The 270,283-nt window shown below is 44.6% G+C and overlaps 1 protein-coding gene across 2 annotated transcripts; it reads right to left on the bottom strand.

Annotated features, from left to right (window-relative positions):
* Positions 1-41,261: 41,261 nt before the first annotated feature.
* KCNN3 (potassium calcium-activated channel subfamily N member 3) lies at positions 41,262-197,793 on the bottom strand. 2 transcript variants are annotated; one of them, XM_069728888.1, is made up of 9 exons: positions 197,715-197,793; positions 196,754-197,589; positions 170,427-170,522; positions 72,559-72,977; positions 70,891-71,032; positions 53,673-53,783; positions 50,594-50,721; positions 50,252-50,321; positions 41,262-47,187 (listed from the first exon to the last, which is right to left on the bottom strand). In XM_069728888.1, exons 2-9 carry the CDS (start codon positions 197,516-197,518, stop codon positions 46,891-46,893), a joined length of 2,028 nt encoding a protein of 675 aa, XP_069584989.1. In that variant the 5' UTR covers positions 197,519-197,589; positions 197,715-197,793; the 3' UTR covers positions 41,262-46,890. The 2 variants fall into 2 exon arrangements, with proteins under 2 accessions (XP_069584989.1, XP_069584990.1); XM_069728889.1 differs by lacking the exons at positions 170,427-170,522; positions 196,754-197,589; positions 197,715-197,793 and adding an exon at positions 103,748-103,883.
* Positions 197,794-270,283: the final 72,490 nt, after the last annotated feature.

Below are 270,283 nucleotides of genomic sequence, written 5' to 3'. Positions count from 1 at the left end.
ATCAGATGTTTGGAGGTCTCACGCATCAGGAACAGACAGTGTTCCCAGTGAGCGAACACATTCGTCGTATGATAACACAGGAATGGAAAGATGCGGAACGTAGATTGGTGATGTCCCGAGAGTTTAAAAACCGTCTTCCATTTGATCCAGAAGAGATCAAGACATGGGAAGAAATTCCTAAGGTAGATGTTCCCATAGCCAAGGTGGCAAGAAAGACATCCATACCTTTTGAGGATTCATCTAGCCTCAAGGATGCAATGGACCGCAAGGCGGATATCCTTTTTCGTCAAGCCTGGGAGACCTCAGCAGCTTTAATAAAGACTAACATCGCAGCCACGTCAGTAGCAAGATCCATGTTCCTCTGGATGGGACAATTGGAAGAATGGAGCGCCCCCAGACACAGGGCTACAGGTTACTCGGTACTGGCCCTCTCTGTCTCAGTTCTGGGGTTGTCACGGTGGCTGGACCCGGTCCGTGACCCTGCTAAGGGGCGTCCAATAAAAGGTGATGCGAGTTTGTCAAGGTTTTGTGACACCACCTGTGGTATTCGGTCAGGGTGACCGACGCTGCTTGGGGCCCACTGGGGTGATGTGATGGCAGCTAGATGGTATACCTTCCCACAGGTGAAGTATGTCCCCAGGGCTTCCCAGTATGGTGATGGTGTGAGGTGCAGTCAATAACGAGGACACAGGGTTGCAGTCTCTTTACCTCTTTACTGGTGACTTCAGGATCCGCAATCCAGAGCACAGTTGACAGGGCTGTCTGAGACCGGCCGGTCCGAAGGCACATCCAGAGTTCCCTTTGCAGGTGGAAATCGTTGCCTACCACTAGCGCCTGTGTGTTGTAGTGCTTCCCTGCTGAGCATTCGGGATAGTCCTCACAACTTCTATTCTCGTTCTTTCTAATTCGTTCCAGTTCTTTCTAGTCCTCCGTCCCCCAGGTATGTTATGGCTAGGATGCACCTGTTTGACGGGTAGGCTCGGAGTTCTTCCGGGACCCTAGAGATGCCCCCTCTCCACGCGTTGCCCCCTAGGTCTGCTTAGGTGATGTAAGGTAGACAGCCAACCTATAAATAACTGTCCTGCGGAGTTTGAAGTAAGGCATAGAGTCAGTTACTTCCTCGGTGTTCCGGCCACCGGCTACGCGCCTCAGTAGGATGTTGCTGTTCTCCGGGCACGACTCCTACTGGCTCTCCTTTGTGCTTGATCTCGTTTCTCACTGTCCACAATATCCTTCGCTTCGTGTCTCTTTCTTAGGATACCGCCGCGGGTGGTGCAGGTGCGGTTCCGTAACGTTCTGTTCTAGTCGCTAGTTACCTACCAGGTTCCCACGCCTGACAGGGACCCCCCTGAATCTTCCCCGCAACACCCCCTGCCACGAGATGTTGCCTGGACAAAACCCAGTCAGCTTCTCCCTAACTTCCTATCCAACCCCTAGTTTTACCAGTGAGGAGTGGCCTAATAAATAAAACCTCTTGCTCCCCCTAGTGGCCAGAGTGTGAAGTGTAATGTGTGCTGGTGATACCTGGTCAGATGAACTCCTTTAGTGCCATCAGACGTACCATCACTCCCCTTAGTGGCAGAGCGATACTACTGCAACGTCCAGGTCTCTGGGGCGCTGCAAGAACATTTAATTAATAAAACCCCGCGGGCAGATATAATTGCTTCCCTGCCTATAATAAAGTCAGCCACAGCCTTCATGGCGGACACTTCGGCTGAGTCCGTCAGATTTGCAGCTAGAAATAGCTCATTGTCTAATGCAACCCGAAGGGCTATTTGGCTTAGATCTTGGTCGGGGGATAATGCATCTAAAAATAAGTTGTGTGCCATTCCATTCACAGGCTCCAGGATATTCGGTCAGGCTTTAGATGACATTCTAGAATCAGCATCAGATAGTAAAAAAGGGTTCCCCGAGGAAAAACCTAGGAAATTCCAGCCCTTTCGGAAAAGACCTCTTTCTCCCCCAACCCCCCCCCCCCCCACCGGCAGACAACCGGAGTATAGAGAATAATGGAGATCAAGCAGAGGGACTTTCAAGGGTTCCTACGCTCAAAACAAAAGGGGAAGAAATTCCCTTTTTGGTTCAAGCTATACACCAAGGATACAATGACGCCATTGGTATAGGCGGGAGACTAAGCTTCTTTCTAAAACACTGGAGTCAGATCTCAGACAACAGTTATGTCCTCAAAATAATTTCAGAGGGTTACAGAATAGAGCTAATTTCCCACATACCACAAAGGTGTATCGCACCAACAGTGGTAGCTACAAACTCCCCAATGTTCGCAGACCTACAGGATCTGTTCAGCTCCCGGGTCATAGTTCGGGTTCCCTCTCCAGAAATAGGCACAGGTCACTATTCCTCTCTTTTTTCAATTCCAAAACAGTCAGGAGAATCTCGTACAATAATAAATTTAATACCTCTGAATGTATACGTCAGGTACAAAAGATTCAGAATGGAGTCAATCAGGTCGACCATTCACCTTATACGCAAGGATTCGGTAATGTGCACTCTCGATCTGAAGAGTGCATATTATCAGGTTCCGATACATCCCTCATCTCAGGAGCTGCTGAGATTCTCGGTGAGTTTCCTGGACCAAACCTGCCACTTCCAATTTCAATGCCTTCCTTTTGGTCTAGCATCGGCCCCAAGAATTTTCACAAAATTGGTACATACATGCTAGCCACCTTAGGGAGAGACCCAAGTTGGGCTAAATGTAGCGGGATGAAAGAGACCGAAAAGCCCTCTACTTAAAGGAAATACATAGTGGATGCGTTCCTGAAACGGAAAGTACTTGCAAGCAGCATAATACAAAGAATAGCAGGTTTACCCAGAATCCTTTGCAGTTGGGATTCTGGGTAAACCTGCTATTCTTTGTATTATGCTGCTTGCAAGTACTTTCCGTTTCAGGAACGCATCCACCACAAAATTGGTAGCAGAAGTGGTGGCTTTCCTAAGAAACCAAGGAATAACAATAATTCCATACTTGGACGATTTTCTCGTAGTAGCACGAACAAAGGACATCCTGCTGCAACACAGAGATCGGGTCATAGCAGTATTGGAACAACTAGGATGGGTGGTAAACTGAAAAAAGTCACATCTAAGGCCCGAATTCCGAAAAATATTCCTGGGAGTACTCTTGGACTCTACAACCAGAAAATCCTTCTTGCCAAAGGACAAACGGATTTCAATAAAGAAGATGATTTTAGAGTTCCTAAAGGGTCCAGTTACGAAAAGATCTGCCATGAAAATTTTGGGGAAGATGACAGCTTGCATCCCTTGCGTCAGATGGGCTCAGGCTCACTCAAGGCCATTACAAGAACAAGTCCTCACAGTATGGGATCGTTGTCGTTCGTCATTAGACAGAAGGCTACAGCTATCAACGAAGGTAAGAAGGTCGCTACGATGGTGGATTCAAGACTGCAACCTAAAAATAGGTGTTCTTTGGATCTCAACCCCTTGTGTGGTAATCACCACAGATGCAAGTCAGTGGGGATGGGGAGCACACTTGGAAGGAAAATTCTTTCAGGGCATGTGGCCCGAAGAGATCAGTCAGATGTCATCAAATCACAGAGAACTATACGCAGTTTGGGAAGCTCTCAGAAGAAACCATTCCCGTCTAAAGGACAGACATGCAAAAATCCTATCAGACAACGTAACAGCAGTATCCTTTTTGAAACACCAAGGAGGATCCAGACACAAGGCTCTTCAAGATCTGGCGCAAAGAATATTTGCTTGGTCAGAAAACACGGTCCTGTCAATAACAGCAGTGCATCTAGAAGGATCACAAAATATTCTAGCCGACTATCTAAGCAGAAGAAAGGTTTGTCCAACCGAATGGGAATTAAATAAAAAAAAATTTCAAATACTATGCCACCGTTGGGGAACTCCCGGGATAGATTTGTTCGCCACAAGGAAAAACTCAAAGGTGCCCAGATTTTATTCCCTCAACCCTTCAGACGTGCCGGAAGCGGTCAAAGCCCTATGTCAAACATGGAACGAACCTCTGTCTTACGCCTTTCCCCCAATAGCACTTATTCCAGTAGTGCTCAGGAAGATTCAAGAGGACCAGGCAACAGTGCTGATAATTGTACCATTTTGGCCAAAGAGAAGCTGGTTCCCATTGTTGGGAGCCATGACAACGGAAAACCCTATCAAACTCCCGTTATGGAAGGATATCATTCATGAAGGGCCTGTATTACACCAAGACCCGGAGAGATTACATCTATCAGCATGGATCCTGAGAGGGACATCTTGAAATCCAGAGGTCTTTCGGATGAAGTAGTTACATCCATTCAGGCTAGTAGGAAGCCTGTGACCGCAGCCATCTATCACAAAATCTGGAGGAAGTTCTGTATGGAAAGTGGCAGGTCGGCCGGGGTATCGGGAGCCTTGGATGTTCCTAGAGTTTTAAATTTTTTACAAGCTGGCTTTAACTTGGGGCTCAGGCCGAGTACTCTCAAAGTGCAGATCTTGGCCCTTAGTACTTTCTTGGATTATCCATTGGCCTCCCACCCTTGGATATTTAGATTTTTGAAAGCCATCCAGAGATTGCGTCCTACTTTAAGACAATTAGCACCGAATTGGGACTTAAATCTGGTCCTCAGGGCTCTATGTAAAAGCCCTTATACTCTTGAGGAGGATATGCCTATTTCAATACGTACCTGGAAGATGGCCTTTTTAGTAGCGATTACAACAGCTAAACGCGTAGGGGAAATTCAGGCTCTATCAATGAAAAATCAATACCTTCAGGTCCGAGAGGACCATATAATACTAAAATTAGATCCGAAATCTATCCCTAAAATAGCCTCAGTCAAAAACCGAGACCAAGAGATAATTTTACCTTCCTTTTGTGTGAACCCTTCTAATAAAAAAGAACAGGCTTTACACTCCCTTGATTTCAGACGGGCAGTATTAAACTATCTAGATGCCACTAGCTCCTGGAGGAAGGATTCTAATCTTTTTATTGTATTTGGGGGTAAGAATAAAGGTAAAAAAGCTTCCAAGGCTTCAATAGCTAGATGGATCACGACCATAATCTCAAAAGCCTACTCATCAGAAGGGATAGATTGCCCAACAAGAATTAAAGCACACTCTACTAGGGCTGTTTCAGCATCATGGGCTGAGCGAGCAGGGGCGTCCCTAGATCAGATTTGCAAGGCCGCAACTTGGGCCAGGGTAAACACGTTCTGTAAGCATTATAAACTAGACATATTAGCAGCACAGCAAACGTAATTTGGGAGAAAGGTTCTCCAGGTAGTCCTCCCACCCTAAAGGAGGTTTCTTTGGTATTCTCCAACGTGCTGTCAGGGGGATGTCCTGGAAAATGGGTATTATACCTACCAATAATTCGGTTTCCAGGAGTCCATCCTGACAGCACCGTTACTTCCCCCTATGTATGCTATTTCATATGATGTAATATGTTTGGTTAATAAAGTTTCAAAGTATATCTCTTCATGGTGTGGTACTTGTCAAAACACTAAAGGAAAGGGGGCGGAGTGGGACCTTTTAACCTCTCGTGTTGTTTTCCTGTCCCTGCAAGGAGGAGGAGGACGTCCTCCAATGTGCTGTCAGGATGGACTCCTGGAAACCGAATTATCGGTAGGTATAATACCCATTTTTTCCACAAAAATGATCTTTTAGCCCCAATTTTTTTATTTTCACAAAGGTAACGGGAAAAAATAAACCACTAATGTTGTTGCACATTTTCTACTCAATATGCCAATACCCCATATGTGGGGGAAAACCACTGTTTGTGCGCACGACAGGGCTCAGAATGGAAGGAGTGACGTTTTGGATTGCAGACTTTGATGGAATGGTCAGCGGACATCATGTTGCGTTTGCAGAGCCCCTGATGTGCCTTTAACAGTGGAAATCCTCCACAATTGACCCCATTTTGGAAACTACACCTCCGAAGGAATTTATCTAGAGGCATAGTTTTATAGTAATAACTATAATGCTTTTGATTTTAGTGTATGAATTTATAATGTGCCGGTATGTGTAAGATGTGCTCGGTACATCAGATTATAGATGTGTTGTGTCAAAAGGGTATAAACTAATTTTATTACTTTGTGGACGTGTGGTACGCTTTGAAACAATCCTTAATGCAAAGACCAGGTTTCTCAGGGCAGGTTTCACAATGGTAAGTTGTGTCCTTTCGGATTCCCCTCTTGGAGCATACTCTGTACCGTTTTTGTGGTCGGCCTGTCCTCGCTGCTTGGGGAACCTGTCCTGGGAAATGTTGACCTGGGACAATACGGGCACTATCAGATTCAGAAGTACTGGGGCCCTCACCTCCCCGAGTGCCAAACATTAGGGCCTTGATGACTTCCTCCTGAAACTGAAGGAAGGTCCCCGTATTGCCTGCAGATCGGGACAGCACAAAAGCATTGTACAGTCATGGCCAAAAGTTTTGAGAATGAGACAAATATTAATTTTTCCAAAGTCTACTGCTTCATTTTTTCTAATGGCAATTTGCATATACTCCTGAATGTCAGAGTGATCAGCTTAACAGCAATTACTGTACTTGCAAAGTCAATATTTGCCCAGAAAATGAACTTTAACCCCCAAAACACAGTTCAACATCATTGCAGTCCTGCCTTAAAAGGAGCAGCTAACATCGTTTTAGTGATTGATCCATTAACACAGGTGTGGGTGTTGATGAGGACAGGGCTGGCGATCAATCAGTCATGATTAAGTAAGAATGACATCACTGGACACTTTAAAAGGAGGCTGGTGCTTGGTATCATTGTTTCTCTTCAGTTAACCATGGTTATCTCTAAAGAAACACGTGCAGCCATCATTGCACTACACAAAAATGGCCTAACAGGGAAGAGTATCGCAGCTACAAAGATTGCACCTCAGTCAACAATCTATCGCATCATCAAGAATTTCAAGGAGAGAGCTTCCATTGTTGTCAAAAAGGCTCCAGGGCGCCCAAGAAAGACCAGCAAGTGCCAGGACCGTATCTTAAAACTGTTTCAGCTGTGGGATCTGACTACCAGCAGTGCCGAGCTTGCTCAGGAATGGCAGCAGGCTGGTGTGAGTGCTTCTGCACGCACTGTGAGGGGAGACTCTTTGAGCAAGGCCTGGTTTCAAGGAGGGCAGCAAAGAAGCCACTTCTCTCCAGAAAAAACATCAGGGACCGACTGATATTCTGCAAAAGGTACAGGGAGTGGACTGCTGAGGACTGGGGCCAAGTCATTTTCTCTCTTGAATCCCCTTTTCGATTGTTTGGGACATCTGGAAAACAGCTTATTCGGGGAAGAAGAGGTGAGCGATACCACTAGTCTTGTCTCATGCCAACTGTAAAGCATCCTGAAACCATTCATGTGTGGGGTTGCTTTTCAGCCAAGGGAATCGGCTCACTGCGATTTTCGAGCAGACTTGCAAAATCGACATACGGACATACAATGGATCCATGTGCTCAAAAAATCGTAAAAACATATATACTGTCTATATATATATATTTATATATATATATAGACAGTATATATGTCAGTGAGACATATTAATATATCATACAGCGCTAGATAGCTTAAAAGCTGGTAATTCAATTGTCGGCTTTTCCTATCTCCTTCTCAAACCCGACATGATATGAGACATGGTTTACATACAGTGAACCATCTCATATCCCTTTTTTTTGCATATTCCACACTACTAATGTTAGTAGTGTGTATGTGCAAAATTTGGGTGCTCTAGCTATTAAATTAAAGGGTTAAATCGCGGTAAAAATTGGCGTGGGCTCCCGCACAATTTTCTCCGCCAGAATGGTAAAGCCAGTGACTGAGGGCAGATATTAATAGCCTGGAGAGGGTCCATGGTTATTGCACCCCCCCCCCCGGCTAAAAACATCTGCCCCCAGCCACTCTAGAAAAGGCACATCTGTAAGATGCGCCTATTCTGGCACTTGGCCAACTTGGTTACTGTCACCTTGCTATTGTAAGGTGACATTAAGCCAGATTAATAATGGAGAGGCGTCAATTATGACACCTATCCATTAGTAATCAGATAGTATGAAATGGTTAATAAAACACATTATTACAAAGTATTTTAATGAAATACACAGTTTGTTGTAATATTTTATTATACTGGTAATCCACCTGAAGACCCTCGTTTTGTAAAAAAGGTAAAATAAAAAAACAACAATATCCCATACCTTCCGTCTTTCTGTCACGTCCAATGATGTAAATCCATCTGAAGGGGTTAACTAATTTTACAAGCAGAAGCTCTGCTAATGCAGCTGTACTCCTGCCTGTAAAACCCCGGGGAATGAATGGAATGTAGGTCAATGACCTGTATTTACCTTCAGTCACGGTGATGCGCCCTCTGCTGGATGTCCTCATATGAACTCGAGCCTGGGAACTTTTCAGAATATTTTCCCATGCTCGAGTTCATATGAGGACGGGGGGGATGGGAAAGGGGACGTCAAACACTGACGCTGGCTACTGTACTTTGCTGAGCCTGAAACTACACTGTACTAACTACAATTATTATTTTTTCTAAAATAAAAAATTAAAATCGGACTTCGCTTAGACTGCAAAGTCCGCTACACTAACTAGCTAAAAAAAGAAAAAGTTCTTTGGCGCAGTCTCTGATCAGCAGCGATACTGGTCAGAGCGCTGCGGATACGGGAAGAGCATGAATGCTCTGTGCGGGATGCCGCGCACAGGAAAAAAGAGCAAAAAAGTGCACAAAAAAATCAATTGGAGGGAGGAAAGGGAGGTACTGGAACAGGGAGGGGGGATGGGAAAGGGGTGGGGGAGGTGCTGCTGCTTCTGTGCTCACAGGCCTCACACAGCAGGCAGATGGCAGCAGAAAGCACAGCACACAGAGCACAAGCTGGAGCACGACGCAGAAGCAGGAGGCAGGAGATCGCCGGGTTGATCACACTGGCCACCAATGGATTCCTTCACTCAGGTACACAGAGGGGCTTGGACAACCGCTCTGCATGCCAAATCTGAGAGAAAGATGGCGTGCAGGGCGGTGATCGGTATTTTAAAATACCCCTTTGGCGCTGATTGGCTAGAAGCTATTGTTCAGCCAATCAGCGCCATAGTGGTTAATCAGGTGAGGTGACGTGGCGATCACCCCACCTACTGTGACGGCTGTGATTGGTGCTACGTCACACATCACCAATCACAGCCTGTCACATGCTTTTTTTTTTCAAACTTTATTGTCAGCTTTGCTGTGATTGGCTGGTGAGAGTTCACGATGCAGCGCAGTGACCGGAAATAGCGCTGTACTAGTACTGCGGTTTGCGGGAACGCAGTTCCCGCAAAGCAGTACTAGTACGGTGCATATCAGGAAGGGGTTAATATTAGGGTATGTTTACACTGGGCATTTTTGCTGCATTTTTTTTCTGCTGCAAAACCTGATTTCTTGGTAGGAAAAAAGCTGCTGCAAAAACACGTTTTTGTTGCGGTTTTGGTGCTTTTTTTTCTTGCGGTTTTGGGGCTAACGTGTGTCGCTTTGTGCATGCTAATAAACTTGAGTGCCCCCAGAGAAAAAAAACTACTTCCTGTAGTACCGTACCTCTAGATCCTTTGAAAAGCCGGCAATTCATGTGCCTTTAGAGTAAAATCACACTGACAGGTTAGAATAGATATATACACATAGAATACATATATATATATATATATATATATTGAGAGAGAGAGAGATGTCCGTGACACACACACACACACACACGGTCAAAATTGTTGGCACCCCTCGTTTAATGACAGAAAACCCACAGTGGTCACAGAAATAACTTGAATCTGACAAAAAGTAATAATAAATAAAAAATATATGAAATTAACAAATGAAAGTCAGACATTGCTTTTCAACAATGCTTCCATAAGAATTTAAAAAAAAATAAAACTCATGAAATTGGCCTGGACAGAAATGATGGTACCCTTAACTTAACCCCTTCATGACCTTGGGATTTTTCGTTTTTCCGTGTTCGTTTTTCACTCCCCTCCTTCCCAGAGCCATAACTTTTTTATTTTTCCGTCAATTTGGCCATGTGAGGGCTTATTGTTTGCGGGACGAGTTGTACTTTTGAACGGAATCATTGGTTTTAGCATGTCGTGTACTAGAAAACGGGAAAAAAATTCCAAGTGCGGTGAAATTGCAAAAAAAGTGCAATCCCACACTTGTTTTTTGTTTGGCTTTTTTGCTAGGTTCACTAAATGCTAAAACTGACCTGACATTATGATTCTCCAAGTCAGTACGAGTTCATAGACACCTAACATGACTAGGTTATTTTTTACCTAAGTGGTGAAAAAAATTTCCAAACTTTGCTAAAAAAATTAAAAAAAATTGCGCCATTTTCCGATACTCGTAGCGTCTCCATTTTTCATGATCTGGGGTCGGTTGAGGGCTTATTTTTTGCATGCCGAGATGACGTTTTTAATGATAGCATTTTGGTGCAGATACGTTCTTTTGATCGCCCGTTATTGCATTTTATTGCAATGTCGCAGTCACCAAAAAAACGTAATTCTGGCGTTTCGCATTTTTTTGTCGCTACGCCATTTAGTGATCAGGTTAATGCTTTTTTTTAATTGATAGATCGGGCGATTCTGAGCGCGGCGATACCAAATATGTGTAGATTTGATTTTTTTTTTATTCATTTATTTTGATTGGGGCGAAAGGGGGGTGATTTAAACTTTTATATTTTTTTTATTTTTTTCACATTTTTATTACTTTTTTTTTTTACTTTTGCCATGCTTCAATAGCCTCCATGGGAGGCTAGAAGCAGGCATAGCACGATCGGCTCTGCTACATAGCAGCGATCATCAGAATTGCAGGTGTGCTGTGAGCGCCGACCACAGGGTGGCTCTCACAGCTGCCAAGGATCAGTAACCATAGAGGTCTCAAGGACCTCTATGGTTACTATTCTGAAGCATCGCTGACTTCCGATCATGTGACGGGGGTCGGCGATGCGATCATTTCCGGCCGCCCGGCCGGAAGTGGTAGTTAAATGCCGCTGTCTGCGTTTGACAGCGGCATTTAACTAGTTAATAGGTGCGGGCAGATCGCGATTCTGCCCGCGCCTATTACGGGCACATGTCAGCTGTTCAAAACAGCTGACATGTCCCGGCTTTGATGCGGGCTCACCGCGGAGCCCTGCATCAAAGCAGGGGATCTGACCTCGGACGTACTATCCCGTCCGAGGTCAGAAAGGGGTTAATATTTTGTTGCACAACCTTTTGAGGCAATCACTGCAATCAAACGATTTCAGTAACTGTCACTGAGACTTCTGCACCTCTCGACGGGTTTTTGGCCCACTCCTCAAGAGCAAACTGCTCCAGTTGTCTCGTGTTTGAAGGCTGCCTTTTCCAGACGGCATGCTTCAGCTCTTTCCAAAGATACCCAATAGGATTTAGGTCAGGGTTCATAGAAGGCCACTTCAGAATAGTCCAATGTTTTCCTCTTAGCCATTCTTGGGTGTTTTTAGCTGTGTGTTTTGGGTTATCCTGTTGCAAGAACCATGACCTGCGACTGAGAACGAGCTTTATGACACTGGGCAGCACATTTCTCTCTAGAATCCCTTGATAGTCTTGAGATTTCATTGTACACTGCACAGATTCTAGACACCCTGTGCCAGATGCAGCAAAGCAGCCCAAGAACATAACAGAGCCTCCTCCATGTTTCACAGTAGGGACAGTGTTATTTTCTTGATATGCTTCATTTTTCTGTCTGTGTATATAGAGCTGATGTGCCTTTCCAAAAAGCTCCATTTTTGTCTCATCTGTCCATAGGACATTCTCCCAGAAGCTTTGTGGCTTGTCAACATGCATTTTGGCAAATTCCAGTCTGGCTTTTTAATGATTTTTTTTTGTCAACAATGGTGTCCTCCTTGGTCATCTCCCATGAAGTCCACTTTAGCTCATACAACGACGGATGTTCCTTGAGCTTGAAGTTCACCTTTAATCTGTTTAGAAGTTTTTCCGGGCTCTTTTGTTACCATTCGTATTTTACGTCTCTTTGATTTGTCATTTCCTCCTGCGGCCATGTCCAAGTAGATTGGCTGCAGCTCCATGGATCTTAAATTTCTGAATAATATGTGCAACTGTAGTCACAGGAACATCAAGCTGCTTGGAAATGGTCTTATAACTTTTAACTTTAACCCCTTAAGCCCCAAGGGTGGTTTGCACGTTCATGACCGGGCCAATTTTTACAATTCTGACCACTGTCCCTTTAGGTTATAACTCTGGACCGCTATAACGGATGCTGATGATTCTGACAATGTTTTCTCGTGACATATTGTTCTTCATGATAGTGGTAAAATTTCTTTGATATTACCTGCGTTTATTTGTGAAAAAAATGGAAATTTGGCGAAAATTTTGAAAATTTCACAATTTTCCAACTTTGAATTTTTATGCCCTTAAATCACAGAGATATGTCATACAAAATACTTAATAAGTAACATTTCCCACATGTCTACTTTACATCAGCACAAATTTGGAACCAAAATTTTTTTTGTTAGGGAGTTATAAGAGTTAAAAGTTGACCAGCAATTTCTCATTTTTAGAACATCATTTTGTTTTTAGGGACCACATCACATTTGAAGTCACTGAGGGGTCTAATATGATAGAAAATACCCAAGTGTGACACCATTCTAAAAACTGCACATCTCAAGGTGCTCAAAACCACATTCAAGAAGTTTATTAACCCTTCAGGTGTTTCACAGGAATTTTTGGAATGATAAAAAAAATGAACATTTAACTTTTTTTTCACAAAAAATTTACTTCAGCTCCAAGGGTAACAGGAGAAATTGGACACCAAAAGTTGTACAATTTGTCCTGAGTACGCTGATACCCCATATGTGGGGGTAAACCACTGGGCACATGGCAGAGCTCAGAAGGGAAGGAGCGCCATTTGACTTTTCAATGCAAAACTGGCAGGAATAGAGGTAGGACGCCATGTCGCGTTTGAAGAGCCCCTGATGTGCCTAAACATTGAAACCCCCTACAGGTGACACCATTTTGGAAAGTAGACACCCTAAGGAACTTATCTAGATGTGTGGTGAGCACTTTGACCCACCGAGTGCTTCACAGAAGTTTATAATGCAGAGCTGTAAAAATAATCATATTTTTTCAGAAAAATATTTAGTCCCCAATTTTTTATTTTCCCAAGGGTAACAGGAGAAATTGGACTCCAAAAGTTGTCCAATTTGTCCTGAGTACGCTGATACTCTATATGTGGGGGTAAACCACCCTTTCGGCGCATGGCAGAGCTCAGAAGGGAAGGAGCGCCATTTGGAATGGAGACTTAGATGGATTGGTCTGAAGGCGTCACGTTGCATTTGCAGAGCCCCTGTGTCACGATATGGTATGAAATATCATATAAGTTTAGTTGCTCTTCAGCTCATGAGGTGGGATAAACCCCCCCTTCACTAGCTGACTCTCCTTGTTTCTCTCTGGGCTACGGACTGTATGCTAGAAGGGGGTTTTATTGCCCTGGGGTCATAAATTCCAGGCTCGGACAAAAGTCCCTCACCCCTCCCACCTGCACTAGTTGGAACTGGAAAAATGGCTCCAAAATTCATGAAAGATTCTTTGTTAGGTTTTTATACGATATTATGCACCATGTTTACGGTAAGAACACGAAAATATATATTCGTATTCCCACTCGGTGTGTGTACCCATCCCTTGAAACTCGGGCTTCTAACTCCGTCTGGTAAAGAAGTAGGGTTTTCTCTGTAAATATGTATCCCAGATAGGACATATTTGATCTCATTAGAATGCTCATGTTAACCCGAGATGATTGATGGGTTTGTTAGAACTATGACGTGTTTTGTAGTGAAGTTATAGAAATTAGAGAAAATAGTTTAAAGTTTACTCAGAATGTAGAGAGAGGAGGGTCTGGAAAAGCCAGCCTTTCTGTGATGTCACAGCCTTAAGGTATTAAGTTTGTGGCAGGCTTCCCCAGCTCAGATTGCTTCCTGACTTCTTGTCTGCTCCTGAAGCCAGCAGCACGTCCAAATGAGCTGGGACGTATGGTTGCCTGCCATTCTGTGAACATGTAAGTGTTATCTTTTCTCCTTTATTCCCTTTATGTTATAATTACCCTTGTACATATTTGCAATTGTCTCATTTGTAACTTCTTTATAAAATATTTTTGATAAAGCACTGCCTAATTATTTTTATGGGATATAATATTTAATATTAGTTCGTTCATCCTGCTCTAAACTTACCCTGTCTTCTGAAGGGGAATACGCTACTGTGTTGGGTTAGCTTCGGACCCGTTTAATCGAAGCTGGTGGCAGTGATACCGATAGTGTGCAGACTTTTGGGTTATGTTGTAGCGGCTGCGGCGTTAATAATTATTGTTCCTGCCTGAGTGGGAGTAGTTATCGCGTCGCTGCAGCGTGCCCAATAGCCAGTACATAGCAGGCAGTCTGTCTGGCGACTAATTACCCAGGGTGCAGTACCTAATCTGACCTGAGAGTAAGGGGGCGCCAGAGAGCTGCAAGTGTTAAGTGGTACTGTAAGTGGGGTATACATAAATCCCTGCAGTTCGTGGTATATAGAAAAGCAGTGGGATACCTAGAATAAGCCCCTGCTGTAAACTAAGAGGTCAATAGCCTTGTGTGTGGTTTTTCATCACATCGTGGAGTGGAGGGATAACTAAGATAAGCCCCCCCTGCACATGTGATAGCCGTCTGTTGGCCTAAAGTCACCTCAATCCGTGACGTAGGGGTGACGGTCACGGTGGGACTCCTGACCAATTGGTGACAGCGGTCAGGGGAATCGTGACAATTGGTGGCAAGGCGGTGGGATATCTTAGAGCATTAGTGATTTGGTTTGAGTAATCATTCCTCTCACTAAAAACTTGCAGAAAGTTCTTGCGAGGACTCTGCGCAAATAAGTTTGGAGAACGAACTCAGTGTTTTATTAGCCTTGAGACAATTGTGTACGGGTAATTATCCCCTCCCTTTCTCTTCGTTTTTCTATCCTATCTTTTATTTGGCAACCATGGTTGTGCGGGGAGAAACCTTCTATGAGCAGCAGACGAGAGACACCCTTGTTGCCTTATGCAAGTCACAGCACATTGACTTTGCGGGCAAAAACAAAGCCCAACTGGTCGCAGTTCTGGTGCAATGGGAAGCCAACAAAGCCAGGTCACAGAGCCCAGAGGCCGCAGAAGCCAGCACCAGCGAACATGGTGCTGCAGCAGAGGTCCAACCACTGAATGCTGGCCCTGTTAGCAATCCGGGCGAATTGGACCCCCACCTGCAGGCGGCCTTGGAAGAACTCCCCACTGATGACCATGAGGGACGCCTATGACTGATTCAGCAGTATCGGCAGGAGGCCCGAGCCGAACGAGAGGCCCAGCGAGAGGCTGAAAGAGCCGAGCGGGAGGCTGAGAGAGCCGCGCGCCAAGCCCAGCGAGAACATGAACTGGAGATGCTCCGGCAGGGGGGGATGCCCTCCACCGCCCAGAGACGTGAGCCCAGCAGCGCTCAGATACCTAAGCCCCGGCCCGATCACTTTCCTGTTATGGAGAAGGACGGGGACTTGGACACTTTTCTGCGGGCCTTTGAGAAAGCCTGCAGACAGTACCGGCTGCCTACAGATGAAAGGGCACGATACCTGACACCAGGGCTGAGAGGTAAAGCTCTGGAGGCGTTTGTTGCCCTCCCTCAAGAACAAGATGGTGACTATGAGGCCATCAAGCAGGCTCTGATAGCCAAGTACCAGCTTACTCCCGAGGTGTACCGTAGAAAGTTCCGGACCCTCCAACGTGGCCCACACGACAGTTACAGTGATGTGGTGCATGGACTGGGGACCCACTTTGACCAGTGGACCCAAGGACTGTCAGTGACCACCTTTGCACAGCTGCGAGACCTGATGATCAAAGACCAGTTCTTTCATCTTTGCCCAGCTGAGGTGCGACAGTTCGTGATGGACAGAGAACCCAAAGACGTGACGAAAGCAGCACAGATTGCCGATGCCTATGAGGCCAACCGTAGATCGGAAGTGTGGAAGCCAGTCACCACCAGCTGGAGAGGGGGTAAGCCTGCAACCAACGCCGGTACCCCTGCCAGCCAGCACACCAGAGGTCCTGTCCCCGTAGCCAACAGCACTAGACCTACCACCGAACCTCGCAAGTGTTACCACTGCAATCAGACTGGTCATATCAGTACCTACTGCCCAGCCAAGCAGAAGAACACCCCAGCCAAGGCCCCAGGGCCTAATGCAGCAGTTCTTTTGGTGGGTGGTGTGGTTGGGAGGGTGTGTGACAACGTACAGCCCGTCACTGTGGGAGGCCATGTTGCTACAGGCCTCAAAGACACCGGGGCTGAACGAACCCTCATCCGACCCGAACTGGCGGCCCCTGAAGAAATGATTCCGGGGAAAACCATAACTGTCACTGGGATTGGGGGCATCAGCTGTCCCTTACCGATGGCCCGGGTTTTTATTGATTGGGGTGCTGGGAGCGGGGTGAAGGAAGTGGGGCTGTCTGATAATTTGCCCACTGTTTTGTTGGGGACTGATTTGGGGAGGTTGGTTGCCCACTACGTCACTGATACCCCTCCCCAATCTACTAATAAGGGTAACGTTAACCCTGATGATGATGATGATGGGAGATCGCATGTGTTACCTGACCATGCTTTATCTTGTAATGATGCATCTATTAACCATTTTTTTCCTAGGATTGATGGTGAAAATGTTGTACCTGTGCCAGCTGAACCTGATAATGATTTTTCTGTGTAGGTTAATGTGTCCATAGGTACAGGCGTGCCCAGCCACGTCGCTCTGCGGAGTGAGACGGCTGAGGAACCCCTAACAGGGGCAAGTGTCGGTGCTACAGGAAATGGGGAGATGCAGGGGAACCATGAGGAAGGTGATGCCATGAAAGTGACCAGTGCCACCGAGGAAGGTAACTGGCCCATAAGTAGTACTGCCCCTGGAGTGTTGGGGGTGGATGGGGAGGTAGAGCCCATAGCAGCGCCGGCTGATGGGTCTGTAGAAACCCCCGGGGAGACAGCCTACGTAGGTGCTGTCACCCGCAGTCAGAGTGCCCGGAGCGCAGATAACTGTCAGCCTTCCGGACCCTCCTCAGTCATCACTGTGACTGAACCAGAGGTGGACTCAGAGCAAGTCCAAGAGGGTTCCCGTGGGGAAGGGACCCTGACGTCGCTTCTGGCTTCCCCTAGCCAGGAGTTTCAGGCCGCTCTGCACACAGATGCGAGCCTAGAGAGTTTGAGACAACTTGCCGGGACGCTCTTCTCCGAGACTGATAAGGAGAAGGTGTTCTGGGAACGAGGAAGGTTGTACCGGGAGACAGTACCCGGAGAATCACAAAAGGAGTGGTTGAGGGAAAGACAGCTGGTCGTCCCGCAGCAATTCCGGGGTGAGTTGTTGCGGATTGCCCATGAGATCCCGCTAGCTGGACACTTGGGGATCAGCAAAACTAAGGCCCGGCTGTCTCAACACTTCTATTGGCCTAAGATGGGGACAGATGTGTCAAACTACTGCAGCTCCTGTGTCACCTGTCAAAGAGTGGGGAAGGCGGGGCCTGCTCTTAAGGCTCCCCTGATCCCGTTGCCAGTGATAGTGGAGCCTTTCCAGAGGATCGCGGTGGACATTGTGGGCCCACTGGCCGTCCCCAGCAGCTCTGGAAAGCAATACATCCTTACTGTGGTAGACTATGCTACCCGGTACCCAGAGGCAGTAGCTCTGTCGTCAACTAGGGCAGATAAGGTGGCGGATGCCCTGTTGGCTATCTTTTCACGTGTAGGGTTTCCCAGGGAAATGCTTACTGATCAAGGGACCCAATTTATGTCTTGCCTAATGGAGGCTCTCTGTAAGAGAATGTAGGTGAAGCACCTGGTATCGAGTGCGTATCACCCACAGACCAATGGCTTGTGTGAACGCTTCAATGGTACCCTCAAACAGATGCTACGCATGCTGGTTGAGACTCAAGGGCGCGACTGGGAGCGGTACCTCCCACACCTGCTGTTTGCTTACCGAGAGGTTCCGCAGGCCTCGACGGGGTTCTCCCCCTTCGAGCTCCTGTACGGCAGGCGAGTCCGGGGACCCCTGGGGTTGGTAAGAGAATCCTGGAAAGAGGAGCCGAACCCTTCTGAAGTGTCCATAGTGGAGTATGTCATGCGCTTCCGTGACAAGATGCAGACCTTGACGCAGTTGGTGCATGACAACATGACGCAGGCTCAGGCTGATCAGAAGCACTGGTACGACCAGAACGCCCGGAAGCGGACCTACCACGTGGGTCAAAAGGTGTGGGTGCTGGTCCCCGTACCAACGGATATGCTTCAGGCAGCCTGGGAGGGCCCGTACGTCGTCCACCAACAGCTCAACCCGGTCACTTACGTGGTCACGCTTGACCACGCTCGGGGTAGGCGAAAGGCCTTTCACGTCAACATGATGAAGGCTCATCACGAACGTGAACCTTTCGTCCTACCGGTCTGCAGCTTGCCAGAAGACGGTGAGGAAGACACCCTACTGGACATGCTGGCCCAAGCCAAGGCCAATGGGTCCATCGAGGACGTGGAGGTAAGCGCCTCGTTAACTGAACCCCAGCGGGTGCAGTTGCAAACCACACTGGAACCCTTCCGGGTAGTGTTCTCCAACCGACCTGGGAGGACTGAGTTAGCCGTCCACGAGGTGGACACCGGGAATCACGCCCCACTACGGCGAACACCCTATCGAATCTCTGACCAGGTGCAGCAGATTATGCGCCAAGAGATCGATGAGATGTTACAGCTGGGGGTGATTCGAAGGTCAAAGAGCGCGTGGGCATCACCTGTAGTTCTCGTGCCAAAGAAGGACCGGACCACCTGGTTCTGCGTGGACTACAGGGGGCTCAACGCCATCACAGCCTCGGATGCGCACCCAATGCCACGCATCGAGGAGCTGCTTGAGAAGTTAGCTGGCGCAAATTACCTAACAATAATGGATCTGAGTCGAGGATACTGGCAGATTCCCCTGAGCCCCGAGGCGCAGGAGAAGTCCGCCTTTATCACACCCTTTGGACTGTACGAGTCCACGGTCATGCCCTTCGGCATGAAGAATGCCCCTGCCACTTTCCAGCGGATGGTCAACCTCCTGCATCAGGGACTGGAGAAGTACGCCGTGGCGTACTTGGATGACATTGCCATCTTCAGTCTCTCCTGGGAGGAACACCTGCAGCATCTCGAGGAGGTGCTCAGGCGAATTCACCAAGCAGGACTGACTATCAAGCCCGGAAAGTGCCAGATGGGCATGAGGGAGGTTCACTACCTGGGGCACCGGGTAGGTGGGAACACCCTGAAGCCAGAGCCTGACAAAGTGGGAGTGATCGTGAACTGGCCCACTCCCGTGACCAAGAAACAGGTGATGTCCTTCTTGGGCACTGCAGGGTACTATAGGCGCTTCGTACAGCACTATAGTAGCCTGGCAAAACCTTTGACGGACCTCACCAGGAAGAAGCTACCCCACATCGTCAACTGGACAGATGGCTGTGAGGGGGCTTTCAAGGCGTTGAAAACCGCACTGTGCAACGCCCCTGTGTTGAAAGCAGTCGACCGTACTTGGTGCAGACCGACGCCAGCGAGTTTGGCCTTGGTGCTGTGCTCAGCCAGGTTGACTCGGAGGACCAAGAGCACCCCGTGTTATACCTGAGCCGGAAGATTTTGCCGAGGGAAGTGGCCTACTCCACCATCGAGAAGGAGTGCCTGGCCATAGTCTGGGCCCTGCAGCGCTTGCAGCCCTACTTGTACGGTCGCACCTTCACTGTGGTGACCGACCACGACCCTCTGCGCTGGCTAAACACCATGTGTGGAACCAACGGCAGGTTGCTACGCTGGAGCCTTGCCCTTCAGCAGTTTGACTTCACCATTGAACACAAAACGGGCAAAGAGCATGGGAATGCAGATGGACTCTCCCGCCAGGGTGAACCTACTGAGGTGCCCATGGAGGCATACCGTGGGGTACTGCCTCCCTAGCGCACACCAAAAGGGGGAGGTGTCACGATATGGTATGAAATATCATATACGTTTAGTTGCTCTTCAGCTCATGAGGTGGGCTAAACCCCCCCTTCACTAGCTGACTCTCCTTGTTTCTCTCTGGGCTACGGACTGTATGCTAGAAGGGGGTTTTATTGCCCTGGGGTCATAAATTCCAGGCTCGGACGAAAGTCCCTCACCCCTCCCACCTGCACTAGTTGGAACTGGAAAAATGGCTCCAAAATTCATGAAAGATTCTTTGTTAGGTTTTTATATGATATTATGCACCATGTTTACGGTAAGAACACGAAAATATATATTCGTATTCCCACTCGGTGTGTGTACCCATCCCTTGAAACTCGGGCTTCTAACTCCGTCTGGTAAAGAAGTAGGGTTTTCTCTGTAAATATGTATCCCAGATAGGACATATTTGATCTCATTAGAATGCTCACGTTAACCCGAGATGATTGATGGGTTTGTTAGAACTATGACGTGTTTTGTAGTGAAGTTATAGAAATTAGAGAAAATAGTTTAAAGTTTACTCAGAATGTAGAGAGAGGAGGGTCTGGATAAGCCAGCCTTTCTGTGATGTCACAGCCTTAAGGTATTAAGTTTGTGGCAGGCTTCCCCAGCTCAGATTGCTTCCTGACTTCTTGTCTGCTCCTGAAGCCAGCAGCACGTCCAAATGAGCTGGGACGTATGGTTGCCTGCCATTCTGTGAACATGTAAGTGTTATCTTTTCTCCTTTATTCCCTTTATGTTATAATTACCCTTGTACATATTTGCAATTGTCTAATTTGTAACTTCTTTATACAATATTTTTGATAAAGTACTGCCTAATTATTTTTATGGGATATAATATTTAATATTAGTTCGTTCATCCTGCTCTAAACTTACCCTGTCTTCTGAAGGGGAATACGCTACTGTGTTGGGTTAGCTTCGGACCCGTTTAATCGAAGCTGGTGGCAGTGATACCGATAGTGTGCAGACTTTTGGGTTATGTTTTAGCAGCTGCGGCGTTAATAACTATTGTTCCTGCCTGAGTGGGAGTAGTTATCGCGTCGCTGCAGCGTGCCCAATAGCCAGTACATAGCAGGCAGTCTGTCTGGTGACTAACTACCCAGGGTGCAGTACCTAATCTGACCTGAGAGTAAGGGGGCGCCAGAGAGCTGCAAGTGTTAAGTGGTACTGTAAGTGGGATATACATAAATCCCTGCAGTTCGTGGTATATAGAAAAGCAGTGGGATACCTAGAATAAGCCCCTGCTGTAAACTAAGAGGTCAATAGCCTTGTGTGTGGTTTTTCATCACATCGTGGAGTGGAGGGATAACTAAGATAAGCCCCCCTGCACATGTGATAGCCGTCTGTTGGCCTAAAGTCACCTCAATCCGTGACGTATGGGTGACGGTCACGGTGGGACTCCTGACCAATTGGTGACAGCGGTCAGGGGAATCGAGACACCCTGATGTGCCAATGTAAGGAGGTGAAGCACAATGAGAGTCTGGGGGCGGTTACCTTCTCGGCTCTGTGCCTGGAACCATTGAGCTGTGCTGCAGGTTCCCCAGGGGACAGACTTAGAGACTGGTACAGGAAGAAAGCCAGGCAGAGGGCGGGAAAGGCACGCACGCAAGGGACAGAGCAGCGTGAGCAGAGATCAGAGCAGGGTGCAGCTGCGCTCCTGGAGAGAGAGAAATCTCCCGGTCAGAGGACAAAGACAGGGAGATTGCCCAGAAAGACTGCATCGTGTGAGTACATGAAAGCGGACTCTGCTGTGACTGGTGAGGGGCGCTTTGAGACCCATGTAGAGACATTTGGCCCGTATAGAGACTGCGACCCCCTGGTGCCCTCGGTATCAGTACAGAGACTGTGATTCCTGGTACAGAGATTTAACAGTGCAGAGCCCCTGATTCCTGGTACAGAAATTTAACAGTGCAGAACCCCTGATTCCTGGTACAGAGACTTAACAGTGCAGAGCCCCTGATTCCTGCTGTGCTGTAAAGGCTAAAGACTCAGAACTTGTGCATATCACATTAACTCCCGAAACCCCACGCAGCAGGTTCCTAGAGACTACGTTGGAGAAGACGACCCTTTAAGCAAGTCCTCATCAGACTGATAAGTGTTCTTTTCTCAAGAAAATCCTGCTTAATTCTGTTACACTGTTTGACTCCCATATTTTTGCACTATTTTATTGCCAGTTATTTTCCATTGCTTCCTCCCTGCAAGGAGAACCTTATTACTGTTATTAAACCCCTCAACTGTTGGTCTGTCTGTTCCATGGTGACATACTCAGTACCTGCATACTATTACACCTAAACAGTAGGAGCCCCCCACAAGTGACCCCATATTGGAAACGAGACCCCCCAAGGAACTTATCTAGATGTGTTGTGAGAACTTTTAACCCCCAAGTGTTTCACTACAGTTTATAACGCAGAGCCGTGAAAATAAAAAATCTTTTTATTTTTCCACGAAAATTATTTTTTAGCCCCCGATTTTGTATTTTCCCAAGGGTAACAGGAGACATTGGAGCCCAAAAGTTGTTGTCCAATTTGTCCTGAGTACGCTGATACCCCATATGTGGGGGTAAAGCACTGTTTGGGCGCACGGGAGAGCTTGGAAGGGAAGGAGCACTGTTTTACTTTTTAAACGGAGAATTGGCTGGAATTGAGATCGGACGCCATGTCGTGTTTGGAGAGCCCCTGATGTGCCTACACAGTGGAAACCCCCCAATTCAAACTGAAACCTTAACCCCAACACACCCCTAACCCTAATCCCAACCCTAACCATAACCCTAACCACACCCCTAACCCCAACACACCCCTAACCCTAATCCCAACCATAACCTTAACCACACCCCTAACCCTAATCCCAACCCTAATTCCAACTGTAAATGTAATCCAAACCCTAACTTTAGCCCCAACCCTAACCCTTTAGCCCCAACCCTAACCCTATCTGTATCCCCAACCCTAACCCTAACTTTAGCCCCAACCCTAACTTTAGCCCCAACCGTAGCTGTAGTCCCAACCCTAACTTTAGCCCCAAACCTAACCTTAACTTTAGCCCCAACCCTAGCTGTAGCCCCAACCCTAACTTTAGACCCAACCCTAACCCTAACTTTAGCCCCAACTCTAACCCTAACTGTAGCACCAACCCTAACTGTAGCCCTAACCCTAACTTTAGCCCCAACCCTAATCCTGACTTTAGCCCGAACCCTAACCGTAACTTCAACCCTAACTCTAGCCCCAACCCTAACTCTAGCCCCAACCCTATCTATAGCCAAAACCCTAACTGTAGCCCCAACCCTAACTGTAGCCCTAACCCTAATTTTAGCCCCAACTCTAACCCTAACTTTAGCCCCAACCTTAACTTTAGCCCCAACCCTAACCCTCACTTTAACCCTAACCCTAATGGGAAAATGGAAATAAATACATTTTTTTTAAATTTTATTATTTTTCCCTAACTAAGGGGGTGATGAAGGGGGGTTTGATTTAATTTTAAAGGGAGGGGGTTAGCGGATTTTTATAATTGGCAGCTGTCACACACTAAAAGACGCTTTTTATTGCAATAAATAGTTTTTGAGTCTCCACATTTTGAGAGCTATAATTTTTCCATATTTTGGTCCACAGAGTCATTTGAGATCTTGTTTTTTGCATGACGAGTTGACATATTTATTGGTACCATATTCGGGCACGTGACATTTTTTGATTGCTTATTATTCCGATTTTTGTGAGACAATTACCAAAAACCAGCTATTCATGAATTTCTTTTGGAGGGGGGCGTTTATACCATTCCATGTTTGGTAAAATTGATAAATCAGTTTTATTCTTCGGGTCAGTACGTTTACAGCGATACCTCATTTATATCATTTTTTTATGTTTTGCCGCTTTTATACGATAAAAACTATTTTATATGAAAAATAATTATTTTTGCATTGCTTTATTCTGAGGACTATAACTTTTTTATTTTTTCGCTGATGATGCTGTATGGCAGCTCGTTTTTTGTGGGACAAGATGACATTTTCAGCGGTACCATGGTTATTTATATCCATCTTTTTGATCGCATGTTATTCCACTTTTTGTTCGGCGGTATGATAATAAAGCGTTATTTTTTGCCACGGTTTTTTTTTTTAACGGTGTTCACTGAAGGGGTTAACTAGTGGAACAGTTTTATAGGTCGGGTCATTATGGACGCAGCGATACTAAATGTGTACATTTATTGCTTTTTTTATTTAGATAAAGAAATGTATTTATTGGAACAATATTTTTATTTTTTTTTCTTTAGGAATTTTTTTTACACATGTAAATATTTTTTTTTACTTTGTACCAGGGTGGGACAACATGCTATAGTGTCATATCGCTGATCTGACACATTGCAAAGCAGTGTATCAGATCAGCGATCTGACAGGCACTGCAGGGAGGCTTCAATGTTCTGAGCAGGCGCTTGAAAGCCACCTCCCTGCAGGACCCGGAAGGAGCCCCGCGGCCATTTTCGATCCGGGGCCTGCAGGGAGGAGGAGGTAGGAGACCCTCTGAACAGCGCAATCACATTAAAAGGTATCAACCACTGGGACTCTCAATTCTCTTTATTTTTCTGCCTTTCATTTGTTCATTTTCATAGATCTTTTATTTATTATTACTTGTGTCATATTCAAGTTATTTTGAATTTTTCGGACTGACTGACATTCATTTCTTAAAGTAATGATGGCCATTCAGTAATGAAAGTCAGTCAGTCTGAAAAATTGGGAAAACTTTGAAAGTGTCCCCAAGTGCAGTTGCAAAAACCATCAAGCGCTACAAAGAAACTGGCTCACGTGAGGACCGTCCCAGGAAAGGAAGACCAAGATTCACCTCTGCTTCTGAGGATAAGTTTATCCGAGTCACCAGCCTCAGAAATCGCAGGTTAACAGCAGCTCAGAATAGAGACCATGTCAATGCCACACTGAGATCTAGCAGCAGACACATCTCTACAACAACTGTTAAGAGGAGACTTTGTGTAGCAGGCGTTCATGGTAAAATAGCTGCTAGGAAACCACTGCTAAGGACAAGCAACAAGCAGAAGAGACTTGTTTGGGCTAAAGAGCACAAGGAATAGACATTAGACCAGTGGAAATCTGTGCTTTTGTCTGATGAGTCCAAATTTGAGATCTTTGGTTCCAACCACCGTGTCTTTGTGCGACGCAGAAAAGGTGAACTGATGGACTCTACATGCCTGGTTCCCACCGTCAAGCATAGAGGAGGAGGTGTGATGGTGTGGGGATGCTTTGCTGGTGACACTGTTGGGGTTTATTCAAAATTTAAGGCATATTGAACCAGCATGGCTACCACAGCATCTTGCAGCAGCATGCTATTCCCTCCGGTTTGCGTTTAGGTGGACGATCATTTATTTTTCAACAGGACAATGACCCCAAACACACCTCCAGGCTGTGTAAGGGCTATTTGACCAAGAAGGAAAGTGATGGGGTGCTACGCCAGATGACCTGGCCTCCACCGTCACCAGACCTGAACCCAATCGAGATGGTTTGGGGTGAGCTGGACCGCAGAGTGAAGGCAAAAGGGCCAACAAGTGCTAAGCATCTCTGGGAACTCCTTCAAGATTGTTGGAAGACCATTTCCAGTGACTACCTCTTGAAGCTCATCAAGAGAACGCCAAAAGTGTGCAAAGCAGTCATCAAAGCAAAAGGTGGCTTCTTTGAAGAACCTAGAATGTAAGACATATTTTCAATTGTTTCACACTTTTTTGTTAAGTATATAATTCCACATGTATTAATTCATAGTTTTGATGCCTTCAGTGTGAATTTACAGTTTTCATAGTCATGAAAATACAGAAAAATCTTTAAATGAGAAGGTGTGTCCAAATTTTGTACTGTATATATACACTGCTCAAAAAAATAAAGGGAATACTAAAATCCCACATCCTAGATATCACTGAATTAAATATTCCGGTTGCAAATCTTTATTCATTACATAGTGGAATGTGTTCAGAACAATAAAACCTAAAAATTATCAACGTAAATCACAACTAATATCCCACGGAGGTCTGGAGTTGGAATGATGCTCAAAATCAAAGTGGAAAATGAAGTTGCAGGCTTATCCAACTTCAGTGGAAATGCCTCAAGACAAACAAATGATGAACAGTAGTGTGTGTGGCCTCCATGTGCCTGTATGACCACCCTTCAATGCCTGGACATGCTCCTGATGAGGCGGCGGATGGTCTCCTGAGGGATCTCCTCCCAGACCTGGACTAAAGCATCCGCCAACTCCTGGATAGTTTGTCGTGCAACGTTGGTGGATGGTGCGAGACATGATGTCACAGATGTGTTCAATCGGATTCAGGTCTGGCCAACGGGCCGGCCAGTCCATAGCTTCAGTGCTTTCATCTTGCAGGAACTGCTGACACACTCCAGCCACATGAGGTCTGGCATAAGCCTGCATTAGGAGGAACCCAGGGCCGACAGCACAAGCATATGGTCTCACATGGGGTGTGAGGATCTCATCTCTGTACCTAATGGCAGTCATGCTACCTCTGGCAAGCACATAGAGGGCTGTGCAGCCCTCCAATGAAATGCTACCCCACACCATTACAGACCCATTGCCAAACCGGTCATGCTTAAGGATGTTGCAGGCAGGAGATTGCTCTAAACGACGTCTCCAGACTCTGTCACATCTATGACATGTGCTCAGTGTGAACCTGCTCTCGTCTGAGAAGAGCACAGAGTGCCAGTGGCAAATTTGCCAATCCTGGTGTTCTGTGGCAAATGCCAAGCGTCCTGCACAGTGTTGGGCTGTGAGCACAACCCCCATCTGTGGACATCGGGCACTCAGACCATCCTCATGGAGTCAGTTTCTAACCGTTTGTGCAGACACATGCACATTTGTCGCATGCTGGAGGTCATTTTGCAGGGCTCTGGCAGTGCTCCTCCTATTCCTCCTAGCACAAAGGCTGAGGTCGCGGTCCTGCTGCTGGGTTGTTGCCCTCCTACGGCTCCCTCCACGTCTCCTGGTAGCGCCTCCAGTCTCTGGACACTATGCTGACAGACACAGCAAATGTTCTTGCCACAGCTCGCATTGATGTGCCATCCTGGATGAGCTGCACTACCTGAGCCACTTGTGTGGGTTGTAGAATCCGTCTCATGCTGCCACGAGTGTGAAAGCACAACCAACATTCAAAAGTGACCAAAACATCAGCCAGAAAGCATTGGTACTGAGATGTGGTCTGTTGTCCCACCTGCAGAACCACTCCTTAAGGCTACGTTTACATTAGCGTTTTGCGTGTTTGCGTCGGGCGACGCAGCGGCGAAGCATGCGTCATGCGCCCCTATATTTAACATGGGGGACGCATGGACATGCGTTGTGCTGCGTTGTGCGACGCATGCGGTTTTTTTTGCCGCAAGCGTCGGGCGCAGAAAACGCAACAAGGTGCATTTTTCTTGCGTCCAAATTTCGGCAAAAAAGGACGCATGCGTCGCAAAACGCAGCGTTTTTGCGTGCATTTTGGTGCGTTTTTATTTGCGTTGTGCGTTGCGTCGCCGACGCAGCGGCGCACAACGCAAATGTGAACGTAGCCTTATTGAGTGTGTCTTGATAATTGCCAATAATTTCCATCTGTTGTCAATTCCAGTTGCATAACAGCATGTGAAATTGATTGTCAATCGGTGTTGCTTCCTAAGTGGACAGTTTGATTTCACAGAAGTTTGATTTACTTGCAGTTACTGTATATTCTGTTGTTTAAGTGTTCCCTTTATTTTTTGAGCAGTGTATATGTGTGTTTTGACAAATATATCCTTTGAAAAAGAGGTGAGTAAATGTCAGAGAATTGATGTATGTAAAAAAATCATATGTTAAAATCGCAATGCAATCGGATAGCACTCATACTGCATTTGGATGTAAAGGCCCCGTCACACTGGACGATATCGCTAGCGATCCGTGACGTTGCAGCGTCCTGGCTAGCGATATCATCCAGTGTGACACGCAGCAGCGATCAGGCCCCTGCTGTGATATCGCTGGTCGGGGCAGAAAGGCCAGGACTTTATTTCGTCACTGGCTCTCCCGCTGACATCGCTGAATCGGCGTGTGTGACGCCGATTCAGCGATGTCTTCGCTGGTAACCAAGGTAAACATCGGGTTACTAAGCGCAGGGCCGCGCTTAGTAACCCGATGTTTACCCTGGTTACCATTGTAAATGTAAAAAAAACAACCACTACATACTTACCTACCGCTGTCTGTCCTCGGCGCTGTGCTTCTCTGCTCTGGCTGTGAGCGCCGGGCAGCCGGAAAGCAGAGCGGTGACGTCACCGCTCTGCTTTCCGGCCGCTGTGCTCACAGTCAGTGCAGGAAAGCACAGCGCCGGGGACAGACAGCGGTAGGTAAGTATGTAGTGTTTGTTTTTTTTACGTTTACGCTGGTAACCAGAGTAAACATCGGGTTACTAAGCGCGGCCCTGCGCTTAGTAACCCGATGTTTACCCTGGTTACCGGCATCGTTGGTCGCTGGAGAGCTGTCTGTGTGACAGCTCTCCAGCGACCAAACAGCGACGCTGCAGCGATCCGGATAGTTGTCGGTATCGCTGCAGCGTCGCTTAGTGTGACGGTACCTTAAATCGGATGCTAGTTGTGTAAAATTGGTTTGTACTCGCATAGCACTCGTGTTACACTCGTGCGACTCTCGGCATGGAGACTTGGACAGATTTTTCATACGTTTAGTGTGACTCTGGCCTTACCCTTTTGAAAATGCAATATTTTGTGCTAAAAACATATTTATTGGGAATTTTTTATTTTTATTTTTACGGCTCAACGTTATAAACTTCTGTGAATCACCTGAAGGTTCAATGTACTCACCACACATCTAGATCAGTAGATCAGTTCCCCGAGGAATTTAGTTTCCAAAATGATGCTCGAGCTCATATGAGGACAACCAGCAGAGGGCGCCCTCTTATGATCTCGAGCCTGGGAGCTTTCTAGGTAAGTTCCCACGATCTAGGAACAGCCAGCAGAGGGCGCCTCACCGCAAATGAAGCTAAATATAGGTCATTGACCTATATTTAGCTTCATTTGCCGGGGTATTGCAGACATGAGCAGCCTGCATTAGCGGAGCTCGTGTCTGCAAAATATTTTAACCCCTTCAGATGGATCTACATCGTTGGACCTTACAGATCCTCGGAAGGTATGTATATTGTTGGTTTATTTTATTTTTTTAATTTACAGATCGAGGGTCTTCAGTGAGTGGATTGAGAGTAGAATAAATTAATACAACAGCCTTTGTGATTTTTTCAATAAATTATTTTTTAATAATGTGTGTTTTTTTTTAACCCTTTACTAGTATTGGATTAATAATGGATAGGTGTCATAATTGACGCCTCTCCATTATTAATTTGGCTTAATGTCACCTTACAATAGCAAGGTGACATTAACCCTTCATTACCCCATATCCCACCGCTACACGGGAATGGGAAGAGAGTGGCCAAGTGCCAGAATAGGCGCATCTTCCAGATGTGCCTTTTCTGGGGTGGCTGGGGGCAGATGTTTTTAGCCAGGGGGGGGGGGAGTGGCCAATAACCGTGGACCCTCTCCAGGCTATTAATATCTGCCCTCAGTCACTGGCTTTACTACTCTGGCGGAGAAAATTGTGCGGGAGCCCACGCCAATTTTTTCCGCCATTTAACCCCTTATTTTACTAGCTAGAACGACCAAATTTTGCATATACACACTACTAGCATTAGTAGTGTGGAATATGCAAAAAAAATGGGGATATGAGATGGTTTACTGTATGTAAACCAGGTCTCATATCATGTCGGGTTTAGGAAGGAGAAAGCAAAAGCCGGTAATTGAATTACCGGCTTTCTGCTATCTCGCGCTGTATTAAGTAATAATATATATACATATATGTGTCTGCCTGACATATATATATATATATATATATATATATATATGGTATATATGTTTTTGTTTTTTTTTAACACATGGATCCCTTGTATAGCTGTATGTCGGTTTTGCAAGCCTGCGATAAAAACACGCATTACGGCTGCAATACGGATTACATACGGAGGATGCCATGCGCAAAAAACGGTGACACACCCTGCTTATGGAGGAGCTACGGACCACTATTTTCGGGACTTTTCAGCGTATTACGGCCATAATATACGGACCGTATTTTCATACGCTGTGTGTGACGCCGGCCTGAATGTGGTTTTGAATACCTTAAGGGGTGCAGTTTTTAGAATGGTGTCACTTTTGGGTATTTTCTGTCTTACAGGGGCCTCAAAGTCACTTCAAAGCTCAGGTGGTCCCAAAAAAAATGGTTTTGTAAATTTTGTTTTAAAAATGAGAAATCACTGGACAACTTTAACCCTTACTACTTCCTAACAAAAAAAAATGCTTGGTTCCAAAATTGTGCTGATGTAAAGTAGACCTGTGGAAAATGTTACTTATTAAGTATTTAGAGTGACATATCCCTGGGATATACTGTAGGGGTATGAAAATTCAAAGTTGAAAAATTGCAAGTGTCAACATTTTTGCCAAATTTATGTTTTTTTTTCACAAATAAATACCAGAGAATACCAGGATCTGTTGAAGCATTCCAGAGTTATTACCTCATAGGCCGGCGTCACACTAGCGTATTGCATCCTGTGAAGAGCAGAACAAAAATGATTACCTCAATGAACAAAAATAAAAAAATAAAAGAATTTGTGATAAATATTGACCTGTCCATTCAAGGACATTTTAGCTATAGTATGAAATCCTGTTTTTCTTGTCTGTGGAATTGCCTTTGTACTGTTTGTTGTGAAACTGCCGCCCACGAAACAGTTTTCTTTTCTTTTCTTTCTTTCCTGTTTTGTCTCTTTGTTTAAACATGCAAAACTTGTATAACCACTAAACCTACTGAAACCACTATATAAAGAAGGGATAGCACCCTGAAGGCAGGCGTGCTTCAGAGACTTCCCAGTGATACACTATACAAGACGTGTCTTGTGTATTATTTCTGGTGATTTCCCACTTCCAAAGGCTGCTCCGACTGAGTGTGATCCCGACATTTCCTGGCGCCTGAACAGGGACCCGAGGTCTGTGTATTCCTTCAAGAACACCGGCAGAATACGAACGAAAAGAGAATCTGGGATAATGGACGGCAGATGAACAAAAACCTGGCCAGGTAAGAGACACTGTTAGATCTCTTATATCTGCCCTGCACTGTCCGTAAGATTTTCTGTGTCGTGTTCTTTAGCGGGTAGTTCTAGTAGAGGAGGATACCTATAGCTCGGGTTCTTGAACTATTTAGGAATTGATCACCTCACGGAGTACGGCATTGAATGAGAGTGAATGTGAATAGAAGGTGTGTGGAAGTTGGGAATAGCCCTATAAGCCGCCCAGGGGGTTGAAACAGAAGAAGTGACTGTCCCACTGGGCAACGTGGTTGCGTCCTTTCGGGGAGACCTCCGCGCCTATGTTCAATCTCTGATCCTGTCTTTGACAAAAACCTGGTGACGGATAAGTGTATGATAGTATGAGCCCAGGACAGATAAATTAGCCTGGGACAAGAATACGTTGTATGTGATAGTATAAGCCCAGGACAGATAAATTAGCCTGGGACAAGATACGTTGTATGTTCTTTTTCTTTTTCTGTCTGGTTGCATTTGTGTTGTTTGCTATAGGTGTAGGAATCAGGATTTTCTTACATCAACACAGTTTAAACATCCTAGCTCCTTAGGAAGAAGGTAACGAGGTATTCTCATACCCAAACGCCACCTAGGGCAAGAAAAAGACATCCTAGCTCCTTAGGAAGAAGGTAACGATGTATTCTCATACCCAAACGCCACCTAGGGCAAGAAAGCTCAGGATAAGAAAATGGGGAATAAGCAAACAAAGTCGGAACCAGAAGAATTAGATATCTATACTATCATAAAGTAGAGAAGTGGTGAAGATGCCACTAAGGGGCTGAAAAAGATTTTTAGTAAGTTTGGAGTTACTAGGGCAGAAGCTTTTAGTAGAAAACTATGGGAAGGAATTCAGGAAAGGAAAAAAAGGCATAATCAGAGACAAGAAATGGATAGATCAGATCCAAGCATTGATTGATGTCTCTAGGGTAGCAGAAAATGAGGGATGGACATATAATCAACAGAGTAAAAAGTGGTGTATTAGACCCACAGGCTGTGGAGAAAAACAAAATGTGGAATCTAAAAATACCCCACCCCCATACCTTAACCCACATGCCCCATCTTTTCTCCAAACACCACCTCAAAGTTTAGCCGGACCAGGAGGATGGGTATGTCCGCACTGTGGACAACAAAATCCAGACTGGAGAAATGATTGCCTAGCCTGTGGTACACCTAGACATGGCGCTGTACTTGCCCCTGTTAGGGTAGTACCAAGACCCTTTAGGGAACCTGGTGCTGACGGAGTAATGGGAACTAGATATCACCAAACTCGACAATATTTCCCTTGGTCCCCCGCTGAAGGCATGTCTCTCTTGCATAACCCACCAGATCCCACCCAGTGTCCAGTTAGATTTGCACAATATATACAGCAAATTATGCAGACTCACGCTGGAGTTTGGGCAGATGGAGAAGAATTATGTAGAATGAAAATGACTCCTGGACTCATCCAGGAGCTATTAGCAAATCTACAGGTACATAGGCCCCAAGCAGGAGATGGTGCCTTACAAACGATAGAATCAGGTACACAATTTGTAGATCACTTAATGGTTTTCATGAGGGAGAGACAGAGGCAGAGAGGAACAACGGGAGTGGTGGCTCAGAAATCTGGACAATCAGTAGACGAATATTATCTAAGTGTAGAAAATAATTTCAGAGATGAAGGCATGGATCTAACCGCTCCAGGAATGATGAGGTTAGTTACAAAAACCTTTATAGATGGATTGTCTCCAAAAGTGAAGGAAAAGCTTAAGGCCGCAACCCCTGATTGGAGAACCTTGGAAGACCCACACCTGGCTAGACAGAAAGCTGTAGGGATAGAAATGGACTTAAGAGAAAATTCTAAGCCAGTAAGAATTGCACAGGCTAATACTGGCTCTGCTAATCAAAAGTTTACTTGTCATTACTGTAAGAAGCCAGGACATTTCCAAAGGGAATGTAGGAAGAGAAAAGCAGATATAGATTCAGGAACCTTTGTACCCAAAAATAGGATAAATAACCCAGTGCCTGATCAAACAGACAGCTCAGAATGACTGAAAGTTATGCAGGTCTCTCTTCCTTCTAGAAGACCAATAATACAAGTTGAAGTTGAGGGTAAAAATGTACCTTTTCTGATAGATACGGGAGCAACATCCTCCATTTTAAATCAGGACTTTTTACCATATCCTGACAATATATCCTCAAAGGTTACATATGCAGAAGGGTATGATGGTAAAATTCAGGCGTTGCCCTTTACAAAACCTTTAAATGTGAGCTTTGGCCCTAAAACTTTTGTATCCAAATTTTTATTTGCTAAAGGTGCACCTACCTGCTTGTTGGGTACTGATGTCTTAAGTAAAATGCATGCAAACATCCATTTTAGAGAAGATGGCACAGTTATGCTGACCATCCCTGAAGATGCAGAAACTCTGGAACCATATGTTAGAATACAGGCAATGGAGGATTTTCCCGAAATTTACACTCAACAAGCAAAAATTGACTTGTCTCGGGTTCCTGACAGCCTATGGGCAAAAGGAGACACTGATGTAGGATTTTTATCAGTAGCTCCTATACTGTTAGAAACTGCCCCGGGAACCATATTACCTCAGCTTAGGCATCAGCGCCCAGCAAGAACAGGCGATTTCTCAACAAATTCAGGATTATGTGTTACAAGGTGTTTTGGTAGAAATCAGGTCACCCGCCAATACACCCTTATATCCTGTTAAAAAGAAAGTGTCCTCCAAAGAAACTATGGTGAAATATCGCATGGTGCACGACTTACGGGAAATCAATAAGGTTTTGGCACCGGTCACCCCTGTGGTACCGAATCCTCATACCTTACTGTCTCAAATTCCCAGCACTGCTGCATATTTTACGGTAATTGACTTATCAAACGCATTTTTTTCTGTGCCACTACATAAGAACTGTTGGCATTTGTTTGCCTTTACATTCAAGGGTAAACAATTAGCATGGACAAGATTGCCACAAGGTATGGTACACTCACCAAATTTGTACTCTGAAGCAATGCAGACCGTGCTAAAAAATTTCATCCCAGAACCAGGAGTAGTCATTCTACAGTATGTAGATGACTTACTTATTTGTTGCCCTGATGAGCAGACGGCAGTTACCTCAACTGTTAATTTCTTAATTTTCCTAGCGCAAGAAGGCTGTAAAGTAAATAGACAGAAACTCCAGGCTTGTCAACAAACAGTCGTGTTTTTAGGTCACTGCATATCACAGGGCATCAGACACCTCACACCTCAACGTACGGAAGCCATACGTAAAATGCTTGAACCCAGGAATCACAAACAGCTGCGTGCTTTCCTAGGTATTGTTTCACACTGTAGACAGTGGATCATACATGCAAGTCAACTCATGCAGCCTTTATATGACTGTATTGCCAACACACCATATTCACTCAGTGAAGAGGCTAAACAGTCATTTTCCTCTTTGAAAACAGCACTGGTATCAGCTCCGGCTTTGGGACTCCCAGACTACACTAAACCTTTTCAATTGATGGCAGCTGAGATATCCTCACATGCTACAGGGGTGCTCACACAAAAACATGGAAACAAACAAAGACCTGTGGCATACATATCAGCTCATTTGGACCCTGTAGCTAGAGCCGCACCTTCTTGTGTAAGAGTAGTAGCCGCAATTTCACTGTTATTAGATAAAGCTTCTGAGATTGTTCTTGATCACCCACTTCTAGTTCAGACCACCCATGATGTACATGGCATTCTTAACCAGGTCCAACCTAAACATATTTCAATGGCCAGACACCTCTGTCTCCAATGTTCCCTACTACTGCCGCCCAACATTTCCTTTGCCAGGATTCAGACTCTTAATCTCGCGTCTTTGCTCCCTTTAGAGTCTGAGGGGGGTACCATACCTGAGGAAACTGCACTCTCCAACTCCTTTGAAACTGCACTCTCCAACTCCTTTGACCCATCAAAGTCAATGCATGATTGTGTACAATTAATGGAACAAGAGACTCAGGGCTTATGTAATGTACGTGACAAGCCACTCTGTAATGCTACATTTGAACTTTTCATAGATGGCAGTAGATATGCAGATATGAATGGACAATTTCATACAGGTTATGCGGTAGTAACTCAGCATGAAGTGCTGAAAGCAGAACCTCTCCCTGCTAATCAGTCTGCACAAGAAGCAGAACTTACGGCATTAGTTGAAGCTCTAAAAATAGCCAAAGATCAGACAGCAAACATATACACTGATTCTAGATATGCACATGGCATTATTTTCGATTTTGGCGTAATATGGAGAGCCAGAGGTTATATGACTGCTTCAGGTCAACCTGTTAAACATGCCTCCCTCATTAGACAGATTCTGGAAGCAGCACAAGAAACTAAAGAAATAGCGGTGATAAAGGTAGCTGCACATGTGAGACTCGACACCGAGGAAGCCAGGGGTAACGATAAAGCCGATAAGGCAGCAAAACAGGCAGCACGTAAACCCTTACATCATGCCCACACACTAGATAGCTCTGAAGATGATGAGGAAAGATTGAAGGAAGCTCAGAAACAGGTAGACGACGAAGAACGAGGGCAGTGGCAGAAAAAAGGGGCAGAAGATCAGCAAGGATTATGGAAAAAAGGAACTTTGTTGTGTTTACCCAGAGCCTGGTACCCCGCAGTGGCAAGTGACCTCCACCTACCCACGCATGTGTCGGCAAATGGTATGACGCTCAAGGTAAAAGAAAGGTGGTTGGCTCCAGGCTTTGGTAATTTTGCTCGGAACATGTGTGCTGCATGCGCTATATGCCTGGCACACAATCCAGGTCAGGCCATTAAAACCCCAACCAAGCATCATGTAAGACCACTGTATCCCTTTCAAAGACTCCAGATCGACTACATCCAACTTCCTAGGTACAATGGATACGAATATGTGCTTGTGTGTGTGGACATGTTCTCAGGGTGGCCAGAGGCTTATCCAGTTCGTAAAGCCTCAGCAAAAACTACTGCCATTAAAATAGCACATGAACTGATACCCCGTTACGGCATGCCTGAGGTGATCGAGTCAGATAGGGGTACCCATTTTACTGGGGAAATATTCCAGAATGTTATGAAAATGTTGGGAGTAGAAAACCAGTTTCACACTCCATATCATCCACAGAGTTCAGGTAAAGTGGAAAGATTAAATGGGACAATAAAATTAAAAATCCAGAAGGCCATGGCAGAAACAGGAAAGCCTTGGACCGAGTGTCTACCACTTGCCCTGTATTCCATCCGAAACACCCCAAGGGGGAAGGCTAAGCTGTCACCACATGAGATTCTTTTTTGGTAGAGCAGCAAATTTGGGTTGTTATTTTCCACAACAACTGATGTTGAATACTGAGACTTTAACTGCTTATGTACAAGAATTACAAAAACGTTTAACTAAAGTGCATTCGCAAGTTTTTGCTTCCCTTCCAGATCCAGAAAATCTCGAAGGAGGCCACAAGTTGGAACCTGGTGATCAAGTCTACGTGAAAAGACACACCAGAAAGACTCTGGAACCGAGATTTGACGGACCTTTCCAAGTCCTGTTAACAACTCCAACAGCAGTCAAGCTTGAAGGAAAGGCATCATGGATACATGCAAGCCGTGCCCAAGCACACACTGTATAAAAGAGCTGCAGATAACTCACCACGTCTCTCGGGGAGGCCGCATATAGTACAAATGGGAATTCCCAACAAAATTGCTAGTACCATTTTTTATTTATCCTATGTTAACACAAATGTGGGATAAATTAGTTAGAGCCACGGATTATCTAGATGATCAGATTTGGGATATATTGGACATATTAAATACTAGTATAGCTGTACAGAATCAGCTTATAATAGTCACTAACCAACATACCCTGGTATTGGATTACCTAACTGCCTCACAAGGGGGTATGTGTCAAATCATCGGACCCACCTGCTGTCATTATATAGACCCGAATAGTACTATGAGTATGAGATTTAAATTAAAAGACGTACAACGACTCAGGGATCAGTATGACAAAGACAATGACCAAAATAAGGATAGCTGGTGGTCAGATACCTTTTCTTTTCTTAACCCGGCCAATTGGTTCAGAGGGATCGGTGGGTGGGTTACCGGGATTATGCAAAGCCTAATACATACAGTTATGGTTATTGTAATTATATATGTATTATTCAAGGTTGTACTCAAGGGTATCTCGGTATGCACAAATAAATTTTGTGTAATGGATGCGAGAATATAAAGTTTTTTTTGTAATATCACAAAAAGAATGACTAAAATGATCGACAAGGTTTTGAATGGAATATGTCAAAGGGGGGATTGTGAAGAGCAGAACAAAAATGATTACCTCAATGAACAAAAAAAAAAAAAAAAGAATTTGTGATAAATATTGACCTGTCCATTCAAGGACATTTTAGCTATAGTATGAAATCCTGTTTTTCTTGTCTGTGGAATTGCCTTTGTACTGTTTGTTGTGAAACTGCCGCCCACGAAACTGTTTTCTTTTCTTTTCTTTCTTTCCTGTTTTGTCTCTTTGTTTAAACATGCAAAACTTGTATAACCACTAAACCTACTGAAACCACTATATAAAGAGGGATAGCACCCTGAAGGCAGGCGTGCTTCAGAGACTTCCCAGTGATACACTATACAAGACGTGTCTTGTGTATTATTTCTGGTGATTTCCCACTTCCAAAGGCTGCTCCGACTGAGTGTGATCCCGACAATCCGATGCGAGAGCATCGGATGCGATATGCTAATGACCCTCAGCTCCTGCTCGCAGCAGAGCAGGAGCCGAGTGTCCTGCGTCTGTGCTCCGATTCTCTCGCACAGGGAGGATCGGAGCACAGCTGAGGAGGAGGCGGAGAAATTAAATTCTCCATCTCCTCCATTGCTGGGGTCCGCTTATAGCGCACATCACTCGGATGATATCTGAGTGGTGTGCGCTGTCTCACTCGCACCCATAGGCTTATATGGGTGCGAGTGAGCCGCGAGTTTTCCTCGGTCCGAGACAATCGCAGCATGCTGCGATTGTCTCGGACCGAGGAAAACGGCCGACAAAAAGTCGGCTGCTGGGAGCGGCCCCATAACTTAATATTGGTCCGAGTGCAATGCGATTTTTTATCGCATTGCACTCGGCCGTTTTAAACGCCAGTGTGACGCCGGCCATAAAGTCACAGTGGTCAGAATTGTAATAGTTGGCTTGGTCATTTACGTGCAAACCACCTCCGGGGGTAAAGGGGTTAAATGAGTCAGTGCTCATCTGCGAGTTTTTTCTCAACCCAAATCGGACTGAGGTAAAAATCACTGCTTGCTGCGATTGGATGCAAGAATCAGATTGCACTCGCTAATGCAAGTCAATGCGTGCTAGAAAAAAAAAATCGCACAGCACACGGACCATGCATGCCCTTCAAACTTTTACGCACACATCTCAAAGGAAACCCAACATTTCATGATCCAAAAACAGTAAATTCACAGCCCGAACCATCAGAATAGAATATATAGATAGAATAGATAGATGTCCTGAAGATATTTCAATGAGTGCTAGATTCGGATGGGGAGGTGGGGTTCAAATACAATTTTTGCATGTGTTTTTTTTTTTCTTTTAACAAACTGGGTTAGTAATGAGAGTGTCCAGTAGATGTCTTAGGCCGGTTTCACACGTCAGTGGCTCCGGTACGTGAGGTGACAGTTTCCTCACGTACCGTAGACACTGACTCACATAGACACATTGAAATCAATGTGTCTCTGCACATGTCAGCGTGTTTTCACGGACCGTGTGTCCGTGTGCAAAACACGGAGACATGTCAGTGTTTGTGGGAGCGCACGGATTACACGGACCCATTAAAGTCAATGGGTCCGTGTAAAACATGTACCGCACACAGACGCTGTCCGTGTGCAGTTCTTGTGCCATGCAGGAGACAGCGCTACAGTAAGCGCTGTCCCCCCAGCGTGGTGCTGAAGCCGCCATTCATATCTTCTCTCCAGCAGCGTTCGCTAGAGAGAAGATATGAAAAATCCTTTTTTTTTCTTTTCGTGTTTAAAATAAAGATCCCTGTCTCCTCCCCCCTCCCACCCCCTGTGCGCCCGCCCGCTGTTAATAAAATACTCACCCGGCTCCCTCGCAGCTTCCTCTCAGCGCCACACCTTCTCCTGTATGAGCGGTCACGTGGTGCCGCCGATTACAGTCATGAATATGCGGCTCCACCTCCCATAGGGAGGTCTCCTGCACGCTCCTGGTGGTACCCAGTCAGCACACGGGTGGCACACGGCTGCCGCACGTGTGCCACACTGATGTTCAAGGTAAGCACACGGACACACGGACACGGATAATTCCGGTACCGGAATTATCTGGACGTGTGAGACTGGCCTTAGAGTGTCTTAATAGCTGTCTACAAATAATTCAAGGGCTGTCACATTGTAGAAGGATCATCTTTATTCTCATTTGCACAAGGAAAGACTAGAAGCAATGGGATGAAACTGAATGGGAGGAGACACAGATTAGATATTAGAAGAAACCTTTTGACAGTGAGGGTGATCAATGAGTGGAACAGGCTGCCACGAGAAGTAGTGAGTTCTCCTTCAATGTAAGTTTTCAAACAGAGGCTGGCAGACATCTGTCTGGGATGGTTTAGTGAATCCTGCTTTGAGCAGGGGGTTGGACATGTTGACCCAGGAGGTCCCTTCCAACTCTACCATTCTATGCTTCTCCATTTGTTAACCCTTTGGCTTGATGCCAGCAGACCTCACAAAGCTGAAATCAATCCTATAAACCATTACCACAATTGCCACAACACCAGGGCAATTGGAAGAGCTAGAGCGAAGTGCCAGAATTGGCGCATCTCATGTCATGTGTCAATTCTGAGGTTGCTGTAGGCATGTATTTTTAGGCTGGGAATGGTTCATTAACTAGAGACTTGCCCAGTTTGATAATGTAAGTCTGCAGTTGTCTGCTTTACCTTGGCTGGTTATTAAAAATAAGGGTGACCCCACGTCATTTTTTTTCAAATGTATTTATTTAATAGGTTAAATAAGGCTAAACACCCTTTAGTGCCACATGAAAGGCAGTAAAGTGTTAAAGTTTATTATATGTAGGGGGCTTGTGAAATAATATATCTATCATTGGACTGATTTTTTTTGTACGCTAGTGTGACTCCAGCGTAAATGTGATTGGCTAAAGGTACCTTCACACTAAACGATATCGCTAGCGATCCGTGACGTTGCAGCGTCCTGGCTAGCGATATCGTTCAGTTTGACAGGCAGCAGCGATCAGGATCCTGCTGTGATGTCGTTGGTCGGGGCTAGAGGGCCAGCACTTTCTTTGGTCGCTAGCTCTCCCGCTGACATCGCTGAATCGGCGTGTGTGACACCGATTCAGCGATGTCTTCGCTGGTAACCAGGATAAACATCGGGTTACTAAGCGCAGGGCCGCGCTTAGAAACCCGATGTTTACTCTGGTTACCATCCTAAAAGTAAAAAAAACAAACGCTTCATACTTACCTTCCGCTGTCTGTCCCCGGCGCTGTGCTTTCCTGCACTCACTGTGAGCACAGCGGCCGGAAACTAGAGCGGTGACGTCACCGCTCTGCTTTCCGGCCGCTGTGCTCACAGCCAGTACAGAGAAGCACAGCGCCGGGGACAGACAGCGGAAGGTAAGTATGAAGCGTTTGTTTTTTTTACTTTTAGGATGGTAACCAGGGTAAACATCGGGTTACTAAGCGCGGCCCTGCGCTTAGTAACCCGATGTTTACCCTGGTTACCGGCATCGCTGGTCGCTGGAGAGCGGTCTGTGTGACAGCTCTCCAGCGACCAAACAGTGACGCTGCAGCAATCCGGATCGTTGTCTGGATCGCTGCAGCGTCGTTTAGTGTGAAGGTACCTTAATTCTGAACACAACCACCACCCCAATTATAGGAAAGTGTGCACACTTTTGCAACCTCATTATTTTAATTTTGTTCTCACACTTAAAATTATTTCACTGTGGTTATCTTTATGGTTCTGTCACTATTATGGAGACACTTCTTTGGTATTATTCAGTCTGCCTGATTTTACTTCTGGTACTGTTGTGTAGGTAAAATCTGATCCCATGGTGGGCCGGGTAGCCCAACAATTAGGTAGCTGGTAGGTGTGACAAAGAATTTATAACGAGGTGTAGCTAATGTATTTGAGGGAGCAAATATCTCTTTAAGTGACACACAAACTCAGTAAAAGACACAGACGGCACTTCATAGCAAACGTCTTATATTTTATTTACCATCGATAGAGTGACTGCGCCTGGATGAGACCGGGTGTCGCGTCACCAGCATTCTATCTATATAGAAAGAGTAAAAAATAGCTTGATCGGATAAGGATATCTTTGTTATAAAATATAAAAAAATACGTTGAAGGAAGATACATATCATAATAAAATAAAAGGAGATGAACAAATTACCATCGACACGTCGGCCGAGGAGAGCGATGGAGACGACATGACAACAGGCTACATTCTGCAAGACAAATATGGCGGATTTCTACATCGCAAAGTCTCCAAGACTGGGATCAGTATGAGCTGATGACTTTGCAACCGTGCGGCGGGAGAGGTACGCTTTCTTGGTCCTAAACGCTTTTAAACCCTGCTTCCTGGACTAGATCTAGAGACCACCACTCTTGCCATAGACTACTCGACAGTGGATGAGGGCTCAGGACTGGAACTGGTGGAGCCATCACACTGATTGGTCTAAGGGCTAGAAAAGTCATCTGCACCAGCTGTGGACTGCCACTGGGACATGGTAGAAAAGGTCAAGGGCGTAACTAGAAGAGAGAGTGCCCCTTAGTAGAAATCATGATGAAGCTCTTATTAAGAGGAAAATGCCCTTTTGACATCAGGCTGATGAACACACCGTGCTTCTCACAAAGCATTCAATCGTGACCATCTCTTTGGCTTTTCCACCCATTTCTCAATCATCTACCCAATATGGCCAATGAAATGGACAGCCTTTTGTAGGTGCCATATTGTCGCTCACTACATGCAAAAACACATGCAAAACTCCCTGATTCTGACTGGTCCCTAAAAACAGACTAATGGACAAGACAGTCTTCTGTAACTTTTAGGCATTTGTCCACTAGCGAAAGATGACCCATAGGGGGCACTATGGAGAAACATGAAATTAAAGCCCCATGTGTACATTAATGCTATAGGTCTGCTGTTAATATAGAGAATGGATGATCACAGCTTTTTTGGCAAGTCCTATGTGTGGCTACTGTCACGTAGTGGGAGAGGGAGGTTCGAATCAACATCTTTGGATCTACTAAGAATAGGACAGTGGTAATAAATGCCAGTGCTCCTGCTAGAATTATTACACAGGACCAATCACACCTGCTCACATTCTGAATTTATATAAAATACATTTGGTATCTGCTCAGTAACATTGTTGGCTAAATCAATATGTATATTTACTAGTGACCAATTGCATCACTGAGAAAGCTGCCAATCCATTCAATGGTGAGTTACGACATCACTGAGAATACAGCTTATCCAATGACATCACTGAGAAAGCTGCCAATCCATAAAATGGCGAGTGACAACATCACTGAGAATGCCATCCTAGAAAGTGATGACATCACTGAGAATGCAACCTATCCATTTATTACAGAGAGATTACATCACTGAGAATGCAGCCTATCTGTTCACTATAGAGTGATGACATCACTAAGAATGCAGCCTATCCGTTTACTATAGAGTGATGACATCACTGAGAATGCAGCCTATCCGTTCACTATAGAGTGATGACATCACTGAGAATGCAGCCTATCCGTTCACTATAGTGTGATGACTTCACTAAGAATGCAGCCTATCCGTTTACTATAGAGTGATGACATCACTGAGAATGCAGCCTATCCGTTCACTATAGAGTGATGACATCACTGAGAATGCAGCCTATCCGTTCACTATAGAGTGATGACATCACTGAGAATGCAGCCTATCCGTTCACTATAGAGTGATGACATCACTAAGAATGCAGCCTATCCGTTTACTATAGAGTGATGACATCACTGAGAATGCAGCCTATCCGTTCACTATAGACTGATGACATCATTCACAGCCTACCGGTTATTGTGGCCTCTTAGAAACACTGTTTTACAATCAGTTTCTTCTGCCTATAGGAAGTAGATGCTAATGACTGAGGGTTATTTATTCCATAACCTCAGTAAGGAAGTTTGCATTTAGTCCCAATTACCTGTTGCTAATCCAGTTGCCAGGAATAAATCGATGCCTTTCATTCTAAAACCTGAAATGTTCCATTATTAGTGTAGAATTACAAAGTATCTGCAACAGGGGAAGTAATACTGTCCAGTATAAGGATGGATGGTACAGAGCAATGATCTGCAGAGAGGTCAACCATGAAATAATCTGCAGGATATATGGACAGTAATGAAGTTTGCAGAATATAATATTCTTTATATGAAGCGAAATCTATCAAACTATACAAATTCACACACTGATACATTCAATCCCCCATGTGATAACCCCTGGACGTTACCACCCTTGACCACTAGAAGGGGCTGCTGTGCAACGACTCAAAGCAACAGTCACTAGGAGCTATGTAAGAGGATATTATGGGGTGTGGGCTGCTAAAATAGAAGAAGATTGGAGGCTATATTTTGACGGCTGCTTTTGCGCACACAGTTATGGTCTTTCTGACATACACGTGTTTCTTCCTTCTGCAATCCATAAAAATAATCAAGAGGAGACAGATTCAGCCACAATCGAGAAGTACAAAAAGAAAAATTGCTTTGTGAATTTATTGATAGATATTAAGAACTTTGGCACTCAATGAAACACTGTTGTCATGGCTGTCGGAGCACTGGCTTTCTGCCCCTGTGTCGGAAACCTGGTTTCCTACATAATATCCTAAAAAATAAAAGGATTTGGCCCATTTTGGAGAAGCCTCCAATGCCAGTCCCATCCTAAAGCCTCAATAAAGGCAACTTGAAACATTACTAATGATGTCACAATAGTGACAACATCAGTACTGATTGGTTCATTGTAATCCATCATCAAGCCAGACCCCCTTTACATGGGAGTGCGCATAATACTGTGGAGGAAAAAGTATTTAGTCAGTCACCAATTGTGCAAGTTCTCCCACTTAAAAAGATGAGAGAGTTCTGTAATTGACATCATAGGTAGACCACAACTATGAGAGTCAAAATGAGAAAACAAATCCAGAATATCACCTTGTCTGATTTGGCAAGATTTATTTTTCAAATTATGGTGGAAAATAAGTATTTGGTCATTAACAAAAGTTCATCTCCATATTTTGTTATATATCCTTTTTCTGTAAGTCTTCACAAGGTTGGCACACACTGTTAGGGGTGTGTTGGCCCATTCCTCCATGCAGATCTCCTCTAGAGCAGTGATGTTTTGGGCCTGTCGCTGGGCAACACGGACTTTCAACTCCCTCCAAAGGTTTTCTATGGGGTAGAGATCTGGAAACTGGCTAGGCCACTGGCGGGGTGCTTGGGATCATTATTATGCTGAAAGACCCATCCACTTTCCATCTTCAATGCTATTGCTGATGGAAAGAGGTTTGCACTCAAAATCTCAAGATACATGGCCCCATTCATTCTTTCATGTACACGGATGAGTCGTCCTGGTTCTTTTGCAGAGAAACAGCCCCAAAGCATGATGTTGCCACCCCCATGCTTTACAGTAGGTATGCTGTTCTTTGGATGCAACTCAGAATTCTGTCTCCTCCAAACACGATGAGCTTTGTTTCTACCAAACAGTTCTACTTTGGTTTCATCAGACCATATGACATTCTCCCAATACTCTTCTGGGTAATCCAAATGCTCTCTAGCAAACTTCAGACGGGCCGGGACATGTACTGGCTTAAGCAGGGGGACAGGTCTGGGACTGCAGGATCTGAGTCCCTGGCAGCATAGTGTGTTACTGATGGTAGCCTTTGTGACGGTGGTCTCAGCTCTATGCAGGTCATTCATTAGGTCCCCCATGTGGTTCTGAGATTTTTGCTCACCGTTCTTGTGACCATTTTGACACTACGGGGTGAGATCTTGCGTGGAGCCCAAGGGAGATTATCAGTGGTCTTGTATGTCTTCCATTTTCTTATCATTGCTCTCACAGTTGATTTCATCACACCAAGCTGCTTGCCTATTGCAGATTCAGTCTTCTCAGCCTCGTGCAGGGCTACAATTTTTTTTTTGGAGTCCTTCGACAGCTCTTTGGTCTTCACCATAGTGGAGTTTGGAGTGTGACTGTTTGAGGTTGTGGACAGGTGTCTTTTATACTGATAACAAGTTCAAACAGGTGACATTACTACAGATATTGAGTGGAGGACAGAGGAGCCTCTTAAAGAAGAAGTTACAGGTGTGTGAAAGCCAGAAATCTTGCATGTTTTTAAGTGACCAAATACTTATTTTCCACCATAATTTGCAAAATTAATCTTGCCAAATCAGACAAGGTGATTTTCTGGATTTCTTTTCTCATTTTGACTCTCATAGTTGTGCTCTACCTATGATGTCAATTACAGGCGCCTCTCATCTTTTTAAGTGGGAGAACTTGCACAATTGGTTGCTGACTAAATACTTTTTTTCCCCACTGTATAATAAGCTGAGGATGCTCCCACATGACCTCACTTGGCCCAAACTTTCATCTGACGAGTCCTCTTTTTTTTATTGGTGCAGTTACTTTTTCTTTAACACTTCATACCTTATTTTAAAGGGCTGTGCTCAGCTAACTCCCTTTAAATTATTACTGTCAGGTAGGCAGTGTAAAAGACACATTAAACCATTTTCTGCTTTATATTATAATTCTTCCCTCACCAGACTCTTTAAAGTCATATCGACAGTAATTTCTGCAGATATCTGCTAACTGGAAAGTTTAAGAAGGGAGCGGGTGCTCAGATTTTGATTGTTTTAAGCATAAATATATAAATATATATTTTTTCTATTTTTCAGTAGACAAGGCTGATTGTATAGTTCCATTCCATATTGAGCTAGTCTATAGCTGTAGAAAGGTACACAGTGATTTACATACCACACTCGGGCCATCTATCGTCATTTCAACACAACCTGTTTGAAACGAAAGTTGTATTTTATCGTGTATTTTGGTTGTGTCGTGGTGCAAAAATACATACAGAAGTGGTGAGCGCCCACGTATAGCGCAGGTAGATGTATGTTGCGCAGTGAGTAACAGATTATTTTCCGTTACCACCCCAAAGCTAATTGGGTACTGTTATGTACCACCTTTTGCGTCTCCTTTGACATATATATGCCAAGCACAGAAATTCAATGTGTGAGAGCACAAGGACTCCCATGTCCTTAATAGCAAGACCAACTGACGTCAACCATCTGGGCTGTTGACTCAATACCTCTAGAGCGGGCCCAGGCCTTACCCCTTGGGGGGGGCACTCATGGTTGTGACAGTATTGGCCTTCAGAGTACAGGCACTTTGTAAGAAGAGGATGAGGCCAAGACTTCGGAAAGGGTTGGTTTTGCTTGCACTGGCATTAGCCCCCATGGAAGTGCCGGGACATTGGAGGGGGGTGTTAGAGAAAAAAAGGACTCTAGTAGGAAAATCAGGGATGGCGTTGGCAGGTGGAAGTGGGATAGTAAACGGTCCTTCTCCACTAAGCATTGCAGGTTACTTGGCAGTGAATGAGAAGGTGCGTCATAGTATCTTAACCTTCAAGCAGTTCCTCACGTTGAGCGCCATTTGGCTTTCTACAAGACGGTTCTACTCAAGGTTAGCTGAGATTACATGATATTTAGGTTGCAGGGTTCCCAACATCTCCTAAACAATCCTACTGACGGCACGCTATGACTTTGGAGGTCTATTATCCACAACACAAGCTTGGTCAATCAGCAGCTACTGGAGCTGGTGTGCGGTGTCGGAAAAGATGCCGAACTTATCCCCATGGGACTGTCCGATAGGGGAGTCTGTGGAGTTCCAACCGTGACTCCAAGCGCCCGTGACTCCAATATGACAGAAAGAAGATGCTGCTGCTGCTGTCGCAGGGCGTCCACGATCAGGACAGGAAGAGTGTTGAAAGTGGAAGTTATCTGGTCCAGTTTGGTTTCTAGATTCCCAATCTGTTTTTCCAGATCTTCGCTGCGGTCATTGAGCTCAGTTATTAGATCGTACATCACACTCTGCATCTGCACATGGGTAAAAAATAACGAAAATATTAATTTTAATGGAAAATTGTCAGTGATTTGAGGTACGGAATTACATTGTGTGATATCTATCTACAATGCCAGGTGGTGGATCATGAGGTGGAAAATGAGTTTGGCTTGGACTACTCCATCCAATCTAGGCAAACACCAATAGGACAGAAAATATATAAATTAGGCAGCACCAACCTCAGTAGCAATTAGTGGATCCCGTACCATAAACCCCATAGGTACACATAGGGCCAATGACCACAGTATGAGTACTAACTATCCATGCTACAGATCCACAATGGACTAATATGTGTGCTACCAACCTGATCTGTCAAAGTGGTGAGTTGGAAAATGAATCTAATGTCTGTAAGCCATCTGTTTGTAATTACTCTAAGGCCGGCTTCACACTCAGCGTATGAAAATACGGTCCGTATATTACGGCCGTAATACGCTGAAATGTCCCGAAAATAGTGGTCCGTAGCTCCTCCGTAGGCAGGGTGTGTCAGCGTTTTTTGCGCATGGCATCCTCCGTATGTAATCCGTATGGCATCCGTACTGCGTGGTTTTCTCGCAGGCTTGCAAAACCAACATACCGCTATAGAAATGATCCATGTGTCCCAAAAAGAAAAAAAAATATATATATACTGTCTATATATATATATATATATATATATATATATATGTCATTAGACACATATATGTATATATATTAATATTTATTCCAGCGCTATACAGCTTGAAAGCCGGTAATTCAATTACCGGCTTTTTCTTTCTCCTTCCTAAAAGCCGACATGATTTGAGACATGGTTTACATACAGTAAACCATGTCTTCTCTCCATTTTTTTTGCAGATTCCACACTACTAATGTCAGTAGAGTGTATCTGCAAAATTTGGCCGTTCTAGCTCTTAAAATAAAGGGTTAAATGGCGGAATAAATTGGCGTGGGCTCCCGCGCAATTTTCTCCGCCAGAGTAGTAAAGCCAGTGACTGAGGGCAGATATTAATAGCCTGGAGAGGGTCCATGGTTATTGGCCCCCCCCCTGGCTAAAAATATCTGCCCCCAGCCACCCCAGAAAAGGCACATCTGGAAGATGCGCCTATTCTGGCACTTGGCCACTCTCTTCCCATTCCCGTGTAGCGGTGGGATATGGGGTAATGAAGGGTTAATGCCACCTTGCTATTGTAAGGTGACATTAAGCCTAATTAATAATGGAGAGGCGTCAATTATGACACCTATCCATTATTAATCCAATTGAATGAAAGGGTTAAATAAAACACAAACACATTATTTAAAATTATTTTAATGAAATAAAAACAATGGTTGTTGGAGTATTTTATTCTACGCCCAATCCAATCACTGAAGACCCTCGTTCTGTGAAAGAAAAAACATAATAAACCAACAATATACTTACCCTCCGCAGATCTGTAACGTCCAACGATGTAAATCCTTCTGAAGGGGTTAAAACATTTTGCAGCAAGGAGCTTTGCTAATGCAGGCTGCTCCTCGCTGCAAAACCCCGGGGAATGAGTCTAAATATAGATCAATGAGCTATATTTAGCTTCATTTGCGGTGAGGCGCCCTCTGCTGGCTGTTTATAGATCGTGGGAACTTGCCTAGAAAGCCTGGGAGCTTTCTAGGAAATTTCCCACGATCTATGAACATCCAGCAGAGGGCGCCTCACCGCAAATGAAGCTAAATATAGCTCATTGATCTATATTTAGACTCATTCCCCGGGGTTTTGCAGCGAGGAGCAGCCTGCATTAGCAAAGCTCCTTGCTGCAAAATGTTTTAACCCCTTCAGAAGGATTTACATCGTTGGACGTTACAGATCTGCGGAGGGTAAGTATATTGTTGGTTTATTATGTTTTTTCTTTCACAGAACGAGGGTCTTCAGTGATTGGATTGGGCGTAGAATAAAATACTCCAACAACCATTGTTTTTATTTCATTAAAATAATTTTAAATAATGTGTTTGTGTTTTATTTAACCCTTTCATTCAATTGGATTAATAATGGATAGGTGTCATAATTGACGCCTCTCCATTATTAATTAGGCTTAATGTCACCTTACAATAGCAAGGTGGCATTAACCCTTCATTACCCCATATCCCACCGCTACACGGGAATGGGAAGAGAGTGGCCAAGTGCCAGAATAGGCGCATCTTCCAGATGTGCCTTTTCTGGGGTGGCTGGGGGCAGATATTTTTAGCCAGGGGGGGGCCAATAACCATGGACCCTCTCCAGGCTATTAATATCTGCCCTCAGTCACTGGCTTTACTACTCTGGCGGAGAAAATTGCGCGGGAGCCCACGCCAATTTTTTCCGCCATTTAACCCTTTATTTTAAGAGCTAGAACGGCCAAATTTTGCAGATACACTCTACTGACATTAGTAGTGTGGAATCTGCAAAAAAAATGGAGAGAAGACATGGTTTACTGTATGTAAACCATGTCTCAAATCATGTCGGGTTTTAGGAAGGAGAAAGAAAAAGCCGGTAATTGAATTACCGGCTTTCAAGCTGTATAGCGCTGGAATAAATATTAATATATATACATATATGTGTCTCACTGACATATATATATATATATATACCTATTCTATGTGTACACATTTATTCTACCTATTGGACTGTAAGCTGTCAGTGTGATTTTACTGTACACCGCACTGAATTACCGGCTTTTCTCTCTAACAGCGCTGCGTATTTCTCGCAAGTCACACTGCTTGTCCGTGTGAAATCCGTATTTTTCACGCTTCCATAGACTTTCATTGGCGTATTTCTTGCGCAGTACGGTGACAAACGCAGCATGCTGCGATTTTGTACGGCCGTAGAAAGCCGTATAATACTGATCAGTAAAATACGACAGATAGGAGCAGGGGCATAGAGAATAATTGTGCCGTATTTTTTGCGAGTTTTACGGATGTAGTTTCTGCGCTCTTACGTCCGTAAAACTCGCAAGTGTGAAGCCGGCCTAAGTCAGATACAGGATGAAATTATGGAGAAGCTTAGACATTTCTATGGCTGGACAGTGCAAATCAACAGATTATGTGTTGTATACTTACCTTGGAGAGATCTACCAAGGTGTTGGCTTGGTCACTCAGCTTCCTTTGCTCCATCTTCACGCTCCGTAACCTGCAAAACAAACCAACCATCAGGAAGTAGTCATTGATAAATTGATGCCATCGCCTTGTAGAAATAGTTTGTGAACCACCACACGATTAGAGAGGACAATCATAGATGTAGAAGATCACAAAATTCTCAAAGGTAAGATAAAAAATTTCTTATGCCTTTTTGTTGTTTATCATAGTCTATTACTTGTGCGGCAGTTTTTCATGTTTGCAATGCCAAGGAAAAAATATGCTTATTCCCTTACCCTCATAATCTTGTAAGGACTGCCTACTTACTGATGAATGGCCTGCAAGAACTTCCTCTGGTGCTTGCGGACTTTAGCATGGTCAATCTTCTTCAGTAGTTTTGTGTGCTTGTAAATTAGCCATGTTTCACGTAAGACGTTGGCTGCTGCATTCTTTATCTGAAATATAATAGTGTGTAAGGAATGTGGACAGGCCAACGTTACCAGATCCAAAGTGACCATGTTGTCATACATCTTATCTACTATCTGTAGTCAATCAATCATGTCTATACCATTTTATTATCCATTTCATCTAGACCATGCCAACAACCGTTTTGTTTAGATCAGGTCATCATCCATTTCATCAACATCACGTCATCATCCATCTCATCTACACCAAGCCATGATTCGTCTCATCGACACAAATTTATCAACCGTCCCATCTACACTACATCATCATCTACATAATCCGTCTTTTCTACACCACGCTATCATCTGTCTTATTGGCACCAAGTCATCATCTGTCTCATCAACACCATGCCATCATTAGTCTCATCAACACCATGCCATCATCCGTCTCAACTACACCATTTTATCAACCGTCTCATCTATATCATTTCATCATCCATCTCATCTACATACATCGCATCATCATCTCTAGATAGATAATATCATCTGCCTCATCTGCACCATATCATCATCCATCTCATCTATATCATGTCATCATCCTTTCAAATGTCATATATACCATCATCTCATCTACTCTATGCCATTTTTAATTTCATAGACAGCATACCATTAGTGTCATCTACACCACTTCATCATCCATCTCATCTACAGCATGTCATCATCCATCAAATCTACACTACATCATCATCTGTCTCATCTACACCACATCATCACCCATCATCTACATCATATTATCATCAGTCTTATCTACACCGTGTAATCATCACCATGTTAATCTCATCTACTCCACACAAAAACGTATCTACCGGCATCATCATCCATCTTGTCTATATTGCAACATTGTATCACTCATCGACACCATAGCAACATCGATCTCCTGTCCGCCATGATATCCACTGCAACTGTAATCCATGTGTTAATCTACTTTATTAATCCTTTAGATAGTGCAAGTCCAGTTTAAAAAACACTGGTTAGTAGTATCAGTTCATTCTATGACCCTTACTGCCAGATCATGATATCAGACATTAGAGTTATAAGATGTGAAAGAAGTATTGCAAGGCAGTGTAAACAGGTACGTGGATACAACAGCGCAGAGAAAGGATTACTCATTGGTAACTTAACCAACAGATATTTATTTAACACAGATATATGTGGTGCCTAAGACACAATACCAAGATGTGAAGAAAACAGAGGAATTACAGTAACTTATTATACTGAGTATTAAGACAATTCTATTAACACACTATTGTTATGTTATTACAAGTAAACAACTATTGTTAGTGGTGTCTTGGACTTAACATCTACACCTAAGTGTGTCACAGCACTATCGAGCCCATCACCGTCTCTCTATCACCCTCAGAGCAATACGGACCATCTTACAGGCCGTAACGAGGGTCTACGATGCTCCACCATTAAGCCGCAAATCCTGTATCCATGAGTCACTTTCCACACCCGTTAGACTGGCCGTCTTCGTTCTCTGAACCACTACCTCAATTCCCTTTCTACTGTATGTCTACACTGGAAGCTAGGCTCATGCAAACGTCCCACTTCTGCAGCCTGGTTGTGTCTCTCTGCCCTACCCTGCTCACTCGGTTCAGATCTCCAAGCTCTGGTCTCCCGTCTCTGGCTCTGGTAACTCGGCCTGGGATCTGGTTGCTTGGTTTTTCTCTAGGGTTTGATCACTCAGTTCCTCACTCGGGTCTGGTTACCTGGTTCCTCACTCTGGTCTGGTTACTCCCTTCCTCACTCGGGTCTGGTTACCTGGTTCCTCACTCTGGTCTGGTTACTCCCTTCCTCACTTGGGTCTGGTTACTTGGTTCCTCACTCGGGTCTGGTTACTTGGCCCCTCACTCGGGTCTGATTACTCGGTTCATCACTCGGGTCTGGTTGCTCGATTCTTCACTTGTAATGGCGGCTGTTTGTCAACTCTGCTGCACCATACGTCTAACCTGCCACAAGTCCAGGCGCCGACTCCTCCCCTTCTGGACCTTTTATAATTGCTAACTACGTTACAGCTATCACCTGACATGGTGTCACCTCCAATATCTTCCCTGGGGAAATATGCACTTCACTCCTCAGTTCCTCCTAATATACCGTAATTCTCTCTGCTTTCTCTTTTCCTATCATCTTTGATCAGCAGATGGCGGTGTTCGCTTGCAGACAATCGGTTAGGCATTAACTGTGAGAATCTTCTCACTTGTCCATCTCCTTACAGCAGCAGTGCTGTATTCTTTAGCAGAGGCCCCAAGCAGCCGATGCTTCAGGTGCTGCCAGCAGAGAGCAGCAAAGTACTGACATCTGGATAAGAAGAAACGATTACATTTGCTTCTGTTTATTAAGTATGGCTTTTTTTTGTCTTTTTGTGATTATATTTTTTACAGCATATAGAACACTTCTGCATTGCTGTGTCACGTACTCCCAGAGCCTTCGCTCTCTTGTCTTCCAGCAATAGAAGATTGCATGATTTCAGACTTGATGTCTATGACATCTTACAGCTGTTGCTTGGTTGCGTGTGACCTGCAAAGAAATCCTGGAAATCAGGATTGGTTTCACAAATAAGAGCAGGAGCTCTATTCACTGCATCTGCTCAAATCCTTAGTAGATGAGAAAGTGAGATTGCTGTCATTAACTGGTTCTCTTCTGGTGTATTACCGCCATAGCTCATTGGAAGGCCAACCAACACTTATATATGCCATAAAAATGTGTTACAATTTACATTTTATATCTATACCAAATTTTTGACACGTTTCGGAGTCTTTAGCATCTTGAAATACAGAAGTTCGAAATGTAACAATGCTTGGTTATGGATTTTAAAAGTGTTTTTTGGGGAAAGCAGTACAGGTTTTGCCTTCCATTTATGTCTGCATTTCCCCTGACCAGAAAATCTTGCAGCCCCAGATAGTGACCCCTCCATCTTGCTTGGCATTTTCTAGCTAGCTTACCCGTTTTGTTAGCTGTGTATCCATCATGAAGTTATGGACGTGCTTTTCAGCTTTGGTGAGCTCCAGCTTTCGAGCGACCACTGCCACCACTAAGGCAGTACAACCAGCACCCTGTAAAGAGACAATCGGATAGGAGTCATCGTTAATGCATTCACCATTTTTCTCCATGGCTGAACAAAGTCCAACCCAACCAATTTTCTGCTTGCAAATTTCTGTCTCTTACTGACAAGGAGAACAGCGGGTTCTACGTCCCGAGGGAGCCCTGCACTATAACATTTCATTGTCTCGCCTTTGCAGCTGCTTGGACTAAAAGATTTTGCTGCCATTTACACTTACAGAGGCCTATTTAGTCCCTCCAACCCAGCATTTGTCCTACCGTATTACCATGCTAAGAAAAAAGATGTCATATTTTCCACCAGTCCTAGAAACACTAGCTCTCGGTCATATGCAGGGCGATATATGTCATCTAGAGTTAAACAAAAAAATTAGCAGGACCCTAGTGCAGAAGTGATGTTGGTAGTTCAGATCCTTACAAACCTTCGACTACCCGTCAGCATCCCTGCCGCTTCTTCTGAATAGGTGACCCGACAAAACATCATCATTGTTGTGACGCATGCATGACATAGCACTGGGCCTTCTAATCAGAAGAAGCACCAGCAATGCTGGCAGGTAGGAAAAGGTTTGCAGGGCTTTTGTCCAGCAGCCATGGACTATCGATGTAGCAAATGTATTTGCTCAACTCTAATGACATGATGTAATTTATCTTGGAAATCCACCAGATTTACACAACAATATTTATTAGAAATTGAACTCAATCACCAAGTTTCATACTATTTGTAAGAAATTCAGTAGGTCCAAATTGTGTAAAGTATAAATATATTTGGAGACAGTCACTTAGAGAGTCACTTCGGCCTTACACATGATCACTGAGCAATAGTCTGATAAACAATTAATGTTACGTCAAGAAACATTTTAGTCTGTCACAGTTTTTTAAATTGGCCATACAGGATCAATGACACCAAGCAAAGGATGAACTACAGGTGCTTCTCACAAAATTAGAATATCATCAAAAAGATAATTTATTTCAGTTCTTCAATACAACAAGTGAAACTCATATTATATAGAGTCATTACAGAGTGATCTATTTTAAGTGTTTATTTCTGTTAATGTTGATGATTATGGCTTATAGCCAATAAAACTCCAAAAGTCATTATCTCAGTAAATTAGAATACTTTATAACTAGTGATGAGCGAATATACTCGTTACTCGAGATTTCTCGAGCATGCTTGGGGGTCCTCCGAGTATTTTTTAGAGCTCGGAGATTTAGTTTTCTTCGCCTCAGCTGAATGATTTACAGCTATTAGCCAGGCTAAGTACCTTTTGCTTTTAAACCAGACATTGGTACATTTGGCAGTGTGAACTGATGCCAAGTCCTGCTGGAGAATGACGTTTCCATCTCCAAAAACTTGTTGGCAGAGGAAAGCATGAAGTACTCTAACATTTCATGGTAGATGGCTACCCTGACTTTGGTTTTGATAAAACACAGTGGACCTACACCAGCAGATGACATGGCTCCCCAAACCATCACTGATTGTGGAAACTTCACACTAGACTTCAAGCAGCTTGGATTGTGGCCTCTCCACTCTTCCTCCAGACTATGGGACATTGATTTCTAAATTAAATGCATAATGTACTTTCATCTGAAAACAACATCTTGGATCACTGAGAAACAGCCCACTTCTTGTTCTTCTTGGCCCAGGTAAGATGCTTCTAGCATTGTCTATTGGTTATGAGTGGCTTGACACAAGGAATGACTCCAGCAGCAGTCCACTCCTTGTGAATCTCCCCCAAATTTTTCAACGGCCTTTTTTTTAACAATTCTTTCAAGGCTGCGGTTATCCCGGTTGCTTGTGCACCTTTTTCTACCACATTTTTTCCTTCCACTCAACTCTCCATTAATATGCTTGAATACAGAACTCTGTTAACAGCCTGCTTCTTTAGCAATTACCTCTTGTGGAGTGTGTCACTGACTGCCTTCTGAGATAATGATGTTTGGGTTTTAATTACCGTATATACTCAAGTATAAGCCGACCCCCCTAATTTTGCCACAAAAAACTGGGAAAACTTATTGACTCGAGTGTAAGCCTAGGGTGGAAAATGCAGCAGCTACCGGTGAATTTAAAAAATAAATAGATGCTCCATACCGTTCATTATGGCCCCATAGCTGTGCCATATAGTGCTCTGCACCGTTCATTACTGCCCCATAGATGTACCATATAGTGCTCTGCACAGTTCATTATTGCCCCATAGCTGTGCCATATAGTGCTCTGCACCGTTCATTCTTGCCCCCTAGCTCTGCCATATAGTGCTCTGCACCGTTCATTCTTGCCCCATAGCTGTGCCATATAGTGCTCTGCACCATTCATTCTTGCCCCATAGCTCTGCCATATAGTGCTCTGCACCGTTCATTCTTGCCCCATAGCTGTGCCATATAGTGCTCTGCACCATTCATTCTTGCCCCATAGCTCTGCCATATAGTGCTCTGCACCTTTCATTCTTGCCCCATAGCTCTGCCATATAGTGCTCTGCACCGTTCATTCTTGCCCCATAGCTGTGCCATATAGTGCTCTGCACCATTCATTCTTGCCCCATAGCTCTGCCATATAGTGCTCTGCACCGTTCATTCTTGCCCCTAGCTGTGCCATATAGTGCTCTGCACCATTCATTCTTGCCCCATAGCTCTGCCATATAGTGCTCTGCACTATTCATTCTTGCCCCATAGCTCTGCCATATAGTGCTCTGCACCATTCATTCTTGCCCCATAGCTCTGCCATATAGTGCTCTGCACCGTTCATTCTTTCCCCATAGATCTGCCATATAGTGCTCTGCACCGTTCATTCTTTCCCCATAGCTCTGCCATATAGTGTTCTGCACCGTTCATTCTTTCCCCATAGCTCTACTATATATTGCTCTGCACCATTCATTCTTGCCCCATAGCTATGCCATATAGTGCTCTGCACCGTTCATTCTTGCCCCATAGCTCTGCCATATAATGCTCTGCACCGTTCATTATTGCCCCATAGATGCTCCTTATAAAGTTGTGCCATTGCTGCTGCTGCTGCAATAATAATAAAAAAAAAAAAAGCCATACTCACCTCTCTTGATTGCAGCTCCCGGCGTCTCATTCCGGCGTCTCGTCTCGGCGTCTCTCTGCACTGACTGTTCAGGCAGAGGGTGCCGCGCACACTATATGCGTCATCGCGCCCTCTGACCTGCACAGTCAGAGTGCAGAGGCGCCGGGAAGACAGAGCGGCGCCGGGAAGATGGAGCGACGCCCGGCGTGTGGAACGCGGACAGGTGAATATAAAATGCTTACCTAGTCCTGCCGCTCCTGACGCTGCCCTTGCCTGTCACACGGTCTTCGGTGCCGCAGCTCTTCCTGTCAGCGGTCACTGGCACCGCTCAGAGGAAGGAATATGTGGCTCCACCCCTATGGGAGTGGAGTCCATATTAATTTCTCTAATAAGCGGTCCCACGTGACCGCTGAACAGGGGAAGAGCTGCGGCACCCGGAGACCGTGGGACGGCAGAGGGAGCGTCAGGAGCGCCAGGACTAGGTAAGTATGCCTCAGCTCCCTCTCCCCCTCACCCGCCATCCCTGCCGCCCACCGTGACTCGAATATAAGCCGAGAGTGGCACTTTCAGCCCAAAAATTTGGGCTGAAAATCTCGGCTTATACTCGAGTATATACGGTAGCTGTAAGCCATAGTCATCAAAATTAACAGAAATAAACACTTGAAATAGATCACTCTGTTTGTAACGACTCTATATAATATATGAATTTCACTTTTTGTATTGAAGAACTGAAATAAATTAACTTTTTGGTGATATTTTAATTTTGTGAGAAGCACCAGTACATTTCTGGGAACATTCTTTCACCGAAAGGATTGTATGTCAAATAAGTTAAACTTTGCCGACTTTTGGTCTTTCATCTGTTGTTGAAAGCTATCTTTTGTTGTTAAAGTCCCTCTCAGTCATCTGCTTTGGATGAAATATTATGTCCTGATCAATCTCAGAAGTTGTGCACCTTCACGTTTGGATCGTCCATACACATGTGACAGGTAGAAGCTGCGCTGTTGATTTAGAATCATCCAGCAATTAGAGGGGTTCAAATGGCTATAGCAGAAAGGGAGTGGTTATCTCAGCCCCAGGGGATACTTTGAAAGTGGTTATTGTGTCCCAGACATGGATATCCAACAGTAAGGTGTGTGTGTTAGGGTACCGTCACACTATACGATTTACCAACGATCACGACCAGCGATACGACCTGGCCGTGATCGTTGGTAAGTCGTATTGTGGTCGCTGGAGAGCTGTCACACAGACAGCTCTCCAGTGACCAACGATGCCGAGGTCCCCGGGTAACCAGGGTAAACATCGGGTTACTAAGCGCAGGACCGCGCTTAGTAACCCGATGTTTACCCTGGTTACCAGCGTTAAAAAAAACAAACAGTACATACTTACATTCCGGTGTCTGCCCCTTGCCGTCTGCTTCCCGCACTCACTGACTGCCGGCCGTAAAGTGAAAGCACAGCACAGCGGTGACATCACCGCTGTGCTCTGCTTTCACTTTACGGCCGGCAGTCAGTGAGTGCGGGAAGCAGACGGCAAGGGACAGACACCGGAATGTAAGTATGTACTGTTTGTTTTTTTTTACATTTACGCTGGTAACCAGGGTAAACATCGGGTTACTAAGCGCGGCCCTGCGCTTAGTAACCCGATGTTTACCCTGGTTACAAGCGAACGCATCGCTAGATCGGTGTCACACACACCGATCCAGCGATGACAGCGGGAGATCCAGCGACGAAAGAAAGTTCCAAACGATCTGCTACGACGTATGATTCTCAGCAGGATCCCTGATCGCTGCTGCGTGTCAGACACAGCGATATCGTATGGATATCGCTGGAACGTCACGAATCGTACCGTCGTAGCGACAAAAGTGCCACTGTGAGACGGTACCCTTAGAGAGTCTCCTCTCAGACTGAAATCAGACAAGCTGTATAGACCAGTTCTAACAAGGAGGCAATTGCTGTAATCATAGAAGCAGTCAGGACAGCCAGAAGCATCTTTATTATCTCAAGATAGAAGTGAGAGAGCTACAGCACTGAACTCATCCCCCTCTCCCCACCTCACTGCATGAGAAAGGTACAGTTCTGCTTAGGTTAAAACACTGTGTGTGAAGAGGAGTTATCTGTGAAGAGACTTTCATATATGTTGATGAAGCATTGCATGAAGAGAAGTGATTCTGTGTAATGAAAAGAAGCTTGAATAAAACCCCTGTGATCAACTTCAGTTCAGAACTGTGTCACAGCTGTGTGCTTGCAAACCATTACCTCCTCTCTACTGTGAATTGAAGAATTATAATTAATGGTCGCCCTGAGTAAGGTATCCCCAGGAGCCCCAAAATAACTCATGTTTCATAGAATCATAGAATGTTAGAGTTGGAATGGACCTTCTTGGTCATCTGGTCCAACCGCCTGCTCAAAGCAGGATTCACTAAATCATCCCAGACAGGTGTCTGTCCAGCATCTGTTTGAAGACTTCCATTGAAGGATAACTCACCACATCTTGTGGCAGCCTGTTTCACTCATTGATCACCCTTACTGTCAAAAAGTTTTTTTCTAATATCTAACCTGTGTCTCCTCCCATTCAGTTTCATCCCATTGCTTCTAGTATTTCCTTGTGCAAATGAGAATAAAGATGATCCTTCTACAATGTGACAGCCCTTGATATATTTGTAGACAGATATTAAGTCTCCTCTCAGTCTTCTTTTTTGTTTGCTAAACATCCCCAAATCCTGTAAACGTTACTCATAGGACATGGTTTGCAGACCAGTCACCATTCTGGTCGCTCTTCTCTGAACTTGCCCCAGTTTGTTGACGTCTTTTTTTAAAATGTGGTGCCCAAAACTGGACACAGTATTCCAAATCAGGTCTGACAAAAGAGTAGAGGGCAATAATTATTTCATGTGATCTAGACTGTATGCTTCTGTTAATACATCCCAGAATTGTATTTGCCCTTTTTGCTGCTTCCTTTGTATCGCTCTCATATCTTGAGTGGCGTGCATGCAACACAGACCATAATAGTCGAAGATTGGGTCCACTGCCCATACTCGAAGAGGTCACAAATAGATGAAGGTAGGAAAGTGAGAACAGGTGCAATTACCCAGCCTGCAGGACAGAATACCTCTTAATTCCTGTCCTTTCATGTAAACATTTTGAGCAGCCATTTAGTACCCACACACTATGGTGTGTAAATCACAGTGGGAAGACCTGGCATGTCAGTGTGTGTAGAAAGAGTGTGTCATTCATAGTATCACCATACAAAAATGCCAAAATTGATTACTTGGTCAGGGTATTCGTTTCACCCCAGTATGTTGCACACATAAGTTTGCATGGGCTTGCTTTATGATGGAGACTGATGGCAAGGTTGAAGTGAATGGTTGAGGATAGAGGTCAGTAGGCTTTTTTATTATTTCATCAGCGTGTCCGCCAGGTTCTGGCTTTGGGCACTGGTATGGTAATTTTTCCCACGGGAAGTAGAAAAATTTTCAACAATCTCTCTTTGTCCAGACCGCAGCTGAGATGACCTCACCGAACTGTTGATTTTTGAAAGCTAACTCAAATTCATCATTATTTTTTTTTCGACATTCTGGGTGATTGGGAAATACTTGTGATGAGCAGATGAATGAGCCTGATAGAAAACAGCTCATCTGCTCAGACCCCCGATCCATGCATAATGCCATAGTCCTTTAAATAGACACATACAGACTGGCTGCATCTCTCTCTTCCGAACCTGCCAAGTATTTTCTATGTCCCCATTGAAAGGCTTCCGTCTGGTTTCCCTCCTTCTCATTAAGCTCCATTCTTGTGTGCTCCTAATTACGGGAACATCAAGCGCCAACTTGTCATGTTATATTGTCTCTGGATCATCCGCCCCTCCACCGGTTTATAATCTATTTGTATTCTCTACCTGTACTTATAGGAGTTCGACTGTACCCCATCACCCCCTCATACTTCATCGGAGTTCCCAGGCCCAAACCTATAGTCTTTGTATGTTACTCCTTCTTTCAATGTGCCATTTTTAAAGGTGCCAGGAATGTCCCTTGATAGCACCCACGTCTATTGGTACAAGGGTCACTCTGTTGGATTCATGGATGTCATATTGTACTTATTTCTAGAAGGTCCCCTTCACACGTCCATTTTTTGTGTCTCTATGCAGTCCGACACGTGCACCCATTGTATTCAATGTTTGTTGGCACATGTAAGGTTTTTCACATGGACCGTGTGTCTGTGTGAGAAACCTGCAGATATGTCAGTTTTTATTGGCAGCACAGACAAAATGTGTGCCGCACACGTGCACACTGATGACACACGGATGATGTAAATGTGTCACCAGCGTGACACATACTGGTGCCTGGGAAGAAGTGCTACAGTTTGCGCTGTTCCCAGGTGCCAGATGCTGAAGGCAGCTCTTATCATTGTCGCTTGGTTTCCCCGAGATCAGCGCGACTAGGCAACAGTGACGGGAGTTGGATTCTGCACCTGCTGTGTCCCTCTGGTGTATAATAAAGAAGTAAATAATAAAATTGATGTGGGCTCCAGCACAAATTTCAGAACCAGCAGAGGGAAAGACCCCAGCTGGGGACAGATGTCAATAATTTGGGAAAAGGCACAATATCCCAAAAGGTTCCCAGGCTATTAATAATAGCTCACAGCTGTCTGTTTAGCCTTTGCTGGTTTGAATTTATAGGAGGACCGTATGTCATTTTTTTTCTGTGGTCTCCTGTAAATTCACCAGTAAAGGCTAAGCAAACAGCTGTGAGCTATTATTAATAACTTGGGAACTTTTGGGGATGTTTTCCCTTTTCCCAGATTATTAACATCAGCCCCAAGCCCTCTGCTTGTTATGAAAATTACAGGGGGCTCACGCCATTTTTTTATTTTACATAGAATGTACACAGCAGGTGGTGAATACAACTCCCATCATTGTTGCCTAGTCACACTGATCTTCGGGAGACCAGGCAAAAATGATTGTGCTGTTCCGTGTAAGTTGTGTTCTTTAGTTTTATGTATCTTCATGCTATTTATGTTATACTTTTCTCTGCTGCCACCCAGTGGTCTTTTTCCCTATGGCAGCTTGTTATGCATTAATTCTTGTGGGCATGTCTTTCACATCCGGTTCGAGGGTCAAGTCTTCTCTTCCTCTGGCAGCCATTTCAGTTTCAGTTTCATGTTGTTGTAAGAGGACGCTCTTGAACCAGGCTTAGGAAGGCATCAGTCTTTCGACCACTTGCTGCTCACACTTGCAGTCATACTTGGTGCTACATCTTACTGTACCTGGTCTACACCTGCATTTCTGGAGAAAGTACTGTATTACCAGTTATACGCTGTATGTCCAGATTTACAAAATAAACAAGTCTGGATTGCACAATCCCTGGTGTGCATCATCTCTCCGGACGCTGAGCAGCATTGGTCCTGTCTGCCTCACATCGAAGAAATACTGAAGGTACGATTATCTCTCTCTCACAACTCTTAATAGTCAACCACACCTCTATTCGCCTCATGTGGGGACAGAACAATGATGAGAGCTGCCTGCAGCATCTGGCGCCTGGGATCAGCGTGAACTGTACTGCTTTTCCCAGGCATCGGTACGTGTCACACATCCACACGGACGGCACATGGACAGCAAACAGATACACAGAAGTAACATATGTACATATGGATAGCACACGGACACAGACCCTGGATCTCACCAGTACCGGTTTTTCCTGTACAGGAATCACCAGTATGTGTGAAGGAGGCCTTACAGTTACAACCCTCTTTTGTTGTGACCGACTTCATGACTTTGTGTTTTCTACTGCTTCATCTGGGTGTCAGTTTGAAATGTAGTTCCAAGAATGTATTTGTGAAGCAGATAGCTCAGGATGATTTGGGGTACTGATCCGTTCCAGGCTGGAAAGTACATGAACGTATGGCATGAACAGAACGGTAAGGCTGGGTTCAGATTGCGTTTTAGCAGTCCGGTTACACCGCGGTGTAACGCAGTCCGTTAACGCTGCCATTGAGCTTTATTTCGGGCGCATCGCTAGTGCACGCCCACAATGGGCGTGCGCTAGCAATGTGCCGTCATTGAGTGACGGACCCTGGGACACGGGCTGAAGTGTTTACGGGTCTGTCACCGCTACCGCAGATAGAGCATCTGCTAGCTCTATCTACACTAGTGCGATGGCAAGTCGGCACTTGCGTTAACACAGCCTGCTTAACGCATGTGTTGAACGGGCTGCTGTTAACGCAGTGTGAACCTAGCCTAAGAATACTGCTGCACCTGTAAATGTGATGTATGGGGCCTAATGTAAGAAACCTCTAATGTTAATTGTTCTTTACTGGCTCTATGTAAATAAAGGATATTACTATTATTATTTTATTATTGTAGAGATGGAAAGCCTCCATTATAGACCTTGTGCTGTCTCCATAATTGCTAAATAGAGTGAGGAATGTTTAAGCGCATGTCCGCAGCAAGCAACATAATGAGATTTTCTACTCAGGCTTGGTCGCTGAACGTCTCATGGCACGTCCGACGATCAGAAAATCTCTGCAGAATTCCCTCCACTCTCTTCCATGTTCTGCAGCAAAGCAATAAGTAGGTCAGGAAATCGGAGGGGTGACAATTCATACAAAATTTATACTACCTCCAATTAGAGGGATATGAAGACACATGGATGTTCCCTATGAAAGGATGTGAGGAGCGGGCACCACAGTTGAGTCCTATGAGTTCCATGTGGCTGACTGAGATCTCAAGACATATAGCAATGCAGTTATACAGCTATATATTAAGACCTCAAAAATCCCGGACTTCCAGAGTTTCCATAAATAGATAAAACTGTTTAAGATACTTTGGTTGAATTAAAAATTCCCCATACTTTAGAACTGAAATCTCAAAGCATCCCATGCTTGTTCAATGTCTTTAAAAAAACTTGCTTCAGTAATGTGTATTCCAGGAATTTGTACTGTACATTCATCTTACGCAGGTGAATAATGCCTGTGACTTGACTGGTGATTGTAGAACCACTGTGCTATAGACCGTGGAGAGCCAGGAGAGGCGTAGCAAAGCAACCACCTGGTTCTTCACTAGAGCCGCTGATGGTGTGGCTAGACTTGGCCGCAAGTGGATGCCAGCTGCTACTCCAGGACAGACCCGGAGTCATAGCAGCTGACCACAGATTGGCAGGGATGCCTGGATAGACTCAAAAAGTCAAGTTGGCCAAGAACTGGTAAATCGTAGGGATGGATACTGCACGACTGTTTTAGACGGTGAGGATACCGTAACAGGTACAGACAGGACAGGCACAGGAACACAGGACGGACTTAGGTATAGAAACACGGGTGCAGGTTCGGACTAGACTGGAGAGGGTAGAGGTGCAAATGCGGAAGATGTGGATCAGGATCAGGACTAGGTAAAAGCAGGATGGGTTCAGGATCGGGTTTAGACAGGACGGTCAGGATCAGGGAGCACAGATACAGGGCCCTTACAATTGTTACAGAAGCGAACGCACTAACACCAAGTTGCTCAGGCACCTCCCTATAGGGGATGGTGCCTTAAATATCTGATGTCTCCCTGGTATTGGCTGGTGACATTTCAGAATTATGCGCAGCCCCTTTAAGAAGCGGGAAGTGCACACATGCGTGCCTTAAGAACACTCCTAGGAAACCTGCACACCATGCGCAGGTCATGGGAGGAAGCAGGGACCGGAGCAGAGAGGGTGAGTAAGTACTTCGGTGTCTCTGCCGGGAGGAGGAAGAGAGATAGTGCAGAGACGCTGGCATAACACTCTGCATAATAAGAGCTCAACAGAATAGTGAGTGCAGCTCTAGAGCATAATACAGGATACAACTCAGGGCCAGTACAGGATCAGTAATGTAATATGTGTACACAGTTACTGCACCAGCAAAATAATGAGTGTAACTCTGGGGTATAATACAGGATAAAACTCAGGGCCAGTACAGGATCAGCAATGTAATCTATGTACACAGCGCGTATACCAGCACATTAGTGAGTGCAGCTCTGGGGTATATTACAGGATGTAACTTAGGATCAGTACAGGATCAGTAATGTAATGTATGTACACAGTGACTGCACCAGCAGAACAGTGAGTGCAGCTCTGAAGTATAAGACAGAATGTAACCCAAAATCAGTACAGAATAAGTAATGTAATGTATGTACACAGTGACTGCACCAGCAGAATAGTGAGTGCAGCTCTGGAGTATAATACAGAATGTAACCCAAAATCAGTACAGAATAAGTAATGTTATGTATGTATGCAGCGCCCCAGAGACCTGGTCGTTGCAGTAATGTCACCCTGCCGCAAAGGAGGGTGATGTTATGTCTGATTGCACTAAAGGAGTTCACCTGACCAGGTATCACAAGCACACATTACACTTCACACTCTGGCCACTAGGGGGAGCAAAAGGCACTATGTATTAGGCCACTCCTCACACTGGTAAAACTAGGGGTCGGGTAGGAAGTTATCACAGAACGCAGCCTGGGAGAGTCCAGGGAGGACCTGTCAAGGGTGGGTTCCTGACAGGGGCCTAGCAGAACGAGTAGAAAGCAACGGAACCGCGCCTGCACTACCTTGCGGCGGTATCCTAAGAAAGGACAAGAAGAGAAGGATATTGTGGACAGTGAGAAACGAGATCAAGCACAAAGGAGAGCCAGTAGGAGTTGTGCCCCGAGAACGGCAACATCCTACTGAGGTGCGTAGCCGGTGACCGGAACACCGAGGAAGTAACTGACTTTATGCCTTACTTCAAATACCGCAGGACAGTTAATTATAGGTTGGCTGTCTACCATACATCACCTAAGCAGACATAGGGGGCAAGCGTGGAGAGGGGCGTCTCTAAGGTCCCAGAATAGCTCCGAGCCTTCCCGTCAAACGGGTGTATCCTATCCAGATAAACTTGGGGGACGGAGAGAGAGAGAAAGAGAAAGAACGAGAACAGAAGTTGTGAGGACTATCCCGAATGCTCAGCAGGGAAGAACTACAACACACAGGCGCTAGTGGTAGGTGACGATTTCCACCTGCAAAGGGAACTCTGGATGTGCCTTCGGACCGGCCGGTCTCAGACGGCCCAGTTGACAGTGCTCTGGATTGAGGATCCCGAAGCCTTCAGTAAAAGGTAAAGAGACTGCAACCCTGTGTCCTCGTTATTGACTGCGCCTTACACCATCGCCACTAACACTACCGGGAAGCCTTGGGGACATACTTCACCTGTGGGAAGGTATACCATCTAGCTGCCATCACATCACCCCAGTGGACCCCTTGCAGCGTCGGTCGACCTGACCGAATACCACAGGTGGCGTCACGAAACTTTAGCCGACTTTCCTCACCCCTTTTATTGGGCGCCCCTTAGCAGGGTCACGGACCGGGTCCAGCCACCGTGACAACCCCAGAACTGAGACAGATAGGACCGGTACCGAGTAACCCGCGGCCCTGTGTCTGGGGGCGCTCCATGTACACAGTGACTCCACTAGCAGAATAGTGACTGCAGCTCTGGAGTAAAATAAAATGTAACTCAGAATTACTATAGAATCATCTGTCATCTACATATGAACTGTAAAGTGATGTGCACAAGTGGGTATACTCCTCAATGAGGCTTCGCTTGGCTGCGTTCTGACCTCATTGGACAGATAAAAATCAAAGGTGTAAAACAGTTGATTGCAAACAAAAATCTGCTTACATGAAGAACTATTAACAACAACAAAAATGAATCTCTAATGTCTGAGACATAACAGTAAACTCCAGTCTAGAAATGGGGGACATAAGGACTTTATATAGCCTAATTTACTTCATAACAACAGTCAAAATATAGAAAAAAATAGAAGTTATTTGGAAGTACCGTAATTGGACAGACAGCAATGGCTGCTTAATCTCAAATGGACTTCATTCAAACCTGGCAGGTTATACATATGAACACGTATAAGGCTGCAAGATGGCTGCAAGCACGAAAGGTAAGCGGCTCTGCCGTGTGGTAACGTAAATTGCTGTGCTAGTGAAAATTGAATAGAAAACAGTGGTTAAGCCCATTTACAACATGACAAAAAAATGTTCCACTTTGCATGGGGATAGATACTAGAGGCGACGCTGCGGCCTTCTCTGTTGCCATGGCAATACAGCTGTAAGGCCTACTGCTAAGGGCTCATTACCAACCAAACAATAATAATAAATCCATGAGAGGGAAGCCACCAGAGGAAAAAAGGTTGAAAGGAAGGGAAAACCCTCACAAGAAATGACTCAGCTACAAAATGACATTAATTATACAATAAAAAAGAAAGACACAGGGCATTTCCAGGGCCGGGAATCAAGAAAACAAGTGGTGAGAGAGAAAAATGCTAATAAAGAAAGTGAGAGAGTGACGGGGAAAATAGAAGTTCCAAAAGGAAAGCTGCAAAAAAATAATTACTGCTGGAATCCAGAGGGAAGATAATTGGAGGCCCGGAATTAGAACAAGATATTTTTAATCAACGGGAGGCTGATTATATACTGCAGGCTTTGCGAAGACCACTTATACCGAAAAAGAGGGACGCCTTTAAAGACACGGTGTAAGTATTCTCCAAGATCTGCTAACGTATGGAACAGTAGAGCAGTCACCATACCAGGCTGCCTTACTGGGGTTGTCCAGCCAAAAATTGGGGAATAAAAATTCCCCAATCTGCCAATCAGTGTGGATTCCAATAGTGAACACCCAGTGATCAGCAAAATCGGTAGATAGGTGATTTTACTAGACAAACCCTTTAATTCTACCACTTTCTATTATGTCTTCCACTGGAAAGCAAAGCAACAGATTAGGTTGGGGACCTAAAGCAATAAATTGTGCGCCCATCCAAGATGACAAGTAGTAATTCTTGAAAACTCCCTGCCATTTCAACAAAACTTGGCATAAATAAATTGTTTAAGTGAATATAGGAAGCTTTGCAATATATCTTATAAGAGAAATATTCTTCTTTCATAACTTATGAGTCACTTGTACTCCTCTCGCTTTTCTCTCTGACTTATCATCTACTATGAAAAATTATTAAGATCAATCTTGGTCAAGTCAAGACAGACTTCCAGCAAACGGAAAGATCAGGTCACAGTTGCCTTTTGGAGAAGGAGAGGAGTAGATTGAAAAAGAATAGGAAAAACACATACAGACATATGCAACTACTACTCATAAATCATAGAGTTGGAAGGGACCTCCAGGGTCATCGTGTCCAACTTCCTGCTCAATGCAGGATTCACTAAACCATCTCAGACTGATGTCTGTCCAGCCTCTGTTTGAAGACTTCCATTGAAGGTGAACTCACCACCTCTCATTGCAGCCTGTGCTGCTCATTGGTCACCCTCAATGTAAAAAAAAGTTTTTTCTAATATCTAATCTGCATATTCTCCCCTTACTTTCTTGTAAGTGTTTATTTCGGCCCAGTACTAGTTTTATTTCCATAAGACCTTTTTTTTATAGCATATGTGATGAGGGAGCAGCCGCCATCTTGGATACGGGGCATACTAACAGAGACTGGCGTGACTCCATTTTTGCCCCATATCAGAATTTGTTTACAAAAGAAAACCCCCGTAAAAAAATACTTTTATTTAATAACAAAACAAACAAAATATATATACCCTCGAGTGGAATAGCCTAAATAGTGGGTCTATCAAAAATTAACGGGAGACATCCTCCCCAGATAGGACTAGACTGATACTTATCCAGTCACTAACAACCTCTATTCACAGATAAAGAGGTATGCCCACCTTCATATAGTAGTGCCAGTGACACACCAGTGCTGCCATTCACATCATTCCATAGATGTGCAGATGTAAGTGATATTTCCCTAGACACTACACAAAACCTACATATACGTGCCTACCTGGATGCGGAGGTTGGCACCCTAAGAATTACGAGAATGGCGCCCCTGCTCATACAATGGCTGTCCCTAATCTCCTGTCTATGCCCTATAAGGTAATAGAAATAGAAGGCCAGATGGCTTGTCACATCAAGTAATGGCATATTATGTTATATAGCAAACATGGGGCCCACCAACAGTGTGATGTAAGTAAAGAGACAGGTACTACCATTCATATTCCATGCATATATATACACACACAAGGGAAAAAAAAGGTTCTAGGTACTCTGCAACATCTTCATGACCTTGATAAACACACCTCCATAAATAAAGTAATTATAGATTAACTGGCACTACTGCAAAAAAATGTATTGAAACCACAATCCATATGTCATACTCCGTCACTATACCCGCTAACTATAAACAACAGGCCAACAGGTACAGCGTTTGTCCCTGTGGCAAAGATATCCTCATTGTGCAATTTTATACTCATCTGTTGGATTATGGTGTATAAGCGGTTGCGGATCCTAATGAAATGACTCCTCGCATGAATCAAAGCAAAACTCTTGACACGTTTCCCCCAAACATGGGTTCATCAGGAGAGATTCGGTGATAACGTGGCAGTATAGAGTTGTCCATAGAAAAGGCTGCCACTTCACCGTGGAAACAGACCACAACCCCCTCAGCTGGTTACACTTGCGTCTCTGGGACGAATGGGAGGTTGCTACGCTGGAGCCTCGCTCTCCAGCAGTATTACTTCACCATTCGCCACAGAAGAGGCGGAGACCATGGTAACGCTGATGGGTTGTCCCGACAAGGAGAAGGTGCAGGAGGGCGCATGGGGAAACACAGGAATATGATGCCCCCTAGCGCCCTCTAAAGCAGGGAGGTGTGATGAGGGAGCAGCCGCCATCTTGGATACGGGGGCATACTAACAGAGATTGACGTGACTCCATTTTTGTCCCATATCAGAATTCCCCTGGTCACCCGTCTGCAGGGATGAACACTCCTGGCCCTCACCTTTTTCCCTACATGAATAAAGGCCCTTTAGTATGGTAATGGGCTGAGCGCAGTGTAGCAGGCAGATGGTATTTCAAAGCCTGAGTGAGTCTATTGTTGTCCCAGTCGGACCGTCTCCAACATGAAATTATAAATTATGGATGCATCGTCCGAGGTACAGGCTCATAAAAAATATCCTCATCGCCCTAAAGAAATTGCGCATCTGACAGTGCAACTCCCGGGTCAGTAAGGGTTCCGGAACCTGAGATGTAGAGATCAGCCTCCCACAGTGACAGAATGGGTCCAGGTTTGATCTCTGTACGACCGGCAGAACAAACCTCAGGCGCTGGTACCACCCATATACTGATCCGATCATCCTGAGCGCAGTTATTCCATATATTAGATATTGGGTACAGATTTTGCAGGGAAGTTGAGGGGTGGAGATTGCTAGCCCACCAAGTTACAGGGGGGAGGGACACAGAAGGTTTAAGAGCTGAGGACACTTGGAGGGTGACACACTCAACAGAAGAAGATGGTGATGAACTAAGGAAGAGGGCATATGCCAGTCAGAGGGGAGCAAGCATGTGCTTTTGGGGGGCTGCCAGGCAACTAAGTCTTGTACCTGTGTAACGCAGAGCTCCCCGGCTTCCACAAGCTTTATACCTCTAAGCCTTGTACTATTATTGTTATATTTTACTCTGACTGTAACTCTTGGTATATTTTTACTGCATATTTCTTGTAATTATCTAGTGCGCCCTTAAGGCATTTAAACCATAAATTGATTTTGGGCTGATCCTTTTATTCTGATTGCAAATCTTAGAATCTTAGAATACCCCCAGGCGGGTAACAGGGCAGTCTCCCCAGCAGCCATTTGCTCTAGGTGCAGTTCCCTTATTGACCTGAGAGACAAAGGGGGCGCCGGAGAGCTGTGCCTATGTAGTGATGTCACGGATTGGTGACGTGGAAGGAACCGGGTTTCCTTCACAGTATACAGTTTCATTATTATCTTATTTAACATTGTATTGGAAACTGAGATGTGAGACATTGTCACAATTTACTGTCGAACTTACTGGGTAGTTCCTCTTAAAGGGCTAGGAAAACAAAAGAATGACCTCTTAGAAAGACGGCATATAGATTATTTCTGGTCTGAGATCTGGTGCCCCTGGGGGTTTAACGGACCCCATGGCAATTCCTTACATTTTTTTTGTTTGCATATGGATGGGATGACTGCAATCATCGTATTGGAAAAAAAAACCTTATATAAAATATGATTTCTTTCTTACCATGATGCCTGTTAGCAGGCAAACACCCTTCCCGCAGTAAGTGTTTGGCACCATGTCACCATACCCAATGGAGAGGAACGTTATGGAAATCAACCACATGGCACCTAGAAAGTTGCTGGTGACGTCCTGCTGGTCATGGTACCTGCAGATTAGAGAGACCAGTTCTTGTCAGATAATCAATTTCCAGTCAACCAATATAGCCTGCACTTGAAAATGGCAGCATTTTGAGGGGATGTCCATATTGCATGAAGCAACATCTACAGATCCATTATATATTATATTATTTACTTACCATTTCTTATTGTAGCATGCTTATGTTATTTTTTTTATTGATAACCATGTACATAGGGCACTTTTTCCACATTTTTACCCTACTGCAGTCCCTGGTCATTGGTAAATCTTACATTAAAGGATAGGATTCATATATTGGAATAATTTTTTCACAAGTTTGGATCTTCCCAGCGGTGTTCATGGTCACAGCATCTGCTAATCAGATTTTAATACTAAGTGTATCAACACATCACATGAATGATGGTGCAGGCGAAATAGCAAATTTGAAGATGTACTACGAAAACCAAATGGGACTGTCATCGCTCTGGAGGGTTTCAGAGATCATTTTCCACCCTTTTGCCTCTCCAGTGACACTGTGCGTAATCTGTAATCTTATTTACAACTATTTTATGCTCTGGGAAATCATTTTGGATTTAAAGGACCCCCTCCTTAAAATAAACCAATTATTTCTTAGCGAGTTGGCCACAGCACAGTTACCGTCTAAACAAAGTCAAACATCTATGTGCTGACATCAACCAACACTCCATTCAGTGTCAAAGTTCCAGTGCTTCTCACCTGCTACTCCTTGACATTAAAGGAATTGTTATAGATCTGGCATTATATGCACTATTATGAGCAAGGCATTACTATGAATGAATGAATTACTAAGAAACTGCAATTAAAGACACCATTGTAAGACTAGCATTATGATTTTACCAGTCCCTGCTGTGGTTCAGTCCACCCTAAGGTCATCTGCTGATACCTGCGGGATTTCTGTAACCAACGGGAACACTCTAGGTCTGATGCCCACTATTACTGCAGACATGGCACCTTCTGCACCTGGCGCAGCACAAACAGATAAATCAGCAATTTTCATATCTCCGCTCATAATCAACATCAGTCCATTAAACATATTACTTCCCTCTACTAGATGGGATTATACACAGGGGGACGCGAGCTCTTAACCGCCATATAGTGCAATAACATTATGGTCTTGTAATAATTGCTCCCACTAAATGGCTCTTAGCAAAAAAGATCATTATATTAACACTTTTATTACCGATGACGTTGGATGCACCATGTGGAGGTGCCGCAATCCAATATTACAATATAATCCAGAGATCTGTGGTAATTAGGCATGCCTAGATCTACTAATGAAGCTCCGAATGGGACTAGAGGCTAAGAAAATGTAGCAATAGACTGTAGAATCTCTGTATGTGTCAAAATAGCAGAATTATGATTGCAGCTCTGGATATGACTTGAGTAGAGAATGTGAAATAACAACAGTTTTGAGAACTCAGCTCAGGATGTAACGAGAGCATTCTCCAATATGTAAATTGAGAAAAGTGCAAAGAAAACAAAGCTACCCATATCATGTATTATCCCAACTGGCCTCACCTTTCACAGACCCGCACGGTCCACGCGGCGATGATCCACAAAGAGATGCTGAAGACCAGTAACACCGTGCCCGGGCAGATGGTCATCAAAGTCTTCATGACGAAACGTGTGTTAAAGTTAATCTTGTTGAGCGCCCCAATACTACGGGATGAAGCGTCCGTGAACAGTTTACTGTGCAAGAGCATGACTCGGGCGATCAAGTAAAGCCGCAGAAACATGGGGATGGAGAGAATAATGTCCACATCGGCCTCAGCCTGGGATGGTGTGTAAGAGAAAGCCAGGCGGGCATTCCAGAAGAATTTGTACTCGCCAGGGATGGGATGAATGGCACAGATGAGCAGCTCCAGGCTGATGTAGAAAATCCGCTCATAGGTCATGGCGATCCTCCAGTCATCGGCACCATTGTCAATGACGAATAGCTAGAGTAAAATCAGAAAGAAAAAGTACCATTAAACATATAATACACAAAGGAAAACTATCACCATCCTCTACCCCGCATCACTAAACTACCTAAATAGTATAGTAGTAGTATTGGGTAGTATTGTAGTACTTATATTTTTATACATAGAGGGCAGTATAATAATACTTATATTCTTGTATATAGGTGGCAGTAATAATAGTTATATTTTGGGGCAGTATTATAGTAATTATATTCTTGTATATACGAGAAAGTATTATAGTAGTTATATTCTTGTCCAAAGGGGGCAGTATTATAGTAGTTATATTCTTCTATATAGGGACAGCATTATAGTAGTTATATTCTTGTACATTGGGTTAGTATTACATTCGTTGTAAATAGCAGCACTATTATAGTAGCTATATTCTTGTACATTGGGGCAGTATTATAGTAGTTATATTCTTGTACATAGGGAGCAGTATTATAGTAGTTATATTTTTGTACATAGAAGCAGTATTATAGTAGTTATATTCTTGTCCATAGGGGACAGTATCATAGTAGTTACAGTCATGGCCAAAAGTATTGACACCCATGCAATTCTGTCAGATAATACTCAGTTTCTTCCTGAAAATGATTGCAAACACAAATTATTTGGTATTATCTTCATTTAATTTGTCTTAAATGAAAAAAACACAAAAAGAATTGTCCTAAAGCCAAATTGGATATAATTCCACACCAAACATAAAAAAGGGGGTGGACAAAATTATTGGCACTGTTCGAAAAATCATGTGATGCTTCTCTAATTTGTGTTATTAACAGCACCTGTAACTTACCTGTGGCACCTAACAGGTGTTGGCAATAACTAAATCACACTTGCAGCCAGTTTACATGGATTAAAGTTGACTCAACCTCTGTCCTGTGTCCTTGTGTGTACCACATTGAGCATGGAGAAAAGAAAGAAGACCAAAGAACTGTCTGAGGACTTGAGAAACCAAATTGTGAGGAAGCATGAGCAATCTCAAGGCTACAAGTCCATCTCCAAAGACCTGAATGTTCCTGTGTCTACCGTGCGCAGTGTCATCAAGAAGTTTAAAGCCCATGGCACTGTGGCTAACCTCCCTAGATGTGGACGGAAAAGAAAAATTGACAAGAGATTTTAACGCAAGTTTGTGCTGATGTTGGATAAAGAACCTCGACTAACATCCAAACAAGTTCAAGCTGCCCTGCAGTCCGAGGCTACAATAGTGTCAACCCGTACTATCCATCGGCGTCTGAATGAAAAGGGACTGTATGGTAGGAGACCCAGGAAGACCTCACTTCTTACCCCGAGACATAAAAAAGCCAGGCTGGAGTTTGCCAAAACTTACCTAAAAAAGCCTAAAACGTTTTGAAAGAATGTTCTCTGGTCAGATGAGACAAAAGTAGAGCTTTTTGGGCAAAGGCATCAACATAGAGTTTACAGGAGAAAAAAAGAGGTATTCAAAGAAAAGAACACGGTCCCTACAGTCAAACATGGCGGAGGTTCCCTGATGTTTTGGGGTTGCTTTGCTGCCTCTGGCACTGGACTGCTTGACCGTGTGCATGGCATTATGAAGTCTGAAGACTACCAACAAATTTTGCAGCATCAAAGAAAAAAAATGGAGTTCCATACAAAAGTAATAGATATAAATATATTATTTTATTAAAGTTACATAGAAAAAATGTATAAACAGGATAACAAAAGGAAGCAAGGAGACCCTAGTAAAAAGACATCCTGATCCCAGGCACAGACATATGTATAATCACCATGGTATTAGTAGCAAGAGCACCTATATTAATATGTAAAATGAGATATGGGGTATTTCTATATATATCTCTGGCTAGCAATAGCATATAGTGTAGAACACCCTATCACAATAAGCAGCAATTGTTTCCATGTGGACAAGTGTCACCACAAACAAAAGGAACAAAAACCATTTAAGATACATATAGGAAGCACACTGTCTTACCCATGGTATAAGTGATCAGCTCCTGGGACCCTGGAACGACCCCCCTAATGCGCGTTTCGCGTAGCTTTCTCCCTCTTTGAGAAAGCTACGCGAAACGCGCGTTAGGGGGGTCGTTCCAGGGTCCCAGGCGCTGATCACTTATACCATGGGTAAGACAGTGATACATATATAGAAATACCCCATATCTCATTTTACATATTAATATAGGTGCTCTTGCTACGAATACCATGGTGATTATACCTATGTCTGTGCCTGGGATCAGGATGTCTTTTTACTAGGGTCTCCTTGCTTCCTTTTGTTATCCTGTTTATACATTTTTTCTATGTAACTTTAATAAAATAATATATTTATATCTATTACTTTTGTATGGAACTCCATTTTTTTCTTTGTTGCTTTAAGTATTGGGAGTACACGTTATTGTCCCCAAGTATTTACATGGATAAATTTTTGGATGTTTTATGTGGGATCCGTGTTATTTCTGTGAGTGTGTTCACAAATTTTGCAGCATAATGTAGGGCCCAGTGTGAGAAAACTGGGTCTCCCTCAAAGGTCATGGGTCTTCCAGCAGGACAATGACCCAAAACACACTTCAAAAAGCACTAGAAAATGGTTTGAGAGAAAGCACTGGAGACTTCTAAGGTGGCCAGCAATGAGTCCAGACCTGAATCCCATAGAACACCTGTGGAGAGATCTAAAAATGGCAGTTTGGAGAAGGCACCCTTCAAATATCAGGGACCTGGAGCAGTTTGCCAAAGAAGAATGGTCTAGAATTCCAGCAGAACTGTGTAAGAAACTCATTGATGGTTACCGGACGCGGGTGGTCGTAGTTATTTTGGCTAAAGGTTGTGCAACCAAGTATTAGGCTGAGGGTGCCAATACTTCTGTCCGGCCCATTTTTCGAGTTTTGTGTGAAATGATCAATGTTTTGCTTTTTGCTTCATTCTCTTTGGTGTTTTTTTCATTTCAGACAAATTAAATGAAGATAATAATACCAAATAATTTGTGTTTGCAATCATTTTCAGGAAGAAACTGAGTATTATCTGACAGAATTGCAGGGGTGTCAATACTTTTGACCATGACTGTATGTTCTTGTACATAGGAGCAGTATTATACTAGTTATATTCTATTACATAGGAGCAGTATTATAGTAGTTATATTCTTGTACATAGGGGCAGTATTATAGTAGTTATATTCTTGTACATAGGAGCAGTATTATACTAGTTATATTCTATTACATAGGAGCAGTATTATAGTAGTTATATTCTTGTACATAGGGGCAGTATTATAGTAGTTATATTCTTGTACATAGGAGCAGTATTATACTAGTTATATTCTATTACATAGGAGCAGTATTATAGTAGTTATATTCTTGTATATAGGAGCAGTATTATACTAGCTATATTCTTCTACATAGGAGCAGTATTATAGTAGTTATATTCTTGTACATAGGGTCAGTATTATAGTAGTTATATTTGTGTACATAGGGGCAGTATTATAGTAGTTATATTCTTGTACATAGGGGCAGTATTATAGTGGTTATATTCTTGTACATAGGGACAGTATTATAGTAGTTATATTCTTCTACATAGGAGCAGTATTATAGTAGTTATATTTGTGTACATGGGGGTAGTGGTAGTGCTGCACTGACATAAGCCCCTTAGACCATGCTCTGCACTTAGTCTAAGGAGCTTTCCATAACGTTGTGGCTCGGATGTCGTCATGACGAATTCGGGTCAACATAGCAACAATCAGGCCCTCGCGATGACATCGCGGGGGTACCGATCTGAGGGGAAAGGGGGCCCCCTGCCTTCTAAATGCTGTGATTGATATCAATCACAACATTTAGGGGGGTTAAACTTACGGAAGCAGTGCAGGTACCCTGTAAATCCAAGATCCGGAAGTTATTCCCTTCCATGACATACGTGGTATGTCCAAGTTCAGGAAGCAGTTAATTCCTGTGAAGCCCCTGAAGGGTTAATAAACTTATTGAATGTAGTTTTGAGCCTATTAAGGGATGCCGTTTTTTTTAAATGTCACTTTCTGTTAGATAGGCCTCTCAAGTCACTTCACATGTGATGTGGTCCCTATAAAAATTGGTCTTGTTGGGAAATTAAGAAATTGATGATCAACTTTTAACTCTTCCAACTTCCTAACAATAAAAAATTATGTTTCAAATATGATGCTGATGTAAAGTAGACATGTGGTAAATGTTAGTTATATCACACAAAATAGCATATAAATATCTGGTTAAAGGGCATAAAAATTAAAAGTTTGAAAATTGAGAAATGTAATTTTTTTTTGCCAGAATTCTGATATTTGCACAAAAAAACGCAAAGAATATTGGTCTAAATTTACTACTAACATGAAGTATAATATGTTACGAAAAAACTATCTAAGAATCACGGGGATCCATTTAAGCATTCCAGAGTCATCACTTAAAGTGACACTAGTCAAAATTGTCAAATTTGGCGTCCTCAGGAAGGTGAAAACAAGCTGGATTGTAAAAGGGGTTAAGGTCACTAGGTTGAACTCAATAAATTATGCCCTGCACTTTCCCAGGCTCCATTTTAATCCCTTGAGCCAATACGATAAACCCCAAGAACGATATTTCTTAAACAGAAAAGGTACATTTCTCCAGTTTGCCAAAGAATCTTCCCTAAACTTTTGTAAAACAAAACGGACTTGTGCACGTTTAGATCAGGGGAAAACAGAATGTCATCAAGGTACACCACAATAAGCCTTACAATACAATTGGAAAAGGTATCAGCCATAAAGTTTTGAAAAGCTGCTGGCGCATTGGTTAACCCAAAGGACATAACAAGATTTTCAAGTAGACCCTCATACATTAAAAACATTTTTTTTCAGTTAGCCCCAGTAAGCTGATTATATAGGTCGGGGGTAAGAGGAGGTGAGTACCGTAAGTATTTTTAACCCGTAATTTTGCTTAACTTTTGAAAATCTAGGCAAAGATGGAGGCCCTCATCTTTCTTTTTAACAAAGAAAAATCCTGTAGTTAAAGGCGAGGAGCAAGGACAGATATGACCCTTCTGTAAACTTTCGCTTACATAATCTTTCATGGCGGTATTAGAGCGCCCCCAGACACAGGGCCACAAGTCACTCGGTACCGGTCCCTTCTCTTTCGGTTCTGCGGTTGTCACGGTGGCTGGACCCGGTCGTGACCCTGCTAAGGGGCGTCAAATGAAGGTAGTGGTACAGTCTGTCAGGGATTCGTGACGCCACCTGTGGTGTTCGGTCAGGGTGACCGACGCTGCTGTGGGGTCCGCTGGGGTGATGGAATGGCAGCTGGATGGTATACCTTCCCACAGGTGAAGTATGTCCCCAGGGCTTCCCAGTAAGGTGGATGGTGATGGTGTGAGGTGCAGGCAATAACGAGGACACAAGGTTGCAGTCTCTTTACCTTTTTACTGAAGGCTTCAATATACTCAGTCCAGAGCACGTTCAACCGGGCTATCAGAGACAGGCCGGTCCGATGGGCACATCCAGAGTTTCCCTCGCAGATGGAAATCATTGCCTACCAATAGCGCCTGTGTGTTGTAGTCCTACCCTGCTGAGCATTCGGAATAGTCCTCACAACTGCTGCTCTCGTTTGTTCGTTCTCTACAGCTTTCTCTCTCTCTCTCTCTCGTTTTTTGGTTCCAGATGTTGCTAGTTTCTAACGTCCCCCAGGTATATTTTGGCTAGGACGCCACTAGTTTGACGGGAAGGCTTGGAGGTCTTCCGGGACCCTAGAGACGCCCCTCTCCCAATGTTGCCCCCTATGTCTTCGTAGGTGTAGAAGGTAGACAGCCAACCTATAATCAAATGTCCAGCGGAATTTGAAGTAAGGCCTGAAGTCAGTTACTCCTACGGTGATCCGGCCACCAACTACGCGCCTCAGTAAGATGTTGCCTTTCTCTCTCGGCACGACTCTTACTGGCTCTCCTTTGTGCTGATCTCGTTTACACTGTTCCACAATATTCTTCCCTTCTTGTCTCTTTCTTAGGATACCGCCGCAAGGTGTGCAGGCGCGGTTCCGTTACGTTCTGTTCTGTTCGCTAGGCACCTGCCAGGTTCCCACGCCTGACAGGGACCCCCTGTGCCTTCTCCCTGCAACACCCCCTGCCACGGGATGTTGCCTGGTTCCAACCCAGTCAGCTTCTGACTAACTTCCTCCCCAGCCCCTAGTTTTACCAGTGTGAGGAGTGGCCCAATAAATAAAGCCTTTTTCTCCCCCTAGTGGTCGGAGTGTGAAGTGTAGTGTGTTCTAGTGATACCTGGTCAGGAGAACTCCTTAGTGCCATCAGACGTACCGCTGCTCTCCTTAGTGGCAGAGCGCTATACTGCAACGACCAGGTCTCTGGGGCGCTGCAGTATGTTCAGGTCCCAGCAAATTATACAGGCGAGCTTTAGGTAATTTGGCATTAGGGATAAGATTAATAGCGCAGATATAATAAGGACGATGGGGAGGTAACATCTCTGCCTCTTTTTCCAGGAACACATCTTTAAAGTCTTTCAAGTACTCTGGTAGATCCTCCAGACTTGTGGAGCAAATTTGTACATAACTAAGACATTTCTTATGACAGTTGGAGCTCCTCTTATCTATATCCTTCTAACACCAATCAATAACAGGGTTGTGATACGCAGCCATGGAAACCCCAATACCAACCCCGCAGGCAAATTATCCAAAACATAGCAGGAGATGGATTCACAGTAAAGTGTTCCCACATTAAGTATGAATTCCACGATTACCAGGTGGACAAGGTTCTGAAGTAATGGTGTCCTGTCAATGGCAACAATTTAAAAGGGTTTTTCAAACCTAACTGTCCCTAACCCAAATCTCAAGACCACTCCTGAATCGATAAAATTGGACCCACAATCAATGAAAACTACCACTGATAATGACTGGTTTTGCAAAAGTAGTTCTATGTTCAACAGTACTTTATCTGAGGAGTAAAAAGGTACCTGGAAGTCTGCGTGACTTCCTCGAAAATAACTCAGACTTAAGCGGCTTGCTTGCTTGCTTGAGGGCTATAGAGCAATGCTTGAGAGAATGCCTAGCGCAAGCACAGTAGAGGCAGAGTCCACGATCGTGCTTACGTCTCTGCTCAATGGTTTCAGAGCTTGCAATTCCAACTAAGGTAGGTGGACAGATTCAAGGAAATGATTAAAACCTCCTGTCGCTCATCACACCTCTCCCGAATCCTGTGACCCAACTGAATGGCCTGTGTCATGGCCTTCCCCAAGGAACAGGGTGGAGTATGCAGTGCCAGAGCGTCCTTAAGTGTATCTAAAGGCCTCTGCAACACTGAAGCCTGAGAGCTGCGTCAATCCACAGAATTTCAGTGGACCATTGCAGGAACTCTGTAGTATAGTCCTCAGCAGTGCTTCCCCTGTGTCAGGTTCATGATCTTTACCTCCGCGACCTGGATTCTGTCAGGATCGTTGTAGATTAACTGTAAGGCGTCAAAAAAAAGCGTCAACTGTTCTTGGGCTTGGGGTGAAAAAGAAAATGCCCAAGTCTGAGGAACCCCTCGCAGTAAAGATATGACTATTTCCACCTGCTGGGATTCAATTCCTGATGAGGTCACAGGGTAAAAAATAGCCTATCGCTCTCCCTGAATACCCTAAACAGGTCTTTCTCTCCTGAAAATTTGTCAGGAAGGGCCAATACTGGTTCAGGAGAAAACAACTGCACATCACAAGATTCTGACGTCACAGCCATTGCCAGCAGTGGAGAGTGACAGAAAGTTTTTATCAAACTAATCATTTGACCCAGCAACAGAAATTGCAACGATTCACATCTCTGGTATTCCTTGGCCAAATCCTGAATCATCTGCGTCAGATATGCCACCTGGTCACAGTGCGTGTGAACACAGTCCATACTGGCAAAAAAGACAAATGTATGGGTCAATTGTAAGGTGATGCTAGTCACTACCCACAGACAAGCTGCGAGGTTGGGTAGCCAAGAGGTCTGAGGTCAAAAGCCAGGAGGGTACGTCATTGATACAGGGATGAGACAAAGGCATAGTCAGGTCAAAGTCCTGGGTCAGAATATACAAGACTAAGCACAGAGCACACACACCTCTTGTGCAAAGCTACAGTTGACAGAAATCTAAAGGCAGAGAGTCAGGTAATTACTCCTAACAGGAGACACGTGGATGCAGTCCTGGCCCTGATTGGATGGCTAAACTGTCACTCAAGACACTGACCGCTCAGTATGCCCCAGCATCCAATTCATGGCTGAGCTGTCCATCACCATACTGACACCTCAGCATGCCCCTGTCCTAGATTGGAGAACATATGAAGGCTAGCACTCAACTGAAGTTGGTTGGATGGTGCTAGAGAAAAGGAGCCGATGGTCCCAATTAACAGTCCTGTCGCTTCACCACTTATTTACTAACTAGATGGTGGCCCGATTCTAACGCATCAGGTATTCTAGAATATGCATGTCCACGTAGTATATTGCCCAGCGACGTAGTATATTGCCCAGCCACGTAGTATATTGCCCAGCGACATAGTATATTGCCCAGCGACGTAGTATATTGCCCAGTCACGTAGTATATTGCCCAGTCACGTAGTATATTGCCCAGTGATGTAGTATATTGCCCAGCCACATAGTATATAGCAGAGCCACGTAGTACGGTATATTGCCCAGTCACGTAGTATATTGGCCAGCCACGTAGTATATTGCCCAGCGACGTAGTATATTGCCCAGTCACGTAGTATATTGCCCAGCCACGTAGTATATTGCCCAGCGGCGTAGTATATTGCCCAGTCACGTAGTATATTGCCCAGCCACGTAGTATATTGCCCAGCGACGTAGTATATTGCCCAGCGACGTAGTATATTGCCCAGTTACATTGTATATTGCCCAGTGACATAGTATACAGCAGAGCCACATAGTATATTGCCCAGTTACGTAGTATATTGCCCAGTGACGTAGTATATTGCCCAGTGACGTAGTATACAGCACAGAGCCACATAGTATATTGGCCAGTGACGTAGTATATTGCCCAGTGATGTAGTATACAGCACAGAGCCACGTAGTATATTGCACAGCCCATGTAGTATATTGCCCAGCCACGTATGACACAGGTTAAAAAAATAAAAAAATCAACATATACTCACCTTCCCCATGCGCGTGGTAGCACTGTCGCCTGTGTGGGGTGCAGGCGGCATCTTCCGGTCCCAGGGTGTGCTGACATGACCTTGACGTCACGGCAGGTCCTTGTCATGCAGGACCTGTCATGACGTCGCGGTCACATGACCATATAGCGGTCACATGAACGTGACGTCACGACAGGTCCTTTCCGCGCAGGCCTTGTGATGACGTCGCGGTCACATGACCGTGACGTAATGGCAGGTCCTTCTGCCAGACCATCCGTGCGACCGGAACGTGCCGGTTGCATTGCGAGGAGCGGGAAAGGCGGCGTAGGTGAGTATATAATCATTTTTTTTTATTATTATTTTTAACATTCGATGTTTTTACTATTGGCTGCATAGGCTGCGTCAATAGTAAAAAACTTGGTCACACAGGGTTAATAGCAGCGGTAACGGACTGCATTACACACCGGCATAACGCGGTCCGTTACCGCTGCCATTAACCCTGTGTGAGGGCAGACTGGAGGGGTGTATGCGGGCGCTGGGCAGTGAGTGCGTCGCTGATTGGTCACGGCAGCCATGACAGGCAGCTGCCGAGACCAATCAGCGAACGAATAACCATTACAGACAGACAGAAGGACAGACGGAAGTACCCCTTAGACAATTATATAGTAAATAAGTATTACAGTAGTTATATTATTGTACATAGGGGCAGTATTATAGTAGTTATATTCTTGTACATAGGGGGCAGTATTATAGTAGTTATAGTCTTGTACGTATCATCAGTATTATAGTAGTTATATTCTTGTACACAGGAGCAGTATTATAGTAATTATATTCTTGTACATAGTAGTATATAGCACAGCCAACGAAGTATATAACACAGACCATGTAGTATATTACACAGTCCATGTAGTATATAACACAGCCTGTTATGAAAGGCAATTCAGTACTACAATGGACATAGCGGTCAGAGCACATACAGTGATCTGACAATAACCCAAAATCATAGAACGAGCTCTGAGACGTGGGAACTCTGCAGACCGCAATCCCTAATCCTCTCCAAACAACACTAGAGGCAGCCGTGGATAGCGCCTAACTCTGCCTATGCAACTCGGCACAGCCTGAGAAACTAACTAGCCTGAAGACAGAAAATAAGCCTACCTTGCCTCAGAGAAATACCCCAAAGGAAAAGGCAGCCCCCCACATATAATGACTGTGAGTTAAGATGAAAAGACAAACGTAGAGATGGAATAGATTCAGCAAAGTGAGGCCCGACTTTCTTAACAGATCGAGGATAGAAAAGGTAACTTTGCGGTCTACACAAAACCCTAAAGAAAACCACGCAAAGGGGGCAAAAAGACCCTCCGTACCGAACTAACGGCACGGAGGTACACCCTTTGCGTCCCAGAGCTTCCAGCAACAAATTAGACAAGCTGGACAGAAAAAATAGCAAACAAATAGCAAAGAAGAACTTAGCTATGCAGAGCAGCAGGCCACAGGAATGATCCAGGGAAAAGCAAGTCCAACACTGGAACATGACAGGAAGCCAGGATCAAAGCATTAGGTGGAGTTAAGTAGAGAAGCACCTAACGACCTCACCAGATCACCTGAGGGAGGAAACTCAGAAGCCGCAGTACCACTTCCCTCCACCAACAGAAGCTCACAGAGAGAATCAGCCGAAGTACCACTTGTGACCACAGGAGGGAGCTCTGCCACAGAATTCACAACAGTACCCCCCCTTGAGGAGGGGTCACCGAACCCTCACCAGAGCCCCCAGGCCGACCAGGATGAGCCACATGAAAGGCACGAACAAGATCGGGAGCATGGACATCAGAGGCAAAAACCCAGGAATTATCTTCCTGAGCATAACCCTTCCATTTAACCAGATACTGGAGTTTCCGTCTAGAAACACGAGAATCCAAAATCTTCTCCACAATATACTCCAATTCCCCCTCCACCAAAACCGGGGCAGGAGGATCAACAGATGGAACCATAGGTGCCACGTATCTCCGCAACAATGACCTATGGAATACGTTATGTATGGAAAAAGAATCTGGAAGGGTCAGACGAAAAGACACAGGATTAAGAACCTCAGAAATCCTATACGGACCAATGAAACAAGGTTTAAACTTAGGAGAGGAAACCTTCATAGGAATATGACGAGAAGATAACCAAACCAGATCCCCAACACGAAGTCGGGGACCCACACGGCGTCTGCGATTAGCGAAACGTTGAGCCTTCTCCTGGGACAAGGTCAAATTGTCCACTACATGAGTCCAAATCTGCTGCAACCTGTCCACCACAGCATCCACACCAGGACAGTCCGAAGACTCAACCTGTCCTGAAGAGAAACGAGGATGGAACCCAGAATTGCAGAAAAATGGCGAAACCAAGGTAGCCGAGCTGGCCCGATTATTAAGGGCGAACTCAGCCAAAGGCAAAAAGGACACCCAGTCATCCTGATCGGCAGAAACAAAGCATCTCAGATATGTTTCCAAGGTCTGATTGGTTCGTTCGGTCTGGCCATTAGTCTGAGGATGGAAAGCCGAGGAAAAAGACAAGTCAATGCCCATCCTACCACAAAAGGCTCGCCAAAACCTTGAAACAAACTGGGAACCTCTGTCAGAAACGATATTCTCTGGAATGCCATGTAAACGAACCACATGCTGGAAGAACAATGGCACCAAATCAGAGGAGGAAGGCAATTTAGACAAGGGTACCAGATGGACCATCTTAGAAAAGCGATCACAGACCACCCAAATGACTGACATCTTTTGAGAAACGGGAAGATCAGAAATAAAATCCATAGAGATATGTGTCCAAGGCCTCTTCGGGACCGGCAAGGGCAAAAGCAACCCACTGGCACGAGAACAGCAGGGCTTAGCCCGAGCACAAATCCCACAGGACTGCACAAAAACACGCACATCCCGCGACAGAGACGGCCACCAAAAGGATCTAGCCACCAACTCTCTGGTACCAAAGATTCCAGGATGACCAGCCAACACCGAACAATGAACCTCAGAGATAACTTTATTGGTCCACCTATCAGGGACAAACAGTCTCTCCGCTGGACAACGATCAGGTTTATTAGCCTGAAATTTTTGCAGCACCCGCCGCAAATCAGGGGAGATGGCAGACACAATTACTCCTTCCTTGAGGATACCCGCCGGCTCAGACAAACCCGGAGAGTCGGGCACAAAACTCCTAGACAGAGCATCCGCCTTCACATTTTTAGAGCCCGGAAGGTACGAAATCACAAAGTCAAAACGGGCAAAAAACAGCGACCAACAAGCCTCTCTAGGATTCAACCGCTTAGCAGACTCAAGATAAGTCAAGTTCTTATGATCAGTCAATACCACCACGCGATGCTTAGCTCCTTCAAGCCAATGACGCCACTCCTCGAATGCCCACTTCAAGGCCAGCAACTCTCGGTTGCCCACATCATAATTTCGCTCAGCAGGCGAAAACTTCCTGGAAAAAAAAACGCATGGTTTCATCACTGAGCAATCAGAACCTCTCTGCGACAAAACAGCCCCTGCTCCAATCTCAGAAGCATCAACCTCGAACTGGAACGGAAGAGAAACATCTGGTTGACACAACACAGGGGCAAAAGAAAAACGACGCTTCAAGTCTTGAAAAGCTTCCACAGCAGCAGAAGACCAATTGACCAAATCAGCACCCTTCTTGGTCAAATCGGTCAATGGTTTGGCAATACTAGAAAAATTGCAGATGAAGCGACGATAAAAATTAGCAAAGCCCAGGAACTTTTGCAGACTTTTCAGAGATGTAGGCTGAGTCCAATCATGGATGGCTTGGACCTTAACAGGATCCATCTCGATAGTAGAAGGGGAAAAGATGAACCCCAAAAATGAAACCTTCTGCACACCAAAGAGACACTTTGATCCCTTCACAAACAAAGAATTAGCACGCAGGACCTGAAAAACTGTTCTGACCTGCTTCACATGAGACTCCCAATCATCCGAGAAGATCAAAATGTCATCCAAGTACACAATCAGGAATTTATCCAGGTACTCTCGGAAGATGTCATGCATAAAGGACTGAAACACTGATGGAGCATTGGCAAGTCCGAATGGCATCACTAGATACTCAAAATGACTCTCAGGCGTATTAAATGCAGTTTTCCATTCATCTCCTCGCCTGATTCGCACCAGATTATACGCACCACGAAGATCTATCTTGGTGAACCAACTAGCCCCCTTAATCCGAGCAAACAAATCAGATAACAATGGCAAGGGGTACTGAAATTTAACCGTGATCTTATTTAGAAGGCGATAATCTATACAAGGTCTCAGCGAACCATCCTTCTTGGCTACAAAAAAGAACCCTGCTCCTAATGGTGACGATGACGGGCAAATATGCCCCTTCTCCAGGGATTCCTTCACATAACTGCGCATAGCGGCGTGCTCAGGCACGGATAAATTAAACAGTCGACCTTTTGGGAATTTACTACCAGGAATCAAATTGATAGCACAATCACAATCCCTATGCCGAGGTAGGGCATTGGACTTGGGCTCATCAAATACATCCCGGTAATCAGACAAGAACTCTGGAACCTCAGAAGGGGTGGATGATGAAATTGACAGAAATGGAACATCACCATGTACCCCCTGACAACCCCAGCTGGACACCGACATGGATTTCCAATCTAATACTGGATTATGGGCTTGTAGCCATGGCAACCCCAACACGACCACATCATGCAGATTATGCAACACCAGAAAGCGAATAACCTCCTGATGTGCAGGAGCCATGCACATGGTCAGCTGGGTCCAGTATTGAGGCTTATTCTTGGCCAAAGGCGTGGCATCAATTCCTCTCAATGGAATAGGACACTGCAAGGGCTCTAAGAGAAACCCACAACGCTTAGCATACTCCAAGTCCATCAAATTCAGGGCAGCGCCTGAATCCACAAATGCCATGACAGAATACGATGACAAAGAGCAGATCAAGGTAACGGACAGAAGAAATTTTGACTGTACCGTACCAATGGTGGCAGACCTAGCGAACCGCTTAGTGCGCTTAGGACAATCAGAGATAGCATGAGTGGAATCACCACAGTAGAAACACAGCCCATTCAGACGTCTGTGTTCTTGCCGTTTAACTCTGGTCAAAGTCCTATCGCACTGCATAGGCTCAGGTTTAAGCTCAGGTAATACCGCCAAATGGTGCACAGATTTACGCTCACGCAAGCGTCGACCGATCTGAATGGCCAAAGACATAGACTCATTCAAACCAGCAGGCATAGGAAATCCCACCATGACATCCTTAAGGACTTCAGAGAGACCCTTTCTGAACATAGCTGCCAGCGCAGATTCATTCCATTGAGTGAGCACGGACCACTTTCTAAATTTCTGACAATATACCTCTATCTCATCCTGACCCTGACAAAGAGCCAGCAAATTTTTCTCTGCCTGATCCACTGAATTAGGTTCATCGTACAGCAATCCGAGCGCCAGGAAAAACGCATCGATATTACTCAATGCAGGATCTCCTGGCGCAAGAGAAAATGCCCAGTCCTGAGGGTCGCCGCGCAAAAAAGAAATAACAATCAAAGCCTGTTGAACTGGATCACCAGAGGAGCGAGGTTTCAAGGCCAGAAATAATTTACAATTATTTTTGAAACTCAGAAACTTAGTTCTATCTCCAAAAAACAAATCAGGAATAGGAATTCTTGGTTCCAACATAGCTTTCTGATCAATAGTGTCTTGAATCTTTTGTACTCTTGCCGAGAGCTGATCCACAAATGAAGACAGACTTCTAATGTCCATCGCTACACCTGTGCTGAACCACCCAAATGTCTAGGGGAAAAAAAAGGCAAAACACAGTGCAAAGAAAAAAAAATGGTCTCAGAACTTCTTTTTTCCCTCTATTGAGAATCATTAGTACTGTGGGCTTCCTGTACTGTTATGAAAGGCAATTCAGTACTACAATAGACATAGCGGTCAGAGCACATACAGTGATCTGACAATAACCCAAAATCATAGAACGAGCTCTGAGACGTGGGAACTCTGCAGACCGCAATCCCTAATCCTCTCCAAACAACACTAGAGGCAGCCGTGGATAGCGCCTAACTCTGCCTATGCAACTCGGCACAGCCTGAGAAACTAACTAGCCTGAAGACAGAAAATAAGCCTACCTTGCCTCAGAGAAATACCCCAAAGGAAAAGGCAGCCCCCCACATATAATGACTGTGAGTTAAGATGAAAAGACAAACGTAGAGATGGAATAGATTCAGCAAAGTGAGGCCCGACTTTCTTAACAGATCGAGGATAGAAAAGGTAACTTTGCGGTCTACACAAAACCCTAAAGAAAACCACGCAAAGGGGGCAAAAAGACCCTCCGTACCGAACTAACGGCACGGAGGTACACCCTTTGCGTCCCAGAGCTTCCAGCAACAAATTAGACAAGCTGGACAGAAAAAAATAGCAAACAAATAGCAAAGAAGAACTTAGCTATGCAGAGCAGCAGGCCACAGGAATGATCCAGGGAAAAGCAAGTCCAACACTGGAACATTGACAGGAAGCCAGGATCAAAGCATTAGGTGGAGTTAAGTAGAGAAGCACCTAACGACCTCACCAGATCACCTGAGGGAGGAAACTCAGAAGCCGCAGTACCACTTCCCTCCACCAACAGAAGCTCACAGAGAGAATCAGCCGAAGTACCACTTGTGACCACAGGAGGGAGCTCTGCCACAGAATTCACAACAACAGCCCACGTAGTATATAACATAGCCCACGTAGTATATAACAATGTGGGCACCATATCCCTGTGAAAAAAATATTAAAATAAAAATTAGTTATAGACTCACCATCTGGCGGCCCCCGGATCCAGCCCAGGCCTTTAGCGATGCTCCTAGCAATGCTCCGTTCCCAGTAATGCCTTGCGGCAATAACCCGTGATGATGTAGCGGTCTCGCGACAGGCGCAGTCTGGCCACAATTTGGCACGGGATTTGAACCACGCTTCACTGATTGGTCGCGCACTGTGTTTAAATCCCTCACCAAGTCACTGATTGGTCGCGGCCGGCCAGGCGTGACCAATCAGCGAAGCATGGTTCAAATCGCTGATTGGTCGCGTCCAGCCGGCTGCGACCAATCAGCGACGCGGGAGACGCTCCGTTCCCAGTAATGCCTTGCGGCAATAACCTGTGATGATGTAGCGGTCTCACGAGACCGCTACGTGATCTGGGGTCATTGCCACAATGCATTCTTGGGACCGGAGCGTCGCGAGGAACGGGAAAGGCTGGCGCGAATGCCAAAAGGTGAGAATATAATTTTTTGTTTTATTATTTTTAACATTATATCTTTTTACTATTGATGCATAGGCAGCATCAATAGTAAAAAGTGAAGCAGTGTTTAAATCCTGCCCCTATATCGCTGATCGGTCGTTCCGGACGGCCGCGACCAATTAGAGACGCGGGATTTCCGTTGCAGACAGAAGTTACAGACAAACAGATGAAAGTGGACCTTAGGCAATTATATATATAGATTTATTCATGTACATAGGGTGCAGTATTACAGTAGTTATATTCTTGTACATAGGGGCAGCATTATAGTAGCTATATTCTTGTACATAGGGGGCAGTATTATAGTAGTTATATTCTTGTACATAGGAGCAGTATTATAGTAGTTATATTCTTGTACATTATAGTATTATAGTAGTTATATAGTATTATAGTAGTTATATTCTTGTACATAGGGGCAGTATTATAGTAGTTATATTCTTGTACATAGGAGCAGTATTATAGTAGTTATATTCTTGTACATAGGGGCAGTATTATCCCCTTTACCCCCAAGGGTGGTTTGCACGTTAATGACCAGGCCAATTTTTACAATTCTGACCACTGTCCCTTTATGAGGTTATAACTCCGAAACGCTTCAACGGATCCTGGTGATTCTGACATTGTTTTCTCGTGACATATTGTACTTCATGATAGTGGTAAAATTTCTTTGATAGTACCTGCGTTTATTTGTGAAAAAAAATGGAAATTTGGCGAAAATTTTGAAAATTTCGCAATTTTCAAACTTTGAATTTTTATGCAATTAAATCACAGAGATATGTCACACAAAATACTTAATAAGTAACATTTCCCACATGTCTCCTTTACATCAGCATAATTTTGGAACCAATTTTTTTTTTGTTAGGGAGTTATAAGGGTTAAAAGTTGTCCAGCAATTTCTCATTTTTACAACACCATTTTTTTTTAGGGACCACGTCTCATTTGAAGTCATTTTGAGGGGTCTATATGATAGAAAATGCCCAAGTGTGACACCATTCTAAAAACTGCACCCCTCAAGGTGCTCAAAACCACATTCAAGAAGTTTATTAACCCTTCAGGTGTTTAATAGGAATTTTTGGAATGTTTAAATAAAAATGAACATTTAACTTTTTTACACAAAAAATTTACTTCAGCTCCAATTTGTTTTATTTTACCAAGGGTAACAGGAGAAATTGGACCCAAAAAGTTGTTGTCCAATTTGTCCTGAGTACGCTGATACCCCATATGTGGCAGTAAACCACTGTTTGGGCGCATGGGAGAGCTCGGAAGGGAAGGAGCGCTATTTGACTTTTCAATGCAAAATTGACAGGAATTGAGATGGGACGCCATGTTGCGTTTGGAGAGCCACTGATGTGCCTAAACATTGAAACCCCCCACAAGTGACACCATTTTGGAAAGTAGACCCCCTAAGGAACTTATCTGGATGTGTGGTGAGCACTTTGACCCACCAAGTGCTTCACAGAAGTTTATAATGCAGAACCGTAAAAATAAAAAATCATATTTTTTCACAAAAATTATATTTTTGCCCCCAATTTTTTATTTTTCCAAGGGTAAGAGAAGAAATTGGACCTCAAAAGTTGTTGTCCAATTTGTCCTGAGTACGCTGATACCCCATATGTGGCAGTAAACCACTGTTTGGGCGCATGGGAGAGCTCGGAAGGGAAGGAGCGCAGTTTGACTTTTCAATGCAAAATTGACAGAAATTGAGATGGGACGCCATGTTGCGTTTGGAGAGCCACTGATGTGCCTAAACATTGAAACCCCCCACAAGTGACACCATTTTGGAAAGTAGACCCCCTAAGGAACTTATCTAGAGGTGTGGTGAGCACTTTGACCCACCAAGTGCTTCACAGAAGTTTATAATGCAGAACCGTAAAAATAAAAAATCATATTTTTTCACAAAAATTATATTTTTGCCCCTAATTTTTTATTTTTCCAAGGGTAAGAGAAGAAATTGGACCTCAAAAGTTGTTGTCCAATTTGTCCCGAGTACGCTGATACCCCATATGTGGCAGTAAACCACTGTTTGGGCGCATGGGAGAGCTCGGAAGGGAAGGAGCGCCGTTTGACTTTTCAATGCAAAATTGACAGGAATTGAGATGGAACGCCATGTTGCGTTTGGAAAGCCACTGATGTGCCTAAACATTGAAACCCCCCACAAGTGACACCATTTTGGAAAGTAGACCCCCTAAGGAACTTATCTGGATGTGTGGTGAGCACTTTGACCCACCAAGGGCTTCACAGAAGTTTATAATGCAGAGCCATAAAACTAAAACAAAATTTTTTCCCCACAAAAATTATTTTTTAGCCCCCAGTTTTGTATTTTCCCTAGGGTAACAGGAGAAATTGGACCCCAAAAGTTGTTGTCCAATTTGTCCTGAGTACGCTGATACCCCATATGTGGGGGGGAACCACCGTTTGGGCGCATGGGAGGGTTCGGAAGGGAAGGAGCGCCATTTGGAATGCAGACTTAGATGGAATGGTCTGCAGGCGTCACATTGCGTTTGCAGAGCCCCTAATGTACCTAAACAGTAGAAACCCCCCACAAGTGACACCATTTTGGAAAGTAGACCCCCTAAGGAACTCATCTTGATGTGTTGTGAGAGCTTTGAACCCCCAAGTATTTCACTACAGTTTATAACGCAGAGCCATGCAAATGAAAAATATTTTTTTTTCCACAAAAATTATATTTTAGCCCCCAGTTTTGTATTTTTCCAAGGTTAGCAGGAGAAATTGGACCCTAAATGTTGTTGTCCAATTTGTCCTGAGTACGCTGATACCCGATATGTGGGGGGGAACCACCGTTTGGGCGCATGGGAGGGCTCGGAAGGGAAGGAGCATCATTTGGAATGCAGACTTAGATGGATTGGTCTGCAGGCGTCACATTGCGTTTGCAGAGCCCCTAATGTACCTAAACAGTAGAAACCCCCCACAAGTGACCCCATATTGGAAACTAGACCCCTCAATGAACTTATCTAGATGTGTTGTGAGAGCTTTGAACCCCCAAGTGTTTCACTACAGTTTATAACGCAGAGCCGTGAAAATAAAAAATCTTTTTGTTTTCCCACAAAAATTATTTTTTAGCCCCCAGTTTTGTATTTTCCCAAGGGTAACAGGAGAAATTGGTCCACAAAAGTTGTTGTCCAATTTGTCCTGAGTACGCTGATACCCCATATGTTGGGGTAAACCCCTGTTTGGGCACACAGGAGAGCTCGGAAGGGAAGGAGCACTGTTTTACTTTTTCAACGCAGAATTGGCTGGAATTGAGATCGGACGCCATGTCGTGTTTGGAGAGGCCCTGATGTGCCGAAACAGTGGAAACCCCCCAATTATAACTGAAACCCTAATCTAAACACACCCCTAACCCTAATTCCAACGGTAACCCTAACCACACCTCTAACCCTGACACACCCCTAACCCTAATCCCAACCCTATTCCCAACTGTAAATGTAATCTAAACCCTAACCCTAACTTTAGCCCCAACCCTAACTGTAGCCCCAACCCTAACCCTAACCCTAGCCCTAACCCTAGCCCTAGCCCTAACCCTAGCCCTAACCCTAGCCCTAACCCTAGCCCTAACCCTAGCCCTAACCCTAGCCCTAACCCTAGCCCTAACCCTAGCCCTAACCCTAGCCCTAGCCCTAACCCTAGCCCTAACCCTAGCCCTAGCCCTAACCCTAGCCCTAACCCTAGCCCTAGCCCTAACCCTAGCCCTAACGGGAAAATGGAAATAAATACATTTTTTTTTATTTTTCCCTAACTAAGGGGGTGATGAAGGGGGGTTTGATTTACTTTTATAGCGAGTTTTTTAGCGGATTTTTATGATTGGCAGCCGTCACACACTGAAAGACCCTTTTTATTGCAAAAAATATTTTTTGCAATACCACATTTTGAGAGCTATAATTTTTCCATATTTTGGTCCACAGAGTCATGTGAGGTCTTGTTTTTTGCGGGACGAGTTGACGTTTTTATTGAAAACATTTTTGGGCACGTGACATTTTTTTATCGCTTTTTATTCCGATTTTTGTGAGGAAGAATGACCAAAAGCCAGCTATTCATGAATTTCTATTGGGGGAGGCGTTTATACCGTTCCGCGTTTGGTAAAATTGATAAATCAGTTGTATTCTTCGGGTCAGTACGATTACAGCGATACCTCATTTATATCATTTTTTTATGGTTTGGTGCTTTTATACGATAAAAACTATTTTACAGAAAAAATAATTATTTTTGCATCACTTTATTCTCAGGACTATAACTTTTTTATTTTTTTGCTGATGATGCTGTATGGCGGCTCTTTTTTTGCGGGACAATATGACGCTTTCAGCGGTACCATTGTTATTTATATCTGTCATTTTGATCGCGTGTTATTCCACTTTTTGTTCGGCGGTATGATAATAAAGCGTTGTTTTTTGCCTCGTTTTTTTTTTTTTTTTTTTCGTACGGTGTTTACTGAAGGGGTTAACTAGTGGGACAGTTTTATAGGTCGGGTCGTTACGGACGCGGCGATACTAAATATGTGTACTTTTATTGGTTTTTTTTTTTTATTTAGATGAAGAAATGTATTTATGGGAATAATATTTTTTTTTTTTTTTCATTATTTTGGAATATTTTTTTTTATTTTTTTTACACATTTGGAAAATTTTTTTTTTACTTTTTTACTTTGTCCCAGGGGGGGACATCACAGATCAGTGATCTGACAGTTTGCACAGCACTCTGTCAGATCACTGATCTGACATGCAGCGCTGCAGCCTTCACAGTGCCTGCTCTAAGCAGGCTCTGTGAAGCCACCTCCCTCCCTGCAGGACCCGGATCCGCGGCCATCTTGGATCCGGGGCTCGAGCAGGGAGGGAGGTGAGGAGACCCTCGCAGCAACGCGATCACATCGCGTTGCTGCGGGGGGCTCAGGGAAGCCCGCAGGGAGCCCCCTCCCTGCGCGGTGCTTCCCTGCACCGCCGGCACATCGCGATCATCTTTGATCGCGGTGTGCCAGGGGTTAATGTGCCGGGGGCGGTCCGTGACCGCTCCTGGCACATAGTGCCGGATGTCAGCTGCGATAAGCAGCTGACACCCGGCCGCGATCGGCCGCGCTCCCCCCGTGAGCGCGGCCGATCGGCTATGACGTACTATCCCGTCCAGGGTCAGATAAGCCCAGGGCACCTCGACGGGATAGTACGTCTAAGGTCACAGAGGGGTTATAGTAGTTATATTCTTGTACATAGGGGCAGTATTATAGTAGTTATATTCTTGTACATAGGGGCAGTATTATAGTAGTTATATTCTTGTACATAGGGGCAGTATTATAGTAGTTATATTCTTGTACATAGGGGGCAGTATTATAGTAGTTATATTCTTGTACATAGGGGCAGTATTATAGTAGTTATATTCTTGTACATAGGGGGCAGTATTATAGTAGTTATATTCTTGTACATATGAGCAGTATTATAGTAGTTATATTCTTGTACATAGGGGGCAGTATTATAGTAGTTATATTCTTGTACATAGGGGGCAGTATTATAGTAGTTATATTCTTGTACATAGGGGCAGTATTATAGTAGTTATATTCTTGTACATAGGGGGCAGTATTATAGTAGTTATATTCTTGTACATAGGGGGCAGTATTATAGTAGTTATATTCTTGTACATAGGGGCAGTATTACAGTAGCTATATTCTTGTACATAGGGGGCAGTATTATAGTAGATATATTCTTGTACATAGGGGGCAGTATTATAGTAGTTATATTCTTGTACATAGGGGGCAGTATTATCGATTATTTCAATGGCTTTTCCCAATATAATGATTTGGATTGGTGCAGAAATTCTATAGCAGCTGTAAACAGTAATTTATGCATAATCTTTACCGTTATTATCACTGAGCTGCAGATATAGGAATATTTTGCTGGCTGTATAAAATGATAAGATTTGTGTGTGCTTTGTACTTCAGTGTCAGGTTCCCTTTTATCCTCATTATTACAGGTGCCTCATCAGATGCAGATTGGTAAGCCACCTGTTCCTTATGTAGATTGTTTGCAGTTGGTATTTGATGGAAGTTACAAATTCATCAAAGTCAGATGTATTGAAATGAGCCTAATTATGAAGAATAATCTATGTGCTCTGTATGATGATGGAGAATGGAGTACGATGTTATTTCTGCAGTGTCCTAGTGTCTGAGGACAGGTCTATTCCGCTCATGTTCTATGAGAAATGGAAAACGGATGCTTTTCAATGAGATTAACACACGTAATTTTCTGTGACAGATACACTGACTCAGTAGATATTATCACACATTATAAGCCTGAATACAGACAGTATCACACATAAAAGTTACATGTATCGAACCAAATATCATCGCATAAGAAAGGATTAGATACACAGCTCAGCAGACAGTATCACATAGAATAGGACTAGATACATGGCTCAGCAGACAGTATCACACAGGATAGGATTAGATACACGGCTCAGCAGACAGTATCACACAGGATAGGATTAGATACACGGCTCAGCAGACAGTATCACACAGGATAGGATTAGATACACGGCTCAGCAGACAGTATCACACAGGATAGGATTAGATACACGGCTCAGCAGACAGTATCACACAGGATAGGATTAGACACACGGCTCAGCAGACAGTATCACACAGGATAGGATTAGATACACGGCTCAGCAGACAGTATCACACAGGATAGGATTAGACACACGGCTCAGCAGACAGTATCACACAGGATAGGATTAGATACACGGCTCAGCAGACTGTATCACACAGGATAGGATTAGACACACAGCTCAGCAGACAGTATCACACAAGATAGGATTAGATACACAGCGCAGCAGACAGTATCACACAGGATAGGATTAGACACACAGCTCAGCAGACAGTATCACACAGGATAGGATTAGATACACAGCTCAGCAGACAGTATCACACAGGATAGGATTAGACACACGGCTCAGCAGACAGTATCACACAGGATAGGATTAGATACACGGCTCAGCAGACAGTATCACACAGGATAGGACAAAATACACAGCTCAGCAGACAGTATCACACACAGGATAAGATTAGATACAGTGGCTCAGCAGACAGCAACACACAGGATAGGATTCGATACAGCTCAGCAGACAGTATCACACAGGATAGGATTAGATACACAGCTCAGCAGACAGTATCACACAGGATAGGATTAGATACACAGCTCAGCAGACAGTATCACACAGGATAGGATTAGATACACAGCTCAGCAGACAGTATCACACAGGATAGGATTAGATACACAGCTCAGCAGACAGTATCACACAGGATAGGATTAGATACAATGCTCAGCAGACAGTATCACACAGGATATGATTAGATACACAGCTCAGCAGACAGTATCACACAGGATAGGATTAAATACACGGCTCAGCAGACAGTATCACACAGGATAGGATTAGATACACGGCTCAGCAGACAGTATCACACAGGATAGGATTAGATACACGGCTCAGCAGACAGTATCACACAGGATAGGATTAGATACACGGCTCAGCAGACAGTATCACACAGGATAGGATTAGATACACGGCTCAGCAGACAGTATCACACGGATAGGATTAGATACACGGCTCAGCAGACAGTATCACACAGGATAGAATTAGATACATGGCTCCGCAGATAGTATCACACAGGAGAGGATTAGATACACGGCTCAGCAGACAGTATCACACAGGAGAGGATTAGATACACGGCTCAGCAGACAGTATCAAACCGGATAGGATTAGATACACGGCTCAGCAGACAGTATCACACGGATAGGATTAGATACACGGCTCAGCAGACAGTATCACACAGGATAGAATTAGATACATGGCTCAGCAAACAGTATCACACAGGATAGGATTAGATACACAGCTCAGCAGACGGTACCACACGGATAGGATTAGATACACGGCTCAGCAGTCAGTATCACACAGGATAGGATTAGATACACGGCTCAGCAGACAGTATCACACAGGAGAGGATTAGATACACGGCTCAGGGGGGCGTGGCCTGACGGAGCAGGAGAGCAGACGTGCTACAGAGGAGCTCCCGCTTGTCACCCAGCTATTATAGCAAAAAGATCCACTGGGAAGCTTCTTGCCGAGCCTAAAGGACTGTCCTAGGTCCCTGGACCGGGGAGAGAGACCTCCTGGAAAGGGCGCCCAGCTGCGCTATCTGGTCCCAGAGGAGGCGACTGTTGAGGGAGCCGGCGGGAACGCTAGCCGCCATCTTGGGACCGCGGGCGGGAAAGATCTGAAGGCACAGGGGTCGGACCAACTTGAACCCCCGCTCTATACCTGTCTCCGGCGGCCGCCGTCGGGACTCGTCCGCCTGAGACCGCCGGTAAATAGAAGAAGCCGCGTGGCGCCGAGGAGGCTGAGCGACTCGTCCTGGTGGGGGGCGTTGGAACAGACCGCCGGATCACCGAGCGGCACAAGAGGAGAGGGTGCACGCTCGACCTGACGAACATAGAGACCAGCTCCAGGGGGACGTCCGCTTGGCTGCAAGATTACCGGGCAGACACCAGCGGAGTGATCTCCTTTCAACAGCCGACGCTGGTTAGATAGCGGCTCCTGCACCGCGCCGACCAAAGGATTGCTGTGACCTCTGGTGCCCGCCGCAGCTGCTGCTGCGGAACCGACGGCGGCGAAAACCAACAGAGCATCTTTAACCCTGAGGTGGGTCCTTCCACACTAGAAGGCTAGGTGCCGGGTTTTAACAGGAGACTGTGGGCACAGCTCAGATCAGAGAATTGGGGAAACTAGCCGCAGATCATTGCAGCCACCATTATTTGACATCCAGCGGTTCTGCCCAAACTAGCCCCCATCTCTGGGGTCATTGAGGCTTTTTATACTCCACCACGAACGCTACGCTGATATTAGAATTGACCCCCTCCCCACCACTACCATCTAGCCTCCTGATAACTTTACTGTGGCACGCTTTTCTGACAACCTCTAAAGGATCCCCCCCCCCCATCGGGGCTCCATCATAGTATCCTACCTTCTCCCACTCCTGCCTGCACAAAGTAGAATGTAGCTACCACAAAGAGGAGCTGGAGGAGATTTGGGAGTTCTTTATTTTCATTGACTTGCAGTAATTTACCTACAATGGTCAAATCCACATAAAAACCAACTAGATCGAACTCTAGATCCGCTATCTCTACTCCTCAAGCAGATATAGAAAAATTCCTAAAAAAACGTAATAACCCAGCCATTACCACCAAACCTCCCCAATCACAAGAGAGAGAAATGGAGACTCACACAGAATCTGAATGTGAAAGCGACGGAGATACGGATGATCAGGCTGGTGGAGATCAAGTCACCAGATCATTTATCAAGAGAATCCTAAGCAAGGCCCTGGGTCCTATAGGCAAAGACCTCTCAACTATTAAGCAAGACCTTAATCAACTGGGCCATAGAATAGAAGCAGTAGAATCCTCTCAAGCAGAATTAATTCATAGTACTAACTCCTCCCTGAGCTGCCACGTGCAGCAAGAAGAGCACATAAACCGAATCTATAACATACTAGAGGACCACGAAAATAGGGAGAGAAGAAATAATCTTAGGCTAAAAGGAGTTCCGGAATCGACCCTCCCAGAAGCACTGATCCCTACTGTCATTGAAATCTTCCGCTCAATTCTCAACCCGTCAGACCCTCTTGAGATTGACCTAGTAAGAGTTCATAGAGCTCTGAGACCCAAACCAAAACCTGACGAAGCTCCACGAGATGTTCTATGCCGCTTCCTTGATTATAGAACCAAAGACCTGTTGCTAAGAAGAGCTCGGGAGGCGGAGTCAATCACACATGCTGGGACTTCAATCCAAATCTTCCAAGATCTCTCAGCCTCCACTCTATATAAAAGACGTCTCTTGAAACCCCTCACCTCTGTTCTTCAACAGAGACGCTACCCATACCGCTGGTTCTTCCCCTTTGGTATTTCTATATCGGCTAAGGACCGGAAATTTGTGATCAAATCCACAGCTGATATTAAAAAGGTCTGCAAGGAACTGGAGATCCAACTTGATCAACCGCCTATTTTGGAGACTGTTCATGAAACCCATAGGCTGGGGCCTTTGCCGGTACCTTCTCTCTGGCAAGATTCCTCGGCCTCAAAATCTGCGCGCTCAAAACGCCGCTCCTCCAAAAATACATCACCAAGAGACAAAGACCATGACCCAGACTGAGTGAGACTGGGAGTAAAGGGTTGAAAAATCAAAAGAAAGAAGATTTTCCTGTTACCTTTTTGTTCTATTACATATGTTCTCTTCTTTGATCTCATACAATTTTTTGCTCCCGAGCTTATTGAGCTCACTGTTTTATTTGCTGTTCCTCCCGGTCGACAAAGACTTACACTTACGAAACGTTCTTGCTGCAATTTTTGAAGTATAAAAACTTCAACATGTTGTTGTTTATATGACTCCCTTCTCTGACCTCCTTCTCCATGTCCCCTACCTAAGCTATGAAAAGTTTCATATCACCTAACGTTATCCCCTCCTACCCACCATGTTCTGTTCATTCTGTTTTCCTATGTTCTCATGATTTTAACTGTTTTTCCTTTTCATCCACCCTCACTCCTAGACACCCCTTCTTTCCTCATGATCCGTGGGACGAGCCATTCCTCTGCTTGACCTGTTCTAAACTACATACATCATGGCTGTGAACCGTAAGTCCTTCCAGATTATTTCACACAACGCACACGCACTAAACTCTCCAATCCCCAGATCGCAAACCCTAAATTCTTTCAAAAAATCTAAATATGACATTCTACTTCTACAAGAGACCCATTTCACTAAAGATAAAACCCCCACATTTGAAAAATGCTTTTTTGACAGATGGTATCATGCTACAACCCCTCAAAAGGGTTCAAGGGGAGTATCAATAGCATTCGCTAGAGATATACCTTTTCTCCTTGTGGAATGCCTATCTGATCCTGAGGGCCGGTACATCTTTGTCAAAGGCCTCATAGCTGGCAATATGGTCACTGTGGGTAACATATACGTCCCTAATAAACATCACCTAAAATGGTTGCGCAAAACCTTAACTAAATTACGGACCTTTCAAGAAGGCGCGGTTATACTAGGAGGCGACCTTAATGTAGCACTAGAACCCACTCTAGACACCTCAACCAAGAAAAGCTCCATTTCATTAAAAGATCTAGCCCGTCTCAAATCACTATTACATTCCCTTGAACTAATAGATGCATGGCGCTATTTACACCCAACAGATATTGACTACACTTTTTACTCGCACCCTCACAACTCCTATCATCGCCTGGATTACATCTTTATCTCCAGACCCCTCCTCCATTCTACCATAAGCACAAATATAATTCCCGCTATCCACTATGACCACTCTATAGTTCTAATTAACCTAGAATTCCACAAACCATACTCTAACTCCAGGTCATGGAGGCTCAACGAATCGCTACTACAATGTGAAGACGTTAAAAAACGTATCCGTGAATCGCTCCAAGAATACTTCGAACTTAACTCTACCCCTGACATTGACCCTCCACTATTGTGGGAAGCCCATAAGGCCACGATTCGCGGTGTATTCATTTCAATTGCTTCGTTCTTAAATAGGCAGAAAAAAGCAGAAATCCTAGCCCTATACGCTGACATTGTGGCCTTGGATGCTTGCCATAAGAAAGAATTATCCGGTGACGTACTTTCACAACTCACGAAAAAACGCCAATCTTTAAAAGATCTATTAAACATCCGCACTTCCTAATATTACCTTTCCTGGAAGAACAAAATTTTTGCACATGGGGATAAAGCATCCAAACTCATGATCTCTTTGATCAAAAAACGCCAAACTCGAACCTTTATTCATAAAATCAAATCTACTAAAGGTCAAACTACGCAACAATATAACCAGATCACTGATGCTTTTTTGACTTTCTTTAAAGACCTATACCAACTCCGCCAGAGTGATTCCACAGAAGACAAAAATCAAAGGCAAACCAAAACCCGAGCCTTTTTATCCTCCTTACACCTCCCCCAACTTTCTGCTCCCCAACAGGAATGCCTGCTCAGACCCTTTGATCTCTCTGAGCTTCAGTCCACCCTGTCTGGTAGGGCAAAAGGGAAGTCCCCGGGGCCGGACGGACTCCCTAAAATATATTACAAATTCTTCTTTGACATTTTGGGCCCCCACCTAATAAATGTATGTAATGCAGTTCTGGATGGTAAATCTTTCCCCTCCCAATCACTTGAAGCCCATATCTCCCTTCTTCATAAAGAGGGGAAAGACCCTGAAAGTTGTGGAAGCTACAGACCTATCTCCTTGCTTAATGTTGACCTAAAAATGTATGCCAGTCTTATTGCGAGGAGATTAGCGGAACTACTACCACAACTCATCTCACCCAACCAAACGGGTTTTGTGACAGGCCGGGAGGGGAGGGACAACACCTCCAGAATCCTACACCTAATACAATACGCAAAAATGCACAAAATTCCTCTTGTTTTATTGGGGACAGACGCCGAAAAGGCCTTTGACAGGGTGGACTGGACATTCTTACGTGAAACTCTTCTCACCTTTCACTTCCCCCCCCAATTAGTAGATGCAATCTTTCAGATGTATACCACTCCCTCGGCTCGACTGAGAATTAACAACTTACTATCAGACCCCTTCTATATCCAAAATGGCATGAGGCAGGGGTGCCCTCTCTCTCCGATTCTATATGTGCTGGCCATGGAACCTCTAATCCAAAGCATTCAACAAAATGTAGATATCAAGGGGATCCAGGTTGGCGGCTTCCATCACAAATCTGCAGCATTTGCGGATGATCTTCTAGTGGTACTGTCCGATCCTGGGAGAGGTATCCCTGCCTTTGTCCATACAATAGAAATCTATGGGGAACTATCCAACTACAAAATTAACATCACAAAGTCAGAAGCATTAAGCCTTAATATTTCCAAATCTGGAATTGACAGACTGAAAAAACTTTACCCCTTCAAATGGCCCCCTAAGTTCATAACAAATCTGGGTATCAAAATTGGGAGGTCGATGGGAGAGCTCTTGGAGCTCAATATTGCACCCTTACTAAAACAGGCTACCCTCACGGTCAACTCCTGGAAAGCTCCCTTCCTATCTTGGATGGGAAGGAAAAATCTGTTGAAAAGCATTATACTACCTAAATTCTTATATCTCTTCCAGATGCTCCCTATCTATATCCCCAAACACTACCTAGCCAAAATTAACTCCTTTTTCATCAACTTTGTCTGGAATAATAAACGCCCTCGAAATAATGCTACCACATTAGCTCTACCAAGGTCGGAGGGAGGCATGGGTATACCTGATATTTTCCAATATTATAAAGCCGCTATGCTCTCTAGAGTAGTTGATTGGATCAGGAAACCCACCGAAAAACTTTGGATGCCCATTGAAGAACACCTCGCTCCTATCCCTCTACGAACCATGGCACTACTACATGACTACTCCAATTTAAATCAACTCCTTTCCAATGAATTAACTATAGCTGTACTTAAAATTTGGAGAACCGTGTTCCCCAAACTAACTCCACCTATCTCCCCAATTTTGACAATACAGGACGTCATTGGTCCCATCCTTCCTAAATTACCATATAATGACTTGCCCAGGCCACCACTACCAATAGACACCTTCTTCACTGAAGGCTCAGTGATGAGTTTCCCCGAGTTTCAGGCTTCTAATCCTCATTTAAATGTTACTTTCCTTCACTACAAAACATTAAGGGACTATTACTATATAAAGAAAGACCAGCTTAATTTATTCCACCCCATTACACCTTTTGAACAACTCTGCGCCCAACGTAACCTGCCAAAAAAGGTCCTATCCAAACTCTACAAAATTCTAATTGCCGAAAAAGCTGTCGCTAAGAGAGCATTTATAGGACTCTGGGAACGGGATCTCAATATCTCATTCACTCAAGACCAAATCACTTCTATTTACAACAATTCACACGGACCTTCCCAATGTGTGAAGTTACAAGAAAACTCCTATAAAGTGGTATCAAGATGGTATCGATCCCCTTCCCAGATACACTTATGGCACTCACCCACTCCCGAGACATGCTGGAGATGCTGCACTGATGTGGGCTCTTACCTACATATCTGGTGGACTTGTCCAAAAATTATGCGCTACTGGCAACTGATAAGATATCATACTTTCAGTACTAGGCCGAGCTCCAACCCTAAATCCCCAGTCTGTATTACTCAACTTTCCCATATGGCCCAAAGACTCATCAATGTCCAAACTAGCCAGTAATATCATAGCAGCCGGAAAATACCTAATCCCCACCCTGTGGAAATCTACTCTTATTCCCACAAAAAAGCAAACCCTAGACAAAATAGATTTATTGTATTACACAGCTGAATTAGTAGCCAATACCCAGGAGTCTCTCACCTCCTTCCAGAATATTTGGGGGCCCTGGTCCGTGTACCGCTCCAGCCCTGAATTTTTCTCAAACACCTCTATAAACACAGAAAACTAACTGTTTTCAAGCTATATGGGATGGCTCGCCCTGAATCTTGAATTTCCGCCTGACCTTGGATCACCAACCTCCTCCCCGCCCCTCCCCCTCGTTTTCTTCCCCCCCTACCATCATCCTCTCTTAACCCTTAACTCCCCTTTCCCTTTCCCCCCTCTTCCCCTCTCATTTCCTTATCCTTAAGTTGACGAAACACTTATTAACAGAGTCAATCTTGATCCACCATGCCCTACTCTTCGTTGTAATGAGCTGGATCCCTTATCTAAGGTTAAACTTGGGCCCTTCATCTTGATTCAATGTAAAATATATGATTACACATGATTGTCTATTCTTTTTTACAAGATTTATCATATTATATTGTGTATCGTTCAACCTGTTCTTTTTCTTCCTGTATTACATACCTTTTTTTTTCAATAAAAAGAAAGTTGAAAGAAAGATACACGGCTCAGCAGACAGTATCACACGAATAGGATTAGATACACAGCTCAGCAGACAGTATCACACAGGATAGGATTAGATACACGGCTCAGCAGACAGTATCACATGAATAGGATTAGATACACAGCTCAGCAGACAGTATCACACGAATAGGATTAGATACACGGCTCAGCAGTCAGAATCACACAGGATAGGATTAGATACACGGCTCAGCAGACAGTATCACACCAGATAGGATTAGATACACGGCTCAGCAGTCAGAATCGCACAGGAGAGGATTAGATACACGGCTCAGCAGACAGTATCACACGAATAGGATTAGATACACGGCTCAGCAGTCAGAATCACACAGGATAGGATTAGATACACGGCTCAGCAGACAGTATCACACAGGATAGGATTAGATACAGGGCTCAGCAGTCAGAATCGCACAGGAGAGGATTAGATACACAGCTCAGCAGACAGTATCACACAAATAGGATTAGATACATGGGTCAGCAGTCAGAATCACACAGGATAGGATTAGATACACGGCTCAGCAGACAGTATCACACAGGATAGGATTAGATACACAGCTCAGCAGACAGTATCACACAGGATAGGATTAGATACACGGTTCAGCAGACAGTATCACACAGGATAGGATTAGATACACGGCTCAGCAGTCAGAATCGCACAGGAGAGGATTAGATACACAGCTCAGCAGACAGTATCACACAAATAGGATTAGATACATGGGTCAGCAGTCAGAATCACACAGGATAGGATTAGATACACGGTTCAGCAGACAGTAAAACACCAGATAGGATTAGATACACGGCTCAGCAGTTAGAATCGCACAGGAGAGGATTACGGTAGGTACCTACACTTGATGAGATGAGAGGATAAGAGTGGGCCTGGGCTCTGAGACAATAATGTGATACACTGGGAGACAGTGAAGATGCCTCAGGATATATGGATGAGCTAAGTGGTCATCTTAGAAGAGTAATGATTTTCCTGTCCATGTGATAGTTCATCCCTGACATAATGTATCTCAGTCTTCAGTCACAGCTAATGCACCATTTGTGCCGCAGTCCTGGCAGCAATTGCATTTGGCCAAATCTCTTGTTCAGACTTTTGTATAGAGAGGTTTGTGTCGTCTGAAGAATTTCTGATGAACCTCGAGGTGCTCTCGTCTGTAACTCACCCACATAATCATAGAAAGAAAAAGAAGAGGTGTGCAAAAGCAGTAATCACCAGAAAAATACTATTTCATAAACAGAAAATATTTTTATTTTTATTCTGACATCATGGACAACATATGGGAAAAGCGAACAAATTAAAAAAACATTTAAAAAGGAAAGCCAAATATGGCCATATCAAACCACACACAAAAACATCCTATGATATGGTTGTTAATATGGACAGGATTTGATGCATATATATATATATATATATATATATATAAATAGGGAACCATGTAAACATGGACAAAAGGTGCAGTAGTGCTACAAAGAGGACCCCATAAAGAGATACAATTTTAACAGAGCACAGATTCTAATAATACTGAATAGTATACTCCTTAGGCAAATGTAAGCAAGATATAGCATAAGATGACAAGGGGGATGCATAATAACATAAAAACAATAGGCATACTAATTTGTCTCATATCCCATAGAAACACTGTGTTGAATGCACAAGGTCCTCAAGCCACATGTTCATGCAAAAATATCTATAAGGCCTGTTTCACACGTCAGTGCGTACGTGTAGTGACAGTTTTCTCATGTACCGGAGATACTGACACACGTAGACCCATTCAAATGGATGGGTCTATGCAGATGTCAGAGTGTTTTGATGGACCGTGTGCACAACACGCAGACATGTCCGTTTTTATCCGTGGGTCCGCCAAATGTCCTGCACACGGAAGAACAGTGTACACTGTCCTCTGTGCGCACGGATGGCCACGGGGGAAGCAGCGCTATTGTAAGCCGCTGTTCCCCTGCGTGTGGTGCTGAATGCGGCTTTCATCCATTGTCCCCTGCTCAGCAGCGCGAGCAGGGAAGAAGGGATGAAAGAAAAAAAGGACATGGGGTCCACCCTATATTTATAAACCAACCCGGAAAAACTCACAGACGTTGTTTTTTTTTTCATCCCTTCTCCCATTCTCGCCGGCTGAGCAGGGGAGAACGGATGACAGCCGGCTTCAGCACCACACGCAGGGGAACAGTGCTTACTGTAGCGCTGCTTCCCTGCGGCTGTCCGTGTAGTACTGATGCCGCACACGGTTGCCACACGGACACGGATATCTCCGGTACCGTGTTTACCGCTACCGGAAATATCAGGACGTGTGAAACCGGCCTGACAGTGAAAAGATGAAAAAGTAAGTTGAATGATGGCTGGCGAAATAGCAAGTCAGAGAGCAGCTACAAACAATACTTGGACCAAACATGGTAAATGTCCCCATGCACACAGAATGCAATCCATCCTGGGTGTGGAACCCCATGCGTATCGACACAGAGTGTCTTCCTCAGGGGTAGCTACCTGAGCTATCCCTGAGGAAGACACTCTATGCACCAAAACCTGTACTTGGGTTTATTAATAACCATATCATAGGTTGTTTTTGTATTTGGTTTGGTATGGCCATATTTGCTATTAAATGTTTTTAATTTGTTAGTTTTTCCTATATGTTGTTCATGATGTTATAATAAAGATAAAAATATTTTTGGTTTATGAAATAATATTTTTCTGGTGATCACTGCTTTTGCATACCTCTTTTCTTTTTCTTTCTATGCGTATTTTGCATGCACCTGATGGATCCCAATTTTGTGGTTATTTTGGGTGGTGCCCACTCCCTTATATTTTGCGTCACCCGCATAATCAGTTATAGACAGGATTATATATTGTAGTGCTCAGTACTCACAGGACCAGCAAACATTTCCCCGGCCAGCAGTATGTCTATCAGAAACACCACATGCAGTGTAGTGTTTTCTCACATGTAGGGGCAGTATTTCACACTCTGCCCCATTACTGCCAAAGTTCCCACTTCTCAATCTTATAGCCCGCAATACAGCCATAGTTCCCATCTCACAATCTTGGTGTCCCCATTACAGCCATAGTTCCCACCTCACAACCCTGGTGCCCCAATTACAACATCAGTTTCCACCTCACAACCCTGGATCCCCAATTTAAACCTCAGTTCCCATCTCTCAATCTTTATGCCCCCATTAAAGCCATTGTTCCAATCTCACAACCCTGGTGCTCCATTACAACCTCAGTTCCCACCTTACAACCCTGGAGCTCCCATAACATCCACGGTTCCCACCTCAAAACCCTAATTCCCAATTTCAAACTTAGTTAACACCTTACAATCTTAGAGCCCACATTACATCTCCAGTTCCCACCGCAAAACCATAAAGCCCATTTTCTACCTCAGTTTCCACATTTCAACCTTAGAGCCCATATTATAGCCACAGTTTCTACCTCACAACCATAGTACCAAAATTCCAACCTCAGTTCCCACTTTACAACCTTAACGCCCCATTACAGTCATAATTCCCACCTCCCAACCTTTGTGCCTCAATTTCTGTTAGGAGTACCTGCCGTTGATGCAATCGTCCTCCTCCGGTTTCAGGCTTTCCTGCTGGTCTGTCCATGCTGGGGACGTATCTATCGCACAGTTTATGGTGCAACTACACATGGTGGTGGAAGTGGTGAGTGATGAGGGAACGCGGGATGCTGCACTTCCCACTTGTTTTGCGTTTTGCAGCATGGGAGACATGGGACACTGTGTCTCCCGGCTGCCACTCAATGCAGCACGCTGCTTTGTTTGGTGTAAGCCAATGGTGGAAATACAGTATGACTGGGAGGATTGTGGAGCGCCCCCAGACACAGGGCCACGAGTTCTCGGTACCGGGCCTTTCTGGTTCGGTTCTGAGGCTGTCACGGTGGCTAGACCCGGTCCGCGACCCTGCTAAGGGGTGTCCAATAAAGGTGGTGCAGTCTGACAGGGGTTTGTGACGCCACCTGTGGTGTTCAGTCAGGGTGACCGACGCTGCTGTGGGGTCCACTGGGGTGATGGAATGGCAGCTGGATGGTATATCTTCCCACAGGTGAAGTATGTCCCCAGGGCTTCCCAGTAAGGTAGATGGTAATAGTGTAGGGTGCAGTCAATAACGAGGACACAGGGTTGCAGTCTCTTTACCTCTTTACTGAAGGCTTCAGGATCCACAATCCAGAGCACTTTTAACAGGGCTATCGGAGACCGGCCGGTCCGATGGGCACATCCAGAGTTTCCTTCGCAGATGGAAATCGTTGCCTACCACTAGCGCCTGTATGTTGTAGTCCTACCCTGCTGAGCATTCGGAATAGTCCTCACAACTGCTGTTCTCGTTCGTTCGTTCTCTACAGCTCTCTCTCTTTCTTTTGGTTCCAGATCTTTCTAGTTCAACGTCCCCCAGGTATGTTATGGCTAGGACGCACCCGCATGACGGGAAGGCCTGGAGGTCTTCCGGGACCCTAGAGACGCCCCTCTCCCACTTTTGCCCCCTATGTCTTCGTAGGTGTTTAGGTGAGACAGCCAACCTATAATTAACTGTCCTGCGGAGTTCGGAGTAAGGCCTAGAGTCAGTTACTCCCGCGGTGTTCCGGCCACCGGCTACGCACCTCAGTAGGATGTTGCCTCGGTCTCACGGCACGACTCCTACTGGTACTCCTTTGTGCTTGATCTCGTTTACACTGTTCCACAATATCCTTCCCTTCGTGTCTCTCTCTTGGATACTGCCGCGGGGTGTGCAGGTGCGGTTCCATTACGTTCTGTTCGCTAGGCACCTGCCAGGTTCCCACGCCTGACAGGGACACCCCTGTGTCTTCTCCCTGCATCACCCCCTGCCACGGGATGTTGCCTGAATCCAACCCAGTCAGCTTCTAACTAACTTCCTCCCCGACCCCTAGTTTTACCAGTGTGAGGAGTGGCCCAATAAATAAAGCCTTTTGCTCCCCCTAGTGGCCGGAGTGTGAAGTGTAAAGTGTTCTGGTGATACCTGGTCAGGAGAACTCCTTTAGTGCCATCAGACGTACCATCACTCCCCTTAGTGGCAGAGCGTCATACTGCAACGACCAGGTCTCTGGGGCGCTGCAATTGCATCACCTGATTTTTATCTTTTGCATTGGGCTGGTTATTTTAAGCCTGCTCCTATTCAGTCCAGTGCTGTTTATTCATTCCCTTTCGTAGTGGTGGGGTGAGTGCTTTCTGGTGAAAGGTCAAGTTGATTCTCAGCAGTTGCTTATAATCTTTTCCGGGTCTTCTTCCTTACTTTCTCTTTAGGTTCCCTTTTTGTTTTTTTTCATTCTGGTTTAATGCTGCTAGCATAGGATTTATCCTGAATCTAACATCGTTTGCGTCACCAGACAGCAGCTCCCGGCGACAGCAGTCTGGGAAAGGCTCTATAAAGCCCCCCTATTTATCAGGAGTGGGTGAAGAATATCCCAGTCCTTTAGGACTTGCCTAGCACTGGTGGCTTGCGCTAAGTGATTCTGTAACTGCGCATTTGCTGGTCTGGTGCAAGTCACCACCGAGTAGATTAACTCCTGCGCATAACAATTTCAACCTCTGTTCCCACTTCACAACCCTAGTGCCCCAATTTAACCTCAGTTCCCGTCTTATAGTCTTAGACCCCAAAATACATCCACAGTTCTCACCTGTGATGGAAATATAAAACTGTAAGGTAGACTATAATGTCAGTAGAAATGATTAAGGCTACACTATATCCATATATTGTCTCTACACAAAGGACATAACATCTGCCTGTTCTTATTGCAGGAACTCAGCCACAGGGGGGAGCTCTCCTGAGAGCATGCTAGAGGTGCGAAACATGGCAGCTTCCAGGAGCTGGCAAATGGTTTGGAGCTAAGAAAGAGTGTTTCTTATTGTCTGTATGGATAGAAATGGAGGGAAACACAGAATATTTTAAATGCCACAGCTTAGCCCGTCATCCACTCACAGAGAGGATCTTTTAAAGGGGCCAATCCGGGTCATCCTGGAAATGTGAGCCTATGGTCAGGACTATAAAAGCTAGGTGACACAAAGAGATATGTTCACATGTGAAGGTAGCCTAATAGACTGATGTGATCCATAATTCAGTCTCCTCCCTCAAAAAAACGGAAGGTAACTGCAGACGGAAAAATTTAGATATTTCTGTTATTTTTCCCTTTTTATTTTAGAAGTGTTTTGCATATTTCTGTGTCGTTTTATTTTTGCCTTTTTATCTATTTATTGTAATCACTCTATATTTGCATAAATTGAGCTTAAAATCTTTAATATGTGTGATCCATGTATGCTCTAAAAGAATCTATAGCCCTCCAGAGAGTGTGTGACCTTTTACTTGTCTGACAGTAACATTTTTGGGGGACTTATCACCCCGTTGGTTGTTTGATGAGTGGTGGCAGCGTGTTAGGCATCGGGGTGTGCTGAATGTGTCGGGGTGTGATTTATGCTCACTTTAAAGCCTAAAACAGAGGTTGAGTGTTGTATTGAGTGAGAGGAGATAAATTAACTCTTGCAAACGCACCCCGTGTCACATACTGAGAAGTGTGTATGTGACACCACCTCAAAACGCTAATGCCCCAATTTCAACATTTGTTCTCACCTTACAATCTGAGAGCCCCCATTACATCCACAGTTCCCAACTTCAAAACCATAATGCCTCAATTTCAACCTCAGTTCCCACCATACAAACTTAGAGCCCCATTCCAGCCATAGCTCCCTATTCACAACCTTAGAGCCCCCATTATAGCCACAATTCCCACATCACAACCCTTGTGCATCCATTACAGCTATAGTTCCCAACTCACAACCTTAGAGCCCCCATTATAACCACAGTTCCCACCTCACAACCCTTGTGCCTCCATTACAGTCATAATTTACACCTCACAACCTTAGAGCCCCATTGCAGCCATAGCTCCCCCCTCACAACCCTTGTGCCCCTATTCCAGCCATAGCTCCCTTCTCACAACCTTAGAACCCCCATTACAGCCATAGCTCCCTTCTCACAACCTTAGAACCCCCGTTACAGCCACAGTTCCCCCCTCAAAACCCTTGTGCCCCCATTACAGCCATAGCTCCCTTCTCACAACCTTAGAACCCCCGTTACAGCCACAGTTCCCAGCTCACAACCCTGATGTTTTTGAAAGCTAAATATCGTTATAGGGATCATAGTTCACCAAGGGAAATAACTATGTTAACTTCTTGTATGCCAGTGGAACAGCAGGAGATGTGGGTGGCCAAAGGGTGACCGATCCTTGTTCTGCTTTACAAAGCCTTTGCATGTCACATTTCCATGTTTAAGGATAGTATTTGATGTCTTAGTATACTGAATGGTTCTGGGTTTTATATGTAGTTCCCCTTTAACAGACATAAATTGATGGTTAAAAGGCTTTCCTGAAAGAGGAAGAGAAAGTTCATTCAATATGGACAGATCCGGCCAGATGGAGTTACCATGGGAACTACCTCAAAGTCCAAGACTTGTCTAATTATGTTCCCAGGAGGTAAAAGGACGGAGCACTCATTCACGGACAATTCTGCGCAATATCTTTAATCACACAAAATTCCATGAGGGCACCCGTATATTTAGGAATAAGTGCGGGCAGGTTTACTTTTCCCATCTGCTTTTGCAGCTGTAGAAGTTTGGAGTGTCCTATTACAGACTTATGTGGTGCTACAGCTGCGCCATGTGTTACAACCTTATGTCACTTGGTACACCATGCTTCCTGGCATGAAGCCGGCTATGTCGACATGTACGTGGTGGGTTCTTACATATCTCTATAGATATGAGGATTGTGCAGATGTGTGCAGAGGGTGTGAATATTGCTGTAGTATGAGCGGGTATGTAGGTATGACTAGTGAGCGTGCATGGCTGCATGGCACAGATCTGTACAGTCCATAGCGAGTGTTCATATATCTGTGTGCACAAAGTGGACGTACACATATCTGTATATATCTGTAGTATGTATACATTTGTAACTAAATGTATATTTTAGGACATTTCAGGGATATGCTTATAAATTCAAGGTCTTTGGTACCGGAAGCAATGCAATTAAGACTTTTTACTTTCTATGCCTTTGATTCCACTCCAGACCCCTCTGTCCCTTCCGACCCTCCCTCCCTCCAGACCTCTCCGTCCCTCCAGACCACTGCGTTCCCTTCAGACTCCTCTGTGCACCCAACATGCAAGGGAAGAGGGAGAGCTATGGAGCACTACCAATGGGCGAGGGGCCAATTGCGACCTATAAGGTAAGTATAATAACAGGTGCAGCTCAATGCATAGCAGCAGCATATACCAAACAAACAAGAAAAGAGACTATGCATATAGGGCGCACCCCCAGAATACAATTAAGTTGCAAAAATACAAAAATTTATTTATTAATGGGAAAGACAGAAAACACCAATAAAAACATATATTAAAATACAACCAACACACCAATGGTCCTATACAGAGTCAATATATGGAGACAGCTAAAAATACAATAATATATGGTGAGTCACACCACCAACACACTGCTGGTACTTTCATAAATCTAAGATACAAAGATGTAACATAAATAGCACAACACATATGCACAAACGGTGACTTATGTGCACAATGGCTTATGTGCACAGAGCAAGGTAGCAAGTAAACTCTGGGCTTCCCCAGAGTACCATATAGTGCAGGAGTGCCCCTATATAAATGAAGAGGCTAATGCTAGCAAGGGGGCCTCAATAGACCTACTAAATTGCAGAAAAAGGAGATAAGTATAAATCCCCTAAAAAAAAATAAATAAAAGAAAACAAAAAATAAATAATTTGGAGTTTAACCCCTTCGCGACATGCGCCGTACTAGTACTGCGCTGCCGGCACTGCATTAGTGCCAGCAGCAGTACTAGTACGGCGCACCGATCACCGCGGTCTCGCGCTGAGCGCCGCGGTGATCGGGTGCGGGTGTCAGCTGTATACGACAGCTGACACCCCGCAGCAATGCCCACGATCGGCGCTATCGCCGATCGCGGGCATTTAACCCCTCTGATGCCGCTGTCAGTAGTGACAGCGGCATAGAGGGGGATCGCGCAGGGACGGGGGCTCCCTGCGCTCTCCCACCGGAGCAACGCAATGAGATCGCGTTGCTCCGGTGACCCGGAAGGAGTCCCCGGATCCAAGATGGCCGCCGGACTCCTTCCGGGTCATGAAGTGACCTGGCTAGCCGGCGCCTGCTGAGAGCAGGCGCTGGAGAGCCAGCTAAGCTGCCTGTCAGATCGTTGATCTGACAGTGTGCTATGCACAGTGTCAGATCAACGATCTGATCTAATACAGAGATGTCCCACCCTGGGACAATGTTAGAAAGTAAAAAAAAAAAAAAATAGAATGTGTAAAAAAAAAAAAAAATCCCCAAATTAAAAAAAAAAAACATTTCCCAATAAATCCATTTATTTATGTAAAAAAAAAAAAAAACAATAAATGTACACATATTTGGTATCGCCGCGTCCGTAACGACCCGCTCTATAAAACTATCCCACTAGTTAACCCCTTCAGTGAACACCGCAAAAAAAAAAAAAAAAAACAAGGCAAAAAACAACGCTTTATTATCATACAGGCGAACAAAAAGTGGAATAACACACGATCAAAACGACGGATATAAATAACCATGGTACCGCTGAAAACGTCATCTTGTCCCGCAAAAAAAAAGCCGCCATACAGCATCATCAGCAGAAAAATAAAAAAGTTATAGCTCTCAGAATAATGCGATGCAAAAACAATTATTTTTTTATATAAAATAGTTTTTATTGTGTAAAAGCGCCAAAACATAAAAAAAATTACATAAATGAGGTATCGCTGTAATCGTACTGACCCGAACAATAAAACTGCTTTATCCATTTTACCACACGTGGAACGGTATAAACGCCCCCCCTAAAAGAAATTCAGGAATTGCTGGTTTTTGTTCATTCCGCCTCCCAAAAATCGGAATAAAAAGCGATCAAAAAATGTCATCTGCCCGAAAATGTTACCAATACAAACGTCAACTCGTCCTGCAAAAAACAAGACCTCATATGACTCTGTGGGCCAAAATATGGATAAATTATAGCTCTCAAAATGTGGTGATGCAAAAACTATTTTTTGCAATAAAAAGCGTCTTTTAGTGTGTGACAGCTGCCAATCATAAAAATCCGCCAAAAAAACGCTATAAAAGTAAATCAAACCCCCCTTCATCACCCCCTTAGTTAGGGAAAAATAATAAAATGTAAAAAAATGTATTTATTTCCATTTTCCCATTAGTGCTAGGGTTAGGGCTAGGGTTAGGGCTAGGGTTAGGGCTAGGGCTAGGGTTAGGGCTAGGGTTAGGGCTAGGGTTAGGGCTAGGGTTAGGGTTAGGGCTAGGGTTGGGGTTAGGGTTTCAGTTATAATTGGGGGTTTCCACTGTTTCGGCACATCAGGGGCTCTCCAAACGCGATAATGGCGTCCGATCTCAATTCCAGCCAATTCTGCTTTGAAAAAGTAAAACAGGGCTCCTTCCCTTCCGAGTTCTCCTGTGTGCCCAAACAGTGGTTCCCCCCAACATATGGGGTATCAGCATTCTCAGGACAAGTTGGACAACAACTTTTGGGGTCCAATTTGTCCTGTTACCCTTGGGAAAATAAAAACATAGGGGATAAAATATCATTTTCGAGGAAAAAAAAATATTTTTTATTTTCACGGCTCTGCGTTATAAACTGTAGTGAAACACTTGTTGGTTCAAAGCTCTCACAGCACATCTAGATAAGTTCCTTGGGGGGTCTAGTTTCCAATATGGGGTCACTTGTGGGGGGTTTCTACTGTTTAGGTACATCAGGGGCTCTGCAAATGCAACATGACGCCTGCAGACCAATCCATCTAAGTCTGCATTTCAAATGGCGCTCCTTCCCTTCCGAGCTCTGCCGTGCACCCAAACAGTGGTTCCCCCCAACATATGGGGTATCAGCGTTCTCAGGACAAGTTGGACAACAACTTTTGGGGTCCAATTTGTCCTGTTACCCTTGGGAAAATAAAAACATAGGGGATAAAATATCATTTTCGTGGAAAAAAAAATATTTTTTATTTTCACGGCTCTGCGTTATAAACTGTAGTGAAACACTTGTTGGTTCAAAGCTCTCACAACACATCTAGATAAGTTCCTTGGGGGGTCTAGTTTCCAATATGGGGTCACTTGTGGTGGGTTTCTACTGTTTAGGTACATCAGGGGCTCTGCAAATGCAACATGACACCTGCAGTCCATTCCATCTAAGTCTGCATTTCAAACGGTGCGCCTTCCCTTCCGAGCTCTGCCATGCACTCAAACGGTGGTTCCCCCCCACATGTGGGGTATCAGCGTACTCAGGACAAATTGGACAATAACATTTGTGGTCCAATTTCTCCTGTTACCCTTGGGGAAAAAAAAATTGCGGGCAAAAACATCATTTTGTGGAAAGAAAAAATGATTTTTTAATTTTCACAATGCTACATTCTAAACTTTAGTGAAACAATTGGGGGTTAAAAGTGCTCACCACACATCTAGATAAGTTCCTTAGGGGGTCTTCTTTCCAAAATGGGGTCACTTGTGGGGGGTTTCCACTGTTAAGGCACGTCAGGGGCTCTCCAAATGCGACATGGCGTCCGATCTCAATTCCAGCCAATTTTGCATTGAAAAGTCAAATGGCACTCCTTCCCTTCCGAGCTCTGCCATGCGCTCAAACAGTGGTTTATCCCCATATATGAAGTATCGACGTACTCAGGACAAATTGCACAACAACTTTTGGGGTCCAATTTATCCTTTTACCCTTGGGAAAATAAAAAATTTGGGGCAAAAAGATCATTTTTTGTGAAAATTTATAAAAAATTTTTTTTTACGGCTCTACATTATAAACTTCTGTGAAGCACTTGGAGGTTCAAAGTGCTCACCACACATCTAGATTAGTTCCTTAGGGGGTCTACTTTCCAAAATGGTGTCACTTGTGGGGGTTTCCACTGTTTAGGCACATCAGGGGCTCTCCAATCGTGACATGGGCTCCGATCTCAATTCCAGCAAATCTTGCATTGAAAAGTCAAATGGCGCTCCTTCCCTTCAAAGCTCTGCCATGTGCCCAAACAGTGGTTTACCCCCACATATGGGGTATCGGCGTACTCAGGACAAATTGTACAACGACTTTTGTGGTCCAATTTCTCCTGTTACCCTTGGTAAAATGAAACAAATTGGACCTGAAGTAAAAATTTTGTGAAAAAAAGTTAAATGTTCAATTTTTTTAAACATTCAAAAAATTCCTGTGAAGCACCTGAAGGGTTAATAAACTTTTTGAATGTGGTTTTGAGTACCTTGAGGGGTGCAGTTTTTATAATGGTGTCACTTTTGGGCATTTTCTGTCATATAGACCCCTCAAAGTCACTTCAAGTGTGAGGTGGTCCGTAAAAAAATGGTTTTGCAAATTTTGTTGCAAAAATGAGAAATCGCTGGTCAACTTTTAACCCTTATAACGTCCTAACAAAAAAAAATTATGTTTCCAAAATTGTGCTGATGTAAAGCAGACATGTGGGAAATGTTGTTTATTAACTATATTATGTGATATAACTCTCTAATTTAAGGGCATAAAAACTAAGAGTTTGAAAATTGCTAAATTTTCATAATTTCCGACAAATTTTTGTTTTTTTCACAAATAAATGCAAGTCATATCGAAGAAGTTTTACCACTATCATGAAGTACAATATGTCACGAGAAAACAGTGTCAGAATCACCAGGATCCGTTGAAGCGTTTCAGAGTTATGACCTCATAAAGTGACAGTGGTCAGAATTGTAAAAATTGGCCCTGTCACTTAGGTGAAAACAGGCTTTGGGGTGAAGGGGTTAAATATCAAAAATAGTCCCTATAAAAAGGCAAGGCTACCACTATCACAGAGGGATGAGCCTGTTAAAGTGATATAGGGAGCGTATAAGATAAACTCGCCAACTCAAACCATCACAATGGAAGGAAAAAGGGCAGACCAATATCAGAGAAATAAGCCAAAAGGCTAAATATGAGAGAACATATACGTATATCAGGCAGTCCAGGGTGTGGCGTCAGCCGTCATACAGTCAGAAGGGAATGGTCCCAGGACCCAACTAGTGTGGGGAGAGCCCCACGCGTATCGCTGCAGGATGCAGCTTCGTCAGGGGAAGTGACGGGGAAGGGGGTCAAGACGTCTTAAGTAGCGGTCAGATTGGTCCAGATTAATGACAGGTGGCAGACAGATTAATGTCAGATTGATCCAGATTAATGACAGGTGGAAGCGGGGCAGAGGCCCGATTACGTACCACAAAGATCCGGAGCTGGAGAACACCGATAGGTGCGTGCGCAAAAGCAAGGAAGCTGGGAAGAAAAAGGAATACCAGCCGCGTTTGGTATATGGAGACAAATGAAAGCTCGCGCAGTGCAGGTATAGAAGGTACAGAGCTGCCCATACTCTTCTGTCCTCATCCAAACCAGACCCCAGCATCCCCTCCAGAATCCTCCATTTTCTCCAGACACCCATGTCCCTTCCAGACCCCTCCATCCCCTACAGACACCCCGGTCCCCTCCAAACGCCTTCATCCTCATCCCCGACAGACCTCTGATTTACAGTTAAGTCCAGAAATATTTGCAAATGTCTTTGATTTCAGCTCTGTGTGCCACTATTTTTTATTTAACCCCTTAACCCCTTTACCCCCAAGGGTGGTTTGCACTTTAATGACCGGGCCAATTTTTACAATTCTGACCACTGTCCCTTTATGATGTTATAAGTCTGGAACGCTTCAACGGATCCGGTGATTTTGACATTGTTTTCTCGTTACATATTGTACTTCATGTTAGTGGTAAAATTTCCTTGACATTACTTGAGTTTATTTGTGGAAGAAAAGGAAATTTGGCAAAAATTTTGAAAATTTCCAAATTTGAATCTTCATGCCCTTAAATCACAGAGATATGTTACACAAAATACTTAATAAGTAACATTTCCCACATGTCTAATTTACATCAGCACAATTTTGGAACCAAAATGTTTTTTTTGTTAGGGAGTTATAAGGGTTAAAAGTTGACCAATGATTTCTCATTTTTGTAACACCATTTTTTTTTAGGGACCACATCACATTTGAGGGGTCTATATGATAGAAAATAGCAAAAAGTGACACCATCCTAAAAACTCTACCCCTCATGGTGCTCAAAACCACATTTAAGAAGCTTATTAACCCTTCAGGTGCTTCACAGGAATTTTTGGAATGTTTAAAAAAAAAATGAACATTTAACTTTTTTCACAAAAAAATTACTTCAGATCCAATTTGTTTGATTTTACCAAGGGTAAAAGGAGAAATTGGACCCCAAAAGTTGTTGTACAACTTGTCCTGAGTATGCTGATATCCCATATGTGGGGGTAAACCACTGTTTGGGCGCATGGCAGAGCTCAGAAGGGAAGGAGCACCGTTTGACTTTTTCAACGCAGAATTGGCTGGAATTGGGATCAGATGCCATGTCGCGTTTGGAGAGCCACTGATGTGCCTAACCAGTGGAAACCCCTCACAAGTGACCCAATTTTGGAAACTAGACCACATAAGGAACTTATCTAGATGTTTAGTGAGCACTTTGAACCCCCAAGTGCTTCACAGAAGTTTATAATGTAGAGCCGTGAAAATTAAAACATAATTTTTTTCCCACAAAAATGATCTTTTCACCCCCAATTTTTTACTTTCAAAAGGGTATCCGGAGAAATTGGACCCCAAATGTTGTTGTGCAATTTGTCCTGAGTACACTGATACCCCATATGTGGGGGGAACCACCGTTTGGGTGAATGGTAGAGCTCGGAAGGGAACGAATGCCGTTTTGGAATGCAGACTTTGATGGAATGGTCTGCGGGCATCATGTTGCGTTTGCAGAGCCCCTGATGTACCTAAACAGTGGAAACCCCCACAAGTGAACCCATATTGGAAACTAGACCCCGTCGGAACTTATATAGATGTGTTGTGAGAACTTAGAACCCCCAAGTGTTTCACTAAAGTTTATAACGATTTATAATGATTTTTTAGCCCCCAGTTTTGTATTTTCCCAATTGTAACAGGAGAAATTGGACACCAAAAGTTGTTGTCCAATTTGTCTTGAGTATGCAGATATCCCATATGTGGGAGAAAACTACTGATTGGGTGCATGTCGGGGCTTGGAAGGTAAGAAGTGGCGTTTTGGAATGCAGACTCTGATGGAATGGACTGTGGGCGTCATGTTGCATTTGCAGAGCCCCTGATGTACCTAAACAGTAGAAATCCCCCACAAGTGACCCCATATTGGAAACTAGACCCCCAAAGGAACTTATCTAAATGTGTTATGAGAACTTTGAACCCCCATCTGTTTCACTAAAGTTTATAACTCAGAGCCGGGAAAATAAAAAATATTTTTTTTCCCACAAAAATGATTTTTTAGCCCCCAAATTTTTATTTTCTCAAGGGTAACAGGAGAAATTGGACCACAAAAGTTGTTGTACAATTTGTCCTGAGCACGCTGATACTCCATATGTGGGGGTAAACCACTGTTTGGGCGCACGTCGGGGCTCGGAAGGGAAATAGTGATGTTTTGGAATGCAGACTTTGATAGAATGGTCTGTGGGCGTCACGTTGTGTTTGCAGAGCCCCTGATGTGCCTAAACAGTGGAAACCCCCCAATTCTAACTCCAATTGTAACCCCAGCACACTCCTAACCCTAATCTCAACCCTAACCACACCCCTAACCCCAACACACTCCTAACCCCAACACACCCCTAACCTGAACACACCCCTAATCTAATCCCAACCCCAACACACCCCTAACCCCAACACACCCCTAACCCTAATCACAACCCTAACCATAACCCTAACCACACCCCTAACCCTGACACACCCCTAACCCAACCGTAATCCAAGCCCTAATCCCAACTCTAGACCCAACCCTAACTTTAGCCCCAACCCTAGCCCTAACTTTAGCCCCAACCCTAACCCTAACTTTAGCCCCAACTCTAACTTTAACCCTAACCCTAACTTTAGCCCCAGCCCTAACCTTAACCTTAACCCTAATGGAAAAATGGAAATACATTTTTTTATTTTAGTATTTTTCCCTAAGGCGGTGATAAAGGGGGTTTGATTTACTATTTATAGCGGGATTTTATGTTTGGCAGCTGTCACATGCTAAAAGACGCTTTTTATTGCAAAAAATAGTCTTTGCTTCACCACATTTTGAGAGCTATAATTTTTCCATATTTTGGTTCACAGAGTCATGTGAGGTCTTGCTTTTTGCGGGACGAGTTGATATTTTTATTGGTACCATTTTCGGGCACATGACATTTTTTGATCACTTTTTATTCCGATTTTTGTTAAGAGGAATGAACAAAAACCAGCAATTCATGAATTTCTTTTAGGGGGGGGCGTTTATACCGTTCCACGTGTGGTAAAATGGATAAAGCAGTTTTATTGTTCGGGTCAGTACGATTACAGCGATACCTCATTTATGTAATTTTTTTTATGTTTTGGCGCTTTTACACAATAAAAACTATTTTATATAAAAAAATAATTGTTTTTGCATCGCTTTATTCTGTGGGCTATAACTTTTTTTTTTCGCTGATGACGCTGTATGACGGCTCGTTTTTTGCGGGGCAAGATGACGTTTTCAGCGGTACCAAGTTTATTTATTTCCGTCTTTTTGATTGCATGTAATTCCACATTTTGTTTGGCGGTATGATGATAAAGCATTGTTTTTTGCCTCGTTTTTTATTTATTTTTTTACGGTGTTTACTGAAGGGGTTAACTAGTTTTATAGGTCGGATTGTTACGGACACGGCAATACTAAATATGTGTACTTTTATTGTTTTTTTTATTTACATAAAGAAATGTATTTATTAAAACAATATTTATTTATTTTGTCTTTATTTAGGAATTTAAAAAAATATATATATTTTTTTTAATATTTATTTTTTACTTTTTTACATTGTCCCAGGGTGGGACATCACTTTATATTATCAGATCGCTGATCTGAGACTTTGCATAGCACTGTTTTTTAGAGCAGCGATCTGACAGGCAGTGCTCCAGGCTTGCCGACGCCTGCTCTCAGCAGATGCTCGCAAGCCACCTCCATGCAGGACCTGGAAGGACCCCCGTGGCCATCTTGGATCCGGGAACTGCAGGGAGGAGGAGAATGGAGGAGACCCTCAGAACAACGCGATCACATCGCGTTGTTCTGAGGGTCTCAGGGAAGCACGCAGGGAGCCCCCCCTTGCGCGATGCTTCCCTATGCCACTGGAGCGCTGCGATCCTGTTTGATCTCAGTGTTCCGGGGGTTAATGTGACATACTGCCAGATATCAGCTGTGATAATCAGCTGACACCCGGCCGCGATTGGCCGCACTCCCCCTGCGAGCGCGGCTGATCGCATATGATGTACTATCCCGTTGGTGGTCATACGGGCCCAAGCCACCTCGACGGGATAGTAGGTCAGATGTCAGAAAGGGGTTAATGACTGAGCCAATTTTTTTAAATCTAACCATTGTCACTTTGCGTAGTAATAACAATTCTGGAATACTTAAACATATCCCATTGACTTGGAGATTGTTTTTTCATGACACATTATACTTTATGATAATGGTAATTTTAGTTTGATATATTTTGTGTTTATTTATAAAAATATCAGAAATGTAACAAAAATTTCAAAAAATTTGCAATTTTCAAACTTTCAATAATTATCCCTTTAATCCAGATAGTCATACCACACAAAAAACATTAATAAATAACATTTCCTTCATGTCTGCTTTACATCAGCACCATTTGTAAAATGTTGTTTTATTTTGTTAACATTTTAGAAGGTTTAAAAAAGTAGCAGTCATTTTTTCATTTTTTTCAAGGAAATTTACAAAACTTATTTTTTTAGGGACCAATTCAGTTTTATAGTGACTTTGGGGGTCCTATATATTGGAATCACCCAAAATTAATACCATTTTAAAAACAGCGCCCCTCATCGTGTTCAAAACTGCAGTCAGGTAGTTTATTAACCCTTCAGGTGCTTTTCAGGAATTAATACAAAGTGACAATAAAGGAATGAAAAAAAGTCTAACTTCTGAACAGGCCGCTGTAGGTTGAAGACTTTAAGGCTGTTATTTAGCCATGAATTGCCTCCGCAAACATCAGGACCACACAATCAATATGGCAGGGTGCCAATGGGATTAAAGAGGGAGCACCCACACTCTGTTAACCATCTAGATGCTGTAGTCACCATTTACAGCAGTATTTAAGGAGTTAAATGGCCACGATTGGTGTCTACACTGATCATGGTTGATGCACCAAGTTGTCAGCTATAGTGTACAGCTGACAGCTGCTGGATTGTCATCTGTAGGGGGATGCTATTCTCTTATATCGTAGGTCGGTTTTAAGTCGTATTGGTGGTCATTAAGGGGTTAAAATGAAACAACTGAGATGAAACTGAAGTGGAGACTTTCAGGATTAATTAGAGGGGTTGAAAAAAAATATACTGAAGGAACTGCAACCATTTTTCGACAAAGCCTCCTCGTTTCAGGGGCTCAAAAGTAATTGAACAAATTGCCATTGCAGAATATTCCACTTCTTTGCTTTAGCAGTATGTTTTGGGGCATTGTCATCTCTCCTGTGAAGTACCGCCCAACCAACCTTGCTGCATTTAGTTGAGTCTGAGCAGAAAGTATCACCCTGTACACACAGGATTCTATGGCTGCTTCTGTCCTCAGTCACATCCTCAATAACCACTAGTGACCCAGTGATGGGAAGCCATGCAAGGCAAGCCCATATCACCACTCAGCCTCCACCATGTTTTACAGAGGATGTGGTTTGCTTTGGATTATGGCCCATTCCAAACCTTCTCCATACTTTCTTCTTCCCATCATTCTGGTACAGGTTGATCTTAGTTTTGCTTTTCCAGACCTGGGTGGCTTCTTTAGATGTTTTTTATTTTTTTGGCAAAGTCTAATCTAGCTTTTCTATTTTTAAGGCAGATTAATGATTTGCATCTTGTGGTAAATCATCTGTATTTGCTCTCGTTAAGGTAGACTTAGATACTGAAACACTGACTCCCTGTGTGGATGCTGTGAAGAGATTTCTCTTCACCATGGGAAGGATTTTATCCACCACTGTTGTGCTCCGTGGACGTCCAGACCTTTTTGAGTCCCCAAGCTCACCAATGCAGCTTGCAAATGCCACACCTGGAATCAACTCCAGACCTTTTACCTGCTTAAGAAGAGAATAGACCATGCAGTCCATTAAAGAGCTTTTGAGATAGCTGTCAGTTTCTTTTGGTCCATTTAAAAAGAGGCAGCTACATATTTAAGAGCTGAAATTCCTAAACCCTTACTCCAATTAGGATGTGAATCCCCTCAAATTAAAGCTGCGAGTCAGCACTTTTATGCCAGATTGATTATAGAACTGGATTTTGATCTTGCTTTGTTAAGGTGCCAAAACTTGTGTCACTGTCCAAATATTCCTTGATTGAACTGTACTTTCTGCACATCTTTGGTTTACTATTGACATCTGCAATATCCCATCAAAGCTTTATCCACGTTCAGACCACTCAAAAGATTATTTTAGTGGGGTCTGTTGGGCACAGATGGTATCTGTCATGTCTAGAGTATTGGGGGGCCATAACAATAGATTGCACTGTGAATACACACTTCTCCACGTATGGCTGAATCCCTCGCTCCTCTTCGTGCTGCCACAGTCTCTTCCTGCTCTACTCTTGGCTGGAAGCCCCCGCAGGCCAAAGCAGATTTCCTCTCTGAGCATTAAACAATCCATTTAAGAAATTACTGAGTCTGTGCCCAATATTATTTACGACTCTCCTCTCAGCTTAGTCAACATTACAGCCAGGAAAGAAGAGCATGAAATAAAATCAGCAAAATTATCTAATGGCGAATCTCATAATTTGCCTGCATGGACAGGACAGGAATAATGGTTAAAAATGAGATCCGCCGTGAGTGCTAAGGCAACTCCCCGTCTTCCGAGCCAGGATGGCTCCCGGGGACAGAGGGGAAATCGTCTTACTGGCAGCAGGATGACAGCTGCTTGTTTTGGTACTGGTCAAATTAACTTCTGGACATTAGCTGCTGAACATCTTTCTACAGATGGTTCCTAATATGTCTGGTCTGCTCCCTCTGTGAGATGCTTCTCTCAGCCTTGTTATTATTATTAATAATCATCATTAATTATCTTGTTATTATATGCTATCATGGTGTACGACTAAAGAACAATGCCATCTAAATTCAAGGGTTTGAGCAATTCACCCCCACATCCCATTCTCCCATCTCACACACTTGGAAGGTAAAATATCCTGAATTGCTTACAGAATCCTTACATTGAGATTGTCCATCTCAGCAAAATTAAATTTTCCCGTAAGTGGAGGTAGATTGATTACTGTTATTTTATTGTAGTCTGCTACATGTTTACAAGTTACGGAAAATCTGAGCGGTATCTTGCTTAATTAAAGATAACACCAGGTGTCCTGAGGAGGAAAAACGCAATCAATATAACTGGGAATATCAGCCCAGAGAAAAAATGTATCAAAGTCTCACAGTAAATGAGAAGATTCTTATATTTTCTCCTCAGACTCCAAGATGTATATCCTTTGGGCAAGTTACTCCTGATACCCTATACTCATTGTTGTTCTATAAATAAGAATACTGTAAATCTACTGAAGAATTAACCATTATATCAACTACTATAATACTGCCCCTATGTACAAGACTATAACTACTATAATACTGCTCCTATGTACAAGACTATAACTACTATAATACTGCTCCTATGTACAAGAATATATCTGCTATAATACTGCTCCTATGTTGTACAAAACTATAACTACTATAATACTGCCCCAATGTACAAGAATATAACTACTATAATACTGCCCCCTATGTACAAGAATATAACTACTATAATACTGTTCCTACAGTTAGGGCCAGAAATATTTGGACAGTGACACAAGTTTTGTTATTTTAGCTGTTTACAAAAACATGTTCAGAAATACAATTATATATATAATATGGGCTGAAAGTGCACACTCCCAGCTACAATATGATAGTTTCCACATCCAAATCGGAGAAAGGGTTTAGGAATCATAGCTCTGTAATGCATAGCGTCCTCTTTTTCAAGGGACCAAAAGTAATTGGACAATGGACTCTAAGGGCTGCAATTAACTCTGAAGGCGTCTCCCTCGTTAACCTGTAATCAATGAAGTAGTTAAAAGGTCAGGGGTGGATTCCAGGTGTGTGGTTTTGCATTTGGAAGCTGTTGCTGTGAGCAGACAACATGAGGTCAAAGGAACTCTCAATTGAGGTGAAGCAGAACATCCTGAGGCTGAAAAAAAAGAAAAAATCCATCAGAGAGATAGCAGACATGCTTGGAGTAGCAAAATCAACAGTTGGGTACATTCTGAGAAAAAAGGAATTGACTGGTGAGCTTGGGAACTCAAAAAGGCCTGGGTGTCCACGGATGACAACAGTGGTGGATGATCGCCGCATACTTAATTTGGTGAAGAAGAACCCGTTCACAACATCAACTGAAGTCCAGAACACTCTCAGTGAAGTAGGTGTATCTGTCTCTAAGTCAACAGTAAAGAGAAGACTCCATGACAGTAAATACAAAGGGTTCACATCTAGATGCAAACCATTCATCAATACCAAAAATAGACAGGCCAGAGTTAAATTTGCAGAAAAACACCTCAAGAAGCCAGCTCAGTTCTGGAAAAGTATTCTATGGACAGATGAGACAAAGATCAACCTGTACCAGAATGATGGGAAGAAAAAAGTTTGGAGAAGAAAGGGAACGGCACATGATCCAAGGCACACCACATCCTCTGTAAAACATGGTGGAGGCAACGTGATGGCATGGGCATGCATGGCTTTCAATGGCACTGGGTCACTTGTGTTTATTGATGACATAAGAGCAGACAAGAGTAGCCGGATGAATTCTGAAGTGTACCGGGATATACTTTCAGCCCAGATTCAGCCAAATGCTGCAAAGTTGATTGGACGGCGCTTCATAGTACAGATGGACAATGACCCCAAGCATACAGCCAAAGCTACCCAGGAGTTCATGAGTGCCAAAAAGTGGAACATTCTGCAATGGCCAAGTCAATCTCCAGATCTAAACCCAATTGAGCATGCATTTCACTTGCTCAAATCCAGACTTAAGACGGAAAGACCCACAAACAAGCAAGACCTGAAGGCTGCGGCTGTAAAGGCCTGGCAAAGCATTAAGAAGGAGGAAACCCAGCGTTTGGTGATGTCCATGGGTTCCAGACTTAAGGCAGTGATTGCCTCCAAAGGATTTGCAACAAAATATTGAAAATAAAAATATTTTGTTTGGGTTATGTTTATTTGTCCAATTACTTTTGACCTCCTAAAATGTGGAGTGTTTGTAAAGAAATGTGTACAATTCCTACATTTTCTATCAGATATTTTTGTTCAACCCTTCAAATTAAACGTTACAATCTGCACTTGAATTCTGTTGTAGAGGTTTCATTTCAAATCCAATGTGGTGGCATGCAGAGCCCAACTCGCGAAAATTGTGTTACTGTCCAAATATTTCTGGCCCTAACTGTATGTACAAGAATATAACTACTATAATACTGCTTCTATGTACAAGAATATAACTACTATAATACTGTCCCTATGTACAAGAATATAACTACTATAATATTGCTCCTATGTACAAGAATATAACTACTATAATTTTGCTCCTATGTACAAGAATATAACTACTATAATACTACCCCTTATGTACAAGAATAGAACTATTATAATACTGGTTCCTATGTACAAGAATATAACTACTATAATACTGCTCCTATGTACAAGAATATAACTACTATAATACTGTCTATATGTACAAGAATATAATTACTATAATACTGCCCTCTATGTACAAGAATATAACTACTATAATACTGCTCCTATGTACAAGAATATAACTACTATAATACTGCTTCTATGTACAAGAATATAACTACTATAATACTGGTCCCTATGTACAAGAATATAACTACTATAATACTGCTCCTATGTACAAGAATATAACTACTATAATACTGTCTATATGTACAAGAATATAATTACTATAATACTGCCCTCTATGTACAAGAATATAACTACTATAATACTGCTCCTATGTACAAGAATATAACTACTATAATACTGCTTCTATGTACAAGAATATAACTACTATAATTCTGAACCCCTATGTACAACAATATAAGTACTATAATACTAATCCTATGTATAAGAATATAACTACTATAATATTGATCCTATGTACAAGAATATAACTACTATAATACTACCCCTTATGTACAAGAATAGAACTATTATAATACTGGTTCCTCTGTACAAGAATATAACTACTATAATACTGCTCCTATGTACAAGAATATAACTATTATAATACTGTCTATATGTACAAGAATATAATTACTATAATACTGCCCTCTATGTACAAGAATATAACTACTATAATACTGCTCCTATGTACAAGAATATAACTACTATAATACTGCTCCTATGTACAAGAATATAATTACTATAATACTGCCCTCTATGTACAAGAATATATCTACTATAATACTGCTTCTATGTACAAGAATATAACTACTATAATACTGGTCCCTATGTACAAGAATATAACTACTATAATACTGCTCCTATGTACAAGAATATAACTACTATAATACTGTCTATATGTACAAGAATATAATTACTATAATACTGCCCTCTATGTACAAGAATATAACTACTATAATACTGCTCCTATGTACAAGAATATAACTACTATAATACTGCTTCTATGTACAAGAATATAACTACTATAATACTGGTCCCTATGTACAAGAATATAACTACTATAATACTGCTCATATGTACAAGAATATAACTACTATAATACTGTCTATATGTACAAGAATATAATTACTATAATACTGCCCTCTATGTACAAGAATATAACTACTATAATACTGCTCCTATGTACAAGAATATAACTACTATAATACTGCTTCTATGTACAAGAATATAACTACTATAATTCTGAACCCCTATGTACAACAATATAAGTACTATAATACTAATTCTATGTATAAGAATATAACTACTATAATACTGCCCCTATGTACAAGAATATAACTACTATAATTCTGAACCCCTATGTACAACAATATAAGTACTATAATACTAATTCTATGTATAAGAATATAACTACTATAATACTGCCCCTATGTACAAGAATATAACTACTATAATACTGCCCCTATGTACAAGGATATAGCTACTATAATACTGCTCCTATGTACAAGAATAAAACTACTATAATACTGCTTCTATATACAAGAATATAACTACTATAATACTGCTCCTTATGTACAAGAATATAGCTACTATATTACTGCTCCTATATACAAGAATACAACTACTATAATACTGCCCCTATGTACAAGAATATAACTACTATAATACTGCTCCTATGTACAAGAATATAATTACTACTAGATGGTGGCCCGATTCTAATGCATCGGGTATTCTAGAATATGCATCTCCACGTAGTATATTGCCCAGTCACGTAGTATTTTGCCCAGTCACGTAGTATAATGCTCCATGCAGTTATGGCCCCATAGATGCCCCATATAATGCTCCATGCAGTGATGGCCCCATAGATGTCCCATATAATGCTCCATGCAGTTCATTATGGCCCCATAGATGTCCCATATAATGCTCCATGCAGTTCATTATGGCCCCATAGATGCCCCATATAATGCTCCATGCAGTTATGGCCCCATAGATGTTCCATATAATGCTCCATACAGTTATGGCCCCATAGATGCCCCATATAATGCTCCATGCAGTTCTTTATGGCCCCATAGATGTCCCATATAATGCTCCATGCAGTTCATTATGGCCCCATAGATCCCCCATATAATGCTCCATGCAGTTATGGCCCCATAGATGTCCCATATAATGCTCCAGGCAGTTATGGCCCCATAGATGTCCCATATAATGCTCCATGCAGTTATGGCCCCATAGATGCCCCGTATAATGCTCCATGCAGTTCTTTATGGCCCCATAGATGTCCCATATAATGCTCCATGCAGTTCATTATGGCCCCATAGATGTCCCATATAATGCTCCATGCAGTTATGGCCCCATAGATGCCCCATATAATGCTCCATGCAGTTATGTCCCCATAGATGTCCCATATAATGCTCCATGCAGTTATGGCCCCATAGATGCCCCATATAATGCTCCATGTAGTTCATTATGGCCCCATAGATCCCCCATATAATGCTCCATGCAGTTATGGCCCCATAGATGTCCCATATAATGCTCCAGGCAGTTATGGCCCCATAGATGTCCCATATAATGCTCCATGCAGTTATGGCCCCATAGATGCCCCGTATAATGCTCCATGCAGTTCTTTATGGCCCCATAGATGTCCCATATAATGCTCCATGCAGTTCATTATGGCCCCATAGATGTCCCATATAATGCTCCATGCAGTTATGTCCCCATAGATGTCCCATATAATGCTCCATCCAGTTATGGCCCATTGATGCCCCATTTAATGCTCCATGTAGTTCTTTATGGCCCCATAGACGCTCCATACAGCATTGTGCCACATGTAATGCTGCTGCTGCAATAAAAAAAAAAATCACATACTCACATCTCGTCGCTGCTCCTCAGCGTCCCGTCTCTCCGCACTGACTGTTCAGGAAGAGGGCGGCACGCACACTAATACATCATCGCACCCTCGGACCTGCACAGTCACTGCAAGAGGACGGGAAGAAGGAGGGGTGCCCGGCGGATGGAACGCGGACAGGTGAATATGAAATACTCAACTGCTCCTGGCGCTCCTGACGCTGCCCCTGCCTGTCCCATGGTACCGCAGCTTCTTCGCGCCTGCACGAGAAGGACCTGCCATGACGTCACGGTCACATGACTGTGACGTCATGGCAGGTCCTTCTCCCATACCATCATTGGCACCGGAACCTACCGCTTCCATGGAGAGGTCACCGGAGCGTTGCGAGGAGCGGGAAAGGTGAGTATATAATCATTTTTTATTATTTTTAACCTTAGATCCTTTTACTATTGACGCTGCATAGGCAGCATCAATAGTAAAAACTTGGTCACACAGGGTTAATAGCGGCGGTAACGGAGTGAGTTACCCGCGGCATAACGCGGTCTGTTACCGCTGGCATTAACCCTGTGTGAGCAGTGACTGTGGGGAGTATGGAGCAGGCACTGACTGCAGGAGAGTAGGGAGGGACTTATCGGACTGTGGCCGTCGCTGATTGGTCGCGGCAGCCATGACAGGCAGCTGCCGAGACCAATCAGCGAATGAATATCCCTGACAGAAAGAAAGAAGGACAGACGGAAGTGACCCTTAGACAATTATATAGTAGATAATACTGCCCTCTATGTACAGGAATATAACTACTATAATACTGCTCCTATGTACAAGAATATAACTACTATAATACTACCCCTTATGGACAAGAATATAACTATTATAATACTGGTCTCTATGTACAAGAATATAACTACTATAATACTGCTCCTATGTACAAGAATATAACTACTATAATACTGCTGCTATGTACAAGAATATAACTACTATAATTCTGAACCCCTATGTACAACAATATAAGTACTATAATACTGCCCCATGTACAAGAATATAAAGAATATAACTACTATAATACTGCTTCTATGTACAAGAATATAACTACTATAATTCTGAACCCCTATGTACAACAATATAAGTACTATAATACTGCCCCATGTACAAGAATATAACTACTATAATTCTGAACCCCTATGTACAAGAATATAACTACTATAATACTAATCCTAGGTATAAGAATATAACTAATATGATACTGCCCCCTATGTACAAGAATATAACTACTATAATACTGCCCCTATGTGCAAGGATATAACTACTATAATACTGCTCCTATGTACAAGAATATAACTACTATAATACTGCCACCTATGTACAAGAATATAATTACTATAATACTGCTCCTATATACAAGGATATAACTACTATAATACTGCCCCTATGTACAAGGATATAACTACTATAATACTGCTCCTATATACAAGAATATGACTACTATAATAATGCCCCTATGTACAAGAATATAACTACTATAATACTGCTCTTATGTACAAGAATATAACTACTATAATACTGCTCCTATGTACAAGAATATAACTACTATAATACTGCTCCTATGTACAAGAATTTACAGGAAGTTCCTGCTCACACTGTGTGTATCTGCTGCTCACATTTTTACTTTCACTTTACAAGTTGACAGACAAGATGCTAAGATCCTAAGCTATACGAAATACCAGTTGTAAGCTGTTATCTTTTTTTCTGAAAAAATATATATTCACTGTTGAAAGGCTGGACAGTGCAGAGATTAATCCACTGCCAACACAATATATACGGTATATATTATGATTTTTATAGCAGGCTAATCATTGTAAGAATTGAGCTCTTCTTGTGGTAATTTTTTCAGCTCGTTATAGTCTGTGTAAATAACATCTTTTACTAGAGGAGAGAGAACATTCCTCGGTGTCGTCGTTACGCTGCAACCTCATTTTATTGACCTGTAACTTTTAATTTAACGTGTCCTGCTGGGCCTCTTATCCACTCACTTTTCTGCTATCGCACAGTGTCGGTGACCGCCAAAGATACAATTGTCTGTTGTTTATTTCAGCGTGGAGATGTGTCTAATATCCAGAGAGTGGTTTATGGTATAGGAAGCATAGAGAAGAACGCACAGGTAAGGTAAACATTTTGGGGGAAAAAAACAAAACACAACAGTTTTCCAGACTTTAACCCCTTAGTGACAGAGCCAATTTGGTACTTAATGACCGAGCCAATTTTTACAATTCTGACCACTGTCACTTTATGAGGTTATAACTCTGGAACGCTTCAACGGATCCCGCTGATTCTGAGACTGTTTTTTCGTGACATATTGTACTTCATGTTAGTGGTAACATTTCTTCAATATTACTTGCGATTATTTATGAAAAAAACGGAAATATTGCGAAAATTTTTAAAATTTTGCAATTTTCAAACTTTGTATTTTTATGCCCTTAAATCACAGAGATATGTCACGAAAAAATAGTTAATAAATAACATTTCCCACATGTCTACTTTACATCAGCACAATTTTGGAAACAAAATTTTTTTTGTTAAGGAGTTATAAGGGTTAAAAGTTGACCAGCAATTTCTCATTTTTACAACATCATTTTTTTTTAGGGACCACTTCACATTTGAAGTCATTTTGAGGGGTCTATATGATAGAAAATAACGAAGTGTGACACCATTCTAAAAACTGCACCCCTCAAGGTGCTCAAAACCACATTCAAGAAGTTTATTAACCCTTTACGTGCTTCACAGGAACTGAAACAATGTGGAAGGAAAAAATGAACATTTAACTTTTTTTTGCAAACATTTTAATTCAGAACCATTTTTTTTATTTTCACAAGTGTAAAAACAGAAATGTTTGGGCGCACCGCAGAACTTGGAAGTGAAGGAGCGCCGTTTGACTTTTTCAATGCAGAATTGGCTGGAATTGAGATCGGACGCCATGTCACGTTTAGAGAGCCCCTGATGTGCCTAAACAGTGGAAACTCCCCACAAGTGACACCATTTTGGAAACTAGACCCCTTAAGGAACTTATCTAGATGTGTGGTGAGCACTTTGAACCCCCAAGTGCTTCACAGATGTTTATAACGTAGAGCCGTGAAAATAAAAAATCGCATTTGTTTACACAAAAATGATCTTTTCGCCCACAAATATTTATTTTCACAAGGGTAACAGGAGAAATTAGACCACAAAAGTTGTTGTGCGATTTCTCCTGAATACGTCGATACCCCATATGTGAGGGTAAACCACTGTTTGGGCGCACCGCAGAGCTTGGAAGAGAAGGAGTGCCGTTTTACTTTTTCAATGTAGAATTGGCTGGAATTGAGATCAGATGCCATGTCGCGTTTGGAGAGCCCCTGATGTGCCTAATCAGTAGAAACCCCCCACAAGTGACCCCATTTTGGAAACTAGACCCCCCATGGAACTTATCTAGATGTGTGGTGAGAACTTTGAATGCCCAAGTGCTTCACAGAAGTTTATAATGCAGAGTCGTGAAAATAAAAAAATATTTTTTTTTCCACAAAAAAGATTTCTTAGCCCCCAAGTTTTTATTTTCACAAGGGTAACAAGAGAAATTGGACCCCAAAAGTTGTTGTCCAGTTTGTCCTGAGTATGCTGGTACCCCATATGTGGGGGTAAACCACTGTTTGGGCGCACGGCAGAGCTCGGAAGGAAGGAGCGCCGTTTTGGAATGCAGACTTTGATAGAATGGTCTGCGGGCGTTATGTTGCGTTTGCAGAGCCCCTGATGTACCTAAACAGTAGAAACCCTCCACAAGTGACCCCATTTTGGAAACTAGACCCCCCAAGGAACTTATCTAGATGTGTGGTGAGAACTTTGAATGCCCAAGTGCTTCACAGAAGTTTAGAATGCAGAGTCGTGAAAATAAAAAAAAAAAATTTTTCCACAAAAAAGATATTGTAGCCCCCAAGTTTTTATTTTCACAAGGGTAACAGGAGAAATTGGACCGCAATAGTTGTTGTCCAATTTATCCCGAGTACGCTGATGCCCCATATGTGGGGGTAAACCACTGTTTGGGTGCACGGCAGAGCTCGGAAGGGAAGGAGCGCCGTTTTGGAATGCAGACTTAGATAGACTGGTCTGTGGGCGTTATGCTGCGTTTGCAGAGCCCCTGATGTACCTAAACAGTAGTAACCCCCCACAAGTGACCCCATTTTGGAAACTAGACCCCCCAAGAAACTTATATAGATGTGTGGTGAGAACTTTGAATGCCCAAGTGCTTCACAGAAGTTTATAATGCAGAGTCATGAAAATAAAAAATATTTTTTTTTCCACAAAAAAAGATTTTGTAGCCCCCAAGTTTTTATTTTCAAAAGGGTAACAGGAGAAATTGGACCCCAAAAGTTGTTGTCCAATTTATCCCGAGTACGCTGATGCCCCATATGTGGGGGTAACCCACTGTTTGAGCGCACGGCAGAGCTCAGAAGGGAGGGAGCACCATTTGACTTTTTGAGCGCAAAATTGGCTGTCGTGTTTGGATACCCCCTTATGTACCTAAACAGTGGAAACCCCCCAATTCTAGCTCCAACCCTAACCCCAACACACCCCTAACCCTAATCCCAACCTGATCCATAATCGTAATCACTAACCCTAACGATAATCACAACCCTTACCCCAAAACAACCCTAATGTCAACCCTAACCATAACCCTAATCAAAACCCTAAATCCAACACACCCCTAATCCTAATCTCAACCCTAACCTCAAACCTAGCCCTAATCCCAATACACCCCTAATCACAACCCTAACCTTAACCCTAATCCCAAACCTAACCCTAATCCCAAGCGTAACCCTAATGCCAACCCTAACCCTAATACCAACCCTAATCCAAACCCTAACCCTAATCCCAACCCTAACTTTAGCCGCAACCCTAACCCTAGCCCTAACTCTAACCCTAAATTTAGCCCCAACCCTAACCCTAGCCCTAACTTTAGCTCCAACCCTAACCCTAGCCCTAACTTTAGCCCCAACCCTAACCCTAGCCCTAAGGCTACTTTCACACTTGCGTCGTTTGGCATCCGTCGTAATCCGTCATTTTGGACAAAAAACGGATCCTGCAAATTTGCCCGCAGGATGCGTTTTTTGCCCATAGACTTGTATTGCCGAAGGATCGCGACGGATGGCCACACGTCGCGTCTGTCGTGCACTGGATCTGTTGTGTTTTGGCGGACCGTCACAAAAAAGTTCAATGTAACTTTATTTTTGTACGTCGCGTCCGCCATTTCCGATCGCGCATGCGTGGCCGTTACTCCGCCCCCTCCTCCCCAGGACATAGATTGGGCAGCGGATGCGTTGAAAAACTACCCAAATAATACAATGGCGGCTGACAGCACACTGCAGCATAAAGTGGTTGCTCGTCCTAACTCCACAGGACCCAGGTGGAGGAGTACATACCAAAGTTTCAGAAGTGAAGGACAGCATCCAATCCAGGTAAAGAAAATAAACACTTTATTGTGCCATAGGTGCAATGTTTCAACCTCAAGGGGTCTTTATCAAGCATACATAACAATCAACATGACGGCCTTAAATAGGAAGTGGATCATCACCACCTAAGAGGTCCGCCCACAAAATTTACATACATAGTATCTGGTGATCATAATAATAGTAAAAACACGTACACAGTGAGACATACATAATTAAGTCAACACAGGGGATACAATAAACCATATACCAACCACCATATTAAAAACATATCCATACGGATGCGAGCCACACGAACCATATAGAGATTGATCAAGATACACATAATAAGAGATTGTAATCAACATTTAACCCTCCGGGCTGGCGAGAGCCCAACTTCGATATCCATCTAAGTTCTTTCTTTTTAATAATTTAACCCTATTTCCACCCCTACGAAGAGGAGGCACACATCTATCACCCTAAACCGTAGCTGACTAACTGAGTGTCCACTCTCAATAAAGTGTTTAGGTATCGGTAAATCCACCATCTTAGTTCTGATGGTACTTTTATGCTTGCTGATGCGTGCCTTTATTTCCATGGCGGTCTCCCCCACATATGTAAGTCCACAAGGACAGACAATAAGATAAATAACAAAACTTGAGGTACAAGTGTACCTCTCCCTGATGGAAAACCTCTGGCCTGTGCGAGGATGGTTGAAAAAATCTCCCTTAATCATATTCCCACAACACGCACATCCTAAACAGGGAAAATTTCCAAATTTCGGGGGACCCAAAGTCCTCTGTAAACTAACCACTGTAGGACCAATGTCAGATTTAGCTAGTTTATCCTTTAAATTACGTCCTCTTTTGTAGAATTAGATCGGTGGCAGGGTAAATTCTTCAATGTCAGGTAGACCTTGATGTAAAATGTGCCAATGTTTCAAAATCATATTTTTCACCTGCCCACTGGCTGTACTAAAGGTGGACACAAAGGGGATCCGCTTCTCTCTAACCCTGATTTTCTTCTCCCTTGCAGCCGCTCTCGGTGTCCCTTTAACCCTCTCCACATGTTTTCTAACTCCTGAGTAAAACTCTAACTGAGTTTTCTGATAGGCTTAGATGTGACAGGCAATATTGTTTATTTACGTTCCACCTCGGACATGTGCTCATTACTATGATCATGAACAGTATTGTCCACAACGGGGGCTTTCAGTAACAGTGTAATGAGTTTTTAATTATGTATGTCTCACTGTGTACGTGTTTTTTATTGTTATTATGATCACCAGATACTATGTATGTAAATTTTGTGGGCGGACCTGTTAGGTGGTGATGATCCACTTCCTACTTAAGGCCGTCATGTTGATTGTTATGTATGCTTGATAAAGACCCCTTGAGGTTGAAACGTTGCACCTATGGCACAATAAAGTGTTTATTTTCTTCACCTGGATTGGATGCTGTCCTTCACTTCTGAAGCGTTGAAAAACTACATCCGCTGCCCACGTTGTGCACAATTTTCACAACGTGCGTCGGTATGTCGGGCCGACGCATTGCGACGGCCCCGTACCGACGTAAGTGTGAAAGAAGCCTAACCCTAAATTTAGCCCCAACCCTAACCCTAAATTTAGCCCCAACCCTAACCCTAAATTTAGCCCCAACCCTAACCCTAGCCCTAACCTTAACCCTAGCCCTAACCCTAGCCCTAACCCTAGCCCTAACCCTAACCCTAGCCCTAACCCTAATTTTAGCCCCAACTGCTCTTCTCCTGCCGGCCGGCAGATGGCGGCAGATGGCGGGCGCACTTCGCATGCGCCCGCCATTTTCTTTCCCCATGAAGACGCCGGCGGGCAGGAGAGGACGCAGGAGGACCCAGGGACACTGGTAAGTATAACAGGGTCCCCGAATCCCCCTATTTCTCTGTCCTCTGATGTGCGATCACATCAGAGGACAGAGAATTACACATTACTTTTTTTTTTTTTTTTTTTGCGGTCGCCGGTAAACAGTTAATTACCGGCGATCGCAAAACAGGGGTCGGTAAAACCAACCCCGATCATGTTCTTTGGGGTCTTGGCTACCCCCAGCAGCCGAGACCCCAAAGATCCTCCCGATGCCGGCCGGCGGGCGCACTGCGCATGCGCCCGCCATTTTTTTTGCCGGAAAAAGATGCCGGCGCCCATCGGGAGCCACGAGGAGCACCGGGGGAGACAGGTGAGTATCGGGGGGCTATCTGGGACCCCTTTTCTCTGTCCTCTGATGTGCGATCACATCGGAGGACAGAGAAATTAAAAGGGAAATCGCGTTTTTTTTTTTTTTTTTGCGATCGCCGGTAAACAGTTAATTACCAGCGATCGCAAAAGCGGGGTCGGTAAAAAAAACCCTGAATCATGTTCTCTGGGGTCTCGGCTACCCCCGGCAGCCGAGACCCTGGAGAAAATCGGACTCTGGGAGGCGCTATTTACTTTTTCCACAGCGCCGTTAATTAACGGCGCTGTGGTTTAAGTACCCTTAACTGCCGCCGTTAAAAGGCGTATCGTCGGTCGTTAAGGGGTTAAGAAAACCGAGCATCTTACAGGAGAACTCTGCAGCATTTAAGCTGGGTCTTCAACAGGAATATATAAGTGATATTGTGTTTGTGACTTTTAAAGTTCCGACATTGTCCTCTTATGGTTCAGATATGTTGAATTAAAGTATCACTAGTAGTTTTGCTGACACTTTGCAAATGGATACAATGTGTTTGTCATCTGGGAATGTCACTAATCTGTAGAAGGAGATTGATCTCGCCGCCACCTCCTCGAAGTCATCATCCCTGTACAGAAGAGCAAACTCATCTTGCAGATAGATCTCCACAGGAAGCCGAGCTCTCCAAAATCCGCAGAATTCATGCTGAAGTGGCGCGGAATGACATGGCGGAGAGCCTCTTCGATTGGTTCATCAAGTGGGTAATTTGCCCATTTTAATGTGCACACCTACACTGTATTATACAGGGGGGCCGGTGTAGGGTAGGAAATCCTGCGCCCTAGCCGTACATCTACAGGAGTGTGCTCTCGGCAGGCCTGCTTTATACTCAAAGCTGTTTCAGAACAATCTAATACTAGAATTAGACGGAGATATTTGTTCAAAAGCCTTTTATATAACGGTGGCATTGTGCATGATCGTGGGCGAGCGCGGTTCGGCGGGGGCCTACGCCTGCTCTGTTTTGTAAAAATGAAAAAGAACAGATTTGCAAACACCTCTCGCCCGCAAATATGATTGATACTGGAACAGCTGGAAACATTCGGATCACAGAGAAAGGCACATTTATGAAGTTTCATGGACTCAAGATAACAAGAAGAATTTAACAATTTTCTGTAGATAATCCTGCCCAGTATTTTGTGAAAGAGCTGTTCAGACTTTGTATGTCAGGGTAATACATAGGAAATCTTCAAGCATGTAGTTCAATAACACTAAAGACCAACCCCAAAAGGAAATGTTGCACATCCAAATAGTGATCAGTGCCATCACTGAGAATTCCGCCTATCCATAACTAGAGATCAGCGGTGACATCACTGAGAATGCCTCCTATCCATCACTAGAGATCAGCGGTGACATCACTGAGAATTCCGCCTATCCATCACTAGAGATCAGCAGTGACATCACTGAGAATGCCTCCTATCCATCACTAGAGATCAGAGGTGACATCACTGAGAATGCCTCCTATCCATCACTAGAGATCAGCAGTGACATCACTGAGAATGCCTCCTATCCATCACTAGAGATCAGCGGTGACATCACTGAGAATGCCGCCTATCCATCACTAGAGATCAGAGGTGACATCACTGAGAATGCCTCCTATCCATCACTAGAGATCAGCAGTGACATCACTGAGAATGCCTCCTATCCATCACTAGAGATCAGAGGTGACATCACTGAGAATGCCTCCTATCCATCACTAGAGATCAGCAGTGACATCACTGAGAATGCCTCCTATCCATCACTAGAGATCAGCGGTGACATCACTGAGAATGCCGCCTATCCATCACTAGAGAACAGCAGTGACATCACTGAGAATGCCTCCTATCCATCACTAGAGATCAGCGGTGACATCACTGAGAATTCCGCCTATCCATCACTAGAGATCAGCAGTGACATCACTGAGAATGCCTCCTATCCATCACTAGAGATCAGCAGTGACATCACTGAGAATGTCTCCTATCCATCACTAGAGATCAGCAGTGACATCACTGAGAATGCCTCCTATCCATCACTAGAGATCAGAGGTGACATCACTGAGAATGCCGCCTATCCATCACTAGAGATCAGCAGTGACATCACTGAGAATGCCTCCTATCCATCACTAGAGATCAGCGGTGACATCACTGAGAATGCCTCCTATCCATCACTAGAGATCAGCAGTGACATCACTGAGAATGCCTCCTATCCATCACTAGAGATCAGAGGTGACATCACTGAGAATGCCTCCTATCCATCACTAGAGATCAGCGGTGACATCACTGAGAATGCCTCCTATCCATCACTAGAGATCAGCGGTGACATCACTGAGAATGCCTCCTATCCATCACTAGAGATCAGAGGTGACATCACTGAGAATGCCTCCTATCCATCACTAGAGATCAGCAGTGACATCACTGAGAATGCCTCCTATCCATCACTAGAGATCAGCGGTGACATCACTGAGAATTCCGCCTATCCATCACTAGAGATCAGCAGTGACATCACTGAGAATGTCTCCTATCCATCACTAGAGATCAGCAGTGACATCACTGAGAATGCCTCCTATCCATCACTAGAGATCAGAGGTGACATCACTGAGAATGCCTCCTATCCATCACTAGAGATCAGCAGTGACATCACTGAGAATGCCTCCTATCCATCACTAGAGATCAGAGGTGACATCACTGAGAATGCCTCCTATCCATCACTAGAGATCAGCGGTGACATCACTGAGAATGCCTCCCATCCATCACTAGAGATCAGCAGTGACATCACTGAGAATGCCTCCTATCCATCACTAGAGATCAGCAGTGACATCACTGAGAATGCCTCCTATCCATCACTAGAGATCAGCGGTGACATCACTGAGAATGCCTCCTATCCATCACTAGAGATCAGCGGTGACATCACTGAGAATGCCTCCTATCCATCAGAACAGCGGTGACATCACTGAGAATGCCTCCTATCCATCACGAGAGATCAGCGGTGACATCACTGAGAATGCCTCCTATCCATCACTAGAGATCAGCGGTGACATCACTGAGAATGCCTCCTATCCATCACTAGAGATCAGAGGTGACATCACTGAGAATGCCTCTAATCCATCACTAGAGATCAGCGGTGACATCACTGAGAATGCCTCCTATCCATCACTAGAGATCAGCGGTGACATCACTGAGAATGCCTCCTATCCATCACTAGAGATCAGAGGTGACATCACTGAGAATGCCTCCTATCCATCACTAGAGATCAGCAGTGACATCACTGAGAATGCCTCCTATCCATCACTAGAGATCAGCGGTAACATCACTGAGAATGCCCCCTATCTATCACTAGAGATCAGCGGTGACATCACTGAGAATGCCTCCTATCCATCACTAGAGATCAGCGGTGACATCACTGAGAATGCCTCCTATCCATCACTAGAGATCAGCAGTGACATTACTGAGAATGTCTCCTATCCATCACTAGAGATCAGCGGTGACATCACTGAGAATGCCTCCTATCCATCACTAGAGATCAGCGGTGACATCACTGAGAATGCCTCCTATCCATCACTAGAGATCAGCGGTGACATCACTGGGAATGCCTCCTATCCATCACTAGAGATCAGCGGTGACATCACTGAGAATGCCTCCTATCCATCACTAGAGATCAGCAGTGACATCACTGAGAATGCCTCCTATCCATCACTAGAGATCAGCAGTGACATCACTGAGAATGCCTCCTATCCATCACTAGAGATCAGCGGTGACATCACTGAGAATGCCTCCTATCCATCACCAGAGATCAGCGGTGACATCACTGAGAATGCCTCCTATCCATCACTAGAGATCAGCAGTGACATCACTGAGAATGCCTCCTATCCATCACTAGAGATCAGCGGTGTGTCTCCTATCCATCACTAGAGATCAGCGGTGACATCACTGAGAATGCCTCCTATCCATCACTAGAGATCAGCAGTGACATCACTGAGAATGTCTCCTATCCATCACTAGAGATCAGCGGTGACATCACTGAGAATGCCTCCTATCCATCACTAGAGATCAGCGGTGACATCACTGAGAATGCCTCCTATCCATCACTAGAGATCAGCGGTGACATCACTGGGAATGCCTCCTATCCATCACTAGAGATCAGCGGTGACATCACTGAGAATGCCTCCTATCCATCACTAGAGATCAGCAGTGTGTCTCCTATCCATCACTAGAGATCAGCGGTGACATCACTGAGAATGCCTCCTATCCATCACTAGAGATCAGCGGTGACATCACTGAGAATGCCTCCTATCCATCACTAGAGATCAGCGGTGACATCACTGAGAATGCCTCCTATCCATCACTAGAGATCAGCGGTGACATCACTGAGAATGCCACCTATCCATCACTAGAGATCAGCGGTGACATCACTGAGAGTGGCTCCTATCCATCACTAGAGATCAGCGGTGATATCACTGAGAATGCCTCCTATCCATCACTAGAGATCGGCAGTGACATCACTGAGAATGCCTCCTATCCATCACTAGAGATCAGCGGTGACATCACTGGGAATGCCTCCTATCCATCACTAGAGATCAGCGGTGACATCACTGAGAATGCCTCCTATCCATCACTAGAGATCAGCGGTGTGTCTCCTATCCATCACTAGAGATCAGCGGTGACATCACTGAGAATGCCACCTATTCATCACTAGAGGAGATCAGAGCTGACATCACTGAGAATGCCTCCTATCCATCACTAGAGATCAGAGGTGACATCACTGAGAATGCCTCCTATCCATCACTAGAGATCAGCGGTGACATCACTGAGAATGTCGCCTATCCATCACTAGAGATCAGCGGTGACATCACTGAGAATGCCTCCTATCCATCACTAGAGATCAGCGGTGACATCACTGAGAATGCCTCCCATCCATCACTAGAGATCAGCGGTGACATCACTGAGAATGCCTCCTATCCATCACTAGAGATCAGCAGTGACATCACTGAGAATACCTCCTATCCATCACTAGAGATCAGCGGTGACATCACTGAGAATGCCTCCTATCCATCACTAGAGATCAGCGGTGACATCACTGAGAATGCCTCCCATCCATCACTAGAGATCAGCAGTGACATCACTGAGAATGCCTCCTATCCATCATTAGAGATCAGCAGTGACATCACTGAGAATGCCTCCTATCCATCACTAGAGATCAGAGGTGACATCACTGAGAAAGTCTCCTATCCATCACTAGAGATCAGCGGTGACATCACTGAGAATGCCGCCTATCCATCACTAGAGATCAGCGGTGACATCACTGAGAATGCCTCCTATCCATCACTAGAGATCAGCGGTGACATCACTGAGAATGCCTCCTATCCATCACTAGAAATCAGCGGTGACATCACTGAGAATGCCTCTAATCCATCACTAGAGATCAGCGGTGACATCACTGAGAATGCCTCCTATCCATCACTAGAGATCAGCGGTGACATCACTGAGAATGCCTCCTATCCATCACTAGAGATCAGCTGTGACATCACTGAGAATGCCTCCTATCCATCACTAGAGATCAGCGGTGATATCACTGAGAATGCCTCCTATCCACCACTAGAGATCAGCAGTGACATCACTGAGAATGCCTCGTATTCATCACTAGAGATCAGCAGTGACATCACTGAGAATGCCTCCTATCCATCACTAGAGATCAGCAGTGACATCACTGAGAATGCCTCGTATTCATCACTAGAGATCAGCAGTGACATCACTGAGAATGTCTCCTAACCATCACTAGAGATCAGCGGTGACATCACTGAGAATGCCTCCTATCCATCACTAGAGATCAGCAGTGACATCACTGAGAATGCCTCCTATCCATCACTAGAGATCAGCAGTGACATCACTGAGAATGCCTCCTATCCATCACTAGAGATCAGCGGTGACATCACTGAAAATGCCTCCTATCCATCACTAGAGATCAGCGGTGACATCACTGGGAATGCCTCCTATCCATCACTAGAGATCAGCGGTGACATCACTGAGAATGCCTCCTATCCATCACTAGAGATCAGCGGTGTGTCTCCTATCCATCACTAGAGATCAGCGGTGACATCAGTGAGAATGCCTCCTATCCATCCCTAGAGATCAGCGGTGTGTATCCTATCCATCACTAGAGATCAGCGGTGACATCACTGAGAATCCCTCCTATCCATCACTAGAGATCAGAGGTGACATCACTGAGAATGCCTCCTATCCATCACTAGAGGAGATCAGAGGTGACATCACTGAGAATGCCTCCTATCCATCACTAGAGATCAGCGGTGACATCACTGAGAATGCCTCCTATCCATCACTAGAGATCAGCGGTGACATCACTGAGAATGCCTCCTATCCATCACTAGAGATCAGCGGTGACATCACTGAGAATGTCTCCTATCCATCACTAGAGATCAGCAGTGACATCACTGAGAATGCCTCCTATCCATCACTAGAGATCAGAGGTGACATCACTGAGAATGCCTCCCATCCATCACTAGAGATCAGCAGTGACATCACTGAGAATGCCTCCTATCCATCACTAGAGATCAGCAGTGACATCACTGAGAATGCCTCCTATCCATCACTAGAGATCAGCGGTGACATCACTGAGAATGCCTCCTATCCATCACTAGAGATCAGCGGTGACATCACTGAGAATGCCTCTAATCCATCACTAGAGATCAGCGGTGACATCACTGAGAATGCCTCCTATCCATCACTAGAGATCAGCGGTGACATCACTGAGAATGCCTCCTATCCATCACTAGAGATCAGCGGTGACATCACTGAGAATGCCTCCTATCCATCACTAGAGATCAGCGGTGACATCACTGAGAATGCCTCCTATCCATCACTAGAGATCAGCGGTGTGTCTCCTATCCATCACTAGAGATCAGCGGTGACATCAGTGAGAATGCCTCCTATCCATCACTAGAGATCAGAGGTGACATCACTGAGAATGCCTCCTATCCATCACTAGAGATCAGCGGTGACATCACTGAGAATGCCGCCTATCCATCACTAGAGATCAGCGGTAACATCACTGAGAATGCCTCCTATCCATCACTAGAGATCAGCGGTGACATCACTGAGAATGCCTCCTATCCATCACTAGAGATCAGCAGTGACATCACTGAGAATGCCTCCTATCCATCACTAGAGATCAGCGGTGACATCACTGAGAATGCCTCCTATCCATCACTAGAGATAACTGGTGACATCACTGAGAATGCCTCCTATCCATCACTAGAGATCAGCGGTGACATCACTGAGAATGCCTCCTATCCATCACTAGAGATCAGCAGTGACATCACTGAGAATGCCTCCTATCCATCACTAGAGATCAGCGGTGACATCACTGAGAATGCCTCCTATCCATCACTAGAGATAACTGGTGACATCACTGAGAATGCCACCTATCCATCACTAGAGATCAGCGGTGACATCACTGAGAATGCCTCCTATCCATCACTAGAGATCAGCGGTGACATCACTGAGAATGCCTCTAATCCATCACTAGAGATCAGCGGTGACATCACTGAGAATGCCTCCTATCCATCACTAGAGATCAGTGGTGACATCTCTGAGAATGCCTCCTATCCATCACTAGAGATCAGCGGTGACATCACTGAGAATGCCTCCTATCCATCACTAGAGATCAGCGGTAACATCACTGAGAATGCCCCCTATCTATCACTAGAGATCAGCGGTGACATCACTGAGAATGCCTCCTATCCATCACTAGAGATCAGCGGTGACATCACTGAGAATGCCTCCTATCCATCACTAGAGATCAGCGGTGACATCACTGGGAATGCCTCCTATCCATCACTAGAGATCAGCGGTGACATCACTGAGAATGCCTCCTATCCATCACTAGAGATCAGCAGTGACATCACTGAGAATGCCTCCTATCCATCACTAGAGATCAGCAGTGACATCACTGAGAATGCCTCCTATCCATCACTAGAGATCAGCAGTGACATCACTGAGAATGCCTCCTATCCATCACTAGAGATCAGCGGTGTGTCTCCTATCCATCACTAGAGATCAGCGGTGACATCACTGAGAATGCCTCCTATCCATCACTAGAGATCAGCAGTGACATCACTGAGAATGTCTCCTATCCATCACTAGAGATCAGCGGTGACATCACTGAGAATGCCTCCTATCCATCACTAGAGATCAGCGGTGACATCACTGAGAATGCCTCCTATCCATCACTAGAGATCAGCGGTGACATCACTGGGAATGCCTCCTATCCATCACTAGAGATCAGCGGTGACATCACTGAGAATGCCTCCTATCCATCACTAGAGATCAGCGGTGTGTCTCCTATCCATCACTAGAGATCAGCGGTGACATCACTGAGAATGCCTCCTATCCATCACTAGAGATCAGCAGTGACATCACTGAGAATACCTCCTATCCATCACTAGAGATCAGCGGTGACATCACTGAGAATGCCTCCTATCCATCACTAGAGATCAGCGGTGACAACACTGGGAATGCCTCCTATCCATCACTAGAGATCAGCGGTGACATCACTGAGAATGCCTCCTATCCATCACTAGAGATCAGCGGTGTGTCTCCTATCCATCACTAGAGATCAGCGGTGACATCACTGAGAATGCCTCCTATCCATCACTAGAGATCAGCAGTGACATCACTGAGAATGCCTCCTATCCATCACTAGAGATCAGCGGTGACATCACTGAGAATGCCTCCTATCCATCACTAGAGATCAGCGGTGACATCACTGAGAATGCCTCTAATCCATCACTAGAGATCAGCGGTGACATCACTGAGAATGCCTCCTATCCATCACTAGAGATCAGCGGTGACATCACTGAGAATGCCTCCTATCCATCACTAGAGATCAGCGGTGACATCACTGAGAATGCCTCCTATCCATCACTAGAGATCAGCTGTGACATCACTGAGAATGCCTCCTATCCATCACTAGAGATCAGCTGTGAGATCACTGAGAATGCCTCCTATCCATCACTAGAGATCAGCGGTGACATCACTGAGAATGCCTCCTATCCATCACTAGAGATCAGAGGTGACATCACTGAGAATGCCTCCTATCCATCACTAGAGATCAGCGGTGACATCACTGAGAATGCCTCGTATTCATCACTAGAGATCAGCGGTGACATCACTGAGAATGCCTCCTATCCATCACTAGAGATCAGCGGTGACATCACTGAGAATGCCTGCTATCCATCACTAGAGATAACTGGTGACATCACTGAGAATGCCTCCTATCCATCACTAGAGATCAGCGGTGACATCACTGAGAATGCCTCCTATCCATCACTAGAGATCAGCAGTGACATCACTGAGAATGCCTCCTATCCATCACTAGAGATCAGCGGTGACATCACTGAGAATGCCTCCTATCCATCACTAGAGACAACTGGTGACATCACTGAGAATGCCTCCTATCCATCACTAGAGATCAGCAGTGACATCACTGAGAATGCCTCCTATCCATCACTAGAGATCAGCAGTGACATCACTGAGAATGCCTCCTATCCATCACTAGAGATCAGCGGTGACATCACTGAGAATGCCTCCTATCCATCACTAGAGATCAGCGGTGACATCACTGAGAATGCCTCTAATCCATCACTAGAGATCAGCGGTGACATCACTGAGAATGCCTCCTATCCATCACTAGAGATCAGTGGTGACATCTCTGAGAATGCCTCCTATCCATCACTAGAGATCAGCGGTGACATAACTGAGAATGCCTCCTATCCATCACTAGAGATCAGCGGTGACATCACTGAGAATGCCTCCTATCCATCACTAGAGATCAGCGGTGACATCACTGAGAATGCCTCCTATCCATCACTAGAGATCAGCAGTGACATCACTGAGAATGCCTCCTATCCATCACTAGAGATCAGCGGTAACATCACTGAGAATGCCCCCTATCTATCACTAGAGATCAGCGGTGACATCACTGAGAATGCCTCCTATCCATCACTAGAGATCAGCGGTGACATCACTGAGAATGCCTCCTATCCATCACTAGAGATCAGCGGTGACATCACTGGGAATGCCTCCTATCCATCACTAGAGATCAGCGGTGACATCACTGAGAATGCCTCCTATCCATCACTAGAGATCATCAGTGACATCACTGAGAATGCCTCCTATCCATCACTAGAGATCAGCAGTGACATCACTGAGAATGCCTCCTATCCATCACTAGAGATCAGCAGTGACATCACTGAGAATGCCTCCTATCCATCACTAGAGATCAGCGATGTGTCTCCTATCCATCACTAGAGATCAGCGGTGACATCACTGAGAATGCCTCCTATCCATCACTAGAGATCAGCAGTGACATCACTGAGAATGTCTCCTATCCATCACTAGAGATCAGCGGTGACATCACTGAGAATGCCTCCTATCCATCACTAGAGATCAGCGGTGACATCACTGAGAATGCCTCCTATCCATCACTAGAGATCAGCGGTGACATCACTGGGAATGCCTCCTATCCATCACTAGAGATCAGCGGTGACATCACTGAGAATGCCTCCTATCCATCACTAGAGATCAGCGGTGACATCACTGAGAATGCCTCCTATCCATCACTAGAGATCAGCAGTGACATCACTGAGAATGCCTCCTATCCATCACTAGAGATCAGCGGTGACATCACTGAGAATGCCTCCTATCCATCACTAGAGATCAGCAGTGACATCACTGAGAATGCCTCCTATCCATCACTAGAGATCAGCGGTGACATCACTGAGAATGCCTCCTATCCATCACTAGAGATCAGCGGTGACATCACTGAGAATGCCACCTATCCATCACTAGAGATCAGCGGTGATATCACTGAGAGTGGCTCCTATCCATCACTAGAGATCAGCGGTGATATCACTGAGAATGCCTCCTATCCATCACTAGAGATCAGCGGTGACATCACTGGGAATGCCTCCTATCCATCACTAGAGATCAGCGGTGACATCACTGAGAATGCCTCCTATCCATCACTAGAGATCAGCGGTGTGTCTCCTATCCATCACTAGAGATCAGCGGTGACATCACTGAGAATGCCTCCTATCCATCACTAGAGATCAGCGGTGTGTCTCCTATCCATGACTAGAGATCAGAGGTGACATCACTGAGAATGCCTCCTATTCATCACTAGAGGAGATCAGAGCTGACATCACTGAGAATGCCTCCTATCCATCACTAGAGATCAGAGGTGACATCACTGAGAATGCCTCCTATCCATCACTAGAGATCAGAGGTGACATCACTGAGAATGCCTCCTATCCATCACTAGAGATCAGCGGTGACATCACTGAGAATGCCGCCTATCCATCACTAGAGATCAGCGGTGACATCACTGAGAATGCCTCCTATCCATCACTAGAGATCAGCGGTGACATCACTGAGAATGCCTCCCATCCATCACTAGAGATCAGCAGTGACATCACTGAGAATGCCTCCTATCCATCACTAGAGATCAGCGGTGACATCACTGAGAATGCCTCCTATCCATCACTAGAGATAACTGGTGACATCACTGAGAATGCCACCTATCCATCAATAGAGATCAGCGGTGACATCACTGAGAATGCCTCCTATCCATCACTAGAGATCAGCGGTGACATCACTGAGAATGCCTCCTATCCATCACTAGAGATCAGCAGTGACATCACTGAGAATGCCTCCTATCCATCACTAGAGATCAGGGGTGACATCACTGAGAATGCCTCCTATCCATCACTAGAGATCAGCGGTGACATCACGGAGAATGCCTCCTATCCATCACTAGAGATCAGAGGTGACATCACTGAGAATGCCTCCAATCCATCACTAGAGATCAGCGGTGACATCACTGAGAATGCCTCCTATCCATCACTAGAGATAACTGGTGACATCACTGAGAATGCCTCCTATCCATCACTAGAGATCAGCGGTGACATCACTGAGAATGCCTCCTATCCATCACTAGAGATCAGCAGTGACATCACTGAGAATGCCTCCTATCCATCACTGGAGATCAGCGGTGACATCACTGAGAATGCCTCCTATCCATCACTAGAGATAACTGGTGACATCACTGAGAATGCCACCTATCCATCACTAGAGATCAGCGGTGACATCACTGAGAATGCCTCCTATCCATCACTAGAGATCAGCGGTGACATCACTGAGAATGCCTCTAATCCATCACTAGAGATCAGCGGTGACATCACTGAGACTGCCTCCTATCCATCACTGGAGATCAGTGGTGACATCTCTGAGAATGCCTCCTATCCATCACTAGAGATCAGCGGTGACATCACTGAGAATGCCTCCTATCCATCACTAGAGATCAGCAGTGACATCACTGAGAATGCCTCCTATCCATCACTAGAGATCAGCGGTAACATCACTGAGAATGCCCCCTATCTATCACTAGAGATCAGCGGTGACATCACTGAGAATGCCTCCTATCCATCACTAGAGATCAGCGGTGACATCACTGAGAATGCCTCCTATCCATCACTAGAGATCAGCGGTGACATCACTGAGAATGCCTCCTATCCATCACTAGAGATCAGCAGTGACATCACTGAGAATGCCTCCTATCCATCACTAGAGATCAGCGGTGACATCACTGAGAATACCTCCTATCCATCACTAGAGATCAGCGGTGACATCACTGAGAATGCCTCCTATCCATCACTAGAGATCAGCGGTGACATCACTGAGAATGCCTCCTATCCATCACTAGAGATCAGCGGTGACATCACTGAGAATGCCTCCTATCCATCACTAGAGATCAGCGGTGACATCACTGAGAATGCTGCCTATCCATCACTAGAGATCAGCGGTGACATCACTGAGAATGCCTCCTATCCATCACTAGAGATCAGCGTTGACATCACTGAGAATGCCTCTAATCCATCACTAGAGATAACTGGTGACATCACTGAGAATGCCACCTATCCATCACTAGAGATAACTGGTGACATCACTGAGAATGCCACCTATCCATCAGTAGAGATCAGCGGTGACATCACTGAGAATGCCTCCCATCCATCACTAGAGATCAGCAGTGACATCACTGAGAATGCCTCCTATCCATCACTAGAGATCAGCGGTGACATCACTGAGAATGCCTCCTATCCATCACTAGAGATAACTGGTGACATCACTGAGAATGCCACCTATCCATCAATAGAGATCAGCGGTGACATCACTGAGAATGCCTCCTATCCATCACTAGAGATCAGCGGTGACATCACTGAGAATGCCGCCTATCCATCACTAGAGATCAGCGGTGACATCACTGAGAATGCCACCTATCCATCACTAGAGATCAGCGGTGACATCACTGAGAATGCCTCCTATCCATCACTGGAGATCAGCGGTGACATCACTGAGAATGCCTCCTATCCATCACTAGAGATAACTGGTGACATCACTGAGAATGCCTCCTATCCATCACTAGAGATAACTGGTGACATCACTGAGAATGCCTCCTATCCATCACTAGAGATCAGCGGTGACATCACTGAGAATGCCTCCTATCCATCACTAGAGATCAGCAGTGACATCACTGAGAATGCCTCCTATCCATCACTGGAGATCAGCGGTGACATCACTGAGAATGCCTCCTATCCATCACTAGAGATAACTGGTGACATCACTGAGAATGCCACCTATCCATCACTAGAGATCAGCGGTGACATCACTGAGAATGCCTCCTATCCATCACTAGAGATCAGCGGTGACATCACTGAGAATGCCTCTAATCCATCACTAGAGATCAGCGGTGACATCACTGAGACTGCCTCCTATCCATCACTGGAGATCAGTGGTGACATCTCTGAGAATGCCTCCTATCCATCACTAGAGATCAGCGGTGACATCACTGAGAATGCCTCCTATCCATCACTAGAGATCAGCAGTGACATCACTGAGAATGCCTCCTATCCATCACTAGAGATCAGCGGTAACATCACTGAGAATGCCCCCTATCTATCACTAGAGATCAGCGGTGACATCACTGAGAATGCCTCCTATCCATCACTAGAGATCAGCGGTGACATCACTGAGAATGCCTCCTATCCATCACTAGAGATCAGCGGTGACATCACTGAGAATGCCTCCTATCCATCACTAGAGATCAGCAGTGACATCACTGAGAATGCCTCCTATCCATCACTAGAGATCAGCGGTGACATCACTGAGAATACCTCCTATCCATCACTAGAGATCAGCGGTGACATCACTGAGAATGCCTCCTATCCATCACTAGAGATCAGCGGTGACATCACTGAGAATGCCTCCTATCCATCACTAGAGATCAGCGGTGACATCACTGAGAATGCCTCCTATCCATCACTAGAGATCAGCGGTGACATCACTGAGAATGCTGCCTATCCATCACTAGAGATCAGCGGTGACATCACTGAGAATGCCTCCTATCCATCACTAGAGATCAGCGTTGACATCACTGAGAATGCCTCTAATCCATCACTAGAGATAACTGGTGACATCACTGAGAATGCCACCTATCCATCACTAGAGATAACTGGTGACATCACTGAGAATGCCACCTATCCATCACTAGAGATCAGCGGTGACATCACTGAGAATGCCTCCTATCCATCACTAGAGATCAGCGGTGACATCACTGAGAATGCCTCTAATCCATCACTAGAGATCAGCGGTGACATCACTGAGAATGCCTCCTATCCATCACTAGAGATCAGTGGTGACATCTCTGAGAATGCCTCCTATCCGTCACTAGAGATCAGCGGTGACATCACTGAGAATGCCTCCTATCCATCACTAGAGATCAGCGTTGACATCACTGAGAATGCCTCCTATCCATCACTAGAGATCAGCAGTGACATCACTGAGAATGCCTCCTATCCATCACTAGAGATCAGCGGTAACATCACTGAGAATGCCTCCTATCCATCACTAGAGATCAGCAGTGACATCACTGAGAATGCCTCCTATCCATCACTAGAGATCAGCGGTGACATCACTGAGAATGCCTCCTATCCATCACTAGAGATCAGCAGTGACATCACTGAGAATGCCTCCTATCCATCACTAGAGATCAGCAGTGACATTACTGAGAATGTCTCCTATCCATCACTAGAGATCAGCGGTGACATCACTGAGAATGCCTCCTATCCATCACTAGAGATCAGCGGTGACATCACTGAGAATGCCTCCTATTCATCACTAGAGATCAGCGGTGACATCACTGGGAATGCCTCCTATCCATCACTAGAGATCAGCGGTGACATCACTGAGAATGCCTCCTATCCATCACTAGAGATCAGCAGTGACATCACTGAGAATGCCTCCTATCCATCACTAGAGATCAGCGGTGACATCACTGAGAATGCCTCCTATCCATCACTAGAGATATGCGGTGACATCACTGAGAATGTCTCCTATCCATCACTAGAGATCAGCGGTGACATCACTGAGAATGCCTCCTATCCATCACTAGAGATCAGCAGTGACATCACTGAGAATGTCTCCTATCCATCACTAGAGATCAGCGGTGACATCACTGAGAATGCCTCCTATCCATCACTAGAGATCAGCGGTGACATCACTGAGAATGCCACCTATCCATCACTAGAGATCAGCGGTGACATCACTGAGAATGCCTCCTATTCATCACTAGAGATCAGCGGTGACATCACTGGGAATGCCTCCTATCCATCACTAGAGATCAGCGGTGACATCACTGAGAATGCCTCCTATCCATCACTAGAGATCAGCAGTGACATCACTGAGAATGCCTCCTATCCATCACTAGAGATCAGCAGTGAAATCACTGAGAATGCCTCCTATCCATCACTAGAGATCAGCAGTGACATCACTGAGAATGCCTCCTATCCATCACTAGAGATCAGCGGTGTGTCTCCTATCCATCACTAGAGATCAGCGGTGACATCACTGAGAATGCCTCCTATCCATCACTAGAGATCAGCAGTGACATCACTGAGAATGTCTCCTATCCATCACTAGAGATCAGCGGTGACATCACTGAGAATGCCTCCTATCCATCACTAGAGATCAGCGGTGACATCACTGAGAATGCCACCTATCCATCACTAGAGATCAGCGGTGACATCACTGAGAATGCCTCCTATCCATCATTAGAGATCAGCGGTGACATCACTGAGAATGCCTCCTATCCATCACTAGAGATCAGCAGTGACATCACTGGGAATGCCTCCTATCCATCACTAGAGATCAGCGGTGACATCACTGAGAATGCCTCCTATCCATCACTAGAGATCAGCGGTGACATCACTGAGAATGCCTCCTATCCATCACTAGAGATCAGCGGTGACATCACTGAGAATGCCACCTATCCATCACTAGAGATCAGCGGTGACATCACTGAGAGTGGCTCCTATCCATCACTAGAAATCAGCGGTGACATCACTGAGAATGCCTCCTATCCATCACTAGAGATCAGCGGTGACATCACTGAGAATGCCACCTATCCATCACTAGAGATCAGCGGTGACATCACTGAGAATGCCTCCTATCCATCACTAGAGATCAGCGGTGACATCACTGAGAATGCCTCCTATCCATCACTAGAGATCAGCGGTGTGTCTCCTATCCATCACTAGAGATCAGCGGTGACATCACTGAGAATGCCTCCTATCCATCACTAGAGATCAGCAGTGACATCACTGAGAATGTCTCCTATCCATCACTAGAGATCAGCGGTGACATCACTGAGAATGCCTCCTATCCATCACTAGAGATCAGCGGTGACATCACTGAGAATGCCACCTATCCATCACTAGAGATCAGCGGTGACATCACTGAGAATGCCTCCTATCCATCACTAGAGATCAGCGGTGACATCACTGAGAATGCCTCCTATCCATCACTAGAGATCAGCGGTGACATCACTGGGAATGCCTCCTATCCATCACTAGAGATCAGCGGTGACATCACTGAGAATGCCTCCTATCCATCACTAGAGATCAGCGGTGACATCACTGAGAATGCCTCCTATCCATCACTAGAGATCAGCGGTGACATCACTGAGAATGCCACCTATCCATCACTAGAGATCAGCGGTGACATCACTGAGAGTGGCTCCTATCCATCACTAGAGATCAGCGGTGACATCACTGAGAATGCCTCCTATCCATCACTAGAGATCAGCGGTGACATCACTGAGAATGCCACCTATCCATCACTAGAGATCAGCGGTGACATCACTGAGAATGCCTCCTATTCATCACTAGAGATCAGCGGTGACATCACTGAGAATGCCTCCTATCCATCACTAGAGATCAGCGGTGTGTCTCCTATCCATCACTAGAGATCAGCGGTGACATCACTGAGAATGCCACCTATTCATCACTAGAGGAGATCATAGCTGACATCACTGAGAATGCCTCCTATCCATCACTAGAGATCAGAGGTGACATCACTGAGAATGCCTCCTATCCATCACTAGAGATCAGCGGTGACATCACTGAGAATGCCTCCTATCCATCACTAGAGATCAGCGGTGACATCACTGAGAATGCCTCCCATCCATCACTAGAGATCAGCAGTGACATCACTGAGAATGCCTCCTATCCATCACTAGAGATCAGCGGTGACATCACTGAGAATGCCTCCTATCCATCACTAGAGATAACTGGTGACATCACTGAGAATGCCTCCTATCCATCACTAGAGATCAGCGGTGACATCACTGAGAATGCCTCCCATCCATCACTAGAGATCAGCAGTGACATCACTGAGAATGCCTCCTATCCATCACTAGAGATCAGCGGTGACATCACTGAGAATGCCTCCTATCCATCACTAGAGATAACTGGTGACATCACTGAGAATGCCACCTATCCATCAATAGAGATCAGCGGTGACATCACTGAGAATGCCACCTATCCATCACTAGAGATCAGCGGTGACATCACTGAGAATGCCTCCTATCCATCACTAGAGATCAGCAGTGAAATCACTGAGAATGCCTCCTATCCATCACTAGAGATCAGCAGTGACATCACTGAGAATGCCTCCTATCCATCACTAGAGATCAGCGGTGTGTCTCCTATCCATCACTAGAGATCAGCGGTGACATCACTGAGAATGCCTCCTATCCATCACTAGAGATCAGCGGTGACATCACTGAGAATACCTCCTATCCATCACTAGAGATCAGCAGTGACATCACTGAGAATGTCTCCTATCCATCACTAGAGATCAGCGGTGACATCACTGAGAATGCCTCCTATCCATCACTAGAGATCAGCGGTGACATCACTGAGAATGCCACCTATCCATCACTAGAGATCAGCGGTGACATCACTGAGAATGCCTCCTATCCATCACTAGAGATCAGCGGTGACATCACTGAGAATGCCTCCTATCCATCACTAGAGATCAGCGGTGACATCACTGGGAATGCCTCCTATCCATCACTAGAGATCAGCGGTGACATCACTGAGAATGCCTCCTATCCATCACTAGAGATCAGCGGTGACATCACTGAGAATGCCTCCTATCCATCACTAGAGATCAGCGGTGACATCACTGAGAATGCCACCTATCCATCACTAGAGATCAGCGGTGACATCACTGAGAGTGGCTCCTATCCATCACTAGAGATCAGCGGTGACATCACTGAGAATGCCTCCTATCCATCACTAGAGATCAGCGGTGACATCACTGAGAATGCCACCTATCCATCACTAGAGATCAGCGGTGACATCACTGAGAATGCCTCCTATCCATCACTAGAGATCAGCGGTGACATCACTGAGAATGCCTCCTATCCATCACTAGAGATCAGCGGTGTGTCTCCTATCCATCACTAGAGATCAGCGGTGACATCACTGAGAATGCCTCCTATCCATCACTAGAGATCAGCAGTGACATCACTGAGAATGTCTCCTATCCATCACTAGAGATCAGCGGTGACATCACTGAGAATGCCTCCTATCCATCACTAGAGATCAGCGGTGACATCACTGAGAATGCCACCTATCCATCACTAGAGATCAGCGGTGACATCACTGAGAATGCCTCCTATCCATCACTAGAGATCAGCGGTGACATCACTGAGAATGCCTCCTATCCATCACTAGAGATCAGCGGTGACATCACTGGGAATGCCTCCTATCCATCACTAGAGATCAGCGGTGACATCACTGAGAATGCCTCCTATCCATCACTAGAGATCAGCGGTGACATCACTGAGAATGCCTCCTATCCATCACTAGAGATCAGCGGTGACATCACTGAGAATGCCACCTATCCATCACTAGAGATCAGCGGTGACATCACTGAGAGTGGCTCCTATCCATCACTAGAGATCAGCGGTGACATCACTGAGAATGCCTCCTATCCATCACTAGAGATCAGCGGTGACATCACTGAGAATGCCACCTATCCATCACTAGAGATCAGCGGTGACATCACTGAGAATGCCTCCTATTCATCACTAGAGATCAGCGGTGACATCACTGAGAATGCCTCCTATCCATCACTAGAGATCAGCGGTGTGTCTCCTATCCATCACTAGAGATCAGCGGTGACATCACTGAGAATGCCACCTATTCATCACTAGAGGAGATCATAGCTGACATCACTGAGAATGCCTCCTATCCATCACTAGAGATCAGAGGTGACATCACTGAGAATGCCTCCTATCCATCACTAGAGATCAGCGGTGACATCACTGAGAATGCCGCCTATCCATCACTAGAGATCAGCGGTGACATCACTGAGAATGCCTCCTATCCATCACTAGAGATCAGCGGTGACATCACTGAGAATGCCTCCCATCCATCACTAGAGATCAGCAGTGACATCACTGAGAATGCCTCCTATCCATCACTAGAGATCAGCGGTGACATCACTGAGAATGCCTCCTATCCATCACTAGAGATAACTGGTGACATCACTGAGAATGCCTCCTATCCATCACTAGAGATCAGCGGTGACATCACTGAGAATGCCTCCCATCCATCACTAGAGATCAGCAGTGACATCACTGAGAATGCCTCCTATCCATCACTAGAGATCAGCGGTGACATCACTGAGAATGCCTCCTATCCATCACTAGAGATAACTGGTGACATCACTGAGAATGCCACCTATCCATCAATAGAGATCAGCGGTGACATCACTGAGAATGCCTCCTATCCATCACTAGAGATCAGCGGTGACATCACTGAGAATGCCTCCCATCCATCACTAGAGATCAGCAGTGACATCACTGAGAATGCCTCCTATCCATCACTAGAGATCAGCGGTGACATCACTGAGAATGCCTCCTATCCATCACTAGAGATAACTGGTGACATCACTGAGAATGCCTCCTATCCATCAATAGAGATCAGCGGTGACATCACTGAGAATGCCTCCTATCCATCACTAGAGATCAGCGGTGACATCACTGAGAATGCCTCCTATCCATCACTAGAGATCAGCAGTGACATCACTGAGAATGCCTCCAATCCATCACTAGAGATCAGCGGTGACATCACTGAGAATGCCTCCTATCCATCACTAGCGATAACTGGTGACATCACTGAGAATGCCTCCTATCCATCACTAGAGATCAGCGGTGACATCACTGAGAATGCCTCCTATCCATCACTAGAGATCAGCAGTGACATCACTGAGAATGCCTCCTATCCATCACTAGAGATCAGCGGTGACATCACTGAGAATGCCTCCTATCCATCACTAGAGATAACTGGTGACATCACTGAGAATGCCTCCTATCCATCACTAGAGATCAGCAGTGACATCACTGATAATGCCACCTATCCATCACTAGAGATCAGCGGTGACATCACTGAGAATGCCTCCTATCCATCACTAGAGATCAGCGGTGACATCACTGAGAATGCCTCTAATCCATCACTAGAGATCAGCGGTGACATCACTGAGACTGCCTCCTATCCATCACTAGAGATCAGTGGTGACATCACTGAGAATGCCTCCTATCCATCACTAGAGATCAGCAGTGACATCACTGAGAATGTCTCCTATCCATCACTAGAGATCAGCGGTGACAACACTGAGAATGCCTCCTATCCATCACTAGAGATCAGCGGTGACATCACTGAGAATGCCTCCTATCCATCACTAGAGATCAGCGGTGACATCACTGAGAATGCCTCTAATCCATCACTAGAGATCAGCGGTGACATCACTGAGACTGCCTCCTATCCATCACTAGAGATCAGTGGTGACATCTCTGAGAATGCCTCCTATCCATCACTAGAGATCAGCAGTGACATCACTGAGAATGCCTCCTATCCATCACTAGAGATCAGCAGTGACATCACTGAGAATGCCTCCTATCCATCACTAGAGATCAGCGGTAACATCACTGAGAATGCCCCCTATCTATCACTAGAGATCAGCGGTGACATCACTGAGAATGCCTCCTATCCATCACTAGAGATCAGGGATGACATCACTGAGTATGCCTCCTATCCATCACTAGAGATCAGCGGTGACATCACTGAGAATGCCTCCTATCCATCACTAGAGATCAGCGGTGACATCACTGAGAATGCCTCCTATCCATCACTAGAGATCAGTGGTGACATCACTGAGAATGCCTCCTATCCATCACTAGAGATCAGCAGTGACATCACTGAGAATGCCTCCTATCCATCACTAGAGATCAGCGGTGACATCACTGAGAATGCCTCCTATCCATCACTAGAGATAACTGGTGACATCACTGAGAATGCCACCTATCCATCACTAGAGATCAGCGGTGACATCACTGAGAATGCCTCCTATCCATCACTAGAGATCAGCGGTGACATCACTGAGAATGCCTCTAATCCATCACTAGAGATCAGCGGTGACATCACTGAGAATGCCTCCTATCCATCACTAGAGATCAGTGGTGACATCTGAGAATGCCTCCTATCCATCACTAGAGATCAGCGGTGACATCACTGAGAATGCCTCCTATCCATCACTAGAGATCAGCAGTGACATCACTGAGAATGCCTCCTATCCATCACTAGAGATCAGCGGTGACATCACTGAGAATGCCTCCTATCCATCACTAGAGATCAGCAGTGACATCACTGAGAATGCCTCCTATCCATCACTAGAGATCAGCGGTAACATCACTGAGAATGCCTCCTATCCATCACTAGAGATCAGCAGTGACATCACTGAGAATGCCTCCTATCCATCACTAGAGATCAGCGGTGACATCACTGAGAATGCCTCCTATCCATCACTAGAGATCAGCAGTGACATCACTGAGAATGCCTCCTATCCATCACTAGAGATCAGCAGTGACATTACTGAGAATGTCTCCTATCCATCACTAGAGATCAGCGGTGACATCACTGAGAATGCCTCCTATCCATCACTAGAGATCAGCGGTGACATCACTGAGAATGCCTCCTATTCATCACTAGAGATCAGCGGTGACATCACTGGGAATGCCTCCTATCCATCACTAGAGATCAGCGGTGACATCACTGAGAATGCCTCCTATCCATCACTAGAGATCAGCAGTGACATCACTGAGAATGCCTCCTATCCATCACTAGAGATCAGCAGTGACATCACTGAGAATGCCTCCTATCCATCACTAGAGATCAGCAGTGACATCACTGAGAATGCCTCCTATCCATCACTAGAGATCAGCGGTGACATCACTGAGAATGCCTCCTATCCATCACTAGAGATCAGCAGTGACATCACTGAGAATGTCTCCTATCCATCACTAGAGATCAGCGGTGACATCACTGAGAATGCCTCCTATCCATCACTAGAGATCAGCAGTGACATCACTGAGAATGTCTCCTATCCATCACTAGAGATCAGCGGTGACATCACTGAGAATGCCTCCTATCCATCACTAGAGATCAGCGGTGACATCACTGAGAATGCCACCTATCCATCACTAGAGATCAGCGGTGACATCACTGAGAATGCCTCCTATCCATCACTAGAGATCAGCGGTGACATCACTGAGAATGCCTCCTATCCATCACTAGAGATCAGCGGTGACATCACTGGGAATGCCTCCTATCCATCACTAGAGATCAGCGGTGACATCACTGAGAATGCCTCCTATCCATCACTAGAGATCAGCGGTGTGTCTCCTATCCATCACTAGAGATCAGCGGTGACATCACTGAGAATGCCTCCTATCCATCACTAGAGATCAGCGGTGTGTCTCCTATCCATCACTAGAGATCAGCGGTGACATCACTGAGAATGCCTCCTATCCATCACTAGAGATCAGCGGTGACATCACTGAGAATGCCTCCTATCCATCACTAGAGATCAGCGGTGACATCACTGAGAATGCCTCCTATCCATCACTAGAGATCAGCGGTGACATCACTGAGAATGCCACCTATCCATCACTAGAGATCAGCGGTGACATCACTGATAGTGGCTCCTATCCATCACTAGAGATCAGCGGTGATATCACTGAGAATGCCTCCTATCCATCACTAGAGATCAGCGGTGACATCACTGGGAATGCCTCCTATCCATCACTAGAGATCAGCGGTGACATCACTGAGAATGCCTCCTATCCATCACTAGAGATCAGCGGTGTGTCTCCTATCCATCACTAGAGATCAGCGGTGACATCACTGAGAATGCCACCTATTCATCACTAGAGGAGATCAGAGCTGACATCACTGAGAATGCCTCCTATCCATCACTAGAGATCAGCAGTGACATCACTGAGAATGCCTCCTATCCATCACTAGAGATCAGAGGTGACATCACTGAGAATGCCTCCTATCCATCACTAGAGATCAGCGGTGACATCACTGAGAATGCCGCCTATCCATCACTAGAGATCAGCGGTGACATCACTGAGAATGCCTCCTATCCATCACTAGAGATCAGCGGTTACATCACTGAGAATGTCTCCTATCCATCACTAGAGATCAGCAGTGACATCACTGAGAATGCCTCCTATCCATCACTAGAGATCAGAGGTGACATCACTGAGAATGCCTCCCATCCATCACTAGAGATCAGCAGTGACATCACTGAGAATGCCTCCTATCCATCACTAGAGATCAGCGGTGACATCACTGAGAATGCCTCCTATCCATCACTAGAGATCAGCGGTGACATCACTGAGAATGCCTCTAATCCATCACTAGAGATCAGCGGTGACATCACTGAGAATGCCTCCTATCCATCACTAGAGATCAGCGGTGACATCACTGAGAATGCCTCCTATCCATCACTAGAGATCAGCGGTGACATCACTGAGAATGCCTCCTATCCATCACTAGAGATCAGCGGTGACATCACTGAGAATGCCTCCTATCCATCACTAGAGATCAGCGGTGACATCACTGGGAATGCCTCCTATCCATCACTAGAGATCAGCGGTGACATCACTGAGAATGCCTCCTATCCATCACTAGAGATCAGCGGTGTGTCTCCTATCCATCACTAGAGATCAGCGGTGACATCAGTGAGAATGCCTCCTATCCATCACTAGAGATCAGAGGTGACATCACTGAGAATGCCTCCTATCCATCACTAGAGATCAGCGGTGACATCACTGAGAATGCCGCCTATCCATCACTAGAGATCAGCGGTGACATGACTGAGAATGCCTCCTTTCCATCACTAGAGATCAGCGGTGACATCACTGAGAATGCCTCCTATCCATCACTATAGATCAGCAGTGACATCACTGAGAATGCCTCCTATCCATCACTAGAGATCAGCGGTGACATCACTGAGAATGCCTCCTATCCATCACTAGAGATAACTGGTGACATCACTGAGAATGCCTCCTATCCATCACTAGAGATCAGCGGTGACATCACTGAGAATGCCTCCTATCCATCACTAGAGATCAGCAGTGACATCACTGAGAATGCCTCCTATCCATCACTAGAGATCAGCGGTGACATCACTGAGAATGCCTCCTATCCATCACTAGAGATAACTGGTGACATCACTGAGAATGCCACCTATCCATCACTAGAGATCACCGGTGACATCACTGAGAATGCCTCCTATCCATCACTAGAGATCAGCGGTGACATCACTGAGAATGCCTCCTATCCATCACTAGAGATAACTGGTGACATCACTGAGAATGCCACCTATCCATCACTAGAGATCAGCGGTGACATCACTGAGAATGCCTCCTATCCATCACTAGAGATCAGCGGTGACATCACTGAGAATGCCTCTAATCCATCACTAGAGATCAGCGGTGACATCACTGAGAATGCCTCCTATCCATCACTAGAGATCAGTGGTGACATCTCTGAGAATGCCTCCTATCCATCACTAGAGATCAGCGGTGACATCACTGAGAATGCCTCCTATCCATCACTAGAGATCAGCAGTGACATCACTGAGAATGCCTCTAATCCATCACTAGAGATAACTGGTTACATCACTGAGAATGCCTCCTATCCATCACTAGAGATCAGCAGTGACATCTCTGAGAATGCCTCCTATCCATCACTAGAGATCAGTGGTGACATCTCTGAGAATGCCTCCTATCCATCACTAGAGATCAGCGGTGACATCACTGAGAATGCCTCCTATCCATCACTAGAGATCAGCGGTGACATCACTGAGAATGCCTCTAATCCATCACTAGAGATCAGCGGTGACATCACTGAGAATGCCTCCTATCCATCACTAGAGATCAGTGGTGACATCTCTGAGAATGCCTCCTATCCATCACTAGAGATCAGCGGTGACATCTCTGAGAATGCCTCCTATCCATCACTAGAGATCAGCGGTGACATCACTGAGAATGCCTCCTATCCATCACTAGAGATCAGCGGTGACATCACTGAGAATGCCTCCTATCCATCACTAGAGATAACTGGTGACATCACTGAGAATGCCACCTATCCATCACAAGAGATCAGCGGTGACATCACTGAGAATGCCTCCTATCCATCACTAGAGATCAGCGGTGACATCACTGAGAATGCCTCCTATCCATCACTAGAGATAACTGGTGACATTACTGAGAATGCCACCTATCCATCACTAGAGATCAGCGGTGACATCACTGAGAATGCCTCCTATCCATCACTAGAGATCAGCGGTGACATCACTGAGAATGCCTCTAATCCATCACTAGAGATCAGCGGTGACATCACTGAGAATGCCTCCTATCCATCACTAGAGATCAGTGGTGACATCTCTGAGAATGCCTCCTATCCATCACTAGAGATCAGCGGTGACATCACTGAGAATGCCTCCTATCCATCACTAGAGATCAGCGGTGACATCACTGAGAATGCCTCCTATCCATCACTAGAGATAACTGGTGACATCACTGAGAATGCCACCTATCCATCACTAGAGATCAGCGGTGACATCACTGAGAATGCCTCCTATCCATCACTAGAGATCAGCGGTGACATCACTGAGAATGCCTCTAATCCATCACTAGAGATCAGCGGTGACATCACTGAGAATGCCTCCTATCCATCACTAGAGATCAGTGGTGACATCTCTGAGAATGCCTCCTATCCATCACTAGAGATCAGCGGTGACATCACTGAGAATGCCTCCTATCCATCACTAGAGATCAGCAGTGACATCACTGAGAATGTCTCCTATCCATCACTAGAGATTAGCAGTGACATCACTGAGAATGCCTCCTATCCATCACTAGAGATCAGCGGTGACATCACTGAGAATGCCACCTATCCATCACTAGAGATCAGCGGTGACATCACTGAGAATGCCTCCTATCCATCACTAGAGATCAGCGGTGACATCACTGAGAATGCCTCCTATCCATCACTAGAGATAACTGGTGACATCACTGAGAATGCCACCTATCCATCACTAGAGATCAGCGGTGACATCACTGAGAATGCCTCCTATCCATCACTAGAGATCAGCGGTGACATCACAGAGAATGCCTCCTATCCATCACTAGAGATCAGAGGTGACATCACTGAGAATGCCTCCTATCCATCACTAGAGATCAGAGGTGACATCACTGAGAATGTCTCCTATCCATCACTAGAGATCAGCAGTGACATCACTGAGAATGCCTCCTATCCATCACTAGAGATCAGCAGTGACATCACTGAGAATGCCTCCTATCCATCACTAGAGATCAGCAGTGACATCACTGAGAATGCCTCCTATCCATCACTAGAGATCAGCGGTGACATCACTGAGAATGCCTCCTATCCATCACTAGAGATCAGCGGTGACATCACTGAGAATGTCTCCTATCCATCACTAGAGATCAGCGGTGACATCACTGAGAATGCCTTCTATCCATCACTAGAGATCAGCGGTGACATCACTGAGAATGTCTCCTATCCATCACTAGAGATCAGCAGTGACATCACTGAGAATGCCTCCTATCCATCACTAGAGATCAGCAGTGACATCACTGAGAATGCCTCCTATCCATCACTAGAGATCGGCAGTGACATCACTGAGAATGCCTCCTATCCATCACTAGAGATCAGCGGTGACATCACTGAGAATGCCTCCTATCCATCACTAGAGATCAGCAGTGACATCACTGAGAATGTCTCCTATCCATCACTAGAGATCAGCACTGACATCACTGAGAATGCCTCCTATCCATCACTAGAGATCAGCGGTGACATCACTGAGAATGCCTCCTATCCATCACTAGAGATCAGCAGTGACATCACTGAGAATGTCTCCTATCCATAACTAGAGATCAGCGGTGACATCACTGAGAATGCCTCCTATCCATCACTAGAGATCAGCAGTGACATCACTGAGAATGCCTCCTATCCATCACTAGAGATCAGCAGTGACATCACTGAGAATGCCTCCTATCCATCATTATATACATGGATGCGAGAGATCGCTCACTAACGAGTTGGGGATCACTCGCTTGGAAATGGGATAAATACACACGGGCACAGTTTTTAACACAAAACAGTTTCTATCTGGTTTATTCAGGTATCATAAACTGCAACCTCGAACAGTTCATTACATCACTTCATATACGGCTTCATCTCACAGACACTAAACCTGCAGGACCTTACCTTTTCCAGTTGCCATGGGTCACCGCATGCAACACAGTTCATGTATGTCCATGGAACACAACAAGCCCAACAGTCTGTTCCACTGACAGATACTTCTCTGCCGTTATAATAGCCCCCTTTCCGGGTGTTACTTTTCTGGAGCTCCTGCTCCACACGCTGATGCGGTGCCACAGGGTCCTGGTCGTCGCAGTGGTATTGCTTTCCTCTTGGGGTTGAGTGATGCTATGTTTGGAGGCAAAGAAGGATAACTGCATCCAGGTATCACAAACATGCAACACATTTCACACTCCAGACCACCAGCGGGAGCTTCTATTTATTAGGTCACTCCCTCCCCATATATATATAACTGGTAGTCTGTAGGGAAAGTCAGTCAGTTCCAGACTGGAGTCAGTTCCTGGCAGGGCTCCAGACAGGAGTCCTGTTAGTTCCAGACTAGAATCTGAGGAGGATAGAAGGTTAAAGGAGCTGTGCATGCCCTCAGAGCTGCAGCTCCCAGAAAGAGACATTGAAAGGCAGAACTGTATTGCATCGAGCGTGCAAGGAAAGCAAAGGAGAAGATACCAGAAGGGGACCAGCCCGGAATAGGCTGCCTCCTTCTGAGGCGCAGAATCCCAGTAGCCGGAACACCGAGGGAGTAAGGACCTCTATGCTTTACTCCAGAGACCGGCAGGACAGCTAATTGCAGGTTACCTGTCCGCACCTACACCTAGGAGGCACGGTGGCACCCCTCAGAGGCCGGGCCATGCTAGAGTCCCTATAAACAGCCTCAAGCCACCAGTCATGCAGGTTTTTGTTCTATCCAACTACAAGGGACAGAGAGAGAGACACCACATCTGTGAGACCCTTATTTGAAGCTTATGCAGTAAGGGACTACACCACTACAGCGCAAAGGAAGGCTATTGATTTCCACCTGGACAAGGGGACTCTGGACTTGCCTCCAAACCGGCCGGACTCTGCCTGCCCTGTGACCTGGTGCTCTGGACTGTGGATGCTGAAGTCTTCAGTAAAGGTAAAGAGACTGCAACCTTGTGTCCTCGTTATTCTCTGCGCCATTCACCATATCACCATCTTCACACTGGGAAGCCCTGGGGACATACTTCACCTGTGGGAAGGTGCACCATCTAGCTGCCATGCCATAACATCACCACAGCGGACCCCTTAAAGCAGTGTCGGTCACCCTGACCGAATACCACAGGTGGCGTCACGGACATTCCCCTTAAATAACTTTCCCTTTTACACGGACGTCCCAGGGCGACGGACCGGGTCAGCCACCGTGACATCCACCTGTGAACCGCAGGACCCGGTACCGAGTACCCCACGGCCCTTGGGGGCGATCCACTGACTTCTTGTCAGTCCTCTCTCCTAGGCACTCCCGACAGTCCAGACCCTACAAAGGTCAGTAGCTCCCCAACGCAGTGCCTTCACAGACTCTGCACATTCGGCCTTACCGTGCGCTCTTCAGGTCGTTCGTCCCCACCTGGGACCGTCCAACACACAGGCCACTGCGTGTGCTGTTCAGGACGTCCGTCCTCAGCTGGGACCATCCAACACACAGGGCACTCAGTGCCAAAACCCCACCACGTGCTATTCAGGAAGATATCACTGCCAAAACATAGGCTTCTAGGACCTTGCACATGGACCATACAGATCCAAACACTCTCTACCACAGAGACCATGTGACCACACCATGGTCACATTATGTACCTGTAACCACCCCCATAGGTGGAAGGTATGTGTGGTTAGCCAGACCCGCCTAACTCTCTGACTAACCTTGCAAGCCTCCCTTTATGTAAAAGAAACACAAATACTTGTGGGACTACAGGTCCCATAACAACTTCAGGCTTACAGCGCAGACTCCTTCTGCGACACCTGTTTCACCATCAAAATCACAGACACGCCTCCATGTGCATCCCGAGGAGCACCTACAGCGCCCCCTAGTTGTAACAGGGGTCACTGCATCACAATGGGATTCCCAGGTTATACAGCTGTACATGTATAATTATATGCAGGAAATCCACAGGTTATACCTGCTGTACAGATATAATTATATACTAAGGATACCTCGGTTATATCAGCTATACAGATATAATTATATACAGGGGATACCTAGGTTATATCAGCATGGTTCATCTCATTATGTACAGAAGATGCTCCGGTGATACATCATGCTTCATATCACTATACATAAGGGGACGCTTTACCAGCTGGCTTCCCCTCTGCACATAAAGGAGAGGATGGGCCTGGTAGGAGTGAAATAGCAGGTTGGCAGCAGACAGACATGACAAACAATGTTTTTCTATATATAACCCAGTGCACAGCTGTGTGTGATTATTCATACTCTCCCTCTATGTGTTCGGATACCATGTAACCCACACCTGCCCATGCATAGAGGACACAAAATGCCGAGGTCGTGGTGCCGCGCCGGAGGGGGCATCTCAGCGGGTCACATTATGGAGGAAAAAAGTCAAAATATTCATACAGAAATACTTCAAAGCTTGGAATCCAGGGCCTGCTATGGTCCCAGGGCACATATTCTGGGCCAATTATAGGGGCCACATTGAGTTCACATCCAGAAAAAAGATTTATTGACAGCTTTGAGAAATGAGTTATTGCTAGCAAAGCCAAAGAGCAGACAAAAAACCACCTAAAATAATGTGTGGGGGCGTCATGGCGCAGATTCATGCAGGCGACCAGGGATTATAGTACAATACAGGCATTACGAGACGAGCACAAGAGGCCAGGGACACACAGTTTACAATGGAGTTGGATAGGGTCAGGAATTATTATATGAATGGATTTTAATGCCAGAAATTATAGGATAGATACAAGTGTAGGGGGCAAGATTTACAGGTTTGATACATGGGATTATAAAAGAAGAACAGGAACAAGGATTATAGTAGTATAGGTGGTAAGGGACAAGGAATAAAGAACTAGTACAGGGAATAAGTGACAAGGATTATAGGACAAGTACAGGCGGTGAGAGACGAAGTATACGGCTGATACACAATCAGTTTATAAGTAAAGGATAGTTGGTGAGAGACAGAGATTACAGAACAAGTACAGGCAGTGAGGGAGTAGGGTTATAGGACTAGTTCAGATTATGGAGAACACGGATTATAGGATTAGTACAGGCATTGAGGGACAAGGATTATAGGGCAAGTACACTTGGTACAGTTGGCAAGGCAGAGATTGCGATGAGCAAGAGCTAGAGAATTGATCTACTTGAATATGGGACAATTCCAGATGCCGGTAGTGAAGGGTAGGGAGGCGAGGTAAAGTCCAGATGGTGAGTGACAAAGATTATGGGATTTGTACAGACAATAAGGGGCAGGGATTAGAATACATTACAGGCAGTGAGAGGCCGGGGAATACAGAACACTTACAGGTGGTGGTTCACGAATTTAAGAGGTGGTGATTATAGGACAGTTACATTCAATGAAGGTCATGGATTGGAGGACGGTAACAAATAGTGACATACAGGGATTAGAGGACAGTTAGAGGTAAACATGGGAAGGGTATAGTTACCGGTAGTGAGGAGCAGGGATTAGAGAAGAGTTACAGGCAATCAGGAGCAGGGATTACAGTATAGTAGGGATTAAAAGACTTATGAACTGGAAAGAATACAGTGCAGTTACAGGTGGTGAGGGGCAGGCATTATAGGCGTTACAGGCAGTGAGGGCTGGGAAAAGAGAACAGGTATAGGTATTTAGCGGCTGGGATTAGAGGACATTTACAGGTACTGAAGGGCAGGTCAGAGGTCAGATAAAGGCATTGATGAACAGAGGTTAGAGGACAATTACAAGATATGATGGGAGGGGATTAGAGGAGAGTTCCAGGCAGTGAGGGATGGGGATTAGAGGACAGTTACAACCCATGAGGGGTGGGGATTAGAGGAAAGTTACAGTCAGTGAGGGGTGGGGATTAGAGGACAGTTACAACCCATGAGGGGTGGGGATTAGAGGAGAGTAACAGGCAGTGAGGGGTGGGGATGAGAGGACAGTTACAACCCATGAGGGGTGGGGATTAGAGGAGAGTTACAGGCAGTGAGGGGTGGGGATTAGAGGACAGTTACAACCCATGAGGGGTGGGGATTACAGGAGAGTTACAGGCAGTAAGGGGTGGGGATTAGAGGATAGTTACAACCCATGAGGGGTGGGGATTAGAGGAGAGTTACAGGCAGTAAGGGGTGGGGATTAGAGGAGAGTTACAGGCAGTAAGGGGTGGGGATTAGAGGATAGTTTCAAGCCAAGAAGGATGGGAATTAGAGGACAGTTAGAAGCCATCAAGGGTGGGGATTAGAGGAGAGTTACAGGCAGTGAGGGGTGGGGATTAGAGGACAGTAGCAACCCATGAGGGGTGGGGATTTGAGGAGAGTTACAGGCAGTAAGGGGTGGAGATTAGAGGATAGTTTCAAGCCAAGAAGGATGGGAATTAGAGGACAGTTAGAAGCCATCAAGGGTAGGGATTAGAGGACAGTTACAGGCAGTTAGGGGTAGGGATTAGAGGACAGTTACAGGCAGTGAAGGGCAGGGATTATAATGTAGATACAGGGATCATGGCACTGTAATGTAGACTCTATTATGCAGTGCACTTTTACATAGGCACCATATGGTACAGTGATTTGTACATTGTATGACAATGCATCATATGGAAGCCGAGACCAATAGAAGGTAAAGAGTATAAGGACGTCTCTGGTTATTGGCGGAAATTGAGAGGGTGGTGGAGGTAATATCAGGGCAGGAGGTGTAGAAATATAACAGGGTCACCTACCTGCACCTCGCGAGCGTGATAAGCAATGATCAGTCCCAGCAGAATGATGGATGATAAACTTATAAGGCATTTCAGGGCCAGAGAAAACATTGAGTCCTGTAAGAGAAAACAAAACCATGAGGGACGTGTTCAGCATATACAGGAGGAAGGGGTTAGTATTTCATATCGGGAACAATGAAAAATAGGGTGATAATCTCAATAGTCGCTTTAATGGCAGCCATATAGGTTATTCTCACATAACTCATTATCCTTCCCCTCCCAACTGTTAGGGGCCATGTGTAAGGGGTTGTAATATAGGTAGCACCTCTTCCCCAACCCCTTTAAGTATATTTCATGTGTACATTTAATGTTACTGCTGTTGTATATAATATGTATGCTATAGTTGGGGAAAGTGTATTACCCCGGGTCGGCCACTAGGTGGGGCACAATGTAAGAGGGGAGCATTGCCTCAAATGGGCCACTAGATAGGGGAATTGTAGTAAATAGTTAAACATAGGAGGGGCACGGTGGGATAAGGTGTATGATACTTCCTGTTAGCAGTCAGTTGGGGCCAGGCGCCTGTGTATCTCACGTGGGCTGTCTAGCCCAGGGGGCACGTACCACGCAAAGTTCAAGGAAAGTGAGACCCAGCCTGTAGCATCCCGGGGGCCAGTTCTCATCGGAAGGAACAACAGCAGTAGTGCTAATAGATGCAGTATTACTGGGACTGTATTTGCTAGTAGGAGGGTAAGCAGAACGGGCAGGTCGCTCATCATGTGGCAGGTTTTTGCGTGGGCAGCGGTCCTTAGATCCGGTGATAAGCGGCTGAGGACACCCCCACACGAGGCATGGAGTCTGGACAGAGAGGACGCTGAGGGACCAAAAAGTACGGTCTGTCCTGGGAACGAGCTTAGTGATAGGGAAAGAAGGAAAGGAACAGAGAGAACATCACCTGTTGTGAAGTGTGTTGATGATACTGGAAATGCCCTGGATGTGCTGAGTAAAGCTGTTGGTGTAGAAGTTCAACCAGACTGTGTCTCAGTTATTGTGGAACCGCCTGCAAGGAGCCCACTACTATCCAGGGGGGACCCTGATGGCGCAGAGATGCAGTACCCAGGTATGCAGAGGACGAGGCATTGCTATATAGAGAGAGGGGGCCAGGGTGTGATCTAGGGAATGCTCTCAGCCATGACCACCTCCCTGGCCCCATCTTACACATGCCACACATGCATGTTTTATTATTCAGATATCAGCCGACCTGTGAGACTAATGAATGTGAAAATCCAGTCCTAACTGCTGCCCTCTATCAAGCAATTACCCCAAGACACCCAGCTAATATATCACTGGTATACAGTTAGGTTCATATATTTTTGGACAAAGACAACATTTTTCTTATTTTGGTTATAGACATTACCACAATGAATTTTAAACAAAACAATTCAGATGCAGTTGAAGTTCAGACTTTCATCTTTCATTTGAGGGTATCCACATTAAAATTGGATGAAGGGTTTAGGAATTTCAGCTCCTTAACATGTGCCACCCTGTTTTTAAAGGGACCAAAAGTAATTGGACAGATTCAATAATTTTAAAAAATACAGTATGTTCATTTTTAATACTTGGTTGAAAACCCTTTGTTGGCAATGACTGCCTGAAGTCTTGAACTCATGGACATCACCAGACGTTGTGTTTCCTCCTTTTTGATGCTCTGCTAGGCCTTTACTGCGGTGGTTTTCAGTTGCTGTTTGTTTGTGGGCCTTTCTGTCTGAAGTTTAGTCTTTAACAAGTGAAATGCATGCTCAGTTGGGTTGAGATCAGGTGACTGACTTGGCCATTCAAGAATATTCCACTTCTTTGCTTTAATAAACTCCTGGGTTGCTTTGGCTTTATGTTTTGGGCCATTGTCCATCTGTAGTATGAAACGACGACCAATCAGTTTGGCTGCATTTGTCTGGATCTGAGCACAGAGTATGTCTCTGAATACCTCAGAATTCATTCGGCTGCTTCTGTCCTGTGACACATCAGCAATAAACACCAGTGACCCAGTGCCACTGGCAGCCATGCATGCCCAAGCCATCACACTGCCTCCGCCGTGTTTTACAGATGATGTGGTATGCTTTGGATCATGAGCTGTACCACGCCTTCACCGTACTTTTCTCTTTCCATCATTCTGGTAGAGGTTGATCTTGGTTTCATCTGTCCAAAGAATGTTCTTCCAGAACTGTGCTGGCTTTTTTAGATGTTTTTTAGCAAAGTCCAGTCTAGTCTTTTTATTCTTGATGCTTATGAGTGGCTTGCACCTTGCAGTGAACCCTCTGTATTTACTTTCATGCAGTATTCTCTTTATGGTAGATTTGGATATTGATACGTCTACCTCCTGGAGTGTATTGTTCACTTGGTTGGCTGTTGTGAAGGGGTTTCTCTTCACCATGGAGATTTTTCTGCGATCATCCACCACTGTTGCTTCTGTGGGAGCCCAGGTCTTTTTGCATTGATGAGTTCACCAGTGCTTTCTTTCTTTCTTTCTTTCTTTCTCAGGATGTACCAAACTGTAGGTTTTGCCACTCCTAATATTGTAGCAATTTCTCGGATGGGTTTTTTCTGTTTTCGCAGCTTAAGGATGGCTTGTTTCACCTGCATGGAGAGCTCCTTTGACCGCATGTTTACTTCACAGCAAAACCTTCCAAATGCAAGCACCACACCTCAAATCAACTCCAGGCCTTTAAACTGCTTAATTGAGAATGACATAACGAAGGGATTGCCCACACCTGTCCATGAAGTAGCCAATTACTTTTGGTCCCTTTAAAAACAGGGTGGCACATGTTAAGGAGCTGAAACTCCTAAACCCTTCATCCAATTTTAATGTGGATACCCTCAAATGAAAGCTGGAAGTCTGAACTTCAACTGCATCTGAATTGTTTTGTTTAAAATTCATTGTGGTAATGTCTATAACCAAAATAAGAAATATGTTGTCTCTGTCCAAATATATATGGACCTAACTGTAAATCCTATCATATCTACTCATCTGCAATGTGACTACATTACAACATGCTGTCAGTTTTGAATCCTTAAAATTGTTCCACAAAAATTACATATGGCATTTCTCCCCCCAAAATATTATAGTTACACATGTTTTGTTACAAAACATATTTATTTAATTTGTGTGTATTGGAACAACACAAAAAAAATAATAATAGAAAAAAGGCAAATTGGACATAATTTCACATAAAACCCCTAAAATGAGCCAGATAACATTGTTGACTCTCAACTTAATATTTGGTTGCACACCCATTGGAATAAATAACTCCAATCAATCGCTTCCTATAACCATTAACAAGCTTCTTACACCTCTCTTTTCTTTTCTTTTCAATGATCTTTTTATTAAATGATTTGCAATATTACAAACAATTCTTTGAGCGGTCATAAAGGATTATTGACATGTTAAGGATTATTATGTTAAAAAAAAAATCTTAAGAACGTCAAACAATAACTGAATTGCTGTATTTTAGATGCTGATATCTGCATCTGTTTTTACAAGAAAAAATAAATAAAAGAAGAACTTTAACTAGCAAGTGATAGGAAGATGATGTAGACTAAAAGGGAGGCAAGAGAAAAGAGGTTAGGAATAGAGGGACTTGGGGGGAGGAGGAGGTTATAGGGCAAGGAGGGGTGGAAGGAGGGGGACAGGAGGGTGAGCACCAAGGATGAGGCTCATTTTGCCGATACTGAGTTTAAGAAGGTTGATTGAGATCTGAATTGAGTCCATGGAGTCCAGACATTGAGAAACCCAGTGTAGGTATTATTGACTCTTGCCACTAATTCCTCCACGTAGTATAACTGATCTATTTTAAGGTAAAGTTGTTGGGTGGTGGGTGTAATAGTTGAGTTCCATTTAGATGGGATCAGCGTTTTCCCCGCTGCTAGAATATATTGAGCTAGTTTAGAAGCTTTACTGTCTTGAGGCCAAATCGGAAGATTCAAAAAAAGGTTCTCTGGCGTCAGGGTTACGCGTTTACCCAAAAGTGTATATATAACTTGGGATACTTCCTTCCAGAAAGGACATATCTGTGGGCATGTCCACCAGATATGAATATAATTCCCTTCATTGGCTCCACATCTCCAGCAATTATTAGTTGAGGCTTTGTGCCATCTATGTATCTGTTTGGGTGTAACATACAGTGGGGCAAAAAAGTATTTAGTCAGTCAGCAATAGTGCAAGTTCCACCACTTAAAAAGATGAGAGGCGTCTGTAATTTACATCATAGGTAGACCTCAACTATGGGAGACAAACTGAGAAAAAAAAATCCAGAAAATCACATTGTCTGTTTTTTTAACATTTTATTTGCATATTATGGTGGAAAATAAGTATTTGGTCAGAAACAAAATTTCATCTCAATACTTTGTAATATATCCTTTGTTGGCAATGACAGAGGTCAAACGTTTTCTGTAAGTCTTCACAAGGTTGCCACACACTGTTGTTGGTATGTTGGCCCATTCCTCCATGCAGATCTCCTCTAGAGCAGTGATGTTTTTGGCTTTTCGCTTGGCAACACGGACTTTCAACTCCCTCCAAAGGTTTTCTATAGGGTTGCGATCTGGAGACTGGCTAGGCCACTCCAGGACCTTGAAATGCTTCTTACGAAGCCACTCCTTCGTTGCCCTGGCGGTGTGCTTTGGATCATTGTCATGTTGAAAGACCCAGCCACGTTTCATGTTCAATGCCCTTGCTGATGGAAGGAGGTTTGCACTCAAAATCTCACGATATATGGCCCCATTCATTCTTTCATGTACCCGGATCAGTCGTCCTGGCCCCTTTGCAGAGAAACAGCCCCACAGCATGATGTTTCCACCACCATGCTTTACAGTAGGTATGGTGTTTGATGGATGCAACTCAGTATTCTTTTTCCTCCAAACACGACAAGTTGTGTTTCTACCAAACAGTTCCAGTTTGGTTTCATCAGACCATAGGACATTCTCTCAAAAATCCTCTGGATCATCCAAATGCTCTCTAGCAAACTTCAGACGGGCCCGGACATGTACTGGCTTAAGCAGTGGGACACGTCTGGCACTGCAGGATCTGAGTCCATGGTGGCGTAGTGTGTTACTTATGGTAGGCCTTGTTACATTAGTTCCAGCTCTCTGCAGTTCATTGACTAGGTCCCCCGCGTGGTTCTGGGATTTTTGCTCACCGTTCTTGTGATCATTCTGACCCCACGGGGTGGGATTTTGCGTGGAGCCCCAGATCGAGGGAGATTATCAGTGGTCTTGTAAGTCTTCCATTTTCTAATTATTGCTCCCACTGTTGATTTCTTCACTCCAAGCTGGTTGGCTATTGCAGATTCAGTCTTCCCAGCCTGGTGCAGGGCTACAATTTTGTTTCTGGTGTCCTTTGACAGCTCTTTGGTCTTCACCATAGTGGAGTTTGGAGTCAGACTGTTTGAGGGTGTGCACAGGTGTCTTTTTATACTGATAACAAGTTTAAACAGGTGCCATTACTACAGGTAATGAGTGGAGGAAAGAGGAGACTCTTAAAGAAGAAGTTACAGGTCTGTGAGAGCCAGAAATCCTGATTGTTTGTTTCTGACCAAATACTTATTTTCCACCATAATATGCAAAAAAAATGATAAAAAAAACAGACAATGTGATTTTCTGGATTTTTTTTTCTCAGTTTGTCTCCCATAGTTGAGGTCTACCTATGATGTAAATTACAGACGCCTCTTATCTTTTTAAGTGGTGGAACTTGCACTATTGCTGACTGACTAAATACTTTTTTGCCCCACTGTACCATCTGGTAATAATTTTATAAGAATTTTCTTGTATGCGGACGCAGTTTGAGGGGCCATGAGAGTTTTTATAGATATACTTGATGTGTTGCTCAGTTAGAGGGGTCCCTATGTCCTTTTCCCAGTGGGCTAAGTATGCTCGTTTCAAAGGTGTATCTATGGTGAGTAAGGATTGGTAAATCGTTGAAAGTATTTTTCGAGGGGGTTTTGATCTGGCGCAGAGGACCTCGAAGGGGGTTAGTAGTCTGTTCAAATCAATTGGCCGGTTTGGTGGAGAGAAAAGATGGGCCAATTTCCCATGTTGAAGAAAGGTGAGGCCCGATAGGCCTGGGATTTTACGTAGGTCATGTAGTGGGAGAAGTGACCCATCTTCAAATAATTGCTCGATTGGTATACGAGCAGCGGATAGGGGGAGAGAGTCTATCAAATCGGAGACTCTGGTCAATGGGGAAAAGGATGGAGCCAGGGCTTCGCCCCACTTTTTCCAGATTTTTAAGGTAGCTAACGTAAAAATGTTTTTATGGTCCTTAAGATTTGGTATTTTATTGTGGTTTAATAAGATAGAGCGCTCTTACACCTCTCAACTTGAATTTTGGACCATTCTTCTTTTCAAAACTGCTCCAGGTCTCTCATATTTGAAGGCGCCTTCTCCTAGCTGCATTTTCAACCTCTCACCACAGGTGTTCAATGAGATTTAGATCAAGACTCATTGCTGGTCACTTCAGAACTCTCCAGCGCTTTGTTTCCATCTATTTCTGGGGGCTTCTTTAAGTATGTTTCGCGTCATTGTCCTGCTGGAAGACCCATGACCTAACATGTAAACCCAGCTTTCTGACACTAGCCACTACATTGTGACCCAAAATCCTTTGGTAGTCTTCAGATTTCATGATGCTTTGCATATTGTCAAGGTGTAAGTGTCAAAGAGACAGCAAAACAACCCCAAAACATCTTTGAACCGTCACCATACTTGACTGTAGGTACTGTGTTCTTTTCTTTGTAGGCCTCATTATGTTTTTGGTAAAAATAGAATGATGTGCTTTACCTAAAAGCTCTATCTTGGTCTCACATTCTCTGCTCATTGCCATGGTTTCATGCCAACACTACCATTAAGAGACTAAGTTATATCCTGCACCGTCACAGCATAAAAAATGGTAATAATTGTAATTAGATGCTTGCCTCCTGCATACTAACATTGAGCTGCTGCCTGTAAAACTTTCCTGGAGATTCTGGATACAGAGGCCTCAACCACCAGACTATAATGGGCATAAATGTGTGCCAATGGATAGTATCGAACTTCCCGAGTTTGTGGAAATGTCCTGATTTTTCAGAAACAATCTTGGCAAATTTTGGCATGCCCCAACCCAAGAAGGGTAGGGTTTAAGTAGAATACACTGATAAGGTGGGCGTTTGAGCCATTTGTAGGACAGGAGCAGGGGAAGGACTTGATTTTCTCCAGGATGGACCCTTCTTAAGAGATATCACAAGGGCAGGATAGTCACCAAGATAGTCAGCCATTTTTAATAGATAACATAAGGACAGATCCTTCTTATTATATATTGCCAGGATAGGGACATCAATAGAACAGGCATTCTTTGTAGACATCATCAAGATAGGATTGACTTGGAAGGCATTTTGAAGCATTTTCAAGATGCTCTTCTTAGAAGACACCATCACTTCAGACTCTTCTTAGGATATATCACATGATAGGTCATTCTTAAGAGACATCTAAAGGGCATACTTTCTTAGGAGATATTACCACTATGGATCCTTCTTTAAAGACATCACAGGGAGTGGCATTTATTAGGAGACATAACCAAGGTAGGACAGTCTTAGAAGGCATCACCAAGATGGTGAGCCATTCTTAGTAGATAACATCAAGACAGGTCATTTTTAGTATAACTTGCCAGAATATGGACATCACTAGGACATACTTTCTTTTTAGACATCACCAGGATGGGACAAACTTAGCATTACCAAGATGATTCTTCTTAGAAGACTTCACCAGTTCGGACCCTTCTTAGGAAATATCACATAACAAGGCATTCCTAAGAGGTATCAACAGGACAGACTTTGTTAGGAGACAATACCACTATGGACCTTTCTTTGAAGATATCACCAGCACTGGCATTTTTTAGAAAACATCAGCAAAACCAGCCCTTCTTTGAAGACATCACAAGAACTGGCCCTTTATAAAAGATATCACCAACACAGATGTTTTTTAGGAGACATCACCAGGACAGATCCTTGTTGGGAGGCCTCACCAAGACAGGCCATTCTTAGAAGATATCACTCGTATAGACCCTTCTAAGGAGGCATCAGTAGGAAGAGCAGATATGAACTTTCCTGTAATGTAGAGTAACATGAAATAAGAAGACTAGCCTCAGCCAGCTCACTGACAGCCACAGGTGCGCGGAACTTTGTCTTGACTGGACGTGCAGTAGATACAAACGTAGAGAGAGGGAGGTAGTTCCAGCTCCTTAAAATTCAAAAATCTTTATTTTCCTATTACTGGAATGTCTCTTGTTCTTAGACTTCTTGTTTTTTCAGAAGGTAAGAGCATAAGTGAATGAGATTTTGACAACTCCAGATGGGCACTTTGGTCCCTGATATTAGGGTCACTGCACCTTTTTGAGTTGATGGAGATACTCTGGCTTTTTTCCAAACTCATCACTCTGCCAAGAAGCAAGTTAAAGACGATGTATCAGAGCAAATGTTCAGTCCTTCTCGGAGCGGGATACCATGGTTGATTCGAGGTCTACTTCTCACATTGTTCCAAAATTGTGCATGAAGAATGAAAAAATGTTTTGTTCCGATATGTGTTCGGGAAGCCACGCTGTTCTATTAAATCACACAACAATGTACCGCAATCTCCATACAGACGCAATTAGAAAGAAATTATTAATTACAAATTAGAGGAAAGGGGCCTGGAGAAAAATGCGGAGGCCCAGAGAACAGATCTCTGTGGGGAAAGAAAGAGCTCTGCTGTGGCCATCACTTAATCTCCACACGTGTGGGAAACTATTATTTTTATTTCATCCTCCCACAACCACCATTACTACCCCAAAAAGAAAGTCATAAAATATATATCTCAGCTTACACTATGGTGCAACCAGCCATACCTCTATTACTGCTGACAACCAGCCTGTATATCATATGTGAGAGGTTGTCAGCACCCCCCAACCATGTTGTTGACATCACTGATATAATACAATGGCATGGCGATCAGACGTGAGGTCAATAAACCTTGTACTACTGTGCCAGCTTTTCATCTATTACTACTGACAACCAACCTGTATATTATATCAAAGAGGTGGTCACAGCCCATGTATAACACTAAAACATTGATATATGTGGAATTTTCATTTAATTACAAGTTTAGGGGTGTGAGAATTTGGACATTTCAGGTTTCCATTAACAAATGTAAAAAATGAAAAAAGAATAAGGATGGCAGATCTTTGTTGGATACATCAGTGATTTGTTGAGAAAGGAAAATACAAACTATGAAGACAATGCGGAAAGAGCCAACACGTCAGTCAGCTCATTCCACAGAGGTCCGGTATCTGGATGTTCCCACAGAATCACTTATATTACAAGGACATGCTGCACAGATGTGACCACGTGAAAGCGGTTTAGTCGACAGAGTAGAACGCATCCGAGTCTTCACTGTGACCCGTCGTGAGTCACCCGTAGAGCGTTACACAATACATAAGTGATTAGTAACACATTCAGCCTTGAGTGAAACCGCAGGAAAATAAAACACATAGACATACATACATTGGTCTTACATGAAGTACACCGCTTCTTGTCTGATTTGATTTCATTCTACATTCAGGATTCAGAAAACAGAATGACAAGAAGAATATATGAAAACAACGGCTTATGGGGACCTTAATGGAACAAACTAGCGTTAAGAAAAATGTGGATGGACATTTAAGATAAAATAGAGGTTGTCTACCAAGTTATCAAAGACCAATTATGTAGCCAAACACAAATAGGATTGGATTGGCCATGGTTCCCAGCCGATTATACTTTACATTACTGAGTTAACCCCCCAAAAAGTGAACTCGAAGCAAAATGTCCTCCAGTAAGGAGCTGATACATGTAATAAAAGTAGGTATTGCGTGGCCATAAAGACTCAACTAACCATAGACATCAGAAGGATGTCTACGAATTTACAGTAAACAAGAAGCCAAACAAATGTCAGGCTGGTTGTCCATGACTTGCTGCCAACAATGCACTATATGACTGAAAAAGTCAATTCCAAGCGAAGGTTCATCTGATCGTTTTCACAATTGATGGGCAAACTGAAGAACAACTTTCAGTCTCCAACAAACAGTCAAAGAACTACTTGGACGATCCACCTGAAATTTGGAATAATAAGTTTTGTGGATATTTTGTCTACAGCCGTCTTAAGGTTGTCAATAATGGAACAGATACACATTTTCAGGTCTTTTGGCGCATGTATGTCAATAGATTGATGTAACTGGTGTCAACTGAGGAATCAATAATCTGTAATAGATAAACTGATAAAACTACTGCCAGATGAAGAATCAACAATTGGTAGTATATAGAGTGATATAACTCAAATTGAGAAACCAAGAATCTACTCTAGGTGTACTGATATAAGTGCTACCAATTTAGGCCTCACTTACTTTTGATAGATAAAAAAATAATTATGGGGTCAAAAGTTGAAAAGGTCAATCTATGAGACAATGAAAAGGCCTCCTCAAATTTCTCAGTGGTACCAGTTAAGAAATGAATAATCAGCAATAGATGAACTAATATAAATGGTGCTTGTTGAAGAATTAGTGATCGGAAATCGATGGACTGACATAAGGGCTGCCAACTGAGGAGACATTTGCCATTAGTAGTTTGACAAGGATGTGATCAAAACCTGAACAGGTAAATGTTGGAGTCTATGAAAAGGCCACCCACAATGTTAGGCTGATATGAGTACTGATTGAAGACTGCTACTCAACACAAAGAAGGCAGAGATACTGACTACTCCCGGGTACAACCGGAATATATTTGAGATAGATGGCGATGAACTGGCTGTGTAAAGGACTTCAACCTACTCGGATCGATGATCACTCAAGATGCAGTGACGACACTGGAAGTCAATAAGAGAATAGTTAAGGGAAAATAAACAATGGAGTCACTGGACAAGGTCTTCAAATCGAGGAACATTTCACTGGCGACAAAGACACGGCTCGTACATAGTTTGGTCTTTTCTGTGGTAATAAATGGATGTGAAACCTGGACAATAAAGAAACAAAAAAGAATTGATGCCTTTGAAATGTGCTAGAGAAGGATGTTATCAATACCATGGATGTAAAGAAGAACAAACAAATCAATTTTGGAACAGATCAAGCCAGATATATCTTTCGAAGCAAGGATCACCAAGCTATGACTTGTCTACTTTGGACACATCATATGAAGTGAGCAATCACTTTAGAAGGACATTATGATCGGATGATTAGAAGGAACAAGGCGAAGAGGAAAACTGGCGACCCGATGGCTTGATACAATCAACGTAATGGTGGAGAGGACCTTGGTGGACCTATTAGGCTTGAACAAGATCAATCTTGCTACAGAGCATTCATCCATCAAGTCACAATGGTTTGAGATCGAGCCAAAGGCCACTAAATAAGAGGTGAAAGAACAGGTTAGCATGGTACTACAAGTAGATGGATAGGTAAATATGCTTGGTATCAAGAGATAAAAAAAAACGTAAATGATCCAGGTAGTATCTGTCAATGATGTAACACTAGATGAACTGCTAAAGTGGTGCCAAGTGTGGAAGAACAAATGAGAATGGTGTGAAGAGACCAATGTTGGACTGATAAGGGGTGGCCGTTTGAGAGCTGGTGACAAGCAGCCTATTGGAAGGAACAATTGGCAACAAGTCACTAGTCAACTGTAGATACGAAAAGGATAGAGAAAGTCAGTGACACTGAAATACAGGTCTGAACCCTGACCAGCAATGGATAGATGAGAACACAACTAGGAATGAGAACTAATAGACGATGGATGGTGAAGGATGAAGAAACGAAAGTAAATCAAAGAAACAAGATCTCCAATGATATTGAGAAGAGAACAAAATGACCAAGGATTCAAAGGTTCCTTGAAGACATAATGTCTACCCCAGACACGACTTTAACCATGATCGCTACTGATTTAAATCCATGTCTGTTCAGATGTCATCAGTGATGCATCACCAGATTGTGGGGCTGACAACTCCTTCCACAGGCTGGTTGTCAGTAGCAACAGATCATTAGCTGATACTGTAGTTTATGGATTTCTTTTGAGAGCAACTGATCATAAATGGCCACCTCTCCATCAAAGGATCAAGACCTGGAGCAGCTAATCTTGGGATCAGGGGCCACCAGCTGTGAGACCTTCCGTCAGCCCACAAATGTATAAAACCTCTCACCCCTTATTAGCTTTTGCCCTGCGTCACATACCATTGAGCTTATTTTGTCAGTGTACGTTATTGTTCTGTGTTATCAGCCATGAATATACACCCAATAGAGATGATGTAATTAGGAAAAGCATTACTGGCATTCAGATCTGAGGCTCGGTGTGATCCCCAGAGTCTGATGAGGGTGAGATACCGCAATGGGCACACATGTTTATTCAGCGATTTCACTGCAAACTATGAGATAAGGGGTGGATTATAACATGAAGGACTAAGACTCTCCAGGGGACCCCCGACACCCTTAAACCTGAAATTGGTCATGCTGTCTGCTGAGCAGTGTATCCAATCCTATAATGTGTGATACTTAGCATCTAGCAATAGTGATTAAAACTAAGCGATCTGCGAGGGGCACATGGCAGCACCGTACATTGCCGCGTGGCCACTGCTGAGTACATAGAAGGGGAGATAGAGTGCACCACCTATGGATGGGTCATCAATCGATAAATCTTGGACAATCCCTTTAAGTAGGTTCTTCCTGTTACAGCAGATCATACATGGAATCTCACTGCAGGGCTGAGAAGGGACCGTGGATTTTGCCGCATTGGTTTTATGGAGCTTTATTGCTTTGAACTACCAGAAACTTGTAAATCTCCGAATAACTTTTACACATGTTGGACTTTAGTAGGGCTTGTTTTTTTGCGGGATGGGTTGTAGTTGTTAATAAATACCCTTTGGGGGGCAGCACATTTTTCTAATTACCTTTGACTAAGAATGAACAAATATGCAGAAGTTCTGAAAGTATATTTTCTTTACGACAAAAGTGATGACTACTTTGTTCTTCAGGTCACTACCATTCAGCGACCACAGGATTTTGTAGGGCTTTTTTATACTTTGCTACTTTTGCAAACTAAAATTTTGTGTTTGCTTTATTATTATTATTTTTTTAATCTTTTTTTTTATCGCTTTTTATATTATTTTTTTGTATGATGAGAAAACAGCATTGTTGGTGTTTTTATGGCATTTACCATATGGGTTGAATAGTGTGACAGTTTTACAGCATGGGTCATTCCAGATGTGGCGAAGTCTATTTTGTGAACTTTTGTAAAATTTATTTTTGTTTTTAGTGTGATAAAGCACAAAAAAATAATGAGAAATGATTCCTTTTTCCCCATATGTAGCTACACAGAATTTTTTCTTTTTTTACTTGGTCAAACTGAGACTTTTAAAATTTAGCTGAGCTTTTTGATCAGATTTTGGAGTGGATCCTCCCAAAGGGTATGTGCAAGTGCAGCGCCCCAGAGATCTGGTCGTTGCAGTATGACACTCTGCCGCTAAGGGGAGTGATGGTACGTCTGATGGCACTGAAGGAATTCTACTGACCAGGTGTCACCAGCACACATTACACTTCACACTCCGGCCACTAGGGGGAGAAAAAGGCTTTATTTATTGGGCCACTCCTCACAGTGGTAAAACTAGGGGTTGGATAGGAAGTTAGTCAGCAGCTGACTGGGTTGGATTCAGGCAACATCCCGTGGCAGGGGGTGTTGCAGGGTGAAGATTCAGGGGGGTGCCTGTCAGGCGTGGGAACCTGGCAGGTACCTAGCGAACAGAACAGAACGTTACGGAACCGCGCCTGCACTACCTTGCGGCGGTATCCTAAGAAAGAGACACAAGGCGAAGGATATTGTGGAACAGTGAGAAACGAGATCAGCACAAAGGAGATCCAGTAGCATTCATGCCCCGAGAACGGCAACATCCTACTGAGGCGCGTAGTCGGTGGCCGGAACACCGAGGAAGTAACTGACTCTATGCCTTACTTCAAACTCCGCAGGACAGTTAATTATAGGTTGGCTGTCTACCTTAAATTTCCTACGAAGACATAGGGGGCAACGCGTGGAGAGGGGCGTCTCTAGCGTCCCGGAAGACCTCCGAGCCTTCTCGTCATACGGGTGCGTCCTAGCCATAACATACCTGGGGGACGAGAAACTAGTAACATCTGGAATGAAATAGAAAGAAAGAGAAAGAACTAGAAAGAACAAACGAGCGAACGAACTAGAACAGAAGTTGTGAGGACTATGTGAGGACTATACCGAATGCTCAGCAGGGTAGCACTACAACACACAGGCGCTATTGGTAGGCAACGATTTCCACCTGTAAAGGGAACTCTGGATGTGCCATCGGACCGGCCGGTCTCTGACAGCCCTGTTAATCGTGCTCTGGATTGAGGATGCTGAAGTCTTCAGTAAAGAGGTAAAGAGACTGCAACCCTGTGTCCTCGTTATTGCCTGCACCTCACACCATCACATTCCACCTTACTGGGAAGCCCTGGGGACATACTTCACCTGTGGGAAGGTTTACCATCTAGCTTTTTGGAGTGGGTTGTTCGGGATGTTTCTGGTTGCGATTCCGTTATTCACTATCTTGATGACTTCTTGTGCATCGGCCCGGCTGGGTTGGAACGTTGTCAAAGGATTTTGAGAGCAATTGAATGGGTGGTGCATCGCTTTGGAGTTCCTTTGGCTCCTGGCAAAACAGAGGGCCCGAGCACGTGCTTATGTTTTTTAGGCATCGTCATTGATACCATTCAGTGGGAGTTTAGGTTGCCTGTGGAGAAGGTGGTTGGATTGCGGGAGGATGTACTGCGGGCTTGTCGTTTGAAATAATTGTCATTAAGGGAATTGCAATCGCTTTTAGGAAAACTTAATTTTGCCTGTCGTGTCATGCCCATGGGTAGAGTTTTTTCCAGGAGGTTGGCCAGTGCTACAGCGGGAGTTCGTGCTCCTCATCACTTTGTACAGTTGTCAGTGGAACACACGGAGGATTTTGCGGTTTGGAGTGGGTTCTTACAGAACTATAATGGTCAGTCTCTGTTCCTTGAGGGAGTGGTTGATAACGGGTCATTGGATTTGTTTACAGATGCGGCAGGAGGGTCAGGTTTCGGAGCGTATTTTTGGGGACAATGGTGCAAGGCAAAGTGGCCTGCGTCTTAAATTTCTTCTGGCCTGGTTCGGAATATCGCTCTTTTGGAAATTTTTCCCATTTTGGTGGCGGTGCATCTGTGGCAGCAGGTTTTTCGAAACAGGCGGGTTCGATTTCACTGTGACAACATGGGGGTGGTTTGTGCGATCAACAATTTATCCGCATCGTCGCCTCCGGTGGTGCGAGTGCTGAGACAGTTGGTTTTATTATGTTTGAATTTGAATGTACAAGTAACCGCGACGCATGTGCCTGGCGCTCATAATTCCATGGCTGATTCTCTTTCTCGTTTACGGTTCGATCGTTTTTGGTTACTGGCTCCGGATGCGGAGGTCGTCGGGTTGGAGTGCCCTGCAGAACTCTGGCTGGTGGTGTTCGGGACGCTGAGGAGTTGACCAGGTCGTCGTTGGCTCCTAGAACATGGGAGGCTTATCAAGCAATTTGGCTTGATTGGGAAGAGCTGTTGTCGGCAGAGTCGTGTGTGTCGAGTGGGCCAGAGGAGGCGGGTATATTGTTGTCTTGGTTGAGTCGGGGAGCCTCGGCGGGATGGTCTTCCGCTAAAGTGTCACGTGTCATGTCGGCCTTGGCGTTTGGTTTTAAATTGCGTGGTCAACCAGATTTAACCAAGATCTTTTTGGTAAAACAGGCAGTAAAAGGTTTTCGTTGGAGGTCGAGACGAGTGGATACTAGACGTCCCGTTTCTTTTAGTTTGTTGGAAAAGTTAGGTGGGGTTTTGCCTTCTTTATGTTTGTCAGTCTTTGAACTGTGTTTGTTTCGTTTGGCTTTTTCTTTAGCCTTTTTCGGGGGTCTGCGAGTTGGCGAGTTGGTATCACCTAGCAAAAAAAGTTATAGGGGGGCTGTTGGCTCGAGATGTGTTTCTGTCAGCTGGTCGTGTTGAGTTGTGGTTGCGTCGATCGAAGTCCGATCAGGAAGGTAGGGGTAGTAGAATTGTTTTGGGTTCGGTTGCTGGGTCGGTTATGTGTCCAGTTGCCTGTCTGGCAAATTTCTGGGGGCTTCGGCCTAGTCAGGATCGGTCGTTGTTATACCATGAGGATGGTTCCTTTTTATCCCGCTATCAATTTATGGCGGTTTTCAAGAAGGCTATTGCGTTGCTGGGTTTAGACGATTCTTGTTCTGCTCCTCACTCGTTTAGGATTGGGGCCGCGACGGATGCAGCGTTGGGGGGACTTGGGGCTGCTGCCATTCGGCGTATTGGTAGGTGGCAGTCGGATAGATATCTCAGCTATGTGCGTCCGTAAGGCGCGTCCGGTTGTGTTTTAGCAGGTGGGGGACAGTAGTGTTGTCATATCGGCTGTTTATTTTTACATTTTGAGTCTTTGTTTTGTGTTTTTTCAGGTCCCCTGCCTTTATTGGTGTGGATTTTCAGCCACTCGTATGTCCACTGGGGAGTGCTGCGTGCCGATGTGCGGAACAAAGGTAGACAGCTGGGTTTTGAATGGCGAGTGGCGGTAATTTGTTGGCTTGGTTTTAGGGGGATGGCCTGGAATAGAGTTCTACTGGAGATCCATAACAGTGTCAAGTTGGATAAGGTTCCTAATATCTTAGTTTTGCTTGTTGGGGGTAATGACTTAGGGGTTCGGCCTTTTAGGGAATTAATAAAAGATATAAAACAAGATTTTTTGAGTTTATGGGTCTTGTACCCGGGTTTGATCATTGTTTGGTCTGAAATAGTGCCGCGTAAACGTTGGCGGAACATGCGGGCATTGGATAAGTTGAACAAGGCCCGGATAACGGTTAATAGGGCTGTGTCCGCGTTTGTCGCCAGGAATGGAAGTGTAGCGGTGAGACATTTTGAGTTGGAAAGAGGGGAAAGGGCGTTTTGGCTGGCTGACGAAGTTCATTTGAATGCGGTGGGGATGGATTTTTGGGCGCTTGGCATTCAGGAAGGCATTGAACGGACCATAGTTTTTCGGTGTGGTGGGGACTCGGGCCTTTGAGGCGTTCAATGGCCTCTCGTTGTGGTGGCTGGGGGGAGTCCTGGGAGTTGGTGGAAATTGGTTTGGGGGATCCATTTTGGCATATGACTCCTCTGTTTTTGGAGTTTAATATCTTTCGGATCTGGTGAATGGTGGTTGGGGAGTTCCGGCAGGGGTGGTCGGATCTCCTGGAATTTTACCATGAACAGTGAACCCTCATTTGGGTTTTGGGTGCTCCCGAGCCAGGGTTAGAACGGCTGGGAGTAAATTGGTGTTATGTTATGTTCACAGGATGGGTTGTCAATCACCAGATTATTGGGGCTCCAAGGACTCCTTCTACCCTTAAAAAGTTATTGTATTTGTATTATTGTATTTGTTATTATATGTTAAATAAAGGCTACTGTGGCCTATATTATTCCAAAGAAATAACTTAGTCGTGTGTTTATTGGGAGAATATATCTTATAGTTGGCGGGCTACGGGTATTGGAAAAATGATGGGGTGGGGGTAGTTTTTACCGTCGGATATACTACACCTTCGACAATACCAGGGTTATGGGATCTGCTTTTTTTCTACAAAATTGAACAACTGAATCAACATCCTCCAAGGCCGGTGATTCCATAATTTTTGCCAGGGGTTGTATAAGAAATTCAACTTGCTGTTCCTATGGAAAGTTTTTAACTTTAAAGAGGTTTTAAAAAACAGAATAGTGGAGAAAAGATACATGTCACTTCTTTTGGCATGTGCACACAGGGTTGTTTTTTTATATAGATGGTCAAAAAGTATAAGATTTCTTCTGGAGAACCTCCTTGATCGTGTCTTTCCTGTGGGGTTTGGAGGAGTTTTCAGTTTTCTGAGCCATACTTTGAAATCTTTTGATTGGACACTGCCTAGATTGGAAAGGTTTCCTTTGTGATCCTGTACAACAAAGAAGTGAAAACACTTTCTTTTCTCACTCCAGGCATTTTTCATAACTTGAAAAAAAAAACACAAAAACACTCAAAATACCAGTGAAGTGGTTTACTATAGAGATTAATAAAAAATAGTTTTTTGAGGATTTGTTTAAGGCACTTTTTGGTGCGGACCCACTCCAAGAACTCCTAAAAATACTGTGAGTGCACTTAATCTCGATATATGTGCACGCTGAATCTTTTTGGTGAGTTTCTGGAGCAGAAAATATGAGGTTTTGAGGAGGATTTAGAGTTTCCATCTAGTTAGTTTCTGCTCCATAAACTCTGTAGATCTGTAAAAATGGAGTTTGTCATGAAGTTTTTGTTGCGGAAACTCTTAAAGCTCGCTCACATTAGAGTATAGCGTCCGATGATTCTCTCATGCAAGACAATCGGATGCTAAATGCAAATGACCCGCGGCTCAACCTCTGCTGCGAGCGTGAGCCGAGGGTCATTTTACTGTGATCCCGTTCTCTCGAATGCCAGAATCGGGTCACAGGCACGGAGAAGATGGAGAACTTAATTTCTCCATCTTCTCCATTGTGTGAGTTGGCGTATCTCAGAATGCACTCAGATGGCATCCGAGTGCAGTCCGATTTTTTGCATGCACCCATAAGGGTGCGCGCTGTCCAATATATACTGCCTATCATAGCATTCAGTTATTTTTTTTCCCTCATACTGACTTGACATGAGAAGAAAAACTTTAGCCAGCACTGCCCCATAGTATAGCATTGGAGCGAGTGCCATCCGATGATAACTTCTGAGTTATACGCTGGCTACTCGCCAGTGTGAGCAAACCCTTAAAATGCGATGCCAAATCTCAAACTCTCAGCGCATTGTGGGATTTAAGTAAATCCGTTAGGGGTAGGTCTGTTGGCAGTTTTGGATGCAGCTTTGGATGTGACTAGTGTATAATAAATGCGGATTTATGGTAGATAAGTGAATCACCGATCACTGCTCATTACCGGTCTTGCACCTCTGATAAATCCCCCCCCTCCGGCCTCTCCCGGCAGCGGAGCTGATTATTTCCCATCGATTCTCCTGATTCGTTATCTTTGTCCTGCTCTGTCGCAGACTTTTATTTCATCGTATTCTGGTGCAGAGACCCCGGGGACTTCTTCCATTAATTATATATAAACAACTTCCCACCGCTGATAGACGAGCGATATGCTGCTGAGTACAAAGGAGGCCCAAACATGTCTGCTGCAGAGGAGGGGCAGGGAAGGTAAACCTTAAAGGGCATGTCCCCCCAAATAAAGTCTTCAGGTGTGTCTCTGTCCGGAGGTTAGAAATCCTACCCAGGCTCTCTTAGCTTTGTCTCCTTTTGGGAAAGCCAAATGATAACCATAGCAAGGGAAATCTGTCTAGTCTAGGCTGGTAATCTGGAAATTCACATCTATAGAAATTTTTTTCTCAGAGGCAGTCTATCTTAAACTGATGATAAGGGGGGCTCTGGCACTGTTTATAGGTGGTGTTATAGGGGAAAATCAGTCTTAGGGCTCACTCAGACTGGTGAGTAGCTAGCGTAAAACTCGGACAAGTGCTAACTCGACAAGTGACATGAGAAAAAAAATCTCTTGATTTTGCAACTGGCAGCGTATATTGGACTCCGCGCACCTATATCAGTCTATAGCTTTGTGTAAAATATGGGACTGCACTCAGATGTCATCTGAGTGCAGTCCGATATACAGCCAATCACAGAACGAAGATGGAGTAATTAAGTTCTCCACCTTCTCCGCATCTGTGATCCGATTCTTGTTTGTAAGAGACCTGGATCACAATAAAATGACACTCGGCTCACACTCGTAGCAAAGGATGAGCTGAGGGTCATCTGCATATAGTATCTCATTCTCTCACATGAGAGAATCATCGGATCCTACTCCCAGTGTGAACAAGCCCTTCACACTTATGCTATCCCGCCACTACTGTTCTTCATGTCCGCACCATCCCACCGCTACTGTCCCTCACACTCATGCCTTCCTAAAACTACTGCACACTACACAGGTGATTGTAATGAGAGCTAAACTTCTCTGGTTCTCAGGTGACAACTCACTGTCTCCCCCTGCTGGTTCACTTTGCATGCACAATCTGATATCACTAGGTATTTTATTGTGGAATACAGATATATACTCAGTACTCCCTGGTCTGATGGTGCAATACGCAGCGCAGTGCAATGTTCAGAAGTATACAGTATATACACAGAATCGGACTGTGCAAACATTTTAGGCAAGTGTGGAAAAAATGCTGTAAATTAAGAATGCATTTAGAAATAGTAGTGCTATAGTTTATTTTCATCAATTGCTAAAAGGCAAATGAACAAAAGAGAAAGCTACATCAGATCAATATTGTCCTTTATCAGTACTTTTAAGAATACTCGTATAATGAGGGGTTTTGCAGAATTAGGGTGTTTCCACTTTCCGTAAAGGCAGCGCTTTGGACGCAGCAATACCCGCTCCGTCCAAAGCGCCGCCGGCTTTTGTACGTACGGTGATTCCGCATGTGTTCATAGGATGGTGCTATTTATTTTGTGGAGACTGAGCGTCCCTGCAAGATAAATAGACATTTTGCGGTCTATAAAGACGTGCAACATGTGCGTATACGCAGGTCCGCCACCTGCATCTTTGAACGCATAGTGGAGACGGGATTTCATAAAATCCTCTCCACTATGCTGTAACATCTGGACGCCGCAGCTGTATGCAGCGTCCAATCCGCAGCAAATACTGACCATGGAAACATAGCCTAAGGGTACCGTCACACAGTGCAATTTTGATCGCTACGACGGCACGATTTGTGACGTTCGAGCGATATAGTTACGATATCGCAGTGTCTGACACGCTCCTGCGATCAGGGACCCCGCTGAGAATCGTACGTCGTAGCAGATCGTTTGAAACTTTCTTTCGTCGTCTAGTGTCCCGCTGTGGCGGCATGATCGCATGGTGTAACATGTATCGTATACGATGTGCGCATAGTAACCAACGGCTTCTACATCGCACATACGTCATGAAATTATCGCTCCAGCGTCGTAGATTGCAAAGTGTGACAGCAGTCTACGACGCTGGAGCGATATTGTTACGACGCTGGAGCGTCACGGATCGTACCGTCGTAGCGATGAAAATTGCACTGTGTGACGGTACCCTTATAGTTAGGTGTATTAGTGACCAATTATACTAAACAGATGGTAATGATCATCATTTTCATTAACTGAAACAGCTGTGCAGGAGGCTTAAAACAGGGCGAGGAACAGACAAACTCTGCTACAATGGTGAAGTTGTGGAAGAGAGTTTTGTGTTACAGGTCACACACCATAGCAATACTGACACAGCAAAAAGGTAGTTATACTGCATCAGTAAGGTGTCTCCCAGGTAAAGCTTTCATAGCATATTGGGGTTTTCAGATGTGCTTTTGGAGAAGCACCAGAAAATGGACAACATTGAGGATTATAGATTCCCTGGCTGGTCAAGGAAACTTAATGCGAAGATGAAAGCACGTCACGTTACTACGCTTCAATATCGGAAGATGTCCAGCAGTGGCACCAGCTCAGAACTGGCAGCAGCCAGTGGCCCCCATTACACCCAACTTGAACTACTGTTTGGAGAAGTCTAGTCAGAAGTTGGGTTCATGGAACAATTGCGACCACAAACCAGACATTCACATAAACATATGATTTATCTTCCTCATTCACTTTACATTTTTGTCATTTTTGTTAGTTGATACAAATAAACTCTTAACATTTTCTATTTTTGAAAGCTTCTTATTTTGTAGCATTTTTTTCCCCACACCTGCCTAAAACTTTTGCACAGTGCTGCATATAAATGCTGTAATGCTCAGCACTGGGTAATACATATCAGTGTATTACTTTATCCGGTTACTCGGTGAATAATGGATGCATTAACCCCTCGCTCTCTCACTAATCTTGCTTTTGCAGTAATATCTCACACATTTTTTCTATAAGAAGCAACTTTTTAACGAGCTGGAAAGTCTCAGAGAAGAAAGTATTGATTTCCTTCTGCAGCGGATGGAGATATTATCATATCCATAATGGTGGGTTATAAAATCACTATCCTCCAAAGTCTGGAGAGACCGGCCTCTGCATCTCGTCTTTTGGTACATTGTGGTGACACCCCTACACCTCCCTCTGCTGTGATATGGGATTCAGAAGTAAGAACAGACATTTGTCACTCTGTATACATAATTTATTGAAGAAAAAATACATACAAAAAGATATACGCATAAAAAGTATAAAAAAACATAATACAATGACATATTAAAAATAATGATATAACAGCTCAAATTATTGAATTATTTTCTCACTATTGGACGACATACCCCTTCTGAGTTGTTGCTTTATCATTATTTTTAATATGTCCTTGTCTTATGTTTTTTATACTTTTTACGTGTATGTCTTTTTGTATGTATTTTTTCTTCACAAAAGTATTGACATAATATTTGTGATATTGTCCCCTTTTGGAATACCCATTTTTTTGTTTTCTGACTACCTCTTTAAGCTCATCAAGAGAATGCCAAGAGTGTGAAAGCAGTCATCAAAGCAAAAGGTGGCTACTTTGAAGAACCTAGAATATAAGACATAATTTCAGTTGTTTCACACTTTTTTGTTAAGTATTTAATTCCACATGTGTTAATTCATAGTTTTGATGCCTTCAGTGTGAATTTACCATTTTCATAGTCCTGAAAATACAGAAAAATCTTTAAATGAGAAAGTGTGTCCAAACTTTTGCTCTGTACTGTATATGGCCACTGCTGTGCTCTGCGTAGATAGCCTGTGCTTTACATAGTGTATATGGCCACTGCTGTGCTCTGCGTAGATAGCCTGTGCTTTACATAGTGTATATGGCCACTGCTGTGCTCTGCGTAAATAGCCTGTGCCTTTACATAGTGTGTATGGTCACTGCTGTGCTCTGTGTAGATAGCCTGTGCCTTTACATAGTGTGTATGGCCACTGCTGTGCTCTGTGTAGATAGCCTGTGCCTTTACATAGTGTGTATGGCCACTGCTGTGCTCTGTGTAGATAGCCTGTGCCTTTACATAGTGTGTATGGCCACTGCTGTGCTCTGCGTAGATAGCCTGTGCCTTTACATAGTGTATATGGCCACTGCTGTGCTCTGTGTAGATAGCCTGTGCCTTTACATAGTGTGTATGGTCACTGCTGTGCTCTGTGTAGATAGCCTGTGCCTTTACATAGTGTATATGGCCACTGCTGTGCTCTGTGTAGATAGCCTGTGCCTTTACATAGTGTGTATGGCCACTGCTGTGCTCTGCGTAGATAGCCTGTGTCTTTACATAGTGTACATGGCCACTGCTGTGCTCTGTGTAGATAGCCTGTGCCTTTACATAGTGTGTATGGCCACTGCTGTGCTCTGTGTAGATAGCCTGTGCCTTTAGATAGTGTGTATGGCCACTGCTGTGCTCTGTGTAGATAGCCTGTGCCTTTAGATAGTGTGTATGGCCACTGCTGTGCTCTGTGTAGATAGCCTGTCCCTTTACATAGTGTGTATGGCCACTGCTGTGCTCTGTGTAGATAGCCTGTGCCTTTACATAGTGTGTATGGCCACTGCTGGACTCTGTGTAGATAGCCTGTGCCTTTACATAGTGTACATGGCCACTGCTGTGCTCTGTGTAGATAGCCTGTGCCTTTACATAGTGTGTATGGCCACTGCTGGACTCTGTGTAGATAGCCTGTGCCTTTACATAGTGTACATGGCCACTGCTGGACTCTGTGTAGATAGCCTGTGCCTTTACATAGTGTGTATGGCCACTGCTGGACTCTGTGTAGATAGCCTGTGCCTTTACATAGTGTGTATGGCCACTGCTGGACTCTGTGTAGATAGCCTGTGCCTTTAGATAGTGTGTATAGCCACTGCTGGACTCTGTGTAGATAGCCTGTGCCTTTACATAGTGTGTATGGCCACGGCTGGACTCTGTGTAGATAGCCTGTGCCTTTACATAGTGTGTATGGCCACTGCTGGACTCTGTGTAGATAGCCTGTGCCTTTAGATAGTGTGTATAGCCACTGCTGTGCTCTGTGTAGATACCCTGTGCCTTTACATAGTGTATATGGCCTCAGCCTCTGTAAAACCATCACCCAGCACAGGAAGCCCCCCGAGGCTCCCGATCTTTGCCCCCTTCTGCATTACACACTGGTGTCTGACAGCAGCAGATGTCTCCCTTAGACAGATGCAGTTACATGCTCTAACAGCTGAAATGGCACCAGCACCTCTCCCCTGCCATGGCTCCATGCCCTCAGTGCCCCGTCCATCATCCAGCCACAATTAGCCTCCACTGTGTCCTGTAGACATGGCCATCAGTTAACTATTTACACCCCACACTCCATATCTATAAAAATTGGGAAAATCACAACCCTGCAGCTTGCATGCAGTAAAAACCATTACAGTGTAGGTAGTATGACGATTCATGACACAGGGAAAGCTGGGTCATGCTGCCTGTGCGTGGCTGATTGTTATTATCAGTCGGATTACATGACTCAGCGGAGTTGCACATCAATAAAGAACATAGATGGCTGCAAGAATCAGTGCAGGAAACATTCACTATGGTTTACACTTCACGACAACGGAAAAGCTGGGTGAAGACCACTATAAATATTGATCATTATTGGTATTTTTTAATGACTCTTTACACATGATCAATTGACTTCTTTGTCGATAAAGAACGCAGTTATTTAATTCTAGACACAATAATGGTTTAAAATGGAGGACACTGGGAAAGCTGGGTGACTACCTCTGTATGACAACTGTCACACTGGGATTTTAATTTTTTGCAGGTTTATATATGACTTTGCAGTGGCCCTCTTGACTCACATTCATAAAGGAAGCAGACAGTAGGGGGGATTTCGAGCACGATACATTGATCATGTACCATTGAAGACACTGGGAAAGCTGGGTGATGCCCCTTAAGTATATACTGTCAGACTCGCATTATCCTTATTGGAAGATTTGCATGTTAAGTGGTTAGTTTAGCAGTGGATCACTTGACTCACACGTTGATGAAGAACATAGCTAGTTAGTATAGGGCACATTAATGATGATTTACTTTTGAGGATACTGGGAAAGCTGGGTGATGCCTCCTAAGTCGATACTGTCAGACTGATGTGATGACTGTGATGATTGTGGGTTACAAGACGCTGTGCTCAGTCACTTGAATAGTGTGCCGATTTAAGAACGCAGCTGGCTATGCTAATTAATGTGGGACACATTCATCATTATTAACTATTAATGACACTGGGAAAGCTGAATGATCTGCCCCATGTGCATACTGTCAGGTGAGGATTATCATTATTGGTAGGCTCATACATGACTCTTCACTAGCGCCTTGATAAAGAATGGAGCTAGTCAGACGCATTGATCATGGCTTGCCACGAGGATACTGGGAAAGCTGGGTGATACCCCCTGTGTATACTGCCAGACTGGCAACCCTGATGATTATCGTTATCAGTAGGATAGGTTACAGGTAGATGACTCAGCCTGCTCTTTAATGAAGAACACAGCTTGTGGGACACATTGATCATGGTTCACCGCTGAGGGCACTGGGAAAGCTGGGTGACCACCACTACCAGTATGGCTTATCAGTCATCCCCTCCTCTCACACACAGCTGTTGGATTCCCTAGTCGCCTCTCCCTAGTCGTAGCATTGCAAGGACCTGATGTTGCCCTACCTTGCCATTAACCCTATTTTCTTAGTTTTGCTCCCTGGCATTTCCTCTCCTCACTGAAATCTTAAGATGTACTCAGCAGATGGTGCTGAGGGCTGCGCTTCTCCTCCTGACTGCAGATCGGAGGGAGAGCTCATTGTACATTCTGCCTGCTTCCTGGGAGCAAGTGGGGAATGCTCCTGTGAGAAGTCCCATAGTCCGCCCCCCACCTCCATCCCTGATATGCTTCATCATAGCCATCTTATTCCCAGTGCAAATCCCAGACATTCACCTCATGTAGCTGCCTACATGACACCTGTAGCCATTTTTCTCCCAGCATCCTCTACATTTCTGCATATAGGCTGTGTATGACTATGTATGTGAGCACGATTATTCTCCCCATAACCCGAGGATGGGATCCTAGCATGTGTGAGACCGGTTAACTCCTTCAGGGCCAGAGACACTGTGGCCCTGGAGGAGTAGTCACGGGATGAGCCACCGTGATGGCTCTTATGTACCAAGCTAAGTAAGGTGCCATATTGTATCTATGTGAGAAGACCCTGCACCATGTAACCCACTCAAACACCCAAACCCAAGCGCCTTCTCCCCAAAGGTGTTGATCCTACCTTTTCGTACAAACCCCATGACAGTTCTGTCTCAATGACCATGATAACTATTCCAAACATCCCGAATATCAGCGCGTAGTCACTAAGCCTCTTCCGTTTCTCAAAGAGTGCCCTCCTGTGTCCCAATTTGTATCCAATGTTTTGATGCTTCCTCTTGTTGGGTTTGGGGTAGTTGGTGGTGGAGGTGTTATTGCCTGAGTGTTGGTGGTTCTGTGTGGCATTGGGATGGTGGTGTAGATTCTGGTTGGAGTGGTGCTCATCCTTGGAAGAGATGACTATCTCAGGAGCATTGCTGGAGTTGAAGATCTGAAGAGGTTGGCTCTCGGGCTCCGAGTCTATCAGGTTCCTTCTGGAGGCACTTAGTCGGCTGAGGGGTTTCATCACCCCTCCTGTGTATTTACAAGAGCTCATGGCTATTTCGGTGAATGGGTTGCTGTCCCTTCTGTGGACGAGAGGACTAGCTTGTCTGTGCTTGCATCCTCCGCCAGCCCCACTTGTAGACGCTGAAGTTGGAGAGTGTCCAACCAAGTGGTCACTTAAATTGAGCTGGCTGCCCTGCCTGGAGGAAGAAGGGTGGTGGAGGACGGTTGAGTTGTTGGAAGGAGGTGCCCTGAAAGCTGATGGAGAGGATGAGTGCAACAGGCTGTGATGGTAGCTCTGGCTCTGCAGCTGGTTCACAGAGTCCCCCGATAACGGGCAGTGACATTTGGGTTCTTCATCCATGTCGCCAACCCCTGAATCATGAAGGTGCCCAGAGGTGTCCATGATGGTGGTGATGTGGATGTGATGATGAGACGCCTTCAGCCCCCCAATCCTGACACTCTGTGTGCAATATCCTACAGGGAAAAAGAAGGGGGATAGCGAGAGATTAAATGCAACAGAAAAATGGGCAATGCCCTCCCAAGCCTCCCAAAGATGCCAATGCCATGAAATCCTCAGGTGTTACTTTGGCAGCTCTTACATGTCATTGTATGGTAGGTGCTGGGGACTCGGAGCTGAGATCCTGCCTGTCTTCTCTCTCTATAGCTAGCTCTGTCTCCCTTACCAAGCCAAGCCCATCTCTTGGCAGGCAGCTCCTATTGGCTTTCTGGCAGCGGTGACAAATTGATCCAGCCCTGCACCGTTGCTTTAACCTCCTCAGAGCTACAGAGGTGCCCAGGTGAAGCACCACGGCCATGGTCCTGGCATCCATTCCTGCACCTTCAGCCCCTGAGGTGCCCCTGCACCTCCCTCTGTGTCCCCTTCTCCTCACGTTAATGATCACTGGAACCTTGAATTATAGGGGGGCTGGCACACAAGGGGTTAACCCTAGCACGCAACATATACCATGCGATTCACTATTCGATTGCATGCTCTTCTGTCCAGGCAATGGGTTGGCTATGCCCTGGCCGTGGGCACGTCATCAGTTACAGCAACATGTAATGTCACCATTCTATACATCAGAGTCTCACCCCTTTACCTACACATAGTGCCATGAAGCACCAAAATATGGGCAAGTGACATAATCAGGTATGAGGCATACCTAAACTATGAGGCGCAGACCCTCTTGGTATTGTTTTTAAATATTCTGCATGCCCCGTGCCTCTGACACCTCACATGCTGTGCTTTCCATGAACATTATATATGGCCCCTGATCTGTCTTGTATTACATCAGCGGCACGACCATGAAACTGAAGCCCCTAGTTCCTCAGTTTCTTAAAGGTGGTAAAGTTTGCGTTCTCCGACTTGTTTTTTTTTTTTTTTCTTACAGGGTCTGTTGCTATGGACACTGCTGGGAATTTTGCTTTTACATGTTATTAAGGAGGAGGGAAAGTCACATCTATATTTGACAGATAGGTGGCATTTCCGTCGTGTGCCCTGTCACTTTTCGGTAATTAATCCTGCTGCGAGGAAATCTGACGCTGGACTAATGTCACTGCGGGAACTACAAATCCCATAATGCAGAAAAAGTGAATCCAACTTATGAAATGTAGCATAGAAAATGTAAAAACTATAATACTGCTCCCTAGGAGCACGAATACAACTGATATAATACTGCCCCATGTACAAGAATATAACTACTATAATTCTGCTCCTATGTATAAGACTATAACTACTATAATACTGCCAATATGTACACGAATATAACTACTATAATACTGTCCCTATGTACAAGAATATAACTACTATAATACTGCCCTTATGTACAAGAATATAACTACTATAATACTGCCCCTACATATGCAAATATAACTAGTATAATACTTCTCCTGTGTACAAGAATATATCTACTATAATACTGCCCCTATGTACAAGGATATAACTACTATAATACTGCCCCTACATATGCAAATATAACTAGTATAATACTTCTCCTGTGTACAAGAATATATCTACTATAATACTGCCCCTATGTACAAGGATATAACTACTATAGTACTGCTAATATGTACAAGAATATAACTGGTATAATACTGCCCCAATGTACAAGAATATAACTACAATAATACTGCCCCTATGTACAAGAATATAACTACTATAATACTGCTCCTATGTACAAGAATATAACTACTATAATACTGCTCGTATGTGCAAGAATATAACTACTATAATACTGCTCCTATGTACAAGAATATAACTACTATAATACTACCCCTATGTACAAGAATATAACTACTATAATACTTCTCCCTATGTACAAGAATATAACTAATATAATACTGCCCCTATGTACAAGAATATAACTACTATAATACTGCTCCCTATGTACAAGAATATAACCACTATAATACTGCCCCTATGTACAAGAATATAACAACTATAATACTACTCCCTATGTACAAGAATATAACTACTAGAATACTGGCCCTATGTACAAGAATATAACTACTATAATACTGCTCCCTATGTACAAGAATATAACTACTATAATACTGCTCGTATGTGCAAGAATATAACTACTACAATACTGCTCCTATGTACAAGAATATAACTACTATAATACTACCCCTATGTACAAGAATATAACTACTATAAAACTGCTCCCTATGTACAAGAATATAACTACTATAATACTGCCCTTATGTACAAGAATATAACTACTATAATACTGCTCCCTATGTACAAGAATATAACTACTATAATACTGCCCCTATGTACAAGAATATAACTTCTATAATACTGCCCCTATGTACAAGAATATAACTACTATAATACTGCCCCTGTGTACAAGAATATAACCACTATAATACTGCCCCTATGTACAAAAATATAACTACTATAATACTGCCCCTATGTACAAGAATATAACTACTATAATACTGTCCCTATGTACAAGAATATAACTACTATAATACTGCCCTTATGTACAAGAATATAACTACTATAATACTGCCCCTACATACGCAAATATAACTAGTATAATACTTCTCCTGTGTACAAGAATATATCTACTATAATACTGCCAATATGTACAAGAATATAACTGGTATAATACTGCCCCTATGTAAAAGAATATAACTACAATAATACTGCCCCTATGTACAAGAATATAACTACTATAATACTGCTCCTATGTATAAGAATATAACTACTATAATACTACCCCATGTACAAGAATATAACTACTATAATACTGCTCGTATGTGCAAGAATATAACTACTATAATACTGCTCCTATGTACAAGAATATAACTACTATAATACTACCCCTATGTACAAGAATATAACTACTATAATACTTCTCCCTATGTACAAGAATATAACTACTATAATACTGCCCCTATGTACAAGAATATAACTACTATAATACTGCTCCCTATGTACAAGAATATAACCACTATAATACTGCCCCTATGTACAAGAATATAACTACTATAATACTACTCCCTATGTACAAGAATATAACTACTAGAATACTGGCCTTATGTACAAGAATATAACTACTATAATACTGCTCCCTATGTACAAGAATATAAATACTATAATACTAAAGATTATTATTATTAATACTGCTTGTATGTGCAAGAATATAACTACTACAATACTGCTCCTATGTACAGGAATATAACTACTATAATACTACCCCTATGTACAAGAATATAACTACTATAATACTGCTCCCTATGTACAAGAATATAAATACTATAATACTGCCCCTATGTACAAGACTATAACTACTATAATACTGCTCCCTATGTACAAGAATATAACTACTATAATACTGCCCCTATGTACAAGAATATAACTACTATAATACTGCCCCTATGTACAAGAATATAACTACTATAATACTGCCCCATGTACAAGAATATAACTACTATAATACTGCTTCTATATACAAGAATATAACTACTATAACACTGCTCCCTATGTACAAGAATATAACTACTATAATACTGCCCCTATGTACAAGAATATAACTACTATAATACTGCCCCTATGTACAAGAATATAACTACTATAATACTGCCCCATGTACAAGAATATAACTACTATAATACTGCCCCTATGTACAAGAATATAACTACTATAATACTGCCCCAATGTACAAGAATATAACTACTATAATACTGCCCCTATGTACAAGAATATAACTACTATAATACTGCCCCTATGTACAAGAATATAACTACTATAATACTGCCCCATGTACAAGAATATAACTACTATAATACTGCTCCTATATACAAGAATATAACTACTATAACACTGCTCCCTCTGTACAAGAATATAACTACTATAATGCTGCTCCTATGTACAAGAATATAACTACTATAATACTGCCCGAATGTACAAGAATATAGCTACTATAATACTGCCCCTATGTACAAGAATATAACTACTATAATACTGCCCCTATGTACAAGAATATAACTACTATAATACTGAGAGAAAGATAGAGTCCAGCTCACCCGCTGATAAAGGCAGTTCGATTTTGATAATGAACTCCACTAATTAAATTGAATGGATCACCGGCATGTTATCTGTTATGTTTGCTAATGACAGGTGTTATGAAGGCAATCCAGAAACACAGTGTGCTTAGCGATCAGAGCGCACACAGTGATCTGACAAATACCCAAAAATACAAGAACGAGCTCTGAGACGTGGAAACTCTGTAGACTGCACACCTGATCCTATCCTAAACACAACTAAAAGCGGCTGTGGATTGCGCCTAACAACTACCTAGGCAACTCGGCACAGCCTAAGAAACTAGCTAGCCTGAAGATAGAAAAATAGGCCTGACTTGCCCCAGAGAAATTCCCCAAAGGAAAAGGCAGCCCCCCACATATAATGACTGTGAGTAAGATGAAAAGACAAAACGTAGGGATGAAATAGATTCAGCAAAGTGGGGCCCGATATTCTAGGACAGAGCGAGGACAGTAAAGCGAACTTTGCAGTCTACAAAAAACCCTAAAGCAAAACCACGCAAAGGGGGCAAAAAAAACCCACCGTGCCGAACTAACGGCACGGCGGTACACCCTTTGCGTCTCAGAGCTTCCAGCAAAACAAAAGACAAGCTGGACAGAAAAAAAGCAACAAAAAAGCAAAAAGCACTTAGCTATACAGAGCAGCAGGTCACAGGAACAATCAGGAGAAGCTCAGATCCAACACTGAAACATTGACAAGGAGCAAGGATATCAGCATCAGGCGGAGTTAAGTAATGAAGCAGTTAACGAGCTCACCAGAACACCTGAGGGAGGAAGCTCAGAAGCTGCAGTACCACTTGTGACCACAGGAGTGAATTCAGCCACAGAATTCACAACAGTACCCCCCCCTTGAGGAGGGGTTACCGAACCCTCACCAGAGCCCCCAGGCCGACCAGGATGAGCCGCATGAAAGGCACGAACAAGATCGGAAGCATGAACATCAGAGGCAAAAACCCAGGAATTATCTTCCTGAGCATAACCCTTCCATTTAACCAGATACTGGAGTTTCCGTCTAGAAACACGAGAATCCAAAATCTTCTCCACAATATACTCCAATTCCCCCTCCACCAAAACCGGGGCAGGAGGCTCAACAGATGGAACCATAGGTGCCACGTATCTCCGCAACAGCGACCTATGGAATACATTATGTATGGAAAAGGAGTCTGGGAGGGTCAAACGAAAAGACACAGGATTGAGAACCTCAGAAATCCTATACGGACCAATAAAACGAGGTTTAAATTTAGGAGAGGAAACCTTCATAGGAATATGACGAGAAGATAACCAAACCAGATCCCCAACACGAAGTCGGGGACCCACACGGCGTCTGCGATTAGCGAAAAGTTGAGCTTTCTCCTGGGACAAGATCAAATTGTCCACTACCTGAGTCCAGATCTGCTGCAACCTATCCACCACAGAATCCACACCAGGACAGTCCGAAGACTCAACCTGTCCTGAAGAGAAACGAGGATGGAACCCAGAATTGCAAAAAAATGGAGAAACCAAGGTAGCCGAGCTGGCCCGATTATTAAGGGCGAACTCAGCCAACGGCAAAAAGGACACCCAATCATCCTGGTCTGCAGAAACAAAACATCTCAGATATGTTTCCAAGGTCTGATTGGTTCGTTCGGTCTGGCCATTAGTCTGAGGATGGAAAGCCGAGGAAAAGGATAGGTCAATGCCCATCCTACCACAAAAGGCTCGCCAAAATCTTGAAACAAACTGGGAACCTCTGTCATAAACAATATTCTCAGGAATGCCATGCAACCGAACCACATGCTGAAAGAACAAAGGTACCAAATCAGAGGAGGAAGGCAATTTAGCCAAGGGCACCAGATGGACCATTTTAGAAAAGCGATCACAGACCACCCAAATGACTGACATCTTTTGAGAAACGGGAAGGTCAGAAATGAAATCCATCGAAATATGTGTCCAAGGCCTCTTTGGGACCGGCAAGGGCAAAAGCAACCCACTGGCACGAGAACAGCAGGGCTTAGCCCTAGCACAAATCCCACAGGACTGCACAAAAGTACGTACATCCCGTGACAGAGATGGCCACCAGAAGGATCTAGCCACTAACTCTCTGGTACCAAAGATTCCAGGATGACCAGCCAACACCGAACAATGAAGTTCAGAGATAAGTTTATTAGTCCACCTATCAGGGACGAACAGTTTCTCTGCTGGACAACGATCAGGTTTATTCGCCTGAAATTTTTGCAGCACCCGCCGCAAATCAGGGGAGATGGCAGACACAATGACTCCTTCCTTGAGGATACCCGCTGGCTCAGATAAACCCGGAGAGTCGGCCACAAAACTCCTAGACAGAGCATCCGCCTTCACATTTTTAGAGCCCGGAAGGTACGAAATCACAAAGTCGAAGCGGGCAAAAAATAACGACCAACGGGCCTGTCTAGGATTCAAGCGCTTGGCAGACTCGACATAAGTCAAGTTCTTATGATCAGTCAATACCACCACGCGATGCTTAGCTCCTTCAAGCCAATGACGCCACTCCTCGAATGCCCACTTCATGGCCAGCAACTCTCGATTGCCCACATCATAATTACGCTCAGCGGGCGAAAACTTCCTGGAAAAGAAAGCACATGGTTTCATCACTGAGCAATCAGAACCTCTCTGTGACAAAACCGCCCCTGCTCCAATCTCAGAAGCATCAACCTCGACCTGGAACGGAAGAGAAACATCTGGCTGACACAACACAGGGGCAGAACAAAAACGACGCTTCAACTCCTGAAAAGCTTCCACAGCAGCAGAAGACCAATTAACCAAATCAGCACCCTTCTTGGTCAAATCGGTCAATGGTTTGGCAATGCTAGAAAAATTACAGATGAAGCGACGATAAAAATTAGCAAAGCCCAGGAACTTTTGCAGACTTTTCAGAGATGTCGGCTGAATCCAATCCTGGATGGCTTGGACCTTAACTGGATCCATCTCGATAGTAGAAGGGGTAAAGATGAACCCCAAAAATGAAACTTTCTGCACACCGAAGAGACACTTTGATCCCTTCACAAACAAAGAGTTAGCACGCAGGACCTGAAAAACCATTCTGACCTGCTTCACATGAGACTCCCAATCATCTGAGAAGATCAAAATGTCATCCAAGTAAACAATCAGGAATTTATCCAGATACTCACGGAAGATGTCATGCATAAAAGACTGAAACACAGATGGAGCATTGGCAAGTCCGAACGGCATCACTAGATACTCAAAATGACCCTCGGGCGTATTGAATGCAGTTTTCCATTCATCTCCTTGCCTGATTCTCACCAGATTATACGCACCACGAAGATCTATCTTAGTGAACCAACTAGCCCCCTTAATCCGAGCAAACAAGTCAGATAACAATGGCAAGGGATACTGAAATTTAACAGTGATCTTATTAAGAAGGCGGTAATCAATACACGGTCTCAGCGAACCATCCTTCTTGGCTACAAAGAAGAACCCTGCTCCCAGTGGTGATGACGATGGGCGAATATGTCCCTTCTCCAGAGATTCCTTCACATAACTGCGCATAGCGGCATGTTCGGGCACGGATAAATTAAATAATCGACCTTTAGGGAATTTACTACCAGGAATCAAATTGATAGCACAATCACAATCCCTATGCGGAGGTAGAGCATCGGACTTGGGCTCTTCAAATACATCCTGATAATCAGACAAGAACTCTGGGACCTCAGAAGGGGTGGATGACGAAATCGACAAAAATGGAACATCACCATGTACCCCCTGACAACCCCAGCTGGATACCGACATGGAATTCCAATCCAATACTGGATTATGGGTTTGTAGCCATGGCAACCCCAACACGACCACATCATGCAGATTATGCAACACCAGAAAGCGAATAACTTCCTGATGTGCAGGAGCCATGCACATGGTCAGCTGGGCCCAGTATTGAGGTTTATTCTTGGCCAAAGGTGTAGCATCAATTCCTCTCAATGGAATAGGACACCGCAAAGGCTCCAAGAAAAACCCACAACGTTTAGCATAATCCAAATCCATCAGATTCAGGGCAGCGCCCGAATCCACAAACGCCATGACAGAAAACGACGACAAAGAGCATATCAAGGTAATGGACAGAAGGAATTTGGACTGTACAGTACCAATGACGGCAGACCTAGCGGACCGCTTAGTGCGCTTAGGACAATCAGAAATAGCATGAGTGGAATCACCACAGTAGAAACACAGACCATTCAGACGTCTGTATTCCTGCCGTTCAACTCTAGTCATAGTCCTATCGCACTGCATAGGCTCAGGTTTAACCTCAGGCAGTACCGCCAAATGGTGCACAGATTTACGCTCGCGCAAGCGTCGACCGATCTGAATGGCCAAAGACAAAAACTCATTCAAACCAGCAGGCATAGGAAATCCCACCATGACATCTTTAAGAGCCTCAGAGAGACCCTTTCTGAACAAAGCTGCCAGCGCAGATTCATTCCACTGAGTGAGTACTGACCATTTCCTAAATTTCTGACAATATACTTCTATATCATCCTGACCCTGGCACAAAGCCAGCAAATTTTTTTCAGCCTGATCCACTGAATTAGGCTCATCGTACAGCAATCCGAGCGCCAGGAAAAACGCATCGACACTACTCAATGCAGGGTCTCCTGGCGCAAGAGAAAATGCCCAGTCTTGAGGGTCGCCGCGCAAAAAAGAAATAATAATCAAAACCTGTTGAATAGGATTACCAGAAGAATGAGGTTTCAAGGCCAGAAATAGCTTACAATTATTTTTGAAACTTAGAAACTTAGTTCTATCTCCAAAAAACAAATCAGGAATAGGAATTCTTGGTTCTAACATAGATTTCTGATCAATAGTATCTTGAATTTTTTGTACATTTATAACGAGATTATCCATTGAAGAGCACAGACCCTGAATATCCATGTCCACACCTGTGTCCAGAATCACCCAAATGTCTAGGGGAAAAAAAAAAAGTGAACACAGAGCAGAAAAAAAAAAAAATGATGTCAGAACTTTTTCTTTCCCTCTATTGAGAATCATTAGTTAGGCTCCTTGTACTGTTATGTTTGCTAATGACAGGTGTTATGAAGGCAATCCAGAAACACAGTGTGCTTAGCGATCAGAGCGCACACAGTGATCTGACAAATACCCAAAAATACAAGAACGAGCTCTGAGACGTGGAAACTCTGTAGACTGCACACCTGATCCTATCCTAAACACAACTAAAAGCGGCTGTGGATTGCGCCTAACAACTACCTAGGCAACTCGGCACAGCCTAAGAAACTAGCTAGCCTGAAGATAGAAAAATAGGCCTGACTTGCCCCAGAGAAATTCCCCAAAGGAAAAGGCAGCCCCCCACATATAATGACTGTGAGTAAGATGAAAAGACAAAACGTAGGGATGAAATAGATTCAGCAAAGTGGGGCCCGATATTCTAGGACAGAGCGAGGACAGTAAAGCGAACTTTGCAGTCTACAAAAAACCCTAAAGCAAAACCACGCAAAGGGGGCAAAAAAAACCCACCGTGCCGAACTAACGGCACGGCGGTACACCCTTTGCGTCTCAGAGCTTCCAGCAAAACAAAAGACAAGCTGGACAGAAAAAAAGCAACAAAAAAGCAAAAAGCACTTAGCTATACAGAGCAGCAGGTCACAGGAACAATCAGGAGAAGCTCAGATCCAACACTGAAACATTGACAAGGAGCAAGGATAGCAGCATCAGGCGGAGTTAAGTAATGAAGCAGTTAACGAGCTCACCAGAACACCTGAGGGAGGAAGCTCAGAAGCTGCAGTACCACTTGTGACCACAGGAGTGAATTCAGCCACAGAATTCACAACAGTTATCTAATTCAAATATTTATCGGCCTCTATCCAGTAATCGAACTTCACTGTGTAAGGAAAATCTCTGTAAATTGATCGATGATGGTTTCTCCCTGGGTGTTATCACTAAAAAAGAAACAGAATTTTTTGAAGTTCAGACCCAATTATCCCCATCTTGTATGCGTTACCCAAAATACACAAAGGGTTATCACCCCCACCCATGTGCCCCATAATATCGACCATTGGTTCCCTAGGAGAAAGAATAGGAGAATGGATTGACCATCTCCTACGGTACCAGGGTTCTTAAAGGATACAAAAGATGTATTACTATCAGTGAAAGACATAACCTGGCATAAACACTTTACTTGGGTGGGGTGTGATGACATGACACTACACACCTCGATCCAGCATTCAGTGACTATTCACGCACTTAATTAGCACCTTGCTAAATACAGCAATTAATCATCTATACTTCAGGAATTTATCAAGGATATTGTGAGTTTTTTGATGAAAAACAATTTCTTTAATTTCAATGGCACCTTTTATATCCAAGTCGTAAGCGTTTCTATGGGTGCTAAATATTCACCTTCTGTTACCATCTTAACTATGAGTTGGTGGGAGGAGTGCTACATCTTCAATGTTACTAATCCTTTTCTGGACTGTATTTTCTGGTATGGCAGATTCATCGATGATTTTCTCCTCATCTGGGAATCCGATGAATCTGCCATAACATCATTCATTTACTATATGAATCTGAATCCATTCAATCTAAAATATAATTTCGAGGTACAGAAAACCAACATTGAATTTTTGAATTTAACAGGTATCGATGGTCAAACAATCATTAGAGAAACGTTTAGGAAAGAGACAGCGGGAAACACCATCCTGCATGGCAGCAGTCACCACCCCATGCATCCCATCAAATCGATACCAATAGGTGAGCTCACAAGAGCCAAAAGAAATTGTATTTCAGCTACATCATATGAAAATGAATCAATGAAGATTAATAGGAGACTCAGGGACAGGGGCTATAAACAGTGGATGCTCACTAGAGCGAAAAACATTGTTTATAAAAAAAACACCTAGGTTTAAATCCTCTAGTGATGAAGCATGCACAGATAGACAGCTCACACCCATTACTTTGGGTATGTGCACTCGATGCGGATTTGCTGCACATCCGCAGCGGATTTTACCGCACAGAAACGCTGCAGATCCGCACTGTGATTTACAGTACATTGTTAGTTAATGGGAAAAAAAAAAAGATGTGCAGACGGTGCAGAAAAATCAGTGCGGAATTGCTGCGGATTTCAAAGAAGTGCATGTCACTTCTTTTGTGCGGATCTACAGCGTTTCTGCACCTCTCCATGTTAAAAATCCTCAGTGGCAAAATCCACAGTAAATCCGCACAAAATCCGCAGCAATTCCGCATAAAAACCACACAAAATCCGCATAAAAACCACACAAAATCCGCATAAAAACCGCGGCAAATCCGCGGCTGCGGATTCTGCCAGGGGATGCGGATTTTGTGCAGAAAATTCTGCACCACTTTTTCCTACGTGCGCACATAGCCTAAATCTTAGGAATACAGTTACTAATTTTCTGTCATTAAGAAATTGTTTAACAAAAATCTCTCCATATTGGAAATAGATGAGAAATCAGCGTCAGTCATAAAAAAAAGGCTATTGTGTTGTCCCAAGGAAAGCGCCTTCCTTGGGACGAATTCTCCCACTGAGTGAGGTAAAAAAAACTCTAAGGCCCCTTTCACACATCAGTTTTTTGCTATCAGTCGCAATTCGTCAAATTTTGAAAAAAAAAATTCTCATAGACTTGTATTAGCGACGGATGACCTCACGTTTCATCCGTCATTCGCCGGATTCATCGAAAATTGTTTGTCCAGCGGCCGGAGACAACGGAGAAAGTAATGTTTTTTGTGTACGTCGAAAAATTGGACAGCGACGGATCCATTGCCGTCCGGTGTTTGCTCAAATGGAAGCCTATGGGTGCCAAATCCGTCAAATGACAGAATCCGGCGATGGATTCTGTTTTTATTAACTGAGCATGCTCCGATTTAATTAGGATCCAATTAGCCAGCCCCCAAATAGGAAAGGTATATAAAACCTGCCAGGTAGGGCTTCATTCATCCATGTCCTAGCAAGCAAGCCAGTAGAAGTCCAGCCAGCCCGGGACCAGCCAGTGGAAGTCCAGCCAGCGGGAGACCAGCCAGCAGGAGATCAAGTGTCCAGCGACCCAGCCAGGCCTACCAGCGACCCAGTCAGGTCTGCCAGCGACCCAGCCAGGCCTGTCAGCGACCCAGCCAGGCCTGCCAGCGACACAGCCAGGCCAGTCAGCGACACAGCCACGCCAGCCAGCGACACAGCCAGGCCTGCCAGCGACACAGCCAGGCCAGCCAGCGACACAGCCAGGCCAGTCAGCGACCCAGCCAGGCCTGTCAGCGACCCAGCCAGGCCTGCCAGCGACACAGCCAGGCCAGTCAGCGACACAGCCACGCCAGCCAGCGACACAGCCAGGCCTGCCAGCCACACAGCCAGGCCTGCCAGTCTCAGTAATGTTTTCTTCTGGGAGCCCTCCCTCACATCGTCAGTGAACTGAGGTAAATATATATATATACAGTATATATATATATATATATATATATATATATATATATATTTTTTTTTGTGATGTTAAAATGTTTTGTACACATAACCCTATATGCACTAATTCTTGTTTAACGGGAAGCTGCAGCATCAGAGGTGCTTCCAGAAGGAGACGAACGGGGTGGAGAAAGACCCGGAGCGGGCTCGTATTTTGTAAGTTTCTTGCATGCATTGCAGAAACAGATCATCACATACATCACAGTACACACAACACATAAGCGTACATCCAAGCACATATTTCTTTTTTTTTTAGTCTTCCGATTCTGGGGCTCAATGTAGAGGTCCTCAAAGCGTCTCCCAGGGTCGTCTGCGTGAGTGTCGGGGCGGTCAGCAGAGAGTAAATACTTTTTTTTTTGTACTTTTCAACTTCATGTGGATGATTTGAGTGTAATGTTTTTGTTTTTTGTCTTTTATAACAGGCTTCAAAGCGTGTTCCAGACTCTGACGGTGAGGATGCAGGCCTACATATCGACCTTCCTCATCTATCTAGTCCGAGAGTGGAGGATTAAGGGTAGCCAGGGCTCCTGGCTTTTCAGACACTGTGGGCCCCCCGGTCATGTAACGGGGTCATGCGACAGGGTCATGCGACGGGGTCATCATATACCTGAACCAGATTATTCCAGAAAAATAGTTGCTGTGTGAAACTATAACCTGTTAAAAACCCATTGATCTAGTCAATTTACCCTTCAGTTAGTATTGTGTTTTTTTTCTCTTCCTATCATCATAAGTGCCAGTATTCACAGGAGATCTGTACTTAGTATGCAGTGTCTGTGTAGAGGTAATACAGTGATCACCGGTGACATTATACACAGGACCTCAGGATATAGTATACAGTGTATAGTGTCAGTGTATAGGTAACACTGACTCACCAGTGACGTCTCTAGGTGAAGTCCTTGATCTTTCATCCAGCACAGACCGCCATCACTTCATCCAGCCAGGACTTGTCTCTGCAGGAAGTAACACAATTATCTCGAGCTTCGCTTGCAGAACACATTACTTAATTTTTCCCAACTTCTACATTACACCACATGAAGAAAAAGAGGTAACATAGTGTCACTCTACACAGTAACAGGACCGCCCCCCCCCCCCCATTTAAAACAGTGTCCTCAAAAAATAAAATAAATATGTCACTGCAGTAATAATATCTGTTAAATAGCCCCTATGGTAATAATAATATCCCCCATCCTGGCCCCGTGTATCTCATTCCTGGCTCCAGCCATATGTTCTCCCATCCTGCTCTCATGAGTATCCATTCTGCCCCATATGATCTCCCCATCCTGCCCCATATGATTTCCCCATCCTACCCCACCAGTCTTCATTGTATCCATCCTGCCCCATGATCCTGCACGATCTGTCTCCAATCCTGCCCCATGTCTTTCATTCTGCCCCATGTCTCCAATCATGCCCTGTATCTACATTCTGCCCATGTCTCCAATCCTGCCCCATCTGTCTCCAGTCCTGCCCCCAGTGTGTCCAGCATCTCTGCCCCAATGTGATCAGCATCCTGCCCCCAGTATGATCAGCATCCTGCCCCCAGTGTGTCCAGCATCCTGCCCCAGTGTGTCCAGCATATTGCCCCCAGTGTGCCCAGCAATCTGCCCCAGTGTCTCCAGCATACTGCCCCCAGTGTGTCCAGCAATCTGCCCCATTGCCTCCAGCATATTGCCCCCCAGTGTGTCCAGCATATTGCCCCCAGTGTCTCCAGCATATTGCCCCCCTGTGTGACCAGCATCTCTGCCCCAGTGTGTCCAGCATTCTGCCCCCAGTGTCTCCAGCATACTGCCCCCAGTGTGTCCAGCAATCTGCCCCATTGCCTCCAGCATATTGCCCCCCAGTATGTCCAGCATATTGCCCCCAGTGTCTCCAGCATATTGCCCCCCAGTGTGTCCAGCATCTCTGCCCCAGTGTGTCCAGCATTCTGCCCCCAGTGCCTCCAGCATATTGCCCCCAGTGTGTCCAGCATATTGCCCCCAGTGTGTCCAGCATATTGCCCCCCAGTGTGTCCAGCATCTCTGCCCCAGTGTGTCCAGCATTCTGTCCCCAGTGTCTCCAGCATATTGCCCCCAGAGTGTCCAGCATCTCTGCCCCAGTGTCTCCAGCATTCAGCCCCCAGTGTCTCCAGTATATTGCCCTCAGTGTGTCCAGCATATTGCCCCCAGTGTGTCCAGCATATTGCCCCCTGTGTGTCCGGCATATTGCCCCCAGTGTGTCCGGCATATTGCCCCCTGTGTGTCCGGCATATTGCCCCCAGTGTGTCCAGCATCTCTGCCCCAGTGTGTCCAGCATTCAGCCCCCAGTGTGTCCAGCATATTGCCCCCAGTGTCTCCAGCATCTCTGCCCCAGTGTGTCCAGCATTCAGCCCCAAGTGTGTCCAGCATATTGCCCCCAGTGTGTCCAGCATATTGCCCCCAGTGTGTCCAGCATATTGCCCCCAGTGTGTCCAGCATATTGCCCCCAGTGTCTCCAGCATTCAGCCCCCAGTGTCTCCAGTATATTGCCCTCAGTGTGTCCAGCATATTGCCCCCAGTGTGTCCAGCATATTGCCCCCAGTGTGTCCAGCATTCTGCCCCAGTGTGTCCAGCATATTGCCCCCAGTGTCTCCAGCATATTCCCCCCAGTGTGTCCAGCATATTGCCCCCAGTGTGTCCAGCATCTCTGCCCCAGTGTGTCCAGCATTGTGCCCCCAGTGTGTCCAGCATATTGCCCCCCAGTGTGTCCAGCATATTGCCCCCCAGTGTTTCCAGCATCTCTGCCTCCAGTGTGTCCAGCATATTGCCCCCAGTGTGTCCAGCATCTCTGCCCTAGTGTGTCCAGCATCTCTGCCCCCAGTGTGTCCAGCATATTGCCCCCCAGTGTGTCCAGCAATCTGCCCCATTGCCTCCAGCATATTGCCCCCCAGTGTGTCCAGCATATTGCCCCCAGTGTCTCCAGCATATTGCCCCCCAGTGTGTCCAGCATCTCTGCCCCAGTGTGTCCAGCATTCTGCCCCCAGTGTCTCCAGCATATTGCCCCCAGTGTCTCCAGCATATTGCCCCCAGTGTGTCCAGCATCTCTGCCCCAGTGTCTCCAGCATTCAGCCCCCAGTGTCTCCAGTATATTGCCCTCAGTGTGTCCAGCATATTGCCCCCAGTTTGTCCAGCATATTGCCCCCAGTGTGTCCAGCATATTGCCCCCAGTGTGTCCAGCATATTGCCCCCTGTGTGTCCGGCATATTGCCCCCAGTGTGTCCAGCATCTCTGCCCCAATGTGATCAGCATCCTGCCCCCAGTATGATCAGCATCCTGCCCCGAGTGTGTCCAGCATCCTGCCCCAGTGTGTCCAGCATATTGCCCCCAGTGTGCCCAGCAATCAGCCCCAGTGTCTCCAGCATACTGCCCCCAGTGTGTCCAGCAATCTGCCCCATTGCCTCCAGCATATTGCCCCCCAGTGTGTCCAGCATATTGCCCCCAGTGTCTCCAGCATATTGCCCCCCTGTGTGTCCAGCATCTCTGCCCCAGTGTGTCCAGCATACTGCCCCCAGTGTGTCCAGCAATCTGCCCCATTGCCTCCAGCATATTGCCCCCCAGTGTGTCCAGCATATTGCCCCCAGTGTTTCCAGCATATTGCCCCCCGTGTGTCCAGCATCTCTGCCCCAGTGTGTCCAGCATACTGCCCCCAGTGTGTCCAGCAATCTGCCCCATTGCCTCCAGCATATTGCCCCCCAGTGTGTCCAGCATATTGCCCCCAAGTGTGTCCAGCATATTGCCCCCAGTGTCTCCAGCATATTGCCCCCCAGTGTGTCCAGCATCTCTGCCCCAGTGTGTCCAGCATTCTACCCCCAGTGTCTCCAGCATATTGCCCCCAGTGTGTCCAGCATATTGCCCCCAGTGTGTCCAGCATCTCTGCCCCAGTGTGTCCAGCATTCTGCCCCCAGTGTCTCCAGCATATTGCCCCCAGTGTGTCCAGCATATTGCCCCCCAGTGTGTCCAGCATCTCTGCCCCAGTGTGTCCAGAATTCTGTCCCCAGTGTCTCCAGCATATTGACCCCAGTGTGTCCGGCATATTGCCCCCTGTGTGTCCGGCATATTGCCCCCAGTGTGTCCAGCATCTCTGCCCCAGTGTGTCCAGCATTCAGCCCCCAGTGTGTCCAGCATATTGCCCCCAGTGTCTCCAGCATCTCTGCCCCAGTGTGTCCAGCATTCAGCCCCCAGTGTGTCCAGCATATTGCCCCCAGTGTCTCCAGCATATTGCCCCCCAGTGTGTCCAGCATCTCTGCCCCAGTGTGTCCAGCATTCTACCCCCAGTGTCTCCAGCATATTGCCCCCAGTGTGTCCAGCATATTGCCCCCAGTGTGTCCAGCATCTCTGCCCCAGTGTGTCCAGCATTCTGCCCCCAGTGTCTCCAGCATATTGCCCCCAGTGTGTCCAGCATATTGCCCCCCAGTGTGTCCAGCATCTCTGCCCCAGTGTGTCCAGAATTCTGTCCCCAGTGTCTCCAGCATATTGCCCCCAGTGTGTCCAGCATCTCTGCCCCAGTGTCTCCAGCATTCTGTCCCCAGTGTCTCCAGTATATTGCCCTCAGTGTGTCCAGCATATTGCCCCCAGTGTGTCCAGCATATTGCCCCCAATTTGTCCAGCATATTGCCCCCAGTGTGTCCAGCATATTGCCCCCAGTGTGTCCAGCATATTGCCCCCAGTGTGTCCAGCATCTCTGCCCCAGTGTGTCCAGCATTCAGCCCCCAGTGTGTCCAGCATATTGCCCCCCAGTGTGTCCAGCAATCTGCCCCATTGCCTCCAGCATATTGCCCCCCAGTGTGTCCAGCATATTGCCCCCAGTGTCTCCAGCATATTGCCCCCCAGTGTCTCCAGCATCTCTGCCCCAGTGTGTCCAGCATTCTGCCCCCAGTGTCTCCAGCATATTGCCCCCAGTGTGTCCAGCATATTGCCCTCCAGTGTGTCCAGCATATTGCCCCCAGTGTGTCCGGCATATTGCCCCCTGTGTGTCCGGCATATTGCCCCCTGTGTGTCCGGCATCTCTGCCCCAGTGTGTCCAGCATTCAGCCCCCAGTGTGTCCAGCATATTGCCCCCAGTGTCTCCAGCATATTGCCCCCCAGTGTGTCCAGCATATTGCCCCCAGTGTGTCCAGCATCTCTGCCCCAGTGTCTCCAGCATTCAGCCCCCAGTGTCTCCAGCATATTGCCCCCCAGTGTCTCCAGTATATTGCCCTCAGTGTGTCCAGCATATTGCCCCCAGTGTGTCCAGCATATTGCCCCCAGTGTGTCCAGCATATTGCCCCCACTGTGTCCAGCATATTGCCCCCAGTGTCTCCAGCATATTCCCCCCAGTGTGTCCAGCATATTGCCCCCAGTGTGTCCAGCATCTCTGCCCCAGTGTGTCCAGCATTCTGCCCCCAGTGTGTCCAGCATATTGCCCCCAGTGTGTCCAGCATCTCTGCCCCAGTGTCTCCAGCATTCAGCCCCCAGTGTCTCCAGCATATTGCCCCCCAGTGTCTCCAGTATATTGCCCTCAGTGTGTCCAGCATATTGCCCCCAGTGTGTCCAGCATATTGCCCCCAGTGTGTCCAGCATATTGCCCCCAGTGTCTCCAGCATATCCCCCCCAGTGTGTCCAGCATATTGCCCCCAGTGTGTCCAGCATCTCTGCCCCAGTGTGTCCAGCATTCTGCCCCCAGTGTGTCCAGCATATTGCCCCCCAGTGTGTCCAGCATATTGCCCCCCAGTGTTTCCAGCATCTCTGCCTCCAGTGTGTCCAGCATATTGCCCCCAGTGTGTCCAGCATCTCTGCCCTAGTGTGTCCAGCATCTCTGCCCCCAGTGTGTCCGGCATATTGCCCCCAGTGTGTCCAGCATATTGCCCCCAGTGTGTCCAGCATATTGCCCCCAGTGTGTCCAGCATATTGCCCCCAGTGTGTCCAGCATATTGCCCCCTGTGTGTCCGGCATATTGCCCCCAGTGTGTCCAGCATCTCTGCCCCAGTGTGTCCAGCATTCAGCCCCCAGTGTGTCCAGCATATTGCCCCCAGTGTCTCCAGCATCTCTGTCCCAGTGTGTCCAGCATTCAGCCCCCAGTGTGTCCAGCATATTGCCCCCAGTGTCTCCAGCATCTCTGCCCCAGTGTGTCCAGCATTCAGCCCCCAGTGTGTCCAGCATATTGCCCCCAGTGTCTCCAGCATATTGCCCCCCAGTGTGTCCAGCATATTGCCCCCAGTGTGTCCAGCATCTCTGCCCCAGTGTCTCCAGCATTCAGCCCCCAGTGTCTCCAGTATATTGCCCTCAGTGTGTCCAGCATATTGCCCCCAGTATGTCCAGCATATTGCCCCCAGTGTGTCCAGCATATTGCCCCCAGTGTGTCCAGCATATTGCCCCCAGTGTGTCCAGCATATTGCCCCCAGTGTCTCCAGCATATTCCCCCCAGTGTGTCCAGCATATTGCCCCCAGTGTGTCCAGCATCTCTGCCCCAGTGTGTCCAGCATTCTGCCCCCAGTGTGTCCAGCATCTCTGCCCCAGTGTGTCCAGCATTCTGCCCCCAGTGTGTCCAGCATATTGCCCCCCAGTGTTTCCAGCATCTCTGCCTCCAGTGTGTCCAGCATATTGCCCCCAGTGTGTCCAGCATCTCTGCCCCCAGGGTGTCCAGCATTCTGGCCCGGGCCCCCTGTTCGGAATAAAAAACAAACAAAACCTAGTTCTCCTCACCTGTCTGCGCTCCTTCAGCGATGCTCCCTCCAGCAGCGCGCACTCGCCGGCGACTGACAATGACATCAGACGCCAGCGACGTGCACGCTGCGGCTGACTTCAGCTGCCAGCCTCCAATTGGCTGGCGGCTGTTAACTATAGATGTACAGGCGCGCACCCGCACGTCAATAGCGTTAAACTGCCGCAGCGCCGGTAGGGGCCCGGTGAGCAGATGAGACGGGGCCCGATGCGGGCCCCCTGTGCCCACCGGGCCCATACGCCAGTCAGGGCAGTAGTGCCCTGATGGCGGCGGTAAATCTGAGCGCCCACACCACTGGGCCCTGGGCTACCGCCCAGATTGACCTCACTATTATCCGCCATTGGTGGGAGCCGCTGTGGAACATGTGGGATCGCCGCCACACTGATGTTGTTGTGACCCGTCAGCTCTCGGAGCACGAACTTGTGGAAGATTGGGAGGATCTTGATGTTCGGGCCCAGAATCAAGCGTGTAAATATTCACAGTTCCGTTATGTTGCAGAATGTAATGTGTTGTATACTAACCAATTTTCGCTTTTACTTTACAGGGAACAGTTATCAGAGTTTCAAAGGAAGGAGTTCATCAAGGAGATGCAGGCCTCGAGTGGATCGGGAGGACGCAGGAGCTCGAAGTACAAGTATGCTAGAGCCCTGTCGTTCCTCCGGTTGACTATAGCGAGCAGAAGGTAAATATTCCCCACCCCATTTACTAAGTAAAAATGTTTACATGTTTAACCTTTTTTTTTTGTTTTAGCCAGGGCCAAGCAATAACAATAAATTACATTTTTTTTTTCTTTGTACCACAGCACCGTCTACAGCACTCGGCAGCCTGCAAAGTTGAATCCTTCTGGAGCGATCCCATAGGAGTCTGTCACCATTGACCACTTCGACAGACCCGGCCCATCTGCACCTTCCCTGCATTCACTCACATCTGGTCCCTCGGTCCCATCCACCAGCGCTGGAGCATCGTGGCAGACTTCATTACATGAATCTGCTGGTGAGGATGTAGCTTTTCCTTTACCCACCCCTCTGACACTGCTGCCACCTCTAGAACACCTGTGGGTTCTTAGCGGCAGCGCCACAGGGGTCAGGAAATGAGCTATGCGCCCGAGTTCTTGCATCTAAATGCATCCTTCCAGAACTTGATGAAACTGTTGTCTGAGCAAATCACTGCTGGATTCAACCTCATGCACAACAGTATGCTTGAATTGAGCACGCGTCTGGATAGGGTGCATTTAGATGCAAGTAAATCATAAAATCATTCCTTTTTCGAGGCAGTAGTTGAGTGCATAGACAAGCTATCTCCTGACCAGCAGATGCATGTAATGAACGCCTGCCAATTTGCTCTAGCGCAGGTTAGCTCTCAAGCTCCTCCACCCGCCCCGGTAGTTCCTCCCGAACCTGCACCCCCTCCAGCCACTGTCCCTCCTCTCCCTCCTGTACAATAGCAGCTTCCTGCCCCGTACCAGCTTCATGCCCCGTACCAGCATCCTGCTCAGTACCAGTTCCCAACCACAGCATCTGTGCCTCCACTCCCTGCCCACTACCACCAGTCTCCTTCCACACCCATCATGCCCCAAACACAACCCTCTTCTCCACTCACCACCTCTTCTGTCTCCCAATCCCTCCACTCCACTCCTCAAACCTTACCAAATCCCATCCCTACTCACGTTTTTTTTCCACCCATCCTCTTTGTTTCTCCACCCCTTCACCTTCTGTTTTACCTTCCGATCCGTCACCACCACAATCCGCTCTCTATACTCCCACTGTCGAAGTGTCAGCCCCTCCAGTACTATCTCCACCCCAAACTGTCTTAATTTGTAATTTTGTAATAAAAATATTTTTTTTATAAGAAGCTTTATTGTCTTTCATTTATTTAATGATAAGATACAGTACTTTGGGTAACAAGGTACAATATGTTGGGTACAAAAGGTACAAAACTTGGGGTAATAAGGTACAAAACTTTAGTTAATATAAAAAAAATTCATGCTGTAATCACAAATATGAAAACTGCAATAAGTTTGGTACTCCAACATACATTATATCAAAAGACAAAGATATCAAACTATTTCATCCTGCCAGTCTACTCTTCCTTGAGGTGAAATAAAGAACTCTGCAAATGTGTCCCTCATTCTTGAAACTGCCACAGGACTTTGAAAAGTAACATTGTGATAATCATACAAGGATGTTTCTACCAAATTTGTATCCATGGCAATCTGTTCCTTGCATATTAGGAAATTGTGCAGGACCACACAAGCTTTCACCACCTCATCCACAGTGTGAGTCTTCAGGTTGATAGCGGTCAACAGAACTCGCCATTTGGATATGAGAATGCCAAAAGCGCATTCCACCAGTCTTCGCGCTCGTGTTAGGCGGTAATTAAACACTCTTTTTGTTGGCATCAATCCACTACTTGAGTATGGCTTCAGCAGGTGTTCTGAGAGTTAGAAGGCTTCATCTCCAACACATACAAATGGGATTGGTGGCCCAGAGGTTTCAGGCAGCGGTCTTGGGGGTGGACATTGCAAGCTGTTTCCATATAAATGACTCCCCATTGCAAACAATTTAAATACTTGAGAGTCATTGGAGCGACCATAGGCCCAAATATTAACCAGTATGAACTTGTATTGTGCGTCTGCGAAGGCCATGAGCACAATGGAGAAATATTTCTTATAATTAAAATATTCAGAGCCAGATGGAGCAGGTTTGACGATCCGAATATGTCTACCGTCCACTGCACCCAAGCAATTGGGATACTGACAAATTTTGTAAAAGTTTTCTGCAATGTCCAGCCAACTCGCCGTTGTGGTATGTGGGATTTATTCCTCATGTAAACAGTCCCACAATGCACGGCAGGTGTGTTTTACAATCCCCGATATGGTGGAAATCCCGAGTCGGAATTGGAAATTGAAGTGAGAAAAGGGATTCTCCAGTTGCAAGAAATCTGTGAAAAAAGGCAAGGCAATAATTACTACAAACTACCAGCAACAATATTACAGCTATAAGTGTGCTTTAATAGGAGGAGATACAATAAAAATGGCTTACCGAAGAGTAACCATCAAACGCTCCGCCGGTGAAACTGAGAAGCGGCAATATGTGTCACTTCTACGGATAAGGTGTCCAACACGTGCAACCAAAAATCAAAGTATTCCGCTTTCATCCGAATGTAGTTAAGAAAACTTCTCGGGGTTTCCTCTCAACTCCATATACAGTACAGACCAAAAGTTTGGACACACCTTTTCATTTAAAGATTTCTCTGTATTTTCATGACTATGAAAATTGTACATTCACACTGAAGGCATCAAAACTATGAATTAATACATGTGAAATTATATACTTAACAAAAAAGTGTGAAACAACTGAAAATATGTCTTATATTCTAGGTTCTTCAAAGTAGTCACCTTTTGCTTCGATGACTGCTTTGTACACTCTTGGCATTCTCTTGATGAGCTTCAAGAGGTAGTCACCGAGAATGGTCTTCCAGCAATCTTGAAGAAGTTCCCAGAGATGCGTAGCACTTGTTGGCCCTTTTGCCTTCACTCTGCAGTCATGCTCACCCCAAACCATCTCGATTGGGTTCAGGTCTGGTGACTGTGGAGGCCAGGTCATCTGCCGTAGCACCCCATCGCTCTACTTCTTGGTCAAATAGCCCTTACACAGCCTGGAGGTGTGTTTGGGGTCATAGTCCTGTTGAAAAATAAATGATGGTCCAACTAAACGCAAACCGGATGGAATAGCATGCCGCTGCAAGATGCTGTGGTAGCCATGCTGGTTCAGTATGCCTTCAATTTTGAATAAATCCCCAACAGTGTCACCAGCAAAGCACCACCACACTATCACACCTCCTCCTCCATGCTTCACGGTGGGAACCAGGCATGTAGAGTCCATCCGTTCACTTTTTCTTCGTCGCACAAAGACACGGTGGTTCGAACCAAAGATCTCAAATTTAGACTCATCAGGCCAAAGCACAGATTTCCAATGGTCTAATGTCCATTCATTGTGTTCTTTAGCCCAAACAAGTCTCTTCTGCTTGTTGCCTGTCCTTAGCAGTGGTTTCCTAGCAGCTATTTTACCATGAAGACCTGCTGCACAAAGTCTCCTCTTAGCAGTTGTTGTAGAGATGTGTCTGCTGCTAGAACTCTGTGTGGCATTGACCTGGTCTCTAATCTGAGCTGCTGTTAACCTGCGATTTCTGAGGCTGGTGACTCGGATAAACTTATCCTCAGAAGCAGAGGTGACTCTTGGTCTTCCTTTCCTGGGGTGGTCCTCATGTGAGCCAGTTTCTTTGTAGCGCTTGATGGTTTTTGCAACTGCACTTGGGGACACTTTCAAAGTTTTCCCAATTTTTTGGACTGACTGACCTTCATTTCTTAAACTAATGATGGCCACTCATTTTTCTTTACTTAGCTGCTTTTTTCTTGCCACAATACAAATTCTAACAGTCTATTCAGTAGGATTATCAGCTGTGTATCCACCAGACTTCTGCACAACACAACTGATGGTCCCAACACCATTTATAAGGCAAGAAATCCCACTTATTAAACCTGACAGGGCACAACTGTGAATTGAAAACTATTCCCTGTGACTACCTCTCGAAGCTCATCAAGAGAATGCCAAGAGTGTGCAAAGCAGTCATCAAAGCAAAAGGTGGCTACTTTGAAGAACCTAGAATATAAGACATAATTTCAGTTGTTTCACACTTTTTTGTTAAAGGGACACTGTCACCTGAATTTGGAGGGAACAATCTTCAGCCATGGAGGCGGGGTTTTCGAGTGTTTGATTCACCCTTTCCTTACCCGCTGGCTGCATGCTGGCTGCAATATTGGATTGAAGTTCATTCTCTGTCCTCCATAGTACACGCCTGCGCAAGGCAAGATTGCCTTGTGCAGTCAAGTACTACGGAGGACAGAGAATGAGCTTCAATCCAATATAGCAGCCAGCATGCATCCAGCGGGTAAGGAAAGGGTGAATCAAAAACCCCGCCTCCATGGCTGAAAATTGTTCCCTCCAAATTCAGGTGACAGAGTCCCTTTAAGTACATAATTCCACATGTGTTAATTCATAGTTTTGATGCCTTCAGTGTAAATTTACAATTTTCATAGTCAAGAAAATACAGAAAAATCTTTAAGGCTACGTTCACATTTGCGTTGTTGGGCGCAGCGTCGTCGATGCAACCAACAACGCATATACACAATGCTGCGTTTTTTGACGCATGCGTTGACATAAACTAGTAATGTTCATGAATTTTGGCGCAGGGAAAACGCTACAAGTAGCGTCGTCCGCGCCCTGTCTGGTGCGTCAAATTGACGCATGCGTCATAAAACGCAATACAACGCATACCGGCGCATGTCCATGTGCGCCCCTATGTTAAAGATAGGGGCGCATGACGCATGTGTCGGTATGCGTCGACGACGCTGCGCCCAACAACGCAAATGTGAACGTAGCCTAAATGAGAAGGTGTGTCCAAACTTTTGGTCTGTTCTGTATAACGTAGAATATACCCCACGCGTCATTCTCAGTGCAGTGATTGGGTGCATTAAAAAACTATGGCGGCGCAGACGCATAATGCGCTGTCTTTCTCGCTCCTTTTCAAGAATGATCACTTCCAAACGATTCGCCTCAAAAGTAAAATCCACATAGATCTTCACCAATATTCGCCATCACACCTTCCATTTTTGCCACTTGCTCTATAACCTGCAAAGATGGGCTGTAGGAACACTGTGTATATATAGGTTTTCAGTAGCCAATCACGTTTCTGAGCCTCCCATTGAGAGTTTTTAAAAAATGAATCCGTCGTAAAACGGATGAAAAAACGGAAGAAACAGATGAAAAACTGATGTGACGGATACGTTTTTTTTCGCCGGATCCGCTAGTCGGATTCCTCAAAAAAATGAATCAGTCGCATCAGGTTTTCACAATCCATCGATCCGTCGAGCCAACGAATTGTGACCGATGGCAAAAAACTGATGTGTGAAAGGGGCCTAAGCTAAACTGTAGAAAAAAATTGGCTATCAATTCTTGAATTTTTTAAATGTGGCATGAAGTCTTGTAAAATGTGTTTGTATACCAATAAATGTAAGTCTATTTGATTCATCAAGCAAAGCTGAGTTTCCAATGTAAACTTTCATCAATTGCAATCACATTTTATTGTGTGTCGTAGAGAGCTCCCTCTGCAACTTATAATACATCAGCTGTACCACTCGTCAACTGAAAGTCGGCATTAGGGAGCTGCTGTGAAAAGACGTGAGGCGTCATGGATATTTAACCTAAATACAAGGTACCGATGGGTCTGAATCTTAGGCCGCTATCACACTTGCGAGTGTGATGCGAGAAACTCGCACGAGTCACTCACATCAGTACCCGCCACTGCCGCCGGCACTCGGGACCGGAGCGTGCGCCTGCATAGAAATACATGAAGCCACACACTACGGTCCCGAGTGCCCGCGGTGGAATCGGGCACTGATGCGAGAAACTCGCATTGCCCTCGCAAGTGTGACCCCGGCCTTAGAAAGGACATTATGCTCTATTATTATTCATATTTTCCATCAAAGTAGGTGAAGGATTGAATGGATTTGGATCATAATGTTCCTATTTTTCCCATTGCTTATATTGCATCAAGGTAAAACTGTTTATGGGCAATAGAAATACTGTAATAAGAATGCATTTATAAAAATATTAATAATTTCTGTAAACAAATATGCTTCTGCAACAGTAACGTAAAATGTCAAATGTAATATCCTATATACATTGAATGTTTGCATATATAATGCATTTCCAAATGTTTTATTTTTGTGCAATTATTGCAGAATGTATGATGCATCTTTTGTATCTTGCTTTGCATAATTATCTATTATATTGTAGGTGTATCATACATTTTGTGTATTTTAGACACATATCCACCAGATCAATAACTGGTGAAACAAAGAGGCATTGGCAAGTAAAGAATAAAAAAAAAATATTTTTTTAAATTATTTATATAATTTAAAAACCAAGACAAGGAGATTTCAATAATGCAACCGATGTTAACACATGTAAGAATACAGAAAAGCTATAGGAATAATAAATTCCAAAGAATTCCAAAAATATATGAATACTGTACACACTGTGGTGCATCAGACAAAAATAAAGTGCACAGTGCAATAAATAATTCTGGAACCTAAGGAACAAACTGACCTGATTAGGGTATACGCCTACCTTGACCTCTATACAACTTGTTGCATATATGCTTGCTATATATACAGATAAAGTGCATTGTGCTGTGCACATATAAACACCACTATTAGCCAGCAACAACCTGTAAGAAAGGAGGTATAAAGTGTACGGTGGCAAATCCACTAGCCAAATTAAACCCCAGCATATAAATCTTGATACTTACAAAAGTATGACCATCAGTAACCCCAAAAGCGCTGTTTCGCCATATTGGCTTCCTCAAATGGGGGCGTGTGTGTGCACTGAGTTGTTGCAGTCTATTTAAACCCCCGCCAACAGCTGATTTCAATGTCAGCGTCACCGGCCAACTTTTGCGCATGCGCAGTTTCACGGACTTCCTACATTAGAAATGTGACTTCCTGTACTACGCGTCTCGAACGCAAGCGTGGAACGCTCTGCGTCCAAATGTGAGCAGAGCAGGAAATCACGGGGTTGTCCTAAACCACGCATGCGCTGACCGTACGCCGAGATGAAAAAGAAAAAAACGTAAACTTCTTTTTCATCTCGGCGTACGGTCAGAGCATGCGTGGTTTAGGACAACCCCGTAATTTACTGCTCCACTCACATTTGGATGTGACATCCATGCGCGTAGACGCCCCCATTTGAGGAAGCCAATATGGTGAAACGGCGCTGTCGGGGTTACTGATGGTCATACTTTTGTAAGTATCAGGATTTATGTGCTGGGGTTTAATTTGGCTAGTGGATTTGCCACCGTACACTTTATACCTCCTTTCTTACAGGTTGTTGCTGGCTAATAGTGGTGTTTATATGTGCACAGCACAATGCACTTTATCTGTATATATAGCAAGCATATATGCAACAAGTTGTATAGAGGTTAAGGTAGGCGTATACCCTAATCAGGTCAGTTTGTTCCTTAGGTTCCAGAATTATTTATTGCACTATTCACTTTATTTTTATCTGAAGCACCACAGTGTGTACAGTATTCATATATTTTTGGAATTCTTTGGAATTTATTATTCCTATAGCTTTTCTGTATTCTTACATGTGTTACCATCGGCTGCATTATTGAAATCTCCTTGTCTTGGTTTTTAAATTATATAAATAATAAAAAAATATATATTTTTTAATTCTTTACTTGCCAATGCCTCTTTGTTTCACCAGTTATTGACCTGGTGGATATGCTTCTATTGTAGTGATTAGAGATGGATATTCCACAATTGGACATTTTCGGTAATTCATTTTGTGTATTTTGTACACTACATGTTACTTGTTCTTGTCAGTATCATCATGGGTTTTGTTTTCTGTGCATGTGAAGGGGTTAATCTGATTGTTAAGCCTGTACGGATCACCCAAACAGAGTTTAAGCCATTTGATAAGGCTTCCGGAGATGTGGAGGGGTTCTTCAAGGACTTTGAGCAGCAGTGTGCTGTGATGGAGGTGCCCCACTCTGGCTGGATGCGTTTGTTAGTGGGACTCCTGAAAGGTGGCCTGGCGGAGGCTTACCGAACCATTGACTCACAGCAATATCGGGATTATAACATTGTAAAGCAGACTATCCTGGATTACCATGCTATCACCCCAGACTCATATAGGGCCAAGTTCCGAGACCTCCCATGCACCACGGGGGGATCGTTTAGGATGTATGCACATAAGATGTCCCAAGCATGTCGGAGATGGCTGGATGCAGAAAACGCCTTTACTGTGGAAGATGTTATACAGGCGTTCCTTATAGAACAATTTCTTGCCAAGTGCCCCGCAGAGGTACGGGAATGGATCCGGGAGCGCACGCCGTGTACCATGGATAGAGCTGCAGCCCTGGCAGATGAAGCACTTACAATCCGGTCGCAATGGAGGAGGCTTCTGGACAATGAACCACGGCCTGCTCCCGCGTCCCTTCCCCCTCCAATTATATCTGCCCTTCCACCTAGTCGCAAGCTGATGACAATCACGCTTCACAATCCTGGGCCCCAACAGTTCCGACCATGACCTGGGGGTATCACAGAGAGGAGATGTGATGGGTGTGGGCAACCTGGACATTTGCAGTCTGGCTGTCCCTCAAGGGTTCAGAGGGAGCCCCACGCAGCCCCACCTCATCCAGTACATCTTGTGCACTCCATCCCGCCTGAGGAAGAGCTACCACCACCCCCACTAGAGGGGACCACCGACCACGGCACCATAGATACCCCTCCTGGAGTGTACGGACTCCGGCCTTTGTCCATCAGAAATACAGAGCAATGGCATTGCCACCTGCAGGATGTCTTAATTGATGGATACAAAGTGGCGGGATTTAGAGACACGGGGGCATTCCTGACTATCGCTGACCCCCGTGTGGTTTGACCCGAGGCAATTCACCGGGGCCCGGGAATTCCCATTGTCCTGGCGGGGGGTGTCCGCAAATATATACAGCGAGCTTTGGTACGTTTGGATTATGTTTTGGAGAGAAACTGTGTTGGATTGGAGTTATGGGAGGACTTCCTGCAGTTATCCTCCTTGGAAATGACATTGTGGAGTTACAAAGTCATTTTGTGGGAGCAGATGGTCCATGGGCCTCTCATTCTTCTGAAAGAACAATTGGAGGGAGATATCGCAGATACAGAAACGCCCATCATTCCCTACATTCTAGAGTTCAGAGACTGTCTCGCCCAGCTAGCTACCTTGGCTAATGAACATCAGCGAACGGCCCAGTCCAGTCAAAAAGCCTGGTATGACCATAAAGCCAGGACCCGGGAATTTATGGACAAGTGCTCATGATTATTGCAACCCCAGCCACTGTACAAGGAACTATAAACTATTGAGCAATGTGGACGAAAGTGAGCAGGCCAGAGGTCTGTGTAGACCTCATAGCGTGCTCACTTATTATGAGGGGGGAGAGGTTGTGATGGTGTGATATGCTATGTAGGTATAATTTTTGTGTATATTTCCATTTTACTTATTTTTCACGGTGTTCTCTTGTACAAGGAGTTATTTGCTAATTGATGAATGGATGTTGCTGCCATCTGATATCAGCCCCCACAGTATTGTTTGCCAATTACATATTGACCTAGCTTGTTGAAACAATGAGTCCCTGCGACCCACCCCCCTAACCTGTGAATGAGGAGAGGGACATGTAAATACCAGGGAGGTGAGACACAGATGAGTCTTGTGTGGAACTATGATGTGTTCACAGCACCTCAGAGAGGAAGAAGAGTATATGGACTATGTGATCCTCTGTCTGCTGGATTGTTGGACTTTTATCCTCTTAGGCTGGCGTCACACTAGCAGTATTTGGTCAGTATTTTACATCAGTATTTGTAGCCAAAACCAGGAGTGGCTGATAAATACAGAAGTGGTGCATATGTTTCTATTATACGTCTCCTCTAATTGTTCCACTCCTGGTTTTGGCTAGTGTGACGGCAGCCTTACTGAACTGCATTCGGGTTCTGGACTATTTTATCCTTTGTGTGGTGGATTATATATGGACCTTTCTTATTTTTGCCTAAATAAAGGTCTTGGAATTGTTTACTATACTCTAGCTCAGTTGATTGTGTGATACCGGAGTAGGACCCCGTAACATATAACTGCTATAATACTGCCCTTATATATAAGAATATAACTGCTATAATACTTCTCCTATGTACAAGAATATGACTACTATAATATTGTCCCTATATATAAGAATATAACTACTATAATACTACGTCCTATGTACAAGAATATAACTACTATAATACTGCCCCTATGTACAAGAATATAACTACTATAATACTACGTCCTATGTACAAGAATATAACTACTATAATACTGCTCCTAGGTCTCCATTCACTGACATGGAGGGTTCAGACTCCATTATAGTGTTTGTATCTATTGCAGACAGGCGAGCACCAGTGAGCGGGGTCTCACACACAGCACTGAGCGGGGTCTCACATACAAAGTCAGTACAGGGGGCACTTTCTTTATCACATACAGGAGCTGTGCTCACTTCATTGCTGCACACAGAGTCCACTGCAGTTAACCCCTCGTTTGCTGACACACTTTCCTCTGGAGCATTATCTGCTGCCTCAGACCCCTCACATTGTGCGGCTGATATAAATTCTGCATTTCTTTCTGTTTTATTTTTAATGTCCTTTTTACCAATTAAACTTTTACTTTTTCTAGTCCCTTCTCGTCTCTGGATCCCCTTTTTTTCCCATAGCCCAAGTTACCTTTCTGGGCACAGAGTTTACATTTTTGTCCAGATTTTCTTTCCGAATGGCCAGCTCTCGTCTGCAGTCATCCAGGCTCTCACTTTTCATCAGTTTTATTTTTGGATCAGTCTCATTCTGGATTTCATCTTTTAATTTACAGATTTGCAATTCCAGCTTAATAATACTTTGCCTTGTAACTTTAGTACTCAGTCGAGCAACATAACAAGCAGGTTTGGAAGACTCACCAGCCACCATTTCCAGGTTTCCATTACCATCAGGTCCATGTTGCAGGCCACACTCCAGGCTGGGAGCTTCCCCTGGATCATCAGCCCAGCTTCCCTCCCCTCCACCTGGGTCAGAAGCCATGCCTCCGCCCTGCTGGGAGCTCACAAACACACGTCTATCCTCTCCTATGGACAAGGATATAACTACTATAATACTGCTCCTATGTACAAGAATATAACTACTATAATACTGCCCCTATGTACAAGAATATAACTACTATAATACTGCCCCTATGTACAAGAATATAACTACTATAATACTGCTCCTAAGTACAAGAATATAACTACTATAATACTGCCCTCTATGTACAGGAATATAACTACTATAAAACTACTCCCTATGTACAATAGTATAACTACTATAATACTGCCCTCTATGTACAGGAATATAACTACTATAATACTGCCCTTAAATACAAGAATATAACTGCTATAATACTCCCCTATATACAAGAATATAACTGCTATAATACTGCTCCTATGCACAAGAATATAACTACTATAATACTACCCCTATATACAAGAATATAACTGCTATAATACTGTCCCTATATACAAGAATATAACTACTATAATACTTCCCTTATTTACAAGAATATAACTGCTATAATACTACCCCTATATACAAGAATATAACTACTATAATACTACCTCATATACAAGAATATAACTACTATAATACTGTCCCTATATACAAGAATATAACTACTATAATACTGTCCCCTATAAACAATGATATAACTACTATAATACTGCCCTTATATACAAGAATATAACTGCTATAATACGGCTCCTAGGTACAATAATATAACTGCTATAATACTGCCCCTATGTACAAGAATATAGCTACTATAATTCTGCCCCTATATACAAGAATATAACTACTATAATACTGTCCCTATGTACAATAGTATAACTACTATAATACTGCCCTCTATGTACAGGAATATAACTACTATAATACTGCCCTTAAATACAAGAATATAACTGCTATAATACTCCCCTATATACAAGAATATAACTACTATAATACTGCTCCTATGCACAAGAAAAAAACTACTATAATACTACCCCTATATACAAGAATATAACTGCTATAATACTGTCCCTATATACATGAATATAACTACTATAATACTGCCTCTATGTACAAGACTATAACTGCTTTTATACTACCCCCTATGTACAGGAATATAACTACTATAATACTGCCCCTATGTACAATAATATACCTACTATAATACTGCCCTTATATACAAGAATATAGCTGCTTTAATAATACTTCTCCTATGTACAAGAATATAACTACTATAATACTGCTCCCTATATGCAAGAATATAACTACTATAATACTGCTCCTATGTACAGGAATATAACTAATATAATACTGCTCCTATGTACAAGAATATAACTACTATAATACTGCCCCTATGTACAAGAATATAACTACTATAATACTGCTCCTATGTGCAAGAATATAACTACTATAATACTGCCCCCTATGTACAGAATATAACGACTATAATACTGCTCCTATGTGCAAGAATATAGCTACTATAATACTGCCAATATGTACAAGAATATAACTACTATAATACTGCTCCTATGTACAAGAATATAATACTATAATACTGCCCCTATGTACAAGAATATAACTACTATAATACTGCTCCTATGTGCAAGAATATAACTACTATAATACTGCCCCTATGTACAAGAATATGACTATTATAATACTGCCGCCTATGTGCAGAATATAACGACTATAATACTGCTCCTATGTGCAAGAATATATCTACTATAATACTGCCCCTATGTACAAGAATATAACTACTGCCCCTATGTACAAGAATATAACTACTATAATACTGCTCCTATGTGCAAGAATATAACTACTATAATACTGCCCCCTATGTACAGAATATAACGACTATAATACTGCTCCTATGTGCAAGAATATATCTACTATAATACTGCCAATATGTACAAGAATATAACTACTATAATACTGCTCCTATGTACAAGAATATAATACTATAATACTGCCACTATGTACAAGAATATAATTACTATAATACTGCCCCTATGTACAAGAATATAACTACTATAATATTGCCCCTATGTACAAGAATATAACTACTATAATACTGCCCCTATGTATAAGACTATAACTACTATAATACTGCTCCTATGTGCAAGAATATAATTACTATAATACTGCCCTCTATGTACAAGAATATAACCACAATAATACTGCTCCTATGTGCAAGAATATGACTTCTATAATACTGCCCCTATGTACAAGAATATAACTACTATAATATTGCCCCTATGTACAGAATATAACTACTATAATACTGCCCCTATGTATAAGACTATAACTACTATAATACTGCTCCTATGTGCAAGAATATAATTACTATAATACTGCCCTCTATGTACAAGAATATAACTACTATAATACCGCTCCTATGTATAAGAATATAATTACTATGTATCTATATATATAATTGTCTAAGGGGTACTTCCATCTGTCTGTCTGCAACTTCCGTCCCGGAAATCCCGCATTGCTGATTGGTCTCGCCAGCTGCCTGTCCTGGCTGTTGCGACCAATCGGCGACTGCCACAGCCCGGCCGAGAATTAGTCCCTCCCTACTCCCGTCCAGTCAGTGCCTGGCGCCCGCTCCATGCTCCCCTCCACTCAGCGCTCACACAGGGTTAATGGCAGCATTAACGGACCGCATTATGCCGCGGGTAATGCACTCCGTTAACGCTGCTATTAACTCCGTGTGACCAACTCTTTACTATTGTTGCTGCCTCTGCAGGATCAATAGTAAAAAGATCTAATGTTAAAAATAATAAAAACAAAACAAAAAGCCTGCTATTCTCACCTTCCGTCGTCCGCAGAGGCGCGCGCGCCTGCCGCCAGCTTCCGTTCCCAGAAATGCATTGCGAAATTACCCAGAAGACTTAGCCGTCATCTGGGTAATTTCGCAATGCATCCTGGGAACAGAAGCTGGCGGCAGCCGCATGCGCATCGACAGAGATTCGCTGGACGTCACACTGCTAAATACTACATGGGCTGTGTTACATACTGCGTGGGCTGCGTTATAGACTACATGGCTGCTATATACTACATGGGCAGTGTTATATACTATGTGGGCTGTGTTATTGTTTTCACGATAATTCAAAAACCATAGCTGAGGGATTATTGCATATCTGACCATTGTCCTGAACGCATATGGCAGTTGTGACCCCCCTCAATTTCTCCCCCCTCCCTGAATACAACAAACCAGCCTTATGGCAGACACTGGGTAACTTGAAGCTAGTGTGTGAGCAGGGTGTGGCTATAAACTGCAGGTGACCAATCCTGCAAAGCCACCTGTTGTCCCTCCCTTCTCAGCCAGGAATTTCTTTTGTCTCCAGAGTCTCAGAACGTAAATATCTCTGACCTCAGTACATACCATTAACCAGCCCTTTAGTGATGTCACGAGGCTGCAGTTTATAAGTCTCTACACTTATCCCAGCCTTCAGTCTTGCCTGAGGAGCTGTACTATGCACTGGGACATCTGGGCTCTGCCTGCCAGCATGGTTTGGCCTGAAATGACCTGAGAACATGTGAGTAGGATCGAAATGGATTGGTCAAATTAAAAAATCGCCGACTTTCAGCAAAGTTGGGTACCCGACCCGATCCTAGTGTGGGATCGGCCATGAGGTCGGCGATCTTCGCGCCAAAGTTGCGTTTCGTATGACGCTTTCAGTGCCATTTTTCAGTCAATGAAGGAGGACGCAGAGTGTGGGCAGCGTGATGACATAGGTCTCGGTCCCCACCATCTTAGAGAAGGGCATGACAGTGATTGGCTTGCTTTCTGCGGCGTCACAGGGGCTATAAAGGGGCGTGCACGCCGACCGCCATCTTACTTCTGCCGATCGTAGCATAGGGAGAGGTTGCCGCAGCTTCATCAGAAGAAGGGATATAGTTAGGGAGGGAAGATTAAGCCCCGAAACTGCTTGTGCTGTATCGATTTCCACTGTCCAACACCACCTTTTGTTTGCAGGGACAGTGGAGGCTATATTTTTGTGCATCAGCTCTGTAGCTTATTAGGCTGCCTTATAAGGCTCCCTGATAGCTGCATTGCTGTTTGCACGCTGCTGTGCAAACCAACTGCTTTTTTAAAAGCAAAAATCCTGTTGCTCCTTTCTGCACAGTTATCTCGTTTATTTGTCCACACTTTTGTGTGCAGCAGTCCTTTTTATTGCTGCCATACTTTTCCTGAGATCATTGTAGGGAGATTGAAATTGTACTACAGACCACTGACACGACAGGTAGTGCTGCATCGATTCAAAGTGACAGGAGACAGCATTTGTCCAGTATGGTTACGAACAACTTTTCCTCCCTTATCGATGTTCTCCCTCACAGGTCATTCCCCTTTGATTACTGGGCATCTAAAATAGACACCTGGCCTGAATTGGCAGAATATGCATTACAGGAGCTCGCTTGCCCTGCTTCTAGTGTGCTATCAGAAAGAGTCTTCAGTGCTGCTGGTTCAATACTGACCGAAAAAAGGACACTTCTGGCTACCCAGAATGCTGATGATCTAACCTTCATTAAAATGAACCAATCATGGATTTCAAATTATTTTGCCCCACCTCCTGCTGACACGTAGCTTGCCTGAAAAATGTCTTGCTTTTGGCCTCCTCTTACTGACTTCTCCAATTCCGCCATTTGCAGCTGCTGAATGTCCACCATAGGCCATTTTTATACCTCCCTAAATGGGCTGACTCCCCCCACAGGGCCGTGGTCACCACCTGGCGCAAGCACCCATGCGAGTGCTGTTTGCCTGGACAGGTGGGTATGCCCACTCTTGGGCGACGGCACTGGCACAGGGTCCCTCATAGTACAATGAAGTGTCTCTGACGGTGGTGGTGAACAACCGTCAGACACATCGTCGTAATATGAGGGGCCCTGTGCCAGTACCGCCGCCCACGAGAGAGTGTTCCCCCCAGCTCAAACAGTGCTCTACCAATTGCAATACTTACCTCTCCCTGCTCCACCACTGTGTAGTCTGTGCTGTTAAATCCTCCAATGGCACTGCCAATACAAATTTGTTGAAATGATAGATGATATTTAAAATATACAGGGGCCCTGGCCTCCATTTAGACCAGTTAATACTTTGCACCAACTACCACTGTCTGCTACTCAGCAGAGGAGCCCACCCCTGTACCTAGCTATGCCGCCTGTTTAGTCCTGTTACCAATTTTGAACTGCATTTAGCCTACTTTTTTATTTTTGGCCTACTAACTGTGTCTGCGCCACTCATTACAGTTGTCCTCCACTGAACAAAGCTATGCCGCCTGTTTAGTCCTGTTACCAATTTTGAACTGCATTTAGCCTACTTTTGTATTTGGGCCTACTGTGTCTGCGCCACTCATTGCAGTTGTCCTCCACTGAACAAAGCTAGGCCGCCTGTTTAGTCCTGTTACCAATTTTGAACTGCATTTAGCCTACTTTTTTATTTTGGGCCTTCTAACTGTGTCTGCGCCACTCATTACAGTTGTCCTCCACTGCACAAAGCTATGCCACCTGTTTAGTCCTGTTATCAATTTTGAACTGCATTTAGCCTACTTTTTTATTGTGGGCCTACTAACTGTGTCTGCGCCACTCAATACAGTTGTCCTCCACTGAACAAAGCAATGCCGCCTGTTTAGTCCTGTTACCAATTTTGAACTGCATTTATCCTACTTTTTTATTGTGGGCCTACAAACTGTGTCTGCACCACTCATTACAGTTGTCCTTGACTGAACAAAGCTAGGCCGCCTGTTTAGTCCTGTTACCAATTTTGAACTGCATTTAGCCTACTTTATTTTTTGGGCCTATATCTGTGTTTCCTCCTCATCCAGCTCATTGCCCAGGCACTGCTAGATGAGTCTGCTGGTACATTGACCCAGACCACTACATTCCCCTTGCACTCTACACAGCCTGAATCTGACCCTGCTGAAAGTCAGGTTCCCCTTCCCGCATACTATACCACCTTACACGGGGACAAAGAGGAAGGTGCAGATGAAAGTGCAGGTTCCTTCATCAGGTGGGGGGGGGGCAAACTCGTTGGCGACGTCACTGGCACAGGACCCCTCATAGTACGCAAAAGTGTCTCTGGCAGTGGGAGGCGCCACCCGCCATCAAACACATCGCCGTACTATGAGGGGCCCTGTGCCAGTGCCAAGTACCAACGAGTGGGCCCCCCCTGCTTGCTCAGGATCACAGCACTTGCAAAGTTGAAATACTTACCTCTCCCTGCTCTAGTGCTGTGACGTATTCCGCGTTTCCTGGGCCTACGAAAATCTTGAGCCAGCCCTACCCCCCCACAACTTTAGCCAAATGACCCCCTGTTTTCAATGCCTAACTATTATTATAAAGTAAATTAAGATTGACAAGCTTAAGAAATAAGAATTGATGTTTTTGGCATTAAAATGGGCACTGTAGGTGTTTTCCTGTCCTCCACTCACTGCCGACTTTGATTCCCCATTGACTTGCATTGGGTTTCGTGTTTCGGTCGGCCCCCGACTTTTCAAAATAATCGGCCGATTTCACCTGACCTGACTTTTGACAAAGTCGAGTTTCGCGAAACCCGACTCGATCCTAAAAAAGTAAAAGTCGCTCAACTCTACATGTGAGTTTTACTTTTTCTCATTTAATCCCGTTATTTTATAATTGCTTGTACATATTTTCAATTGCCTCTTATTGTAACATCCTTGTAACCTTTTTATAAACACTGCCTTAATCTTTCGGAGTAACATATTTAAATTACTAGTTTTCGTTCTTCCTGCTCTAAAACATACCCTAAGTCTTCTGAAGGGAATTACGCTACTGTTTTGGGTTAGCTTCGGACCCGTTAATCGAAGCTGGTGGCAGCATACCTTGTCCTGCACTTTTCGGAGTCGCTGTAGCGATGGCGGCGTTGATAATGATTGTTCCTGCCTGAATGGGAGTAGTTATATCGCCTCGCTGCAGCGTGCCCAATAGCCAGTACATAGCAGGCAGCCTTTCTGGTGACTAATTACCCTAGGTGCAGTACCTAATCTGACCTGAGGGTAAGGGGGTGCCAGAGAGCTGCAAGTTTTCAAGCGGAACTGTAAAGCGGGATATACATAAATCCCTGCAGTTCGTGTTATATTGCAGAGCAGTGGGATAACTAAAATAAGCCCCTGCGGTAAACTAAGAGGTCAATAGCCTTGTGTGTGTTTTCATCACATCGTAGCAGTGGAGGGATAACTAAGATAAGCCCCCCTGCACATGTGATAGCCGACTGTTGGCCTAAAGTCACCCCGATCCGTGATGTAGGGGTGACAGTCTCGGTGTGAATCGTGACAGTTATATACTGCGTGGGCTGCATTATATACTACATGGCTGCTATATACTGCGTGGGCAGTGTTATATACTATGTGGGCAATGTTATATACTGCGTGGGCTGTGTTTTATACTGTTTGGGCTGTGTTATATACTACGTGGGCTGTGTTATATACTGCGTGGCTGCTATATACTACGTGGTCAATGTTATATACTACATGGTCAGTGTTATATACTACGTGGGCAATGTTATATACTGTTTGGGCTGTGTTATATACTGCGTGGCCACTGTTATATACTGCGTGGCCTGTATTAACGCATCGGCTATTCTAGAATATGTTGTGGCCTGTGCTATATACTATGTGGCTGCTATATACATACATACATATTCTAGAATACCCGATGCGTTAGAATCGGGCCACCATCTAGTAAGAATATAAATACTATAGTACTGCTAAGTACCAACTTACAGATCTGCAGTGACTGAGTCTCTGCTGTGTGTATTTTGACATTTCTTTGCCTCTGCTTTTCTCTGTCAGATGAGGTATCACCTCTCACAGGGGTTTCCTATAATCTGGTGTCCCCCTCCCTATATGTCCTGTGTTATCCCTGTCTCCCCCCCACTTACCCGCTGTAGTTTTGTGCTGTACTCCTACGTAATTACAGGCGCATAAGATGTGTGAAAATCACAGAGGTGTAATAACACTAGCGATGGTGAGAGGCTGTTATCTCAGCTTAAGAATAGTTCTGGCCTTCAATGTATATCTCCCCCTTCCTGAATACTGCGAAGATGGAACCAAGTGTCCAGGGCGAAATAAAACATCATCATTGGTTACAGGAGTGTTCTCCACATCAAGCTGCTATCAGAACGCCTTTTTTAGGGATACATAAACTAATGAGAAGAAATACTATCTGCACAGTGACATCATCACTGGGATCTGTGGCCACAGTGCTAATGTCATGTGTGAGAGGTTGTCAGCCCCGCCCCCTGGCAATGACATCACTGATATTATGACATGATCAGACATGAGACCACACCCCTTATACTACAGCACCAGCACCTCTTCTCTTACTGCTGACAACCAGCCTGTATATCATACGTGAGAGGTTGTCACAGCACCGTCCTCTTTAAAATAAAAAAAAAAGCCCTCTAACAACAACTGTATATAACTGTAGATGGATAAATGGGGGAAGGACGCTTCGCTCTACATCGTCTCGTGTCAGATTACCTGGCGGCGTCTCATCCTTGTCTCACCCACAGCAGAGGACCAGCCGCCATCCATCCTGTTGATATAGTTTCCTGATGACATGGGATTATATAGGCACAGCCCATTAACTGAAGAGGTGTAGATTAGGGCCAAGAGCTGACAATCTAATCCTATGGTAGTGAATTTAACCCGGACCTCCGGACCCCAGGAGCCGCCTCTATCGACCCCACATCTCATCTAACACTCTACTTGTGTACTTTAATTTCCTGAGGATTCTGTAGGGATTTACCAAAGCTGCGCTGCAAATATTGAAAGGAGGCGAGATAAGGAGGTGCATACAAATCCCTGGTCCCAAGAGCTTCCAATCTAATTATGAACCCAGCAAAAGCATCCCTGACCGAGGTCAAACAGAATAATATCATGATGTCAGCCAGCAGGCTCAACACTGAGGCACAAGTTTTAGTAGTGCCCCTCTATATCCCTTCTGTGATCGATGTCAGACGTCCCCCAGAGCTGCACGCTATAAGCGGCTTTCCCCACCACCCACCCAAACCATCATTATTAATGATATAGAACAGCAGGGCACCGTCAGTGCCTCGAGGATTCACTGATGATCTTTTTTCAAGGTCGTGCCTCCGGAACAGATGTGCCCCCTAAGCGAGTACAATGGTGGAGATGGAGTGCAGCAGCAGACCTTTCTGTAATGCGAGATGGAATACTGCATGACGACACAAGAGGGCGATATATTCATAGGTGGTACCTAGATCATATCCTTTGAAGCACTTCCGACCTAACATGACCCTCGGGCAGCTTTCATTTACAAAACCATTGGAGAACTGCACTGCTGGAAAATATGAGTGTATATATACAGAATAATACAGATACTAAGAATTACACCCAGTATACAGGACAGAAGAATTGGTACTGTGCAGCGTATACATACAGAATAATACAGATACTGAGAATTACACCCAGTATACAGGACAGGAGAAGTGATACTGTGCAGCGTATACATACAGAATAATACAGATACTGAGAATTACACCCAGTATACAGGACAGGAGAAGTGGTACTGTGCAGAGTATATATACAGAATAATACAGATACTAAGAATTACACCCAGTATACAGGACAGAAGAATTGGTACTGTGCAGTGTATATATACAGAATAATACAGATACTGAGAATTACACCCAGTATACAGGACAGGAGAAGTGGTACTGTGCAGTGTATATATACAGAATAATACAGATACTGAGAATTACACCCAGTATACAGGACAGGAGAAGTGGTACTGTGCAGTGTATATATACAAAATATTACAGATACTGAGAATTACACCCAGTATACAGGACAGGAGAAGTGGTACTGTGCAGCGTATACTGTTGTGAATTCTGTGGCTGAATTCACTCCTGTGGTCACAAGTGGTACTGCAGCTTCTGAGCTTCCTCCCTCAGGTGTTCTGGTGAGCTCGTTAACTGCTTCATTACTTAACTCCGCCTGATGCTGCTATCCTTGCTCCTTGTCAATGTTTCAGTGTTGGATCTGAGCTTCTCCTGATTGTTCCTGTGACCTGCTGCTCTGTATAGCTAAGTGCCTTTTGCTTTTTTGTTGCTTTTTTTCTGTCCAGCTTGTCTTTTGTTTTGCTGGAAGCTCTGAGACGCAAAGGGTGTACCGCCGTGCCGTTAGTTCGGCACGGTGGGGTTTTTTTTGCCCCCTTTGCGTGGTTTTGCTTTAGGGTTTTTTGTAGACTGCAAAGTTCGCTTTACTGTCCTCGCTCTGTCCTAGAATATCGGGCCCCACTTTGCTGAATCTATTTCATCCCTACGTTTTGTCTTTTCATCTTACTCACAGTCATTATATGTGGGGGGCTGCCTTTTCCTTTGGGGAATTTCTCTGGGGCAAGTCAGGCCTATTTTTCTATCTTCAGGCTAGCTAGTTTCTTAGGCTGTGCCGAGTTGCCTAGGTAGTTGTTAGGCGCAATCCACAGCCGCTTTTAGTTGTGTTTAGGATAGGATCAGGTGTGCAGTCTACAGAGTTTCCACGTCTCAGAGCTCGTTCTTGTATTTTTGGGTATTTGTCAGATCACTGTGTGCGCTCTGATCGCTAAGCACACTGTGTTTCTGGATTGCCTTCATAACACCTGTCATTAGCAAACATATCAGTACAAGGAGCCCAACTAATGATTCTCAATAGAGGGAAAGAAAAAGTTCTGACATCATTTTTTTTTTTTTTTTTTTCTGCTCTGTGTTCACTTTTTTTTCCCCCTAGACATTTGGGTGATTCTGGACACAGGTGTGGACATGGATATTCAGGGTCTGTGCTCTTCAATGGATAATCTCGTTATAAATGTACAAAAAATTCAAGATACTATTGATCAGAAATCTATGTTAGAACCAAGAATTCCTATTCCTGATTTGTTTTTTGGAGATAGAACTAAGTTTCTAAGTTTCAAAAATAATTGTAAGCTATTTCTGGCCTTGAAACCTCATTCTTCTGGTAATCCTATTCAACAGGTTTTGATTATTATTTCTTTTTTGCGCGGCGACCCTCAAGACTGGGCATTTTCTCTTGCGCCAGGAGACCCTGCATTGAGTAGTGTCGATGCGTTTTTCCTGGCGTTCGGATTGCTGTACGATGAGCTTAATTCAGTGGATCAGGCTGAGAAAAATTTGCTGGCTTTGTGCCAGGGTCAGGATTATATAGAAGTATATTGTCAGAAATTTAGGAAATGGTCAGTACTCACTCAGTGGAATGAATCTGCGCTGGCAGCTTTGTTCAGAAAGGGTCTCTCTGAGGCTCTTAAGGATGTCATGGTGGGATTTCCTATGCCTGCTGGTTTGAATGAGTCTTTGTCTTTGGCCATTCAGATCGGTCGACGCTTGCGCGAGCGTAAATCTGTGCACCATTTGGCGGTACTGCCTGAGGTTAAACCTGAGCCTATGCAGTGCGATAGGACTATGACTAGAGTTGAACGGCAGGAATACAGACGTCTGAATGGTCTGTGTTTCTACTGTGGTGATTCCACTCATGCTATTTCTGATTGTCCTAAGCGCACTAAGCGGTCCGCTAGGTCTGCCGTCATTGGTACTGTACAGTCCAAATTCCTTCTGTCCATTACCTTGATATGCTCTTTGTCGTCGTTTTCTGTCATGGCGTTTGTGGATTCGGGCACTGCCCTGAATCTGATGGATTTGGATTATGCTAAACGTTGTGGGTTTTTCTTGGAGCCTTTGCGGTGTCCTATTCCATTGAGAGGAATTGATGCTACACCTTTGGCCAAGAATAAACCTCAATACTGGGCCCAGCTGACCATGTGCATGGCTCCTGCACATCAGGAAGTTATTCGCTTTCTGGTGTTGCATAATCTGCATGATGTGGTCGTGTTGGGGTTGCCATGGCTACAAACCCATAATCCAGTATTGGATTGGAATTCCATGTCGGTATCCAGCTGGGGTTGTCAGGGGGTACATGGTGATGTTCCATTTTTGTCGATTTCGTCATCCACCCCTTCTGAGGTCCCAGAGTTCTTGTCTGATTATCAGGATGTATTTGAAGAGCCCAAGTCCGATGCTCTACCTCCGCATAGGGATTGTGATTGTGCTATCAATTTGATTCCTGGTAGTAAATTCCCTAAAGGTCGATTATTTAATTTATCCGTGCCCGAACACGCCGCTATGCGCAGTTATGTGAAGGAATCCCTGGAGAAGGGACATATTCGCCCATCGTCATCACCACTGGGAGCAGGGTTCTTCTTTGTAGCCAAGAAGGATGGTTCGCTGAGACCGTGTATTGATTACCGCCTTCTTAATAAGATCACTGTTAAATTTCAGTATCCCTTGCCATTGTTATCTGACTTGTTTGCTCGGATTAAGGGGGCTAGTTGGTTCACTAAGATAGATCTTCGTGGTGCGTATAATCTGGTGAGAATCAGGCAAGGAGATGAATGGAAAACTGCATTCAATACGCCCGAGGGTCATTTTGAGTATCTAGTGATGCCGTTCGGACTTGCCAATGCTCCATCTGTGTTTCAGTCTTTTATGCATGACATCTTCCGTGAGTATCTGGATAAATTCCTGATTGTTTACTTGGATGACATTTTGATCTTCTCAGATGATTGGGAGTCTCATGTGAAGCAGGTCAGAATGGTTTTTCAGGTCCTGCGTGCTAACTCTTTGTTTGTGAAGGGATCAAAGTGTCTCTTCGGTGTGCAGAAAGTTTCATTTTTAGGGTTCATCTTTACCCCTTCTACTATCGAGATGGATCCAGTTAAGGTCCAAGCCATCCAGGATTGGATTCAGCCGACATCTCTGAAAAGTCTGCAAAAGTTCCTGGGCTTTGCTAATTTTTATCGTCGCTTCATCTGTAATTTTTCTAGCATTGCCAAACCATTGACCGATTTGACCAAGAAGGGTGCTGATTTGGTTAATTGGTCTTCTGCTGCTGTGGAAGCTTTTCAGGAGTTGAAGCGTCGTTTTTGTTCTGCCCCTGTGTTGTGTCAGCCAGATGTTTCTCTTCCGTTCCAGGTCGAGGTTGATGCTTCTGAGATTGGAGCAGGGGCGGTTTTGTCACAGAGAGGTTCTGATTGCTCAGTGATGAAACCATGTGCTTTCTTTTCCAGGAAGTTTTCGCCCGCTGAGCGTAATTATGATGTGGGCAATCGAGAGTTGCTGGCCATGAAGTGGGCATTCGAGGAGTGGCGTCATTGGCTTGAAGGAGCTAAGCATCGCGTGGTGGTATTGACTGATCATAAGAACTTGACTTATCTCGAGTCTGCCAAGCGCTTGAATCCTAGACAGGCCCGTTGGTCGTTATTTTTTGCCCGCTTCGACTTTGTGATTTCGTACCTTCCGGGCTCTAAAAATGTGAAGGCGGATGCTCTGTCTAGGAGTTTTGTGCCCGACTCTCCGGGTTTATCTGAGCCAGCGGGTATCCTCAAGGAAGGAGTCATTGTGTCTGCCATCTCCCCTGATTTGCGGCGGGTGCTGCAAAAATTTCAGGCGAATAAACCTGATCGTTGTCCAGCAGAGAAACTGTTCGTCCCTGATAGGTGGACTAATAAACTTATCTCTGAACTTCATTGTTCGGTGTTGGCTGGTCATCCTGGAATCTTTGGTACCAGAGAGTTAGTGGCTAGATCCTTCTGGTGGCCATCTCTGTCACGGGATGTACGTACTTTTGTGCAGTCCTGTGGGATTTGTGCTAGGGCTAAGCCCTGCTGTTCTCGTGCCAGTGGGTTGCTTTTGCCCTTGCCGGTCCCAAAGAGGCCTTGGACACATATTTCGATGGATTTCATTTCTGACCTTCCCGTTTCTCAAAAGATGTCAGTCATTTGGGTGGTCTGTGATCGCTTTTCTAAAATGGTCCATCTAGTGCCCTTGGCTAAATTGCCTTCCTCCTCTGATTTGGTACCTTTGTTCTTTCAGCATGTGGTTCGGTTGCATGGCATTCCTGAGAATATTGTTTCTGACAGAGGTTCCCAGTTTGTTTCAAGGTTTTGGCGAGCCTTTTGTGGTAGGATGGGCATTGACCTATCCTTTTCCTCGGCTTTCCATCCTCAGACTAATGGCCAGACCGAACGAACCAATCAGACCTTGGAAACATATCTGAGATGTTTTGTTTCTGCAGACCAGGATGATTGGGTGTCCTTTTTGCCGTTGGCTGAGTTCGCCCTTAATAATCGGGCCAGCTCGGCTACCTTGGTTTCTCCATTTTTTTGCAATTCTGGGTTCCATCCTCGTTTCTCTTCAGGACAGGTTGAGTCTTCGGACTGTCCTGGTGTGGATTCTGTGGTGGATAGGTTGCAGCAGATCTGGACTCAGGTAGTGGACAATTAGATCTTGTCCCAGGAGAAAGCTCAACTTTTCGCTAATCGCAGACGCCGTGTGGGTCCCCGACTTCGTGTTGGGGATCTGGTTTGGTTATCTTCTCGTCATATTCCTATGAAGGTTTCCTCTCCTAAATTTAAACCTCGTTTTATTGGTCCGTATAGGATTTCTGAGGTTCTCAATCCTGTGTCTTTTCGTTTGATCCTCCCAGACTCCTTTTCCATACATAATGTATTCCATAGGTCGTTGTTGCGGAGATACGTGGCACCTATGGTTCCATCTGTTGAGCCTCCTGCCCCGGTTTTGGTGGAGGGGGAATTGGAGTATATTGTGGAGAAGATTTTGGATTCTCGTGTTTCTAGACGGAAACTCCAGTATCTGGTTAAATGGAAGGGTTATGCTCAGGAAGATAATTCCTGGGTTTTTGCCTCTGATGTTCATGCTTCCGATCTTGTTCGTGCCTTTCATGCGGCTCATCCTGGTCGGCCTGGGGGCTCTGGTGAGGGTTCGGTGACCCCTCCTCAAGGGGGGGGTACTGTTGTGAATTCTGTGGCTGAATTCACTCCTGTGGTCACAAGTGGTACTGCAGCTTCTGAGCTTCCTCCCTCAGGTGTTCTGGTGAGCTCGTTAACTGCTTCATTACTTAACTCCGCCTGATGCTGCTATCCTTGCTCCTTGTCAATGTTTCAGTGTTGGATCTGAGCTTCTCCTGATTGTTCCTGTGACTTGCTGCTCTGTATAGCTAAGTGCCTTTTGCTTTTTTGTTGCTTTTTTTCTGTCCAGCTTGTCTTTTGTTTTGCTGGAAGCTCTGAGACGCAAAGGGTGTACCGCCGTGCCGTTAGTTCGGCACGGTGGTTTTTTTTTGCCCCCTTTGCGTGGTTTTGCTTTAGGGTTTTTTGTAGACTGCAAAGTTCGCTTTACTGTCCTCGCTCTGTCCTAGAATATCGGGCCCCACTTTGCTGAATCTATTTCATCCCTACGTTTTGTCTTTTCATCTTACTCACAGTCATTATATGTGGGGGGCTGCCTTTTCCTTTGGGGAATTTCTCTGGGGCAAGTCAGGCCTATTTTTCTATCTTCAGGCTAGCTAGTTTCTTAGGCTGTGCCGAGTTGCCTAGGTAGTTGTTAGGCGCAATCCACAGCCGCTTTTAGTTGTGTTTAGGATAGGATCAGGTGTGCAGTCTACAGAGTTTCCACGTCTCAGAGCTCGTTCTTGTATTTTTGGGTATTTGTCAGATCACTGTGTGCGCTCTGATCGCTAAGCACACTGTGTTTCTGGATTGCCTTCATAACACCTGTCATTAGCAAACATAACAGTATACATACAGAATAATACAGATACTGAGAATTACACCCAGTATACAGGACAGGAGAAGTGGTACTGTGCAGTGTATATATACAGAATAATACAGATACTGAGAATTACACCCAGTATACAGGACAGGAGAAGTGGTACTGTGCAGTATATATATATATACAGAATAATACAGATACTGAGAATTACACACAGTATACAGGACAGAAGAATTGGTACTGTGCAGCGTATACATACAGAATAATACAGATACTGAGAATTACACCCAGTATACAGGACAGGAGAAGTGGTACTGTGCAGTATATATATACAGAATAATACAGATACTGAGAATTACACCCAGTATACAGGACAGGAGAAGTGGTACTGTGCAGTGTATGTATATACACAGAATAATACAGATACTGAGAATTACACCCAGTATACAGGACAGGAGAAGTGGTACTGTGCAGTGCATATATACAGAATAATACAGATACTGAGAATTACACCCAGTATACAGGACAGGAGAAGTGGTACTGTGCAATGTATATACAGAATAATACAGATACTGAGAATTACACCCAGTATACAGGACAGGAGAAGTGGTACTGTGCAGTGTATATACACAGAATAATACAGATAATGAGAATTACACCCAGTATACAGGACAGGAGAAGTGGTACTGTGCAGTGTATATATACAGAATAATACAGATACTGAGAATTACACCCAGTATACAGGACAGGAGAAGTGGTACTGTGCAGTGTATATATACAGAATAATACAGATACTGAGAATTACACCCAGTATACAGGACAGGAGAAGTGGTACTGTGCAATGTATATACAGAATAATACAGATACTGAGAATTACACCCAGTATACAGGACAGAAGAATTGGTACTGTGCAGTGTATATATTCAGGATAATACAGATACTGAGAATTACACCCAGTATACAGGACAGGAGAAGTGGTACTGTGCAGTGTGTGTATACAGAATAATATAGATACTGAGAATTACACCCAGTATACAGGACAGGAGAAGTGGTACTGTGCAATGTATATACAGAATAATACAGATACTGAGAATTACACCCAGTATACAGGACAGGAGAAGTGGTACTGTGCAGTGTATACGTATATACAGAATAATGCAGATACTGAGAATTACACCCAGTATACAGGACAAGAGAAGTGGTACTGTGCAGTGTATATATACAGAATAATACAGATACTGAGAATTACACCCAGTATAGAGGACAGGAGAAGTGGTACTGTGCAGTGTGTTATGACCTGGTGGTTAGGACAATAATGGACCTGGTGGTTAAGAGCACACGGAATGACCTGATAGTTACTAATAATATAGGACGAGCTCTGAGACGTGGGAACTCTGCTGACCGCAATCCCTAATCCTATCACACACACTAGAAATAGCCGTGGATTGCTCCTAACGCTCCCTATGCAACTCGACACAGCCTAAGAAACTAGCTAGCCCTGAAGATAGAAAAATAAAGCCTACCTTGCCTCAGAGAAATTCCCCAAAGGAAAAGGCAGCCCCCCACATATAATGACTGTGAGTAAAGATGAAAATTACAAACACAGAGATGAAATAGATTTAGCAAAGTAAGGCCCGACTTACTGAACAGACTGAGGATAGGAAAGGCAACTTTGCGGTCAGCACAAAAAACTACAAAAGACCACGCAAAGGGCGCAAAAAGACCCTCCGCACCGACTCACGGTGCGGAGGCGCTCCCTCTGCGTCCCAGAGCTTCCAGCAAGCAAGACAAAACTCAAAATAGCAAGCTGGACAGAAAAACAGCAAAGAAAAACAAGCAGGAACTTAGCTTCTGCTGGGAAGACAGGTCACAAGAACGATCCAGGAGTGAACAAGACCAATACTGGAACATTGACAGGTGGCATGGAGCAATGATCTAAGTGGAGTTAAATAGAGCAGCCAGCTAACGAATTAACCTCGTCACTTGTGGAAGGAAACTCAGAAGCCGCAGCCCCACTCACAACCACCAGAGGAAGCCCATGGACAGAACCAGCCGAAGTACCATTCACGACCACAGGAGGGAGCTTGACAACAGAATTCACAACAGCAGTGTATATATACAGAATAATACAGATACTGGGAATTACACCCAGTATACAGGACAGGAGAAGTGGTACTGTGCAGTGTGTGTATACAGAATAATATAGATACTGAGAATTACACCCAATATACAGGACAGGAGAAGTGGTACTGTGCAGTGTATATATACAGAATAATACAGATACTGAGAATTACACCCAGTATACAGGACAGGAGAAGTGGTACTGTGCAGTATATATATATACAGAATAATACAGATACTGAGAATTACACCCAGTATGCAGGATAGGAGAAGTGGTACTGTGCAATGTATATACAGAATAATACAGATACTGAGAATTACACCCAGTATACAGGACAGGAGAAGTGGTACTGTGCAATGTATATATACAGAATAATACAGATACTGAGAATTAAACCCAGTATACAGGACAGGAGAAGTGGTACTGTGCAATGTATATATACAGAATAATACAGATACTGAGAATTACACCCAGTATACAGGACAGGAGAAGTGGTACTGTGCAGTGTATATATACAGAATAATACAGATACTGAGAATTACACCCAGTATACAGGACAGGAGAAGTGGTACTGTGCAGTGTGTATATATACAGAATAATACAGATACTGAGAATTACACCCAGTATACAGGACAGGAGAAGTGGTACTGTGCAGTGTATATATACAGAATAATACAGATACTGAGAATTACACCCAGTATACAGGACAGGAGAAGTGGTACTGTGCAGTGTATATATACAGAATAATACAGATACTGAGAATTACACCCAGTATACAGGACAGGAGAAGTGGTACTGTGCAGTGTATATATACAGAATAATACAGATACTGAGAATTACACCCAGTATATAGGACAGAAGTGGTACTGTGCAGTACATTCAAGTGCTTCTCACTAAACTAGAGTATCATCAAAAAGTTAATTTATTTCAGTTCTTCAATACAAAAAGTGAAACTCATATATTATATAGAGTCATTACAGAGTGATCTATTTCAAGTGTTTATTTCTGCTAGTGTTGATATGGCTTACAGCCAATAAAAACCCAAAAGTCATTATCTCAGTAAATTAGAATAATTAGCAAAAACGCCTGAAAAGGCTTTCTAAGCATTTAAAAGGGTCCCTTAGTCTGTTTCAGTAGGCTCCACAATCATGGGGAAGACTGCTGAGTTGACAGATGTCCAGAAGGCAGTCATTGCGGGTAAGCCACAAAAGGTAATTGCTAAAGAGGCTGGCTGTTCACAAAGTGCTGTATACAGGTCCTTCTCAAAAAATTAGCATATAGTGTTAAATTTCATTATTTACCATAATGTAATGATTACAATTAAACTTTCATATATTATAGATTCATTATCCACCAACTGAAATTTGTCAGGTCTTTTATTGTTTTAATACTGATGATTTTGGCATACAACTCCTGATAACCCAAAAAACCTGTCTCAATAAATTAGCATATCAAGAAAAGGTTCTCTAAACGACCTATTACCCTAATCTTCTGAATCAACTAATTAACTCTAAACACATGCAAAAGATACCTGAGGCTTTTATAAACTCCCTGCCTGGTTCATTACTCAAAACCCCCATCATGGGTAAGACTAGCGACCTGACAGATGTCAAGAAGGCCATCATTGACACCCTCAAGCAAGAGGGTAAGACCCAGAAAGAAATTTCTCAACAAATAGGCTGTTCCCAGAGTGCTGTATCAAGGCACCTCAATGGTAAGTCTGTTGGAAGGAAACAATGTGGCAGAAAACGCTGTACAACGAGAAGAGGAGACCGGACCCTGAGGAAGATTGTGGAGAAGGACCGATTCCAGACCTTGGGGAACCTGAGGAAGCAGTGGACTGAGTCTGGTGTGGAAACATCCAGAGCCACCGTGCACAGGCGTGTGCAGGAAATGGGCTACAGGTGCCGCATTCCCCAGGTAAAGCCACTTTTGAGCTACAGAGAAGCAGCACTGGACTGTTGCTAAGTGGTCCCAAGTACTTTTTTCTGATGAAAGCAAATTTTGCATGTCATTCGGAAATCAAGGTGCCAGAGTCTGGAGGAAGACTGGGGAGAAGGAAATGCCAAAATGCCTGAAGTCCAGTGTCAAGTACCCACAGTCAGTGATGGTGTGGGGTGCCATGTCAGCTGCTGGTGTTGGTCCAGGGGCTGGCTGGCACTTTTCAGCCTGGGGGGCAATCACAAGGCAGTGGCCCACCAGTTGCGGTGGACCACCCCTGCCCTCCTTATCTCTGGTCCCTGCATTAAAGCAGCAGAAATAACATGCTTTAAAAAATGGGAAGGTATATAGATATGGGAACAGAACGGAGCTTGCTGAATAGATATGGGAACACAAGCAAGCTTACTACCTACATAGATACTGCAACAGAAGAAAGCTGACTGCATAGACACGAGAATGGAACCAAGATTACTACATACATACCTGAACTGAAATGAGCTTACAAAAAAGATATGTGAGCAGAATCAAGCTTGCTACAAAGCTATGGGAAAAGAACGGAGCTTACTACAGAGATAAGGGAGCAGAGCCAAGCTTTCGCTAACTAAGTCTACTACATAGATAGAGCAATAAAACCAAGACTCCTACGTAGATATGGGAACAGAACCAAGCTTACCGCATACATATGGTACCAGAATCTAGATTACTACATTGATACAGTGCCAGAACCAAGCTTACTGCTTACATATGGTACTATAACTGAGCTGATTTACAAACATACATACAACTCCAGAAACACGGACATGTAAAACACACAGTATGGCAGGGGTGTTGCTAGGGTCATAAAAGATCAGGGGCCCAAGCCCCAAAGTGCATGTCTCCCCATACGACCCCCCTCTAGCTATTTAAAATAGCATCTATACGTGTATAATTACAGTATATACTGTTGCTAACCAAAAACACACAATGCAATGACCAATATTATAAAATTACGGCTATAAAATGACAAATAATACGGCTACACAATGTCAACTACCATAACCACTACACAGCGAATACATAATATTATCATATTACCATTACCTCTACATAACAAAACACTTTATATAAATACCAATGACACCACTATACACCTTCTACTACATAATGACTGAAACACATTAAGCTGTTACTAAATAAAAAAAAGAAAACAAAAATGCTACTAAAGAGCAATAATACCACCTTATAGTAACCGTATATTGGTAGATCCCAGCCCTGCACATACATGTGATTACAGTACAGTCATATATAGTAACTTACAGATGACGTTTTTTTCTGATTCAGGTGCCCCTATGAAAACTATTAATTTCCCTATTTATAACAAATAATGTCCTCTGGGTTCCCAACCAGCTCTGTATACAGTGGGTACGGAAAGTATTCAGACCCCTTTACATTTTTCACTCTTTGTTTCATTACAGCCATTTGGTAAATTCAAAAAAGTTTATTTTTTTCACATTAATGTACACTCTGCACCCCATCTTGACTGAAAAGGAAAAACTGAAATATCACATGGTCATAAGTATTCAGACCCTTTGCTCAGTATTGAGCCTTCTTGGGAATGATGCAACAAGTTTTTCACACCTGAATTTGGGGATCCTCTGCCATTCTTCCTTGCAGATCCTCTCCAGTTCCGTCAGGTTGGATGGTGAACGTTGGTGGACGCCATTTTCAGGTCTCTCCAAAGATGACCATTGGGTTTAGGTCAGGGCTCTGGCTGGGTCAGTCAAGAATGGTCACAGTTTTTCTTAAGTCGCTCCTTTGTTATTTTTGCTTTGTGCTTAGGGTCATTGTTTTTTTGGAAGGTGAACCTTTGGCCAAGTCTGAGGCCCACAGCACTCTGGAAGAGGTTTTTATCCAAGATATCTCTGCACTTGGCCGCATTCATGTTTCCTTCAATGCCAACCAGTCATCCTGTCCTTGCACCTGAAGAACACCCCATAGCATGATGCTGCCACCACCATATTTCGCTGTTGGCATTGTATTGGGCAGGTGATGAGCAGTGCCTGGTTTTCTCCACACATACCGCTTAGAATTATCACCAAAAAGGTCTACCTTCATCTCATCAGACCAGAGAATCTTACTTCTCATAATCTGGGAGTCCTTCATGTGTTTTTTTAGTAAACTATTGGGGCTTTCCTATGTCTTGCACTGAGGAGAGGCTTCTGTCGGGCCACTCTGCCATAAAGGCCCGACTGGTGGAGGGCTGCAGTGATAGTTGACTCCATCTCCCTACTGCATCTCTGGAGCTCAGCCACAGTGATCTTGGGGTTCTTCTTTACCTCTCTCACCAAGGCTCTTCTCCCACGATTGCTCAGTTTGGCTGGACGGCCAGGTCTAGGAAGACTTCCGGAGGTCCCAAACTTCTTCCATTTATAAGCGTCTGTTCTATAAGGAACCTTGAGAACTGCAGAAATTCTGCTGTAACCTTGGCCAGATCTGTGCCTTACCACAATTCTGTCTCTGAGCTCCTTAGCCAGTTCCTTTGGCCTCATGATTCTCATTTGGTCTGACATGCACTGTGAGCTGTGAGGTCTTATACAGACAGGTGTGCGCCTTTCCAAATCAAGTCCTATCAGTTTAATTAAACACAGCTGGACTCCAATGAAGGAGTAGAACCATCTCAAGGAGGATCACTAGGAAATGGACAGCATGTGACTTAAATATGAGTGTCTGAGCAAAGGGTCTGAAGACTTATGACCATGTGATATTTCAGTATTTCTGTTTTATTAAATTAGCAAAAATTTCTACCTTCCTGTTTTTTTTCAGTCAAGATGGGGTGCAGAGTGCACATTAATGAGAAAAAAATGAAGATTTTTGAATTTACCAAATTGCTGCAATAAAACAAAAAGTGAAAAATTTAAAGGGGTCTGAATACTTTCCATACCCACTATGTATATAGGATAATATGTAAGTGGTGTATATTACGCAATGACTACAGACATCAGATATTACACCAGTCACATATCCAGTATATACCATCAGATGTCTGTGCACGTAGTATATTACATATAGTATACAGGATATGTGACTGGTGGGTGATATGTCTACAAACATCAGATGTCATATACAGGATAGTATGTGACTGGTATACTGTATATAATACTACGAGTACAGACATCAGGTGTTTGACCATCACATACAATATTATCTACTATATAACATCTGATGTCTGTACACATAGTATAAGGGTATGTTTCCATGGTCAGGAAACGTAGCTCTTTGGATGCAGCGGATACCCCGCTCCGCCCAAAGTGCTGCCCCCCTTTGTACGCGTGGTGATTCCGCCTGTGTTCATTGAGCACATGCGCATGCGGAATCACCGCATCCTGTACATAGAGTGGGTTATTTATCTTGCGGAGACGGAGCGTCTTCTCCGCAAGATAGACATGCTGCGATCTAGAAAGACGCGCCGCATGTGTGTAAATGCAGGGCCGCCAGATGCGTCCCTGCACGCATAGTGGAGATGGAATTTCATAAAATCTCCTCCACTATGCGGTAATATCTGGACGCTGCGGATATACACAGTGTCCAATCCGCAGCAAATCCTGATGTATTATGCCACGTGGAAACATGCCCTTACACATACAGGATAATATATTACTTGCATATGAAACATTGTCATACAAACATCAGATGTTGTACGGTATACACATGTGTATGTGTGTAGATACGTATACATGAGAGTGTGCATACTGTATAACATCTCATGTCTGTACGCAAAGTATAAGGCCATGTTCACACTTGCGCATATTTGCCATGTTTTTTTTCTGCGCAGATTTGTTAACAAAACCTGATGGCAGCAAAGTGAATGAGAAACGTGAAGTGTCCTGCAGATGTTGAGTATTTCTTGACTTAGTTCACACAGGGCGTTTTTGCAATGTATGTTATTGTTGATGCTTTTCTTATGCAAATTTTCAGCTGCATTTTACAGAACCAGCAAAGTCTATGAGATTTCAGAAATCTCATGCACACTGTTTTTTTGTCATCAGGATTTTGTGCTTTGCATGTTTTTTTGCACAATGGAGCTTGTCACTTTCACCATTTGTTTACCCACTGAAATGAATGGGTGGTGAAAAAATGCTGACAAAACACACCAAAAACTCAGGTATCAGGTTTTGCTGCGTTTTTGTGCCAAAACCCTGATTCTATAGAATAGGACTTTTTTTTTCAACACTTAGCTTTATCAGCATGCACAAGAGACAAATCTAGGATGCCAAAACCGCAGCAAAAACCTCATTAAAAACGCAGCAAAAAACGCAGGAAAAACAAACGTTTTTCTGCAGCTTCTTTCCTGCCAAGAGATCAGGTTTTGCTGCAGAAAAACCGCATAGTGTGAACTTACCCTTTCAGATTTGGTGCAGAGATTAATCTGCAGCATGTCAATTCTCTGTGCATTCTTCCCTGCGTTTTTCACCATTGATTTCACAATCAGTTAAAAGCGCAGGGATAAAAAATACTGGTTTTGTAGCTGCGTGTTTCCTGCAAAGAAAGGCTGAAATTTTACTTTGTGCACATTCCCCAAGGGTATGTCCACAGATATTTCTGCCCCATTTCTGTCTTTCTTTGCAGGAAAAAGGCTGCATATAGTAGTTTTTGAGGTGTTTTTTACATGCAATTTTATTGCAGATTTGTCCCCACTTATTAGGCCGTGATCACACACAGTGCGCTATGGCCGAGTCTCGCAGGTTAAAACCAAGCTCTGGCACCGACACTCCAGAGCGGAGCATGCGGCCGCACAGCAATACATGGAGCCGCACGCTCTGGAGTGCCGGTGCCAGAGCTTGGTTTTAACCTGCGAGACTCGGCCGTATCTCACTGTAGTGTGACTCCGGCCTTAAGGTACCGTCACATTAAGCGACGCTGCAGCGATATAGACAACGATGCCAATCGCCGCAGCGTCGCTGTTTAGTCGTTGTGTGGTCGCTGAAGAGCTTTTTACATTTACAATGGTAACCAGGGTAAATATTGGGTTACTAAGCGCGGCCCTGCACCACCCTGTGTGTGATGCCGATCCAGCGATGTGCTCACTTGTAACCAGGGTAAATATCGGCCCTGCGCTTAGTAACCCGATGTTTACCCTGGTTACCATTGTAAATGTAAAAAAAAACACTACATACTTACATTCCGGTATCTGTCTGTCCCCCGGCGTCACCTTCCCTGCACTGTGTAAGCGCCGGCCGTAAAGCAGAGCGGTGACGTCACCGCTGTGCTCTGCTTTACGGCCGGCCGGCGCTGACACAGTGCAGGGAAGCTAACGCCGGGGGACGCGACAGACACCGGAATGTAAGTATGTAGTGGGGTTTTTTTTACATATACAATAGTAACCAGGGTAAATATCGGGTTACTAAGTGCGGCCCTGCGCTTAGTAATCCGATATTTACCCTGGTTACAAGTGAACACATCGCTGGATCGGCGTCACACATGTCGATTCAGCGATGTCAGCGGGTGATCCAGCGACAAAATAAAGTTCCGGACTTCTAGCTCCGACCAGCGATGTCACAGCAGGATCCTGATCGCTGCTGCGTGTCAAACACAACGAGATCGCTATCCAGGACGCTGCAACGTCACGGATCGCTATCGTTATCATTCTAAAGTCGCTCAGTGTGAAGGTACCTTTAGTCTGAGTGAAATCTGCAGCAAAAGCACTGATAAAAGTGATATGCTGAAGATTTACATCTCTACCAAATCTGCAAGGAAAAAACATAAGGAATGTTTGCACGAGACATCAGGATTCTCAGTCACTTGATGGCATTAGGAATCCCTTTAGGTTTTGTGACAAATCTGTGCAGAAAAATCTGCGACAATCTGCAGCGTGTGCACAGGCCCTAACACATACAACATAACATATAAGTGGCATTTGATATACTGTTAGGCCGGGTTCACATTAGTGTTTGAGTCCCCAGCGTGGTGCTGTGGACTTGTTTCCTTAAGCTCTGCCTACTTCCACATGCGTCCTGTCTACCTATCTTTAACATTGTGTACGCAGGGACATGTGTTGTATGCGGTGCGACGTTTTGATGTGCCTGCCAAATGCAACATGTTGCATTTTCTTGTGTTCTAAGGGGACGTCAAAATGATGCACGCGGATGCATCCACATACAATGCATGTCCCTGCGTACACAATGTTAAAGATAGGTACGCAGGACGCATGCAGAGTAGGCGGAGCTTAAGGAAAGAAGTCCGCAGCACCACGCAGGGGACTCAAACGCTAATGTGAACTTAGCCTTATACAGTATATGCATTTTTGTATGTATAATACAGATCTAGGATAGTGTGTACACGGTATAACCTCTGATCTCTGTATTATAATTCTTTGTACCAGGCTCCGGCTGGATCAGTCCAGGGCAGGATTCAGTATTGTGTCTCTGGTCACTCTGAGGTACAGGGATGGAGATTTATTGCAGGAGATTGAACTTTCCTGCAGATCTGGTGACCCTGGAGCTGATAACCTGTCACTGACAGGGCGGCCCTGAAAGTTCACTCTCCTGCAATAAATCTCAGTGATCAGCAGAGCGGCCGCTGACTATATACAGGAGCGGCCCTGGACTTATCAGCGTCCCCTGCTCACCACACAGAAGCTCTGTCTACAGCACTCACCATCAGGTCTCCTGTCTGAGCCGCCCACAAGCTCCTCTCCGGCCGGATGAAGATACAGCCGCGCTCCCCCACTCCAGCAGAGCAGACGGCCGCACACAGGGAGCTGTGCCTGCGTCTGTGTCTCCTCCACTGTGATGCTGCCTGCACAGCTAAAACAAGGCGGCCCCCTGGCGGCCTTAATCAGCTGCTTAGTGACCGGCCCAGGGGGCAAATGCCCCTTTTCCACCTGGGCCAGTCCGCCCCTGTGTTGGTCCACTGTGTTTCAACAAGGGCAGGGTCAATGCAGCTAGCTATCAGGAGATTTTGGAGCACTTCATGCTTCCATCGGCTGAAATGCTTTATGGAGATGAAGATTTCATTTTTCAGCACGACCTGGCACCTGCTCACAGTGCCAAAACCACTGGTAAATGGTTTACTGACCATGGTATTACTGTGCTCAATTGGCCTGCCAACTCTCCTGACCTGAACCCCATAGAGAATCTGTGGGATATTGTGAAGAGAAAGTTGAGAGACGCAAGACCCAACACTCTGGTTGAGCTTAAGGCCGCTATTGAAGCATCCTGGGCCTCCATAACATCTCAGCAGTGTCACAGGCTGATTGCCTCCATGCCACGCCGCATTGAAGCAGTCATTTCTGCCAAAGGATTCCCGACCAAGTATTGAGTGCATAACTGAACATTATTATTTGTTGGTTTTTTTGTTTGTTATTAAAAAACACTTTTATTTGATTGGATGGGTGAAATATGCTAATTTATTGAGACAGGTTTTTTGGGTTATCAGGAGTTGTATGCCAAAATCATTAGTATTAAAACAATAAAAGACCTGACAAATTTCAGTTGGTGGATAATGAATCTATAATATATGAAAGTTTAATTGTAATCATTACATTATGGTAAATAATGAAATTTAACACTATATGCTAATTTTTTGAGAAGGACCTGTACAAGCATATTAAACAGAGGCGTAGGTAGGATTTTGGTCCAGGGGGGGCGAAGCTTCTGAGTGGGCCCCTAACCAGGTAACCTTGATTACAACTCGATGACGCCCCCTAATAGTGGAGGAGAGCCTCAGCAGATGACCGTGCTGTTACTGAAGATAATCTCTATATAAAGACCAACAAGGATGCTACAGAGCATATAAGAGATCACAGCACAGTTACAGATAAGGACTTACCATTGACGTTCTTTATGATGGAATCGTCACTTTTCCCGTCTTTTCCATCTGGCCCAGACCGACATGACAACTTCTTCCAGCTACAACTTGTCTGCAGAGAAAACAACAAAGACAAGTTTCACTTCTCACATTCCAGCCATCACCATCTATTCCCAACCTGCACAAACCCCTAATCCTGCTGATACCCCAATACTGAGCCCCTGCTGCCATATATTTCCCTATTACTACACCTGATACCCCAATACTGAGCCGCTGCTGCCGTATGTGTCCATATTACTGCCCCTGATACCCCAATACTGAGCCGCTGCTGCCCTATGTGTCCCTATTACTGCCCGATACCCCAATACTGAGCCGCTGCTGCCGTATGTGTCCCTATTACTGCCCGATACCCCAATACTGAGCCGCTGCTGCCGTATGTGTCCCTATTACTGCACCTGATACCCCAATACTGAGCTGCTGCTGCCCTATGTGTCCCTATTACTGCCCGATACCCCAATACTGAGCCGCTGCTGCCGTATGTGTCCCTATTACTGCCCGATACCCCAATACTGAGCCGCTGCTGCCGTATGTGTCCCTATTACTGCACCTGATACCCCAATACTGAGCCGCTGCTTCCCTATTTGTCCCTATTACTGCCCGATACCCCAATACTGAGCCGCTGCTGCCGTATGTGTCCCTATTACTGCACCTGATACCCCAATACTGAGTCGCTGTTGCCATATGTGACCCTATTACTCCACCTGATACCCCGATACTGAGCCTCTGCTGCTGTATGTGTCCCTATTACTGCACCTGATACCCCAATACTGAGTCGCTGCTGCCATATGTGACCCTATTACTCCACCTGATACCCCGATACTGAGCCTCTGCTGCCGTATGTGTTCCTGTTACTCCACCTGATACCCCGATACTGAGCCTCTGCTGCCGTATATAACCCTATTACTGCATCTACCCTGTGGTTCTCTGTACCCTCTAAATTCTAAAGCACCCCTCTATAATATAGTAATGCCGGGTGCAAGTGCCCTAGAAAACAGAGCCCACATTTTGCCCCCTAGAAAGTAATAATACCCTCTGTGTGCCCCTTTGATAGTCACAGCAACCTGAGTTCCCCTATTTCAATAAGTGCCCACTTTACATTTAATAATGTCCCGAGTCTCCCCCCCGTACAGCTCCCCTATACACAGTATAATGCCCCCTAACTGTATAGTACCACCAACACAGTATACTGACCCCTTAGTAGCCTTCAAACTGTTTGATGGCTCCAACACTGTAATCCCCATACTGTATGATGGCCCCATAGATAAACGCCATATAGTATAATTTGCCAGATAGTCCTCAATATAGCACAAGGCAGCACCCCTATAGGCAGACCCTGTAGTTTAAAGCACCCCCCATAGGCAGACCCTGTAGTATAAGGCAGCAACCCCCCATAGGCAGATCCTTTAGAATAAGGCAGCACCCCCCCCCCTCCCATAGGCAGATCCTGCAGAATAAGGCAGCACTCCCCCATAGGCAGATCCTGTAGAATAAGGCAGCGCTCCCCCTATAGGCAGATCCTGTATATAAGGCAGCACTCCCCCCTCTAGGCAGATCCTGTATATAAGGCAGCACTCCCCCCATAAGCAGATCCTGTAGAATAAGGCAGCACCCCCCGCTATAGGCAGATCCTGTATATAAGGCAGAATCCCCCATAGGCAGATACTGTATATAAGGCAACACCCCCATAGGCAGATCCTATATATAAGGCAGAACCCCCCCAATAGGCAGATCCTGTATATAAAGCAGCACCCCCCCCAATAGGCCGATCCTGTATATAAGGCAGCACCCCCCCCAATAGGCCGATCCTGTATATAAGGCAGCACCCTCCCAATAGGCAGATCATGTATATAAGGCAGCACCCCCCAATAGGCAGATCATGTATATGAGGCAGCGCCCCCCCAATAGGCAGATCCTGTATATAAGGCAGCACCCCCCCCCAATAGACAGATCCTGTAAATAAGGCAGCACACCCCCCCCAATAGGCAGGTCATGTAAATAAGGCAGCACCCCCCCAATAGACAGATCCTGTAAATAAGGCAGCACCGACCCAATAGACAGATCCTGTAAATAAGGCAGCACACCCCCCCAATAGGCAGATCATGTAAATAAGGCAGCACCCCCCCCCCCCAATAGGCAGATCCTGTATATAAGGCAGCACCCCCCAATAGGCAGATCCTGTAAATATGGCAGCACACCCCCCCAATAGGCAGATCATGTAAATAAGGCAGCACCCCCCAATAGGCAGATCATGTAAATAAGGCAGCACCCCCCCAATAGACAGATCCTGTAAATAAGGCAGCACCCCCCCAATAGACAGATCCTGTAAATAAGGCAGCACACCCCCCAATAGACAGATCCTGTAAATAAGGCAGCACACACCCCCAATAGACAGATCCTGTAAATAAGGCAGCACCCCCCAATAGACAGATCCTTTAAATAAGGAAGCACCCCCCAATAGACAGATCCTGTAAATAAGGCAGCACTCCTCCCCCCCCCCAAATAGGCAGATCCTGTATATAAGGCAGCACCCCCCAATAGGCAGATCCTGTAAATAAGGCAGCACCCCCCCAATAGACAGATCCTGTAAATAAGGCAGCACCCCCCCAATAGACAGATCCTGTAAATAAGGCAGCACCCCCCAATAAACAGATCCTTTAAATAAGGAAGCACCCCCCAATAGACAGATCCTGTAAATAAGGCAGCACCCCCCCCCCCCCAAATAGGCAGATCCTGTATATAAGGCAGCACCCCCCAATAGGCAGATCCTGTAAATATGGCAGCACACCCCCCCAATAGGCAGATCATGTAAATAAGGCAGCACCCCCCAATAGGCAGATCATGTAAATAAGGCAGAACCCCCCCAATAGACAGATCCTGTAAATAAGGCAGCACCCCCCCAATAGACAGATCCTGTAAATAAGGCAGCACACCCCCCAATAGACAGATCCTGTAAATAAGGCAGCACACACCCCCAATAGACAGATCCTGTAAATAAGGCAGCACCCCCCAATAGACAGATCCTTTAAATAAGGAAGCACCCCCCAATAGAGAGATCCTGTAAATAAGGCAGCACCCCCCCCCCCCCAATAGGCAGATCCTGTAAATAAGGCAGCACCCCCCAATAGACAGATCCTGTAAATAAGGCAGCACACCCCCCCCAATAGACAGATCCTGTAAATAAGGCAGCACCCCCCCCCCAATACAGATCCTGTAAATAAGGCAGCACCCCCCCCCAATAGACAGATCCTGTAAATAAGGCAGCACACCCCCCCAATAGGCAGATCATGTAAATAAGGCAGCACCCCCCCCCAATAGACAGATCCTTTAAATAAGGAAGCACCCCCCAATAGACAGATCCTGTAAATAAGGCAGCACCCCCCCCCCCAAATAGGCAGATCCTGTATATAAGGCAGCACCCCCCAATAGGCAGATCCTGTAAATATGGCAGCACACCCCCCCAATAGGCAGATCATGTAAATAAGGCAGCACCCCCCAATAGGCAGATCATGTAAATAAGGCAGAACCCCCCCAATAGACAGATCCTGTAAATAAGGCAGCACCCCCCCAATAGACAGATCCTGTAAATAAGGCAGCACACCCCCCAATAGACAGATCCTGTAAATAAGGCAGCACACACCCCCAATAGACAGATCCTGTAAATAAGGCAGCACCCCCCAATAGACAGATCCTTTAAATAAGGAAGCACCCCCCAATAGACAGATCCTGTAAATAAGGCAGCACCCCCCCCAATAGGCAGATCCTGTAAATAAGGCAGCACCCCCCAATAGACAGATCCTGTAAATAAGGCAGCACACCCCCCCAATAGACAGATCCTGTAAATAAGGCAGCACCCCCCCCCCAATACAGATCCTGTAAATAAGGCAGCACCCCCCCAATAGACAGATCCTGTAAATAAGGCAGCACCCCCCCAATAGACAGATCCTGTAAATAAGGCAGCACACCCCCCAATAGACAGATCCTGTAAATAAGGCAGCACACACCCCCAATAGACAGATCCTGTAAATAAGGCAGCACCCCCCAATAGACAGATCCTTTAAATAAGGAAGCACCCCCCAATAGACAGATCCTGTAAATAAGGCAGCACCCCCCCCCCAAATAGGCAGATCCTGTATATAAGGCAGCACCCCCCAATAGGCAGATCCTGTAAATATGGCAGCACACCCCCCCAATAGGCAGATCATGTAAATAAGGCAGCACCCCCCAATAGGCAGATCATGTAAATAAGGCAGAACCCCCCCAATAGACAGATCCTGTAAATAAGGCAGCACCCCCCCAATAGACAGATCCTGTAAATAAGGCAGCACACCCCCCAATAGACAGATCCTGTAAATAAGGCAGCACACACCCCCAATAGACAGATCCTGTAAATAAGGCAGCACCCCCCAATAGACAGATCCTTTAAATAAGGAAGCACCCCCCAATAGAGAGATCCTGTAAATAAGGCAGCACCCCCCCCCCCAATAGGCAGATCCTGTAAATAAGGCAGCACCCCCCAATAGACAGATCCTGTAAATAAGGCAGCACCCCCCCCCCAATAGACAGATCCTGTAAATAAGGCAGCACCCCCCCCCCCCAATACAGATCCTGTAAATAAGGCAGCACCCCCCCCCAATAGACAGATCCTGTAAATAAGGCAGCACACCCCCCCAATAGGCAGATCATGTAAATAAGGCAGCACCCCCCCAATAGACAGATCCTGTAAATAAGGCAGCACCCCCCAATAGACAGATCCTATAAACAAATACTCACCTCTCTTCCTCCTTGTTCCAGCGGCGCTCCCTGCTCCCGCTCATCTACTGACAGCGGGCGCAGGGCGGTGACGTCATCGCGCCCGCTGTCAGTGTGGGGGTGGCACCGGGGCCCCCCCTCCCTGCCTGCACACCCCCCCAATAGGCAGATCATGTAAATAAGGCAGCACCCCCCAATAGGCAGATCATGTAAATAAGGCAGAACCCCCCCAATAGACAGATCCTGTAAATAAGGCAGCACCCCCCCAATAGACAGATCCTGTAAATAAGGCAGCACACCCCCCAATAGACAGATCCTGTAAATAAGGCAGCACACACCCCCAATAGACAGATCCTGTAAATAAGGCAGCACCCCCCAATAGACAGATCCTTTAAATAAGGAAGCACCCCCCAATAGAGAGATCCTGTAAATAAGGCAGCACCCCCCCCCAATAGGCAGATCCTGTAAATAAGGCAGCACACCCCCCCCAATAGACAGATCCTGTAAATAAGGCAGCACCCCCCCCCAATAGACAGATCCTGTAAATAAGGCAGCACACCCCCCCCAATAGACAGATCCTGTAAATAAGGCAGCACCCCCCCCCCCAATACAGATCCTGTAAATAAGGCAGCACCCCCCCCCAATAGACAGATCCTGTAAATAAGGCAGCACACCCCCCCAATAGGCAGATCATGTAAATAAGGCAGCACCCCCCCAATAGACAGATCCTTTAAATAAGGAAGCACCCCCCAATAGACAGATCCTGTAAATAAGGCAGCACCCCCCACCAATAGACAGATCCTGTAAATAAGGCAGCACCCCCCCCCCCAATACAGATCCTGTAAATAAGGCAGCACCCCCCCCCCAATAGACAGATCCTGTAAATAAGGCAGCACACCCCCCCAATAGGCAGATCATGTAAATAAGGCAGCACCCCCCCAATAGACAGATCCTGTAAATAAGGCAGCACCCCCCAATAGACAGATCCTGTAAACAAATACTCACCTCTCTTCCTCCTTGTTCCAGCGGCGCTCCCTGCTCCCGCTCATCTACTGACAGCGGGCGCAGGGCGGTGACGTCATCGCGCCCGCTGTCAGTGTGGGGGTGGCACCGGGGCCCCCCCCTCCCTGCCTGCTCAGAGGCCCCATAGCAGCAGAGCAGGGAGATCGATTCTCCCTGCCCTGTCGCAGAATGTAACTGCATCGGCGCGCGAAGCGCGCCGATGCAGTTACAGTAGCGTAGCTCCGGGTGGGCCCCCTCAGAGCGCGGGGCCCGGGGCGATGGCCCCCTCTGCCCCCCCGGTAGCTACGCTACTGATATTAAAGGAAGGTTGAGTAGAAGGAAAAAGTGTGGTAGAAAACATTGCACAAGCAACCGGGATAACCGCAGCCTTGAAAGAATTGTTAAGAAAAGGCCATTTAAAAATTTGGGGGATATTCACAAGGAATGGACTGCTGCTGGGGTTATTGCTTCAAGAGCCATCACACACAGACGTATCCAGGGCATGGGCTACAAGTGTCACATTCCTTGTGTCAAGCCACTCATGGCCAATAGACAATGCCAGAAGCGTCTTACATGGACCAAGGAGAAAAATAACTGGACTGTTGATCAGTGGTCCAAGGTGTTGTTTTCAAATGTAAGTAAATTTTGCATTTCATTTGAAAACCAAGGTCCCACAGTCTAGAGGAAGAGTGGAGAGGCCACAATCCAAGCTGCTTGAGGTCTCGTGTGATGTTTCCACAATCCGTGATGGTTTGGGGAGCCATGTCATCTGTCTGTGTAGGTCAACTGTGTTTTATCAAGTCCAAAGTCAGCACAGCCATCTACCAGGAAATTTTAGAGCACTTCATGCTTCCCTCTGTCAACAGCTTTTTATAGATGGAAATGTAATTCTCCAGCAGGACTTGGCACCTGTACACACTGCCAAAAGTACCAATACTTGGTTTTAAAACAACAGTATCACTGTGTTTGATTGGTAACAAATTCGCCTGACCTTAACCTATTGTCAAGAGGAAGATGAGAGACACCAGACCCAACAATGCAGACGAACTGAAGGATGCTATCAAAGTAACCTGGGCTTCCATAACACCTCAGCACTGCCACAGGCTGATTGCCTCCATGCCACGCCGCATTGATGCAGTAATTGATGCAAAAGGATCCCCAACCAAGTACTAAGTGCGTTTACTGAACATACATTTCAGTAGGCCAACATTTCAGATTTTAAAATAATTTTTCAAGATGGTGTTATAAAGTATTCTAACTTACTGAGATAATTGTCATGTTTAGGACATGGTTAATCTCCTGTTCTCTCAGGGTATTTATACTCACTCCAGACTAGGATTCCCTGTCAGCTATACTTTCTGTTCTAGTCTGTGTTCCTGACCCCTGGAGTGTATGCCCGGTTTGCAATTGTTTTCCTTGATCTCCGTGTGTTACTCTGTTTGTTCTTCTCAATTTCTGACCTCTGGCTTCAATTCTGACAATCCCCTGTCTCACCCCTATTGTACCTCGTGATCTCCTGGTTCAGATCTTAGCTTGTTTGACTACTCTCCTTTGTTTATCTCTCCTCTGCACCCCGCGTCTGGCTCCGCCCTTGACCACCTCCTACTCTGTCACATTGTTCAGGTCCCGGTTGTTACCTGGTTAGTTCCAGGCGCGTTGCTCAAATCCCTTGCTGCTGTGTGCAGCTCTTCCCACAACAGTATTACCCGGGAGTTATGACAATAATGGGTTTTGGGTTTTCATTGGCTGTAAGCCAAAATCATCCACGTTAACAGAAATAAACACTTGAAATAAATCTCTCTGTAATGACTCCATATAATATACTAGATGGTGGCCCGATTCTAACGCATTGGGTATTCTAGAATATGCATGTCCACGTAGTATATTGCACAGCCCACGTAGTATATTGGCCAGCCACGTAGTATATTGCCCAGCCACGTAGTATATTGCCCAGCTACGCAGTATATTGCCCAGTCACATAGTATATTGCCCAGTAACGTAGTAAATTGCTCAGCTACGTAGTATATTGCCCAGCCACATAGTATATTGCCCAGTAACGTAGTATATTGCCCAGCTACGTAGTATATTGGCCAGTCACGTAGTATATTGGCCAGTCACGTAGTATATTGCCCAGTAACATAGTAACATAGTTAGTAAGGCCGAAAAAAGACATTTGTCCATCCAGTTCAGCCTATATTCCATCATAATAAATCCCCAGATCTACGTCCTTCTACAGAACCTAATAATTGTATGATACAATATTGTTCTGCTCCAGGAAGACATCCAGGCCTCTCTTGAACCCCTCGACTGAGTTCGCCATCACCACCTCCTCAGGCAAGCAATTCCAGATTCTCACTGCCCTAACAGTAAAGAATCCTCTTCTATGTTGGTGGAAAAACCTTCTCTCCTCCAGACGCAAAGAATGCCCCCTTGTGCCCGTCACCTTCCTTGGTATAAACAGATCCTCAGCGAGATATTTGTATTGTCCCCTTATATACTTATACATGGTTATTAGATCGCCCCTCAGTCGTCTTTTTTCTAGACTAAATAATCCTAATTTCGCTAATCTATCTGGGTATTGTAGTTCTCCCATCCCCTTTATTAATTTTGTTGCCCTCCTTTGTACTCTCTCTAGTTCCATTATATCCTTCCTGAGCACCGGTGCCCAAAACTGGACACAGTACTCCATGTGCGGTCTAACTAGGGATTTGTACAGAGGCAGTATAATGCTCTCATCATGTGTATCCAGACCTCTTTTAATGCACCCCATGATCCTGTTTGCCTTGGCAGCTGCTGCCTGGCACTGGCTGCTCCAGGTAAGTTTATCATTAACTAGGATCCCCAAGTCCTTCTCCCTGTCAGATTTACCCAGTGGTTTCCCGTTCAGTGTGTAATGGTGATATTGATTCCCTCTTCCCATGTGTATAACCTTACATTTATCATTGTTAAACCTCATCTGCCACCTTTCAGCCCAAGTTTCCAACTTATCCAGATCCATCTGTAGCAGAATACTATCTTCTCTTGTATTAACTGCTTTACATAGTTTTGTATCATCTGCAAATATCGATATTTTACTGTGTAAACCTTCTACCAGATCATTAATGAATATGTTGAAGAGAACAGGTCCCAATACTGACCCCTGCGGTACCCCACTGGTCACAGCGACCCAGTTAGAGACTATACCATTTATAACCACCCTCTGCTTTCTATCACTAAGCCAGTTACTAACCCATTTACACACATTTTCCCCCAGACCAAGCATTCTCATTTTGTGTCTGTCACATAGTATATTGTACTATGGGCTGTCACTGGGCAGTCACGTAGTATATTGCCCAGTCACGCAGTATATTGCCCAGCGACGTAGTATATTGTCCAGCGACGTAGTATTCAGCACAGAGCCATATAGTATATTGCCCAGTCACGTAGTATATTGCCCAGTCCCGTAGTGTATTGCCTAGTCACATAGTATATTGCCCAGCCACGTAGTATATTGCCCAGCTACGTAGTATATTGCCCAGCGACGTATTATTCAGCACAGAGCCACGTAGTATATTGCCCAGTCACGTAGTATGTTGCCCAGCCATGTAGTATATTGCCCAGCTACATAGTATATTGCCCAGCTACGTAGTATTTTGCCCAGTCACATAGTATATTGCCCAGTCACGTAGTATATTGCCCAGTCACGCAGTATATTGCCCAGTCACGTAGTATATTGGCCAGTAACGTAGTATATTGCCCAGCTACGTAGTATATTGCCCAGTCACGTAGTATATTGCCCAGTTACGTAGTATATTGCCCAGTCACGTAGTATATTGCCCCGTCACGTAGTATATTGTCCAGTCACATAGTATATTGCCCAGTCATGTAGTATATTGCCCAGCGACGTAGTATGTTGCCCAGTCATGTAGTATATTGCCCAGTCACGTAGTATATTGCACAGCCCATGTAGTATATTGCCCAGCCACGTAGTATATTGCACAGCCACGTAGTATATTGCCCAGCCACGCAGTATATTGTCCAGCTACGTAGTATATTGCCCAGCGATGTAGTATTCAGCACAAAGCCATGTAGTATATTGCCCAGTCACGTAATATATTGCCCAGCCACGTAGTATATTGCCCAGTCACATAGTATATTACCCAGTAACGTAGTATATTGCCCAGCTACGTAGTATATTGTCCAGCCACATAGTATATTGCCCAGTAATGTAGTATATTGCCCAGCTACGTAGTATATTGCCCAGTGACGTAGTAAATTACCCAGTCACGTAGTATATTGCCCAGCGACGTAGTATTCAGCACAGAGCCAGTATGTTGCCCAGTCGCATAGTATATTGCCCAGTCACGTAGTATATTGCACAGTCACGTAGTATATTGCCCAGTCACGTAGTATATTGCCCAGCCACGTAGTATATTGCCCAGCCACATAGTATATTGCCCAGCTACGTAGTATATTGCCCAGCGACGTATTATTCAGCACAGAGCCACGTAGTATATTGCCCAGTCACGTAGTATATTGCCCAGCCACATAGTATATTGCCCAGCGACGTAGTATTCAGCACAGAGCCAAGTAGTATATTGCCCAGTCACGTAGTATATTGCCCAGCCACATAGTATATTGCCCAGCTACGTAGTATATTGCCTAGCTACTTAGTATATTGCCCAGTCACATAGTATATTGCCCAGTAACGTAGTATATTGCCCAGCTACGTAGTATATTGCCCAATCACGTAGTATATTGGCCAGTCACGTAGTATATTGCCCAGTAACGTAGTATATTGCCCAGTCATGTAGTATATTGCCCAGCGATGTAGTATATTGCCCAGTCACATAGTATATTGCCCAGTCACGTAGTATATTGCCCAGTCACATAGTATATTGCCCAGCCACATAATTTATTGCCCAGCTACGTAGTATATTGCCCAGTCACATAGTATATTGCCCAGTAACGTAGTATATTGCCCAGCTACGTAGTATATTGCCCAGTCACGTAGTATATTGGCCAGTCACCTAGTATATTGGCCAGTCACGTAGTATATTGCCCAGTCACGTAGTATATTGCCCAGTCATGTAGTATATTGCCCAGCGACGTAGTATATTGCCCAGTCACGTAGTATATTGCCCAGTCACGTAGTATATTGCACAGCCCACGTAGTATATTGTCCAGCTACGTAGTATATTGCCCAGCGATGTAGTATTCAGCGCAGAGCCACGTAGTATATTGCCCAGTCACGTAGTATATTGCCCAGCTACGTAGTATATTGCCCAGCCACATAGTATATTGCCCAGTAATGTAGTACATTGCCCAGCTACGTAGTATATTGCCCAGTGACGTAGTATATTACCCAGTCACGTAGTATATTGCCCAGCGACGTAGTATATTGCCCAGCGACGTAGTATTCAGCAGAGCCACGTAGTATATTGGCCAGTCACGTAGTATATTGCCCAGTCACGTAGTATATTGCCCAGCCACATAGTATATTGCCCAGCGACGTAGTATTCAGCACAGAGCCAAGTAGTATGTTGCCCAGTCACGTAGTATATTGCCCAGTCACGTAGTATATTGCCCAGTCATGTAGTATATTGCCCAGCCACATAGTATATTGCCCAGCTAGGTAGTATATTGCCCAGCGACGTAGTATTCAGCAGAGCCACGTAGTATATTGGCCAGTCATGTAGTATATTGCCCAGCCACATAGTATATTGCCCAGCGATGTAGTATTCAGCACAGAGCCAAGTAGTATATTGCCCAGTCACGTACTATATTGCCCAGCCACGTAGTATATTGCCCGGCTACGTAGTATATTGCCCAGCTACTTAGTATATTGCCCAGTCACATAGTATATTGCCCAGCTACGTAGTATATTGCCCAGCTACGTAGTATATTGCCCAGTCACGTAGTATATTGGCCAGTCACGTAGTATATTGGCCAGTCACATAGTATATTGCCCAGTCATGTAGTATATTGCCCAGCGACGTAGTATATTGCCCAGTCACGTAGTATATTGCCCAGTCACGTAGTATATTGCCCAGTCACGTAGTATATTGCCCAGTCACATAGTATATTGCCCAGTAACGTAGTATATTGCCCAGTAACGTAGTATATTGCCCAGTCACGTAGTATATTGGCCAGTCACCTAGTATATTGGCCAGTCACGTAGTATATTGCCCAGTCACGTAGTATATTGCCCAGTCATGTAGTATATTGCCCAGCGACGTAGTATATTGCCCAGTCACGTAGTATATTGCACAGCCCACGTAGTATATTGCCCAGCCACGTAGTATATTGCACAGCCACGTAGTATATTGCCCAGTCACATAGTATATTGCCCAGCCATGTAGTATATTGCCCAGTCACGTAGTATATTGCCCAGTCACATAGTATATTGCCCAGCGACGTAGTATATTGCCCAGCGACGTAGTATTCAGCACAGAGCCAGTATGTTGCCAAGTCACGTAGTATATTGCCCAGTCACGTAGTATATTGCACAGCCCACGTAGTATATTGCCCAGCCACATAGTATATTGCCCAGCGACGTAGTATTCAGCACAGAGCCAAGTAGTATATTGCCCAGTCACGTAGTATATTGCCCAGCCACATAGTATATTGCCCAGCTACGTAGTATATTGCCTAGCTACTTAGTATATTGCCCAGTCACATAGTATATTGCCCAGTAACGTAGTATATTGCCCAGCTACGTAGTATATTGCCCAGTCACGTAGTATATTGGCCAGTCACGTAGTATATTGCCCAGTAACGTAGTATATTGCCCAGTCATGTAGTATATTGCCCAGCGATGTAGTATATTGCCCAGTCACGTAGTATATTGCCCAGTCACGTAGTATATTGCCCAGTCACATAGTATATTGCCCAGCCACATAATTTATTGCCCAGCTACGTAGTATATTGCCCAGTCACATAGTATATTGCCCAGTAACGTAGTATATTGCCCAGCTACGTAGTATATTGCCCAGTCACGTAGTATATTGGCCAGTCACCTAGTATATTGGCCAGTCACGTAGTATATTGCCCAGTCACGTAGTATATTGCTCAGTCATGTAGTATATTGCCCAGCGACGTAGTATATTGCCCAGTCACGTAGTATATTGCCCAGTCACGTAGTATATTGCACAGCCCACGTAGTATATTGTCCAGCTACGTAGTATATTGCCCAGCGATGTAGTATTCAGCGCAGAGCCACGTAGTATATTGCCCAGTCACGTAGTATATTGCCCAGCTACGTAGTATATTGCCCAGCCGCATAGTATATTGCCCAGTAATGTAGTATATTGCCCAGCTACGTAGTATATTGCCCAGTGACGTAGTATATTACCCAGTCACGTAGTATATTGCCCAGCGACGTAGTATTCAGCAGAGCCACGTAGTATATTGGCCAGTCACGTAGTATATTGCCCAGTCACGTAGTATATTGCCCAGCCACATAGTATATTGCCCAGCGACCTAGTATTCAGCACAGAGCCAAGTAGTATGTTGCCCAGTCACGTAGTATATTGCCCAGTCACGTAGTATATTGCCCAGTCATGTAGTATATTGCCCAGCCACATAGTATATTGCCCAGCTAGGTAGTATATTGCCCAGCGACGTAGTATTCAGCAGAGCCACGTAGCATATTGGCCAGTCATGTAGTATATTGCCCAGCCACATAGTATATTGCCCAGCGATGTAGTATTCAGCACAGAGCCAAGTAGTATATTGCCCAGTCACGTACTATATTGCCCAGCCACGTAGTATATTGCCCGGCTACGTAGTATATTGCCCAGCTACTTAGTATATTGCCCAGTCACATAGTATATTGCCCAGCTACGTAGTATATTGCCCAGCTACGTAGTATATTGCCCAGTCACGTAGTATATTGGCCAGTCACGTAGTATATTGGCCAGTCACATAGTATATTGCCCAGTCATGTAGTATATTGCCCAGCGACGTAGTATATTGCCCAGTCACGTAGTATATTGCCCAGTCACGTAGTATATTGCCCAGTCACGTAGTATATTGCCCAGTCACATAGTATATTGCCCAGTAACGTAGTATATTGCCCAGTAACGTAGTATATTGCCCAGCGACGTAGTATATTGCCCAGTCATGTAGTATATTGCCCAGCGACGTAGTATATTGCCCAGTCACGTAGTATATTGCACAGCCCACGTAGTATATTGCCCAGCCACGTAGTATATTGCACAGCCACGTAGTATATTGCCCAGTCACATAGTATATTGCCCAGCCATGTAGTATATTGCCCAGTCACGTAGTATATTGCCCAGTCACGTAGTATATTGCCCAGCGACGTAGTATATTGCCCAGCGACGTAGTATTCAGCACAGAGTCAGTATGTTGCCAAGTCACGTAGTATATTGCCCAGTCACGTAGTATATTGCCCAATCACGTAGTATATTGGCCAGTCACGTAGTATATTGCCCAGTCACGTAGTATATTGCCCAGTCATGTAGTATATTGCCCAGCGACGTAGTATATTGCCCAGTCACGTAGTATATT

Source organism: Ranitomeya imitator, chromosome 1 (assembly GCF_032444005.1).
Source record: "Ranitomeya imitator isolate aRanImi1 chromosome 1, aRanImi1.pri, whole genome shotgun sequence".
NCBI classification, from domain to species: Eukaryota; Metazoa; Chordata; class Amphibia; order Anura; family Dendrobatidae; genus Ranitomeya; species Ranitomeya imitator.
This window is presented reverse-complemented; position numbering and strand designations above follow the sequence as displayed.

What these genes read in the sequence shown, in the direction of transcription:
- KCNN3 (XM_069728888.1), bottom strand. Translation starts at nt 197,518, where the DNA reads ATGGACACCTCTGGGCACCTTCATGATTCAGGGGTTGGCGACATGGAT. An exon ending in ATCACGCTCGCGAGGTGCAG is followed by an intron (nt 72,978 to 170,426) that starts GTAGGTGACCCT and finishes ATTTTACTCTAG; the next exon opens with CTATTCGTCATTGACAATGG. An exon ending in ATACACAGCTAACAAAACGG is followed by an intron (nt 50,722 to 53,672) that starts GTAAGCTAGCTA and finishes ATTATATTTCAG; the next exon opens with ATAAAGAATGCAGCAGCCAA.